This window comes from Cervus elaphus, chromosome 15 (assembly GCF_910594005.1).
Source record: "Cervus elaphus chromosome 15, mCerEla1.1, whole genome shotgun sequence".
Classification (NCBI taxonomy): domain Eukaryota; kingdom Metazoa; phylum Chordata; class Mammalia; order Artiodactyla; family Cervidae; genus Cervus; species Cervus elaphus.
This window is the reverse complement of record NC_057829.1, coordinates 9984636-10272993: the sequence shown is the minus strand read 5'-3', so window position 1 is coordinate 10272993 and position 288358 is coordinate 9984636. Positions and strand designations below refer to the sequence as shown.

The 288358-nt window shown below is 43.6% G+C and overlaps 6 protein-coding genes and 1 non-coding gene across 19 annotated transcripts; 4 read left to right on the top strand and 3 right to left on the bottom strand.

Annotated features, from left to right (window-relative positions):
* Positions 1-51900: 51900 nt before the first annotated feature.
* TRIM67 (tripartite motif containing 67) lies at positions 51901-106949 on the top strand. 2 transcript variants are annotated; one of them, XM_043926825.1, is made up of 10 exons: positions 51901-53920; positions 86298-86393; positions 87917-88039; positions 88945-89055; positions 90514-90667; positions 93112-93257; positions 101227-101365; positions 102726-103029; positions 104882-105044; positions 106628-106949. In XM_043926825.1, exons 1-10 carry the CDS (start codon positions 52880-52882, stop codon positions 106691-106693), a joined length of 2343 nt encoding a protein of 780 aa, XP_043782760.1. In that variant the 5' UTR covers positions 51901-52879; the 3' UTR covers positions 106694-106949. The 2 variants fall into 2 exon arrangements, with proteins under 2 accessions (XP_043782760.1, XP_043782758.1); XM_043926823.1 differs by having other exon boundaries at positions 90514-90673.
* An 8039-nt stretch (positions 106950-114988) lies between these two features.
* On the bottom strand, positions 114989-146157 carry C15H1orf131 (chromosome 15 C1orf131 homolog). Its single transcript, XM_043925643.1, has 7 exons — positions 145936-146157; positions 141057-141394; positions 128705-128770; positions 117931-118026; positions 117715-117801; positions 117079-117131; positions 114989-115868 (listed from the first exon to the last, which is right to left on the bottom strand). The coding sequence occupies exons 1-7, from the start codon at positions 146021-146023 to the stop codon at positions 115730-115732; spliced, it is 867 nt and encodes a 288-aa protein (XP_043781578.1). The 5' UTR covers positions 146024-146157; the 3' UTR covers positions 114989-115729.
* Positions 146158-146233: 76 nt separating this feature from the next.
* GNPAT (glyceronephosphate O-acyltransferase) lies at positions 146234-180758 on the top strand. Of its 2 annotated transcripts, XM_043925640.1 has the most exons (16): positions 146234-146372; positions 153982-154164; positions 161406-161582; positions 163514-163643; positions 167491-167618; positions 167931-168006; positions 168271-168422; positions 168541-168671; positions 170103-170326; positions 173269-173511; positions 175191-175270; positions 176111-176251; positions 176519-176618; positions 176924-177017; positions 177630-177691; positions 180463-180758. In XM_043925640.1, the coding sequence occupies exons 1-16, from the start codon at positions 146295-146297 to the stop codon at positions 180504-180506; spliced, it is 2043 nt and encodes a 680-aa protein (XP_043781575.1). In that variant the 5' UTR covers positions 146234-146294; the 3' UTR covers positions 180507-180758. The 2 variants fall into 2 exon arrangements, with proteins under 2 accessions (XP_043781575.1, XP_043781576.1); XM_043925641.1 differs by lacking the exons at positions 176924-177017; positions 177630-177691; positions 180463-180758 and adding an exon at positions 176783-176844.
* Positions 180759-196707: 15949 nt separating this feature from the next.
* EXOC8 (exocyst complex component 8) lies at positions 196708-201339 on the bottom strand. The gene has a single exon (XM_043926469.1). It carries the CDS (start codon positions 201187-201189, stop codon positions 199012-199014), a length of 2178 nt encoding a protein of 725 aa, XP_043782404.1. The 5' UTR covers positions 201190-201339; the 3' UTR covers positions 196708-199011.
* Positions 201340-201403: 64 nt separating this feature from the next.
* Positions 201404-250763, top strand: SPRTN (SprT-like N-terminal domain). 11 transcript variants are annotated; one of them, XR_006345447.1, is made up of 7 exons: positions 201546-202023; positions 203251-203350; positions 207513-207641; positions 210318-210585; positions 243265-244122; positions 244639-244796; positions 247323-248314. XR_006345447.1 is itself a non-coding variant. In XM_043926473.1 (5 exons), exons 2-5 carry the CDS (start codon positions 203288-203290, stop codon positions 212485-212487), a joined length of 1206 nt encoding a protein of 401 aa, XP_043782408.1. In that variant the 5' UTR covers positions 201404-201539; positions 203251-203287; the 3' UTR covers positions 212488-214064. The 11 variants fall into 11 exon arrangements, 6 of the variants coding, with proteins under 6 accessions (XP_043782408.1, XP_043782411.1, XP_043782410.1 ...); XR_006345445.1 differs by lacking the exon at positions 247323-248314 and having other exon boundaries at positions 243265-243846; positions 243995-244122; positions 244639-245404; XR_006345448.1 differs by lacking the exons at positions 243265-244122; positions 247323-248314 and adding an exon at positions 249957-250763.
* On the bottom strand, positions 222791-283083 carry EGLN1 (egl-9 family hypoxia inducible factor 1). Its single transcript, XM_043926477.1, has 5 exons — positions 281795-283083; positions 234310-234429; positions 228992-229128; positions 226324-226391; positions 222791-225304 (listed from the first exon to the last, which is right to left on the bottom strand). Exons 1-5 carry the CDS (start codon positions 282695-282697, stop codon positions 225240-225242), a joined length of 1293 nt encoding a protein of 430 aa, XP_043782412.1. The 5' UTR covers positions 282698-283083; the 3' UTR covers positions 222791-225239.
* TRNAC-GCA lies at positions 248863-248934 on the top strand. The gene has a single exon. It is a non-coding gene; the product is annotated as a tRNA-Cys (tRNA).
* Positions 283084-288358: the final 5275 nt, after the last annotated feature.

Here is a 288358-nt window from a genome sequence, read left to right as displayed (position 1 = left end):
TTATGCAAAATGCTGGGCTGGATGAAACACAAGCTGGAATCAAGATTGCCAGAAGAAATAACGATCTCAGAACGCAGATGATACCACTTTCATGGAGGAAAGTGAAGAGGAACTAAAGAGCCTCTTGATGAAGGTGAAAGAGGAGAATGAAAAAGCTGGCTTAAAACAACATTAAAAAAACTAAGGTCATGGCGTCTGGTCCTATCACTTCATGGCAAATAAATAGGGGAAATGTGGAAACCATGTCAGGCTTCATTTTCTTGGGCTCCAAAATCACTGCGGACAATAACTGCAGCCATGAAATTAAAAGATGCTTGCTCTTTGGAAGAATAGCTATGACAAACCTAGATAGCATATTCAAAAAGCAGAGACATCACTTTGCCCACAAAGGTCCATATATTCAAAGCTATGGTTTTTCCAGTTGTCATGTATGGATGTGAAAGCTGGACCATAAAGAAGGTTGACCACCAAAGAACTGATGCTTTCCAACTGTAGTGCTAGAGAACACTCTTGAGAGTCCCTTGGACAGCAAAGAGATCAAACCAGTCCATCCTAAAGGAAACCAACTCTGAATATTCATTGGAAGGACTGGTGCTGAAGTGAAGCTCCAATACTTTGGCCACCTGATGCGAAGAGCTGACTCACTAGAGAAGACCTTGATGTTGGGAAAGACTGAGGGCAGGAGGAGAAGGGGACGACAGAGGATGAGATGGTTGGATGGCATCACTGACTCAATGGACATGAGTTTGAGCAAAATCAGGGAGAGAGTGAAGGATAAGGAAGCCTGGAGTGCTGCAGTTCATAGGGTTGCAAAGAGTCGGACATGACTCAGCGACTGAAAAACAACATACTGTTATATGTTCAGCATAAGGATAACCACTAGAGAAACACATACACACACAAAAAAGCAAAATGATACATCTTAATAAGCCAATGGGAAAATTAAAATTTGGACCAAGAAATATCTGATTTAAAAAAGAAGGCACAAAAGGAAGAACTAGAAAAAAGATCAGATAAGACAAATAGAAAACAAAAAGCAAAGTGGCAAATCAAATCCAACTTTATCAAGCATCATGCTAAATATAAATGGACTAAGCATATTAATCAAAAGGTAGAACTAGTGTGTTAAAAAATTAAAAACAACAAAAACCAAGAGTCAACTGTAATGCTACGTATGTCACACTTAAAATTCGGAGACACAAATAGAGTAAAGTTAAAATAATGGGAAAAGATATCTCATGAGAGTTCTAATCAAAAGAAAATTGGAGTGGCCATATTAATATCAGACAAGAATGATTTCAAGATCAAGAGTATCATTAACAAAGAAAGACATTTCTATCTGCATATAGAGATTATGTAAGTTAGACCATTTCTTAGCAGAGAGTCAAAAGAACCGTGTAAAATTGACATATCAAATAACAAAAGTGAGAATTCCCTGGCAGTCCAGTGGTTAGGACTGGGTGCTTTCACTGCTGAGGTCCCAGGTTCAATTCCTGGTTGAGGAACTAAGATCCCAGAAACTGGGTGGCATGACCAAAAACAAATGAAAGATAACAGAAGTATAAATAAATGTAAAAAAAGTAAAACACATTAAAATGTGATAAAAATGATTGGCTGATAGAGAAGAAGAAGAACAAGTGGGACATATAGAATATGCTTGCTTTACTCACAGGTATGAGTTAGAATATATTGTCTTAGGACCTAGAGGGCTAAATATATTCTATAAAGTTATAAAGAAACTCACCAGGATAAACATTTTACATTTCCAAATTATCAGATAAAACTCCTACCTACAATAAGCAAAGACAAATCATGTAGTAGAAGATATTTTAAAGGCAATGAAGACAGAAAACCCGGGATTAATAGAGATGTCAAGGTTAGGCCAACCACAACTGTAACATCAATCAATGTAAGGGATGAAACTCACCTATTAAAGTGGACAGTAATGCTGTATCACAAGGCAAAACATAACATTTTCTTTATCAAAAGATAAACCCAGAACAAAGTACTCAGAATTTATTTTAAAATGATTTTCAAAATCAGACATAGATAAAAGAATATCAGGCCAATCAAAAGAAAGAACTCATAACCTCAAATATCACAAAAGATTGAAATTAGGGCAAAAAAAAAAAAAAAGAAAGGAGAAAATAAAGACCTATTATTAATGATAGATGATGCAATCTACAGTGAAAATGTAATAATTTAAAATATCTATATAGCAAATAATTTTGTCAATATTCATAAAGGAAGAACTATAGGAACTACAAAGAGAAATAGAAACGCATTAAAAGTTGGAAAACTTAACTTTTCTCTTTTAGATTCTAACAGATCAAATGGATTAAAAATAAGTGAAGATATGGACTTCCCTGGTGGTCTAGTGATTAAGAATCCGCCTGCCAATGCAGGAGACACAAGTTCGATCCCTGGTCTGGGAAGATTCCACGTGGTAATTAAACCTGTTAACCACAACTACTGACGCTGGTGTGCACCTCGGGCTGGTGCCCTGCAGCAAGAGAAGCCGCCACATGAGCAGCCTGTGCGCTGCAACCAGAGTAGTCCCCACTCACTGCAACCAGAGAAAGCCTGCAAGCAGCAACCAAGACCCACTACAGTCAGAATAAACAAATTAACAAATACATATTTTTAAAAAGTGAAGATATACAAGTCTACCTGAGAAGAGACATTCGTCTTATTTTTCAAATGACCATGGAGCATTCACACAAACTAACTATATGTTAAACCACAAGGGAAATCTCAATAAATACTAAAATATATAAGTGATAAAATCTCTAATCATAACACAAAATAAAGTATATGACAAAAGTAAACAAAGCAAGCAAAATACTCTTCCACTTAGAAATTCTAAAACTATGTTTCAGATAAGTCTTAGGGCAAAGAGGAAATTAGAGCTGAAACTAAATAAAACAATGAGTGTGAAAACATCACATTTTAGGACCAAAATTCATAGCCTAAAATATGTAAAAACTAATTAATAAACTTTCTGCCTCAGTAAGTTAGATAAAGAACAATAAAATAAAGCAAAAGGAAGAAAGATAATGTAGAAATTAAAACAGAAAAGGGAAAACAATACATAAATAATAGTTTCTTTTTAAAAATCAACAAAATAGAGAAATAGCTAAACTAATTGTGAAAAGAAGAGAAAGTACACATCTAAAATAAGAAATGAAAGAGGAGAAATAGTCACAGTTACAGAGGAAACTAGAAGAATAATAAAAAATTACTTTTCTAAATTATGTGCAAATAAATCTGAATTCCTAGATAAAGCGGACTGTTCTCCAAGAAGATAAAATTGATGTTAGGAGAGAAAATAAATATAAGCAGATCAATCATCACAGAAGGAATAGAAATTTGTCCAAGAGCTTCTTGCTAACTATCATCTCTCTCCACTGCTAAAAAATAAAATTCGAGTGAATAAATTTTAAAGATCTTATTGACTTTATTCAATAATTTGTGAATTGGACAACATTCAACCAAGCAGATAGAAAGAAGCTCCAAGCAGATAGAAAGAAGCTCCAAGCTCCTGTACGAAGACTATAGGCAGAAGGGAGCAGGAACAAGGAAATTATTCTAGGCAATAAATGAGATTGGTTATTTCAAGATTGCTTTCTGTTAGGGGAGGGCAGGGGTCTATTGGACAGATGACCTCCTAGTACTGGTCAGGTGATTTCTGAGTAGTTTAAGATTCCATTTCTGGAAAAAAAGTTGTAACTAGGTCTTGGTTTGGTGGCATGGGGCTTGGCATAAGTAACCCCATTCTGGGCCTGTTGTTTTGTTTCTAATACTCATAACCTTCAAAGAACCAGGCTCAAAGATTTTACAGGCAATTCTACCAAACCTCTAAGGAGCAGATGACTCCAATACAATTTCTAATGTCTTAGTGCATAGACAAGAAGAAAATCTTAAATTCTTTGTGTAAAGCTAGCAAACTCAAGCCTGACAACTATAGCACAAAACCAAAACTACAGACTAAATTTACTTATAAACACTGATACAAAAATCATAAATAAAATATTAGAAACAGAACTCTGCAAATGTTGAAAGAGTAATCTTTTAACCAACTGGAATTTATTTGGAGAATGCAAGGATAGTTCAGTAAAGATATTCAATATTAAAGCAATACCCCCAAAAGAAAAGTAATATGATTGTGATTCATCCATTTATAAACCTCCATTCTTAATAAAGATTTTGAATAGATAAAAAATTACAGATTAACTTTTTACCATGATTTTAAAAAAGTATCTGTCTCACCCAAATTATCATAAAGTTTATGGAGGAAAAAACCTAAAAATGTTCTATTAAAGTCAGGAGCAAGTCAGAAAGTTCCATCATGTTTTCTGCTATTTAACAATATTTAGAGATATGAGCTGAGGCCAACATATTAGCAGAAGAAATGAGGAAAGAGGAAAGAGAAAGTAAAATTACTTGCAAGAGGTATTTTATACCTGCTGCTGCTGCTGCTAAGTCGCTTCAGTCGTGTCCAACTCTGTGCAACCCCACAGACGGCAGCCCACCAGGCTCCCCCGTCTCTGGGATTCTCCAGGCAAGAACACTGGAGTGGGTTGCCATTTCCTTCTCCATTTTATACCTAGGAAACCTCAAAGAATAATCTAAAAACTAGATCAGTCACAGAAATCAGTAAGGTAGATAGAAAAATCATAAAAATAAAGTAACAGTCTTCAAAGGTACAAATAATATCCAGTTAGAAGATATAATGAGAGAAAAGATCTCGATTACAATAACAAAAAAGATGAATTAAATAAGCCAAATACAAAATGTACAAGAACTACAGAAAACTTGAAAATATTATTGAGATCCCTCCAAAGAAGACTTAGACATATGGCAAAGTATATTATGTCCCTGAGGAGGAAGTTAACCTCCTAAAGATTCCAATTGTTGTTCAGTCGCTCAGTCCTGCCCAACTCTGCGACCTCATGAAGTATAGCACATCAGGCTTCCCTGTCCCTCACTGTCTCCCAGAGCTTGCTCAAACTCATGTCCATTGAGTCGATGATGCCATCCAACCATCTCATCCTCTGTCACCTCCTTCTACTCCTGCCTTCAATCTTTCCCAGCATCACAGTCTTTTCCAATGAGTCAGTTCTTCACATCAGGTGGCCAAAGTATTGGAGCTTCAGCTTCAGCATCAGTCCTTCCAATGAATAGTCAAGACGGATTTCCTTTAGAATTGACTTGTCTGATCTCCTTGCTGTCCAAGGGATTCTCAAGAGTCTTATCCAGCACCACAGTTGGAAAGCATCAATTCTTTGGTGCTCAACCTTCTTTCTGGTCCAACTCCCACACCTGTACAAAAAAAACATAACTTTGACTATTCAGACCTTTGTGGGCAAAGTGATGTCTCTGCTTTTTAATGTGCTGTCTAGGTTATAATAGCTTTTCTTCCAAGGAGCAAGCATCTTTTAATCTCATGGCTGCAGTCACTGTCCACAGTGATTTTGGAGCCCAAGAAGAAACAAATTACCTCTAAGTTAATTTACATATTTACTGTGATCCCAGTAAAAATGCCAATATGATTTTTTTTTAAACTAGATAAACTGATTCTAATCACACAGAAAAACAAAGTTATTGAAAACCAGGGAAAGTCTATAAAAAGAAAAGTGAAATTGGGGAAACTTGTCTCACAGATATCAAACATATTTAGAAGCTCTGTATTTAGAACTGTGCAGTATTGGAGTGAGAATCAATCCACTTTAGTGTCCCCTTGAACACACTTCTTCTTCATCCTTCTCCCTTTTAGTAAAGCACCTCTATTTACTCTGTTGCTCATTTCAGAAGCCTAAAGATTTTCTTTGACATGTTCAGCGATACGTGAGCCATGAACTTCCAAATGTTCAAGTCGGTTTAAGAAAAGGCAGAGGAATGAGAGATCAAATTGCCAACATCCGCTGGATCATTGAAAAACAAGAGAGTTTCAGAAAAACATCTACTTCTGCTTTATTGACTATGCCAAAGCCTTTGACTATGTGGATCACAACAAACTGTGGAAAATTTTGAAAGAGAAGGGAATACCAGACCACCTGATATGCCTCTTGAGAAACCTGTATGCAGGTCAGGAAGCAACAGTTAGAACTGGACATGGAACAACAGACTGGTTCCAAATAGGAAAAGGAGTACGTCAAGGCTGTATATTGTCACCCTGCTTGTTTAACTTATATGCAGAGTACATCAGGAGAAACACTGGGCTGGAGGAAGCACAAGCTGGAATCAAGATTGCCGGGAGAAATATCAATAACCTCAGATATGCAGATGACACCACCCTTATGGCAGAAAGTGAAGAAGAACTAGAGTCTCTTGATGAAAGTGAAAGAGGAGAGTGACAAAGTTGGCTTAAAACTCAACGTTCAGAAAACTAAAATCATGACATCTGGTCCTATCACTTCGTGGTAAATAGATGGGGAAACAGTGAGAGACTTTCTTTTTCTCGGCTCCAAAATCACTGCAGATGGTGATTGCAGCCATGAAATTTAAAGACACTTACTCCTTGGAAGGAAAGTTATGACCAACCTAGATAGCATATAGAAAGCAGAGACATTACTTTGCCAACAAAGGTCCATCTAGTCAAGGCTATGGTTTTTCCAGTGTATGGATGTGAGAGTTGGACTATAAAGAGGGCTGAGCACCGAAGAATTGATGCTTTTGAACTGTGGTGTTGGAGAAGACTCTTGAGAGTCCCTTGGACTGCAAGGAGATCCAACCAGTCCGTCCTAAGGGAGATCAGTCCTGGGTGTTCATTGGAAGGACTGATGTTGAAGCTGAAACTCCAATACTTTGTCCACCTGATGCAAAGAGCTGACTCATTTGAAGAGACCCTGATGCTGGGAAAGATTGAGGCAGGAGGAGAAGGGGGCGACAGAGGATGAGATGGTTGGATGGCATCACCAACTCAATGGACATGAGTTTGGGTAGGCTCCGGGAGTTGGTGATGGACAGGGAAGCCTGGTGTGCTGTAATTCATGGGGTCGCAAAGAGTTGGACATGACTGAGCGACTGAACTGAACTCTTTATCCCTCACCATACATTTCATTACTATGTACTGTGCCAATTTTCTACTTGCAAATTCTACCTCTAAAAGTTGCCCATATCTCCCCAAATCACCCCCAACTATTACAACATCCTCATTCACCTGGACCTTTGCAGAAGTCTCCCCTCTTCCACTCTCATCTACTTCCCAGCCATTCTTCATGAAGTCAGAGGTGTCTCTAAAGGATAGATCTGATCACACCGCTGTCCTGTTTCAAATACTTCAATTGCACTTAAGATAAAATTCAAAATAGCTGACAGCACTGTAAAGCCCATGTGCTAAGCCCTGTCTTCCTCCCCAGCCTCATCACTGGCCACATGCCTGCTTGCTGCCTGAGCTCCGAACACTATCTCATTTAGCTCCCTTAACTTGTCAAGCCCTTTCACCACCTCCAGCCAAGTGATTCACTTTGCCTGAAGTGTTCTCCACAAGGCTAACCACTTAATCATCTTTCTTCTTTTTCAAAAAATAAACTTTTAATTTTGATTCACATGCAGTTGTAAGAAATAACACAGAGCGGGGTGAGAGGAAGGGGATATGTATATACTTATGGTTGATTCATATTGTTGTATGGCAGAAATGAACACAACATTGTAAAGCAATTATTCTCCAATTAAGAAAAAAGAAATAATACAGAGATACTCCTTTACCCTTCACCTAGTTTCCCCCATGATAACACCTTGCACAACATCACAACCAGCAAACTGATCCATACCCAATTCGTTAACACTGAGATCTCACCAGTTCACACGGACGCCTGTGTGTGTGTTTTGTTGTTGCTGTTTTAGTTGCTGAGTCGCGTTCAGCTCTTTGAAGTGTTCTTAGCGGTGAGCAGTTTTGCTGTCTAGGCACTCTGCCCTCTGCTCTGTCTCCAGTGAAAGTGGGAGGGGAGCTAGCATTTCAGAAAGACTATAATGTAGGGGCTGTCCTGACACAACAGAAAGGAAAGATGAGATAGCATTGGTTTTGCTCCACGGACTTGGGGAGAAGGAAGAGTGTGGAGCCCGCAGAAGTGTGTGGAGACATGTATGTCTCAGCTTCCTTTCCTGGGCAAAGTCCCAGAGTGGGGAAGTAGGCTTCAGCAGAAAGCAGAGGGGATGTGCCCAGGGTCCCATTTGGGACTCTGAGAGAAGAGGTCCTTGTTCGGCCTGGACAGCTGTGCCAGTTCATGCTCATCATGCTCGGTTACTTAGTCATGTAGGACTTTTTGTGATCCCGTGGACTGTAGCCCGACAGGCTCCTCTGTCCGTGGGGATTCTCCAGGCAAGAATACTGGAGTGGGTTGCCATGCCCTCCTCTAGGGGGTCTTCCCAACCCAGAGATGGAACCCATCCGGAGGCCTTGGGAGCACACAGATGGCAAGCTGCCACCCGTTAGGACAGTTTTATTAGCCTGTGCCATTCATGAACATTATTCACTCCAAGTGCAAAGCTTCCAATCCAAGTTATCTGTAAGCCTCTTGCCTCTATTCCCACAACTGTGCCATTATGTGATATATTATGCCCTTGAAGGAAGTTCTATTCATAACAGTGAGTCCTCTTTAAAAAAAAATTTGGCAGTAGGCATTTACCTCACAGGCTACTTCCCAAAGATAACTATTTCGGTCATTGTGCTTTGTCCAGGAGTGTGGTTGGGCTTTAACTAAATAATTAATCCATATTTTTAAAGGCACTCATATGCCAGGGACTGTGTCAACTCGTGATCCAAAAGAATAGCCCTGCACCTCCTATAGTTTTAGTCAAAGTTATTTTGGCTGCCAGTCATGGAAACTCACTCAAATTAGCTTAAATGAAAACAAGGGAATTGAGTGAAAAGATGCAAGAATATTCACGGAACCCAGCAAGATGCTGGGATTTACATAGGACTGGAACCAGCATTTGGAGAGCCAGAAAAAGTTCCTTTCTGTTTCTTTTTGGAAGTTTTAGCCCCTCATCTCTGCGTCTCTCTAAACATCTACCTGATTTTTCTCTCCAAAACTCTATTTCTTTCCTACTAGAAGAACAAGGTTCATTCAGTCCTTTCAATGTTCTCTCATTTCTGTTCTACCAACCACTAGGAATCCTTGTGATCCAATTGCTAATTCCAAGGAAAGAGAAGATGGGCTCTCCTCTGGCTGGGATTGGTGGGTGCCATTGGCCTTTAGGGAGAGGCTATCCCATCAGCTGAGGCTGGGTCAAGGAAACAGAACCTTCTCTGTATGCAGGGATGAAGGGTTGATTACAGGGACTTGGAGGATCACAGAGCCACTGGAGAGAATGGATGATGGCCAGTTAGATAAACAACTGCTATAATCTCATCCTGCACAAGCAAGCAGTGATTTTTAAGAACTCATCCCAAAACCACTGTGAATCTCATGAAATCTGGGCTCTGTTCCCCGCTTCACCTCTGTCTGCTGAAATCCCAGTTACTTTGACCACCAGGTCGAATGCCATCTTCTTTTAATTGGAACCTGCCTGCTCCCCCGCTGCCTTTGGAGTATCATATTATTCAGCACTCTCTGTCTTGAATGAGCTGTTCACCTGCATTTCCCCACACAGAGTCGACCACAGTGGTAGGTGGCACAGGAGCCACTGTCTCACCATCCTTGTATTCCCCACTGACTTAAGTAGGTTCTTGCATGGTAAGCATTTGTTGAATTTCAAAATGCCTGAAATCAACAACAGTAACAAGCAACCCAATTTAAAAATGGGCAAAGGACTTGAAAAGGCATTTCTCCAAAGAAGAAATACATGTGTTTCAGTAAACACATGAAAAGATGCTCAACATTGTTAGACATCAGGGAAACGCAAATCAAAACCACAAAGAAATATCATCTCACACCCTTTAGGATGGCTTTGATCAAAAAAAAAAAAAAAAAACCTGGAAAAAAGTAGTGTTGGAGATGATGTGGAGAAACTGGAACCCTTGTATGTTGGTAGGATGTATAGTATTGCAGTTTCTTTGGAAAACAGTATGAAGATTCTTCAAAATATTAAGCATAGAATTACCTTATGAGCTAGTAATTCCACTCCTAGCTATATACCTCAAAAAATTGTAAGCAAGAACTCAAACAGATATTTGTACACTTTTGTTCATGACAGCATTATTCACAATAGTCAAAAGGTAAGAACTACTCTCATGTCCATTGACAGGTGAATAGATAAACAAAATGTGGTGTTGATACATCCTTACAATGGAATATTGTTCAGCCATAAAATGGAAAGGAATTCTGACACATGCTACCCTGAGGACATTACACTATGTGATGTAAAGCCAGTCATAAAAAGACAAATATAAATACATGAAATACCTAGAGTAGTCATATGTATAGAGACAAAATGTAGAATGGTTGCTGCCAGAATTTGGGAGGTAGAGGGAATGGGGCGTTAGTATTTAATGGATACAGTTTCAGTTTGGGATGATGAGAATGTTCTGGGAATAGACAGTGGTGATGGTTTCAGAACAATATGGATGGATGTACTTAACGCCTCTAAATTATATACTTACAAGTGATTAAAATACAAGTGATTATATACTTAAAAGTGATTAAAATCTGACTCTGAATTCCAGGCTTTTTCTGCTGCTTCTCTCAACATCAATTAATTACCTTTTGGTAAGTGTAAAAAACATCCACAAGCTAGAGCCTCACACATGTCATTTGCCAGAAGGGTTCCTGTGAATCTACATGACCCCCCTGTTATCAGTGAGTGGCACACAGGGGCACATATTCCCCCCCCAGGGAGCTATTTTTTTTTTTTCAGATGTTCCTGGGGTTGCCAACTTTTATGGACTGAATGTTTGAGTCCCCCCAAAATTCATATGTTCATGCCCTAATGTGCAGTGTGGCTATATTTGGAGATGGGACCTCCTAATAAGAAATTAAGGTTAAATGAGGCCAAAAAGGTGGGGCCCTAGTCCAAAGGGATTAATGCCCTCATAAGAAGAACACCATTGTCTTGCTCCTTCACTTTCTCAGCACGTGCACAAAGAATAGGTCATATGAGCTCATGGTGAAATGGCAGCTGCCTCCAAACCAAGAGAAGAAGCCTCAAAATGAACCCATCTTGATCTTGGACTTCCTGGCTCTAGAACTGTGAGAAATAAATGTCTGTTGATGAAGCCCCTTGGTCTACAGTACTTTGTCATGGCAGCCTCATCTATTAATAAAAGCAATATGACCAAAAAGGACATTCCTTTGTCCAGTACTCCTGGAAAACACACCAAAGATAATCTCATGAGAAAAGATTTCTTTTGGCCTCTCTCTTGATGACCTCTACTCTTCTTGTAGGGAGATTACCTCTAGTGCTGGCCGAGACTTTGGGCTCAGGCATCGCAACACCAAAGCCCTCCTCCAGCAGAAGGACAAACATCTAGATCCCTGAACTTTGATCTAGGCAATTCTGCCTCTCCTAATTACCTCATTTCTGCCCCATCTGAAGATTTTTGGCCTGCCAGCACAAGCTTGGCTGAGAAGCACCAGGCTTGGCTGCTGCCAGCTTGGCTCTCATATCAATGGCAGCATCTCCAGTCCAGTAGGTGCCACTCAACACCCACGTGCTACGAGCAGAGTCTGGGCGGCCTCAGCTGTCATCTGCACGTCCTAGAGTTCCTCAACATTGAGTTCTCCCTTGAGACTCAGACGTGGGTGTTATTGTCTGGATCTTAAAGGAAAATCTTTCAGTCTTTCACTATTGAGTACGAAGTTAGCCATGGGCTTTTCACATATGACCATTATTATGTTGAAATAGTTTCCTTATATTCCTAGTTTGTTGAGAGTTTTGAACACAAAAGGGTATTGAATTTCATCAAGCACTTTTTCCTCATCCAGTGAAATGATCATGTGCTTTTCTCCCTTTCATTCTATTAATGTGGTATATTGATTGACTTTTGTATGTTCAACAGTTTCTGCATTCCAGGAAGAAATTCCATTTCATTTTAGGGTATAATCCTTTCAATGTGTTGTTGAACTCTGATTGCTAGTGTTGAAACTGCCCCAACTTTTACAGAGGAGGAAATTAAACTCTGAAGAGGTGAGACAATTTCTCCATAGCTACTCATTTAGTAGGTGTTTAGAGTTGGGGTTTAAACCTCAGCCTGTTTGATTCCAGAATCCATGACATATTCACTATGCCAGACTGCCTCTTCTTATTCCATAGCAAGGTCAAGAAGGGAAAATGTGGTCTACCTAACACGAGCTCTGTAACTTCACACACAAAAGAGATTTAGCCATTGCTAAACCTGTTTGTACATCTGTAATATGTGAATGATGATGTACACTTTCCAGACTTGTTTTCAATGCTTAGATGAAGATAACAGATGTAACACTCCCAGAACAGCCTGAGCTTTTTTATTAATGATAGCATGGATGGCCTTCTGCCCCCTAGTTTGGTCTCCTGTCTTAAACACAGCTTGCTCCCCAACCTTAAACAGAGGCTTCATCTGCAGCCTTTGGCCAAATTACTGATTTTGTTTCTTTGCTATAAATATTCTAGAAGCATTAAAACCATCAGTGAGTTGTCCTATGACTTTATGTTTCTGGCCACAAGGACTTTTCATTCCCCTTGTGACTCATCTGTTCCTTTGTGCAGCTTGCTTCTAAATACCTTGGGACATTGACATTTCAAATATCCTTGTCTTTTAGCTCTTCTTCAGTGGCCTCGACTCATGTCCTGAATTCTTTTTCTTCCTTTTCCTCTTTTTTTAGGAAGTGACCAGAGCATTGCTGGTGGAGATATCTAGCATTTTTTGGAGTGTTTTCTCCCATTTTTCATAATAGCTCCAGGCATGTCATTTTTGGAACCAGCATGCAGACAGAGTAACTAGGATTTGTAGTGGTGATGAAATTTTTCCACATGCCCTACAGGAAAAAGGAAGAAGATAGCAGGAAATCCACAAATTCTACTCTTGGTTTGGGCTACACATTCTTCCACTTAGCAGGAATTTTCCCCTTTCCTTGGAAATAAGGAGCATAAAGCATGAATCCTGAGAATGCCCTCACGGTGTGTCTTGGGGAGGGAGCTGTGTGCTGACCACAGGGAGCAAGTTATAACATTTTCTACAAGGGCTGCAGTCAGAACTGCTGTTAAACTGTGCTTTTTATGCAGTAACCTCATAGAAAACTGAACTCTGAGAGCTGAAGTTTACTTATGCTTTCCACCCCTGAAAGGCCCAAAGCCCTCACGAAAGCTATAAATACCAGAATCCCTTTATCTTTGAACTACAGCCAGTTCTAGGTCTTGCCTAAATAGCCCGAAGCTGGTACACACAGTGCATGTGTGTATGGTGAAAGAGGCCTTTATGAGTTTGCCTCTGCTGGAGGCTGAAGAGAAGGGTGAGTGGAATGTTCTGGAATGTCTGGCAAACAACAGAGGCAGATTTGGGGGTTAAGCTGCTTAGTAGGCCCCGGGGGGCTCAGTTCTAATCCCCGCCATGTGTGGGTCTGCTGGCTGCCTGGCTCACTCAACCTCCACACCGTCTCCACTCGGGAAGTGTGGTGTTGGGGAGGGGCCCGCTTTGTGGGTGTGGTGAGGGAGCTCTGTGCCCCCATGATGGCTGGGCATGCACAGCCCTGGTGCTTGCCGGGCACCCTCCCAAACCTGAGTAGGCTTCCCTTCTTCCTAGACCAGGCCCCAGCCTCCTGCTTGTGTTCAAGAATGTAGATGACATTCGGCTTGAGCAAGACTGCAGAGCCAGTACTTCTTCCCACTTACCCATCTGTCCTAATTCACTGCTCCTTCAATAGCAAATGCCACTTAGGACCTACTGTGAGCCAAACGCCATGCTAGACTCAGCAGAGAGAACAGTAAACAGGACTCTACCCTCCAGGCCAGACTTTCAGTCAGCAACAAACCACAGAAAAGTCAATAAATAGAAAGCAGATAACTGCGGATTGCGAAAAGCTCTTTAAATAAAAAGAAAAACAAACAACCCACCCATGCCACCAACCTCACACCCACAATGACACAGAAAATAAACAATAAAACAAAACCAAAAGGTTGGGGTCAGGGTCAGGGTTAGAGGTAAAGAATCTGCCTGCAATGCAGGAGACTCAATGCCTGGGTGGGTTAGATCCCCTGGAGAAGGGAATAGCAACAACTCCAGTATTCTTGCCTGGAGAATTTCATGGACAGAGGAGACTGGTGGGCGATAGTCCATGGGATTGTAAAGAGTCAAACACTATTGAGGGACTAACACTTTCACTTGCTTTTCAAAACAAACAAATAATACACACATACACACAAAACAAGATCAATAGTTTAAAAGAGGGCCTGGTCAGAGAAGGCTCTCCAGGAGCCAGGCGGGGGTAGGGAATTCCCAGAAGGGCCCCCTTCCGTGCTCGGCGGGAGGCAGGAAGGGCTTGCAGTGTCCTGGGAGCCCCAAGGTGGTCAGTGGGGCAGGAGCTGGTGAGCAAAGGGGAAAAGAACTGGAGATACGGAGTGAGTCAGCAGGGCTGTGTCCTCAGTGGGCTGTGGCCCTGATAGGAAGTTGAAATTTACCACAACAGCAGAGGAAGCAATAGCAGGATTTCAAGCAGTGAGAAAAGTGGCACAGTAGGTGAGTGTGTGTGCTTTAAATCACTGGAGCTACTGAATTGGATTGAGGAGCAAGAGTGCACTAAACATCAGCTAGGAAGGTGCTGGGATAGTCCAGGGGAAAGATGACGGTGGCCTCAGGTGGCGCTGTGGTAAAGAACCCGCCTGCCAATGAAGGAGACATAAGAGACGCTGGTCCGATCCCTGGGATGGAAAGATCCCCTGGAGGAGGGCATGGTAACCCACTCCAGTATTCTTGTCTGGAGAATCACATGAACAGGGGAGCCTGGCAGGCTACAGTCCATAGGGTTGCAAAGAGTCAGACACGATGGAAGCAACTCAACACACCCAGAGACTAGGGAAGCAAGGGTGGAACTGAGGGATAGAGGGCTGACTGTGGATCAATTTTATAAGTAGAACAAATAGGACTTGGTGGTGAATTGAGATGTGAGATAAAGGTGAGAATCCCAGGTGAATGCTGGGTTTTTTCTTAGGTGTGTGTGCATGCTAAGTCGCTTCTGGTCATGTAGGACTCTCTGCAACCTTGGACTATAGCCCACCAGGCTCCTCTGTCCATGGGATTCTCCAGGCAAGAATACTGGAGTGGGTTGCCATGACATCTTCCAGGGGATCTTCCTGACTCAGGGATCAAACCCGAATCTCTTATGTCTCCTGCATTGGCAGGCAGGTTCTTTATCACTAGTGCTACCTGCGAAGCCCTTTTTCTTAGGCAGCTGGGTCCACAAAGCTTTCTTCTGATGTGGAAAACCTTGGGGGGTAGGAATACATCTCAGCAAAGCAGAAACTGGAACAGGACAGCTTTGGGGAGGAAAGATAAAAGTCAGCAGTGTTTCTCTGGGCTGGGTGTCTCTACCCACTCCAACCCAAAGCTTCCCATTCTCCCAGGCACCTGCCTGAGGAGCTGCAGCCCAGGAAGACCTCTCCCCTCCCTCTTCACTGCCCAGTGGTGCTTCTCAGCATGCTCTCTCTCCAGGCTGAGGAGGGAACCTATTGGTAGCCAACCACATTAGTGTCACTTCACTTGCTTCCTGACCCTCAGCTGTTAGCACACAGATGAAACCATTCTGAGATCTGGCAGTGCAGGTTGGAGAAAGAGGGGAAGAAACCCGGGCCAGGGGAGCTGATCCTGTGGAGCAGAGGTTCAGAACTCCCAGGCCACAGGCTGGTACAGATATGGACTTTGGCTGCAATGCAGGAGATGAGCCGCAGGCAGTGAGCAAAGTTTCATCTGCCACTCCCTATCGCTCACGTTACTGCCTGAACCATCTCCTCGCCTCTGCCCTCCCCCACTCGGCGGAAAAATTGTCTTCCATGAAACTGATCCCTGGTGCCAAAAATTTGGGGGATTCCAAATTTGGGAGCCCCCTTCCACTCTATAGGGGGCTCCCCCAGTAGCTCAGCTGGTAAAGGATCCACCTGCAATGCTGGAGACCCCAGGTTGATTCCTGGGTTGGGAAGATCCCCTGGAGAAGGGATAGGCTACCCTTCCCACTCCAGTATTCTTGAGCTGCCCTGGGGGCTTAGTCGGTAAAGAATTTGCCCACAATATGGGAGACATGGGTTCAATCCCTGAGTTGGGAAGATCCACTGGAGAAGCACATGGAATCCACTTCAGTGTTCTTGCCTGGAGGATCCCACAGACAGTGGAGCCTGGCAGGCTTTAGTCCATGGGGTCACAAAGTGTCAGACAGGAATGAGCGACTAAGCACAGCACAGCCGCTCCGTAGGAAAGACCCCCAAATGTGCAGCCACCAGCAGAGTCCCATGAGCCCCAAGAGGTATGGAAGAGCCTAGTCTTAGACCCGAATGATATAAACCAGTGATGGGGTAAAGTCAAGGCGCAGCATCCTCTCGGATCTGACCAATGGTCTTATTGGAAGAACACTGGTGAGCTGTCCCTCAGCATCCTTTCAGATCTGACCAATGGTCTTATTGGAAGAACACTGGTGAGCTGTCCCTCAGCATCCTTTCAGATCTGACCAATGGTCTTATTGGAAGAACACTGGTGAGCAGTCACAAGGACAAGAGATGGGGTCCAACCCCCAAACGGAGAGGAAAGGAGGCAAGCAAGAGTTGGACAGGGAAGAAAGTCCCCACAAAGATTGAATCAACCCAACAGAGGACAGGTATGTGGTCTCTCCCATCTCCAAAATGTGCTACACCCCCAGGCCACAATATGCCAGGCCTCTCCATCAGGCAGAACCAAGCTGCTGTTCACAGCGTGCCCACCACTCGCCAGGTGTCGAGGTAGACTGCAGCTTGGCCCCCTGCTCATCATCCCGTGAGCCTCTTTCTGTATGTAGACGTGGACACAGCCTTAGAGCAGCAGTGGACTTTGCTGGGGCTCAAAGCTGGGAAGAGGTGGAATCAGGAAGAGACACGAGTCTCCCTTTAGAATCCTTAGCCGGTCCACCACAGCCCTTCACCTGGGTCGGCTTAGCTCAGGACTGGGCCAGACTCATCGTATATGCTGAGGCCATACTTTGGGGACTGTCCCTTAGGGACAGTGACCAGGCAGCAGCAATAGCAGGCAGCCGACTATTCAACCTGCACCCCAGGCGGCTCACAGAGCCTGTCCTGTCCCTTCCTCCGTGCTCTGCAATGGGGGAGCGCCAGTGACGTTTGGTCCCCCAACACCTCTGCTGTGCCAGTACTTCCGAGGGTTTGAAGGACTGATCCCCACCCCAGAACGCTCCCTTCATTCTGTTCTGCCTAGGTCCTCTGTGTCCCTTCTCACTTCTTTAGGAATCTCGTCTTCAACCCAGACTAGAGCTTCTCAAGCTGTTGCTTTTTTTAAAACCTGATAGCACATTTAAAAAATGGTGAAATTGGTATATCTAACAGGCAAACAAAACAGAAGGCTGTTCTGGCTTCCCCAGCCCCTGACATGTATAATCCATTCAAGACCCTCCACTGGGGGACCTCTCTTGTGGCCCAGTGGTTAAGAATTCACCTTCCAATGCAGAGGACAACAGTTCGACCCCTGACTGGGAAACTAAGATACCACATGCGCAGAGCAACTAAGCCTGCTCACCACAAAAAGAGAGCCTGTGCAGCCAAAATGAAAAAAAAAGAGAGAGAGAGACCCTCCACTGGGAAACCCTGACCCCCAAAACACCTAGATGGGAGCTGCTTATGGCTTTGCCTCTACCACACCTTCACCTGTCTTCCCTTCTTCTCAGCCTTACTGAGGACAGAATCCCAGAATGACCTGGCCTTCCATTCTGACATTTTCACTCTCACAGCTCTCTGATTGGAAATCATGTCCAATCTCACCCCGCCCCCCCACAAACCGCCGACACCCACCCACCCACACACACTATTCCCTTTGATTCAGAAGCCCTTTGTCGCTTTTTTTTTTTGAGATGATCATATGACATTTTAACTTTATTTTTTATACACTCTTAAGGTCTATACTCCATTTACTGTTATTACAAAGTATTAGCTATGTTCCTTCGGTTATATAGTATATCTTTGTAGCACCAACAGTTTGTATCTTTCAACTACCACACCCCTATGTTGGCCCTTCATAAAAGTAGTGATAACCACTAGTTTTTTCTCTTTATCTGTGATTCTGCTTCGTTTTTTGATATATTCTCCAGTTTGGTGTTGCTGTTGATTTGGATTTCACATATACCTGATATAATACAGTATTTATCTTTCTCAGTCTGACATTTCACTTAGTATAATGCCTTCCAAGTCTACCTATATTCCTGCAAATGGCAATATATTGTTCTTTTTTGGCTGAGCAGTGTACAACATCTTCCTTATCCATTCATCTGTTGATGGACAGTTAGTCCCCCATATCATGGCAGTTGTAAATAAGTTTACTGTGAACATTGGGGTGTGTGGATCTTTTCAAATTAGTGTTTTTGTTTTGTTTTCCAAATGTATACTGAGGAGTGGAATTTTTGTGTCATATAGTAGTTCTATTTTTACTTTTTGAGGAACTCCGTGCTGTTCTCACAATTTCACACATCACAAGTGTGAGTCAGTTGTACATATATGCGTATCTACTCTTTTTACATTTTCTCCATACAGGTGGTTATGGAGTATTGAGTAGAGTTCCCTGTGCTGCATAGTAGGTTCTTAGTAGTTATCTCTCCAAATTTATCTTTCCCCCCTTTTTCCATTGGTAAGTGTAAGTTTTTTTTTTTCCGCTTTATTTCTGTCTTGTAAGTAAGTTCATTTGTACCACTTTTTAAAAATTTCACATATAAACAATATTATATGATATTTATCTTTTTCTCTGTCTGACTCGCTTCACTCAGTATGACAATTCTTTCATTCTTTTTATGGCTGAGTAGTATTCCATTGTACATATTTACCACATCTTCATCCCTTCATACACTGATGGATAGCTAGGTTGCTTCCATGTCTTCGTGATTGTAAATAGCGCTGCGGTGAACATTGGGGTGCAAGTATCTTTGCAAATTATGGTTTTCCCTGGATATATGCCCAGAAGTGGGATTGCTGGATGATATAGTAGCTCTATTTGTAGTTTTTAAAGAACCTCCATGCTGTTCTTAATAGTAGTGTACCAATTTGCTTTCTTTTTAAAATCAATTTTGATCACTTATTTGATCAGTTCAGTTCAGTTCAGTCGCTCAGTCGTGTCCAACTCTTTGTGATCCTATGAATCACAGCACGCCAGGCCTCCCTGTCCAGCACAAACACCTGGAGTTTACTCAAACTCATGCCCATCGAGTCGGTGATGCCATCCAGCCTTCTCATCCTCTGTCGTCCCCTTCCCCTCCTGCCCCCAATCCCTCCCAGCATCAGGGTCTTTCCCAATGAGTCAACTCTTCACATGAGGTGGCCAAAGTATTGGAGTTTCAGCTTCAGCATCAGTCCTTCTGATGAACACCCAGGACTGATCTCCCCTAGGATGAGCTGGTTGGATCTCCTTGCTGTCCAAGGGACTCTCAAGAGTCTTCTCCAGCACCACAGTTCAAAAGCATCAATTCTTTGGTGCTCAGTTTTCTTCACAGTCCAACTCTCACATCCATACATGACCACTGGAAAAACCATTGCCTTGACCAGACAGACCTTTGTTGGCCAAGTAATGTCTCTGCTTTTTAATATGCTATCTAGGTTAGTCATAACTTTCCTTCCAAGGAGTAAGCATCTTTTAATTTCATGGCTGCAGTCACCATCTGCAGTGATTTTGGAGCCCGAAAAAAATAAATTATGACACTGTTTCCACTGTCTCCCCATCTACTTCCCATGAGGTGATGGGACCAGATGCCATGATCTTAGTTTTCTGAATGTTGAGCTTTAAGCCAACTTTTTCACTCTCCTCTTTCACTTTCATCAAGAGGCTCTTTAGTTCTTCTTCGCTTTCTGCCATAAGGGTGGTGTCATCTGCATATCTGAGGTGATTGATATTTCTCCCGGCAATCTTGATTCCAGCTTGTGCTTCCTCCAGCCCAGCGTTTCTCCTGATGTACTCTGCATATAAGTTAAACAAGCAGGGTGACAATATACAGCCTTGACGTACTCCTTTCCCTATTTGGAACCAGTCTGTTGTTCCATGTCCAGTTCTAACTGTTGCTTCCTGACCTGCATACAGGTTTCTCAAGAGGCATATCAGGTGGTCTGGTATTCCTATCTCTTTCAGAATTTTCCACTGTTTATTGTGATCCACACAGTTGAAGGCTTTGGCATAGTCAATAAAGCAGAAGTAGATGTTTTTCTGAAACTCTCTTGCTTTTTCGATGATCCAGTGGATATTGGCAATTTGATCTCTGGTTCCTCTGCCTTTTCTAAAACCAGCTTGAACATCTGGAAGTTCTCAGTTCATGTATTGCTGAAGCCTGGCTTGGAGAATTTTGGGCATTACTTTACTAGCATGTGAGATGAGTGCAATTGTGCGGTAGTTTGAGCATTCTTTGGGATTGCCTTTCTTAGGGATTGGAATGAAAATGGACCTTTTCCAGTCCTGTGGCCACTGCTGAGTTTTCCAAATTTGCTGGCATATTGAGAAAAGCACTTTCACAGCATCATCTTTCAGGATTTGAAATGGCTCAACTGGGATTCCATCACCTCCACTAGCTTTGTTCGTACTGATGTTTCCTAAGGCCCACTTGACTTCACATTCCAGGATGTCTGGCTCTAGGTGAGTGATCACACCATTTTGATTATCTGGGTCGTGAAGATCTTTTTTGTATAGTTCTTCTGTGTATTCTTGCCACCTCTTCTTAACATCTTCTGCTTCTGTTAGGTCCATACCATTTCTGTCTTTTATTGAGCCCATTTTTTGCATGAAATGTTCCCTTGGTATCTCTAATTTTCTTGAAGAGATCTCTAGTCTTTCCCATTCTGTTGTTTCCCTCTATTTCTTTGCATTGATCGCTGAGGAAGTCTTTCTTATTTCTCCTGGCTATTCTTTGGAACTCTGCATTCAAATGGAAATATCTTTCCTTTTCTCCTTTGCTTTTTGCTTCTCTTCTTTTCACAGCTATTTGTAAGGCCTCCTCAGACAACCTGGTATAAAAGTCAAATAACTTTTATTCTTGGAATTAAAGAAGTTAACTCTGATGTATTATACACCTATAGAATAGTTTGAAGCTATCATCTATTCTTTTAATAATTTATCTTACTAAAATTAATGTTCTTTTTTACAGAATTTTATTTACTAGTATATTTTTCACAGGTTTTGGAATCTAGCTTATTCTAGCCTAATACAATGATGGCAAAGTTTTCTAATTTTGTACTGTATGGAAGAGTTCATGTATCCTGATTTTAGTTGGTTTTTTTTTTTTTTTCCTTTAGATGTTTGGTAAACCTCAATTCCGTGGTATTTTTTTTCTTTTTATTTTTTTTTATTGAAGGGTACTTGCTTTACAGAATTTTGTTGTTTTCTATCAAACCTCAACATGAATCAGCCATAGGTATACATGTATCCCCTCCTTTTTGAGCCTCCCTCCCGTCTCCCTCCCCATCCCACCCCTCTAGGTTGATACAGCGCCCCTGCTTGAGTTTCCTGAGCCACACAGCAAATTCCCTTTGGCTGTCTATTTTACACATGGTGATGTAAGTTTCCATCTTACTCTTTCCATACATCTCACCCTCTCTTCGCCTCTCCCCATGTCCATAATTCTATTCTCTATGTCTGTTTCTCCATTGCTGCCCTGTAATGAAGTTCTTCAGTATTATTCTTCTAGATTCCATATATATGTGTAAGAATACAACATTCATCTTTTTCTTTCTGACTCACTTCATTCTGTATAGTAGGTTCCAGGTTCATCCACCTCATCAGAACTGACTCAAATGCATTCCTTTTTATGGCTGAGTAATATTCCATTGTGTGTATGTACCACACCTTCTTTATCCATTCATCTGTTGATGGACATCTAGGTTGCTTTCATGTTCCAGCTATTGTAAATAGTGCTGCAATGAGCGATGGGATACATGTGTCTTTTTAAATTTTGGTTTCCTCAGGGTATATCCCTAGGAGTGGGATCGCTGGGTCATATGGTGCTTTTATTCCTAGCTTTTTAAGGAATCTCCATACCATCTTCCATAATGGCTGTATCAATTTACATTCCCACCATCAGTGCAAGAGCATTCCCTTTTCTCCACACCCTCTCCAGCATTTATTGTGTGTAGACTTTTTGATGAGGGCCATTCTGACCAGTGTGAGATGATAGCTCATTGTAGTTTTGCTTTGGTTTTCTCTAATAATAAGCAATGTTGAGTATCTTTTCACATGTTTATTAGCCATCTGTATGTCTTCTTTGGAGAAATGTCTGTTTAGATCTTTTCTCCACTTTTTGATTGGGTTGTTTGTTTTTCTGGTATTGAGTTGTATTAGTTACTTGTATATTTTGGAAATTAATCCATTGTCAGTTGTTTCAGTTACTATTGTTTCCTTCCATTCTGAGGGTTGTCTTTTCACCTTGCTTATAGTTTCCTTTGCTGTGCAAAAGCTTTTAGGTTTAATTAGGTCCCACTTGTTTACTTTTGTTTTTATTTCCGTTACTCGAGGAGGTGGGTCATAGAGGATCTTGCTTTGATTTATGTCATGGAGTGTTCTGCCTATGTTTTCCTCTAAGAGTTTTATAGTTTCTGGTCTTACATGTAGGTCTTTAATCCATTTTGAGTTTATCTTTGTGTATGGCGTTAGGAAGTGTTCTAATTTCATTCTTTTACATGTACCAGTCCAGTTTTCCCAGGACCATTTATTGAAGAGGCTGTCTTTGCCCCATTGTATATTCTTGCCTCTTTTGTCAAAAATAAGGCACCCACAGGTGCATGGGTTTATTTCTGGGCTTTCTATCTTGTTCCATTGGTCTATAGTTCTGTTTTTGTGTCAGTCCCATACTGTCTTGATGACTGTAGCTTTGTAGTATAATCTGAAGTCAGAAAGGTTGGTTCCTCCAGCTCCATTCTTCTTTCTCAAGACTGCTTTGCTATTCAGAAGCCTTTTGTGTTTCATATGAATTGTGAAATTTTTTGTTCTAGTTCTGTGAAAAATGCCATTGTTAATTTGATAGGGATTGCATTGCATTGGTAGTATAGTCATTTTCACAATATTTATTCTTCCTACCCAGGAACATGGAATATCTCTCGTTTATGTTGCCTTTGATTTCTTTCATCAGTCTTACAATTTTCTGTGTATAGTTCTTTTGTCTCCTTAGGTCAGTTAACTCCTAGACATTTAATTCTTTTTGTTGTAATGGTGAATGGGATTGACTCCTTTATTTCTCTTTCTGATTTTTCATTGTTAGCATATACAAATGCAAGTGATTTCTGTGTATTGATTTTGTATCCTGAAACTTTGCTAAATTCACTGATTAGCGCTAGTAATTTTCTGATACCATCTTTAGGGTTTTCTATGTACAGTATCATGTCATCTGCAAACAGTGAGAGCTTGTTTTCTGATCTGGATTCCTTTTACTTCTTTTTCTTCTCTGATTGCTGTAGCTAGAATTTCCAGAACGATGTTGAATAATACTGGTGAAAGTGAACACTCTTGTCTTGCTCCTGATCTTAGGGGAAATGCGTTGTTTTTCAAAATTGAGAATAATATTTGCTGTAGGATTATCGTATATGGCCTTTACTATGTTGAGGTAGGTTCCTTCTATGCTCATTTTTGGAAGAGTTTTAATCATAAACGGGTGCTGAATGTTGTCAAAGGCTTTTTCTGCATCTATTGAGATGATCATATGGCTTTTATCTTTCAATTTGTTAATATGGTGTATCACAATGATTGATTCGTGTTTATTGACAAATACTTGCATCCCTGGAATAAACCCAATTTGATCATGGTGTATGAGATTTTTGATGTGTTGCTGAATTCTGTGTGCTAAAATTTTGTTGAGGATTTTTGCATCTACATTCATCAATGATATGGGCCTGTAGTTTTCTTTTTTTGTGTTGTCTTTATCTGGTTTTGGTATCAGGGTGATGGTGGCCTCAGAATGAATTTGGAAGTGTTCCTTCCTCTGCAATTTTTTGAAAGAGTTTTAGAAGGATAGGCATTAGCTCTTCTGTGTTTGATAGAATTCTCCTGTGACCTTCAGTTCCTGGTCTTTTGTTTTTTGGGAGACTTTTGATCACAGCTTCAATTTCAGCACTTGTAATTGGGTTGTTCATAATTTCTATTTCATCCTGGTTCAGTCTTGGAAGATTGAACTTTTCTAAGAATCTACCCATTTCTTCCAGGTTATCCATTTTATTGCCATATAGATGTTTATAATAGTCTCTTATAATCCTTTGTGTTTTGGCATTGTCCACTGTAAGCTCTCCTTTTTCATTTCTAATTTTGTTGATTTGATTTTTATCTCTCTCTCTCTCTTTTTTTTTTTTGGATGAGTCTTGCTAAAGGTTTGTCAGTTTTGTTTATCTTCTCAAAGAACCAGCTTTTAGTTTTACTAACCATTACTATTATTTCTTTCATTTCTTTTTCATTTATTTCTGCTCGGATTCTTAGGATTTCTACTAATTACAGGAAGTTTTTTCCTTCTTTTTCCAGTTGCTTTAGGTGTAAAGTTAGGTTGTCTATTCGATGTTTTCCTTGTTTTTTGAGGTAGAATTGTATTGCTATAAACTTCCCTCTTAGAACTACTTTTGACACATCCCATAGGTTTTAAGTTGTGTTTTGATTGTCATTTGTTTCTAGAAATTTTTTTATTTCCCTTTTGATTTCTTCAGTAACCTGTTAGTTATTTAGAAACATGTTGTTTAATCTCCATGTGTCTGTATTTCTCACAGTTTTTTTCTTGTAATTGATATCTAGTCTCATAGCGTTGTGGTCAGAGAAGATGCTTGATATGATTTCAATTTTCTTAAATTTACTGAGGCTTGATTTGTGACCCAAGATGTGGTCTGTCCTGAAGAATGTTCCAAGTGCACTTGAAAGGAAGGTGTATTCTTCTGCATTTGGATGGAATGTCCTGAAAATATCAGTGAGATCCATCTCATCTAATGTATCATTTAAGACTTGTGTTTCCTTATGAATTTTCTGTTTTGATGATCTGTCCACTGGTGTGAATGGGGTGTTAAAGTCTCCTACTATTATTGTGTTACTGTCAGTTTCTCCTTTTATGTCTGTTAGTGTTTCTCTTACATATTGATGTGCTCCTATGTGGGGTGCATAGATGTTTACAATTGTTTTGTCTTCTTCTTGGATTAATCCCTTGATCATTATGTAATGTCCTTCCTTATCTCTTGTAATCTTCTTTATTTTAACGTCTATTTTGTCTGATATGAGGATTGCTTCTCCAGCTTTCTTTTGCTTCCTGTTTGCATGGATTATAATTTTCCATCCTCTCACTTTCAGTCTATATGTGTCTTTAGGTCTGAAGTGGGTTTCTTGTAGACAGCATATGTATGGGTCTTGTTTTTGTATCCATTCAGCCAGGCTGTGTCTTTTGGTTGAAGCATTTAATCCATTTACATTTAAGGTAATTATTGATATATATGTTTCTATTGCCATTTTCTTAGTTGTTTCTGGTTGATTTTGTAGATCTTTTCTCTTCTCTTGTATTTCTTGACTATATAAGTCCCTTTAACATTTGTTGTAAAGCTGGTTTGGTGGTACTGAATTCTCTTAACTTTTGCTTTTCTGAAAAGCTTTTGATTTCTCCATCAATTTTGAATGAGATCCTGGCTGGGTATAGTAATCTTGGTTGTACATTTTTCCCTTCCAGTAGTTTAAATATATCCAGTCATACCCTTCTGACCTGCAGAACTTCTGCTGAAAGATGGGCTGTTAAGTGTATGGGTCTTCCCATACACTTGTTACTTGTTGCTTCTCCCTTGCTGCTTTTAATATTCTTTCTTTGTGTTTAGTCTTTGTTAGTTTGATTAGTATGTGTCTTGGCATATTTCTCCTTGGGTTTATCCTGTATGGCAGTCTTTGTGCCTCTTGGACTTGATTGACTATTTCCTTTTCCAAGTTGGGGGAATTTTCGACTATAGTCTCTTCAAAAATTTTCTCATACCATTTCTTTTTCTCCTCTTCTTCTGGGACCCCTATAATTCGAATGTTGGTGAATTTAATGTTGTCCCAGAGGTCTCTGGGAGTATCCTTAGTTCTTTTGATTCTTTTTACTTTATTCTGCTCTTCAGAAGTTATTTCCACTGTTTTATCTTCCAGCTCACTGATTCGTTCTGCTTCAGATATTCTGCTATTGATTCCTTCTAGAGTATTTTTAACTTCAGTAATTGTGTTGTTTGTCTCTGTATGTTTATTCTTTAATTCTTCTAGGTCTTTGTTAATTAATTCTTGCATTTTCTCCATTTTGTTTCCAAGGTTTTTTGATCATCTTTACTATCATTATTCTGAATTCTTTTTCAGGTAGTTTGCCTACTTCCTCTTCATTTATTTGGACTTCTGTGCTTCTAGTTTGTTCCTTTATTTGTGTAGTATTTCTCTGCCTTTTCATTATTTTTTTTTTTAACTTATTGTGTTTGAGGTCTCCTTTTCCCAGGCTTCAAGGTTGAATTCTTTCTTCCTTTTAGTTTCTGCCCGCCTAAGGTTGGTCCAGTGGTTTGTGTAAGCTTTGTATAGGGTGAGATTTGTGCTGAGTTTTTGTTTGTTTGTTTTTCCTCTGATGGGCAAGGCTGAGTGAGGTGGTAATCCTGTCTGCTGATGATTGGGTTTGTATTTTCAATTTGTTTGTTGTTTAGATGAGACATCCTGCACAGGGTGCTACTGGTGGTTGGGTGATACCGAGTCTTGTATTCAAGTTGTTTCCCTTGTGTAAGTTCTCACTATTTGATACTCCCTAGGGTTAGTCCTCGGGCAGTCTAGGGTTTTGGAGTCAGTGCTCCCACTCCAAAGGCTCAGGGCTTGATCTCTGGTCAGATATAAAGATTCCACAAGTGTCTTGTTATGGCATTAGTGAGATTAAAACAAATATCCAATAATGAGAAACCAAAGGTGAACCCCAGACAAATGGCAGTTACAAAATCAGGCAAATAATAATTAAAATAATGGAATATACACTTATACATATACACCCATGAGCAAAGTCAAAACAGTCCAACAAAAATAAAATACAGTAGATTGACCTGATGAACAAATGAAATCAAAATTTATATTTACCAGTTAAGAACAAAACTAACTAAAGCACAAACTGGAAAACAAAACTAAAACAAGGTGCCAAGTGGGGAATGAAGCAATGAAAACAAAACTAACAAATATGTTGAGAGGAAAGGAAAGAAAGAAAAGAAAGAATAGATATGCAGAATTAAATAGAGGTAGATGAAGAAGATTTATATACATTAAAGATTAACTGCAAGGGGGAAAGAACAGTAAGAAAGGCAAACAAAGGAATACATGTAGAAAAAATATAATAGGCCTAAAAATTAAAATTATAAAAATGAGAAAAAAGAAAAAAAAATGGAAAACTTCACAGAACTGCAAAAGCCCAACGTAGAGGCAGAGGTTTATAACAACAATAAAAAGTGTGACTGAGGGGGAAAAAAGCTGAAAAGCTTAATTAGATTTCATAATGCCATAAAATCGACAACTACATTGGAAGGGGAGGAGAAAAACAACCCAAGAGAATCTATAGAACAAGTAAAAACATAAGAATAATAAATGTTTCTCTTGAGTCACTGCTGTCAGAGTCCTTTCCCTCGCTGGGAGTCACAGTCCACCTCACCTCCCCGGGATGCCCTCCAGCACTGTACTGGTCTCTGGACCTGCTGTGGGGGCAGCTCAGATTCTAACCTGGTCCTGCTCCTGTGTGTTCTTGCCTCCAATGCCCACAGCTATCAGAGCTAGTGCGTTTTCTTTTGTGGGAGCTCTCAGTGGCCTTTTATATATTCCATAGACACAGAGTCTGCCTAGTTGATTGTGTGGATTTAATCGGCAGCTTGTACAGCTGCTGGGAAGGTTTTGGGTCTTCTTCCTTAGCCACACAGCCCCTGGGTTTCAACTGTGGTTTTATTTCCCCTCTGCATGTGGGTTGTCCCCTGGGGTTTGCTGGTGAGGCTGCCCTGGAGGGCTTGGGTTTGCCCCTGTGAGGGCCAGGTGTGGAGGTGGTGCAGCTGCTTGGGTCTCAGGGGTTCTGGCAGCACCAGGTACTCAGGGGGGTTGGCGGCTAGGGCAGCAGGAGATATAGTGCTCTAGAAGGGCATGGCAACCAGTGTTGGCCAATATGCTCCAGCATTCTTGCCTGGAGACCTCCCTCTCTGACAGAGAAGCCTGGCAGCCACAGTCTACAGGGTGGCAAAGAGTTGGACGCTACCGAAGCAACCCTGCATGTATAGACGTATGACTTTTTCTGCCTGTGGCAGCTCTGCCCCAGTGAGAGTTGAGCGTGAAGGTGACGCAGCTGCTTGGCTTGCGGGGACCCTGGTGGTTCCGAGTGTGCAGGGACACGGACTGCCCCCACCGCAGGAGTTATGGCCCTATCAGAGTCTTTTTTCAAGACTCTTGTAGCTGGCGATCAGACGGCTTCTTTGGCCAGTCTTTCTCCATAGCTCCACCCGTTCAGGCACTTAGAGGGCTCCCTTGCCTGGGGTCCTTCTCTGTAGTTCAGTGCCTCAGGCATTTGATAGGTCAGCCTCTCTATTATTCAGCTGCTGGTGCTGGCATGCGGAGAGAGAGAGGCTATGGTGGTGGCTCCACCCTCTATGCGTGACTCAGCAGTATCACTTTGCTTCCATGGCTGCCTGGTTTTCCTCCACCAGCATTTCCCACCACAGTCTCCTCCCTCACATCCCTCAATCCTGCTGTCTGCAGTCATCAGCAGCCCTCGCCCTGGGATTGCTCCACACTCCCTAAACTCCAGCTCCCAGCTGCTGCTCCTTTCAGGGGACCTGTCTCCCTGTCCGGGGTATGTATGGCTGCAGCAAGGACTGTCTGAGTCTCATTCCATTTAGGCTGCCACAGATCAGCTGTTTCACTCTCAGCCTTGAATGTTTCTCCTCTGACTGACAGTTGCCCCAAAGTGGGAATCGGACCCCTGCTTCAGTTCTGTCACTGGCTGAGGGCAGGTCCAGTCTTCCCAACACTCCTCTTTTTTCCCTTTGTTCCTTCATCCTACCGATTTTGCGTGGTTCTATATATTCTTTTCCGCTGCTCAGGTACTCCTGTCCGCTCTCAGCTGGTGTTCTGCATGCACTTCTGTATCTGAAGGTGTCTTCCTGATGTTTCTGTGGAGAGAGATGTACTCCACATCCACCTACTCCTCTGCCATCTTGTTCTCCCGATGCTTTGTTTATATAAAATGCCTAGCATCTGTCTGGCACATGGTAGGCCTTCAGGATATGATAGCTTAGGGCCCCTTTGTGCTATCCTAACATATGTGGCAGGAAAATAACTTTATCATGTGGCAGCAACATATACTATATTTTCTGGGACAGTCCCAAACTTAAATCATTTTATTATTTTCAAAAAGGTAACATTGAAAAGCTAAGAAGAGAAATTAACTGATTGGAAGCAAGGAAAATCAAATTAATGCAAAGCAAAGCCAAAAAAAAAAACCTCAACAATTGAAAATTGGTTTCCTGAAAAGACTAACAAAAAGACAAACTCTTGACTCAATGGACATGAATTTGAGCAAACTCCAGGAGATGGTGAAGGACAGAGGAGTCTAGCGTGCTATGGTCCACGGGGTTACAAAGAGTCGGACACGACTTAGTGACTGAAAAACAACAGATAAAAGAGAGTAGTCACCAAAATTTTGTCCTGAAAAATGTTACAGATTAATCTTTCTGTGCAGATTGCAGAGAGAACGTGAACACCATAAAGAACTGTCAAGGAACAGACCATTCCAACATATACAAAAAATTTACAGAAAACAGAAGGCAGAGTACTTTCAAGCTTATTCCAAAGGGACAGTAGAACCTTGAGTCCAAAACCCAAAAATGAGAACATGAGAAAGGAATTCACTCAAGAGCACTGACACAAAAAATCACAATCAAGGCTGTAACAACCTAACTCTAGCAGTGCATAAAAATGTTACTATATATGGCCAATTTGGGTTTATCCTGGAATTGCAAGGAGGCTTAATATTATAAATCTCTCTAAATACAGAGATCTCTCTATTTACCTTATGTATAGTAAATATATAAGGAAGTTAAGAGAGTAAATGCTAAGTTCTCATGACAAGAAGATAAATTTTCTCCTTTTTTCTTTCTTTTCTTTGTATTATATCTATATGAGAAGATAAATATTACCTGAACATATTGTTGTAATCATTTCATAATATATATAAGTTGTATTGTATGCCTTAAACTTATACAGTGATGTACGTCAATTATTTTTTAATAAAACTGGAAAAAAAGAGAAAAAAAAAAGGTAACATTGAATGCATAATTACACGAAATTTAATTTTTAAAGAAAAATTTATTTAGATATGATGGCAGGAAGAATTCAATGATGGTCCCCAGGAATTCCTTAACATAGGGATCTTAAAATAGGGACATTATCCAAGTGGACTTGCCCTTTGCACATAAGCCTTTTAAAGGGGAGAATTTTCTCTGGCTGGTGGCAGAAGAAGAACTCAGAGTTTTGGCATGCCCCTGCTGTCTTGAAGATGAAGAAGTTATGCTGCAAAGAGAACAGGTGACCTCTCAGACCCAAGAGATGACCCTCCTGACTACCAGCAAGGAAATAGGGACCTCATTCCTACAGCTTCAAGGAATTAGATTCTGTCAGTGCCAAGAATGAGCTTGGAAACAGATTTTTTTCCAGATCATCCAGAGAGGAACTCAGCTGACCGCCTCCCTGGCTTCAGCCTTGTGACTCCCCGAGCTGGGAAACCAGCCATAGCACACCCTAGTTCAACACACAGGACTGTTGAGTTCAGAGGGTGAGTTTCTGCTGATTGGTCAGCAACATAAAACTAACAGATATAACTTGCATAAATAAATTCATTTTTAAGTGGTCAGCTCAGTGAGTTTTGATCAATTTTAAGTCATCCAAATGCCATCATAATCAACATCATAGTCAACATATAGAACATTTCCATATAGAGCTTTCTGCAAAGCTCCCTCTGCATTCAATTCTCTTCCTCAGTCCCCAGTTCCTGAACTATGTGCTGTTTCTTTCTTTCTTTCTTTTTTTTTTTTTTGCCTTTTCTGGAATGTCATACACATGGAATGGTAAAGTAGATAGCTTTTATATTTATTTTACTTAATGCAATGCTGTGTTGTTGCATGTATTAAGTCATTCTTTTATTGCTGAGTAATACTCCATTGTATGTATGTATGTATCATAATTTATCTCTTTATCTGTTAATGTAGATTTGGATTGTTTTCATTTGTTGACCATTATAAATAAAGATTCTCTGAACATTTGCTTGAAATATGTCTCTGTGTAAACAATGTATTATTTATTTATTTGGCTGCTCTGGGTCTTCGATGCTATGCAAAGGTTTCTCTAGTTGTGGCAAGTAGGGGCTACGCTTGGTTGCAGAACATGAGCTTCTCACTGCTGTGGCTTCTCCTGTTGCAGAGCATGGGCTCTAGAGCTTGGACTCAGTAGCTGTGGCACAGGGGCTTAGCTGCTCTGCCGCATGTAGAATCTTCCTGGGCCAGGGATCAAACTTGTGTCCCCTGAATTGGCAGGCAGATTCTTATCTACTGTACCATCGGGGAAGTTCTAGACAATATATTTTTATTTCTCTTAATAAATATCTAAGAATGGACTGTGTGCTATATTTGTGTTTAACTTCTGGGAAACTGCAGAAATCTATTCCTGAGTGGCTGTTCCATTTCATTCTTATCAGAAACAGATGCGGGTTTCAGTTGTCTCACATCCTCATCAGTGTTTCATATTGTCAGACTTTTACATTTTAACCATTCGTGTGAGTATGCAGTAGTATCTCATGAAATTTTAATTTGTATTTTCCTAATGACCAATATGAAGCTTCTTTTTTATGTGCTTATTTGCCATCTGTGTATCTTCATTGGTAAAGGGTCTGTGCAAATCATTTGCCCATATTTTTTTGGGGGGGGGAGATGTTCTAGAGATCAATCGTCTATCAGCTATGCATTTTGCAAATATTTTCTTTCAGTCTGGGTGTGTCTTTTCATTTCCTTAACAGTGTCATTTGAAGGGCAGAAATTTTTAATTTCAGAGAAGCCCAATTTATCAACTTTTTGAATGGTTTGTTCTGTCATATCTAAAAAAAATTTTTGCCTAAATAAAGGTCACAAAGCTTTTCTTCTTATAGTTTTATCACAGTAGCTCTTATATGATCAATTTGAAATTAATGTATTATATATGATACAAGGTAATGGCTTGGTTTTTGCATATGAATACCCAATTGTTCCAGAACCACACTTAGCAAGAGTGTCCTTTCTCCATTGAATTGCTTTTGTAGCTTTGTTTAAAAAATCAACTGACCATGTATATGTAAATCTATTCTATTCTATTTGCCTACATAAATATTTTTAAGGCCATGCCTATTATCTTGGTTTCTATAGTACTATAGTCAGTCTTAAAATTATGTAGTTTGAGTCTTTCAACTGTTTTTGTTTTTCCCCTAAAATCCTTTTGGCTGTTCTAGATCCTTTGCATTTCTATGTAAACTTTAAAGTCAGGTTGTCAATTTCTATGACAAGCTGGAGTTTGAGTTTGCACTGAACCTATAGACTAATTTGGGAAGAAATGATGCCTTAACAATGCCCAGTATTCTTGCCTGGAGAATTCCAATGGCAGAAGAGCCAGGGGGCTACAGTCCATGGGGTCACAAAGAGTTGGACACAACTGAGCAACTAAGTATGCATGCACACCAATTGGTCATGAAGTACTGTCCTTTTTATATATTGAAAGATTCAAGTTAAACTTTTGCTAGAGGTTTTAGCTATTGTGTTTATAAGGGATATTGGCCTGCATATTTCTTTTCCTGTAAGATCCTTGCCTTGTTTTTGCATCAGGGTAATGCTGGTAATTCAAGTTAGAAAGTGTTGCCATCTCATATTTTCTGGAAAAGCTTATGTAAAATTGCTATTTTTAAAAGTCAGTATCCCTATTTGAACTCTTTCTATTGTGTTGGTTGTACCATGTTTGGTTGTACCATGTGGCTTGTGGGGTCTTAGTTCCCTGACCAGAAATTGAACTTGGGACATGATAATGAAAGTGCAGAGTCCTATTCACTGGATTACAAGGGAATTATACAAAATTGCTATTATTTTTTTTAATTTTTGGTAAAATTTCTTAAGGTTTTGGTAGAATTTACCAGTGAAGCCACAGGAGTTTGCAGTAGCCTTTGTGAGAAGGTTTTTAACTAAGAGTTCATTTTTTTTATTTTTTCAATTTTATTTAGGACTAATCAGCTTATCTGTTTCCTCTTGAGTAGCTTGACTCTTTTAAAGAATTTATCCATTTCACCTAAAGTTACAAAATTTATTGTCATAAAATTGCTCTTCTTTCTTTCTTTTTTTTTTTTTTAGTGACTAGGGCTCTATAATGATGTTCCCTCTTAATTCTTGATATTGGTGATTCATTTCTTCTCTTTTTTGCTGATTAGTCTTGCTAGGACTTTATTAACTTTATTGAGCTGTAAATAACCAACTTTTGGATTCATTAATTTCCTCTGTTATTTTTCTGTATTCTGTTTCACTGATTTCTGCTCTGGTCATCATTATTTCCTTTCTTATGCTACTTTGGTTATGTTTTGCTCTTTAATTTTTGTCAGAAGACATAGTTTTTATGATGAGAATATTTTTAAATTTATTAAAGGTTTTTTTAAATTTGTTTTTTATTTTCTGTAGCCCAGAGTATGGATTACTTTACTAAATGTTTTATGTGCAATTGAAAAAAACTGTGTATTCTGCTGTTGTCGGATGGAATGTTCTGTAAATGTCAATTAGATCAAGTTGGTTAATGGTATTGTTCATGTCTTATATAGTGGCTCTGATTTTTTTTTTTTTTTTTGTCTATTTGTCATTGGAGGGAAATGATGAAGTTTCCAACTATAATTAGACTTGACTATTTTCATTTCTTTCCATTTTTTTCTTTATAGATTTTGAAGCTGTTATTAATACACACAGCAAACACATTTAGGATTGCTGTTTTATTAAATTTACCTCTTTCTGGGACTTCCCTGGCAGTCCAGTGACTAAGACTCTGTGCTCTCAATACAGGGGGCAGGGGTTCAATCTTTGGGGAACTAAGATCCTACATGCAGCAAAGTGCTGCCCCCTCCAAAAATTTATCCCTTTATAATTATATAATAGTCTTCTTTATTTCTGCCAACATGTCTCATTTTTAATATACTTTGGATGTATAGTCCCTTTAGCTTTCTTTTATAAGTATTTAACACAGAATATCTTTTTACATAATTTTACATTTTTCACCTATTTGTGTCTTTACATTTAAAATAGATTTCTTGCTTTTTAAAATTCAATCTTTGCTTTTTAACTAAAGTGATTAGATCATTGACATTTAATGTAATTGTTAATATGATTGGGGTTAGATCTACCATCTTCCTATTTGTTTTCAATTTATCAAATCTGCTCTTTAATCCTTTTTTCTTTTATTGTCTTCTTTTGAATTGAGAATTTAAAAAATAATTCCATCCACCTCCACTAGTGACTTAGCTATTCCACTTTATTCTACTTTTAATGATTGCCCTAAGTGAAGTGAAGTGAAAGTCATTCAGTCATGTCCAACTCTTTGGGACCCCACGGATAGTCCATGGAATTCTCCAGGCCTGAATACTGGAGTGGGCAGCCCTTCCTTTCTCCAGGTGTTCTTCCTAACCCAGGGATTGAATCCAGATCTCCCGCATTGCAGGCAGATTCTTTACCAGCTGAGCCACAAGGGAAGCTCAAGAAAACTGGAGTGGGTAGCCTATCCCTTCTCCAGGGGATCTTCCCCACCCAGGAATCGAACCGGGGTCTCCTGCATTGCAGGAGGATTCTTTACCAACTGAGCTATCAAGTTACCACACTCTGTCCCATTCTCTCTCACGCACGCACACTCCTCCTGAAACTCTAAATACCTGTATGTTAGATCACTTGACTTTACCCCATAGTTCTTAGAGCCACATCACCTACTTCCAGACTCTTTGGCAAGCTCATTTACATGGAGTGAACACAGATGGAAGGATCAGCCCAGCCATGGTAACACCAGCATTTGATCATTTCGGGCAGGTCAGAAGCTCAGAGTAGATGTTTAGCCAGACTGCAAAGCTCGTATCCAAAGAATTCAAGTCTTGGGTCAAACTCTTAGGACAGAGTTGGAGACAGAAGAGGGTGAGCATTTAGGAAACTCGAAAAGAACTGGGTTTTCTATCCAATTTGACACGGTAAAGAATAAGAATACCTTGTGTTATAGCAGATGGTCACAGGCAGAGGTAACATTGAGATTGCCGGCACCCTGCAAGTTCTTAAAAGCTCTATGAAGAGGTGTGGAACCACCAATTTGAACTAAAATATCTAGATTTCAAGGGACAAGAATGTCCCAGATATCTGTTACACATTTTAATTTACCATCTCTTCTATATGGCCTATGTATTGCTGTGGCCATATTTTCATAGATGTATTTTGAAAATATGAATAATATCTTCATCAAGTGTGCTTGATAGACAGCGAGTATGCAAACATTTTCAAAGGAATGATGAAATCAGACAGTGTGGGTGAAATTTCAGTCCCACCACTCTGGAGCAGTTATTGATACTTAATGTCTTCCACTCTTTACATTTTCATCTAGAAATTGGTCATAATCCCACTTCACAGTGTTATTGTGATGGTTAAACTGGGGAATATAGGAATCGGGTATGAATCTCATGGGCTTCCTTCATAGCTTAGTTGGTAAATTATCTGCCTGCAATGCAGGAGACCCAGGTTCAATTCCTGGGTTGGGAAGACCCCCTGGAGAAGGAAATGACAACCCACTCCAGTATTCCTGCCTGGAGAATCCCATGGACGGAGGAGCCTGGTGGGCACAGTCCATGGGGTCACAAGAGTCAGACACGACTTAGCGACTAAACCACCGCAGCCATGAATCTCATGCCAAAAATTTAGGGGAACAAGAAATGTAATGTTTTATTGTCTCTCTGAGTGAATTCATTTTTATTTCAGCTACGATTCTTCCAATGATGGAAATTTGTTTTCTGTCTATTAGATGCTCTGGCAGTTATTTCTAGGCAAACACCCTTCCCCACCTCCTCTCACCCCTGGGCTGTGCTTGAGTTCTAGAGCACTTTCCATTGTGATAGCGTGTGTCTGCACAGGGGCATAAGCATCTAGTCTCACATAACTGTCATTCTCACACACATTGACATCTGTTGGGATGTCAAGCAGATTTCCAGCTTGGCTTCTGGTCATATGGTATTCTTGTAGATTCTGGCTACAAGGCGGCTTTAGCTTTGCCAGTGTTCCGGGGTGAACGTGAGCTGTAATAAGCTGTACAAAAAACATGTTAGGCTTCTGGAGCGTTTGCAGGGAGTACAGGGCCCGGCGGGGCTGCCTTAGCCTGTCTGTCTGGACACATTTCAGCCCCACTGCCTTTTCACCCACCAGCCCTCTGTGTGACGCTTGCAGCGTTCTGTCCACTCCCAGGAATCAGCGCACTGACTCTCTCCGCTCTCAGGCCCCCTGACCTGCACGAAGCATCTGTGATCCCTTATCCCTTCCCCCGTGGCCAGTATGAGAACTGGGACTGTGACATATTCCTGGTGACAAACCGGCACCTCAGCTCTCCTTCTAACACGTCCCTTCTTCTCTTAAGGGGTGCTTTTTTGGTTGGTTTTTATTTTTTCCTGACGCAGGAAAAACTGATTCTAACTGATCTTACAGTTTCTAAAACCATTATTTATTACATACAGTATGTGTCCCAAGTTATTTAGAACTCAGAATTATTTTTATATTCAATATCTGAAAATTTATATTCAATATCTGAAAATTAATTTTTTTCTCATAAAACATTGTATTTGCCCTGAGAATCACATGTTAAGAACTATCTCTCTTCTTATTCTCTGACCCTACTATGACAATCATTACCTTGCAGTGGGCACAGAGTTCCAGTAAGGGGATCTTGAGATATAGAGAAATGAGTGAATAAAAAATTGACTGTTTTGATTACTATGTTGAAATACTATCCAGTTACATATATCCAAAAGATGGGCAAGCATAAACGCTGGTTGTAATTTCTTTATTTAGCATTGTTTCACTAAAAGATTTTTTTAACATTCATTTTTATTTGCTGATTTGTTTGGCTATGCTGGGTCTTAGTTGTGACATGCAGGATTTTCAATATTTTAGTTGTGGCACATGAACTCTTAGTTGTGGCATAGGGGATCTAGTTCCTTTACCAGGGATCGAACCCAGGACCCCTGCATTGGGGTCTTAGCCATTGGACTCGGACTTGACTACCAGGGAAGTCCCTCACCAAAAGTTTCAAAATTAATGCTCAGCCCTTAACCTATGAATAATGTAAATACTTAAAATCTCCCCTTGTTTCTTTTGTACTATAAAACCATTGTTGTTTATTTTTAGCAAGTTTATTAGTTCTGCGTTTTCTTTGCTCTGACTGTGACATCTGCCTTCGACATTAAGCTCCTCAGGAGCACAGACTGTATTTTCCCAGGAACTACACTCATCTCCTGATAGATTAGATCTGACAGCTCTCCCATCTCCTCCTGTAGCTCCTGAAAGATATGCACTCACTTTTCTCACTATCCCCAAGTATAGCCCTATACCCTAGCCAAAATAGTCTACTTGTAGTTCATTTATTCACAAATATCTATTGGGTCTCAACCATATGACCTCATTGGAGGGCAGAAAAGTAGTAGTGTAATAATACGTCACGTTTGTTGAGCACTCCGTATTGCCCACTTTTCTTGATGCTTTGTATGTGTTATTTCACTAAGTTGTCCCAACTCTCTGTGGACTTCCCAGGTGGCTCAGTGGTAAAGAATCCTCCAACCAATGCAGGGGACAAAGGTTCGATCCCTAGGTAAGGAAGATCTCCTGGAGAAGGAAATGGCAGCCCACTCCAGTATTCTTGCCTGGGAAATCCCATGGACAGAGGAGACTGGTGGGCTACAGTCCATGGGGTCTCAAGAGTTGGACGTGACTTGGAAACTGAGCGTGCACACACACTGTTATTATCTCCATTTTACAGCTGACGAATATGAGTCTCTGAGAAGTTAGGCATCTTGCCAGAGTTCCCCTGGCTGGAGCCATGATTACAAGCCCATCCTGTTCAGCTCCAAAGCCCACACTCCTAACCTCCATACCACTCCAGACCCCAGAAGTTTAGTCAAATTTCTACCAAAATTCAAGGGATTCTTTCACAGAACTAAGTCAAACACAACTGATGTTACAAAGCTACTTAAGTGTCTAGTGACTTCCCTGACAAAAGTAATGCTTTTGGTGAGTGAATTGGACCATGATATTGTTTTAATTGGTCTTCAGCTCTCTCCACATAGAAGCTGCCCTGCCTGGGGGCTATAAGTTTCTTGTCCTTACTGGTGTGTCCTTGCAGCGGCATTGGGTAAATAAAGCTGTCAGAATTTGAAATCACTTCCGCACAACATTCCATAGCTTCTTCTGATCTTATTCCTACCAAGTAACCAACTTACTATTCCATATAGACACTGAACAGTTTACAAATCTTAGGGGTTTGTTCCCTGTCTTAATATGGGAGGCTACTGGATTTATAGTGACCACAAGTACATTCTAACACCCTATTGATTCCCTGTCTAAGAGAATATCAACTGGAGAGAATAACACTGTCATGGAGCCATGATTCTGACTGTGGTCAGGAAGAAGAAGTAGGGAGCTCCCCAGAGGGAAGGCAACACCCAGTACAATTGTGGTCAGATTGAGAGCAAAGATGGAGCCAAAGCTTAGCAGACTAGAAAGGTCAAGCCTTTGGAAGAAAATAGCATCCAGGGATGAAACGAGCAAAACCATGGACTTCGCCAGGTAAGAATACTGGAGTGGGCAGCTATTTCCTTGTCCAGGGGATCTTCCCGACCCAGGGATGGAACCCAGGTCTCCTGCATTGCTTCCTGCATGGGCTTCCCTTGTGACTCAGCTGGTAAAGAATCTGCCAGCAATGCGGGAGACCTGGGTTCCATCCCTGGGTTGGGAAGATCCCCTGGAGAAGGGAAAAGCTACCCATTGCCAGTATTCTGGCCTGGAGAATTCCATGGACTGTATAGTCCATGGGGTTGCAAAGGGTTGGATACGACTGAGTGGCTTTCATTTTCACTTCCACTCCTGCATTGCAGCAGATTGTTTACCATCTTAGCCACCAGGGAAGCCCAAATCAAAGAAGAGTCAAAGCCAGAATCCAGTAGAATGAGAGCAGAACAATTTCAACACCCAAAAAGAGGCGACTAAAATATCCAATGGAAAAAAATGAAGGACTTTCTTGGTGGTCCAGTGTTAAGACTCCACCTGCCAATGCAGGGGACCCAGGTTCAATCCCTAGTTCGGGAACTAAGATCCCACATGCCACAGGGCAACTGAGCCTTTGCCCCACAGTTACTGAAGCGCATGTGCGCGAGAGCTAGTGCCCTGCTGAGAGAGAAGCCAACACAATGTGAGGCCCATGCACTACAACTAGAGAATAGCCTCCGCATGCTGCAACTAGAGAAAGCCTGTGCTCAGCAGTTAAAACCCAGTGCAGCCAAAAATAAATGCAAATAAAATTTAAAAACTAAAATAATAATAATATATCAATAAAAATAAAGTATCCAAATAAACAACAATATTACCTCAGTCTTTTGAATAGGCACATGGGTCAGCCCAATTTTATCTTTCTGAACTCCTTTCTGAAAGGAAAATACAGTGTAATAATATCGTTAGATTAGAGGGATGTTTTATAGAACCCAAGGACGGGAATATAGCTGGGTCTCAGGAACATGCCAGCCTGTGGGACACTCAGAGGCACCCCCTCTCTTTGCTGTCTCTGTATTTCTGCTTTATTTTTCACTCTCTGTTTCTGGGCTTTTTCCAGGACAGCTCCTTAACTTGGGTGTTAGAGGCCCATCTAGACTCTTTCTCTGGATTTCAGTTTTAGGACAAAAAGATTCTGATCAGCCTAGTCTGGCCTGGCACCACCCTTGCCAAAGTTTGGGTCAGGTTGTAGTAGCATGGCTGGTGAGAACCTACCATGGGGGTTGGGGGCCCCTCCCTCAGTTTTACCATCTCTTAGGCCAGTCTGTGTTGCTGTAAGGATCAGATCAGAGAATACATATGAAAAGGTCCCGTGAAAATGAAAAGCACTACAGTTTTCATGGCTGAAATGTGTAACTGTAAGGAGCTATTTGAAGCTCAAATTGCTTTTGTGGCAAATTAGTTTCCACGCATTATAAAGATAACCTGGGTATATAGAGTCTTGTAAATTGGAGTTAATTTGCTTCATCTGAGGTTTTATTGTAAACACTTTGCTTGCAAAGGATGCCATGAGAGAGGGGAAGACTTTCCAAGAATGGGTCTTCTGATCTATAGAGAAGATGTTCAGGACTGGGGGGGCAGGGGGAGAGACAGTCAACATTTGGCATCCAAAAAGGTAACACAGGAAACTGTTAAGCACCAGCCAAGGATGTTTGAAGGGGAAAGTGGGTGGGTTTTAAGTTTCCTCTGTAGAGTCTATCTTCCGGAAAAGAAGCCAATTGTACACCCTGGAGAGGATGCTTTGTGTTGCTAGAGATAATTGCTCCTCATTAACTTCACCATAAAGAAGCTTTGGCGTGCAGGGCATAGAGGTGGATGTGACTGCTTTCTTCTCGTTAAATGCTAATTATTGTAGACCAGATGGTTCTTGAGCTGCAGATTTTTATTAAATTTCCTGATTTCTCTTACACTATCAAAAACAAACAAAAGGTAACTTAAAAGTTACCTTTTAAAGTAAAATATATGGTAAGTTTTCATTAAGGATATATTTCAGGGATTGTTATGCTTGAGATTATAGCATCTATTTTTATCTGATACAGTCTTAAATTCCATTCTACTTTATACTTAAAATTCAAAGGGCAAAGCACATTGACTGTTTTACCTGTAACTTTCTGTGTTACCCAGAGTAAATTATGTAACTGATTTGTGCTTTTTGAGGAGAAGTAATATCATCTGTCTTGTCTTGAGTGTTTCTGGGACTTTAAGCATAAAAGTCATGCTGGAGCATAAAGTAACTCACAGCAGAGTGTTTTTTCTCTGCCTTGAAGACAGTGCATCACGGAGTTTTAATTATTAATGTGCTGTTCAGATGTGTCCAAATGCTTCCCTTTTAAAACAAAAAGGGCCATGAAAAATGGAGTAACTGGGATGACACTAGAAATTAAATATAGGGCCACTTTTCTGAGACCAGTAAGTAGTTTAGTATTTTTTTTAAGAGGGATAATTATCTTTTTTAAATGTATTTCTTTATTTTTGGCTGAGCTGGGTCTTCATTGCTGTACTCAGACTTTTGGCAACCTGGGGCTACTCCCCAGTTGTGTTGAACCGGCTCTCACGGCTGTGGCCTCTCCTATTGCAGAGCACAGGTTCTCAGCGCCCAGGCTCCAGTCATGCCTCACTGGCTTAGTTACACCGAGGCATGTGCACTCTTTCCAGACCAGGAATCAAACCCAGTGTCCTCTGCATTGGCAGGCAGACTTTTACCCACTGGACCACCAGGGGTAAGTAGTTTAGAACAGAGAAGATGGTCGAGAAGGAAAGAACCAAGTAGGAATAATCAGGTTAAACACTAAGAAGATGAGTAAACAAAGAATTTCAAGAAAAGATGCACATGAACAGGAGAGTGTATGTGCACACACACCCAAAGGAAAAACTCAGTAACCTATTTGAACTTCAGAATTAAACAGAGAAAAGTTCCTTGTATATCTGTTGATATTTTCCACAGGAAAAAAAATTATTTCCACCTAAGTTTTTCAGGGAAGGTTAAGGGAATGGATACTCTCAAACTGACAGCCAGTCAGTTGGTCTACAAAAATGGGAAACTTAGTCAGAGCCAGAAAATAGCAGAGGAAACACACCTGGGAAACAATATAGACACAGACACCATTCTTGAGAAGCTTCTTGTCTCGAGGAGACAGATATATAAACAAAAACAACAGGCAATGATAGAGATACGAAGAATAAGACAGAATACTTCAGAAGCTCATTAGAGATACACCTAACCTGAAAGGGGCTTCCCTGGTGGCGCATATGGTAATGAATCTGCCTGTAATGTAGGAGACGGGGTTCGGTCCCTGGGTCTGGAAGATCCCCTGGAGAAGGGAATGGCCACGCACTCCAGTATTCTTGCCTGGAGAATCCCATGGACAGAGGAGCTTGGTGGGCTACAGTCCATGGGTCACAAAGAGTCGGACACAACTGAGCGACTAACACTGGACCCTGGAGGGTGGGGGAGCCTGGGAAGGCAGAGAGCTGCCTGTTTAATGGACCAAGTGAGAAAAGGGAGCATGGACGCCAGTATTCCCTGTTCCTCCCCGAGACTGTCCATCAGTAACTGTGACACAGTTGTGGCTTGTGACACAAGTCTTCGCTGGCAACTGTGGTTGAAAGGAAAATGCTTTGAACTTGAAGTCAGACGAGTTTTAGATCCACCATTAAAAGCCGTAAGACCTTGAGTGTCCTCATCTCAGTTTCCTTGTCTGCAAAATGGAAATAATAAAATATTTCCATGATTCTAAGTGACTGCAAGATGCACTATCAATTTAATAAGAAATTGTCAAGGTAAGCGTGGAGAGAGAAGTATGTGTCAATTGTAATATACTTATTGATTTCAGCAACATTAAAATATAAAACTATATTCATCATAAAATTAAGACAATGTGGTGATTTTCCATACTTGTTGTGAGGATTAAATGAGATTATATACAAGGATATAATTTCCAGACATCACTGGTAGTCCAGTGATGAAGAATCTGCATGCCAATGCAAAGAACACAGATCAGTCCCTGGTCTGGGAAGATTCCACGTACCGTAGGGCAACTAAACTTGTGCTCCACCTCTACTGAGGCTATTTTCTGGAGCCCACAAGCTGCAACAAGAGAAGCCACCACAATGAGAAGCCCGAGCACTACAACTAAAGAAAGCTCATGCAGAGCAACAAAGTCCAGTCCAGTTCTGTTGCTCAGTCATGTCCGACTCTTTGCAACCCAATGGACTGCAGCACGCCAGGCTTCCCTGTCCCTCACCAACTCCCGGAGCTTGATCAAACTCATGTCCATCAAGTCAGTGATACCATCCAATCATCTCCTCCTCTGTCGTCCCCTTCTCCTCCTGCCTTCAATCTTTCCCAGCATCAGGGTCTTTTCCAATGAGTCAACATCAGGTGGCCAAAGTATTATAGATTCAGCTTCAGCATCAGTCCTTCCAATGAATATTCAGGGCTGATTTCCTTTAGGATTGACTGGTTTGATCTCCTTACTGTCAAAGTGACCCTAAAGAGTCTTCTCCAACACCACAGTTCAAGAGCATCAATTCTTTGGCGCTCAGCCTTCTTTACGGTCCAACTCTCACATCCGTACATGACTAGAAAAACTATAACTTTGACTATACGGACCTTTTATGGGCAAAGTGATGTCTCTGCTTTTTGATATGTTATCTTGGTTTGTCATTGCTTTTCTTCCAAGCAGCAAGCTTATTTTAATTTCATGGCTGCAGTCACCATCCGCAGTGATTTTGGAGCCCAGAAAAATATAATCAGCCACTGTTTCCATTGTTTCCCCATCTATTTGCCATGAAGTGATGGGACTGGATGCCATGACCTTAATTTTTTGAATATTGAGATTTAAACCAGTTTTTCGACTCTCCTCTTTCACCTTCATCAAGAAGCTCTTCAGTTTTTCTTTACTTTCTGCCATAAGAGTGGTATCATCTGCATATCTGAGGTTATTGATATTTCTCCCAGCAATCTTGATTCCAGCTTGTGCTTCATCCAGCCCAGTGTTTCTCATGATGTACTCTGCACATAAGTTAAATAAGCAGGGTGACAATATACAGCCTTGATGTACTCCATTTCCTATTTGGAGCCAGTGTGTTGTTCCATGGCCAGTTCTAACTGTTGCTTCCTGACCTGCATACAGGTTTCTCAAGAAGCAGGTCAGGTGGTCTGGTATTCTCATCTCTTTCAGAATTTTCCACAGTATATTGTGATCACACAGTAGAAGGCTTTGGCATAGTCAATAAAGCAGAAATAGTTGTTTTTCTGGAACTCTCTTGCTTTGCAAAGATGGGCTTAATAAAGGACAGAAATGGTATGGACCTAACAGAAGCAGAAGATATGAAGAAGAGGTGGCAAGAATACACAGAAGAACTGGACAAAAAAGATCTTCACGACCCAGATAATCACGACGGTGTGATCACTCACCTAGAGCCAGACATCCTGGAATGTGAAGTCAAGTGGGCCTTAGGAAGCATCACTACGAACAAAACTAGTAGAGGTGATGGAATTCCAGTTGAGCTATTTCAAATCCTGAAAGATGATGCTGTGAAAGTGCTTTTCTCAACATGCCAGTGAATTTGGAAAACTCAGCAGTGGCCACAGGACTGGAAAAGGTCAATTTTCATTCCAATCTCAAAGAAAGGCAATGCCAAAGAATGCTCAAACTACCCCACAATTGCACTCATCTCACATGCTAGTAAAGTAGTGCTCAAAATTCTCTAAGCCAGGCTTCAGCAATACATGAACCATGAACTTCCAGATGTTCAAGCTGGTTTCAGAAAAGGCAGAGGAACCAGAGATCAAATTGCCAATATCTGCTGGATCATCAAAAAAGCAAGAGAGTTCCAGAAAAACATCTATTTCTGCTTTATTGACTATGCCAAAGGCATTGTGTGGATCACAGTAAACTGTGGAAAATTCTGAAAGAGATGGGAATACAAGACCACCTGACCTGCCTCTTGAGAAACCTGTATGCAGGTCAGGAAGCAACAGTTAGAACTGGACATGGAACAACAGACTGGTTCCAAATAGGAAAAGGAGTACGTCAAGGCTGTATATTGTCACCCTGCTTATTTAACTTACATGCAGAGTACATCATGAGAAACACTGGGCTGGAGGAAACACAAGCTGGAATCAAGATTGCTGGGAGAAATATCAATAACCTCAGATATGCAGATGACACCACCCTTATGGCAGAAAGTGAAGAGGAACTAAAAAGCCTCTTGATGAAAATGAAAGAGGAGAGTGAAAAAGTTGGCTTAAAACTCAACATTCAGAAAACTAATATCATGGCATCTGGTCCCATCACTTTATGGGAAATAGATGGAGAAACAGTGGAAACAGTGAGAGACTTTATTTTTCTGGGCTCCAAAATCACTGCAGATGTTGATTGCAACCATGAAATTAAAAGATGCTTACTCCTTGGAAGGAAAGCTATGACCAACCTAGATAGCATATTTAAAAGCAGAGACATTACTTTGTCAACAAAGGTCCGTCTAGTCAAGGCTGTGGTTTTTCCAGTGGTCATGTATGGATGTGAGAGTTGGACAGTGAAGAAAGCTGAGTGCAGAAGAACTGATGCTTTTGAACTGTGGTGCTGGAGAAGACTCTTGAGAGTCCCTTGGACAGCAAGGAGATCCAACGAGTCCATCCTAAAGGAGATCAGTCCTGGGTGTTCATTGGAGGGATTGATGCTGAAACTGAAACTCCAATACTTTGGCCACCTCATGTGAAGAGTTGACTCATTGGGAAAGACCCTGATGCTGGGAGGGATTAGGGGCAGGAGGAGAAGGGGACGACAGAGGATGAGATGGCTGGATGGCATCACCAGCTTGATGGACATGGATTTGGGTAGACTCCAGGAGTTGGTGATGGAGAGGGAGGCCTGGTGTGCTGTGATTCATGGGGTCGCAAAGAGTCAGACATGACTGAGCAACTGAACTGAACTGAACTCTGCATATATGTTGAATAAGCAGGGTGAGAATATACAGCCTTGACCTACTTCTTTCCCAATTTGAAACCAGTCTGTTGTTCCATGTCTGGTTCTAACTGTTGCTTCCTGACCTGCATACAGGTTTCACAGGAGGCAGGTCAGGTGGTCTGGTATTCCCACCTCTTGTAGAATTTTCCACAGTTTGCTGTGATCTACACAGTCAAAGGCTTTGGCCTAGTCAATGAAACAGAAGTAGAGGTTTTCTGGAACTCTCTTGCTTTTTCTATGATCCAGCAGATGTTAGCAATTTGATCTCTGGTTCCTCTGCCTTTTTCAAATCCAGCTTGGACATCTGAAAGTTCTCGTTTCACATACTGTTGAAGCCTAGGAGGATTTTTTAGCATTATCTTGCTAGCGTGTGAGATGAGTACAATTGTGCAGTAGTTTGAACATTCTTTGGCATTGCCCTTCTTTGGGACTGGAATGAAAACCGACCCTTTCCAGTCCTGTGGCCACTGCTGAACTGTCCAAATTTGCTGGCATATTGAGTGCAGCACTTTAACAACTTTATCTTTTAGTATTTGAAGTAGTTCAGCTAGAATTCCATCACCTCCTCTAGCTTTGTTTGCACTTATGTTTCCTAAGGCCAACTGTACTTCAAACTCCAGGACATCTGGCTTTAGGTGAGTGATCATACCGTTGTGGTTATCACAGTCATTAAGATCTTTTTTGTATAGTTCTTCTGTGTATTCTTGCCGCCTCTTCTTAATATCTTCTGCTTCTGTCCATATCATTTCTGTCTTTTATTGTGCCCATCTTTGCATGAAATGTTCCCTTGGTATCTCTAATTTTCTCGAAGAGATCTCTAATCTTTCCCATTCTATTGTTTTCCTCTATTTCTTTGCACTGTTCACTGAGGAAGGCTTTCTTATCTCCTTGCTATTCTTTGGAACTCTGCATTCAGTTGGGTATATCTCTCCTTTTATTCTTTGCCTCTCACTTCTCTTCTTTTCTCAGCTATTTGTAAGGCTTCCTCAGACAACCATTTTGCCTTTTTGCATTTCTTTTCTTGGTGATGGTTTTGATCACTGTCTCCTGTACAATATTTCAAACCTCCGTCCATAGTTCTTCAGGCACTCTGTCTATCAGATCTAATCCCTTGAATCTATTTGTCACTTCCACTGTATAATTGTATGGAGTTTGATTTAGGTACCTGAATGGCCTAGTGGTTTTCCCTACTTTCTTCAATTTAAGTCTGAATTTTGCAATATTCAAATGCTCAAATAATCAAATGTTCATGATCTGAGCCACAGTCAGCTCCAGGTCTTGTTTTTGCTGACTGTATAAAGCTTCTCCATCTTCTCCATTCATTATATCAAAGAATATAATCAATCTGATTTCAGTATTGACCATCTGGTGATGTTCATGTATAGAGTCATCTCTTGTGTTTATAGAAGCGGGTATTCACTATGACCAGTGTGTTCTCTTGGCAAAACTCTGTTAGACTTTGCCCTGCTTCATGTTGTACTCCAAGGTCAAATTTGCCTGTTACTCCAGGTATCTCTTCCTACTTTTGCATTCCAATCCCCTATGATGAGAAGGACATCTTTTTTTGATGTTAGTTCTACAAGATCTTATAGGTCTTCATAGGACCATTCAACTTCAGCATCTTCAGCAATAGTGGTTGGGTCATGTGTGTGTGTGTGTGTGTGTGTGTGTGTGCTAATTCGCTTCAGTCATATCCGACTCTTTGCGACCTCATGGATTATAACCTGCCAGGCTCCCCTGTCCATGGGATTCTCCAGGCAGGAATATTGGAGTGCCCTGCCCTCCTCCAGGGGATCTTTCTGACCCAGGGATCAAAGCCACGTCTCTTACGTCTTCTGCATTGGCAGGCAGGTTCTTTACCACTAGCACCACCTGGGAAGCCCAGTGGTTGGGACATAGACTTGGATTACTGTGATACTGAATGGTTTGCCTTGGAAGAAACCTGAGATCATTCTGTCATTTTTTAGATTGCACCCAAGTACAGCATTTCAGACCCTTTTGTTGACTGTGAGGGCTACTCCATTTCTTCTAAGGAATTTTTGCCCACAGTAGTAGATATAGTGGTCATCTGAATTAAATTTTCCCACTCCAGTCCATTTTAGTTCACTGATTCCTAAAATGTAGATGTTCACTCTTGACATCTCCTGCTTGACCACTTCCAATTCACCTTGATTCATGGATCTAACATTCCAGGTTCCTACGCAATATTGTTCTTTACAGCATTGGAGTTTACTTTGACCACCAGATGCATCCACAACTGAGGGTTATTTCTGCTTTGGCTCAGACTCTTCACTCCTTCTGGAGCTTTTTCTCTGCTCTTCTCCAGTAGCATATTGAGCACCTGCTGACCTGGGGAGTTTAACTTTCAGTGTCCTATCTTTTTGCCTTTTCATACTGTTCATGGGGTTCTCAAGGCAAGAATACTGAAGTGGTTTGCCATTCTCTTCTCCAGTGGACCACATTTTGTCAAAACTCTCCACCATGACCCGTCCATTGTCCCTACATGGCATGGCTCATAGTTTCATCCACTTAGGCAAAGCTGTGATCCACCCAGCACAGCCAAAAATAAATAAATAAACAAAAATTTTAAAATTTAATTATATAATTTCACATTGTACTGTTAACTAAATATGTACATCACCAAAAATTCATATACTGAAATCCTAACTATCATCATAATATATTTGGAAGAGGGGCCTTTTGGAGGCAATTAGGTCATGAGGGTAGCTCCCTTGTGAGTGGAATTAGTGCCTTTGTAAGAAGAGATATGAGAGCTTTCTCTGCTCTCCCCTTCTCCATGTAAGGATCCATAAAGAAGGCAGCTGTCTGGCATCGAGGGGGGGTATCTTCACCAGACATCAGATCTGCCAGTGCTTTGATCATTGACTTCTCAGCCTCTGGAACTGTGAGCAGTAAATTTAGTTGTTTAAACCACTCAGTCTATGACTTTTTTTATAGTAGACTTAACAGTCGAGGACACACTGTCAAGTGCTACAATGGAAATAATATTATTTTCCTCACCATCTAAATGAGGCCCAGATTTTGACTTGAAATGGATATGCCATTCAATCTTGGGATCAAATGTCTTCATGAGAGTAATTTTTATTAAGGAAGATATATCATTCTTTTTTTAAATTTTTATTTACTTATTTATTTATTGGGGCTTCCCAGGTGATGCTAGTCATAAAGAATCCATTTGCCAGTGCAGGAAACATAGGTTCAACCCCTGAGTCAGGAAGGTCTCTGGAGGAGGAAATGGCAACCCATTCCAGTATTCTTCCTGAAAGAAATCCTACAGGGTAGCAAAGAGCTGGACATGACTGAGCACCACTCACTTGATTATTTGGGCTACACTGAGTCTTCGGTGGTAAGCATGGGCATTCTCTAGTTGTGGTGAGTGGGAGCTACTCAGGCTTCTCACTGCGGTGGCTTTTCGTGTTGCAAAGCACAGGTTCTAGGAAAGGGGGCTTCAGTAGTTGCGCTTGCTGGCTCAGTAGGTGTGGCACATGTGCTTTGCTGCCCTGAGGCACGTGGGATCTTCCTGGACCAGGGACTGAGCCCATGGCCCCTGCATTGGCAGGCAGATTCTTAACCACTGAACCACCAGGTAAGCTCTATCATTCTTGTTGTTGTTGTTGTTTAGTGACTAAGTTGTGTCTGACTCTGGGATTCCAGTCTTAACAATTATCAATAATATACAGAGACTTTTAGAACCAATGAATTCTATCCTTAAATTTTACATAGAAAAAAACTGAGGATCAGAGAAGTGAGATTATTTTTCTGTATACGTATGGTACATGACTCGGGACAGAAAGAGGACTTTTATAGTGATGTTGACAAGTATTAGTGACTATGGTTATGTGCAGTAAGCTATTGGAACCATCATGTAACCCCAGCTCCTACATAGCAGCTGAAGGATGCCAATCCCCACAGTGAGCAATGCCTCAGCAACAGCTGTACAAGGTTAAGCTGATTTAGATCATGGGATTGAGGGAATGGAAGGGGGCAGGTGGGAAGGGGGCAGGTGGAGAATTCTGTGCTTCCTTCCCATGGAAAACAAAATCATGCTCAGTTTGAGTGACAGAGTTACTGGAATTTAGTCCTAATCGGGCATATTTCCATTCCCCTTCAAGAGCTCCCAGTGCTCAGCCTGCCCCCGCCCCCCCCCCCCCCCAAGCAGTTTGCCTTGGTCTGAAAATGACAAAGCAGAGCCTGTCTTTCAGACATACGCACTGGTTGGGGATGGAGGGGGGCGGTTGGCAGGCAGGCCTGTTCACAGTAGAACCATAAGAGATAATTATTTCCTTTGTAGTCACCAGGTTGCTGAGATGGGCTGGGGTGAGTGAGGATACTGCTAGCATCACAACAAATGCATCTTTGAATGATTCAATCACATAAGCTACCTACACCTAAACGCCCCACCCGAATCCCCCACCCCACCCCACAGCAGTAGTAACACTATAGCAACTTTCTTGAAGGCTTATCAAAGTATTGCAGGCAAGATGCTGCACATGGTGACTTTATTATAGAAGGGAGATTAAAACAGGGGGTCACCGTGCCCCATCTGGGGGTACTGACGCCTGGTTGAATCCTCCTAAGCTCCCTGCAGCTGAGAATTCCGCTCAGGCCTTTTAACTCTGTGTTGCCCTGTACGCTCCACGCTGCGGGCCTGCTCTTCAACTTTAAGATGAACTGGAAGCTGGCTGTTCAACAGTGGCCAAAGCTGAACTGAAGAGTCACGGGATTTTAGAGCAGGCAGTAAGATATGCAATCTGTATTTAGGACAACTTCGTTTAGTTCTCACACAGAAGTATGATTAACCATTCTCCTTGACAGATGCAGGCTCAGAGACTAGGAAAGCATAAGTAGACTGCTCAGGGTGGAAGCCACTGGTCAGGGAAGGAGCCGAGATTCTCACCTGGGATCCTGACTCGGAGAGTTCCGTCAGGAGAACGTCAGCACGCCTCTTCCGCGGGGGTCTACCTGCGCCGCCCCCAACCCCTTATCCCAGGCACCGGTCTCCCCAGGGTGGCGGCGTTCTCCCGCGGCCGCCCCGCCCCCGTGGGCGCGCTCCCCGCCCGGTGACTGGCAGACACCGAGGCTCCCCGCCCGGCGCTGCGGCGCCTCTCCTGCCTTTGTTTGGAGCGCGGGAGAACCCGAGAACAGGGGGAGGCGTGACTTCAATATTCTTGTCGTTTTTAAACAAGCGGTTTCCTAATTTGTGTCTGTTTCAGGCCAGCGTGAAGCGTCGGTAGGCAGAGCCGGCAGCGCCGCGAGCACTTGCTCCTGCCAGCCCCCAGTCCCCGCGTTCCCGGGCGGCCTCCCCACCCATCCTTCCCGGCGGCGGAGAGACAACAGCTACGCAGACGAGCAGCCTGGCCGCGGGTGGGAGGCTCTCCTCGCGGCTGGCTGGCACAATGTGGAGATTTTTTTCATTCATAAAACTAGCAGCTATGCTCGCTGCCTTCCCGCCTGCCCCTCGCCGCCCCCTCGGCGGCAGGGTAGGCCCGGGTGCGGGGAATGGGTTCCGAGGGCCAGCGAGCATAGGTGGCTCGTCTTCGCGTTTCGCCAGGAAGTCCCATTTCATAAATTTCGTGCGGGGTCCTCTCTCTATTAGACGATTAACGTCGATCGTGCAGAAGCCCTCTCGATTGAAGAGACAAGACGGCTTGTGATTCGATCCATAAATAAAACCTCACCCTTTGACTCCACGTTGTCCGACATCTTGCTGCTGCATTTTTCGGTCTATCAGATTTAGGAAGCGACTGTCCGCCGTGCTATCGCTGCATGTGTAAACAACTGGCTTTCTAGGACCCTGTTTTTACCCTTTTATGGTGGCGGGTGGGAGTAAGGGGGAATGGGCGGGGGAGATGATGGCAGGGACGGGACGGGACGGGTCGTCGTACTAATTCAAGATGCAATTTCCAGCCGAATAATAGATTGTTATTAACAATGATCCTCTCTGCGAACCCTTAAAATTGTCCCTTGCCTCCCCTAGCAGCAAGAGGCGAGTCCTCATTCGCCGAGCAGACTCCGCCTCCCTCCTCCTCCCCTCCTCCCCATCACTACTCTCGGCTCTGGAAATTACAACTCCTGGGCGCGCGGAGTCGGGAGGAGGCTGCGCGGGGAGGGAGAGGAGAGGGGATTCCCGAGCCAGCCGGGCGCTCGCCCTCCGCCCGCTGGTTGCAGCGTCGCGCGGCCAAGGTCAGAGGCGCCGCAGGAGCAGAGGCTGCGAACCGAAGCGGCGGGTCAATCCTGCCCTCGGGGAGAGAGAGCCCCAGGGCGCGCTCGGCCGGCGGCAGCAGCGGCCGGAGAGGGAGGTGAGAGAAGGTCTCCAGGCCCGCACGGCCGCCGGAGGTAGTCGCTGGCGCGGAGACCCGGCAGGTGGAGGCCGCTGGGACCAGAGAAGCTCGAGAGGCACCTTTGGTTCCCGGGCTCTGTCCGTCACCTCGTGGTGCTGAACCCAGCCCCAAGGCCAAGCTGCCTGCTCGCCCGCCTTCTCACAGATCTCCCGGACTAGGGGCGGGGCGAGGGCAAAGGGGGCCGCTGGAACCTGGAACCGAGGGGCTGAAACGGGAGAGCTAGCGATCCGCAACCCAGCAGCTGGTCCTGATGTGGAGAGGAGACGCCCGCTGCTGCCGGCGGCGGCGCTAGTGCTGACTCATCACCTAAAGCATCTCGCAGGCCACGGGCGAGGGCAGCCGAACGGCCCCGGACTCTGGCCGCAGGTTGAAGCCTCTGGTGCAGGAGCCTCGCGGGCAGGTGGTGAGAACCCTCTTTTACCTCTTCCCTCTCACCTAATCGTCTATGGGCGGTGGCCCCAGGACACAGAGAGGGGCGTGCCCACGGGTTGCAAAGTAGTCTTGCCCGTGTGATGCTCCCTCCTCCCATCTCATTGGTGCTAACCTCACTTATTCTCCTCTACCCTTCTCCGGAGCTTGGGCCATTCCACCTTTCACCCTGAGCAGTTCTCCGCCGGCGCAGCGATGGAGGAGGAGCTGAAGTGCCCAGTGTGCGGCTCCCTGTTTCGGGAGCCCATCATCTTGCCGTGTTCCCACAATGTCTGCCTGCCTTGTGCCCGTACCATCGCGGTGCAGACCCCGGACGGTGAGCAACACCTGCCCCCGCCGCTTCTGCACTCTCGGGGCTCGGCGCTGTCCGCAAGCTCCGCCGCCGCGCCCGCTCTAGACCAGGAGGCGGCTGCTGGCCCGGCGTGCAGCGGCGCGGGCGGAAGCGCAGCTGGCGGCCTGGGCGGCGGTGCGGGAGGCGGCAGCGACCACGCGGACAAGCTGAGCTTGTACAGTGAGACAGACAGCGGTTATGGCTCTTACACCCCGAGCCTCAAGTCCCCAAACGGGGTTCGCGTGCTGCCCATGGTGCCGGCGCCTCCCGGCTCCTCCGCCGCCGCTGCTCGGGGCGCCGCCTGCTCCTCGCTGTCCTCGTCCTCAAGCTCCATCACGTGTCCGCAGTGCCACCGCAGCGCCTCCCTGGACCACCGCGGCCTGCGCGGCTTCCAGCGCAACCGACTGCTGGAGGCTATCGTGCAGCGGTATCAGCAGGGCCGCGGGGCGGCGCCGGGGGCGTCCGCAGCGGCGGCGGTGGCCATCTGCCAGTTGTGCGACCGCACCCCGCCGGAGCCGGCCGCTACGCTCTGCGAGCAGTGTGACGTGCTCTACTGCGCTGCCTGCCAGCTCAAGTGCCATCCGTCCCGGGGACCCTTCGCTAAGCATCGCCTGGTGCAGCCGCCGCCGCCGCCCGCGCCCTCCGAGGTCGCCTCCGGGTCCCCGGGCGCTGTCCAGGGCGCCTCCAGCGGAAGTGGCGGCTGCAAGAGCCCTGGAGCCGCCGCAGCCGGAGCGGCGGGGGGCAGCACCGCCCGCAAGTACCCTACGTGCCCCGAACACGAGATGGAGAACTATAGCATGTACTGCTTAAGCTGCCGAACCCCGGTGTGCTATCTGTGCCTGGAAGAAGGCCGGCACAGCAAGCACGAGGTGAAGCCGCTGGGGGCCATGTGGAAACAGCACAAGGTGAGCGCCGCCGGGCGGGGCACGCGGACCTCGGGTGCAAAGAAAAGGGTGCCCCTTCCCGTTGGCTAAATGAACTCCAAGTACTCTGAGCTGGTGCTGGAAATGGAAAGGGAATGGAAAGATGACATACTAGGTCCCCTCCCCCTTGAGGCTGTTTTGAGTCTCCCCTAAAGTCATCCAGAATGCAGAAGCAGATCGCAGGACTCTTTCACTCCCAAAGTTGACTAATAAGTTACATTGATGACCCCTCTGGATTTATGGCACCTGGATTTATAGAGACACTTTCTCTTACTGGGACTCTGGGTGATGGAAGTGTGGCAGGGTTGCAGAGTAAGCTCTTAGGAAGACGGCGAGGCACACTCATCTTCAGGCTGCTTTAAGCCATCTTCCCAGGGACTTGCCTGGGGATGCCACCTCCCTAGTGGGAAGGAACAGCCTCTAACAGGCAACTCGCATACACTTGTGGCTGCCAATGTATCTTCATATCTGACACAGAAGGAGAAAAGCCTTCAAAATCAGGTGAGGCCCTTGATCAGATCCCAAGGCATGAGTAAGGTCAGTTTTCCTAACAAACATTCACCTTAATTTCCTAATCAAAGGCCAGGCTGAGCAACTGGACTCACTGCTAAGGTCAGTGATCCAGGTTCCTTGTTCAAAGATTTCAACTGCAAATTTGTATGTTTATCAGTCAACGTCCTCTTTCCAATAAACTCTTGCCCCGCAGAGAAGCAGGAGGACTCCAAAGAGCCCAACAGGAAGTATGTATTCTGATAGAGGAGGAAAAACACAGGGAAATAGGGCAACTTGCCGTGTTTCTCTCTTCATATCATCCACCTGGAAACAGACAAAAAGAGCCCGGGTGGGAGAGAAGAAGGGGCCAACCGTTTATACTATAGGTTTATTACATACAGTTGCTATACAATTTCTGCTACAGTCTGCCAGTTATTTCTGTAACTCAACATTTTCAAAGAGAAAAAATGAGGAACACTTCAGAAATCCACCTTGGAGAGAGAAATCTGCATTATAGGCCAGAAAAGAGAAATCTGGAGTCAAATCTCTAATTCTAGAGCAGTGATTCTCATTTGGGAACAATTTCACTCTCCTTCTAGGACATTGCTGATGTCTGGAGACAGTTTTGGTTGTCACACTTAGGAATTTGCTCCTGGCATCTGGGTTAGAGGCCAAGAAGCTGCTAAATAGCCTACAGTGCACAGACAACCTCCATCAAAACAATAACCCATAAAAATATCAATGCTGTCTGTGGACTTGAAAATATTCACAATCTAAAAGTTGAGAGTTATGTTTTATTCAGTGGAAATTTTTAGGACTTCATGTCCAGGAGGCAGCAGCTCAAGAAACCCTGAGAGAACTGCTCCAAGGAGGTGATGGGAGGAGCCAGGTTATAGAGAAATTTTGCAAACAAGTGCAAGTCTGGATATAAAAAGATTATCATTAATTAAAGAAAACCAGATAACCCAAGTTGAGGAATTTAGGGCTTTTCTATATATGGAAAGATGCAAGAGTCTGGGCTCACTGAAATCATTCCTTTGATATGCACCTAGCTATTGGGGGCCAATTTCCTGTGTTTTCTTCACATCTTTAGTTTCCTCAGGGCTCACCATAGGGAGTGGCTGCAGCGATGGCTACTAGATGGCTGGTATTCTTTCCTTCCTGAGTCCCCTCGGAGTTCACCAGCTCACCATCCATGGCGGCTGCAGTTGCTGGGGACTGTGACATCTTTGTGTGTTGAAATATTCTATTTCTCATGTCTCTGAGAGAAACCATGTTGTAAGTTACACAGACCTAGATCCAACTCTCAGGGTTCATAATTCACTTGCTATAAACATTTAGGCACAATTTTAAACCCACTGAATAATGTCTAACTCAGATAATTGTTGTTAGGTTAAGTATAATACTGTATGTTTACCCTCTAGCACAGTACCTAACTCACAGTAACCAGTTATTATTATTATTATTATGGGCTTTCCTGGTGGCTCGCATGGTAAGGAATCTGCTTGCAATGCAGGAGATCCAGGTTTGCTCCCTGGCTTGTGAAGATCCCCTGGAGAAGGGAATGGCTACCCACTCCAGTATTCTTGCCTGGAGAATTCCAAGGAGGAGTCTGGCAGGCTACAATCCATGGGGTCACAAAGAGTCAGACATGGCTGGCCAAATTATAGTCCTAATCCTTAAAAGCCCTAAGCTTGCAGAAAGCTACAGGGCAACAGCATAAAGCTCTTATTTTGACCACAGTGACTTGGTAATCTGGAGAAAACATGAACTGGTAGCATGTTGAGTCCTAAAATAGCTTTGAGCTAAGTGAGAATGTCCGCTCCAGTGAGTTGTTGTTCGTGTGACATTTTGTTGCATATCACTTCATGGTGATTGTAGCTGCCTTGCTTATTTTATCTTTCAAGTGAAGAGACATTGTTTTACAAATAAAGAAATCTTCTGCAAAGAGGTTGTAATCAATTATCAAGACAAGGTTCACATTCAGATTTACAAGCTGGTAAATTTTCACAGCTTAGATAGCTAGAACTAATTTCAGATGTTGCCACCCAAATTTTTGGCTTAGTGTAGAGTGGAAACCAAAATGAGTTGAGGTGAATCTGCAATCTTAAAAGATTAAGTCTCTTATCTGGAAAAGTGAGTTGGATAACAAGCAATGGTTTCAAGAACCAAGATCATGCAGGGAAAACACTGGTCATCTTGATTTGGTGTCAACAGCAGTTTTACAACATTCCTATCTGAAAAAAATATGAAAAGAATACATGATATTTGCTCACTAGAGTGGGACAGTTATCTGTGGAAAACACACCTATGCAGAATCTAAGTGTCTCAATTTAATATCACTTCTTCAGGGAGCTAAGACATACTCCTAGGTAAAGAAAGAATTCTATGAGATACTTTTGTGAAAACTTCTTTTCAAGATTGAGAAGAAGTCCTGCCATCCTCTTTCACCAGGTGCTGTTTTTCTATGGAATGGGAAATCATTACATGCTCCTTATCATCTCACTAGGGGTTGGAAATCTAAAGAAAAGATAACAGAGGGAGCCCTGGTGGAAAGTTTGATCTTGCTTTGTGAGCAGGCATCTAGACCACCATTTTGAGCTGTGAAGGTGGCTACTTTTGTTTGTTTGTTTTTAAGATTATTTTTATCATGTGGAGCATTTTTAAAGTCATTATTTGTTACAATATTGCTTCTGTTTTATGTTTTGGTTTTTTGGCCCTGAGGCACATAGGATCCCAGACCAGGGATCAAACCCCATGCTCTGGAAGGCAAAGTCTTAATCACTGGACTGCCAGGAAAGTCCCTAGAGGACTACTTTTGAAAGATACACTCAATTTCACACCCCCACCATGGCTGTTTGAGTTCTTTAGTAAAACTTATTAAAGTCTCTGGATTTTGTTGTCATCGTCGTCGCTGTCATAGTCTGAAAATCCCAGGAGCCATGACGATCTTGGTACACTACCAGAACTAGAATCAGGACAGAAATATTTCTCTAATATCCCTTTGAGAAGCCTTAATCAAAGCTTTAATTCCTCTCTAGTGCGACTGGAGCTTGCCATCTAATTAGTGATTCTTAGGCAAAGAGACATGTAAGTGACACTGAAATCTATTTTGAAACAAGGTCGATTATCACCTCTCAAAAACAGTGTAAACACTTCAGGTCTTGGTCAAACACATTTTTAAATGATTCTCCAGGAAGAGGCTTAATCATTTCAAAGAATCTGATGTGAAGAAGCAATACAGTGCAAAAGATAGGACAAAGAAGGGAGGCTTTCCATGATAGCTTCTGTCTTTTTGCTATTGGGTGGAATTCTAATTCTCCTGAAACTAGGAGAGGGTCACTGTGGGATGAGCCTCTTCCTAGTGTGACATGTCGCAGAATATCAGCGGCCACTGTTATTCCTGCTGAGTGAAGGACTCTGAATTAAAATGGGTACAAGTTGATTCTTGAACTGAGGTAGGGACTGCTGGATAAGCCCTTCTTCAGAAGTCCTTTGAGAACCATGGACAATAGAGGAGAATCAAAAAAATCTCATTGTACCCCAGGACTACTGTTCCCAAGGAGTCAACATTTCACAAGAGCAAAGGAGACAGTAAGGTCTGAAAATCACAGGAAAGACAGGACTTCAGGTTACTGCCATGTCCCAAGGATCTGCCAGGCTCCTCAGCAGCCTGGTCCTACCTTATTTTTACAGAAGAGATAAAGAATGGGATTTAAACTTTAAAGCCTCAGAGGAAAGACTTTCTCCATTAAAAGATAACACATAAATGACAAAAGCAGAACATGTAATCATAATTGTATATGATCATAAATATATTTATTAGAATATTTGTAGTACATTATAACACAGGGAACAAATGCTCTTTGTTAAGCATTAGAATTACAGGTGTAGAGATATAGAAATTAAATATCATCCCCAATTTCAATTTGCTGAGAAAAATAAATTCTAACATTTTGGAGTTTTTTTCTTCTAGAATTCTATTATATATTTATTTTATAATTGTCTTTTTTTTTCTTTAACAATACAATATGAATATCTTTCCTGTCAATTAATGTACATCATTTTGGATGGCTGCATGTTATTCCATTGTAAGGATGTATCCACACCCTTATGCTGGACTTTATCTACGTGTTTTCAGTCTGATAGGAACATTTTTCAAGTTAAATCTATGCCTATATCCTTAATAATCACCTTAAGTTAAATTTCTAAACATGGAGCTGCTATATCAAAGGAGATATGGCTTTCAGACATCTGATTAATGTTGCCAAATTGCTTTCCATAAAGTTCATACCTATCTTTTCTCCCAATAGCAAAATTATATTAAAAATTTTAAATTCATGTTGACAAGGACCATGGAGGAAAACAACTAGATGGATTGTCTTGTTTCTAGTAACCGTTGTTTGCTATTTTCATTACATTATTATTAGAACTATTTTTAAAGAGGATCACAGTATCTAGATTTTTATAACTACCTGTCTGCCCTCAAAAACTGGTTTAATATGCATAACTATTGCTTAAATATGTGCATGTGTGCTAAGTCACTTCAGTAGTGCCCAACTTTGTAACCCTATGGACCATAGCCCACCAGGCTCCTCTGTCCATGGGATTCTCCAGGCAAGAATACTGGAGTGGATTGCCACGTCCTTCTCCAAGGGATCTTCCCAACCCAGGGATCGAACCCGAGCCTCTTAGGTCTCCTGCATCAGCAGGCAGATTCTTTTCCAGTAGCACCACCTATCCCCTCTTGAATTAAGGCCCATGAAAAGATCAAGTCTTCAGGGCCCATCTAAGGCATTTTTGAGTGGGATTGAAAGGGGGGAAAAGAGATTTAGGTAAATAGAAGTGTTTGGCAAAAAATCTTCTGGGAGGTCTGAAGTTTCCAGCTTTCTGGCTAATTACTGCAAGCTGAGAGTTACTTAACAGAAATCTCTCAGGGCTGTCAGAGCATGTAGCATGGAAATATACACAATCTGAGTGGAAACGTGGATTGTTGGAAATGTTGAATCTTTCACCAACTCTGGAGCTCTGGGAAATGAATTGCATAGGCTGGCCTCTGTTCCACCAGTCCCAGACTGGCTAAGAACCAATGGCAAAACTGCTTAGACACCTGGGAACACGAGCTGACTCTGATAAGCAGAGGCTGCATCGTCTTCTGAAGCCACCCTCTGTGTTAACATCACCGCTGTCTTTAAAGCTACCAGCGCTGTACCTGCCTCATGCTTGGATTTAATTCCAGGCAGGTCAGTAATTCAGGATCAGCTGTTAGAAAGAACCCCTGTGTTACAAGCTTTGAAGTATCTTCTCTCCTCATCATTCCATACATCTGAAAAACAAAAAGTGTGTTTGAGAAAAAGCAAGAATCCATAAACTTGAATTGCTTTCTCTTCTCTTTGAAGACTATTTATGGAGGATAGGGGTTCAGGAGAATTGAGAAGGACCTTAGAGACTGTGAAAGGACAACCCCAGATTACTACAGAAGAATGTGTTTCCTAGTGTAGTACTTGTGGTCACTCCATGGCTAAGGTATTCTTTTTTCAGCCTGCAGTGGGATGTCCTGTATCTGGATCTATATTGGTGGAGACAAGAGCTTGCTTGTAGATGCCAGTGAGATAGATTGTTTTAGAAAGGAGAGATCTCCTAATCTCTGAGACGGATTAGAGGGGCTGACATGTTGGCATACCGCCTGTTTCTGTAAGTAAAGTTTTCCTAGGACACAGCCATCCTCATTTGCTTACATTCTGCCCATGGCTTCTTTGGGCTTTGGTTGCTTTTGGTAGAGTTAGGTAGTTGCAACCAGAGATCTATAGCCTGCAAAGCCAAAAATATTTACTGTCTGGCTCTTTATGGGGGGCGGGGGGAAGTGCCAACTTCTAGACTCAGACCTCATGACTCAAAGAGTGGTCTGCAGAGCAGCAGCGGCACTGGGAGCTTGCTGGAAATGTGGAATCTTGAGACCCGCCTCAGCCACTGACTCATGATTTGAATTCAGCAACATCCCTAGTTGATCCAGACAGATGTTAAAGTTTGAGAAGCCCTGATGGAAATACTTTGGGGGCTCAAGGGCGCTGGGCCCAACGCCCTTGTGCACATCATCTGAGAAGCAGTGCGAAGGGGACTCTAGGGGGGCTGAGAGGTCTGAACCAGTTTGAACCCTGGGAATCTTCAAACTCATCAGATTCTGGGTGCTAGGAGGGAGGCAGTGTGGTGCTCAAAAACCGCCTGAGCCAGAGGTAGGCAGGGAGCTCTGAGGGTGGCGGTGCTGTCTGAGCCCTCCTGAGCCAGAGCATAGGTGGCTCATGAGAAGGGAGCTTCAGACAGATGCTCTTCACTGCTTTCCCGGTCTGAACAGAAACACTGCTGTTTATGTATCTGGGTTTCCTTTGGGTTTGTGTCTCAGTCCTTCTATAAGGAAGCAAACAGGGTGCTTTATCCACTCTTCAGGCAGTTTTGAAGGGCCTGCCCAGAGATTGAGGGAGGTTGGAACTCTCAGAACCATGAAACCCAAAGGAGCAGGAGAAAATCCAGGCAGATATTGTGGGGCTGTCATGAATTCACTCCTCCCTGCTTAGAATTTCCATTTTCCAGGGAAGGCTGTTTCCTAGCAGAGATTGTAACTCCAGCCTCCTCCTTTGCAGATGAGGAACAGCGAGGTTGAGGGGATTGTCACAATTGCACAGCAATTTGTGAACTGATTCTGTAAAATGATGATCAAGTTTCCTCCTTTGTCCCTTTTGATTGACTACAAAAATGTAACAGAATACTTTGTGTATCTGAACAAAAACAGGTGGCCTATGGCATCCCCTAAAGAGTCATTAGGAATGGGAAAAAATAAAGGGTTGGCAGACACCCAATCTAGAAAGTGGAGCAGCGCGTGGGGCACAACCCCGCCCTCATTTGACTGCAATGGGTTACAGAAAAGGGAGATAAAAGGGTGAGAAGGAGACAGTGCATCTTCTTTAGAACAAATAGGATAAAAGAATTTGAGTGCTGGAGGAAACTTAAAAGATCAAATAGCTCTGTCTCTTCATTTTTCATGTGGCTACGGAAGGAAGAAGTGGTTTGCAGGAAAGAGAGAATAGGGAAGGATCCACAAGAGACAGGAACTGGTGAGGTGGGGGAGTCTAAATGACAGGTATAAGAGACTGGAATCTGGACCCCTCCAGCACTCATCCAGCAGGAGAATCTGGGCCTTGGTCACATGGCATCTGAAAAACATGTCCAGACGGTGCATCGTTTTAAAAAATAGGTCAAGGTTGTGTTAGGAAATTTAGGCAAATAATTTTACTTGTCCAGTCTCCAAATTCTTCCTTATAATTTGATATCTATATATTCTGGGTGATATCTATAAAACCAGAAAACCAATAAAATATGAATAATCAGAAATGACAGTCCTCTTTGAAGCAGAGAATTGTGGCTAACATCACTCCGTAAGTCACGTGTTATCAAATGTCTGGCTACCTCTCAGCCGAGCTGTGTACCCACATGACTAAAAGTCATCTCTAGCACTCACTGAGGATAACTTAAAAGTTGATGACGCCTCTTGACCTGTAATTCCTTCCTCTGAACCTAAGCCACTAATACGTATTTATTCTTCAAATTACCTAATTGCTTATTCAATCAACACTGAAATCTTCAATGCCAGCATCATGCCAGGGACCACTGTAAGCACCAAGGCCATGGAAGGGCATGTTTTTTCCTCCCAAGAGCAGAGATCTAGTCACAGGAGAGAGAAAATCAACATGTGCATAAACAAGTAAATACACTGGATAAATTTCTGATAACAATAAGTACTAAGATGGAAGTAAAAAATGTGATAAAAGGCAGTTAGGCAGACTTGTTCATGGGGAAAGTTGGAAAAAGCAAGATTTGAAGACTGGCTGAGAAGTAACCAGCCCAGCACAGTTCTGAAGACAGCTCACTTCACAGGGAAAGCAAGACCCAAGAACCTTTAGAGTACATGAAAAAGTGGATAAGTGGCAGGAGCAGATACAGACAGGATCCAGAGGGTGCGGGGAACATATGTGATTTCATGTTAAATGCAAAGGGAGATGATTGGGGGACTTTAAGCTGAGGAGTGATGTTTATTTTTTTAAAGATTTGTCTTACTGCAGTTGGAAAATGTGTGGTAGGGGGATAAGAGCAGAGGAAGGAAGACCACTTAGAGGCAATGGGAGTCACTTGGACCATAAATATGGACTTGAACTAGGAGGAAGGCAGCAGAAATGGGGAGAAGTTATTTTTGTTTGTTTGTACTTGGTCTTCATTGCCGCACATGGGCTGTCTCTAGTTGTGACGAGCGGGGGCTCCTCTCTAGTTGTGGCGTGCAGGCTTCTCATTGTGGCGGCTTCTCTTGTTGTGGAGCACAGGCTCCAGGAGCATGGCCTCTAGGAGCATGGGCTTCAGTAGTTGAGGTGCAGTGGGCTTAGCAGTTGTGGTGCATGGGCTTAGTTGCCCCACAGCATGTGGAATCTTCCCTGACTAGGGATCAAACCTATGTCCCCTGCATTGGCAGGTAGATTCTTAACCACTGGACCACCAGGAAAGTCCAGAAATGGAGAGAAGTTTATGCATTCACATGCTGCTTGGAAAAGACCCTGTTGCTGGGAAAGATTGAAGGCAGGAAGAGAAGGGGATGACCAGAGGATGAGATGGTTGGATGGCATCATTGACTCGATGGACATAAGTTTGAGCAAGCTCTGGGAGATGGTGAAGGACAGGAAAGCCGGGCGTGCTACAGTCTGTGGGTTGCAAAGAGTCGGACATATCTGAGTGACTGAACGGAATGCTGCTTAGTATTCTCTGAGCTTCTTTGATTCATGGTTTGATGTCTTTTACTATTTTTGGAAAATTCTCATCTATTCTCTTCAGATTATTCATTTGCTCTGCTCTCTGCCTCTCTCTCTTACTGCTGGTATTCCAATTACATGTATGTTACACTGTTTGATATTGTTCCACAGTTCTTGAATGCTCTGTTCTTTTCCCTTTAATCATTCTTTTTGTCTCTGTGTTACAGTTTCATTAGTTTCTATTGATCTCTCTTTAAGTTCGCTGATTCTTTCCTAGGCTGTGTCAAGTCAACAGATGAGTCCCTTTTCATCTTTCCTCCGCATCTTCTCAGTTGTCCGGCCTTTCCCCAGCTGTAGGAAGCCTTGAATGACCTGGACCCATGGCTGTCTCCTGCACCTTCTCCAGGAGGATTGGCGTTTTTCTTTTCCCTGTCTTCAGCCCCGTGGGGTCTGCACTTTGCTTGGGGAGGTAGGGGAAAGGGACAGGTTTTGCTGTTTGTCCCCAGTGGCTTAAGGTTTTTATTTGGAAGGAGACAAGGGTCCTGGTAGGGCTTTGTATTTTCCTGTGGTGACTGTCATGTCTCTCCTTCAAGCCAGCTCTGAACTACAGAAGTCTCCCTTTTAAAATCTAATAGATCCCTTAGATTATGCAAATAGTCAGATTTCACTTTTCTTTTTGGTTGCCAAAATGCTTAGAGCCAAATATTTGGTGTGTACACAATAGATACAATTTGGTGTGAAATTTATGTTATAAATTTTGAACCTCATTTCCAGCTCCATTTTATTCTGCATCCTTTGTTTTTCTTTAAGTAATAAGATCTTGAATTCTATAAACTCTTGAAAGCTGTCTTAAATCCCCTTTGAACTAAATAGATTAATAAATAATCAAGCAAGTGGCTTGCTTGAATAAAGCAAAAAAGAAAAGGAAACTTCAGAAAATATTGTTAAGAAAGTCCTCTACTTTTGAACAGTGCCCAGTCACTGTTACAAAAGCAAAATACTGTTTTAAAATGTTCAGAACAAGAAATAAGGACCCTCCCAGGCACTGGGATGCATGACTGCTCCTTTCTCCCTTTCAGTCCCTTACACTAAAGAAACTCCAGAATGACTATGCCTGGTCTTGACTGCAGGATCATTCGTCCTGTTTTACAACTTTCCTGTGAATATTACCACATATCTCAGCTTGTTTGGAGGGTGTGATTATCACCTCTCAAATTGGCTTCCTGTACAAGTATTTGCAGCTTATTCCTAATGAATATTTGTCTTCCACGTAGTTCAGCAGGGTTCCACTCCTGTAGCTTGTTTGGAGGGGCAGATGCTCAGAGGGGAGGTCAGGGCCCATTAAGGCCAGAAGACCTCACTGAGGGGCTGTCAGGAACATGAGAGATTTGAGATTTTAGCCTGTGTCCAAGCTCACACATGCATTTGCTACAGTTCATGGATGTGGACAGGAGGCGTGAAACTCCTGGGTGAGAACTGAAGACACTTTATTACTCACAGCAGTAGCAACACTTAGAGTATCAGCATGTTTGTGCCATTTCCGTGAGCCCAGTTCCCCCAAGGTGATGTGAAGATAGCCAGATGACGTCGGCACACACAGTAAATTGCCTTACAGAAGAGAAACATGAGCTTAGGGAAGCTGGATCTTTGGTAAAAGGCATTAGGCACAGGGCTCTTTACTCCAGAGGGAGACAGTAAGTCCAGTTTCCGAGGTCGTTGTCTATGCAAACATCCTTGGAAGGACCGCCCAGGACAAAGAGCGATCTGTGCCTCACTGACAATACTCGGAGAGACACAGGAGAGCAAAATTATCTTCCAACAGGAAGATTAAATCAAAATTCAGGTAGTTCCTCAAGTGATCTCTGCTTGCATGCATTGTGGGTAACTTCTCCAATCTCCTCCGGTTCTCAGAACTCCTTGTTTCACTCGGGGTGCACAGACTTCAGGGTTTTTCTGGGTGCTGTGATAGTGATGCTGGTAGTGAAGGTGGTGGCGATGGTGGTGGAATGTCTGTGGTGCGGTCATGAGTGTGAGTATAGTTAGGGTGACTTTCATTCCTGGGTGCATTTGTGTCTCCCCCAGCATGGGAGGACAAACACCATCTCACGGCTTCGTATTATGCAGCTGAAACACTCCATTGGATAGGCATTCCCTGGGCACCTACGTAACCCACAGGCTGCGCTGAGGGTTGTGGATACCCTTGAAACAGGCTACAGGGAGCTCACAGTCAACTGAAGGAGAGGATAATTTTACTCCCGTGTAATATTTGTACAACTGATATTAAAAAGTGGAAGAAGTGCCATATTTGTCATGTGAATAAACTGATGAGAGAAGAGGAGGGGAAAGGCAGTTAATTTTGCCTGGAGATTGGGAAGGGGAAGGGTAGCAAGTGGGAGATTGAGGAGAAAATGGTGTTTGAGCTACAGTCATGAATGATGAGTAGGAGTTTTTTCAGCAGGGAAAGAAAAAGTGAAAGTGTTAGTCACGTCCGATTCTTTGCATCCCCATGGACTGTAGACCTCCAGGCTCCTCAGTCCCTGAAATTCTCCAGGCAAGATTACTGGAGTGGGTCACCATGCCCTTCTCCAGGGGATCCTCCCTACCCAGGGATTGAAAGGAGAGACTTAAATATACAACATTGTGTGAGGTGTTAAGAAAGATATTGAAAGCCAAGTTCCTACTTTCAAATGCCAGGGATGAACATATATTCACACACGAGGGACACTGACAACTATGACACCACTTCTGATAAAAGTGACGGAACTTAAATTACCCACACAGCATCTGAGACTCAGAAAATGTTCTGGATCTCAAGACAGTGATGAGAGAATGATGGGATAAATGGATTCCAGAAGTGGCATTTAAGGGGATAGCTACTTTGGGAGCCTAAGAAAGATTAGCTCTTGGCTTCATTTAAATTTCAGTGAAGACTAGAGATAGCCTGGCTATAATTCTTCTGAAGGTTCTTGTAAATTTTCATTTTTTTCCCTGGGTTGTTGTATTTGTCCAGTTTGCTAGTAAAACTTGGCAGCAAAAACCTTTTGAGCATCTCAATTAGCTTTGCTGAGTTAAGAGGAGAGAGGGGGCAAAAAAAAAGGAAGTGAGGAAACTGAGAGAAAAGACTTGCAGGAGCAAGGCGGCAGTGAAAGGAACTTGGGAAAAGGTTGATAAGGGAGTCGATTTTGCACTGGTCATTAGTTTTAGTTTTTTAGACGGACAGAAGGGCCCGTCTCTCCACTTGCGCACAAGAAGTCAAGAACAGCGCCAGAACACAGATGTGTCATTGTGCTCAGTCACTGAGTCAGGCCAGGCTTTTTGCGACCCCGTGGACTGTGGCCCACCAGGCTCCTCTGCCCATGGGATTCTCCAGGCAAGAATACGAGAGCAGCTTTCCGTTTCCTACTACAGGGGGTCTTCCCAACCCAGGGATCAAACCCGAGTTTCTTGTGTCTCCTGCATTGGTAGACGGGTTCTTTACCACTAGTGCCACCTGGGAAGCCCAGAGTGCAGATAATTGGCACTAAACCCTAAGCGTACATGGGTGCAGAGCAGAGTCAGATCAACAGCAGATGTCAGGGTAGGCTGCACAGAGGGGATTGGAGCTGAGTTGGGTTTCAAAGTGTTGGGAGGATTTGGAGATGTGAAAGGAAGGAGGAATCCAAATGGAAAGGAGAGTGTTCTCTTTTTTTATATAATTTGACCATGGATAGTGAAAGTCTCTCAGTAATGTCCAACTCTTTGTGACCCTATGGACTGTAGCCTGCCAGGCTCCTTTGTCCATGGGATTCTTCAGGCAAAAATACTGGAGTGGGTTGCCATTCCCTGTTCCAGGGGATCTTCCCGACCCAGGGATCAAACCTGGGTCTCCTGCTTGTAGGCAGATTCTTTACTGTCTGAGCCTCCAGAGAAGCCTGACCATGAATAGAAAACTCTAAGATAAGTCCTTATCAGACATGATTGTCCCCAAGACCATTCTATTATGGTTGCCAGTGACTGGGGCTGGCCTGATCCCAATGAAGAGGTAGTTTGGGTTATAGGTGACTTAAAAAAAAAAAAAAATCACCTGGCTTTGCCCTGTAAATGGCCTTAGTACAAGGACAAAGTTAGAATTCTGGCCCAGGGGTTTGTGCACCCACCATCCTGTCCCAGGCTGGTATGCTACCACTGGAACATGATCTGAATTACTCTTCAGTCTCTGGCCCTTCTTCAGGCAAGCACAAGCTTGCTGTTCCCTGGTCTACTTGTCTACCATCTGGGTTTTCTCAGAGTCTCCAAGACGCTCATCCTCATGTGCTAAACAGCTTTAAATGTAAAATCCCACCTAACTGGACTTTTCTTATTTACACCTGTCAGTGCTATTTTGTGGGTGACAGAGACTTACCAGTTCTCTTTATTTAATCAACTTCATACATCACATACATGGGCTTCCCAGCTGGCTCAGTGGGTAAAGAATCCACCCACAATGCAGGAGACACAGAAGACGCGGGTTTGATTGCTGGGTCAGGAAGATCCCCTGGAGAAGGAAACGACAACACACTCCAGTATTCCAAGGACAGCAGAGCCTGGCAGGCTACAGTCCCTGGGGTCACAAAGAGTTGAAAACAGCTTAGCAACTCAGTTCACTTCAGTCACTCAGTCGTGTCCGACTCTTTGCGACCCCATGGACTGCAGCACACCAGGCCTCCCTGTCCATCACCAACTCCCAGAGCCTACTCAAACTCATGTCCATTGAGTTGGTGATGCCATCCAACCATCTCGTCCTCTGTCGTCCTCTTCTCCTTCCGCCTTCAATCTTTCCCAGCATCAGGGTCTTTTCAAATGAGTCAGTTCTTTGCATAAAGTGGCCAAAGTATTGGAGTTTCAGCTTCAGCATCAGTCCTTCCAATGAATAGTCAGAACTGATCTCCTTTAGGAAATTTCCTGGTTGGATCTTCTTGAAGTCCAAGGGACTCTCAAGAGTCTTCTCCAACACCACAGTTCAAAAGTATCAATTCTTTGGCACTCAGCTTTCTTTATAGTGCAACTCTCACATCCATACATGATTACTAGAAAAACCACAGCCTTGACTAGATGGACCTTTGTTGGCAAAGTAATGTCTCTGCTTTGAACAACAACAATATATCACACACATAAACAATGCCGTATTTGGGACATCTTGGCAGCAAGGGCTATGTCTTGCTCCTTTTGTACCCCCAGTACCCAGAAGGGAAGTTGGCACCCAGAAGGCCACAGAGACATCTATTTAATATGTGAATGGTGACTCAACACCAAAATGTGTTCTAATATCAACACAGTAAATGACTGTTTCTGTGGGGTCCCTTTTAGCTTCATGGTAACTCTTGAAACAGTGTGATTCATGCAGGAGGGGCAGTCCAGGCAACAGTGTGGAAATGAGGGCAGGAAGAATTATGCATTTTTCTTGGCTCCGATGGAGAGAGCCATTTGCATTCATTAGCATGGCACACCCTTCCCCCATTATATTTGCTAGTGGTTTTGGAAACAATCCATTGACCTCATGGGATGACAGAAGCTAGCTAGAAATGTGGATGAGACGTTTCCCAAATGTTAGCTCTTACATCTTGTCCAGAGAACAGATTGAGTCTGTTTACTAGACTGTCATTCCTGAACTCTTTAGTGCTCCAGAAGTAGCAGAAACAGAATAAATAAAGTTTGTTGTGTTTTTTTAAATATTTTTTCTTTTTAAAATTGTATTTATTTACTTATTTTTGGCTGCACTGGATCTTCACCGCTGCATGCGGGTTTTCTCTAGTTGCAGCGAGTGGGGACTGCTCTCTAGTTGCAGTACATGTGCTTCTCACTGAAGTGGCTTCTCTTGTGGAGCATGGGCTCTAGAGCATGAGGGCTTCAGCAGTTGCAGCTCACAGGCTCTAGAGCTCAGGCTTAGTATTTGTAGCCCACAGGCTTAGTTGCCCCAAAGCATATGGTTTCTTCCCAGACCAGGGATCGAAAACAAGTCCCCTGCATTGACAGGCAGATTCTTAACCTCTAGACCCCCAGGAAAGCCATGAAGTTTTGTTTTAGAGATAACTATCCTAAAACTCTACCACTTTCCAGGGAATGAGATCATGCATTTTAAGCAGTACACACCTCACAGTAAGTGCTAGGAAAAGAAGAGCCAATGCCACCATCATGATCATGATCATTGTGAGTGTCAAGGTCAAACACAGTGGGTAAGAGGGGACTGTTTCAGGGTCCAAGATCTTGCAGAGGTCTGAGAAGCAGCCATCACCCTAATGACACAGTTGTCCCCTTGGTGGGGCCTTTTCACCACACTACATGAGTGGGTGCTAGAGAGATGATCTATTCTAGTACTGCCTGAACCAACCTTCTGGTCCTCACTGACTGAGGGAAGGATATGGGTTGAAATCAAAAGCTCTGGGTTCAGTTTAGAGCTGTGTCTTGAGATAAGTTTCTTAAAGTCTCTCAGCTTCAGTTTTCACACTTGAAAGGTGTGAGGATGAAGTGAGATGAAGTAAAGGTACCCACGGTGACTTCGGGGCACTCAGTCCATTGTAGCCCCTGCTTCTTTCCCAAAGGTACAAGCAACTTGGCCATGTCCCGTCTTTAAAAAACTTAAAGCCCGTGTTATGGTCTAGAGAGAGAGTATGTGTAGTATGATTCCATTCAGTGATGATTTAGGCTTCCCTGGTGATTCCGATGGTAAAGAATCTACCTGCAATGCAGGAGACCCAAGTTTGATCCCTGGGTCAGGAAGATCCCCTGGAGAAGGGAATAGAAACCCACTCCAGTAGTCTTGCCTGGAGAATCCCATGGACAGAGGAGCCTGGTGGGCTACAGTCCACGAGGTTGCAAAGAGTCAGACACATCTGAGCAATTAACACTTTCACTTTCTTTTCTTTTTTTTTAACACTTTCACTTTCAATGAATATATATGTAAAAACATTTTTTAGATCTCCTGGAGGGGGAAATGGCAGCCCACTCCAGTATGCTTGCCTGGAGAATCCCACTGACGGAGGAGCCTGGCGGGCTACCAACAGTCCATGGGGTAGCAAAAGGTCAGACATGACTGGAGCTGCTTAGCATGCATGTTAGAATAGGGGGAAATATACTAGTTTGCTAGGGCTACCATAACCAATTATCACAAACTGTATGGCTTAATACAGCCAAAATTTCTTGTCTCACAGCTCAGAAGACTGGAAGTCAGAGATCAGAGTGTCACAGGACCAGGGTCCCTCTGAAGGCTCTGGGAAGGGTTGATCCAGGCCTCTCTCCTGACTTCAGGCAGCTCCTTGACTTGTGGCTGCGTAACTCCAATCTTCCTGCTGTGGGTCTGTGTCCAGATTCCCCATTTTCTTTTTTAATTAATTGATTAATTAATTTTGGACTGCACTGGGTCTTCATTGCTGTGCGTGGGCTTTCTCTAGTTGTGGGGGGTTGCTCTTTGTTGCAGTGCTCAAGCGTCTCACTGCAGTGCTTCTCTTATTGGGGAGCATGGGCTCTAGATTGAGGGATCAGTGGTTGTGGCACATGGGCTTAGAGGCCTGGAACATGTGAAATCTTCCCATACCAGGGACCGAACCTGTGTCCTCTGCATTGGCAGGCAGATTTTTAACCACTGGACCACCAGGGAAATCTTCCTTTTTCTAAAGACTTCAGCTCTATGGGATAAGGGGCCACGCTACCCCACTACAACCTCATCTTAACTGAGTACACCTGCAGTGACCCTCTGTATCATATTTGGTGGCACTGAGGATCAGGACAGTGAAAACCTGTTTTAAGTTACTAACCAGGCAGAGGGAGCCAGTTGTCTCCTCATGAAAAAAAAGTGGAAGTGTTAGTCACTAAGTCGTGTCCGACTCTTTGCAACCCCATGAACTATAGTGCACCAGGCTCCTCTGTCCATGGAATTCTCCAGGCAAGAATACTGGAGTGGGTTGTCATTTCCTCCTCCAGGGGATCTTCCTAACCCAGGGATCAAACCTTGCATTACAGGCAAATTCTTTACCATCTGAGCCACCAGGGAAGTTGTCTCCCCATACCCCATAAAAATATTTGGTCAGGCTGAATTTGAATTATTTTCTAGCAGAGACTAGGCACCTTAAGGCAAGTGGGAGTTCAGATCCTTGTGGTGGGTCAGGGGGAATGAAGGCTTTGAGGTGGGAGAGGGGCTGCGGGTGTTCGGAGGCAGTGAGGACCCTGTAGACTCTGGGCAGGAGCTGGGTGCAGGAGAGAAGGGCTTTCAAAGGGAGCCGCGTCATCCTTGCGGCTTTCCTCTGAGCCTTCGTGATGATCACCAAAATTGATTATATTGAAAATATTAGCCATCCAGGGTTATCATAAGCAATGGTATTGTTGCGTCAAGACACTGTTCTGAAGTTTAAATGTCCTGAGTCAGAGGACATCTAGGGAAAGAGCATGTGACTGTTTTCAGTTGTAAAATTGCTTAACTGCTCAGGGTAGAAATTTCAAATGAGACCTTAGTAACATGAATTTTTTAGTGAAAATAACCCTATTGTTTTTTCAATTACATAAGATGATACTCATTTTTAAATATTTAGGCAATACAGACAAGATGCAAAGAAAAATGTGAGAATTCATGTGTACTCCTAAAATTCTTACATGTGTGATACACTCACATATATATAATGACCTTAATAGTGACCACATAAGCCACATGCATAATTACATACATATGTATGCCACATATGTAAATTTTTAATAAATGAAATCTTCTTACATGTGCATTTGGTACAATGTTTTTCTTTCCACTAAACAATTTTTACAGTGATTGTTCTATGTCAATATAGAAACATGTTCCCCTTTTAATGGATGCTGAGTATTTGTGTATATTGATGAGGCATCATTGATTTAATCATTACGCCTGGATATTTAACATTGTGTATGAATTTTTACTATTTTGAAATTTTATTTATTTATCTTTTGCTGGGTCTGCATGGCTGTCTCACTACAGTGGCTTCTCTTGTTGTGGAGCTCAGGCTCTAGGGAGTGAGGGCTTCGGTAGTTGCAGCTCACAGGCTCTAGAGCTCAGCTCAGTAATTGTGGCACATGGGCTTAATTGCCCCAAAGCACATGGAATCTTCCTGGATCAGGGATTGAAACTGTGTCCCTTGTATTGGCAGGTGGGTTCTTAACTGCTGGACCACCAGGGAAGCCCTGAAAGTCTGTTGTAGAGACAACTATCCTAAAACTCTACGCTTGCCAGGGAATGAGATCATGCACTTGAACTTCAGTAGTTGCAGTGCGTGGGCTCAATAGTTGTGGCACAAGGGTTTAGTGGCCCTGAGGCAGGTGGGATCTTCCCAGACCAGGGGTGGAACCCACGCCCCTGTATAACCACTGAACAACCAGGGAAGCCCTGAGCTGAGTTTTGGATGATGAGGGTGGGCAAAACAAGAGGGAGACCACATCAGACAGTGTACAGGGATGCATGATGGAGCAAGACAGAGCAGCCTGGCAGGTGTGCTGAGGTCGTCTCCGTCTGGCTGCTGGCCTTGCCTGTTAACTCCAACATGAACTGACAAGCCTGTGTCCCTAGGGGGACATAGAATTTCCAATTAATCTGGGTCTGCTTTCTGCACACGTGAGCTCTTGAGGGTCGTTTGGCACTAAACGACCCTCTTACCAGAATAGGAAGTGACCGTGTGCCCAGGGGTACATGTAGTGATGTAGCGAGTCCCCATCAGGCCTGCCTCTTCTTATTTTTGACCTCACCAGCATTAAGGCCTAGCCAAGGAAGTTTGGTTGGTGGCTCTGACAAATCAGTGTTGGCAGCTTGAAGATACCTGTTGACACGTTGAACTGCTCCCCCTGAAAGCCTGGGGCAGGAGCTCATCGAGAACTACTAAGCTGTCAGCATTTGGGGGAGTTGGACTCTGAAGCTGAGCTGTGGTTGGGAAGGAGAAACAGTTCCCAACATGCCCATCTCCACAGGGACTGAACTTACCCAAGTATAGCATGAATCGCTGATTGCAGCAAAGCTATCCTTGTGTTTGTTTGACCTCCCAGCCAGTTAGACTGACTTCTTGTGAGCAAAGGAAAGCAACGATGGCTCAGTTGGACTGAAGAAGATTTATTGGAAAAATTACACTTTTTCCTGAGCACTCACAGAATCCAAGGGAGCTTTGAGAGCCAGATTCAAAGTCATGACAGGGGCTACCCACAGCACTGCATGTGCGGCTGCCTGTGCCCTCCACACTGGCAAGCAGCCGTTCACTTAAGCCCACAGCAGCATCACAAGCTTCCTACTGCCACTATCCCCCTCTATACGGTGGAGGAAAACAGGAGCAGGAAGAGATTAAACAGTTCACCCAAGCACTCAGAGGCTGTGAGTTGGAATCCATACCTGGCGTTTTGATTCCAAAGTCTTCCTCAAAACCTAAGACACGGGAGCTACAAGAATGGTCTACTTGGAGGAGTCTGCTCAGGGGACTTCTGCAAGTAGAACTGCGATTCTCAATCTTCTTAGCACCGGGGACTGGTTTTGAGGAAGACAGTTTTCCCATGAATCAGGGTCAGGAAGGATAGTTTCTGGATGATTCAAGCGCATTACATTTCTCATGCACTTCATTGTTGTTCAGCCTCTAAGTTGTGCCCAACTCCTTGTGGCCCTATGGACTGCAGCATGCCAGGCTTCTCTGTCCTTCACTGTCTCAGAGCTTGCACAAATTCATGGCCATTAAATTGGTGACGCTGTCTAGCCATCTCATCCTCTGCTGCCTCCTTCTCCTTTTGCCTTCCATGCTTTTCCAGCAACAGGATCTTTTCCAAGTAGTCAGCTCTTTGTAACAGGTGGCCAAAGTATTACAGCTGCAGCATCAGTCCCTCCAATGAATATTCAGGGTTGATTTCCTTTAGGATTAACTGGTTTGATTTCCTTGCTGTCTAAGGGACTCTCAAGAGTCTTCTCCAGTACCACAATTCAAAAGCTTCAATTCTTTGGTGCTCAGCCTTCTTTATGGTCTAACTCTCACATCAGTATGTTACTGGAAAAACCATACCTCTGACTATAGGGACCTTTGGTGGCAAAGTGGTGTCTATGCTTTCTAACATGCTGTCTAGGTTTGTCATAGCTTTTCTTCCAAGGAGCAAACATCTTTTAATTTTGTCGCTTCTGTCACCAGCTGCAGTGATTTTGGACCTCAAGAAAAGAAAATCTGTCACTGTTTCCACTTTTACCCCTTCTATTTACCATGACGTGATGGGACCAGATACCATGATTGTAGTGTTTTTAATCTTGAGTTTCAAACCAGCTTTTTCACTCTCCTCTCTCACTTTCATCAAGAGGCTCTTTAGTTCCTCTTCACTTTCTGCCATCAGGGTGGTATCATCTGCATATTTGAGGTTGTTAGTATTTCTCCTGGCAATTTTTTTTAAAAATTTATTTATTTATTTATATTTTCAGTGGGTTTTGTCATACATTGACATGAATCAGCAATAGATTTACACGTATTCCCCATCCCGATCCCCCCTCCCACCTCCCTCTCCACCCGATTCCTCTGGGTCTTCCCAGTGCACCAGGCCTGAGCACTTGTCTCATGCATCCCACCTGGGCTGGTGACCTGTTTCACCATAGATAATATACATGCTGTTCTTTCGCAACATCCCACCCTCACCTTCTCCCACAGAGTTCAAAAGTCTGTGCTGTACTTCTGTGTCTCTTTTTCTGTTTTGCATATAGGGTTATCGTTACCATCTTTCTAAATTCCATATATATGTGTTAGTATGCTGTAATGTTCTTTATCTTTCTGGCTTACTTCACTCTGTATAATGGGCTCCAGTTTCATCCATCTCATTAGAACTGGTTCAAATGAATTCTTTCTAACGGCTGAGTAATATTCCATGGTGTATATGTACCACAGCTTCCTTATCCATTCATCTGCTGATGGGCATCTAGGTTGCTTCCATGTCCTGGCAATTATAAACACTGCTGCGATGAACATTGGGGTGCATGTGTCTCTTTCAGATCTGGTTTCCTCAGTGTGTATGCCCAGAAGTGGGATTGCTGGATCATATGGCAGTTCTATTTCCAGTTTTTTAAGAAATCTCCACACTGTTTTCCATAGCGGCTGTACTAGTTTGCATTCCCACCAACAGTGTAAGAGGGTTCCCTTTTCTCCACACCCTCTCCAGCATTTATTGCTTGTAGACTTTTGGATAGCAGCCATCCTGACTGGCGTGTAATTCTCCTGGCAATCTTGATTCCAGCTTGTGATTCATCCAGCCCAGCATTTTGCATGATGTACTCTGCATATAAGTTAAATAAGCAGGGTGATAATATAGTCTTGATGTACTCCTTTCCCAATTTTGAACCAGTCAGTTGTCCATGTACAACTGTTATAATTGTTATATAAGTTATAATTGTTGCTTCTTGACCCTCATACAGGTTTCTCAGGAGGCAGGCCAGGTGGTCTGGTATTCTCATCTCCTTAGAAATTTTCTACAGTTTGTAGTGACCTACAGAGTCAAAGGCTTTCGTGTACCTAAAGAAGCAGAAATAGATGTTTTTCTGGAATTCCCTTGCTTTATCTATGATCCAACAAATGCTGGCAATTTGATCTCTGGTTCCTCTGCCTTTTCTAAAACCAGCTTGTACCTCTGGGAGTTCATAGTTCGCATACTGCTGAAGCCTAGCTTGAAGGATTTTGAGCATAACCTTGCTAGCTCAAGGTTAGCTTGATTGTTAGATGTTTATACAGTGGAGATAATGAATAGATTCAAGGGATTAGATCTGGTAGACAGAGTGCCTGAAGAACTATGCATGAAGGTTCACAGACTTGTGTAGGAGGCAGTGACCAAAACCATCCCCAAGAAAAAGAAATGCAAGAAGGCAAAGTGGTTGTCTGAGGAGGCTTTACAAATACCTGAAGAAAGAAGAGAAGTGAAAGACAAGGGATAAATGAAAAGATATACCCAACTGAATGCAGAGTTCCAGAGAATAGCAAGGAGAGATAAGAAAGCCTTCTTAAATGAACAATGCAAAAAAAAAAAAAAAAAGAACTGAAAAACAATATGAATGGGAAAGACTAGAGATATCTTCAAGAAAATTGGAGATATCAAGGGAACGTTTCATGGAAGGATGGGCACAATAAAGGATAGAAATGGTATGGATCTAAAAGAAGCAGAAGATATTAAGAAGAGGTGACAAGAATACACAGAAGAACTATACTATGCTTCACTTTTTACTCCAAGGCCAAATTTACCTATTGTTCCAGGTATTTCTTGACTTCTTACTTTTGTATCCCAATCCCCTAAGATGAAAGGATATCTTTTTGTGTGTGTTAGTTCTAGAGGGTCTTGTAGGTCTTCATAGAACCAGTTAACTTCAGCTTCTTTGGCATCAGTAGTTGGGGCATAGACTTGGATTACTGTGTAGTTGAATGGTTTGCCTTGGAAATGAACTGTGATCGTTCTGTCGTTTTTGAGATTGCACCTAAGTACTGCATTTCAGACTCTTTAGTTGACTATAAAGGCTACTCCATTTCTTCTATGGGATTCTTATCCACAGTAGTAGATAATATTCATCTGAATTAAATTTTCCCATTCCAGTCCATTTTACTTCACTGATTCATAAGATGTCGATGTTTACTCTTGCTGTCTCCTGTTTGACCACTTCCAATTTACCTTGATTCATGAACCTAACATTCCAGGTTCTATGCAATACTGTTCTTTACAGCGACAAACTTTCACCATCAGACACATCCACAACTGAGCATGGTTTCCTCTTTGGCTTTTCCACTTCAGTCTTTCTGGAGCTATTAGCAATAGCTCTCTGTTCTCCCCCAGTAGTATATTGGACACCTTCTGACTTGGCGAGGGGGCTCATCTTCTGGTGGCATATCTTTTTGCTTTTTCATACTATTCATGGGGTTCTCGAGGGAAGAATACTGAAGTGGGTTGCCATTTCCTCCTCCAGTGGACTATGTTTTGTCAGAACTCTTCACTATGACTTGTCCATCTGGGGGGCTGTTTACATGGCATGGCTCATAGCTTCACTGAATTACAGAAGCCCCTTTGCCACAACAAGGCTGTTATCCAGGCAGAGGCTTGTGCACTTTATTTCTATTATTATTACATCAGCTCCACCTCAGATCAGTCAGTTCAGTCCAGTCGCTCAGTTGTGTCCAACTCTTTGTGACCCCATGGACTGCAGCACACCAGGCTTCCCTGTCCATCACCACCTCCTGGAGCTTGCTCAAACTCATGTCCATTGAGTCAGTGATGCCACCTCAGATCATCAGGCATTAGATCCCAGAAGTTGGGGCCCCTGCTACAGAGCAAATGCCTGTATTTCTACATTTCTTGGTCCTTTTGCTCAATTTTGAACTCCAAGGAGCTGGCCCATTCCCAACTAGAACAGGGCATGTGCCTGCCCCTTGTCGGGTGATGGCAGTAGTACCAGGGTCATGATTCCAGTCCTACCATGTGGGACCTGGTAGGGAAAGAGGCAATTTCTCAAAGCAAATAAAAGTGCCATTAGGAAGGATAGCAGGTGGCCAACAGCAGGAAGCAGCGCTGCCTGCCACAGTCCCGTTATGCTCAGAACCACCGTCACTAGACTGCCAGCCCCTGAGCCCAGGGCTCCCCATGCAGGCTCTCTCTGAAATCCCAAGATAGCTCTTGGAGAGCGTATCATTACCCCCATTCCAACGTGAGGACCCAAAGGTTCACAAAGAAACCTGGTCACATAAAATGAGAGTTTGAGTTCAGACCCTGACTCCAAAGTCCAGTTCTGGGGTCCCTGGGTGGATACAGCAGGGCTTCCAGCTACATGGCTGGCAGATCCGGGAGCTTAGTCCACTCTCCAGCCTGGTTAGTGCGGGGCTGAGCTGTGAGCTGAGCTTCTGGGGAGCAGAGCCCCCCTCACTGCCTCTGGTCCACCAAGGCCTCAGTGGCTGGCTCGGGGTGGGGGTGGGGACAGTGTCAAACCAGCCACCGTGTAGTCGCGCTTCATCCTATCCTGACCGTCTCCCCCGTTGTCAGGATTCACATGTTCATAGTCTGAAACCTCTGTGAAGAAGGAGCCTTCCATTCCCGGGACCACCGGCATCCCACCCACCCATTATGGAGGGACTTAGGGAGGAAAGAAAGGAAAGTCTGAGAGTGAGGTGGGGAAGGGGTGGAACGAAAAGTCACAAAAAGAGGGCAGGGCTTGACTGCCAGTGCCCAGGGCCACAGGGGGCTTTGTGCCCCAGAAACAGCGGGTTCAGAGTGGCCACGGGGATGTTTTAATTAAGCCCAGTTGGAGAGGACTGAGACACAAGGAGTACCTGGGGGCAGCTTATCAGACAGAACCCGGGACAGAATTCACTCACTGACCCGTCTCTGTGCGGCACATTCTAGGTGCACGGCGCCGTGCTGCCCGCATGGAGGAACACAGGACAGCCTGCGGGGCAGCGGGAGCTGGGCCCGGGGATGCTGGGGGGCCGATGCATTTCCCAAGGGCTTCCCATCTCACAGAGAGGGAGACGCACCCCGGGAGGAGGTCCAAGGACACATTCTCTTTGGGGAGGGAAGCAAAAGATCTATAGGGGGCATTTAGGAGCCATGTCTGGATCCTTGGTGTCTACTTCCTGCGCTTCTACCAGGTAATCCTGATATCAGAGAACAAACACCTCGTTTAAAAGGCGGCAATTTAGGGGCTTCTCCAGAGACTGTGGCAAACATGAGAATTATCTCTGAGGCTGTGTGAACTAAAAGTATAAATAGGTCCTAGCAGGGTAATTTTGGTAATTCATGTCTTAGTCTGTTTGGGCTTCTATAACCATACCGGATAATCAAGGCAAACTGGAACTGGTCAAACAGGAGATGGCAAGAGTTAATGTCGACGTTTTAGGAATCAGCGAACTAAAATGGGCTGGAAGGGGTGAATTTAACTCAGATGACCGTTATACCTACTACTGTGGGCAGGAATCCCTTAGAAGAAATGGAGTAGCCATCACAGTCAACAAAAGAGTCTGAAATGCAGTACTTGGATGCAGTCTCAAAAACGACAGAATGGTCTCTGTTCATTTCCAGGGCAAACCATTCAATATCACGGTAATCCAAGCCTATGCCCCAACCAGTAATGCTGAAGAAGCTGAAGTTGAACGGTTCTATGAAGACGTACAAGACCTTCTAGAACTAACATCCAAAAAAGATGTCCTTTTCATTATAGGGGCCTGGAATGCAAAAGTAGAAAGTCAAGAAACACCTGTAGTAACAGGCAAATTTGGCCTTGGAGTACGAAATGAAGCAGGGCAAAGGCTAATAGAGTTTGGCCAAGAGAACACACTGGTCATAGCAAACACCCTCTTCCAACAACACAAGAGAAGACTCTACACATGGACATCACCAGATGGGCAATACTGAAATCAGACTGATTATATTCTTGGCAGCCAAAGATGCAGAAGCTCTATACAGTCAGCAAAAACAAGACTGGGAGCTGACTGTGGCTCAGATCATGAACTCCTTATTGCCAAATTCAGACTTAAATTGAAGAAAGTAGGGAAAACCACTAGACCATTCAGGTATGACCTAAATCAAATTCCTTACAATTATACAGTAGAAGTGACAAACAGATTTAAGGGACAAGATCTGATAGACAGAGTGCCTGAAGAACTATGGATGGAGGTTCATGACATTGTACAGGAGGCAGTGATCAAGACCATCCCCGAGAAAAAGAAATGGAAAAAAGCTAAATGGCTGTCTGAGGAGGCCTTACAAATAGCTGTGAAAAGAAGAGAAGCAAAAACAAAGGAGAAAAGGAAAGATATTCCCATTTGAATGCAGAGTTCCAAAGAAGAGCAAGGAGAGATAAGAAAGCCGTCCTCAGTGATCAATGCAAAGAAATAGAGGAAAACAACAGAATGGGAAAGACTAGAGATCTCTTTGGGAAAATTAGAGATACCAAGGGAACATTTCATTCAAAGATGGGCTCTATAAAGGACAGAAATGGTATGGACCTAACAGAAGCAGAAGATATTAAGAAGTGGCAAGAGTACACAGAAGAACTGTACAAAAAAGATCTTCACAACCCAGATAATCACAATGGTGTGATCACTCACCTAGAGCCAGACATCCTGGAATGTGAAGTCAAGTGGGCCTTAGGAAACATCAGTACGAACAAAGCTAGTGGAAGTGATGGAACTCCAGTTGAGCTATTTCAAATCCTGAAAGATGATGCTGTGAAAGTGCTACACTCAACATGCCAGTGAATATGGAAAACTCAGCAGTGGCCACAGGACTAGAAAAGGTGTTTTCATTCTGATCCCAAAGAAAGGCAATGCCAAAGAATGCTCAAACTACCACACAATTGCACTCATCTCACATGCTAGTACAGTAATGCTCAAAATTCTCCAAACCAGGCTTCAACAGTACGTGAACGGTGAACTTCCAGATGTTCAAGCTGGCTTTAGAAAAGGCAGAGGAACCAGACATCAAATTGCCAACATCCTCTGGATCATCAAAAAAGCAAGAGAGTTTCAGAAAAACATGTATTTCTGCTTTATTGACTACGCCAAAGCCTTTGACTGTGTGGATCACAATAAACTGTGGAAAATTCTGAAAGAGATGGAAATACCAGACCACCTGACCTGCCTCTTGAGAAACCTGTATGCAGGTCAGGAAGCAACAGTTAGAACTGGACATGGAACAACAGACTGGTTCCAAATAGGAAAAGGAGTACATCAAGGCTGTATATTGTCACCCTGCTTGTTTAACTTATATGCAGAGTACATCATAAGAAATGCTGGGCTGGATGAAACACAAGCTGGAATCAAGATTGCCAGGAGAAATATCAATAACCTCAGATACACAGATAACACCACACTTATGGCAGAAAGTGAGGAACTACAGAGTCTCTTGATGAAAGTGAAAGAGAAGAGTGAAAAACTTGGCTTAAAACTCAACATTCAGAAAACTAAGATCATGGCATCTGGTCCTATCACTTCGTGGCAAATAGATGGGGAAACAGTGGAAACCATGGCAGACTTCATTTTTTGAGGTCCAAAATCACTGCAGATGGTGACTGCAGCCATGAAATTAAAAGCAGCTTACTCCTTGGGAGGAAAGTTATGACCAACCTAAACAACATATTAAAAAGCAGAGACATTACTTTGCCACCAAAGGTCTGTCTCGTCAAGGCTGTGGTTTTTTCAGTAGTCATATGTGGATGTGAGAGTTGGACTATAAAGAAAGCTGAGTGCTGAAGAATTGATGCTTTTGAACTGTGGTGTTGGAGAAGACTCTTGAGAGTCCCTTGGATTGCAAGATTCAACCAGTCCATCCTAAAGGAAATCAGCCCTGAATATTCATTGGAAGGACTGATGTTGAAGCTGAAACTCCAATACTTTGGCCACCTGATGCAAAGAGCTGACTCATTTGAAAAGACCCTGATTCTGGAAAGATTGAAGGCAGGAGGAGAAGGGGACAACAGAAGATGAGATGGTTGGATGGCATCACCGACTCAATGGACATGAGCTTGAGTAAACTCCAGGAGTTGGTGGTGGACAGGGAGACCTGGCGTGCTGCAGTCCATGGGGTTGCAAAGAGTTGGACACAACTGAGCAACTGAACTGAACCATACCACAGGCTGGGTGGCTTAAACACCAGAGATTTATCTCTCACAGTTCTGAAGCCTAGACCTTGTTGTGTCTTTATATGGCCTTTCCTCAGTTCATGTGGGAGGAGAGAGTTAAGATCTTTTCTTTAAAGGACACTAATCGCCGGGCGCGGTGGCGTGCGCCTGTAATCCCAGCTACTCGGGAGGCTGAGGCTGGAGGATCGCTTGAGCTCAGGAGTTCTCGGCTGCAGTGCGCTATGCCGATCGGGTGTCCGCACTAAGTTCGGCATCAATATGGTGACCTCCCGGGAGCGGGGGACCACCAGGTTGCCTAAGGAGGGGTGAACTGGCCCAGGTTGGAAACGGAGCAGGTCAAAACTCCCGTGCTGATCAGTAGTGGGATCGCGCCTGTGAATAGCCACTGTACTCCAGCCTGGGCAACATAGCGAGACCCTGTCTCTTAAAAAAAAAAAAAAAAAAGGACACTAATCCCATCATAGGGGCTCCACCCTCAAAACCTAATCGCTTTCCAAAGTTCCCATCTCCTAATACCTCCATACCAGAGGTTAAGGCCTCAATATATGGATTTTGGGAAGACACAAACATTCAGTCCATAGCAACCCATATATGATAGAGCCAGATCAAACAATTTAGAGGACTTTGAGGGACTTGCTTGGTGGTCCAGCGGTTAAGAATCCATCTGCCAATGCAGGGGACGTGGGTTCGATCCCTGGTCCGGGAAAGTCCCACATGCTGTGGAACAACTAAACCCATGTGCCACAACTACTGAACCCACCGTGTTGCATCTACTGCAGCCTGAGCACCTAGAGCCTGTGCTCCACAACAAGAGAAGCCACTGCAGTGAGAAGCCTGCTCACCACAACAGAGAGTAGCCCCCACTCTCCACAACGAGAGGAAATCCTGTACAGCAATGCAGACCCAGCACAGCCAAAAATAGATAAATAAATAAATTCTTTTTAGTTTACAGGTTTCTTTTAAGAAAGTAATAGCATGAGTAATCTAAAAGGATAGTTATTGTTATTAATTAGGATGATTAAGTGTTTTAAACAGTGATATTATTAGTAAAGTTACCATGAGAACAATAGTTAAATTATTTTACAATTTACACTTTCAAAGGAATACAAACAGTTATTATTTTAAAAGAACTGATGTAAGTTTAACAAATTAGAAAAATTTGCACAAAAAATTAGACTGTTTAAATCAGTTCAGCACTTCTTACAACCCAGAAATCAAACTGAAAACATCCTGTTAGATAAGTATAATTGCATTATTATGTCCCAAACATTCACTAAAGAAGAACATTTAAAATGTCCCGTTTTGGTGTGATCAGGTTTAAAAAGTAGCAAAAGAGGATTTGGGGAAAGCTCGAGCTATATTTCTAAGTATAATAGTGCAAACTCATATGAGGAGAGGACCCGCTATAACAAAGAGATGAAGAATCTTTCTGAGACACACAGCTAACAAACGACAGAGCCAAGATTTGGCTATATGCCCCAGAGTCCTCTTGCTTAATGCATTGCGGTAGTCTGACTCTTTGTGACCCCATGGACTGTAGCCCACCAGGCTTTTCTGACCCTGGAATTCTCCAGGCAAGAATCCTGGAGTGGGTAGACGTTTCCTTCTCCAGGGGATCTTTCCAACCCAGGGATCAAACCTAGGTCTCCTGCATTGCAGGCAGATTCTTTACCATCTTAGCCACCAGGGAAACCAGCTTAATGCATTATGAGGCCCTATAACGCCATCTAGAAGGAGGAGAGGGGTGGAGGCAGAAAACTATCCCGTGTACCTAGAAGCTACTCCTTCAGGCTGCAGACAAAGACATGATGCTAGGCCAGGAAGCAGGTGGTTTGGCCCTGTTGGAAATACTGACATTTTTAAGCTGTCTGTCTAAACTCAGAGACTCTACAGAAAAGTAATTCTAACCTTTAAGAAATAGGAAGGCATAAAATACAATGTTTGATTCAAGTTAAAAGTCTATTCAGTCATTTTAAAATATTTATTATTTATCTTCTGTCTGGATATTTCCTTTCTTTCCAAGAGTATCGTATGGCCACAGAGACTGAACAACGCATTCTCATTTCACAGATGGCAGGCTTTTCCTCTGACCATGGCGTTCTCCAGGGTACTGGAGTAGATTGCCCTTCCGTTCTCCAGGGAATCTTCCCAGCTCAGGGATCAAATCTGGGTCTCCTGCATTGCAGAGAGATTCTTCACCATCTGAGCCAGGGAAGCCCTTCTCTAGGACCAGAAGAACACAGTTTTCCGTGTCCCCTGCTGGCCCCCTAGACAGTCCTTGTGGAAAAGAAGAAGAGCGTGTCTCAAAAAACTGCAGCCAAATACAATACGCTGTGAATCTGTAACACGTTGCCAATAAGTAATGTGTCCCTTGAGAAATGGTTTCCACCTTTGCCACCCAATCCCTGGCTCCTTTGCCAGTAGAACAACCAGGACCAGTTTCCACAGCGCTGTCACCTGGGCAAGGAGAGCTGACTTGTGGCCCCACTACATGGGAAGGAACTGAGGTCAAGAAAGGTGTTAATACAAGTGTGTGCTTGTTGGGTCAGGACATCCTTGGAGAGGGACCAGCTCTCACATGGGAGTCCGGGCTCTTCCTTCAGGCCTTTGCTGCACCCTGCTGGGTGGGGTCAGAGGCAAGTCTGATGAGCCTGAAGCAGTGTCAAGTGAGCTGTGAGTTCATTCCCCTTTCAGCTGGGTGTCTGCCTAAGGCCACCGGAACCTTTCAAAGATCACTTGTTCTGGGCTCCTTGCCAAGCTCCCGGATCTATTTGCCAAGTAGGAAGCAGGTCGAGAGCAGGGCTGGGCTGCGGGGAGACCAGAGCTGGTGGGGGCAGATCCATGCTGGCTCCAGTTTCCCGGGTGGGAGGAGGGGGACACTCACTAATGCGACTTCTTGTGGACAAGTGTGTTGCCTGTGGATCTACAGGGATCTGTCTTGGTTAGCATCTCCTTCTAGAGGAGCAATTGCTTTGCTTTCTATTCATCCAGTGAGCAGTTTTTGAGCCCCTATTTTGTGCCTGGCTAGAAAGACAAAGACAATGTCCCCACCATGAAGGAGTGCATAGGTTCCCAGGAATGGGCCTCTCCTTGAGGAGAAAAGGGGTGCAGCCTCCAAGGGCCCTCTTCTTGCAGTGAGTGGGGTAGGGAGGGAGGCACCCCTTTTCTGGACACAGATCATGAGTCTCAGTGACGCTCACCTCTCCAGCTCCTTCTGAGTGAAGTTATCAGAGACAGGCTGAGCTGCTAAGGATGAGTGCAAAGATCTGTGCTGCCCAGGACAGCAGCCACTGGCCACACATGGTGGCTGAAAACTTTAAGTAAAATTTCAAGGGCTCAGAGCAGATGCAGGACACTCTGCTATTCTTGTGATTTCTATTGGATAGTCTTCCTGCATAGATAATTGCACCAGAATTGCAATTCTGAGGAGAGACACACAGCAAACAAACCTGTATTGGGCAGTAATGAACATTATGAAGAAGAATAAAGCAGGGCAAGTGGAGAGGCCTCTCAGACAGGTCATATTTGAGCAGAGACCTAAAGACAGTGGAGAGTGGGTGTGACCCAGTTTTTCTGGCCCCATTTTTCTCTCTGCCCTCAGCTTTTTAATTTGAATTTGAATTTTTAATTCAAATTTTTAATTTGAAACATGAGAGTACCGTTAAAAATCAAGGGCATCAGGAGATTTCCCTGGCAGTCTAGTGGTTAAGACTCCACACTTCCACTGTAGGGGATATGGGTTCAATCCTTGCTTGGGGAACTAAGATCCCACAGGCTGCAGGGCATGATCAAAATATAGATAAATAAAATTTAAAAGCAAAGGGCATCAGTCTATTCAATAGTGAAGTTTTGAAGACAAATTCGATTGTGTGGGCATATGTTTCATTGAAAAGAAGACTGAGGCTAAAGGCTATAGATTTGACACCAGCCTGCAGCTCTGCCTTTGGGTCCCAGTAACTGAGCAGAGTAAGGAGTCTCAATTGCTAAGGAGGCCACCACCATCCCTTCTACATGATGACTGGGGACCCTCCATCCACACGGCTCAAGCTCATTTCCAGGTCTCTTTCCTACCCACCCCTCTTAGGTCAAAAGTCAACTGTGTACACATGAGGTGGGCAGAGTGTGGCCTGGCACCTGGGGTGCCCACACATTGGCATCTGAATGCCCTACTGATGGGGGTAGAGCTTCTGTGGGAAGAGTGGGGGCCAGACCCGGTCAAGTCTATACTTGCTTCTTGTCCTGGGTCCTGTCAGCCCCAATCAGTTAGCTGAATGCTGCTTACTTCTATCCAGCTTTGGGGTGCAGACAGACGAGTGCAGGTCAACCAACACTTTATTGCTAGAAAAACAAGCCCACGTTGCAGAGACCGGGCGTTGATAGGGATCCCTCCACAGAGGACAGCTCTTGGTTATACCCTGTTATAAACACAGCTTTCGGGGTAAAGGGCAGACTAAATGCCTTTAACACCTAATTTTCCTTTTCAACCTGTAATATCTTTTAGGCCCAGCTGTCTCAGGCCTTAAATGGAGTTTCCGATAAGGCAAAAGAAGCAAAGGAGTTTCTGGTTCAGCTGAAGAACATTCTGCAGCAGATCCAGGTGAGCCGGGACCCCACCTCTCCGCAGAAGGGATGTGAGACACGGCTGAGGAAAGGGAAGACCCCTGGCAGCCCTTCTCAGTGTTGAAGATGGGGAGGCCCAACTGCTCCCTGCACAGCCTCAGATGTCGCAGACACTACACACCCAATCCACCAGCACCCATGAGCCATCTGATAGGAAGGGGATCTTGCTTGAACTCAGAAAGAATCATAGAAAGAGAATCAGGCAGAAATAATGCATGGCCATACAGTGCTACCAGTGTCCGTAAACAGTGCTGACATACCAAACGCATCATAATATAAAAGCATCAGTTACTAAATAAATGTGTTTACTGAGCACCCATGCTGTGTCACGTACAAGCCCGACACAGATCAATAAGCTGCAGTCTGTGGCCCCGGGAGCTCTGTCTGTCAGGGAGAGAGTGTATAAATGCATGCAGGGAGGAACTTTCACACCGATCATGAACGTCCTGGTGTCTGGGTGGAAAAGGGGGGCTGAGGGCACTGAATTCTAAACCAGCCGATAGAAGCCATCTTTCCTAATAAAGTAAAGCACAGAATTTAGCCACCAGGCATTTCCTTCCCTGTTTCTGATGTTTCAGGACACCAGCTGTATCCATTTGGTAGGGTTGCTATAACAAAGCATCATAGACTGAGTGGCTTCAGCCCCAGTAACCTATTTCCTCACAGTTATGGAGGCTAGAAGTTCAAGATGGAGGTGTGGGCAGGGGTGGCTCCTCCTGAGGGCTCTCTCCTGGGCTGGCAGACAGCCACCGCCTCCCTGCGTCCTCAGGCGGCCCTCCCTCTGTGCCTGCCTGTGTCCTCACCTCCTCTTCTAAGGACATAGTCATGTTGGATCAGAGCCCAGCCTAAGGACCTCGTTTAAGTTACTTCTTTCAAGGCCGTTTCTCCAAACACAGTCTTGTTCTGAGGTCATGGGGGTTTGGACTTCCTCCTAGGAACTTGGGGCAGCGGTGGGAGAAAATACATTAGTCCATGACACGAGGTCTGAATCCAGGCTGCTCTGAGAGGTATTGAAGGATTCTTTTTCACAACTGAGAAAGACAGATCCTACAGCCAGACCACTGGGTTTTGTTTGTTTTACTGTTTCCCGATTATGAAAAGTAAAAATATGTTCTGGAAATTTTGAAAAGTAGAAAATAGCAGACAAAAGTAACAGAAGTTCACCAATATCTCACCCCTTTAAGTGGCCACCCCACTATTTTGACACGCTATTCCACTAGTTTACACACACACACACACACACAGTATGCAATTATGCTGCACACACTTGCTGCTTTTTCTCTTGTTAAGTCCCTTATGAGTGTTTCCCACGACACTGAAAACCCTCACAAACCCGCATGGCTCAGGTGACGTTGAATATTCGTTCCATCCTCTGATGTGCTGAGACTCACACGCACGGTCTCTGGTCTAGTAGCAGGACCCGCTTGCTGACGTGGCTGTGTCTCTAGCACTGGCCACGTCTCTGCGTGCCTGCTCCCTAAAGCCCTCTGCGTCCCACAGGAGAATGGCCTGGACTACGAGGCCTGCCTGGTGGCTCAGTGCGATGCGCTGGTCGATGCTCTGACCCGGCAGAAAGCCAAGCTGCTCACCAAGGTCACCAAAGAGAGGGAGCACAAGCTGAAGGTGGGTCCCCTCACAGCCTCCCTGCCCAGGGTGGGGGACCACGCGGTGTAGACACGGGGTCAGTGTTAGTTGAGGGTATGAATGAATGAACGAGTGAGGGGAGGAAGTGCTGAGCAGGTTCCCTGGGACCTACGTACCCTCGTGCCACTTGGCCTGCAGTAATTGCCATGCCTACTTTCCCTCCAAAGCGGGGACCAGACACCTGAATCCTGCTGCTTTCAGTCAGAAGTCCCCCCTCTCCCATCTGCTGGGCCCCTGCTTTCGGTGGAAGACACACACCCTGCTCTCATCTTGCAGAGCGGAGATGGCCTCGTTGGATGACGAGGGCTGTGCTCAGGGCCCCGGCTTGGCCCCTCCGTCAGGTTCTCTGGCATCTGGTGCTCGCGAGGTCAGCGCGGTGGCCAGTGACCACCGTGGAAAGGCAAGACTTCCCCTCATTCGGGACCAGGACCCCGGTCCAGGCAGCTGCCCCGTGAACACCCTGCCTTGACGAAAACTACTCACTTCATGGTCTAGCCTCAATCTATTTCATAGAAATTTCCCAACTGAACCAGAAATATTACTGAAGGGCAAGAAGGAACGTGTGTTGGGGATGGTCCATGGTTTACCCGCAAAGCAGTTGAGCCCCTCAGTGACCACCCAGCAAGCGAGAGTGGGGGGCGTGAACCGGTCACTTGGAAGAGTTTAGATTGTGTGCGTTCTCTGCTTTTTATCCAGAGTTCAGGAAGTTTGCTCTGCTGGGTGTGGCAGCCCTGCTTATGGGGGAGTGTGTCCAATTATGCCCCTGTAACGAGGGCACGTGGAGCTCAGGAACAGAGCAGCAGCAGGAGAGGGTACGAGGGAGTCGAGAACAGTGCTGCCTCCCACTGCGGCCGGGTGGTTACCAGGGGTCCTTCTCATGGCAGATGGTTTGGGACCAGATCAATCACTGCACGCTGAAGCTGCGCCAGTCCACGGGGCTGATGGAGTACTGCCTGGAGGTGATCAAGGAGAACGACCCCGCCGGGTTCCTGCAGGTGAGCGGGCTGGTCCTTCCTCCAACTCCATGGCCACGTCCCAAACTAGCCAAGGTTCTAGGAAAGTCCCTCCCCGTGGCTTGCAGTTGAGCAGACTCTCCTGTGCTCAGTGATTCCAGAATACCTGAAATCTCATCTTGGCTGTTCTCACAAGCTCTGACCTGGCTCTGGGTCATCATTAAATGAGGAGGTCAAACATCACAGTCCCTAGGCCCGCAATGCCATGCTCTCATGGCTCGACTTCCTGGAACACCAGTGCAACATTTTCCCCACAGATGAAAGAAAACAGTCTTTGCCAGTCAAGCTGGAAAGATTGCAATGGAAGAAATTGAGTTAGCAGAATCCACATGACCCCCAGTGGACAGAGTCCCGCAGGTCTGGACAGAATACCATAGCCCAGAAAGCCCAGGATGCCTTGCTGGGCAACCCCTAGTAGCCAGGCTAATCCAGGTCACGAGCAACTCTTGGAAATACTTCTGTGACTCAAACAAAAGCTCAGTCCTCTGTCTGTGGGGAAAATGATGAATCTCCTTGATTGGTCCCCGGGAAGGGTGCACAGGCATCATAGCTCTACAGGGACACGTGCAAATGTTCTGAATGAGCAAGACTTTCTCCAACAGAGAACAGTGCTGTGGGTTTGATACAGTGAAAGTTTGGAGCAGAAGCTGCAGAACAACATGGAAGAAAAACAGTGGGAGGGAGGGGGCGGCCCAGGACTGGGGCGAAGGAGATGCTTTTAAATGCTAGGACAAACCATTAGTGAGTTTCACTTTGCAAAGTGCCGGATCTAGCAAAAGTTGAATATGTAGAGTGTTTCTGTATATTTTCAAAGTATCATTTGCTTCCAAACGAACTTAGTTACTTAACAGAAAGAGACTCACAGACTTAGAAAGTGAACCAGTGGTTGCTGGGGGGAATGGATAGCTAGGGAATTTGGCAGGTTCATGGACACACTGCTATATACAAAATGGATAACCACCAAGGACCTACTGTCAAGCACAGGGAACGCTGCTCAGTATTACGTGGCAGCCTGGATGGGAGGGGGGGTTTGTGGGAGAATGGATACATGTGTATGTATGGCTGAGTCCCTTGGCTGTTCACTTGAAACTATCACAACATTGTTAATAGGCTATACCCCAATACAAAATAAGAAGTTCAAAAAAATAAATAAAAAGTATCATTTGCTTTACAAAAGTGTTTAGCCTAAAACAGCAAGTGCTTCTTTACAGGCAACATGACCGACCTGTGATGATTTAAACAATATAATGCATTTTTATTTACCCCCAAGTCATACCAGCATGGGTCCTGTCATCTCTGCCAGGGCTTGAGAGGGCATGCTTAACACAGCCAACCCAGCACCCTGAGCCCATGCAGATGAAGCCCCTACCCTTTCCTCACCACCTGCTGTGCTATTTTTCCTTTGCATGTGGAAACCCTAAACTCTGTGCTTCCTTTAAGATCTCGGACGCCCTGATCAAGCGTGTCCAGGTGTCTCAAGAGCAGTGGGTCAAAGGAGCCCTGGAGCCCAAAGTGTCCGCGGAGTTTGAGCTGACCTTGGACAGCGAGCCGCTGCTGCAGGCCATCCACCAGCTGGACTTCATTCAGATGAAATGTAGGGGTGAGCCGTGGTTGGCCCAGTTCAGTTGGTGCTTCTTCTGGAAGAGGCATCCACTCTGCAGGGCAGCTCATGCATCGGAAGACGTGTGACCCTGGTGGGACACAGATCGGGAGGGAGGGCCTTCTGCGGCACAGACCTGGGTTCAGGTCCCAGTTCAGTGCCCCCGAGCTGGGTGACCCCTCTGGGTAGCCCCCAGCGTGAGCCACAGTTTTCCCACGTGTGAAAGAGGATCGTCTATTCATTCAGAGACACCTATCGAGTGTTCGTCACCTGCCAGGCACCATCCTAGCTGTTCAGGACACAGCCGTGAACAAGTCCACAGACTCCCTCACAAGACTGAGCTGGCATTCTAGAGAAGGAGACAGGCAATGATACAACAGGGGGTGTGATATAACCTGATGGTGGCAGGTGTGACCAACAGGTGCTTTCTGAGAAGTGACAGCGTTTGTCGCTCAGTCATGTCTGACGCTTTGTGACCCCAGGGACTGTAGCCTGCCAGGCTCCTCTGTCCATGAAATTCTCCAGGCAAGAATACTGGAGTAGGTAACCACTCCCTTCTCCCAGGGGATCTTCCCAATCAGGGATCAAACCTGAGTCTCCTGCATTACAAGCTGATTCTTTACCATCTGAGCCACCAGGGAAGCCACTTTTTGAGAAGAAGGCATTAGTATGGGGGTTGTATTTTGAGGTGAGAAGGAAAGAGATGCAATATGAAGGAAGAAGGTTCCAGGAGCCAGAGGGCAGGTATAAGTTTGCTATGTTCCAAGAAGAGTGAGATCAGAGGTGACAGCAGAGTGGAAAAGGTGGTGGGTGGCAGAGGTGAGTTCAGAGAGCCAGGGGGACACAGGCTATGGGTTAAGAAAAGTTTGCATAACTTTCCCCAGGTTACAAAATTAGCATGTGAGGTCACCCTGCCTCTCCAGAGACGTTAAGGGTACATTCAGGGGAGGGAATAAAACTCTTTGGGGGTTTATTTTTTTAACCAATATATCAAAGAGCTGAGCACCACACCTTCAGAAGCTGTGAACTCAGGAAAATGCTCACTTACAAAGTATGTGGCCATTTTTAAACTGAAGATATCCAGTCTCTGTGCTCACTCCCACACTCAGTTTGCACCTGAGGTGAGGTTTAGAAATGCCATCTGCCCCAGGTATGAATGAGGTGTGATTCTGGGAGCAGAATAACCCTGGTCTGGAAAGTGGGGGTGCTGAAAGAGGCTGCTTGGAGCTGCTCCTGACAAGTTGGGGTGGTGGGATTCATAGAGGAAGTGGGAAAGAGAAAAGCAGTACCCAGGGGTGGGGAGAGGACTCCTCCACACTGATAACCCAGGGGCCTGGGGCCAGTCTGCATGGAGCAGCCCTGAGACCACATCCATAACAGTGCTCACACCCCACTGAACTGTCCACCAAAATGTGGAAGATGGTGCCCTAACATCTGGAGCCAAATGGAAATCTGTAGTTTTTACAAAAACTCATGTTGCAGTGTTCCGTTGGAAAAATGTCAGCATGGACTATGCATGCGTGCATGCTAAATTGCTTCACTTGTGTCCACCTCTTTGCAACCCTATGGACTGTAGCCCATCAGGCTCCTCTGTCCATGGGATTCTCCAGGCAAGAATACTGGAGTGGGTTGCCGTGTCCTCCTCCAGGGGAACTTCCCAATGCAGGGATCGAACCCAAGTCTCTTATGTCTCCTGCATTGGCAGGCAACTTCTTTATCACTAACGTCAGCTGGGAAGCCCCAGCATGGACTATATTTATTTCTAAGATCTCTCCAACCTGAACACAACTAGAGAATAAAAAGATACTCCCAAGCTCACCTTGATAGAACTGATGATTCACTTGACTTGAATCCCTAATTCCATGGGTAGACTGTCCCATACTCTAAGACTGCCTCACCTTCCGGGATCTAATTCCCTAGGCCTTTAAAACGCTCCCAGACAAAGGTTTCAATGCCTCTTTGCCTTTTGCCTGTCCCCCGCCCCCAACCACAACTTCATGGGCCCCAGGTGTGAGCTGCACATGACTCCACGCAGAGGGTCTGGAGAGGCCTTGCTGTGCTGGGAGGCACAGGGGGTCAGGCTCTGCTGCAAGTCCTGAGGAGCCGCTCCTGGGCCAGAGTCAAAACCAGTGACGCTCAGTGGGCCGGTGGGGAGCGGACACCTTGTCCTCAGGGCTCCAGACTCAGAGGGGCGGCGGCAACTGCCGTGTCTCTGCGTCTGTCCCGGCCTCAAATCCCAGGACCCCTCCCAGGCTAGGAGGCGCGCGGAGTGTGCATACAAGCGGCGGGGAGTGACGCGGCGGTGGCCTTTCCTCTGGGGTGGGGCGGGCCCGCAGCCGTCCCCGCGGTGGTGGCCTTTCCTCTGGGGTGGGGCGGGCCCGCAGCCGTCCCTGCGCCCTGCAGGGTCTGCGCACTGAAGCCCGCCCTTCCCCTCCCAGTGCCGCCCGTGCCCCTGTTGCAGCTGGAGAAGTGCTGCACCCGGAACAACAGCGTCACGCTGGCCTGGAGGACGCCGCCCTTCACCCACAGCCCCGTGGACGGCTACATCCTGGAGCTGGACGACGGCGACGGGGGGCAGTTCCGGGTGAGGCCTGCTGCCTGCTGCGGGGGGTGGGGGGCGAGGCTGGCACTGTCCCAGCCTCCGGATCAGTCCGCGCGGCGGCCCATAACTCTGATACCACTAACGGGGGCGTCAGCCCCAAGGACGCGGGACTCCGGGGCCTGGGCTCATGGGACACACGTGGGGTTCCTCTACCGAGAGCTGCGTCTGGGCAGGCAGAGAAAGTTCAGGATGGCTTTTCTGTGAAGACTGACGCAGGTCGGAGGCCAAGGTAGAGCTCAGAAAAGGTGTCCCCCACGCGGACCCGCTTCCCAGTTGAACCAGCCGTATCTAGTCAACACCATCCCACACATCCCCCCAAGCAGCCTCCTGCTCCCTCAGTGTTCCCACACAACGGCCCTGCCCGGTTGACTAGCTCATCTGGCAAGGTGATCTGCCTGGGAAGACACATGAGGAACGGTTGTAGGGTTTGGGTGATGATCTACGCTCCAGTCCCCAGTGATGGAATACATGGGGAGAGTAAAGACCCTTAGTGAGTCAGAAATGCATTTCCAATCTCACCCTGTGGTAGGAGCCGGACAGCACCCCACCCCAACCCAGACCCCAGCAGAGCTCTACCTTGAAACTCGCAGTGGAGTTCAGACTCCTGTCCGGCAATTTGGTTGACTCCAGGGAGCACAAACGCTGGCTCTTCTTAGAGCGCCACCTTTCTGTCCACGAGAGACTAAATAAAGACTCATTCTAACAAACCAGAGCCATCCCAACAGCTCTCATACTTCTCCTCCTGGAAGTCGTGCCCATTCAAGGAATCTGACCAGAGTCAGTATCCCTTTCGTTTCCCTCAAAGGGGGTTATACCTGTGTCTTTTCATTTTTTTTGTTTTATGAATGCCAGACTTGTAGTACTCCATGAGGAAACATTGAGTCCCTGGGAATATGGGCTCTTTGGGGAAGAGAGAGGCTGAGGTCACATTGGTCAGGAAGAGCAGGTCATACACTGGGTCCCGAACCCCAGCCATTCCGGTCATGCAAATAAGCGAGAAACTGACAGAGTTCCTTGACTAACCAGAAACCAGGAAGAGAGTTTATGCTTTTGAAATGCGATGGAAGAGGATGTTAAAAGAAGCAGCCAGTACTTCCCTGGTAGTCGGTGGTTAGGAATCTGCAGGGGACACGGGTGTGACCCCTGGTTGGGCAGCTAGATCCCACGTGCTGAGGAGCAGCTAAGCTGGCAAGCCACAACCGAGATCCCGTGTGCCACAACTGAGACCCAGTGAGACCAAATAAATAAGTAAATAAATATTTGCCCAAAAAAGAAGAAGCCACAGAGCCCAGTGGCTTCTCCCCTTTGAGACGTGACCACGAACAAGCTGGAGCCAAGGGCTCGAGTTTCTGAGGGACAGTGTGTTATGGTGGGAAAAGCGTGGACTTAATGCAGACAGACCTGGCTTTGAACGCTGGCTTCTAAATGGATTGACTGTGATCTTGGGCAAGTTTCCTGCCCTCCCTGAGTGTCCTTGTGAGTAAAACATAAAAAATAATAGCAATGTCCCAGGGTTGTGTAAGGATTAAGATGCCTTATACAATAATAGCTGGCACACAACTACTATTATCAGTAACTCGAAAAAACAAGTGAAGAGTAACACCCCCAAGTGAGCAAGCAGGAATAGCGTTTTATAACTGTGTTTGTTCATGGCTGCGCCGGGTCTTCCTTTCTGCACGGGCTTTCTCCAGCTGTGGTCCACCGGCTCTCGTTGCAGTGGCTGCTCTTGGTGCAGAGCACACGCTCGGGGCATGTGAGCTCGGTAGTTGCAATACAAGGGCTCTGGAGCTCAGCCTCAGTAACTGCGGCACACAGGTTTAGTTGTTCCACGACACGTGGGATCTTCCCAGACCAGTGATCGGACTCGTGTTTGCTACATTGTCAGGTGAATTCTTCATCACTGAGGCCAAGGGAAGCCCAGGAATGATGTTTTATGTGATGACAAAAGTGAGGTGTAAGGCTACGTATTTGGGAGCAGTTAATGGGACAAATTAAGTTTGAAGTAAATGTTCTAGAAAAGGACCTTCGGGGTCCTGTGCAGAAATGCCCCACCCTCTGGGAAACCAGGAGAAAAGCAGCTCCAGGAGGCCCAAGGAGTTGGAAGGTGCCAGCCTCAGCAGTGGAAGAGGCTGGAGGAGGTGGAGTGGCCCTCTCACTCCAGAAGTGGCCAAATCAACTTGAACCACCTGTGCTTGACCACGCCCTTCCTCCGTCTGCTTTTTCCCATCATGTGTGATGATGCTTCCTTTTCAAATACTGTTTATTTTGTCTACTTCGATGCTTAGCTCATGTTTTCTAACTTAAATTCCCATTGAAAACCGACGATCTCCTCTTGCTCCAAACCGTTTTGTGCACCCCCATCCTTGGGGTCCAGAGTACTACTATCCATGAGAACCACCCTCTGAGGAGGCAGGACGTTCTCAGGCAGCATTACAGCTACTGCACTCCGTACCTTCACAGCAGAGGGGCCCATCAGCCACCAGTAAGGGTTTGTGTTAAACTTGGACGTGATCTGAAACCCAGGCACCACTCATCCCAAATCTCCTTATTAATAGCACTCTCGGGTAATGGAAATAAAAGCAAAAATAAACAAATGGGACCTAATTAAACTTAAAAGCTTTTACACAACAAATGAAACTATAAGCAAGGTGAAAAGACAGCCTTCAGGATGGGAGAAAATAATAGCAAATGAAACAACTGACAAAGAATCTCAAAAATATACAAGCAGCTCATGCAGCTCAATACCAGAAAAATAAGCAACCCAGTCAAAAAATGGGCCAAAGAACTAAACAGACATTTCTCCAAAGAAGACATACAGATGGCTAACAAACACGTGAAAAGATGCTCAACATCACTCATGATCAGAGGAATGCAAATCAAAACCACAATGAGGTACCATCTCATGCCAGTCAGAATGGCTGCTATCAAAAAGTCTACAAACAATAAATGCTGGAGAGGGTGTGGAGGAAACAGAACCCTCTTACACTGTTGGTGGGAATGCAAACTAGTACAGCCACTATGGAGAACAGTGTGGAGATTCCTTACAAAACTGGAAATAGAACTGCCATATGACCCAGCAATCCCACTGCTGGGCATACACACAGAGGAAACCAGAATTGAAAGAGATACATGTATGCCAATGTTCATCACAGCACTGTTTATAATAGCCAGGACATGGAAGCAACCTGGATGTCCATCAGCAGACAACTGGATAAGAAAGCTGTGGTACATATACACAGTGGAGTATTACTCAGCCATTAAAAAGAATTCATTTGAGTCAGATATAATGAGGTGGATGAAACTGGAGCCTATTCTGTTCAGTTCAGCTGCTCAGTCGTGTCAAACTCTTTGTGACCCCATGGACTGCAGGATGGCAAGCTTCCCTGTCCATCACCAACTCCTGGAGTTTACTCAAACTCATGTCCATTGAGTCAGTGATGCCATCCAACCATCTCATCCTCTGTCGTCCCCTTCTTCTCCCACCTTCAAACTTTCCCAGCATCAGGGTCTTTTCAAATGCGTCAGCTCTTCCCATCAGGTGGCCAAAGTATTAGAGTTTCACCTTCAGCATCAGTCCCTCCAATGAACACCCAGGACTGATCTCCTTTAGGATGGACTGGTTGGATCTCCTTGCAGTTCAAGGGACTCTCAAGAGTCTTCTCCAACACCACAGTTCAAAAGCATCAATTCTTCGGTACTCAGCTTTCTTTATAGTCCAACTCTCACATCCATACATGACTACTGGAGAAACCATAGCCTTGACTAGTCAGACTTCTGTCGGCTAAGTAATGTCTTTGCTTTTTAACACGATGCCTAGGATGATCATAACTTTTCTTCCAAGGAGTAAGCATCTTTTAATTTCATGGCTGCAGTCACCATCTACATTGATTTTGGAGCCCAGAAAAATAAAGTTTGTTACTGTTTCCATTGTTTCCCCATCTATTTGCCATGAAGTGATGGGACCGGATGCCATGATCTTAGTTTTCTGAATGTTGAGTTGTTTTTTTTTTTTTTTTCCATTTATTTTTATTTGTTGGAGGCTAATTACTTTACAATACTGTAGTGGTTTTTGCCATACATTGACATGAATCAGCCATGGATTTACATGTGTTCCCCATCCCGATCCCCCCTCCTGCCTCCCTCTCCATCCCATTCCTCTGGGTCTTCCCAGTGCACCAGCCCTGAGCACCAGTCTCTTGCATCCCACCTGGGCTGGTGATCTGTTTCACCCTTGATAGTATACTTGTTTCAATGCTGTTCTCTCTGAACATCCCACCCTAGCCTTCTCCCACAGAGTCTAAAAGTCTGTTCTGTACATCTGTGTCTCTTTTTCTGTTTTGCATATAGGGTTATCGGTACCATCTTTTTAAATTCCATATATATGCGTTAGTATACTGTATTGGTCTTTATCTTTCTGGCTTACTTCACTCTGTATAATGGGCTCCAGTTTCGTCCATCTCATTAGAACTGATTCAAATGAATTCTTTTTAATGGCTGAGTAATATTCCATAGTGTATATGTACCACAGCTTCCTTATCCATTCGTCTGCTGATGGGCATCTAGGTTGCTTCCATGTCCTGGCTATTGTAAACAGGGCTGCGATGAACATTGGGGTGCACGTGTCTCTTTCAGATCTGGTTTCCTCAGTGTGTATGCCCAGGAGTGGGATTGCTTGGTCATATGGCAGTTCTATTTCCAGTTTTTTAAGGAATCTCCACACTGTTTTCCATAGTGGCTGTACTCGTTTGCATTCCCACCGACAGTGTAAGAGGGTTCCCTTTTCTCCACACCCTCTCCAGCATTTATTGCTTATAGACTTTTTGATAGCACCCATTCTGACTGGCATGTAATTGAATGTTGAGTTTTAAGCCAACTTTTTCACTCTCCTCTTTCACTTTCAAGAGGCTCTTTAGTTCTTCTTCACTTTCTGCCATAAGGGTGGTGTCATCTGCATAGGTTATTGATATTTCTCCCAGCAATCTTGCTTCCAGCTTATGCTTCATCCAGCCCAGCATTTCTCATGAAGTATTCTGTATATAAGCTAAATAAGCAGGGTGACAATATACAGCCTTGACATACCCTTTCCAAATTTGGAACCAGTCTGTTGTTCCATGTCCAGTTCTAACTGTTGCTTCTTGACCTGCATACACATTTCTCAAGAGGCAGATCAGGTGGTCTGGTATTCCCATCTCTTGATGAATTTTCCCATCACTTGTTGTGATCCACACAGTCAAAGGCTTTGGCATAGTCAATAAAGCAGATGTTTTTCCAGAACTCTCTTGCCTTTTAGATGATCCAGCTGCTGTTGGCAATTTGATCTCTGGTTCCTCTGCCTTTTCTAAATCCAGCTTGAACATCTGGAAGTTCACGGTTCATGTACTGTTGAAGCCTGGCTTGGAGAACTTTGAGTGTTACTCTGCTAGTGTGTGAAATGAGTGCAATTGTGCAGTAGTTTGAGCATTCTTTGGCATTGCCCTTCTTTGGGACAGGAATGAAAACTGACCTTTTCCAGTCCTGTGGCCACTGCTGAGTTTTCCAAATTTGCTGGCATAATGAGTGCAGCACTTTCACAGCATCATCTTTTAGGATTTGGAATAGCTCACCTGGAATTCCATCACCTTCACTAGCTTTGTTTGTAGTGATGCTTCCTAAAGCCCACTTGACTTCACATTCCAGGATGTCTGGTTCTAGGTGAATGATCACACCATCATGGTTATCTGGGTCATGAAGATCTTTTTTGTACAGTTCTTCTGTGTACTCTTGCCACCTCTCCTTAATATCTTCTGCTTCTGTTAGGTCCATACCATTTCTGTCCTTTATTGAGCCCATCTTTGCATGAAATGTTCCCTTGGTATCTCTAATTTTCTTGATGAGATCTCTAGTCTTTCCCATTCTATTGGTTTCCTCTATTTCTTTGTACTGATCATTGAGGAAGACTTTCTTATCTCTCCTTGTATTCAAATGGGAATATCGTTCCTTTTCTCCTTTGCCTTTCACTTGTCTTCTTTTCACAGCTATTTGTAAGGCCTCCTTGGACAACCATTTTGCCTTTTTACATTTCTTTTTCTTGGGAATGGTCTTGATCACTGCGTCCTATACAATGTCATGTACCTCCATCCACAGTTCTTCAGGCACTCTATCAGACCTAATCCCTTGAATCTATTTGTCACTTCTACTGTATAATTGTAAGGAATTTGATTTAGGTCATACCTGAATGGTCTAGTGGTTTTCCCTACTTTCTTCAATTTAAGTCTGAATTTGGCAATAAGGAGTTCATGATCTGAGCCAAAGTCAGCTCCCGGTCTTGTTTTTGCTGACTGTATAGAGCTTCTTCATCTTTGGCTGCAAAGAATATAATCAATCTGATTTCAGTATTGTCCATCTGGTGATGTCCATGTGTAGAGTCCTCTCTTGTATTGTTGGAAGAGGGTGTTTGCTATGACCAGTGTGTTCTCTTGGCCAAACTCTATTAGCCTTTGCCCTGCTTCATTTCGTACTCCAAGGCCAAATTTGCCTGTTACTCCAGGTATTTCTTGACTTCCTACTTTTGCATTCTAGTGCCCTATAATGAAAAGGACATCTCTTTTGGGTGTTAGTTCTAGAGTTCTTGTGGGTCTTCATAGAACCATTCAACTTCAGCTTCTTCAGCATTACTGGTTGGTGCTTATTATACAGTGTGAAATAAGTTAGAAAGAGAAATACCATACACCCTTATGGCAGAAAGTGAAAAAGAACTAAAGAGCCTCTTGATGAAAGTGAAAGAGGAGAGTGAAAAAGTTGGCTTAAAACTCAACATTCAGAAAACTAAGATCATGGCATCCGGTCCCATCACTTCATGGCAAATAGATGGGGAAACAATGGAAACAGTGACAAACTTTATTTTTGGGGGGCTCCGAAATCAATGTAGATGATGATTGCAGTCATGAAATTAAAAGATGCCCTCTCCTTGGAAGCAAAGTTGTGACCAACCTAGACAGCTCATTAAAAAGCAGAAGCATTACTTTGCCAACAAAGGTCTGTCTAATCAAGGCTATGGTTTTTCTAGTAGTCATGTGTGGATGTGAGAGTTGGACTATAAAGAAAGCTGAGCACTGAAGAATTGATGCTTTTGAACTGTGGTGTTGGAGAAGACTCTTGAGAGTCCCTTGGACTGCAAGGAGATCCAACCGGTCCATCCTAAAGGAAATCAGTCCTGAATATTCACTGGAAGGACCGATGCTAAAGGTGAAACTCCAATACTTTGGCCACCTGATGCGGAGAGCTGACTCATTGGAAAAGACCCTGATGCTGGGAAAGATTGAGGGCAGGAGAAGGGGATGACAGAGGATGAGATGACTGGATGGCATCACCGACTTAATGGACATGAGTTTGAGTAAACTCTGGAAGTTGGTGATGAACAGGGAGGCCTGGCGTACTGCAGTCCATGGGGTCTCAAAGAGTCGGACACAACTGAGCAACTGAACTGAACTGAGTGCAAAAATATAGAGTTTAGAAAGATGATAATGATGACCCTGTATGCCAGACAGCAAAAGAGACACAGATATAAAGAACAGACTTTTGCAATCTGTGGGAGAAGACAAGGTGGGGGGGATGATTTGAGAGAATAGCACTGAAGCATGTATATTTCCATATGTGAAATAGATGACCAGTCCAAGTTCGATGCATGAAATAGGGCACTCAAAGCTGGTACCCTGGGACAACCCAGAGGGACGGGATGGGGAGGGAGGTGGGAGGGGGGTTCAGGATGGGGGACACATGTACATCCATGGCTGATTCATGTCAGTGTGTGGCAAAAACCACCACAATAGTGTAAAGTAATTAGCCTCCAATTAAAATTAATTAATTTTAAAAATAGCACTCTTGGGATGATAGCACTTTCCATTCAACATGTGGCTAAGAGAAATTTTCCACATAACAGGGGCAGCTGATGAGCGGTCTGTGTCTCTTCCAGGAGGTGTATGTTGGCAAGGAGACCCTGTGCACCATCGATGGACTTCACTTCAACAGCACATACAATGCCAGGGTCAAGGCTTTCAACTCCTCCGGCGTCGGGCCCTACAGTAAGACTGTGGTCCTGCAGACGTCCGACGGTGAGCACTGGGATGTCTCAGGGGAAACAGATTCAGGCCCAGCCCACATATCAGATGGGCGGACAGATGGACAGGGAAAATCTGTGAGTTGCTGGTGAGGGAGGCATCAGGGCTAAAGGAAAGAGGCGGCAGCTGGGTGAGTCCATCTTGTCCAGCCCTGCCCCTGATCCACTCACCTTGCTCCCTGCCCGCTCGTCACAAAGGATGGAGACATTCCTTCACCCCACTTGCTGGACCTGGAAAGTGCCACTAGAGCCTGAGAGGCACAGGGAGACTACAGTCCCTGTGTAGTCTCACTTCCAAGGGGCCAAGAGTGGGTGGGATGTCCCAGAGAAGAGCAGGCAGGCGGCTGCCAGGAGGAACTTGCCCCTCGAGCACCCGGTACAAGAGCTGAGATCTGAGTGCTGCAGACCTCGCTGTGTCCTGTCAGGTTTCAGGCAATCAGAGCACATCCACACTCCACTGGATTTTGATCATGTGAATCCTAAGCGTCGAGGGGTGATGTAGGGTCTGGTCTGCTGCACCGAACATGCACCTGTCGAGCCTCAGGGGTCCCTGGAGGGTACCAGCCGTGTGTTACTGTCAACGTTTGTCCCAGGGCTTTCCTGATGGCTCAGCAGGTAAAGAATCCACCTGCAATGCAAGAGACACAAGAGATGCAGGTTCGATCCCTGGGTCAGGAAGACTGCCTGGAGGGAGGGCATGGCAATAGGCTCCAGTGTTCTTGCCTGGAGAGTCCCATGGACAGAGGAGCCTGGCGGGCTACAGTTCATAGGGTCACAAAGAGTTGGACATGACTGAGCGACTACCACTTTCACTTATCCCAGCCCATCCTCTGGCTGCCCTGAGGAGCACAGGACAGCCTGAACCGTCCCCCAGCGACGGGCAGACGGTGCTGTCTCCCAGGTGGGCTCCCCAGCTGTGTGCCCCTAGAAGCCCTCACCTGCCAGTGGGCTGTGGGTGGAGGCTGGAGCGCGGGGGCTTTGCTGACCGCACTTCACCTCTCTGCCTCTCGAGTCTCTCTCCATGATGCAGGGCTGGATGTCTATCCTCACTCCTAAGAGTGCCCAAAATGTGTGTGAGTGCTGTAGAAACCAAGATTGATTCCATGAGAGCATGTAGATGGGGCCTGGATGTCTGTACTTGGCCCAGCTGGGGTCATGGGATTGGGCACTTGGATGAACAGAGGAGAGAGCATGATGTGTGTGAGCATGTGTGCGTGAATTGAGCAGGGAAGAACACGCAACGCCCTGTGTCCACTTCCTGAGAGATGCCAGTGAGTCTGTCTCCAAGCCCAGGTCAGAGGCTGCCGGCAAGCTCACCCCAACCCTGCCCCTCTTGCCTGCCCCTTCCTTTCCAGTGGCCTGGTTCACGTTTGACCCCAACTCTGGGCACCGGGACATCATTTTGTCCAACGACAACCAGACAGCCACGTGCAGCAGCTATGACGACCGGGTGGTGCTGGGCACGGCGGCCTTCTCCAAGGGCGCGCACTACTGGGAGCTCCACGTGGATCGGTACGACAACCACCCGGACCCCGCCTTCGGGGTGGCCAGGGCCAGCGTGGCCAAGGACATGATGCTGGGCAAGGACGACAAGGCGTGGGCCATGTACGTGGACAACAACCGCAGCTGGTTCATGCACTGCAACTCTCACACCAACAGGTGCGCCCCGCTGCCGACGGGAGGCCTGGGGTCCGCGTCCTCCTGCTCTCCCCAAGCTCGTCAGACGCGGTGGGGGGCAGTGTTCTCAGCCACTTTGGTGTCCGGTTCCCAGGGAGACGTGACCGCTGGCCTGCCGCCCAGATGAGAGCATGTGACATAGTGTGGCGCTGGTGGGTGTGCAGGCCGCTCATCGAGCCCCGAGGCCAGGCTCACCAGCCCTGGGCTCCAGGTCTCCTCCAGGCTCGGCTCCACTTCCCTCCTCTCCTGTCAGCCCAGAGTCACCACGGAACCCCCCACACAACCGCAGGGCCTTGAAACAGGCAGGCAGGGGGTGCAGCACCCTTGGGGCACTCACTGCGCCGGCTCTGACCTGGGCAGCCCTGACCCGGGCAGCCCCAGCATGGCCTTGCCCTGAGGCTGGCCTGGGAGAGTGAGGTCACCCGGCCAGACTCGGGAAACTCGGAGCCTGGGGGAGACCTTGGCCCCAGTACTGGAGGGTTGTGGCCCTCCAAGCCACCTCCTCACTGTGGGGTCTTATTCCCGGTGTGCTGAGAGCTGTCACCCCTGCTGGGAGAGGCAAGAGGCCCCGAGGAACCAGCCTCCCTGGACTGCAGCGCTGGGCCGGGTCAACTCCAGGGGCTCTCAGAGCTCCAGACCCACCTCAGTGCTCCTGCAGGTGGCCCCAGGAGTCCTGGCCTGGGACAGGGACTTGCCGGAGGGTCCCCAGGGGCTGAAGGCAGATGGGACCCCTACCATCAGCCTTTTCAGCAGCTGTGACGCCCTCTCCACAGGCCTGGGGTGACAGCAGGCAGCTCCTCCCCGGGGGCTGGGCGGCCTGGCCCTGCACCTGCCCAGCCGTCTGCTCACAGGCCACCTGGGGACCGGGTCCAGGCCCCCAGCACCCTCAGGCCCTCAGGCCCTCAGGCCAAGCAGGAGCCTAGACACCCTGGGTGGAAGTGCCAACAGGGAGCATCTGTCAAGAGCCTACTTTGTTCCCGAGATCAGACAAGATCGGGTGCGTTCAGGGTGGTATGGCTGTAGACAAGCCTACTTTGTTCCATGGGAAGCAGCTGGCTTATGGGATTTCATTTGTGCCTCAGGAAAGTTCGATTGTTATCGCTGTTTAGCAAATTATGAGATCAGGGCTTAAGGTTAACGTCCAAGTCTTTGGGCTAATTGGACATGGCGTCAGGGTTTAGCTCAGGACCCAGGCTCCAGTTCCAGGGGAAGGGTGGAGAGGGGGCTGGGCTGGGCCAGGAGACCAGGGGAGGTGCTGGGTGGGCCTCCGTCCAGTGCCTCAGGCGGGTCCTTGCCGCCACCAGTTGCTCAGTGTCTGGGCAGCACCCCAGGCCCCAGCAGGTCCCAGTCCCACCAGCGTCGTCCCGCCCCGGGGCCTGCCCTGCCCTCTGACGACACCCGCCCAGCACTCCTCACTGCTTCCCATGCTCTCAGCCCACCATCAGCCGACCGGCTCATTCCCCATCAGGAGAGGACAAAAATGGTTTTCTGATCAGAGCAGAGCCGCCTGTATCAAGGTGGACCTCCACCTCAGCTAAGGGAGGGGAGAGTCTAACGGCCTCATCCCGCCCACCCCCGGGAAGCAGACAGGTGAGGGTGCTGCCCACCCAGAGACTCGCCCCACCCAGTGGATGCAAATCCAAACCACCATGAGATGCAGCCACAGCATTCACCATGAGGGTCCTGGTTTTGGTCCTTTGCTCTACGGCGGGTCCTGGGGGATGACAGGCTCCCTGCCCACTGCGGGCGGGCACTGTGTTTCCAGTCGAGGGGGTCCCCGGCAGCCTTCAGCTGACCCTCCTGTCCTCACGTCTACCCCGGCTTCTCTCCCCAGGACGGAAGGTGGTGTGTGCAAGGGGGCCACCGTGGGCGTGCTGCTGGACCTGAATAAGCACACTCTGACCTTCTTCATCAATGGACAGCAGCAGGGCCCCACGGCCTTCAGCCACGTGGACGGGGTCTTCATGCCAGCCCTCAGCCTCAACCGCAACGTTCAGGTACCGCGCACCCTCCGGGCCAGAGCCCCCTGCTGGCCCCCACCCCCGCTGCCTGTGGGCCTCCAAGGTGTGCTGGACAAAGAGGGCTCTAAAGAAGCCAATGGCATGCTGCCCGGCTAGGAGCTTACCTACCACCCACCTGGGCCTCGCCTGGAGACAGTCTCCTCCAGCGTGATGAATCCTTTCTCGGCCCCTTGAAAGCAGCAGAGGCTCTAAGGTGGCTGTTGGTGGACAAACACAGGGATGGAGGGGCAGCAAGGGTGCAGGAGAGGGGCAAGTCCTGGCTACACGCTCTGGGAAAGCTGCCGGACCGGAAAGCCGGTGCCTCCTGCCCTGCCGGGCCCTGGTGGCCAGGTGTGTGCTGGGCCTCACGTGGCTTTCCTCCAAGAGGAGGGCGAGCTGGGGAGAGACCACGCCTAAGGGTTTACCCCCATCCCATCCCTGCCCCTCTGGTTCCCTCAGAAAGCCAGCATCCTCCCAGGGCCGAGTCCAGTCCTGGGGCCACCTGGTCAGGAGCCCCACGAGGGTGTGAAGGACAGGCAGGAGCGTGGAGTGATGCGCGGGCGGTGTGCCAGCCTTTGTTTCCACACACGGCTCCTCCCCGGGAAGTATGGGGCTGGAGGCAAAGCTCTGCTTCGAGGTGTCCACCAACTCTGAGTATTATCCCTCAGTGACTGATCTGCGGGGTGGCGCAGTGGTAAAGAATCCACCTGCCAGTGTGGGAGATGTAGGTTCAATCCCTGGGTTGGGAAGATCCCCTGGAGAAGAGAGCAGCCCACTCCAGTATTCTTGCCTGGGGAATCCCCATGGTCAGAGGAGCCTGGCGGGCTACCCAGTCCCTGGCGTTGCAAAGAGTCAGACACGACAGAAGGAACTTAGCATCCACTCATGCACAAATCAATCAATGCATGTGTGTGCTCAGCCTCTGACCTGTGTCTGACTCCTTGAGACTCTATGGAATATAATCTGCCAGGCTCCTCTGTCCATGGGGAGTCTCCAGGCAAGGATAGTGGAGTGGCTTGCCATGCCCTTCTCCAGGGGATCTTCCCAACCCAGGGATCGAACCCACATCTCGTATGTCTCCTGCATTGGCAGATGGGTTCTTTACCACTAGTCCCACCTGGGAAGCTCTTGATTGATTTGTACCTCCGCTCATTTGCTAAAGAGCTCTGAGGCAGCCTGAAGTATGGGCTGTTCTTACGCAGGGTTAAGAAAACAAATGTAGGAAAGGAAAGAGGGCCATGGAAAGAAAGCAGAAACAAATATAAACCCTGAGCCCAAGTCCTCCTGCAGCAAAGAACCTCAGCCTTGCCGAGGCTCCTGGCGGCTGGGGCAGCATGGGAACCAGGCAGTACGTGGTTTTCACCGTGAGGAAAGAGGCAAAGACCAGCTCCTCGGAGCGAGCTCCTGGGCCTGATGGTAGTGATGCCGAGCATGATAAACAGCAGATTCCACAGCACAGAGAACCTGGGCTGCTGCCCTTGGTGATCCTGGAGCAGAGGCCATTGCACTGCTGCTGAGCTGTGGGCGTTGAGGGTTCACGGGGGCTTCTCTGCCCCCGATCACCACGTCTTCTTTTCCAGGTCACCCTGCACACGGGACTGGAAGTGCCAACGAACCTGGGGCGGCCAAAGCTGTCAGGCAACTAGCCTGCCAGGCCCTGCTCTGCGTGGCCGTCCCTCACTGCACTCACATAGCCCCCGAGGGAGCACAGCCACATCCCGGGTGCAACCCAGCAGCCGCTGAGCATCTTAGAGACCCGCTTTCCTTGAGGGACGGAGAATGTCTGAGGCCAGGCTCACTGAGGCCACAGAGGGTGGTGAACGTGGGTGCTTCCTGTCGTTCCAATGGGCATTACAGACACGAAGAAGGACGTTTGTCAAGACAGCGAGGAAGTATTCGGGGTTTCATTTGGTTTCCTGCCTTCTGTTTTCGATGCTTGTCTTTTGCAGGGGGCGGGGAGGGGGTCAAGGGGAGAGCAGACCCTGTGACGAGCATCCTGAGAGCAGGAGTCGGGGTCAAATCTTTGCTGGATGCACCGCTTCAGAGAACAAAGGGTGCTGGCTCCCATCTCTGCCAGGAAGTGTCATCCTTTAGGTTTTCAGTTCTGGCATATCTGGTGTCTGGCATATTACGCCACTTGCAGACGAAGCCAGGATGCACAGAGAGGGGCGTTAATTATTCATCTTGCTCTTTGCCGCTCCCATTGAACTGTTGAGAACTTTTTCAAACGTTTCCTTAGGTCCTTCATTAATCAGCCAGTCTCTCTTTCCCTCCTCACCCCCTCACACACGCGCGCACACACACACACACACCAGTCTGCTAAAATTCATTCGCTCAGTTCTTTTTTTTTTTTTTTTTTTTTCGCTTTTTTTTTTTTTTTTTCCGCTCAGTTCTTAAACACAAAATCCTGGAATCTGCATCACTGTGTGCTGAGTCTCCACCTGGTGATGGCTCTTTTCGGGAGCTGGCTCCTCCAGAAGTTAGCCGCAAACTCGAGTTACTCTTCTGAGCTGCGAGGCTCTCAGACTCATGAGACGGGAGGCCCTGGGGAAGCCTCTTATACCCAGTCCACCTTCCCTTTGAGACCATCCACGGCCACCATGAGAGCATCGTGAGAACAAGGAGTGGCCCGATGGCAGGGCGGGCAGGAATCTGCAGAAGGCAGGAAACAGTGGACATTACCGTGTTCCCGGCCTCCCCCCTTCCTCAGTGTGAGGGGTCCACGTGGCCGTGGTGGGGCTCCGGAGTGAGCCCGCCCCTCCCTGTTGGGAACCTAACCTTCTCCCTGGAGTCCGCCTCTCGAAAAGAGTCTGCTCCGGGGTCTGAGCCCAGCTGCACCCTTCTGCTCTCCTCGTCTCTTCTTCCTTGTTGCCTGGCACCTCCCTCTCCAACTGGTAGTAAGCCTTTCTCTCTCCTTTTTAAAAGAATATATTTTATCAAGCATTATTTTTGAGGTCGAGGAGTAACTTGTCTATTTGCTGGCTTGCATTTTTATAAAACTTAGCCCGTAAACCGGCACCGACTGTGTCTACTTGGCCCTACCTGCTCGTTTAGACACTGCACTTGCTTTCCGAGTCAGCCCGGCCAGCGCTGTGCAGATCCTACTAGCCTCTATTCAGCAGATCCGACAATCCTACCTCAAGCCCCTGCTCCCAGACGAAGACTGCCGACCCAACTGCGTCCACCAAGGTGGCCAGGGAGACTGGCTGCCCACGTCTGCAGGAGCCTCCTGGTGCTGTCTAAGCCTCTGCTGCCCAGGTCCTGGCAGCCATCCACTCAGTCAAGGTCCAGCCTCCTCCTTTTCATCCAGCAGGCGATGGACACAGCCCATCCTCATCCTCGCAGCTGCCCATTTCTTCCCCGCTCCCAGCATCCTTTCATCTCACTTTTGGGCCACGGCTCTGGGGGAACTCCCCGTGGAGGGTGGGGAAAGTTCTTGAAGCCTGGAGGCCCCAGAGGAACCCCTGCCTTCCCGGGGCAGGAAGCCGAGGCCGGCAGGTCCAGAGGCATCAGCATTGGGAATGTCTTTGGGGAAAGACAAGCCCAGTAAGCTGGGAGTGAGGTGTGGCGGGGAAGGTGGCGACAGGACGGCCCAGCGGAAGTGGCTCTTCTCAGTGGAGCCTGGGTGAGAGGCTGGGAGCTCCCACCATCGAAGCTGGGTGACCCTGCAACCCAGGCTCTGCGTCTTCAGGGAGGAGCTCCTTGGGATCAGCCTGCACTTGGCGGCACCCTTGGGAGAGCAGTGTCTGGGTCAGAGGGAGATGGGAAAGGGAGGAGGAAGGCCTCCTGAGGAAGAACATGACTTCCTTCCCAGCAGCAGCAGCAGCGGCCCCAAGGCCCTGTGAGTGCAGGCACAGGTGAGCATCTGCCTTCCGGCTCCTCCGGGGCCAGAAGCAAAGCAGCTGACACCGAGCACCACGCCAGGTGGTCCAACAGCCACTCTCCTGTCCTCGGCACAAAATAACTTCTAGGAACAAGAATGGACCACCGGGAGAAGGCAGGTCCACGTGCTTTTGAGGGACCAGCAGAATGAAGGAGGGACTCAACAACAACTCACGGTTCGTGTTACCCTCTCAAGAAGCCTGGGGTTCAGAGCTACTGCAGGGATTCTCATCTGCCATCGAATTCCTTGTTCCTTTACAATGTGGTGTCATCTCTGTACATAAGGTGGTATCAACATGATGCTTTGGTTGAAGGATAACTTGGTGTTTGTCTATTAAGCAGTTTCAGTGAGAAAGGAATTCAAACTAATTTAAGATGTCAAGTTCCATGTCATTGTAAATAATGCCCCAGCCACATAGTTCTGCAGTTTGTTCTTTGCTAGTGAGCAGGTTTGGTCAAAGTGTATGCCTTTCCTTTTAGAATTAATCTCTTTAAAAATTATCCAATAGCACCTCACTGCATAGCACCCAAGCTCCTAATTCAAAGCAAGGTAAGACGTCACACACAACCACTTTCCCGCCCTGTCCTATTTGGGAAAATAACAACCCCACCTGCCGCACAGAATAACCAACCTGAAACCTATCACACTGTACAGTCTAGGATGAGTCTTTAGCACTATATGTACTCTGTAGTTTCAACAGCGCCCTCAGGCGCCCCATGGCCCCCTGCCTCTCTGGGGCCCCTGCCCTCTGCTTACCAGAGCATTCTCAGGAAGGGACCAGGATGCAGGATCCGTGTGTACTTCTTCCAGGAATATTTGCATCCACGCCTTAGTTGAAAGGCTTGGTCCTCTGAGAAGGTGCATTTCAGAACAGGTGAGTAGGTTGCTTATAGATGAAGCTGCTGCCGGCTGTGAGGTATCGTATCCACATACAATCCCCAAAGCACTCAGCATGTCAACACTGAAAAACTATTGCAAGGCTGTGGGTGATGCCAGGAGTTCTCAGTCTCAGCACTGTTGACATTTGGCAGAGCAGGGGCCTGTCCCGTGCACCCAGGATGTTTAGAAGCATCCTTGGCCTCCCCTCAGTAGATGCCACTACTGCCCCAACCTAGTTGTGACACCTACAAGTGTCTGCAGGACTTCCCTGGTGGTCCAGTGGTTAAGAATTCACCTGCCAATGCAGGGGACGCGGGTTCAATCCCTGGTCTGGGAAGGTCCCACATGCCGCAGGGCAACTAAGCCCAAGACGCCTACACACCCTAGAACCCATGCTCTGCAACAAGAGAAGCCAGTGTAGTGAGAAGCCTGCGCACCACAAGCAGAGAGTAGCCCCCGCTCGCTGCAATTGGAGAAAGTTCGCACACAGCAGCAAAGACCCAGTGCAGCCAAAAATAAATAATAAAATATATTTTTAAAAAAGAACTAAAAAAGAAAATAAAAAAAGTTTTAAAAGGATCTACAGATGTTGCCAAGTATGCCCAGGGGACTCCCTGGCTGAGAACCACTGGCTTATGCTAGCAGCTGGTCATGGGTCGATACGCAGAGTGGTGTGTGGGGCGTCCACGCTGTGGTCCCCAGGAAGCCTGAACTGCAAACCTGTGGGCTTCATCCTAACACCCATGGCCAGGCCTTCCCAAGTCTGCAGTGTCCCACCAGAACGGACAGGGCAGGAAAACGGGGAAGCCTCTCACCGAAGCCAGCCCGTCAGGTCTCACTTTGTATTCCTGAAGGGTCTCCAAGCCACCACCGTTCCCAGAAAACAACACTCCTCACCACGTTCTTCCCTGCCCGCTTCTGACTAGAAGCTGCAGGAACGTCTTAGTAGGTGTGTGGCCTTCAACTGGTCAAAACGTCAAATCAGGCATCATCAGGAAGCTACTCAAGTCCTATGCAAATCCTGGAAACCACCGTGTTTCTTTCTCAAGCAAGCCAGGAGCTCCTGGCTATTCATTGGTCACATTCACTGATCCACGGCTTGAACTTTAAATGGACTATAAGACAGAGAAGAGTGGGTTTGGGGGGGAATGCCAGGCTCAGCCATCAGAAATGCCTCTTTCAACCCAGTACAGGTGGGGCCAAACCTCTTCAGTCTGTGCCTCAGCCTCCCCACCTGGAAGTGGGTGCGGTCACACTAACCTACCTCCTCTGGTGTGTTGTGATGATCGTAGAGTAAGGAACGCTTCTTAAAGAACAAAGTGGAGATGTGCATCTACTGAGTCCAAGCCAACGGTTCACACTTGGAGGACACGGCCTGTGTGGTGACTTTCCCAAGCCTCGTCTGACATGTCTTCCATCCAGGAGCACGTGTTGATTACACAGCTGCCTGGCCAGGAGTGCGTAAAGCCAGATTCACCTGAGCACAGAGAGCAACGGAACAACAGCTCCCGTTCTCAGAACGGCCTGCTTTGATGGCACTGTGTGGAGCACTGTACGCAGCCTAAGCATCTGCATGCAGACGCTGCCTTGACACATGGAAAGACAGTGACCGCCTCCCTGCCTTTGTGGTTATCTTAGCTCTCGTTTAAGGGGACCTTCAGCTGACGATGTTTCTCCTCTGTTTTCAAAGATCTCGGAAGAAGGAACGGCTTTGAAAACCAACATCTAAGCATAAGAAGGCATACAACCGAACTACAGTCTGGAAGGCAGGTTGGCCTAAAAGGTGGAGGGCCTGGTGTCCCCACGGGCTGGGACTCACCTGTACTACCTGTTATGGGGGTGGGGTTCATGGGTTTCTTGATGAATGACGTTGTCTTGAGTCAGAGTAGCTGGGAGCTGAGACTACAGGCAAGTCTCTGAGCCAGGAGGCATCGCTTTCTCTCAACGGAGCAGAGGGCTGCCTGGCCCAAGTGCTGGGAGACCCAGGGAGCTCCTGGGCGCCACTCCCCAGACTAGGACCTCAGAAAGCCTCCAAGGAGAATCCGAGATAGGCTTCGGGTCCGGAAAAGTGACAGCTGGCAGCTGTGGACACAGGAGCACAGTGGGTGTTTCCCGGGTGCGGCCGCAGCTGGGGAAGGGCCCTTCCAACTCCTCAGTGGTGACTGGACGTCCCAGGCCCCGGGGTTTTCTCGGCACCAAGAGGAAGTGCAGAGTGAGCAAAGCAGAAAACGTTAAATGCATGATGTAGAATTGCTGCTTTCGCACTCAACTGTTGTATTAAGCATGAGAGATGTGTGTTTAACGTTGGCAAAGGAAATTTCAAAGTAGCAAAAAGCTTCGTGTCCTTGTTTTAGCTGTCGATGACAGAAGCTCCACCTTCCTGTCTTTCTTTACCCTGCTTTCCCCCTCCCCCACTCCTCCCCCACTGTGCCCACTCTCTGTCAGGAGTTGCTGCCGTTGGGTGGCAGCTCTTGGTCCCGTTGGTGTTCACATTCCACTGGAAACCCGGAGGAGGAAAGTGGGGGGAAGGTATGCAACTTTTTTCTAATTTTTGTATTGGTATCCCAAGCGTTTGTATTTTTTGAATTGCAAACACTGTGCTTTCTGGTCTTTGGGGGTTGGTTGGACTTTGTGTATCGCCTTTTGGAAAACTTGAGTTTTACCACAACCTTAAGCAGATTTGAAATAAATTCTTTTGACACTGCCAACAGCTGAAAGACAAGGTCTGATCTGTGCTTACTGCTCAGCAGCCAGGTCTGCCTCTCTTCAAAGTGGCCTAAGTGCCAGCTGGATGGGGCAGAAGCTGCAGTGGGGTGGGGTGGGGTGGGGGCCAGGGGAGGCCCAAGGTCAATGTGCTTCCCTGGGTGTGCTCAGGAAATCATGAGGTGATTGATTACATGTGATGCGTGCTAAGTCGTTTCAGTCGGGTCCGACTCTTTGTGACTCCATGGACTCTAGCCTGCCAGGCTCCTCTGTCCATGGGATTCTCCAGGCAAGAATACTAGAGTGGGTTGCCATGCCCTCCTCCAGGGGATCTCCCTGACCCAGGGATCGAACTCACTTCTGTCTCCTGCGTTGGCAGGTGGGTTCTTTACCACTAGCACCATATGACTCTCAATTATAAGGTACTGTGTCAAACAGTTCATGAAACTCACTTTTGCAAGAAATTGGTAAGAGTTAACACATGGTTGGGATAAATTCATGAATGAAAAGTTGATCATGGGCTGCAAGTGGAAGCTAAGATTTGGGGAAAATGTCCTAATTGACCTGGGAGGATGCAGGAGACTGACCAGCCCCTTCACCCACAGACTGAGCCTGGTGTCTGACTGAAAACTCTCTTTTCTCAAATTGTGCTTCCCAATGCCACCACAGCCGGTGACCTGGTCTCAGCCTTCTGTCACCTGCCGGACCACCGAGTGGTTTAGCCAGGTTTTGGGGCCAGTTGCAGACTCTGAGAGCAGAGAGCAGGACGTCCCTTAGAGAGAACTCGTGGCATCAACACAAAGAGGAGGAAGCAGAATCTGGCCAAGGGAGACCCAGCAAAGGCCTCGGCCATTCAGCTCAGTCACCCAGAGTTGGGATGAAAGGCCTGGGCTCTAACACCCTCACGGCAGTCATCACTGCCTGGGACGTTAGAGGGGTGGGCATCCCTGAGAACAGCTAACTGCTGAAGCAGGTACCTCAGCGCTCTTGGCAGAGGGTCTGGAGGGACATGGCAGGGCCTACTAGTCCACGCCCTGTGCCACACACAGGTTTCCCTGAAGTTTAGGCAGAGGCTCCTCCAGAGTCACAGTGAGGGAAGCGGAGACGAGGCAGGCTGGCTGGTCCTGGAGCTGCACAGACTCTCAGCGTGCGCCTGGACTCTCATCCCTAGAGGGGCGGGGGCAGGGAAGACCTGGGCTTCGGGTTGCCAGGCCCTTCTCAGTCCTGGGTTCCCGCGCTTGTCTATTTACCACCAACACTGGGGCAGGGAGCACTGCAAACATCCGGGTGACCACCTGGGGGTAGACTCCTCTCTGGCCCCTGGGTGACTGCCGCCCTGTCTCCGCTTGCTGGTCAGGGTCAGCTACCTCTGCAAGCTGGTGCCCATAGTTGCCCAGGCAAGAGCCTTGGTTCAGTGGAACACAGCTGTGCTCTCTGCTTCCTTCTTTGTCCACAAGGCCAAGAGCTGTGGGGCTGGGAATCACGAGTTCCCTAAGCAGGTGCCTGGGATTAAGGGCAGGTGGTAGTGTTGAATGGCAGCAGGACCGATCTGCCCAGGCGTGCCCATGATCAGGGAGACGCCCAGTGAAGGGGGAAGGGCGCTGAGTATGGAAGACACAGCAGGCAAGCACTTACGCTCCCAAGCGTGGGCTCCTTCCCAGCAGCACTGTTCACCGTCACCTCTCTCTGCAGCCAGCCTTTGCTGGAGGAAGCCTCCCGAACAGGGAAATACGCAGCTTGGTCTCACGGGACCATCAGTCCTGAGCATGCAGGCTTGCTTGTCGCCCTGACCTGAGTATTTCCAGAGCACCCAGTGGTCACATGGCTCCTCTGTATTTACTCCGTAAATTAAAAGGTGAAACAAGAAACAAGGAAGGCAGTTTACACTAGGAGCTTGCATGCTTTTCCAGAATTGACTAGCCTGGGACTCTGGTCGAGAGTCGGGTCAAGTGCTCAGTTATCTGAGCCACAAAGGCTCAGGGGAGGTGGGGTGAGGTGGGACTGCTAGGTTTCCTGGCTCTCTGTCAATTAAGAAAATGAGTTAAACTGACCGGGTACCCACTCCAGTCGGTCATTTCCAGCTCCTCAGATTTTTCCTAGGGCTCTGTCATGTTTGGGATCTTCTACATCTTCTTAAAAAATACACTTAAAAACTGCCAAGGACTTCACTGGTGGTCTTAGTGGTTAGGAATCCACCTGCCAATGGTTCCATCCCGAATCTGGGAAGATCCCACATGCAGTAGAACACCTAAGCCTGCACTCCACAACTACTGAACCCATGCATCTAGAGCCCATGCTCTGCGCCAAGAAGCCACCGCAATTGAGAAACCCTTATACTGCAACTAGAGTAGCCCACAGGCAACAATGCAGGGACAGAAGACTCAGCTCAGCCAAAAATGAATGGACTAATTAAAATAAATCTGCCAAAATACTGACCCTAATGAATACTGCCTTTCAAAATAAACCAGAAAAAAAAAGTACTTCCAGTGTTTTAATTTAATAAAACATTTCCAATTTTGCTTCAGTTCAAAACATACTTTGAACAGTGTCAATGCCTTCCAAGTCAACGTATGACCCACTTAAGAGAGTCAGCCAGTGTTGAGAAGCACCCCTCTGTGTTCCCCAAACTTTATGTGTGGCTGCCCCAAGAGGTGACTTTGAAGGAGGTAACATTTGTTTAACTTATTGGTCGTGTTTTTTAATAGTCATGTTCATTTTTACCAAAAAATTGTATCTACACAGCTTCTTACAAAGTAGATTTTATACACCTTAGGTAGGCTGAAAATTTAAACTGCTTTTCCCACAAAACAACTGATAAATTATCACATTCTTAATTCTTTAATGATTAAACCTTTTTATAAAATTAAAAAGCAATTTTAAGCTAATTATTAGCATCTACAAATCTGTAAAATTATGAAATATCTACAAGCAAACACACAAGGCACCAGTGAAAGTGAAACCTGAGTGAACCTCACTGGAGAATATTAAACATTCTTCTCAATAATTTGACTTCAGATTCACATTGCAGTTGGCCCAATGTGGTTATCATTAAAAAACACATACTACAGCAGCTAGAAATTCATTATTTCAATTTTTTTTCCTTAAGATAAAAAACAGTCTATGAAATACAAAATAAATAAGAATAATCTGAAGTCTTGTAGGGGTCCAGTTTCAGTCCATTTGGCACTTTCCCATTTCTCTATTTTATAAAGTAACGTCATTTAGGCACTCTGGAAGAATTTATTTTCTTGATATCAACTTGGCTCAGAATCAATGTCCCATTTTTGAATTTTCCAACCTGTCCAATCCGTCCACTTGACAAAATACTTGGAGCAGACTTCTTCTTCTTTGATTTCCTACATTTAAAGTGAGAGAAAATTACTATAACGAAGCTTTAAACAAATGATCCCAGCACCGCAGGCCACCTGGGTCTGCTCCTGTGAACCCTCAGCTTTTCCCAGGCACGGCCCCCAGCCCAGAACTGCCTCCTGCCTCAGGGCCTTTGCACTGGTTTCTTCTACCCTGAATAATCTGCTACCAGGTCTTTCCAGATCTTCCTCTTTATTCAGTTCTCAAGATTGAGATGTGGCTTCCTTAGAACAGCACACCAGCCCGCCTTCAGCGACATTCTCTCATGGTGTGCTAAACTTCAACCTCCTCACGAAGCCTGCCAGCTGCCCTGGGGGCTCAGATGGTAAATCTGCTTGCAATGCGGGACACCTGGGTTCGATCCCTGGATTGGGAAGATCCCCTGGAAGAGGGCATGGCAACCCACTCCAGTATTTTTGCTTGGAGAATCCCATGGACAGAGGAGCCTGGTGGACTACAGTCCATGGGGTCTGCAAAGAATCGGACACAGCTGAGAGACTAACACTTCCACGAAGCCTGCCAGGACCTGACATGCCCTTACATATCTGTTTATAGGTTTTAATGTGCTTCCCGCCCTAAAATGTGTGCTCCTCCAGGGCACAGACCGTCAATGTGCTCACGGCTGTACCCCCAACATCTATGTGCCCAGCACACAGCAGGACCTCAACACACCACACAACCAGAAACAAATAAATGATCAGCTTTCAGCTGTAGACAAAAGTAGATTTTTAAACAGTAATTTGAGGAGAGAGAAAGAGGTACTTGAACGAAAGCTAAGAAATAAGCAGAATGGCAGAAAATCAAGGTCCCACTACTCAAAACCCCAGCGCTCTCCCTTGTGTGGCTGTGGACAGGCAGGCAACACAGACCCCGGCCGGTCATGCTGACCCAGCAGCACCTCTCTTAGAAGGGAACAGAGGTCTTGTTGGAAACTGCAGTCCCAGCTTTTCCATCAGTCACTGCACCTGTCTGGTGCTTGAAAATAGGTTCCTGATTCAACTCTGAGGGAGTCACCTCATCTTGGACGATTCACTAAGTCCTGTCTCCCCCCTCAAGGGCTTGCCTTAGGATAAAAGAGAGACAGTGCAGCACCACAGCAGGCTCGAAACACCACGTGCATTCAAGGTATCACCTTCAGAACTAACCAAAAGGTTTTACCCGAACCATTCCACCCCAGTGCCTAACAGTATCACTTACCTGTCTTCTTGCCCTTTCCTCTTCTTTTTCTTGAAAATATCTGTGTCCTTGGCCTGATTTCAGAATCAAAGAAAAAATACGTATCCATAATGGATAAAGGAGATTCAAAAAAAGGCAAGAGATTTGTCAACAAAAGCCACAGAGATACCATTTATTTTTAATATTTTTTCAAGTAGGCACATTAAACGTAACAGACTCAAAGTTTCATCCTAAAACTCTTTCAAGACTGTGAAAGGCCATTCAGAGAAAATGAACAGTAGAAAGGTCAAACCTTCCATTTTTAAGTGAAAGGGAGGGAACATAACATCCGCATACCCTTGTGGTTTGTCATAAGCCATGTGTTCTACACAATGCAAAACGCAAAAGAAACAACTTGATATAGTGAAAAGATCAAAGTAGCTCATAGTATCTGAATGGGAGTTTGCCATTTCAAAGCAACTCTTTCATGTAAATGAGTCAGATTACGTGGCTGGTATCACAAAATGCAGCTGACTCAAAGAAGTGGACAGAGTGGTTATTTAACTCTAGGCTCGTTGCTGCCTAGACTGCTTTCCAAGCAGAGGGGTCCAGCACTGCACTGCGGCAAACTGACACCATCTTTCCATTCTAGTTTAATAAAGAGGCTATGACACCTACCATTCTCTTTTCCTCTTCCTTTGCTGCCTTCTTTTCTTTGATGTGCTCCTGCAAAACCTTGTAATTCACATAACTATTTTTGGGAGGCTGAAAGGAGAAAGGACATGTCTCATTTTTTATCTTGCAAACACTTCCCAGCACCCCCCACCCTGCCTTGCTCAGGGGTTCCCCTCCTCCATAACCCGGCTGGAGTGGAAGGCAGAGGCAGCCCCTCACCCGAGCACCCAGCATAATGGCACGTTCCCGCTCCAAGACTCTCTCCTTCCCTTTTCCATAGCCTGTGATCCCAAACCGGTGCACTTCCAAGCGAGCCTGCAGATACAAAGCAGAGTCAGACCCGAGTGCCTTCCAGAGACTCCACAGAGGGAGCACAGCCCCAGGGGTACTGCCCGCCAGACACGATGCGCTGCACCCCCAACGCTACTATGTGTGACCCTCAGCGGCCGGCTACACCGCCGAAGAGTTCTGTCACAGTGGCAGGTCAGCGGCTTTGTGGAGCCTCTCACAAAGATTCGTGACTTCCCCACACCATTCTCCCACATTTAGTGCAGGCAGCTGAAGCTGAGATTTCCCTGCGCACACATCAGTGACAAAACCAGGATGACCCACAGAGCTCTATGGCACTTCAGATGTGCCCTAAACAAGCTGCTACCCGCAAAGGCAACAAAGCACTCCCCAGACACATCTACTCACACCAAGAAACACTTTATCACAGCAGCTTCAACACAGGTCCATTTCCTTTAAAAACATTGTTGGAACTTCCCTAATCCACTGGTTAAAGAATCTGCCTTGCAATGCAGGGGATATGGGTGGGATCCCTGGTCAGGGAACTAAAATCCCACAGGCCAAGGAGCTATGAGCCTGAGCATGCCATAGCCTGTGCATCACAACCATAGATCCCACATAACACAACTAAGACTCAGGGCAGCCAAAAAATAAATACATTAAAAAAATTTTTTAATACATTATATATAAAAAAAAATATTGTAAAAGAGAAAAAGTCACCAATACCCACCCTTGGCAGCTGAACTACTTCCTACCTTTTTTCTCACACATTTTTATTTATTTTTTTAATTTATTTTAATTGGAAGCTAATTAGTTTACAGTATTGTGGTGGTTTTTGCCAGACACTGACATGAATCAGCCATGGGAGTACATGTGTTCCCCATCCTGAACCCCACTCCCACCTCTCTCCCCATCCCATCCCTCAGGGTCATCCCAGTGCACCAGCCCCGAGCACCCTGTCTCATGCATCAGACCTGGACTGGTGATCTATTTTACGTATGATAATATACATGTTTCAGTGCTATTCTCTCCCACATCCCTTGCGTTCTCCCACAGAGTCCAAAAGTATGTTCTTTACATCTGTGTCTCTTTTGCTGTCTCGCATATAGGGTCATAGTTACCATCTTTCTAAATTCCATATATATGTGTTAGTATACTGTATTGGTGTTTTTCTTTCTGATTTACTTCACTCTGTATAATAGGCTCCAGTTTCAACCACCTCATTAGAACTGATTAAAATGCATTCTTTTTAATAACTGAGTAACATTCCCTTGTGTAAATGTACTATAACTTTCTTATCCATTCGTCTGCCAATGGACATCTAGGTTGCTTCCATGTCCTGGCTATTATAAACAGTGCTGCGATGAACACTGGGGTACATGTGTCTCCTTCAATTCTGGTTTCCTTGGTGTGTATGCCCAGCAGTGGGATTGCTGGGTCGTATGGCAGTTCTATTTCCAGGTTTTTAAGGAATCTCCACACTGTTCTCCATAGTGGCTGTACTAGTTTGCATTCCCACCAACAGTGTAAGAGGGTTCCCTTTTCTCCACACCCTCTCCAGCATTTATTGCTTGTAGACTTTTGGATAGCAGCCATTCTGACTGGCATGAGATGGTACCTCATTGTGGTTTTGATTTGCATTCCTCTGATCATGAGTGATGTTGAGCATCTTTTCACGTATTTGTTAGCCACCTGTAGGTCTTCTTTGGAGAAATGTCTGTTTAATTCTTTGGCCCATTTTTTGATTGGGTTGCTTATTTTTCTGGAATTGAGCTGCAGGAGTTGCTTGTATATTTTTGAGATTGTTTGCCAGTTGCTTCATTTGCTATTATTTTCTCCCATTCTGAAGGCTATCTTTTCACCTTGCTTATAGTTTCCTTTGTTGTGTAAAAGCTTTTAAGTTTAATTAGGTCCCATTTGTTTATTTTTGCTTTTATTTCCATTACTCTGGGAGGAGGGTCATAGAGGATCCTGCTATGATTTACATCAGAGTGTTTTGCCCATATTTTCCTCAAGGAGTTTTATAGTTTCTGGTCTTACCTTTAGATCTTTAATCCATTTTGAGTTTATTTTTGTGTATGGTGTTAGAAAGTGTTCTAGTTTCATTCCTTTACAAGTTGTTGACCAGTTTTCCCAGCACCACTTGTTAAATAGATTGTCTTTTGTCCATTGTATAGTCTTGCCTCCTTTGTCAAAGATAAAGTGTCCACAGGTGCCTGGATTTACCCCTGGGCTTTCTATTCTGTTCCATTGATCTATATTTCTGTGTTTATGCCAGTACCACACTGTCTTGATGACTGTAGCTTTATAGTATACCCTGAAGTCAGGAAGGTTGATTCCTCCAGTTTCATTCTTCTTTCTCAAGATTGCCTTGGCTATTTGAAGTTTTTTGTATTTCCATACAAATTGTGAAATTATTTCTTCTAGTTCTCTGAAAAATACCGTTGGTGGCTTGATAGGGATTGCACTGAACCTGTAGATTGCTTTGGGTAGTATACTCATTTTCACTATATGGATTCTTCCAATCCATGAACATGGTATATTTCTCCATCTATTTGTGTCCTCTTTGATTTCTTTCATCAGTGTTTTATAGTTTTCTATATATAGGTATTTTGTTTCTTTAGGTAGATTTATTCCTAAGTATGTTATTCTTTCCTTTGCAATGGTGAATGGAATTGTTTCCTTAATTTCTGTTTTCTCATTGTTAGTGTATAGGAATGAAAGGGATTTCTGTGTATTAATTTTATATCCTGCAACTTTACTATATTCATTGATTAGCTCTAGTAATTTTCTGGTGGAGTCTTTAGGGTTTTCTATGTAGAGGATGGAGGCTCATGACATTGTACAGGAGACAGGGATCAAGACCATCCCCATGGAAAAGAAATGCAAAAAGGCAAAATGGTTGTCTGAGGAGGCCTTACAAATAGCTGTGAAAAGAAGAGAAGTGAAAAGCAAAGGAGGAAAGGAAAGATATTCCCATTTGAATGCAGAGTTCCAAAGAATAGCTAGGAGAGATAAGAAAGCCTTCCTCAGTGATCAATGCAAAGAAACAGAGGAAAACAACAGAATGGGAAAGACTAGAGATCTCTTCAAGAAAATTAGAGATACCAAGGGAACACTTCATGCAAAAATGGGCTCAATAAAAGATAGAAATGGTATGGACCTAACAGAAGCAGAAGATATTAAGAAGAGGTGGCAAGAATACACAGAAGAACTGGACAAAAAAGATCTTCACGACCCAGATAATCACGATGGTGTGATCACTCACCTAGAGCCAGACATCCTGGACTGTGAAGTCAAGTGGGCCTTAGAAAGCATCACTACAAACAAAGTTAGTGAAGGTGATGGAATTCCAGTTGAGCTATTTCAAATCCTGAAAGATGATGCTGTGAAAGTGCTGCACTCAATATGCCAGTGAATTTGGAAAACTCAGCAGTGGCCACAGGACTGGAAAAGGTCAGTTTTCATTCCAATCCCTAAGAAAGGCAATGCCAAAGAATGCTCAAACTACTGCACAATTGCACTCATCTCACACGTTAGTAAAGTAATGCTCAAAATTCTCCAAGCCAGGCTTCAGCAATACGTGAACCGTGAACTTCCAGATGTTCAAGCTGTATTTAGAAAAGGCAGAGGAACCAGAGATCAAATTGCCAACATCCGCTGGATGATAGAAAAAGCAAGAGAGTTCCAGAAAAACATGTATTTCTGCTTTATTGACTACGCCAAAGCCTTTGACTGTGTGGATCACAATAAACTGTGGAAAATTCTGAAAGAGATGGGAATACAAGACCACCTGACCTGCCTCTTGAGAAACCTGTATGCAGGTCAGGAAGCAATAGTTAGAACTGGACATGGACAACAGACTGGTTCCCAATAGGAAAAGAAGTACGTCAAGGCTCTATACTGTCACCCTGCTTATTTATATGCAGAGTACATCATGAGAAATGCTGGGCTGGAAGAAGCACAAGCTATAATCAAGATTGCTGGGAGAAATATCAATCACCTCAGATATGCAGATGACACCACCCTTATGGCAGAAAGTGAAGAGGAACTAAAAAGCCTCTTGATGAAAGTGAAAGAGAAGAGTGAAAAAGTTGGCTTAAAGCTTAACATTCAGAAAACTAAGATCATGGCATCTGGTCCTATCTCTTCATGGGAAATAGATGGGGAGACAGTGGAAACAGTATCAGACTTTAATTTTTGGGGCTCCAAAATCACTGCAGATGGTGACTGCAGCCATGAAATTAAAAGACGCTTACTCCTTGGAAGGAAAGTTCTGACCAACCTAGACAGCATATTAAAAAGCAGAGACATTACTTTGCCAAGAAAGGTCCGTCTGGTCAAGGCTATCGTTTTTCCAGTGGTCATGTATGGATGTGAGAGTTGGACGGTGAAGAAAGCTTAGCGCCGAAAAATTGATGCTTTTGAACTGTGGTGTTGGAGAAGACTCTTGAGAGTCCCTTGGACTGCAAGGAGATCCAACCAGTCCATCCTAAAGGAGATCAGTCCCAGGTGTTCATCGGAAGGACTGATGCTGAAGCTGAAACTCCAGTACTTTGGCCACCTCATGCAAAGAGATGATTCATTGGAAAAGACCCTGATGCAGGGAGGGATTGGGGGCAGGAGGAGAAGGGGATGACAGAGGATGAGATGGTTGGATGGCATCACTGACTCTATGGACATGGGTTTGAGTAGACTCCAGGAGTTGGTGATGGACAGGGAGGCCTGGTGTGCTGCGATTCACAGGGTCGCAAAGAGTCAGACACGACTGAGCGACTGAACTGAACTGAACTGATGTAGAGGATGTCATCTGCAAATAGTGAGAGTTTTACTTCTTTTCCAATCTGGATTACCTCTATTTCTTTTTCTTCTCTGATTGCTGTGGTCAAAACTTCCAAAACTATGTTGAATAGCAGCCGTGAGTGGGCACCCTTGTCTTGTTCCTAACTTTAGGGGAAATGCTTTCAACTTTTCACCATTGAGGATAATGTTTTATGTGGGTTTATCACATATGGCTTTTATTATGTTGAGGTATGTTCCTTCTATGCCTGCTTTCTGGAGGGTTTTTTTTTTTTATCATAAATGGATGTTGAACTTTGTCAAAGGATTTCTCTGCATCTATTGAGATAATCATATGGTTTTTATCTTTCAATTTGTTAATTGATTTGCGAATACTGAAGAATCCTTGTACCCGTGGGATAAAGCCCACTTGGTCATGATGTATGATCTTTTTTAACATGTTGTTGGATTCTGTTTGCTAGAACTTTGTTAAGGATTTTCTCATCTATGTTCATCAATGATATTGGCCTGTAGTTTTCTTTTTTTGTGGCATCTTTGTCTGGTTTTGATATTAGGGTCATGGTGGCCTCATAGAATGAATTTGAAGTTTATCTTCCTCTGCAATTTTCTGGAAGAGTTTGAGTAGGTAGGTGTTAGCTCTTCTCTGAATTTTTGGTAGAATTCAGCTGTGAAGCCGTCTGGTCCTGGGCTTTTGTTTGCTGGAAGATTTCTGATTACGGTTTCGATTTCTGTGCTTGTGATGGGTCTGTTAAGATTTTCTATTTCTTCATGGTTTAGTTTTGCAAAGTTATACTTTTCCAAGAATTTGTCCATTTCTTCCAAGTTATCCATTTTATTTGCATATAGTTGCTGACAATAGTCTCTTACGATTCTTTGTATTTCTGTGTTGTCTGTTGTGACCTTTCCATTTTCATTTCTAATTTTGTTGATTTGATTCTTCTCCCTTTGTTTCTTGATGAGTCTGGCTACTGGTTTGTCAATTTTATTTATCTTCTCAAAGAACCAGCTTTTGGCTTTGTTGATTTTTGCTATGGTCTCTTTTGTTTCTTTTGCATTTATTTCTGTCCTAATTTTTAAGATTTCTTTCCTTCTACTAACCCTGGGGTTCTTCATTTCTTCCTTTTCAAGTTGCTTTGGGTGTAGAGTTAGGTTATTTATTTGACTTTTTTCTTGTTTCTTGAGGTAAGCCTGTAATGCTATGAACCTTCCCCTTAGCACTGCTTTTACAGTGTCCCACAGGTTTCGGGTTGTTGTGTTTTCATTTTCATTTGTTTCTATGCATATTTTGATTTCTTTTTTGATTTCTTCTGTGATTTGTTGGTTATTCAGAAGTGTGCTGTTTAGCCTCCATATTTTTATATTTTTAATTTTTTTCCTGTAGTTGACATCTACTCTTACTGCATTGTGGTCAGAAAAGATGACTGGAATGATTTCAATTTTCTTGAATTTATGAAGGCTAGATTTATGGCCCAGGATGTGATCTATTCTGGAGAAGGTTCCGTGTGCACTTGAGAAACAGGTGAAATTGACTGTTTTAGGGTGAAATGTCCTATAGATATCAATTAGGTCTAGCTGGTCCATTGTGTCATTTAAAGTTTGTGTTTCCTTGTTAATTTTCTGTTTAGTTGATCTGTCCATAGGTGTGAGTGGGGTATTAAAGTCTCCCACTATTATTGTGTTATTGTTAATTTCCCCTTTCATACTTGTTAGCATTTGCCTTACATATTGCAGTGCTCCTATGTTGGGTACACATATATTTATAAATGTTATATCTTCTTCTTGGATTGATCCTTTGATCATTATGTAGTGTCCTTCTTTGTCTCTTTTCACAGCCTTTATTTTAAAGTCTATTTTATCTCATATGAGTATTGCTACTCCTGCTTTCTTTTGGTCTCTATTTGCATGGACTATCTTTTTCCAGCCCTTCTTTTCCAGCCTGTATCTGTCCCTTGTTTTGAGGTGGGTCTCTTGTAGACAGCATATATAGGGGTCTTGCTTGTGTATCCGTTCAGCCAGTCTTTGTCTTTGGTTGGGGCATTCTTTAAGGTAATTATTGATAGGTATGGTCCCGTTGCCATTTACTTTGTTTTTTGGGGTTTGCATTCATATAACCTTTCTGTGTTTCCTGTTTAGAGACGATCCTTTAGCATTTGTTGAAGAGCTGGTTTGGTGGTGCTGAATTCTCTCAGCTTTTGCTTGTCTGTAAAGCTTTTGATTTCTCCTTCACATCTGAATGAGATCCTTGCTGGGTACAGTAATCTGGGCTGTAGGTTATTCTCTTTCATTATTTTAATTATGTTGTGCCATTCCCTTCTGGCCTGAAGAGTTTCTATTGAAAGATCAGCTGTTATCCTTGTGGGAATCCCCTTGTGTGTTATTTGTTGCTTTTCCCTTGCTGTTTTTAATATTTGCTCTTTGTGTTTGATCTTCGTTAATTTGATTAATACATGTCTTGGGGTGTTTCACCTTGGGTTTATCCTGTTTGGGACTCTCTGGGTTTCTTGGACTTGGGTGGCTATTTCATTCCCCGTTTTAGGGAAGTTTTCAACTATTATCTCCTCAAGTATTTTCTCACAGCATTTCTCTTTGTCTTCTTCTAGGACTCCTATGATTTGAAAGTTGGGGCATTCAACATTGTTTCAGACGTCTGAGATTGTCCTCCTTTCTTTTAATTCTTTTTTCTTTTTTCCTCTCTGCTTCATTTATTTCCACCATTCTATCTTCCACCTCACTTATCCTATCTTCTGCCTCAGTTATTCTACTGTTGGTTCCCTCCAGAGTGCTTTTGATTTCAGTTATTGCATTATTCATGACTGATTGACTTTTTTATTTCTTCTAGGTCCTTGTTAAACTTTTCTTGCATCTTCTCAATCCTTGTCTCCAGACTATTTATCTATAACACCATTTTGTTTTCAAGATTTTGGATCACTTTTACTACCATTATTCTGAATTCTTTTTCAGGTAGACTCCCTATCTCCTCCTCTTTTGTTTGGTTTGGTGGGCTTTTATCATGTTCCTTTACCTGTTGAATATTTCTCTGCCTTTTCATCTTGTTTAGGTTGCTGTGTTTGGGGTGGCCTTTCTGTATTCTGGCAGTTTGTGGTTCCTCTTTATTATGGAGGTTCCTCGCTATGGGTGGGGTTGGACAAGTGGCTTGTCAAGGTTTCCTGGTTAGGGAAGCTTGCGTCGGTGTTCTGGTGGGTGGAGCTGGATCTCTTCTCTCTGGAGTGCAATGAAGTGTCCAGTAGTGAGTTCTGAGATGTCTATGGGTTTGGTGTGACTTTTGGCCACCTGTATTTTTGTGCTCAGTGTTATGTACCTGCGTTGTTGGAGAATTAGCTTGGTAAGTCTTGCTCTGAAACTTGTTGGCTTTTGGGTGGAGCTTGGTTTTAGTGTAGGTATGGAGGCTTTTGGATGAGCTCTTGTCAATTAATGTTCCCTGGAGTCAGGAGTTTTCTGGTGCTCTCAAGTTTTGGATTTAGGCCTCCTGCCTCTGGCTTTCAGTCTTATTCTTACAGTAGCCTCAAGACGTCTTCATCCATATAGCACCGTATGATAAAACATCTAGGTTAATGGTGAAAAGATTCTCCATAGTGGAGGACACCCAGAGAGGTTACATGGAGTTACATGGAGAAGAGAAGAAGGAGGCAGGAGATAGAAGTGACCAGGAGAAGAGGGGGAGTCAAAAGGAGAGAGACCAAGCTAGCCTCTGATCAGTTCCCTAAGTGTTCTCCACAGCCTGGGACACCCAAAGAGATTCACAAGAGTTAAGTAGAGAAGCAAAGGGGGAGGGAGGAGATAGAGGTGACCTGGGGGAGAAAAAGGAGAGTCAAAAGGGGAGAGAGCACCCAAGCCAGTAATCACACTCCTAAGTAAAAATGGGTACTGAAGATTGGATTCTTAAAGGTACAGAATTGATAACAAATATGAAAAAGCAAAGGTTAAAAATCTACAGTAGAGGTTAGACTCTGAAAAATACAATATTAAAAAAAAATTTATCACAAGTTGTAAAAAAAGATATATAAAATTTGCTTTAAAAATAGGGTCTTTTTTTGGCAAGGTAATAGTAGGTTTTAAAAATGAAAATTAAAGGAGTAATAAAGAACTTAAAAGTTAAGAAAAATTAAAACGTGATAATAGAAAAATATACCTAGGAATTTCTCTGGAGCTGTTGAGGGCAGTGTGAGGTCAGTTCATTTTCAGATAGTTCCTTGATCCAGCTTATACTTCTCAAGATCTGTAGGCCCCTTCGTATGTAGTCGGTGCTAACTGCAGGGTTTTAATCTGTTGCCCCTGTCACTTCCAAGGCCCTTCTCTCTGTTTATTTTGGCTTCTTCTGTTTGCTGGCCTCTTCAGTGTCTAATTTCCGCCCTGACACAAGGGGGCGCTGGTGGTCACTTACTCAGGCTCGCTTGTTCAGTCCTGTGGGGAGGGAGGGGCGCTGCAGACAAACATCCCTGGCGTGTGGGGAGCGCTCGCAGTGTCTCAGCCACACTGGGTTTGCCCCGCTCACGGCGTGTGTGCTTTCCCTGTCTACACTGCTCAGGCTCCAGGTTGCTCTGCCGGGAACTGTCTGAGGCGGGCCCTGGGTTCCATGCACTTCCCAGGCCTAAGCCGCTCAGGTTCAGGTCCTCGGGTACTCCACGAGGCGCAGACTCAGTTGGGCCTGCGTTTTGTGCCCTTCCCAGGTCCGAGCAGCTCAGGCGACCAGGTGCTTTGTGAGTGCTCTCTCCCCAAGTGGGCAGTGCGTCTTATCGCCTCCCCATCCCAGCTGCTCGGGAGTGCCGTCTCAGGAGTGCCGTGTGTCTCCTCTGGGGAGCTGATCTCTGGCTGCGACCCTCCTGACGGATGTCAACCGTCCAGGAGCCCAGGAAGACTTGGTTAGCAACTGGGAGCCTGCTCACAGTTTGGTAGAGGATGCTGTCTCTGGGGCCGAGTTTGCCCCTCGCCTTCCGGCTCTGGCTGTCGCTGCCTGCCTGCCTGCCTCCCTGCCTCCGGCGGGGGATAGGTCCACAGCCTGCTAGCTCTCCTCTGGTATTGGCTCAGTCCGTTGTTTTGTGAGTGGGCCTGCAGTGCCTCAGGTTAGAGCTTTTCGCAGGGAAGTTCTCTCTCTCTCTCTTTCCTCTTTTTTTTTCCTCTCTGGCTAACCCACAGTTTGGGCTGCTGTCTCATGTTAGCTCCCTCAGATTGCCCTTGGGGCATTCAGGCCCAGCAATGCAGCCGGCGCCTCCCAGTTCAGCCCCTGCTTGCTGGTGGCGGACAGGAGGTCTGGGCTACTTCTCCGCTGGGAGTTGTGGTTAGGCACATAATCTGTTCGGGTTTTATTTATTTATTTTTCCTCCCGGTTATGTTGCCCTCTGAGATTCCAAAACTTCCTACAGACCTGCGGTGAGAGGGTTTACTGGTGTTTGGAAACTTCTCCTCTTTTACAACTGCCTCCCCAGAATGGGTCTCTGTCCCTAGCTATTTAGTCTCTCTTTTTATCTTTTATATGTTGTTCTACCTCCTTTTGAAGATTATGGGCTGCCTTTCTGGGTGCCTGGTGTCCTCCGCCAGCATTCAGAAATTGTTTTGTGATATTTGCTCAGCGTTCAAATGATCTTTCAATGAATTTGTGGGGAGAAAGTGGTCATCCCGTTCTATTCCTCCAACATCTTAGGACCACCCCCCCCGCCCCCATTTTTAAAAAACCAAGTTACAACCACAGAACACACACATCCCTGCTTTTCCTACCACTATATCGTGGACACTGTAATCATAAAATCAGCATGTTTTAAACATCTGCACAATATTCAACCAAGTAAATGCAGTGTGCCCTGCATCACCATTCCCTGACCATTGGACAACATAGAAACACAAGCATTTTTGGTATTAAAACCTGGAAAAATAATTTAAAAACACCTACCTTTTCTAAGTTAAATTCTTGTATATCCACATCTTTATCAAGATGGTTTTGGTCTTTAGTTTTGGTCTGAAAAGGAAAAAAAAATTATTAAGGTCATCTGTCCCTTATAGTATCCATCCACCAAGAGACGAGTCATGTTTTTAAAAGCTGTGAAACTGGCCCAGATAACAAACAATAACATATGCTTGTTGCACAAAAGCCTAATTAACAGCAAATAGAAGAAAAATGGAGGAAATAAATTTAAGGTTTCAAAGTTTAAGATAGGATTGATGAGAAACAAAGGAAAAAGAGGAGTAAGGGAGAGACCAACATCTGTATCTCATGCAGTGTCTGTGGGAAGCTCCGTATAGTGAGGGGTTTAGAAAAGGATAACTGCCGAGCAGGGATTTTAGAGGGTAAAAAGTCATATTTAAATAATTCTCAGGACTCAGAACTTGGCGCTTTCACTGCCGTGGCCGGGGGTTCAATCTCTGGTTGAGGAATTAAGATCCCACAAGCCATGAGGGAAAAGGAGGAAGAGGGGGATGGAGGCGAAGGAAAGGGAGAAAGGAAGGAAGGAAGGAAAAAAGGCATAAAGGAACAAGTTTCTTTAAGGAACATCAGAAATCTAGAAATGATGGAGATGGGGATTCATAATTCGCAGTAGAAAATAATGATACTGCAAATGCCATCAAGATATGTGAGTCTTTACATGAATATACCCCCTGGTTATGGTTACCAGTCCATGGAATTAACCAGAAGTTTGAGACTTTAAGGAAACTCTCTTGTCAATCTGGCCAAGAACAGCAGTCACTATTCAATCTCAGGCCATCCTAGCCAGGCGGCATCTCGAAAAGCAGTTCTGGGCTCTGGCTCCACAGGGCGGGGCCTGTGCAGGATGCAGCTGTCTTGCAGAGCAATGGACAGGGGACTGGCTTGTTAAAACCACTCTGCTGGTCACCTGCCTTAACGGAGTAGGCTCGCTTTATTCATTCTTCCCTTTTTCCTCTCTTTAACCGCATACCTTCCCAGTTTCTCGTAGCCCAGCTGTTCTACATGTACGTAGTATCACCTCCTGCCCTGTGAGAGGTGGCTAAGGCTGGCTGGGATCACCAGCCCCCAACTGGGCCTGCACAGGGCCCAAGGAAGGGCCTTTCGGGGTCAGGTGCAGAAAACTCAACCCTCAGATCAAGTTGAGCACCTCAATTTTGAACACACTGAAGCCTATAACCCAGACACACCTGCATAGAACAGTGATTACCTCACCTTTCCCCCTTCCTCTAAAAACCTCTCCCCACACCTAAGATCATTGTGCTTATCCCATGAAGACCCAACCCCCCTCACTTTTGAGAGGCAGACGGAGACTTGTGCTCTCATCTCCTGGCTTGGCTGCCTGGTGAATAAATTGTAGATCACAGGATCTCAGTGTCCGGCTTGCTGCACGTTGAGCAAGTGGACCTGGTTCGGTAACAGAATCCTTCTTCACGGTAAAAACAAACATCTGGGAAAAAATTCTTGGCTAATTATTTTATGATGCTGAGTCTCTTAGCATGACCCCACCACTGCCTTAACTTTCATTTCTATTTTTAGCTTTAAACCACTTCAGCACGTTAATCAGCAGTCTCCCCTGTTTTCTTTGCCCCATCCTCACTGTGGTAGGAGGCCCCACTGTCTGCAAGCCACACTCAATCCTCCTTCACCTCTAGGCTCACAGGAGAACTGGGCTTCGCTCCCTACCTGGAGTTAGGCATGCTGACTTGACTTGTTTTAGCCAAAGACATGTGAGCAGAAGGAAGCACATCCCTTCCACAGAGAACCTTTAAGAGCCTTTATTGACTTACCTTCTTCAGCAAATGCTAGAGCCCCTATCACCCTGGGTCCCTAGATTAGGATGGTGTGGACCACGGCATTCTGCCCTGACAAGCCCGATGAATACATGACGTGAGAACAAAATTAACTTCTGCCTTTAAACCACTGAGGTGTAGGGGCTACTTGTTACAGAACCACCGTCTCTCCTATGCTCACTGATAAAGCCTCACTGTCCCACACACAAGACAGAGAAACATTTGAAGATTCTGAGAACTTGTATGTGAGGTTATGAAGAAGACAGCAAGCTATAAAAAGGAGCTGGGACTTCCCTGGCAGTGCAGTTGTTAAGACTTTGCCTTTCAATGCAGGGGTTGCGAGTTTAATCCTTGGTCAGGGACCTAAGGAAACTAAGATCCCTTACCCTTGCCTCCAAAAACTCAGAACGTAAAACGGAAGCAACAAATTCAATAAAAACTTTAAAACTGGTCCATGTTAATAAAAAAAAAAAAGGAGGAGCAGCTCGGGAGGAATGCATGGGGCGAGGGGGAAGGCAGGCAGTTTACCAGCTCAGTGATCTTTCTGATGGGCTGACCAAAAGTATTTTCTCCTGCACTGGTGAGATTTTTATTCCATTAGTTACATTGTCCAATCTTTGTCCAATTAGAGAAGAGTTGGGTAAATAAACACTCTCTCTTTAATATGCCAGCAGTTCTGAGAATACTGAGAATTTTCTTCATGTCTTCTTGAGTGTAAATTATTATTTTGGGGGGAGGGGGCGTTCCCAAGATGATGGAAGAATAGGACAGGGAGACCACTTTCTCCCCCACAAATGCATCAAAAGATCATTTGAACTCTGAGCAACTTCCACAAAACAACTTCTGAATGCTGGCGGAGGACACCAGGCACCCAGAAAGGCAGTCCATTCTCTTTGAAAGGAGGTAGGACAAAATATAAATGAGAGACAAAAGAATTAGGGATGGAGACCTGTCCTGGGGAGGGATTTGTGAAGGAGGAGAAATTTCTAAACTGTAGGAAACCCTCTCGCAGGTGGGTCTGTGGGGAGTTTTGGAAACTCAGAGGGCAACATAACCAAGAGAAGAAAAAAGAAACCCACAGAATATGCGCCTAACCGCAACTGCCAGCTGAGAAGTAGCCCAAATGCTCACGTTGGCCACCAGCGAGCAGGGGCTGGACAGAGAGGTGCAGGCTGCATAATCGGTGCTTAGGGTAAAGACCGGGCCTGAATGCCCTGAGGACAATCTGAGGGAGCTAACGTGAGATAACTTTCCTGAGAAAGGCTCTGATGCACAGCCTGACCAGCTCACAGAGCAAAGGATTGAGCAAATACCAAAGGAGAGCTGGCCGGCTGCATACAGGCCCCTCCCCAGCCGCTGGAGGCAGAGAGGCAGGCGGGGGACAGCCAGAGCCGGAAGGCAAGGGGTTACTCCAATCTTATCCCCAGAGACCAGCGTCTTCCACCAAACTGTGAGCAGGCTCCCAGTTGCTAACCAAGTCTTCCTGGGCTCCTGGATGGTTGACATCTGCCAGGAGGGTTGCAGCCTGAGATCAGCTCCCCAGAGGAGACACACGGCACACCTGAGACGGTGCTCCCAACAGCGCACCCGGGAAACCAAGGGGCTGGGACCGGGAAGGTGAGTAAGACGCATGGCCCACCGGGGACAGTGCGCTCCCCACGCACCTGGTTGCCTGAGCTGCTCGGACCTGGGAAGGGAACAAAATGCAGCATCTACTTTGGACAGTGCCCCTGCAGAGCACCCTGGAGCCTGAGCAATATAGACCGGGAAACCACACACCCCGTGAGCAGGGGCAAGCCCAGGGTGGTCCATACACTGCGAGCACTCCCCACACATGCCAACGATATTTGTTTGCAGCGTCCCTCCCTCCCCACAACATAACTGAACACGTGAGCCTCAGTAAGTGACCATCTTTGCCCCCTTGTGTCAGGGCGGAAATTAGACACTGAAGAGACTTGCAGAAGAAGCCAAAATAAACAAAGAACAGGGAACCACTCTGGAAGTGACAGGTGCAACAGAAAAACCCTGTGGTTAACACTGACTAAGCATCGAGGGGGCCTATAGACCTTGAGTCTTCTCAAGGTGGAACAAGGAACCATCTGAAACTGAACTGACCCCACACTGCCCACAACAGCTCCAGAGAAATTCCTAGATATATTTTTATTATTATCACTTTTTAATTTTTTTAAGTTCTTTATTAGTCCTTTAATTTTCATTTTTATAACCTACTATTACCTTGCAAAAAAAGACCCTATTTTTAAAGCAAATTTCATATATATATATTTTTTACAATTTTTGTGATTCATTTTGTTTTTTATATTTAATATTGTATTTTTGAGAGTCTAACCTCTACTCTAGATTTTAAATCTTTGCTTTTTGGTATTTGTTACCAATTTTGTACCTTTAAGAATCTAATGTTCAATCTAATGTACTGAACATTTTCTCTTAGGGGTGTGATTACTGGCTTGATTGCTCTCTCCCCTTTTGACTTTCCCTTTTCTCCCCCAGGTCACCTCTATCTCCTCCCTCCCCCTTCCCTTCTCTACCTCACTCTGTGAATCTCTCAGGGTATTCTGGGCTGTGGAGAATGCTTAGGGAACTGATTACTGTCTAGACTGCTCTCTTCCCGTTTGATTCCCCCTCTTCTCCTCCTGGTCGCCTCTATCTCCCTCCTCCCTCTTCTCCATGTAACTCTGTGAACCCCTCTGGGTGTCCCTCACTGTGGAGAATTGTTTCACCACTAACCCAGATGTTTTGTCATCTGTGCTGTATGAATGGAGACGTCTTGAGGCTACTGTAAGAATAAGACTGAAAGTCAGAGGCAGGAGGCTTAACTCCAAAACTTGAGAGCACCAGAGAACTGCTGATTCCAGGGAACATTAATAGACCAGAGCTCACCCAAAAGCCTCCACACCCACATTGAAACCAAGCTCCACCCAAGACCCAACAAGTTCCAGAGTAAGACATACCATGCTAATTCTCCAGCAAAGCAGGAACAGAGTCCTGAGCATTAAAAGACTGGTCAACCACTTGCAAAAGAATGAAACTAGAACACTTTCTAACACCATACACAAAAATAAACTCAAAATGGATTAAAGATCTAAAGGTAAGACCTGAAACTATAAAACTCCTAGAGGAAAACACAGGCAAACACTCTCTGACATAAATCACAGCAAGATCCTCTATGACCCACCTCCCAGAGTAATGGAAACAAAAGCAAAAATAAACAAATGGGACCTAATTAAACCTAAAAACTTTGGCACAATGAAGGAAACTATAAGAAAGGTCAAAAGACAGCCTTCAGAATGGGAGAAAATCATTGCAAATGAAGCAACTGACAAAGAATTAATCTCAAAAATATACAAGCAGTTCAGGCAGCTCAATACCAGAAAAATAAACGACCCAATCAAAAAATGGGCCAAAGAATTAAACAGACATTTCTCCAAAGAAGACATACAGATGGCTAACAAACACGTGAAAAGATGCTCAACATCACTCATGATCAGAGAAATGCAAATCAAAACCACAATGAGGTACCATTTCACGCCAGTCAGAATGGCTGCTATCCTAAAGTCTACAAACAATAAATGCTGGAGAGGGTGTGGAGAAAAGGGAACCTTCTTACACTGTTGCTGGGAATGCAAACTAGTACAGCCACTATGGGGAATAGTGTGGAGATTCCTTACAAAACTGGAAATTGAACTGCCATACAACCCAGCAATCCCACTGCTGGGCATACACACCAAGGAAACCAGAACTGAAAGAGACACGTGTACCCCAATGTTCATCGCAGCACTGTTTACAATAGCCAGGACATGGAAGCAACCCAGATGCCTATCAGCAGACGAATGGATAAGAAAGCTGTGGTACATATACAGAAGGGAGTATTACTCAGCTATTAAAAAAAGAACGCATTTTAATCAGTTCTAATGAGGTGGATGAAACTGGAGCATATTATACAGTGACGTAAGTCAGAAAGAAAAACACCAATACTGTATATTAATGCAAATATATGGAATTTAGAAAGATAATAACAACGACCCTATATGCGAGACAGCAAAAGAGACACAGATATAAAAAAGACTTTTGGACTCTTGCGGAGAAGGTGAGGGTGGGATGATTTGAGAGAATAGCACTGAAACATGTATATTGGCATATGTGAAATCAATCACCAGTCCACGTTGGATGCATGAAACAGGGCACTCAAAGCCAGTGCACTGGGACAACCCTGAGGGGATGGGGTGGGGAGGGAGGTGGGAGGGGGGTTCAGGATGGGGGACACATGTACACCCACGGCTGATTCATGTCAATGTATGGCAAATACCACCACAATATTGTAAAGTAATTAGCCTCCAATTAAAATAAATACATTAATTCAAAAAATTATTATTTCAACTAGATTAGTTTCTTCCTAATAACTATCTGACTGGATCCACTAAAGAGCAGGGGACTTGGTACAGCTGAACGGTGATGCTCAAGGGTAGCCCTGGAATACTGCAGGCTTCCCAGGTGGCTCAGCAGAAAAAGAATCCTCCTGCAATGCAGGAGACAGAGGAGACTCGGGTTTGACCCCTGGGTCAGGAAAATCCCCTAGAGGAGGGCATGGCAACCCAATCCAGTATTCTTGCCTGGAGGATCCCATGAACAGAAGAGCTTGGCAGGCTACAGTCCACGAGGTTGCAAAGAGTCGGACACGACTGAAGCGACTGAGCGTGCACGCAGGCTGGGACACTACAGAGACTGTGAGGGCGGTGAGAAGCGGGGGCAGTGACCGGACAGAATGTCTTTAGGGCTAACGCCACTTCTGGCGCAGTGCACACGTGTTGCTCAAGGGACAAACAGCCTAACTAACCTGCGCTCCTCTCACTGGTATCGTAGTTAGGCAGACAGCTTTTAAGCCAGAAAGCCTGGGGTCAGAACTTCAGCACTTTTTCACATCCACAATCCTTCATCTAAGAAAATTCAGAAGGAAATACTGTGAATATACTGAATACTGTGTACATTTCTGTCCTTTATTTTGCCCATCTTTGCATGAAACGTTCCTTTTGTACCTCTTTCTTGAAGAGATCTCTATAATCTTTCCCATTCAATGGTACACAATGGAATATTGTGTACCATTTCCAGTGGGGTCTAAGACAGCAACTCATAATTAAGCACATTCATATTTCTGCAGCAACGCCTATAAATGCTTATGTCAAATGTAACCAACAAAAATAACTGTTAAGCCTCACGTCAGTTCACGTCAGGTTTTGCTGCCAAATAAATCTGTACCAAACTTACAAAAAAAAAAAAAACACCTAAATTTGTGCTTTCCAAAGCTCTGGGGTATTGGAGTTGCATATATGGGATGGTGGGGTGACTGTTTATATGCAAGCAAATCATTAAATCTCTCTAGGCATCAATCTCCTCTGCAAAATGAAGACAGGTCACATGAACTGTGAAGATTCAATGAAATATTCAACTGGTTAAGGAACATAAGTAATCACTTTTAGTACACATCAACCACTCAGGAAATGGGGCTTCCCTGGGGACTTAGATGGTAAAGATTCTCCTGCAGTGTGGGAGACCTGGGTTCAATCCCTGGGTCATGAAGATCCCCTGGAGAAGGGAATGGCTACCCATTCCAGTATTCTTGCCTGGAGAATCCCATGGACAGAGGAGCCTGGTGGGCTACAGCCATGGGACTGCAATGAGTTCGACATGTCTGAGCAACAAATATACACAGTAAGCTTTCAGGAAATACTGGCCAATCTTTACTTGGCAAAGCATCACATGCTCAGAAGCAGTGTACGTGCACCACAGCCCATGCCAAAGGATCCACGCGTCCCTTCCGATCGGGGCGCTGCTTTATTGTTTTTACTATGTCTTTCTTGTCTCTTTTCTACAGAGGCCACAGAGGCGGCTAAGGTTCACGAGATGGACCCATGTTAAGGGTGGAGAAATAGGCTTGTCAGACACAGCCCTGATGGCCGAATAACACTTGGATCATTTAAGCTACACCTGACCCTTTCCTCAGAGCATAGGAACTTTCTTCCTCACAGGCAGCCTTGCACTCATTAAAGAGTGGGCTCATCCACTCCACTCTCAAATCACAAGTCCAAGCCAACCCGTTTTGAACCTGGACTCTGCAGTAAACACCTCACCCTGTCCCCTCATGCCTCTGGCTACTGCTTTACCTATAATCCATTTACCATGCAGGGGACACAGCAATCTTTTCAAAATATAAATCAGATCACTTCATGCCCCTGCTTAAATTCTTCCATGTGGTTCTTTACGCACTTTAAATCCGAAGGCCCCAAGTCTCTGGGGCCTGGTGTGACTGGCCGCAGCCTGTGTCTCTAACAGCTCACACCTTCTCCCCCCTGTCCTCCTCCTGCTAGTCTCCCAGCTCCTAGAACCTTGCAGGCCTCTAGACAGCTCAGGACAGCAGCAGGGCCATCTTCTGCCTACATTGCTCTCCTCTCTCCCATCCCTGGCACCCTTCAACACAGTGCGAGCCTAGAGTCACCTCCTTGGACACTTCCAACCACTGGCTCCAATGGAGGTTCTGCCTGTTACTCTCAGGACCCTGCATCTTTCCTTCAGAGTGCTTATAACACTTTTAAAGTATATTATTAATTTATGCAGGGTTTGCCTGACTGTACTAATAAACAATATACTCCATGAAAGCAGAGGACTATTATCTTGTTTACTGTGGCATCTCCTAGGTCTGGCAAATAGTAGGTACCCAATTACTTACAGAATAAATGAATGAATGAATCAATGTAAAGGTGACCTCTGACCTACTATTTCTTGTCAAATTACTTCTGTAATCAGAGCTTTACAAACAGGACATGATCAGGAAGTTTATTTATGGGTCAGATTATCTGGAATGGGTTAAATATACAAGTGGTGGCCAAGTTCCCAAAAGAGTCCATTAAAAGGGGTTCTGATCACCAACTCCAATGTAGGGGAGAAGGTTGCCTCACACGTGGGAGCCAGTGTACAATAAAGCAGTGTACTGTAGATCAGAACACACACACAGAACACACAGCTGGGTGTTCACAGCTCGATGCAATTCTGACAGTATGTACTGGAGACAACACAGATTCCACAGGCAAAGGGCTCAGCCCGACAACACCATCCCCACTTCAGACCAGCAGCAAGCCCAGATTGTTACCTGTAGCACATCTGACCCACCACCTACAGACTGCAAGTTCTCCTGACCCCCTCCTTGTGTTCAACTAATTTGCTTGAGCAGCTCACAGAACTCAAGAAACCCGTTTACTTCCTAGATCACCAGTTTATTTTAAAAGGTCGTAACTCGGGGACAGGCAGATGGAGGAGATGCAGAAGGCAAGGCATGTGGGAAGCAGAGAGGACCCCGCATCCCCTCTCTGGGCCCCACTCTCGCAGCACCTCCACATGCTCACCAACCCAGAAGCTCTCCAAACCAAACCCCATCCCCTGTGGAGTTTCAGCGGTTTCCTCACACAGGCATAACTGAGTACACCTGCCCTCTCCAGAGCTCAGGGGGCAGGACTGAACGATCCAATCCTCTAATCACAAGGGTGGTTCTCCTGGCAACTAGTTCCCACTCAAGGATGCTTTCCAAGTCACTTCACTGACACAAAAGACACCTTTATTGCTCTCATCTTTGAAGAAATTCCAAGGGACTTAGGAGTTCTATGCCAGAAACAGAAGCAAATGTTTAATGTAGTATTTCTTATTATAAATCACCACATCACACCCAAGAATATTTGTTTCAATACACTGTGTAGTTGGATCATTTTTGATGGCACAACCTAAATTCTGGGAAAAGAAGGTCACTTACTTGCCAGTACCTCTTGTGTTCTCAAGAGTACTTCAGACAACAGAGGGCAACAGGAACTCACATGGAGAATCGGCTAGTGGGGGGAGCCACATAAATGGAGAAATAAAAGGAAAACAGGAATAAAAAACAGAATACTTCAAACATGACCAGCTGTTCCTGTGATTGGTCAGTGGAAGCCACCAGTATTTTATCATGTACTTTTGCTGATTCCATGTCTGTCTGACTGTCCGATGGTGACTTGTAAGTTTTCAGAGAGCAGGGGCCACAACATGTACATTTTTCCATGTTCTGCAAACTCTTAGCATAGCATTATGTGTTCTAATTACGCCAAAGAACTGGCCTTTGCCTGGCATGCCTTATACCCAGGATACGCCATAATGACTAGCACTATATTAATTTGCAGTTATTTATAAGTTGCAATATCAACATTCTAAAGTCTTTTTATAGACATATGTATTTTCATTGTGTTCATATACTGTCTCCTTAGCCAGACACATTTACATCTTCAGAAGATAAATTTTAGAAAGGAAAAAAGGGCAGAACACCAAGAAAAGCTAAAAAATTTCATTAAGGTGAGGAAGTCCAAAATGTAAAATGAGGACTTCCCTGGTAGTTCAGTGGTTAAGAATCCAATGCAGGGGACGCAGGTTCAGGCCCTGGTCCAGGAAGATTCCACAGGTCGCAGGGCAACTAAGCCAGCGCACCACAACTCCTGAAGCCCACGTGCTCGGCAACAGGAGAAGTCATGGCAATGAGAAGCCCACACACCGCAACTAGAGGGCAGCCGCACTCACCACTACCAGAGAAAAGCCCTCGCAGCAACGAAGGCGCAGCACAGCCCAGAGTGAACAAATAAACAGAAAGGTCCACATCAAAAGGTAAAACGAGCTGAGGCTCCTGAGAAAAGCCAACCAAGGTGGAAAGGGGATTCTCTAGAGCAGAAAGAAAAAGACTGCTATACTTGTTCTATTATTAAGAGACAGGGAGATACAGACTCATTCAATGACAACTTTTTTTGTCCTTTCTATTAGAAAAAACAAAACAAAACTCTCTTCCAGAAGGATGAACACAAGTGAATATAAGAGGAAACTAAAGACCAAGACATTTCAGGAAATAAGGGTATCTAGATGCTTAATGTCAGTTAAATTCCCCAAAGGCAGTACTGTATTTCACAGCACTGTTCTCCAACCTTCTTCATATCATGGCACACACAGAAAATACTAATATTTGTCTGGCTCACTTTAGTACCCTACACCAGTAAAGAAAACCAGTCTTTGGAAGCTCCCTGGCTGGCCAGCTTGGGAGCTCTGGCTGCAAGGGCCAAAAGAATCCATTTCTTGTCTGCCTGTAAGAATTCCCACTGCCCCAGTACTTGGATACTGTAAGAATTGGAAAGTTGACCTAGGATCAAAGGAGATATGGCTACATCCTAGCCTGTGTTCACACGTTCATCAGGCATATGCAAGCCTAGCTGTCTTTGCAGTGGGTTGAATCACGGTCTTCAAACAGATATGACCATGCACTAATGTCAGGAATCTGTGAATGTGACCTTCTCTGGAAAAGCATCTCTGTAGTGTTATGGAGTTAAGGATTTCATGATGAGATCCATCCCAGATTTAGGGTGGCCCTACATCCAATGACATATTAAAAAGAAGAGACATCACTTTGCCTAACAAAGATCTGTTTTGTCAAAGCTACGGTTTTTTCCAGTAGTCATGTATTGATGTGAGAGCTGGACCATAAAGAAAGCTGAGCACTGAAAAATTGATGCTTTCAAATTGCAGTGCTGGAGAAGACTCTGAAGAGTCCCTTGGGCAGCAAGGAGATCAAACCAGTCAATCCTAAAGGAAAGCAGCCCTGAATATTCACTGGAAGGACTGACGCTGAAGCTGAAGCTCAGTACTTGGACCACCTGATGCCAAGAGCTGATTTTTCTTGGAAAAGACTCAGATGCTGGAAAAGCTTGAAGGCAAAAGGAGAAGGGGACAGCAGAGGATGAGATGTTTAGATAGCATCACCAACCCAATGGACATGAGTCTGAGCCAACTCCAAGAGGTAATGGAGAACAGAGGAGCCTGGCGTGCTGCAGTCCACCAGGTCACAAAGAGTTGAACACAACTCAGCGACTCAACAACAACACATCCAATGATGGGTGTTGTTCTAAGAGAAAGGCAAGAGATTCGAGACTTGGGCACCAGGAAGAAGGCCATATATAGACGGAGGAAGAGTTCAGAGTTCTGTAACTGTCAGAAGATAGAAGAAGCAAGGAAGAACTCACCCTCTGAAGAAGGGAGCACGGCCCAGCCAACACCATAATTTGGACTTCGGGCCTCCAGAACTGTGAGAGAATTAATTTCTCTACAGCAGATCCAAGAAACTAAGACAATCCTCTTTTTCTTTTGCTGACAGACAAAAGTTTGGAGGACATGGGAAAAGCAATAGAAATGTAAACATCTGGATTTCTGCAATGAACCTGACAAAAACTTGTGAAAAAGTTTGGATAAGAAACCACGCCTCTCTCTCGTGGACTGAATCCTGGGCCAGAATTACAAATGCAGCCTGAGACTGCTGCTCAGCAGAATCCCTCTGCTTTTCATCAGCATGGAAGTTCCTTCAGAGCAGGCAGTTTTTGCCTGTTTTGTTCACTGTTACATCCCAGGGCCTAGAACTGTGGCAGGACATCATCAGGGTTTTCACACATGAGCCGATTCATTACCTTTGTGTTCTCGTCTTGATCTGGCTTCTGTTTCCCTTTTTTACTTCGGCTGTGAAACTGGACCACTTCTACTGGCTCCCTGTCATTCCTTGGGGGAGAGCAGGCTGCTGCAGCTCCAGCAGGTCCCGCAGGGGAACCACTGGGGGTCACAGCAGGAGCGCCCTGCAGCTCTTCCCGGAGCTCCTGAAAGAAGCTGGCAGCATTCTTCCTCTGGCCTCTGACAAGAGACTCAGGTTGGGGAGCTGGTTCTGTTGCCAAAGCTGCCAGGGGCCCCGTACCTCTCTTCTTCTCTCTCTTTTTTCTGACTCTTTTCTCTTCTGTTTCATCTTCTGTCTCTCCTGTTTGTTCGAACACAAAAAGGAAAAATAAATATTTTGTGCTTCAGCTGTCACCAATATCAAATGTAGGAATGCGCACGTCCATATGTCACAGTTTACAAACACCCAGAAATACACACAAAGAAGATATTTGTTTTTCTTCGGAGGGTCGTATTCAACATCCGCACAATTCAGAGACTCCAAAGCGCTTAGTCATCTTTCCCAAGGTAATTACATTCATGTCTCTGACTCTTAGCACAATTACCTAGTCCTTGCCGTGGTCCTGACTAAAATGCCATCGTGACAACATCCCAGGAACTGACAATCCTGGCTGGCTCACAGTCTGTACTAAAAATGTAAGCAGATCCACCACTGCTGCTTTTTAACACTCGCTAGGGTTACAGGTGGGTACCACACTCTTCCTATTTCCTTTCATGGTTATAAACGAAAATGAATCTAAGACAACTGGCTTAATTTGAAAGCCTTTGAAAGTGAAAAAGTAAAAGTCACTGAGTTGTGTCTGACTCTTTGTGACCCCATGGACTCCTCTGTCCATGGAATTCTCCAGGCAAGAACACTGGAGTGGGCAGCCATTCCCTTCTGCAGGGGATCTTCCTGACCCAGGGATCGAATCCACGTCTCTTGCACTGCAGGCAGATTCTTTACCATCTGAGCCACCAGGGAAGCCCAAGATGAACTTAAGACAACTGGCTAAATCTGAACGCCTTTATTTTCAACTAATATACCTCCCCTTTGTTTTAACCGTTTCAACTCTGACCAGTCACCTGAACGTTCTGACAAGAACTCTAGGCCTCACTACTGACTGACAGTATGAATATCACAGGGCTCTCTAAATATTAGCTGAGTATTTATGCTTGCTTCTATTTGCTCAGTTTCTTATTCAGTAAATGTGTATCAGACTTCTTTACCACAGTGGTCCAGTGGTAAAGAATCCGCCTTGCAATGTAGGGGACACAGACTTGATACCTGCTTCTGGAAGATTCCACATGCTGTGGGGCAACTAAGCCTGTGGGCCACAATCACTGAGTCCATGAACTGCGACCACTGAAGCCTGTGAGTCTACAGCCTGTGTTCCGCAACAAGAGAAGTCCCCACGAGGAGAAGCCAGCGCACCACTGCTAGAGAGGCGCCCTTGCTCACGCTCACCACAACTAGAGAAAAGCCCGCGGGCAGCAGTGAAGCCCAGTGCAGCCAAAAGTTAAATTCAAAACACAAACCTTTGGTAAGAAAATATATGTATTAAGAGTCGACTAGAAAACCTTAGTCAAGATGGTGGAGTAGAAGGATGTGTGCTCATCTCCTCCGGGAAGAGTACCAAAATTGCAACTAGCTGTTGAACAACCATCGACAGGAAGATGCTGGAACCCACCAAAAAAAATACACCCCACGTCCAAAGACAAAGAAGAAGCCACAGTGAGACAGTAGGAGGGGTGCAAACACAATAGAATCCAAACCCATTCCCTCCGGTGAGTGACCCACACACTGGAGAACAATAAAACCAAAGAAGTTCTCGCACTGTTGTGAAGGTTCTGAACTCCTTGTCAGGCTTCCCAGCCTGGGGATCTGACAGGGACTTGGAATCCCCAGGGAATCTGGCCTTGAGGGCCAGTGGGATTTGATTACAGGCCTTCCAGAGGACTAGGGGTAAACAGAGACTCCAGTCTTTGGAGGTCACAAACAAAATTTTGTACATACCAAGACCCAGGGGAGAGGAGCAATGACTCCACAGGAGACTGAACCTAAACTACTTGCTAGTGTGGGAGGGCCTCCTCTGGAGGCGTGGGTTGGCAGGAGCTCACCATAGGGACGGGGGCACTGGAAGGTCTCCCTTAGCAAGTAAACCCTCTAGGAGTTTGCCATTAACCCTACAGAAGAGCCCTCAGACCCCTGGGCTGGGATGCCTCAGGCCAAACTACCAGGGAGGGAGTGCAACCCCACCCATCAGCAGACATTTGGATTAAAGCTTTACTGAGCAAGGCCCTGCCCACAGAGCAAGACCCAGTCCCTCCTATCAAGAAGCTTGAGTAAGAGATGTTTGCTCAGTCATGTTCGACTCTTGGCAACCCCATTTTGTCGTAATAAAAATCACAAATAACATACAAGGGAACTCCCATCAGGCTATCAGCTGATTTCTCAACAGAAACTCTACAAGCCAGAAGGGAAGGGCATGACATTTAAAGTAATAAAAGAGAAGAACCTACAATCAAGAATACTCTACCCAGTAAAACTCTCCCTCAGATTTGATGAAGAAATCAAAAGCTTTCCAGATAAGCAAAAGTTAAGAGAATTCAGCACTACGGAACCAGTTTTACAACAAATGCTAAATGAACTTTAGGCAGGAAACACAAGAGAAGGGAAAGACCTATACAATTAAGACCAAACAATTAAGAAAACGGTAATAATATAGTAGGATATTATATTATATACAGTAATAATAGGATTATACATATAGATCCTTAAATGTAAATGGATTAAATGCACCAACCAAAACACACTGACTGGGTGGGTGAAAAATGTGCATGTATGCACTTCCACTTACCACATCACTCGACTTGATCCCCCCTAAATTCTATGTAATTACTTTATATCGTTAATCATGTTCCCATTATGGCTTGCAATTGTAATTATCTTTTGCTTTTTGTCTGGCTATTGACTGTGAGAACTGATAAACATCTTTTACTTTGTAATTATGTAACCACTACTCACTTAACACTATTGTATCATGATTGGTCAACAGAAAAATAATAGAACTCTATATCACCAAAACTAGGATCTAATAGAAAAACCTGTAATCACTTTTTAAAATCCAGATGCATATAAGAATTATCTCGAATTTTTTTTGAAAAATACCAATGCTCAGGTAGTTTTTTCCTTCAGAGCTCCAGATATGTTTCTAATGAGCACTCATGTTTAAAAACAATTAGACTATAGATGATCTTTTACTTTTTACCTAGTTTCACTTTTTCTACTTCATCTTCAGTGCTCCCATTTCATTTAGTTTATTATGTTCTCCAATTTCTCCATTTCTTTTTTCTTTCTAAAAAGCTTTTGCATACATATGTATAATATATATAAGAAAACTTGAATTTTTGCCTAACTAAAAAAATTACATTTTGACTCCACTTGTTTGACTTAGTATAAATAGAATGCCAGATTTCTAATTAAAAAATAGATATGCACAAGCAACAAAGGTTTACTGTATAGCACATCAAACTATAGTCAATATCTTGTAATAACCTATGATGGAAAATAACTCCAAAAAAATAATACATGTATTTGTATAAATGAATCACCGAAACATTTTAAGTCAACTATATTTCAATAAAATATACACATTAAAAAAAGCTTTGGCATTAGGGATATAAAAACAAGTAGATACAGCCCGTGTCTTCAGAGCTCCAAGTGTAAGTTCCGGCCTGTGTTAACACAAACTATATTTAGGATTTTGCAGAAAAGTCTTCTCCTCTAGGACTTCTCAAGGTCAGAGACTAAGTCTTCTCTGTCTTCCAACATTTCCAAAGGCCCAGAGATACTCTATCCACAGTACAAGTCAATACAAGTGCAGGAGTTGGAAATAGACAGTGTGGGGCTTAGAATCCAAACTCTTCAAGTCACTAGCTGGGTGAACTTCCAAGTTTTTTAACCTCTAGTGCTTATTTCTACAATAATGCTATTTGTCTTGTAATAATAGTATTAACGACAGTATCTATTTCATAGAATTGTTGTGATAATTAAATGAGTATATACATGTAAAGTATGGAGTGTATGGTAAAATCGCAATGCTTTTTTAGCTATTATTTTTTATTCTAAGCTATGTCATGAGCTTAGAATTTTGAGCAACTGGCTCCAAAATAAAACAGCAACATCACACTACAAATTTAAGAAATGTGTTTGACCTATAAGGCACTAATGCCTAATGATTTCCGGTGCATGAAGGAGTGTCATCTTCCCTGGGGTAAGTTCTTCAGAGTGTGTAGAACTGGATCCTTGCTTAAGTGCCAGGAGTTCCCAACCTTTAATGCTAAGTTTCCTTTCCCGCAATCAAGATGAAGTAAGGCGAGCATAAGTCAGCCAACTTAAGGCTGAGAGGTCGTGAAAAGCTTCATGTGAAACCATTCTCTGAAGTCACCAAAAGAAGAGGTCCCAACGCGACAAGCTGTCACCAATGCCCGAGGATCAGGCGGATCTGGGCGGTGCGTGGGGGAAAGGGGCTTCCCAGAGGTCGGGAATGAGAAAGGATGCCATTTCCAGAGCCTGAGGTCCTGTGCACATCTCCTCGTTAAGTCTGAAAGCGTTAATGCTTTCGACAAGCAAGCTGGTTGGCCCCCACACTCAGGAACGAGTTGGGACATCTGATTCATAGAAAGACTCACAGACCCCGGTAGTAGGCGAGGGGAGGGTGCAGGACCCATTATCTGAACCTGGTTGGAGGAGCCGAGGAGTGCTCGAGGAGCAAGAAACTTTAGCCTGAAAGCTGAGGCCAGCCAGGTCCGGGGTCCTTAAGTTGGCTCTCCACGTGGGCTCCGAGGCCCGGCACTCACCAAAGTCGTACAGGTTCTGGAGCAAAGTGTCCAGAAGGGCCTGAGAACCGGGAGGCGCGGAAGTCGCCAACCGGGTCTCCTGAGCCATCGTGAGGCCGGCGGGCCGCGGCGGGACAGCACAGATCTCGCGGGCCTCCCCGTCCGCTTCCGGTTTCTGACGGGTTGCGCGCGCCGTAAGTCCCCGCGCGGCTTCCGTCCTGGTTAAGATGGCGGCGCCCGGGGTCCTGTGGAGCGGCCGTAGAGGGTGCTGCCGCCCTAGGCGAGGTCGGGCCGCCCCGCGCGGAAGAACCGCCCACAGCAGCAGCACCACCACTGCTTAGCAAAGAATCCCAGGCCACACCCGGGACAGCAGCCTCAGCATGGATCCTTCCAGTTCATCCAAGTCTTGTTTCTCCGTCGGCTCCACCGGTCCCGGGGCTGTCGTGCTCCTCTACGCGGTATGCGCCCAGGGGAGCGAGGCCGGGGCGGGGCTGCGAGAGGACCCGCTTCTCTCGGTCCCGGGTTCCTCCGGGCTGCGACCCGAGGTGCAAAGGAGTGGGTCCGAGATCCCCAAAGGAGGGATGAGGTGATTGATTTGGTTTCCAGGGCGACGGTGTATCTCTGTGTGTGTGAGCGTCGGTATGCTTTTAGAAGTTTGTGTTGGTGATGGTTCCTCTGGTTCCTGCCCGCTCGTTCCTTCCCTTTCACTCCACCAGGCATGGGGCCTTCAGGAAGCCGCTGACACTGGAACGAGGGAGGAAAGTTGGGAATCTCCGTCTCTAGCGAGGGTGAATCGAACTACCTTTTGGTTGGTTTCTCGAACCGGGGAAACCTGCGGCTCTGACCCAGCCTGAGATAGCCTGTGGTTCCCCACCCCGCTCTTCCGCAGGTGTGATATTCCCGGGAGAAAAAGTGTTTGGCTTGTATGTGTGCATCGAGTTTCTAAGACTTTTAATCTAAGAAGATTAGGAGCTTCTGGAAATTTTTATTGTGTTTCTGTCTCTGTCCATTATTGTACTTTTGCCACAAGTCATTTTGAAAGACACCTAATGGCACCCGGCCTCCCTACAGTTGGCCTTTTCACCGCCTAAACCCCTTCTGATTTTAACTGGTCCTTTTTGACAACGGAATGTTAGTCACTCACAGATTCATGAAGATATTTTGAGGCAGAAATTTGTAGCTCCCAGTATTGCACAACCCTGGGGCAATTGACTTGTTAAAGCAAATTAATTTTTATTTACCATAGGAAGAAATAAAAGTGCATATTTTAAAGTCATGTTATCAATGTTCTGGCTTAAATCTAAGGTTAATTTATGTAGGAACGTGGTAACAGGGAAAGCATGAAAGAGCAAAGTAAACCAGAAACTCAGTTTCAGAAAAGAATGTACATATGATAAAGAATCCACCTACAATGCAGGCAACCCGGGTTGGATCCCTGGGTCTGGAAGATCCCCTGGGGACAGGAATGGCCACCTTCTGCAGTGTTCTTGCTTGGGAAATCGCATGGACAGAGGAGCCTGGCGGGCTAGTCTATGGGACTGCACAGAATTGGACATGACTTAGCGACTGAACAACCGCAACAACAAAACCCACGTCTACCTTCAAATTGGGAAATCAGTGGAGCATGGGAAAACCTCTGTCGCCTTGCTGTGAAGAGCTTGGGCTTATAATTGCTGCTAATTGTCCACTCTCCTAAGGTTTATCACTGTGCCTTTCTCTTCATTGACCTCACTTTGTAGTTCAGTGAAATATTTCAACCTTGGAATGTAGTGAAGAGGGTTACTGTCTAGCTCTGACTCCCCATAGGTAGCTTTTTCAGCCCTAAGCTGGTTCCTGAATTAACAGCAATTTTCCACATGTGTATTAAAGGAAATAATTGATTTTTATTTCCCCCACTTACCAAAGATAAGACTTTGGTCCACTTTTTCACATGAAAAACTAAAGCAACTACATGTACTCTGTTACTGCTTTTGAAGCTAGACAGCAACCCTCACTACTCTTATGACTACAGGCTTTAGTTTCTTGTTAACCTGAACTTTTTCTTACTAGTTCAGACTGCCCTTATATATTTCCTCGCCATGCTCTTAACTGTGCAACACTCTAATCTTAAGAGATGTTTTAGAAACCGCTGATTGCAGCAGATGTTGCAGCAGTAAGTGCCTACAGTGTCCTAGTCAGCGTTGTCAGTGTCCCAGGTATGGAAGTTAAAGATCCACCTCTTGCCTTTAAGGACTTCGCAGGAGATCATGAAAATAAACAAATAATCATAATGAAGTGAGATAAGGGCTTCCCAGGTGGCGTTAGTAGTAAAGAACATGCCTGCCAATGCAGGAAACATAAGAGATGTGAGTTGAATCCCTGGGTTGGAAACATCCCCTGGAGGAGGGCATGGCAACCCACTCCAGTATTCTTGCCTGCAGAATCCCATGGACTGGTGGGTTACGGTTCATCCATAGGGTCATGAAGAGTCAGGCACAACTGAAGCAACTTAGTACACACACAGGTGAGATAAGCGCAATGATTGAAGCATGCACAGTATGTTGTGGGAGGGATGAGAAGGAGTACCCAACCTGTTCGGGGACTTCGAGGAGGCTTCTAAGAGAATATGACACCTGAAATGAGATTTTGAGATACGAATGGTAGATGAGGAAGAGGAAGACTACCCTAGGCACCAACGTAAGAAGACCACACCCTAGCATGTTTGGGGGAACCAAGATAGGCTCGGGTAGAATAAAGGGAATATGAGAAGCACCGCTAAGCAAATAGGCAGAGGATATTTCCTAAAGGAGTTTTATATGTTTAAATGCCCTTAAGGATAAATCTTAACTTTATGAGGCAACCATTTATTTTTTTTTTTTTGGCTGCGGCATGTGGGATCTTAGTTTCCTTTCTGACCAGGGAAAGGAACCTGTTCTAACCTGTTCCCCCTGTGCAGTTTTAACCCCAGGATCACCAGGGAAGTCCCTACAGGGCATCATTTAAGGATGATCGGATTTGTATTTTTGAAAGCCCAAGAAGACTACTAGTTTTCTCAAATTGTGTGGATAATCTCTTTTACTAAAGCAGAGACTGTAGAAAGACTTAGGGAAGGAATCTGATCTGGAAGTGTGAGGATCAGTTAGAACTCTGTTGCCACAGTTCAGGAAAGTGATGAGTGGCAGTGAGTCTGTGGAGAAGGGAGATGGGTGAGTTAGTCTGGTGCTCTGGACAGTTACATGTGGTGGCCAAGAGGCGGCCTTCTGAAACTGACTCCTGATTTCTGTGATAGGGCACCTGGGGGGACGATGCCACCTTTCACTGGTAAGAAAGAGGAAGAGGAACAGGTTTAGTTGGGATTAAACAATAGTAATTTCAGTTTAAGATGTGGTGAGTTGGAGATGTAAGAGGCAACATTGTGATTTTTAACTTGTGAATTATGTTGTTATGGACCCAATACATCACAAAGATTTGGGGAAACATCCAAATACAGTTAGAAATATGATATTTCTAATGATATGACCTATAAGTATATTTCATATGATATTTAAATATGATACCAGAGTAAGAGAGGATGATCTGGCCTTCATACATGGATATGACGGTCATCAGCAAGTAGGTTGTATCTGAAGCCATAGGTCTGCTTGGAATCGTCCAGTGATACCACAGATGAAAAGTAGGCTGGGACTGGGTAATTGCTGGGGTAACGCAAATTACAACTTCCTATTAGAGTCTGACTGAAAAGTCTAGTCCTTTTACAGTGTCCTACAAGACTACACAGTCGGGCGACTGCTCTGTCTCTGAACTGACTCATCTCGCTCGCTGGTATTCAGCCACACTGGCCTTCTGTTTCTCAGAAGTAAGCATGCTCCCTCCTCAGAGTACTTAGAGTACGACATGCTGTGTTTTCCCAGAACTTTGCATTGCTGGCCTTTTATTATTATCACTATTATTATTATTGAGATCCCAGCTCAAGCATCATCTCAAAGAGGCCTTACCCACCCCCCGACAGTCAGTCTAAAGTAGCTCTCCAATCACTCTCCTTCATTAGTTACTGTTTTATTTTCTTTACATTCTCTCTTCAGTGTTGTGCTACAGCAGTTTATCCTGACTTTCAAAGCTCATTGTTTAACTTGTATGAAGTTTGCAACCCTATGGTTAAAACACTGCTGTTATTAAAAATAAAGGTTATTATATAAATGTCCATTAAATAAATTCTGTTAAAAATAGTTAATACAACTCAGCACTTCCTCATTAGTTTACTAAATTTCACTGTTATGCTCTTGAAGTTATTTATGTCACACTGTAAGGTGGAAATCCTAAAGTACAGTGGCTCCTTCCACCTCCTCCTAACTCTTGGGTTTAGTAAGGCTGTGTTGGTAGCTTGAGGCTTCCCAGGTGGCACTAGTGGTTAAGGACCCGCCTCTGCCAACACAGGAGATGTGAGAGACAGAGGTTCGATTCCTGGGTCGGGAAGACCCCCTGGAGGAGGGCATGGCAACCCACTCCAGTACTCTTGCCTGGAGAATCCCGTGGGCAGAGAATCCCGTGGCGCAAAGGTCCGTAGGGCTGCACAGAGTCAGATACGATGAAGCACCTTAGCACCCACACAGGCGTTGGTAGCCTGAAACTTGCCAGGTGGGAGGGTGTATACCACAGACAGCGGCACATGCTGTAAGTCAGGGCGCTCCCATAGAGGCACCTTTGCCAGCATGTTACGGTGGACCCCTGCGTGAGCCCATCTTGTTTCTTCGTTGTTTATCCCCTTAAGGGCACACTCAGCTCCCTCACACAGCCTGTCTGCCCTGCTCAGGCTGTATTCTTGACCTGTGGAGCAACGCCTGGTGTATTTGGGGCTCTCGGTCACTGTTGAGTGAATGGGCCCACCAGAGCAGTTGACAGGGGTACAGGTAGAGGCTTGCTGTACAGAGTAAGATAGGGAAGACAGTGGCGGAAAAACACTTCACCTCAGTCTTCTGACTTGGACTCCTCATTGTATTTTGCTCCTGTGAGTATTTATTTTAGGATGGTAAATACTTGTCCAGCAAGATGTGGGGAAGGCCAGTTAAGGAGCAGTAACACTCAACCCTGGCTGCATGTTGGAAGTACTTAAAGTACTTTCAAAAATACTTCCGATACGCAGGGAGAACTCACAGACCAAAATATTCAGGAATCTTTGGGAGGGCCTGGGCATCAGAATTTTTTTTTAAGTTCGCTGAGTTAATTTTAATATGCAGCCTGTGTTTAGAACCACTGTATTAGACATTGAGTTAGACCAGATTGGGAGAAGTTTGAGCTTTAGACTGAATATTGGAGAGCTGTCATCAACAGGGCTCAAGAAGTGGCTTCATTTAGTAATTTATGTTACCATTCTGCAAACGATGACTGGGTTCCTACTAGGGACTAGAAGTACAAAAAGGTATGACACGTGACAAAGAGCTTCCCTGCTGGCTCAGTGGTATAGAACCTGCCTGCCAGTGCAGGAGACACAGGTGCGATCCCTGATCTGGGAAGATCGCACATGCTGTGGAGCAACCAAGCCCATGCTCCACAACTACTGGGCCTGTGCTCCAGAGCCTGGAAGCCGCAACTGCCAAATCCTGTGCGCCCTGGAGCCCGTGCTCTGCAACAAGAGAAGCCACAACGAGAAGCCTGCGCGCTGCAACTAGAGAAGAGCCCTCGCAGCAGCGAAGACCCAACACATCCAAAAAGAAAGAACAAATTTTTTAAAAAGACACATGACAAGAAGTTCACAGTCTTGTAGGGGAAACACCAAATACAAGTTGATTGAAGTTTTCTAGATGAAAATGTAATGAGGATTCCCTGCAGACTCAAAGAAGAAGATGACCATTTCAGTCCTACGTTAAAGAGAATCTAGAAAAAGTACACAGAGGAGATGTACAGAAACTGTGGTTGAAGGCTGAGTACTGTCCAGGCGAACAGTGGGGGAGGGCCATCTGTAAGTGCCCTGTCTCAACAACTGGTCCCACCGTGCACCTGGTTACCAACAAAAGAAGCTGTGGCTCTCTGGGTCACCCAACTCATATCACCAACATATACCACAATGCCAAGAATATTAATTACAGGTGCCAAATGTTTGATAAGGAATGCTGCTCCTGGAGGTAACTTGAACAAAGCTGTAGGAGCCATGGGCTGTCATAGCTTGTTTAGATAACTAGGTCTTTGTGTAGCTGGGTCAAGTGTTAAGAGGTGTGAGTTTGATCCTGCAGTTAACAGAACCATGGAAGGACTGTAGGTGAACATATCTTGCAAGTTTGGAGAGTATGCATTCCTGCTGCTCTGCCTGGCGAGTTCTCGTTCTGAGGACTCCCTTTCTCCCCGCTCCCCCTTCCTCTCTCTCTCTGTCTGTCTCTGCACCCCCCAACCCTATACACACCTCCCCAACTGATTCTGGTCCTTTTCTCTTCCCACACCTAGGACCACTAAATGGGAAGTCTCTTAAGATCTTTCTGTCCCTAAAATTATATCATTTATAATGGCAATTTGTGGCATTCTACCCAGTCTGAGCCTATATAACTTATACTGTTACTTAGAGAAATGTGAGATTTAATGTGAGGTTCTTCAGCAGGAGTCTGTGATATGTTACAGTGACTGCAGTTTTATACCAGAATTCCAACAGTTACAATATTTTCCCCTCATATATTTTCTTTATATATGAACATAAAAATGTTCATGTTTGCATATTTCATACTACCCTTTCATACTTAAGCTCCCCATCAATGCTTTTTTGTTTCTGTTTATATTCATGTTGTTTAAAAATCTGGATTTTTTTTTTAAATTACCTTAACATTTAGTCATTCAGAATATATATATTCCAAGCAGAGCTAGATGTTGGAAATACACAGATGCAAAATACAAAGATGCCCTCAAGGTAATTGCATTTTAGTAGGCAGGCAGATGTGCAAATGATCATGTCATGGGATACATACCATAATAGTTATATGTAGAAAGAAGCCCTAATGAGGAAGGCAGAGTGATTCCATCAGGGGAATTCGAGGAGTTTTCACAGAAGAGTGATACCTGAGCAAGGATGATAGGAACAGAAGGGCACTCCAGGCCGATGGACATGTGCAGAGGCCCAGAGGCGTGTCAGCAATGGACTGTGTTGGGGAAATCAAATCACGCACTGTTAAGTGGACTGTGAGTGTGGTGAGAAGGAAAAGCCAGGTCTCAGAGGTTCTTGTATGACACCAGGAGTGGCTTAGGTCTTATTCTGAAGGAGCTGAGGGGGAAGTCATATGTTAAACCAGAATTTGGCCAGAATTGTGTTTTAAAAGGGCATGGAGTGGGGACTTCCCCATTGCTCCAGTGGCTGGGACTCAGTGTTCCCAATGCAGGCAGGCCTGAGTTCAATTCCTGGTCAGGAAACTGGATCCCACATGCCGCAACTAAGAGTTCACATGCTACAAGTAAAGCCTGGCACAGCTGAATAAATTTAAAACGAAAAAAATTTTAAAACAAGTAAAAGAGGCAGACACAACAAGTGTGATGGATGAAACCTGTGAAATTGATCAGATTTGCTCTAGAGCTTAGTGCCCACTTTTACTGTATTTGTTAACTTTCCCACAGGGACACTGGCTTTATAAAGAGAGCAATCAAAAATAAAATATTACAATTTAATATCAATTCATTGAGCCTAATGATAACTACATTTTTTTTTCTTACTATGTGAAAATCTAACATTGGAACACCCTGTTCTTTTTTTTTTTTTTTTTTTTGCTTTTCTGTTTTAGGCAAAAATTTATTTCGACCCACTCACTTCATATATGGAATTTTCTCAGATACATATGGTGGTGGTGGTGGTGGTGGTGGTGGTGGTGGTGGTTTAGTCACTAAATTGTGTCCGACTCTTTCGACCCCACGAACTGCAGCCAGGCTCCTCTGTCCATGGGATTTCCCAGGCAAGAATGCTGGAGGGGGTTACCGTTTCCTTCTCCAGGGCATTCTGTCCTTATTCTATGTCAGAATAAAAATTTTGACAGAGATGAAACCTTACCAATGTAGTTCCTAACCTGTCTTAATTTATTTTACAGCATGTTCATGACTTTCTTTCCTTTGTCTTGTCCACAGAAAGAGCTCAAAAAGTGGGATGAGTTTGAAGATATTTTAGAGGAGAGGAGGCATGTCAGTGACTTGAAGTTTGCAATGAAATGCTACACACCTCCTGTCTATAAGGGAATTACTCCTTGTAAGCCAAGTGATATTAAATGTAGTGTTCTCAATTCTGAAGAGATTCATTATGTCATTAAACAGGTAAGTGATTCCATCTTCAGCCATAGCCAGATTCATTCATTGTGTACAAGTTTCTTTTTCTTCTTGATTCTATGAATTTATTTTGCTATTTTTAATGTATCTTTTTAGATTTCACTGTATTTAGCACATTCATCCAACGTTTATTTTACCTATAATGCATGTTAGCCTCTTTGCTAGACATTGTGTCTAATAGTGAGCTAGTTGAGCAGAGTTCTTGACCTCTTGAGTGTTTAGTCTAATAGGAAATGATGACAGGTGTACAGTCAATTACAATGAAACATGTACACAAGACATGCTAGTGGGAGGCCAGTGTGCAAGGACATTAATTAATTATAAGGGTGATTAATTTTGTGCAGGGAGTAAGAGAAGTGATTTTTTAAATGGGGCTGGAAAGATGTGTAGGGACTTTCTATGTGCAATAGGTGAAGAAGAGTGTCCCTAGCAGAACAAGTAACTTTTCCTGTGGTTTTCAAACCTCGTGGCACATCAAAATTATTCAGAGAGCCTTGAAAAGGCCCTCTGCCTACATCTCACATTTGGGCTGATGGAGCCATTCACTGAGTTAGGGGCTCAGAAGAGGGATGAGAAGAGGGCTGCAGAGAGAAGCTGTGCTCTGTGCTGTGGACACGTCACTTGAGATGTCCAGGTCCAAGTCCTAGGGTGACATGATGGAGCGTCACGGTGGTGGCCCTTCATGTGGTAGTGTGCTTCTGCACCTTGATATTCATGGAGAGATCCTGCTTCTTTGACATTTAAGTGGAGGTGAGTCAGGTTTATGATCTTGCAACATTCTTAATTTTTTTTTTTTTGGCTGCACCACATGGCTTGCAAAATCTGACCAGGGGATTGAACCTGGGTCTATGGCGGTGAAACCACAGAGTCCTAACCACTGATCTCCCAGGAAAACTCTTTATTATCTTTATTATTTGCTGTCTGTTTTCCTCTGATTTAGACTTATGACCTATGCTGTTAATCATATTGTTTTCATCTAGCATGATCTGTCTTGGGGAAATTATTAATCTTCTCTCACTTCACGTAAGTGAAGTCAAGTTTCCTCATCTGTTAGAAGATAAAGACAGTTGTTCTCAATACTGACTCTTTGTTAGAATCACCTAGAGAACTTTGGCAGAAGGTAACCACAATTTTCCACAAGTATGTAAACTCTGTGAAAGCAAGAATTTTTTTGTCTCTCTCTCTCTTTTAAATTGCTATATTCCTGGTACCTAGCACATAGTGCATGTTCAATAAATACTTCTTGAATTAATGGATAAAGAAATACTTTGGTCCCATCCATAGGGATTCTGACTTAATTGACCTAGGTTAGGACCCAGGCATTCTTCTCTTCGTCTCCTTCCTTTCTCCTAAATGGCACTTTTTAATTGCCCCGTTCTTCTTGAACTTCCAAATCTACCTCCACGTCCTCTTGACAGATGACTTTTCTTCCTACTTCACAAAGAAAATTTAAGCCATTATATGGGAACTCTTTGAACTTGCTGTGATCAGGCTTCTAATTTACCTGCACCTAATATACATCATTTTCTTAAATGGAGCCCCTTCTGTTTGAGTTTAATCCCTACCCCACTCCTTTGCTCTGGATCCCTCCTCCCTTCTGCTCCTCATCCTCAGGGACTTGGCTCTCTTGCCTGTCCAGTCAGATGTCTCAGCTTCTTCCTCTTTATCAGCTCTTTACCATCAGCATTTAATATGCTCACTGCTCTTCCAGCTTAAATAGACCCCCTTTGACCAGGTTCCTTCTCTCCTTAGTACCCCTCCCTTCCTTTCCCACTTCTCTGCCCTTTGAAGAAGTTAGCTGGTTTCTAGGCCTCTTGCCCTACTTTCTCACCCTTCATATACTGGCTTCCAACCCCTTGTGGTAGTTCTTCCCAAGGCTGTGAATGACTTCCTTCCTTGTGACTAAAATCAACCTAGTTCAAATCCTGGCTAACTTTTGGTGCATGCTTTGTCCTTTCTTTCCATGACACCGTAGTCTTCCACTGAACCCACCACATCTGTGTTTTTATTCCTCAGTTATCTTTACGGGCTTCTTTTCTTTTGCCCGTCCGTTTAAATGCCGCTGTTCCTCAAGATTTTGTTCTCGCCCCTTCTTATTGTACTCACTCACTGGGCAGTTTCATTTGTTGCCAAAATTTTAAGTGCCTTTCTTATACTGTCTCCATATTATAATATTCAGTTCAGTTCAGTTTAGTTGCTCAGCCATGTCCGACTCTTTGCGACCCCATGGACTGCAGCATGCCAGGCCTCCCAGTCTATCACCAACTCCCGGACTTTACTCAAACTCAAGTCTGTCGCGTCAGTGATGCCATCCAACCATCTCATCCTCTGTTGTCCCCTTCTCCCACCTTCAATCTTTCCCAGCATCAGGGTCTTTTCCAATGAGTCTGTTCTTCGCGTCAGATGGCCAAAGTATTTGGAGTTTCAACTTCAGCATTAGTCCTTTCAATGAATATTCAGGACTGATCTCCTTTAGGATTGAATGATTGGAACTCCTTGCAGTCCAAGGGACTCTCAAGAGTCTTCTCCAACACCACAGTTCAAAAGCATCAATTCTTCGGCACTCAGCTTTCTGTATAGTCCAACTTTCATCCATACATGACGACTGGAAAAACCATAGCTTTGACTAGACAGACTTTTGTCAGTAAAGTAATGTCTGTGTTTTTTAATATGCTGTCTAAGTTGGTCATGGCTTTTCTTCCAAGGAGCAAGCATCTTTTAATTTCATGGCTACAGTCACCATCTGCACTGGTTTTGGAACCCCAAAAAATAAAGTCTGTCACTGTTTCCGTTGTTTCCCCATCTATTTGCCGTGACGTGATGGGACCAGATGCCATGATCTTAGTTTTCTGAATGTTGAGTTTTAAGCCGACTTTTTCACTCTCCTCTTTCACTTTCATCAAGAGGCTCTTTAGTTTTTCTTTGCTTTCTGCCATAAGGGTAGTGTCATCTGTGTATCTGAGGTTATTGATATTATAATCTTGATTATAAGATTACTATATAAAAATAGTATATTATAAATAATATAATTAGTATCTATTGTTTCAGCCCAGATCTTTTTGGAGTTTCATATGTATATTTTTGTAGTTTACTGGATATCCACTTGGAAGTTCCCAAAGCACCTCATATTCAAGATGTATAAATCAAAGTCTTTGATTCACCTTACCCTCGTGCCAGGGATATTCTCCCACCCCATCCCCCACCCCAGATTACCCTGTCTCCAAGAATTTTCCCCACCGTGTGTTAGTTGCTCAAACCAAAAATCTGGATGCCGTCTTCCACTTCTGACTTTGCTCTCATACACTGGCAGTCACTGAGAGCTGCTGATGTGCTCTCCTGAAAATAGCACTTGTCTATTTTCTTTCCATGTCTGCTGCCCCTTCTCCGCCTCGGGCTCCCTTTGTCTCACAGGGTGTGGTAGCAGGATGTGATCACGTCTGCATTAGGAGACCGCTCAGGTTTGTGCGATGGAGAATGAACTGAAGAGGGACAACACTGGGCACAAACAGTGGGAAGACTAGCGTCTTTAGGTTTCCAGGAAGAGGGCTCTATAGGGACGGCATGTCTGTTGGGCACATGAGAAGCCCAGCTGCACAGAATAAGAGACCAAGTCACCCTCTGCTTCTCTGGTTTCCTCCAGTGCCTCGAGGAAGTCATTCCTCCTGAACAAACAAGCCTGTTAACTTGTGTTCTTCATCTGTTCACATCCTTCCTGTCTCCAGGGGTCTTGTCTTTCTTACTCCCCAGCGTTCTTTGCTGGCTCAAACTGGCATGTACGTTACCTATCTGGAGGAAGGCCCCCTCCTGGCCATGTATTCTTTCTTTTAACTCTCCAGTTCTCCTTTCCTTCTTATCCTGACTCTTAGAAGTATAGGCTGCCCTCTTCAGTTCAGTTCAGTCACTCACTCATGTCCGACTCTTTGCAACCCCATGGACTGCAGCACGCCAGGCCTCCCTGTCCATCACCAATTCCCGGAGCTTACTCAAACTCATGTCCATTGAGTCGGTGATGCCATCCAACCATCTCATCCTCTGTCATCCCCTTCTCTTCCTGCCTTCAATTTTTCCCAGCATCAGGGTCTTTTCCAATGAGTCAGTTCTTTGCATCAGGTGGCCAAAGTATTGGAGTTTCAGCTTCAGCATCAGTCCTTCCAATGAATATTCAGGACTGATTTCCTTGAGGATGGACTGGTTGGATCTCCTTGCAGTCCAAGGGACCCTCAAGAGTCTCCTCCAGCACCACAGTTCAAAAGCATCAATTTTTCGGCTCTCCACTTTCTTTATAGTCCAGCTCTCACATCCATACATGACCACCGGAAAAACCATAGCTTTGACTAGATGGACCTTTGTTGGCAAAGTAACATCTCTGCTTTTTAATATGCTGCCTGGGTTGGTCATAACTTTCCTTCCAAGGAGCAAGCGTCTTTTAATTTCATGGCTGCAGTCACCATCTGCAGTGATTTCGGAGCCCCAAAAAATAAAGTCTGACACTGCTTCCACTGTTTCCCCATCTATTGCCCATGAAGTGATGGGAGCAGATGCCCTCCTCACACCCCAGTTTCAGAAGTTCACTTGCTAAAACCCATCCAGTGAACGTTACTATGGGTCTCCAAGTACCCCGATCCCGGGGGCCCGTTCAGTCTGCGCTCTGTCAGCTATTACTGTGTCAGTGTTGTGGGACACTCTTCTTCAGGCGCTCTTACCCTGACACCTGGGACATCACACAGATGGTCTCTTCTTACATCTTCCTTGTTAACCTCTTCTATATGTTTTTACATCTGCCAGTGTTTCTCAAGATTTAATCTCAGCAGCCTCTTTCTCTTCTTCTCTACAGTCTCCCTGATCGATTTTATCCATTCTTATCATTTCACTTTTCATCTATAGTCTGATGATATCCAAACGATATCTCTACCCTTGGCTAGATTATTGACATTCAGAATTTTATCTCCAACATCCCTGTTCCCCGCTGGATATATAATTTGTGTCTCAGAAGTACCTCAGAATCAGTATATCTGCCTTGTTAACCCCTGCACTGTCCCTACTACTCATTCTTTTGCCTAAAACTGAGCGTCACACTGCTGTTACCCTTGTCTTCAGCACCCATTATTGCCTTTATTTGGGGCTCTTTTGTCTCTGGCCTGAACTATCTTGATAGTTTTCCAAGTGTCCTCCTTTTCCTAGGCTCATTTCCTGAAATCCATTGCCACCAAATCCTTGAGTCCTCCTTTTTTCTCTTTTTCTCATTCTGCCTTTCTAATTCTTCCTAACTAGCCTTTGCTAGGATTACTGGCTGAACTATGTCACCAGTAACTGTAATTCTCACGTACCGCAGTCTGCCGTCCAGACAGCCCGGGATCTGTGTCAGTGTAGCGCTCTGTTCATGTCCCCAGGTCCCTGGCTGCTCCTGGGAGGATGGACAGAGTTGTGCACATCAGTTATCTCCAGACTTGAGATCCCCTCTACATCAGTCCCTTCCCGTCCCCTAAATGTGCCAAACCTTAAGCTCTTATTAGACTCTACCCTTCTTGCCATTAGCAAACAATCATATTTTTACTTTGGAATAATGACAAATACTAGAAATTATTTTCCTCAGATTCCTGTTCCTTATCTTCAGGTATGTCTGTATCTGCACCCGCTTCCTGTGTGCTTCAGTCTGGGCTCAGCGACAAGGGCTCTGTTCTCCAGGGCAAGGCGAGCACACGTTAATCTCTTCTGAGACTGCTAGCAGACATCCTCTCCCTGTCTCTGTCTTCAGCCTTTCTTTCTCTGTTGATTCTTCCCTTAATCTGACAACAGATACAAGGCCACCAAACTTTACACTTAAAAATAGTTAAAATGGTAAATTTCATGTTATTTTATTTTATCATAGTTTTTAAAATAGAATGATGATATAAAGACAAAAGAACAGATCTAAGGCTTTTCCAAGATTGGAAACATTTTTGCTGTAACTGTTGCCCTCCCTATTCTCCTCATTCAGACTTTTCAGTTATTCACTCTATGGCCACTGTCTTCCCTTTCCCACCACCTGTTCATTCCATCTTCGGTCTGTTTATATTCAGTGTAGGTTTTGTTCTGATCATATCACTAAACCTTTCTTGCTTCATCACTTTTCTGAGTAGAAGGATAAGCTCTGAGTAAAATAAGGGAGTACCAGGTAAGAGGAAGCAGTTTATCTTGGCCCCACAGTCTTGGGCCTGTTGAACTGGCTCCTCAAAAGCTCAGATACAGGGACTTCCTGCCGATCCAGTGCTTAAGACTTTGCCATCCAGTGCAGGGGCTACGATCCCTGGTCGAGGACTTAAGATCCCACATGCCTCACAGCCAAAAACCAGAACATAAAACAAAAGTAATATTGTAACAAATTGATGAAGACTTTAAAAATGGTCCCCATTTAAAAAAAAATCTTAAAATGTTAGAGAAAACCTGAGATATGAGCTAAGTAGAGGATAATTATACATTTGTGAAAGTACTAAATGCCACTGACTTATTTCCTTTGATATGGCAATTTGTGTGTTAAATTCACCTCAGTTTTTTCAAAAAGTGAAACTCCTTCACTGCATGTGACTGGGGAGATTGGGGCTCTAACATCCCATCCTCGTCTTTAAGAGCATTCTCCTTTAGTAGGAACAAATATTATTTATTACATAGATTTTACTCTTTTTCAAAGTGCTTGTTTAGGGGGAGGTTAAAGGAACAGATTAGGCTTCCTTGCGGACAGAAGCTGTGACTTGTTCGTCTCCAGGCACTTGGCAGTCCCAGCACACAGCCAACATTTTGTTCTCTGTACAGAAAGATGTGGCCTGCCATATGAATGAAGAGCATTCCATTGTGAGGTCATGAATTTCACTAATTATCCTTTGATAGTTCAGAGATTTTTGTACCAGTGTCCTGCATATCTGACACAGTGAGTGGTTATTTCAATAGAACCTTACATTTTCACCTTGTATGTTGTTGCCTTGTAATAGCACTAAGCAATTAGACGAAGAGGTACAATAATCTACTGAAAGTAACTACTTTCAAAGTATATGTTCTCAGACACTAGATTTTGAGCAGCAACTTAGAGAATTTGGATATAAGCTTAAATCATATCCATTTAAATTAAGAACAAAACATGCCATTTCTGAGTTATGTAACGTTAGTCCATTTGGAACTGGTCCTACTGATTTGAGCAAAAAGAATTTGGACTTTTTTTTTCCCCCCCAGAAATTTATCCCTGCTTTCCCTTTTAGCTTTCCAAGGAATCCCTTCAACCTGTCGAGGTCCTCCGAGAGGAAGCCTGTGAGATCCTGGATGAAATGAGCCACAAGCTGCGGCTAGGAGCCATTCGGTTTTTTGCCTTTGCCCTGAGTAAAATATTTAAACAGATTTTCTCAAAAGTGCGTGTAAATGAAGAAGGGATTCAGAAAGTGAGTATTGCTTGTTAAAAAACAATCTCTTCTTCAACCCCTCACAGTTTCTTCAACTCAAAGGCGTCTCACTTTGCATTGGATGAGCAGCTCCTGGTTATCAAGCAGTGTCCAGCCTGAGCATAAAACAGCTCTGCCTCTCTGATGGATATTTCTCCCTCTTCCCTTCAGACCTGCAGGCTTCAGACAAACCGACTTAGTCACTTATGTACGGACTTGACAGACTAAGCTAATGTCAGATGTTCACTGAGTAGCAAGAGAATTTCTGTGTATGTTTCACTGAGGTTCTACAACATTTCATTTTCTTGTTACTCACACACCTTTTTGGCGTGTTTTTCCTATAAACAGAGACATTCTCTTGTGGTGTAATTATCAAAAGAAGCAAATTAACATTGACACCGCGCTGGTAATACAGATCCTTTTCATATTTCACCAGCTGTCCCAGCTCTGGCACATACAGGCAAGGAAAGCCCTACGTCGTATGTCACAGTCAGCTTCCCTATCTCTTTGGAGTTTTTTATCTAGAACAATTCCGTAGTCTTTGTTTGTGTTTCATGGTACTGCTTTTGAAGGAAACGGACCAGGTGTTTTCTGCTGCCCCTTGATCCGGGTTGGCGCTCTTTTCTCAATCAGGCAAAGGCCGTGTCCTTCTCAGTGTCTCAGCCCGTGAGCGGGTGGCCTCTGTTTGCCTGTTCCTGGTACTGTTCACATTTGTCAGGTGCTCACCACTCTCTGCCACGTGTCTCCACTGTAGAGTTGCTCTCTATTCCCTTGTCATTAATACACGTCTTGGGGAGTGCTTCAGGTTCCTGTTTGTCATCATACTTTCCTCTGTTAGTTTTTATACCCATTGATGATTTTTGCTTGAATCCAGTTATTACTCTTACCATTGCCAAATGCTGATTTTTGTAATTCCATCACTCCTATCATTTAATACTTTATTTTTTTCTGAAAATAAGAGCTTTCTCTATGAAGATTATTTTATCCATTTATGTTTTTAATGCATTTTAAAAATTAACTTGGAAACTCTTAAATTTATTGGCCTTCCTGCTCATGTCTTTTAATGCTGTGTTTTTATTCAGTCATTTACTTTGCTTCCAAGTATTTCTTCTTTTTCCTCCTGTGACTAATTTCTAAATTGCTGACTTACTGTCTGGATCTCTGCAGGAGGGTGTTTGGTACAGTGCTGGGGGCAGGGAATGTTGCTGGCTAGGTCCTAACTGATTACAAACTACCTTACCTCAGTTGATTGTGTACTTAGATTTCAGAAAAAGAGACAGTATGTTGACACATTGGGTATTTTTGAGGTTGATAGCCTGAGAAATGTTTTGGGAACTTCAGTTGCATTTGTCCCTACTACCAGGCATCCACTCTCCCCTGAGTCTAGTGTATAAATAGAAAAGTACCATTCATTTTCTTGGTCCTAACAATGTATAATTTTTTTTTTTAAATCTCTGAGAGAGACTTACTCTCTCTTCCTACAAACCACCAGTCAGTCTAGTACAGCAGCTAATTGTTGACTTCTTAACTCAGACTGACTTCAGATTCATTCCCAGCTCCCAGTGAACATTAGTGGCATGACTATGTCACAACCAAGGAAGCTGAATAAGGCTTAGGCCTTATTTACAAATATGTGTGTGATATTAAACAATGCATGTAAAATGCTTAATTGCTGCTCAACTAATATGTGTTAGTGATCATCACCATTATTATTATTATTATGATCTGTAAATTTTACATTTTTAATATTCTTGCATTATGTGAGATTATTTAGCTAGAACTCAGAAATAAGTTTTGTGTATGTGGTCAGAGAGGCAGAAAAACATTGTTAGTGTTCCCTCTGTAGCACATTCTTCCCCTTTCTGAAATAAGATACAGTTTTAATAAGAATGAAAGCTAAAAGTGTTCCAAGTGTAATCTTTGTCTTAAAGCTACAGCGAGCCATCCAGGAGCATCCAGTTGTCCTGCTGCCGAGTCATCGGAGCTACATCGACTTTCTGATGTTGTCTTTCCTTTTGTACAACTATGACTTACCTGTGCCGGTCATAGCAGCAGGAATGGGTACGCTTCGGTCTTCTACTTTCCTTTTTTATTTTGGTTGTAAAAATTAAAATGTTCACTGGAATGATTTTAACGATTCCAAGGAAGTTGAAGAAAATGATGAAAATATAATAGCCTCTCCCTCCTTCCTTCCAGTTCCAGGTGTAATAGTTGGATTATGTCCTCTGTATTGTGCTCTACTGGCCTAAACAGACATAAGCAAGCGTATGTGCACATAGGGCTTTTGGTTTAGGTCGAAAAGGGAGATTATACTATCCTACTGTTGTTGTTTTTTATTTGATAGTGCATCAGTGGTTATCTCTATAGGTCAATAAATAGATCTAAACTCTTTTTTAAAAAAGTAAAAAAAAATTTTTTAATCTAAAGGGACTTCCATGGCGGTCTGTTGATTAAGACTTCACATTTCTAATGCAGGCAATGCGGGTTCAGTCGCTGGTCAGGGAACTAAGATCCCACATGCTGTGCAGTGCGGCCATAAAATAAAAAAATATTTTAAATCTTAAAAAAAAAGAGGTCTAAACTCTTTTTACTATTTTTCAATTGTGGTAAAATGCACAAAACATAAAATTTGCCATCTTCATCATTTTTCAGTGCACAGTTCAGTGACATAACGTTCACACTGTTGTACTACAACCCATCCACAGAAGTCTTTTCATCTTGCAAAAATGAATTTCTGTCTTCATTTAACACTTAATCTCTCATTCTATTCTCCCTGCAGCTCCTGGCAATCACTATTCTGTTAATGCTTTGTATCTCTACAAATCTGACTACTCCACTACCTTCTGTGAGTGGAATTACACAGAATTTGTCCTTCTGTTGCCAGCCTGTTTCACGCAGCGTAGTGTCCTCAAGGTTCATCCATATTGTAGTGTCTGTTAGAGTTTTCTTTTTTTTTTTAAGGCTAAATAATACTCCAGTGTCGTCTTTTTCAGTTGCCAAGTCGTGTCCGACTCTTTGCAACCCCGTGGACTACAGCACGCCAGGCTTGCTCATCCTTCACTACCTCCCACTGTTTTATATATACCATATTTTGTTTATTCACTCATCTGTCCCTGGACACTTGGGATGCTTCCACTTTGTGGCTGTTGTGAATAGTGCTGCAGTGAGTGTAGATGGATAAATACCTGTTTGAGTCTCTGCTTTCAGTTCTTCCAGGTATATAGCCAGAAGTAGAATTGCTGGGTTAGATGGTAATTTTATTTTTAATTGTTTGAGGAACTGCCGTTTTGTTTTCTGTAGTGGCTGCACCCCCACAGTGCACGCAGGTTCAATTTCTCCACATCCAACCAACACTTATTATTTTCTGGTTTTTTAAATTTTTTTGTTTTTGTTAATAATAGTCTTCCTGATGGGTTTGAAGTGATATCTCATCATGAGTTTGATTTGTATTTCCCTGGTAATTAGTTATGTTAAGCATATTTTCATGTGCTTGTTAACCAGTTCTATATCCTCTTCAGAGGAGTATTTACGTCCTTTGGATTGTTTATTTTCTTTGTTGATGAGTTGTAGGAGTTCTTTATATATTCTGGATATTAACCCCTTATCAGATATGTGATTGTAAATATTTCATCCCTTTTCACCCTGTTGATTGTGTCCTTTGATGAGCGGAAGTTTTTCTTTTTTTCTTTTTTTTTTTTAAATGTATTTATTTATTTATTTTTTCAGTGGGTTTTGTCATACATTGACACGAACCAGCAATAGATCTACACGTATTCCCCATCCCGATCCCCCCTCCCACCTCCCTCTCCACCCGATTCCTCTGGGTCTTCCCATTGCACCAGGCCCGAGCACCCGTCTCATGCATCCCACCTGGGCTGGTGACCTGTTTCACCAAGAGCGGAAGTTTTTCATTTTGATTTACGGTCAGCCATGTGTATTCACAAGTTCTGTATTCATGGATTTAACCAGCCATAGATCAGAAATATTTGGAATAAAAACTCCAGAAAGTTCCAAAAAGCAATAATTGAACTTGGCCATTCATTGGAAACTATTTGCATAGCATTTACAGTATAGTTATAACTATTTACAAGCAGCTGTATTAAGAATTATAAGTAATCTGGAGCTGATTTAAAGTGTACGAAGGTGTGCTAGGTTATATGCAAATACTCTGCCCTTTTATATAAGGGACTTGAACATCCAAGTGTTTGGTACCCACAGAGAGTCCCAGAACCAGTCCCCCACAGACTTCTGCCAACCCAAGGACAACTGTAGTCCAATTTGTCTGTTTCTTTTATTTTCTGTGCTTTTGGTCTCATATCCAAGAAATCATTGTCAAATCCAATGTTATAAAGCTTTCCCCCTATATTTTCTTCTAAAAGTTCTATAGACTTAGGTTTTATATTTAGGTCCTTGATGTGTTTTGGTTTAATCTTTGTATGTGGTATGACTTTTTCTGGTAAGATTGTAACTTCATGTCTAACATTTTATTGCTACATAAAATTTTATTGCTACATAAAAATTGGTACAGCAGTGTATATGTATCATAATGTAGTAGTTTTGCTGTAACAAACAACTTTTCAATATATCTTCATATTAGTGCTTTTATTTCTGTAGGATTGATTCCAAGAAGTAGGATTGCCAAGGCAAAGAAATTGTTTTTTATCTCCCTTATAGGTAGCCAAGAAAGCTGGGATTCAACCAGTATGTGTGTACTCAGTCATGTCTGACTCTTTGCGACCCCGTGGACTGTAGCCCACCAGGCTTCTCTGTCCCTAGGATTCTCCAGACAAAAATACCAGAGCAGTGGTTTCGTTTCCTTCTCCAGGGGATCTTCCTGACCCAGGGATCAAACCTGGGTCTCCTGCATTGCAGGCACATTCTTTACCACTGAGCCATCTGGATTCAATCATACACCTTTGTTAATAAACCCAGGTGGCACCGTGGTCAAGAATCTGCCTGCCAGAGCAGGAGACTAAAGAGATACGAGTTTGATCCCTGGGCCGGGATGATCCCCTGGAGGAGGAAATGGCAACCCACTCCAGTATTCTTGTCTGGAAAATTCTGTGGACGGAGGAGCCTGGTGAGCTACAGTCCATAGAGTCACAAAGAGTCAGACACGACTGAGCACTAACAGTAAAACAAAAACTGCCAGGAACCTAAGCACTTTAAAAGCATTTCCATCTATGTAGACGTGTGAAAAAGTTATTTGAAAATTAGGAAAAAATGAAAAGAACTTTTTAAAAACTGATGGTGAACTCTTTCTTTTCATTCTTGACTTTTCTTTTCTGATCTGTGCTTCTAAAGGAACATCAATATTTTTACCTGATGGGTAGAAAGGAAAGGAGAGCGTGAGCTAGTTCGGCCTACCTGTCCAGAGCATGAAGGATGTGTTGATCTGTCATCAAGGCCAGGCTCCCCAGGTGGCTCAGTGGGTAAAGAATCTGCCTGCCAATGCAGGAAACACAGGAGATGCCGGTTTGATCCCCTGGAGGAGGGCGTGGCATCCCACTCCAGTATTTCCTGGAGAATCCCATGGACAGAGGAGCCTGGCCAGCTACAGTCCATGGGGTCTTAAAGAGTTGGACACAAATAACTGAGTACTCACTCACGTCATTGAGGTCAGCAGCAGTACTGACTGAAAAGGTTGGCATGATGCCATAGTGACGGCTGCCGCCCCTGTCTCTAGCTGGTCTGGTTGTAGATGCAGAGGTGCATGGGAAGGAGGGTGCACAAGGTAACCCCCCTACCAGCACCTGCCCACCGAGGCCATTCTTTCCCATAATCCCATTAGATGTTTCTTAAGATGAGGAGTGTCTTACATACATGAAACCTATCTTAGAATTTGACTTGAGATATTTATAGGAAGTTGCACTCTGTGGATAAATACTAACCAGCCTTTCTCTGGTAGACTTCCTGGGAATGAAGATGATTGGCGAGCTGCTGCGGATGTCAGGGGCTTTCTTCATGCGGCGTACCTTTGGCGGCAATAAACTCTACTGGGCCGTGTTCTCCGAATATGTGAAAACCATGTTACGGGTAAATGCAGATAACTACCCAGTGCTTTCAAGCTGTGCTTTCTTTTCACTGACATTTGCTGTAAGGCCTTATTTAAATTCTTAACTTCTGAATGGACCACGTAGCTGTTTCTTTCCCCTCGAGGAATGTACATAACCTCAGCAATCTGTTTACTCTGTGTGGCTCCCTTGTTTAAGTTTCACTGTGAGCAGTGTTTGCTCAGAGGGCTGGGGAGGGAACTTGGGAAAAGGAATCAAAAGAAGCATTTATTACTTTGAGAGTAGGCAACGGGTTTTGTGTTTTGTTTTGTTTGTTTGTGTTTTCTCTTTAAAGAATGGTTATGCTCCTGTTGAATTTTTCCTCGAAGGGACAAGAAGCCGCTCTGCCAAGACATTGACTCCAAAATTTGGTAGGTTCCTTACAGACTGAAGGAAAAATACAAACCCAGAGGCTTCAGGTGTGGTGTCGTCATAGCTGCTTAATGAACATGACGCTTCCTTTTTTGTTTTGCAAGATATTCTTTACCTTATAAGTGCAACTGTTTCTTTAAGTTCAACTGTCTATATTATATTTATGGGCTTGGTATGTGATGTATATTCTTAGTATCTTCCCACGCCCTTGTTTGCTCTCCTTTTCAGTATGTATGAAAAGCTCTTTCTCCCTGTGTTTCTAGGTCTTCTGAATATTGTGATGGAACCATTTTTTAAAAGAGAAGTTTTTGATACCTACCTTGTTCCAATCAGCATCAGTTACGATAGGATATTGGAAGAAACTCTGTATGCATATGAGCTTCTAGGGGTTCCTAAGCCGAAAGAATCAACAACTGTACGTAAAGCTTGATAGCCAAGCTTGACTTTACTGGAATTTATAGAAAGTGCTAGTTTATACATCAACTAATTTCTGGATTTATTCCTATTTTTCCCCCCTGTTATGACACTCATAGGGATTGTTGAAAGCCAGGAGAATCCTCTCTGAGAAGTTTGGAAACATTCATGTGTACTTTGGAGACCCTGTGTCGCTTCGATCTCTGGCTGCTGGGAGGATGGGTCGGAGCCCGTATAACTTGGTTCCCAGGTGCAAGGCCTGTGTTTTCATAACTGACATAGAAACAAGGACAAAAATCTAAAAGTTGTAAATTGTAATTCTTGAGTTGACCACTTGCAGAACTGAAACTTGCTTTTCTGAGATGATTCCTAGAGAAGAGAAAGCTTCAATTAATCTGTTTTCCAGACAGTTTGCTGCAGTGTGTATATTAAGCATGCCAGGCCAGACAGTGCTAAAACAAACACAAGACCCCATTGCCTGCTCTCAAAGTGACAAATGTTTCTTCTGATTCCTTTTCCCCAGGCTCCCTCCCCAGTAACCTACAAACTTAAAAGCACAAAAAAGAAGAGTGTGTTAACAAGCACATATATGGGAATTGTTGAGCACTTTTGGTAGGCCAGCCAGAGTATGTACTGTTTTTTTTTTTATTCTGGAAAGGAGTGTTTAGTAATAGTGAATGGGAGTGAGTCCCTGTTCTCAAGAAGGTTATGGTGTTATGGGCGAGGAAACATGTGAGGCTCTCTCGGGATGCAGCTGCAGTCACGCATTCGGGGGTTTTCTTAGTGCAGAGAGGTTCACCTGCGGGAGGAAAGGAGACAGAGCCTGCCCAGCCAGGCCCACGTGCCTGCAGCGGCGTCATCGTTTCCATGCAGTGCCATGGGCCCACGGCAGCTCCAGCTTCATTAGCTCTCAGAAGCACATAGTTAGCTTTTTGTAGCCACAGGCTTTCACTCTTTCGGTCTCAAAGTGGCCAATTTTATCCATTACCAGGGAGTTCTCATTGGCTACAGCTTTCACATTATTTTGTGGGTTATTATGTGACTGCTGTCAGGTCATATGCATATCCTTGGTCCAGCCAGCTCTGAGTAGGTTCCTGATATCATCCAGTGCAGTGTTTAGTGATCCAGGCATGAGGAGTGTGGCAGGTGAGGACCCTGGCAACACCGGGCAGGTGCCCTGAAACTTCTCAGAAGGACGGTGTGGCAGTCAGGCCCACTGTACAGCCTAGCAATGCAGACATGAGCAGTTGACAACAGAACGTATATCCTATCATAACCTGATTGGTATGTTCTACAAGAGACACGTTCAAAAGACTATGGATTCGAACGAGGCATAATAGTTCAGTCCACTGGAGGAGGCATCAGTTTTCACAAAAGAAGTGATCTATCCCACTTACAAAGCAGCAGAAGTGTTGTTTGTTTGTTTGTTTTGGCCTGGAATCAGGGATAATAGAACCCTGTTAGCTTGAGTATTTTTAATCACCTGTCAGGAGCATACTCAAGGTGAACAGACAGATCACACTTTAGTAAAGTGCAGGTATGTTTTTTCAGTGTGGCCTTAGAGAATTCAGTTGGCATAAAGCATGAGAATCCTCTAAAGGGACTGTCTTCCATTCCCTTCTCCTCTCACATTGTCTAAGTAGCAGAACTGTGATTGCTTGTTCTGTATTCTTCCTTTTAGATACATTCCTCAGAAACAGTCAGAGGAGATGCACACCTTTGTCACTGAAGTTGCCTATAAAATGCAGCTTCTCCAAATTCAAAACCTGGTCCTAAACCCATGGCCGCTAATAGTCGCTGTCCTGCTTCAGAACCAGCCATCCATGGACTTTGATGCCCTGTTGGAAAAAACCTTATGGCTGAAAGGCTTAACTCAGGCCTTCGGGGGATTTCTTACTTGGCCTGGTATGTATGTGGGACATATGTGGTGAGAATGCTTGCTTTTTTTATTTATTAAATTTGGAAAACTTATAGCCTAAACATGAAAAAAACCCATATAGGACTTTGAGCAAAGCATTGCTCAGAGAAAGAAAGCTTAGTCTGTTTTTATACTATAGGACATTGAGCAGGACATTGACCATAGCTTGTTGATTACTTGAGAATAATTGACTATATGTCATGTCTCACTGTAGACATGTAGATAGAGGACTAGAACACCTTCCTTTGTATCTGGTAGAGTGGGGAATAAATAACGACTCTTTGCACTCCACGTATTCTTCCCGCTACGCCCACCTCTTTCTGCCACATTACATTTGCAACCCATTGCCTTACTGGACGGTAAGGATTAAAGGGCTAGTCTTGCAGAACTGTATACAATTCTCTGATAATCAACTTTGGAAAAACCTCATTGGAGTTGTGAATACTATGCTCAGAGTTTGGAATATATATGACAGTAGTTAGCTTAAGTTACTTTCAATCTCTTTGATTTAAAATTATAGAGACTGCAATTGAAAATGCAATCTTTTGTGGGGGGGCCACAACCCATAACATATGGGATATTAGTTCCCCAACCAAGGATCAAACCTGTGCCCCTACATTGGAAACGCAGAGTTTTAACCACTGGACCTCTAGGGAAGTCGCAATATGCAGTCTTTTTAAGACTATATAATTATATATAGTCAAATACTTATTGTTCACTCATTAAACCTGGGAAGTACCAGGGGTACAAAGATGAACAAGATGTAAACCCTGTTCTGGATAGAAGGCAGGATGGGTGGTGATGTGTAAACTAGTAGTTTGTTGAAATAAAGACAGAGAGCTATGGACAGACTGCTGAGGATTAGAGAATAGTGCGTGGGAAGGGGCCCACAGTCAGGAAGGTGTCCTAGAAGTGACTTGTGAAGCAACCTTGAAGGGCAGTAGGAGCCCTTCAGGAAGACAGCAGGGGAGGAGCATGGCTAATGCAGGGAGGGGAAGCATGCAGTGGGGGGGACAGCACTGGGCGTCTCTCGACTCGCTGGTGATGGGTGACGTTAGAACATGGGCTTTGGGGAAGGAGTGGTGGAGATGGGCATGTGGACAAAGGCTGGATCCCAGAGGCCTGCTGCCTTGGAGTCTGGACTAGACTTGGACGTCACAGAATGAAGTCGTGAATTTTAGGCAGGGAAGTATGATGGATTGGCCTTAGCAAGCAGCCGGATTTCAGTTTAAAGATGGACTGCCATGGGGAGGGACTGGAGCCAGGGAGACAAGCAGGAAGGCTGCCATTCAGAGATGGGAACTCAGGCAGCAGAGCCAGGCAGCCACAGAGGGCGGCATGGCTGAGAGGCCTGGAGGGATTACTCAGGAGTGCCAGTCAGTTGAGTGTTGATCACCAGTAGGGAAGTAAGGATGAATCAGACATCTCTTCCCAGTATTGTAATGGTCTGATAGGAGGCAAAGGACATGTTGATTGTAATACAAGGCGTAAAGTCGTGAAAGAGGAATACCCAGAAACGTATGAAAATGGAGGCATCTGTCTTTCTGAGGTGTTTTGCTTTTTCAAGAGGGGATAAATATGTGGCTAATTCATAGCTAAAAGTACCTGTGCAGCCCCCGTGACAGCTGTAGTTGTCATTAATACAAAGTGAGAGTCGATTGGTAAGTTCCAGAAGTCAGGTACCAGAAGTGAGCAAACACAGTTTCTAATTTACAACGTGGTGTGTATATTTGGTTCCTTTTTCACTTTTTTCCCAGATTATTTCATATTCTTAAGCATTCTCATGTCTAGGCTATGATATGCATATTATTATATTATATATTTAAAACAAATCATGTATTATATATATAGTGTCATGCACTGTATCATTACCATGAGCAACCTGAGACAAGGCAGATTAGTCCAGAGTGGATGTGATTGTGTCTGGAAGGAAAAACTTCACCTCCCACTTGTCCCTTCCATGAAGCATTAACAGAACCTGTTGTCCCGCTTGAATGGCGTGTCTCCTTTACACACCTGTCAGCCAGCTCTTTGTCTCAGGGTTACAATAAAATTAGTTCCCTTATGAAGAATATTGTTAGTATCTCCATCTCTTTTATCGTGCTTATAATTCTGACTCCTCAGCTGTCTGTTGGCCGGTGGCGTGTCAGGTGCTGACTCGCCAGACATTGTCATGAACCCACTTCTTCAGTTACCTCTGATACAGGAAAACCAGAAGTCTCCTTGGGGTCCCCCTGTACTCAGGGAGACGTGAAGCTTGGAGGGTGCCTGTGCGGCTTGCCCTTTGGTTTACCTCCAGAGTTGTAAAGTGGTATTCTTGCCATCCTGGAATTTAGGTGTGTAGCATATCTTCTTTTCTTAAAAAAAAAAAATTATTTATTTATTTTTGGCTGCACTGGGTCTTAGTTGAGACTGCAGGTTTAATTGAGCTGTGGCATATGGGATTTTAGTTCTCTGACCAGGGTTGAACCCACTTTAGAAGGGTAGAACCACCCATCAGAAGGCATGGTCTTAATACCTTGACCCCTCCCTCCCCAGGGAAGTCCCTAGCATGTCTTCTTGTCTTGGTATTCTTAGATTCACATATGTGATTTTCTTGTCATGTAACTTGCTATTACAAAAATGTGATTCCTGAGAAAGTGTTGGCTTTCAAAACGGGAGTTGATGTGCATTTCAGAATGGCTAACAGAGTTGGGGTAGATGAAAAAGTATGTTATATGTCCTTAAAAAGAGTTGATTTATGATATACTGCTTTTAAAATATCCTTCACATGTAGTATCATTGCCTCATTTGGTGGGGTCTAAAACCAGTACCTGCACTTCACAGTAAATGTGTCAGTTCACTAGCGTTAATTCATACTGGGGGTAAGACGCCCAACAGTGACCCAGCCCATTTCTTTGCCATTTACCTGAATGAATTGCCTGTGTAGATAACGAACCTGCCGAAGAAGTTATCCAGTCCAGCATTCTTCTGCATTCCAACATCGCCAGCCTTGTCAAAGATCGGGTGATTCTGAAAGTGGAGTGCAGAGACTCGGAACTGGTGGATGGACTCATGTTCCAGCATATCACCCTCCTCATGTGCTTGGCATACAGGAACCAGCTGCTCAACGTTTTTGTCCGTCCTTCCTTAGTCGCTGTGGCATTGCAGATGACACCTGGGTTCAGGAAAGGTAACTTTTGGTACTGTGGTCTTGAAATCTGGAAGAGACCTGGCCATTCAGTCCCACGGAGGGAGCAACGTTTGAAGCTTTAAATGCCATGCCATGCATGTGCAGCCCACACACCAGCAAGGGAAGGGCCTGTTCTCAGAATTAGTCAGGTGTTTCCTCCTAAATATGTGGCTAGCTGTCTAGAACTCGGGAATTGCAAAGGACCTAAAAAAACCATCGAATCTAAACAACTCCTTTTATAAATAAGGAATAGTAGGCCTAGAAATTTCTGATTACTTAAGAGTATGGGACGAGAGCACAGTTCTCCATTTCCTGGTCTGATGTGCTTTCTCTGATGTCACTTCCTTCAGCTGACAGAAGCAGATGGCCTGGGTGAACAGTCCCAGCGGTGCGTGAGTGCTCATAAGGAGTATAATAACAAGTGAAACCGTTTTTTTCACAGGAACCTGTAGTCAGGGCCAGGGGTTTTCTATACAAGGCTGCACTGTCGAATTTTTGGAGGCTGAGTTCCTTCCCCGAAGGCTTCTGATTCAGTTGGTTGTTTTTGTGTTTGTCATTCAAAGTTCTGTAGATCATTTTAAGGAAGAGCCAGAGTGGAGGTACACTGGGCTCAGCCGCAGACCTTTAGCCTTGGAAGGAAATGTCATTTTGTGAATGAGGAAACTGGGGCCCAGAGAGGTCAGACAGCTTAGCTCAGGACAAAGGAAACTCAAACCCTGATCCTAGTTCTCCCTGAAGCTTCTCATGTTGGGATTCATCCACAACTGAGGGGCACATACGTAGTCTTCCAGAGTATTTCAGTGTGAACACCCTGAAATTGGAGCCAACCGTTTGTGTCCGTATGGAGGTATATTTTTCTAATGAGAAAAGTCATGCCAGAAAGATGAAGGTCTGTAGCTGATGGGCCAGGAAGACCCACACATCTGAGGGGTAAGACAGTAGTTTCTGGTGCTGTGTGCCAGTGTGTTCTAGTGCCAAAGATAGGGTAGAGACATGAGCAGATGTTCATGTGGAAGGGAAGGGAGGAAGCCATTCCTCTCCTCCTCTGCTAGGAAACCACGCACAGGTGAAGTGAAGTGCCCTGGTGTCTAAGGCCACTTGCTCATTTCCACACTGACCGATTAGAAGCCTGATTATAATTCAGCTTCAACCATTGAAATCTTGCTAGACTGTAGTTTACTTGTGGGTAAAATTTAGATTGTTTATAGCTTCCTTCCCTGGGAGCTCTGCTGGTAAAGAATCCGCCTGCAATGCAGGAGACCTGGGTTCAATCCCTGGGTAGGAAGATCCCCTAGAGGGAGGGCATGGCAACCCTCTCCAGTATTGTTGCCTGGAGAATCCCCATGGACAGAGGAGCCCAGCAGGCTACAGTCCGTGGGGTCGCAAAGAGTTAGACACAACTGAGTGACTAAGCACACAGCATAGCTTCCTTGCCCCTGGTATATGAATAATATGCCTTTAAAATACTACATTTTGAGCTTCAAGAGGGACAGGACATGTGTATACCTATGGCTGCTTCTTGGCAGAAACCAAAGCTATTGTAAAGCAATTATTCTTCAATTAAAAATAATAAATTAAAAAAAATAAAATACTACATTTTGGAGTATCATGGACTTCTTGGTACTCCCTGAATGTTTAAAAAGCTGAGTTGTAATTTTATGTAATGAATTTATTTCCAGAGGATGTCTACAGTTGCTTTCGCTTCCTATGCAGTGTTTTTTCAGATGAGTTCATCTTTCTTCCAGGAAATGCACTAAAGGTAAATCCTTAACTGCAGAAAAGCTGTGTGTTTGTGGTGTGAGTTCTGAAAATATTAGGCTTGGATCACAGGTGTGTCTTCCCTTCCTTCAAGGCTACGTGCAGCAGAACAAAAGAGAAACATGGACACTCACAGTTCAACAAACTCTCTTTTAATTCTTCACATTTAATCAATAATTTTGGGATTATTTGGTGAAAGGAACCAAACCGTTGAACTGCTCGTGCAGCCACTGTGAAATAACTAATAACAAACTATTCTGTTAGAGAATTTACTAATCAGGACACGTTTTCCAGCACAGCTTACTTGAATGAGTAGGGTCTTTGGCTTAGAGATTGGAGAACAGTGGTCTTGCCCGGTGGTGTGGACAGCTGGTGAAGGATCGGGCCCCCAGAGCTGGACTGCTGGCTGGCTGGGGTGGGAGCAGCACTGAGGGTGGGTCTGAGGGACACAGGTTTCATTCAGTAGGAAATGAGGGCAGCCATTTTGAGCATAACATGATTCTCAATGTTTTTCGGACTTGCCGCATGCACTTTTGTTTAAATGTGAGGAGAGTATGGCTATGTACAAAGTGAAACTTCTTTCTGTCACCCAGGTAGTGACTCCTGAGGCTTATCAGGCTTTCAGTGTTTACTGCATTTGAGGATCAACATTCCGAGTGTCGAAACAGTGCTGCTCTGGCTCCTAACAACCACAGCCGTGGGTCTGGGAAGAGTTGCAGAATTAGCTAGTGTTTTTTTTTGTTTCGAGCGTGCGCGGCTGCATACACTGAGCCCAGCAGTGGATCATTGACCTAAATTATAAATTTGTGGATGAATTCTGTCTTTTCCTCTCCCCTTCCAGGACTTTGAAGAAGGCTGTTACTTGCTTTGTAAGAGTGAGGCCATACAAGTGATGACAAGGGACATCCTAGTTACAGAAAAAGGAAATACTGTGTTAGAGTTTTTAATAGGGCTCTTTAAACCTTTTGTGGAATCTTATCAGGTGTGTAAATCTTTTGCAAGTTCTCCTTCATCCTCCCATAACAAATATAACTGAGACTTTCCTATCCTGTACTTATTTCTGGTCTGAAGACCAAGTGTCTTCCCCAAGTGAATGGTAGAACTTTTTTTTGGAAGGGGAGGGGTCTTTATTCTGCTCTAGAGGAGCAGAATAAAATTAAGAGGGTCAGTGTAAAATTTTCATTGTTCTATTGTAGTTGGTGGCCCTTTTTCACTTTCTGTTCCTCTTATCCCCCCTCTTAAAAATCAGATAATTTGCAAATACCTCTTGAATGAAGAGGAAGACTACTTCACTGAGAAACAGTACTTCATAAGAGTTAGAAAATTCACAAGTCAGCTTCTTGATCAAGGTGAGTCACAAGCCTGTAGGCAGTGATTTCTGTCAGCTGAGAACAGACAGTAGGTCCCTTACCCCCCATGCCTCTGTTCCAAGTGCCTCACAGTGTTACAATGTGTTATCCGTCTAGGTGCCTCACAGTGTAACGATGTTTTATCCTCCATCCCTCTGTTCTAGGGGCCTCACAGTGTAACGATGTTTTATCCTCCATCCCTCTGTTCTAGGGGCCTCACAGTGTAACGATGTGTCATCCTCCATCCCTCTGTTCTGGGGGCCTCACAGTGTAATGATGTGTTATCCTCCATCCCTCTGTTCTAGGGGCTTCACAGTGTTATGATGTGTTATCCTCCGACGTACAGAAGAATGCCTTAGCAGCCTTTGTGAGGCTTGGTGTGTTGGAGAAGAAGAAGGTGTAAGTAATGGAGCACGATGCCCAGGGTGGGCTCAGGGTGCAGCGACCACTCAGAACAGTTGAGCACCAAGTCCATAGAGAGAACTGTGGAAACGCATGTGACCTAGGAAACATCACATCATGCTTCACTTTTGCATGTCCTGAGTAGGAAGTCACTCTGCATTACCATGCAGATTTTATGTGGCTATGAATAAAAATTATATTGAGGCAAAGGAAAAATTTGCTTTAGGCCAGCATTTTGGCTTTGACCTAATGATTGAAATTTATAGGTTAATTCTGGAGTAGAAAATGGCAACCCACTCCATTATTGCCTGAAATATTCCCTGGTCAGAGGAGCCTGGTGGGCGCAGTCCATGGGGTGCAAAGAATTGGACACAGCTGAGTGATTGAGTACATGTGCACACATATCGGTTAATTATAAGAAAATCCGGGTGTCAGGCATGTCGCGTGTGTGTGTGTATTCTTACCTATATATTAATGTACACACAACTTTCAACTATTTAAAACTAGCCTTGAGGACGACTATTTAAACATATTCTTACTATATAAAAAATGATGTTGTCTTTTCATCCTAATTTATGCAGTAAGAAAGCTTATCACTTTTTCTCCTAGAAATAATGATTATATATTTAGCGTGAATGAACCTGCCACAACAAAGTTAGAAGAAATGCTTGGTAAGTACCATTTAATAAAATGTGATGGGTTTTCATATTGCATTTAGCAACATATAGTAAAACAAGAAAGTACGGCACTAAATAATTTATCAAAATGAACAGCAGTCGAGCTTTAATACACACAGAGAACTATTTTTGTTTTGTTTTTGTTTTTTTGTATTCATAGATAAGCTTTATTCCAATGTCTACATAAAAATGAGTTGATGTTAATTAGGAAAAAGTTTTTCCAAAGGGGTTAAAATTTATCAACAACAGAATTTGGTCCTTCCCTTTAGGCAAAGAACTATTTCTATCATCTAGAGTTTTCTCAAGGAACTAAGGAGAAAACTAACAGAAAACACACCAGGCATAAAATAGGCAGTCTTATACAGCATAAAAATGATCAGCTTCTAACATAACTAATCAGGGTGCATGATCTAGTCCTGGTGACATCAAGAAAATTCCTCTCCTTCTAGTCCTTGGATTCATTAGCTCCCATTTCATTGCCATGGACCTTAGTTTCTTGAACAGGGCCTGAACCCAGGCCCTTAACAATGAAAGCAGAGAGTCCTAACCACTGGACTGCCTGGTTAGGACTATAAATAGCCTTCTGTTTATAGTATGTCTGAAATTTCAGAATACATAACCTTGAAACCTTGAAATTTTGTGGTGATGGTGTTCAGTTCCTAAGTCGTGTCTGACTCTGCAACCCATGGATGGCAGCACGCCAGGCGTCCCTGTCCTTCACCATCTCCCAGAGCTTGATCAAACTCATGTCCATTGAGTCAGTGATGCCTTCCAACCATCTCGTCCTCTGTTGCCCCCTTCTCCTCTTGCCCTCAATCTTTCCTAGTATCAGGGTCTTTTCCAATGAGTCGACTTTTCACATCAGGTGGCCTGAGTATCGGAGCTTTAGCGTCAGCATCAGTCCTTCCAATGAATATTCAGGGTAGATTTCCTTTAGGATTGACTGGTTTGACCCCCTTACTATCCAAGGGACTCTCAAGAGTCTTCTCCAACACCACAGTTCAAAAAGCATCAGTTCTGCAGCACTCGGCTTTCTTATGGTCCAACTCTCACATCCATGACTTCTGGAAAAACTGTAGCTTTTGACTATGCGGATCTTTGTTAGCAAAGTGACATCTCTGCTTTTTTAATATGCTGTCTAGGTTTTTCATAGGTTTTCTTCCAAGAAGCAAGTATCTTTTTAAAAATGTCATAGCTGCAGTCACCGTCCACAGAGGCCATTAAAATTAAGTCTGTCATTGTTTCCATTCTTTGCCTATCTATTTGCCATGAAATGATGGGACCAGACGCCATGATCTTAGCTTTCTGAATGTTGAGTTTTAAGCCAACTTTTTCACTCTCCTCTTTCATCTCCATCAAGAGGCTCTTTAGTTCCTCTTCGCTTTCTGCCATTAGGGTGGTATCGTCTGCATATCTGAGGTTGTTGATATTTCTCCCAGCAATCTTGATTCCAGTTGTGCTTCATCCAGCCCAGCATATCGCATGACCTACTCTGTATATAAGTTAAATAAACAGGGTGACAATATACAGCCTTGACGTCCTCCTTTCCCAGTTTTGAGCCTGTCTGTTTATTCCATATCTGGTTCTGTTTCTTCTTGACCTGCATACGGGTTTCTCAGGAGGCAGGTAAGTTGGTCCAGTATTCCCATCTCTTTAAGAATTTTCCACAGTTGGTTATGATCCACGCAGTCAAAGGCTTTAGCATAGTCAGTGAAGCAAAAGTAGATGGTTTTTGGAATTCTCTTGCTTTTTCTATGAGACAATGGGTGTTGGCAATTTGATCTCTGGCTCCTCTGCCTTTTCTAAATCCAGTTTGTACATCTGGAAGTTCTCAGTTCACGTACTGTTGAAGCCTAGTTTGAAGGATTTTGAGCATTACCTTGCGAAATGAACGCAATTGTGCGGTAGCTTGAACATTCTTTGGCATTGCCTTCCTTTGGGAATGGAATGAAAACTGACCTTTTCCAGTCCTGTGGCCACTGATGAGTTTTCCAAATTTGCTGGCATATTGAATGCAGCACTTTAATAGCATCATCTTTTAGATTTGAAATACCTCAGCTGAAATTCTGTCACCTCTACTAGCTTTGTTCATAGTAATGCTGCTTAAAGCCTACTTGACTTCACACTCTAGGATGTCTGACTCTAGGTGAGTGACCACACCATCATGGTTATCTGGGTGATTAAGACCTTTTTTGTACAGTTCTTTGGTGTGTTTTTGCCACCTCTTATTATCTTCTGCTTCTGTTAGGTCCATACCACTTCTGTCCTTTGTTGTGCCCATCTTTTGCATGATACATTCCCTTGGTGTCTCTAATTTTCTTGAAGAGATCTCTAGCCTTTCCCATTCCTTTGTTTTCTTCTATTTCTTTGCATTGTTCATTTAAGATGTTTTTCTTTATCTCCCTGCTATTCTTTGGAATTTGGTGAGAGAGGCATAAAACTAAAACAGACACCAAAACCCTCATTCTGAGGATGATGGAGTTGATTTCTTAATCTCAGAAGGCAACTGTGTGAGTGTGAACATACTAGAACATGCTGGCCTTGAAGTTCAGGAAACGTGGCTGGGGCACAGTGGCCATGCCCATCGCCTCTTTGAGACACTGCTGCTTCTCTTATTAAGGGTGCTGCTGTCTCCACTGATCCCTTTTCAGTCTGTAAAACTGCACAAGTGTCATGTGTTTTTCTTTTGCCAGTGTCCAAGCAGTTGTACGAGGAAGAGCAAACTCAGTGCCATTTCATGAGCCATCTCTCTGTTTTTACCTCAGGTTGTAAAACACCGGTAGGAAAACCAGCAACTGCGAAGCTTTAATGATTGCCAAATGGTTATGGAAAAATTGGTCGTGTTGTTTCTGTCATTTACGGACTCTTATTACAACAAAGAGAGAAGTAAAGGAAGAGACCCATCTTCTCATCCTTTATAAGGCTTCGAGAACAGTGGACTCAGTACAGAGGGAAAGCCATCAATTTAAGCAGTCAGTGAAATCTCCTCCACAATGGTTAAAAAGACATTTGTGTCCAGCCCTGTGTGTGTTTTAAAATAAAACAGGCTTTTGGAAACATGTTTGGAAATACAAAGCCTAGCTTCTATTTCACTAACACTTTCAGTTTATTACATGTATTTAACTGTTATGTTGACTTCTGAATTAAAAATGCAGCATCAACTCTATAAAGGCTCTGGCTATCAAAACTACTAGAAAGGGCATGTCTTACGCTTCTCATGACTTTAATTCAGGTTACCTCAAACAACTACACATTTGACAAAGATATATAATAAAGTAGCTAGCTTCTGTTAAACTTTGCCACCCAGGGGCCTTAATCAGTAAAACTGAATTAGAGAAAGTACATGTGACAAAGAGAAGTTATGAGATGTATCATAAATAGGCTTAACAATTCAAAGGAAGAAAAGTTTGAAATAAGATGGGCAAAAGCAAAAACCTTGACCGCTCGCCACTTCTGGAAGGGCATTTAAGCTGAGAACTTAGATGAGATCAGCCAGTCCTCAACATGTGGGGCTGAGGTGACAGAGGAGGGGGCAAGGGGTGAGCGTGCAGAGAGAACTGTGATCAGAATGTCCTGGGATTGGTTCTGAAGGACCTGGAAGACCAGTGTAACTGAAACAAGAGCCGTGGAAAATGAAATTAAAAAGAAAGGCAGGTATATTCATCTGCTTGGGCTGCCATAAGGAAATACCACAGAGTGGGCAGCTTAAACAGCAGAAATTTGGTTTTTTACAGTTCTGGAGGCTCAAAGTCCAAGACCAAGGTGCCAGCAAGGTAGGTTTCATTCTGAAGCCTCTTTCCTGGGCTTGTAGGCCACCATCTTGCAGTGTGCTCACCTTACCTCTCTGTGTGTCTGAAGACAGAACAGTCTCTCTGGTATCTCTTCTTAGAAGGGCGTTACCCCATCAGACTAGGGCCCCACCCCATTTGCCCAATCTAGCCCTAATTACTGCCAACGGCTCCAGATATGTCACATTGGGAATTAGGGCTTCAATATCTGAATTTCGAACTGTGGTGCTGGAGAAGACTGTTGAGAGTCCGTTGGACAGCAGGGAAATCAAACCAGTCGATCCTAAAGGAAATCAGTCCTGAACATTCATTGGAGGGACTGATGCTGAATCTCCAATATTTTGGCCACCTGATGTGAAGAACTGACTCATTGGAAAAGACCCTGATACGAGGAAAGATTGAGGGCAAGAGGAGAAGGGGGCAACAGAGGACGAGATGGTTGGAAGGCATCACCGACTCAGTGGACATGAGCTTAAGCAAGCTCTGGAGATGGAGAAGGGCAGAGAAGCCTGGCGTGCTGCAGTCCGTGGGGTCGCAAAGAGTCGGACACAGCTGAGCGACTGGACAACAATAACAATCTGAATTTGGGGACCACCATTCAGTCCATAGCAGCAAGCTTCAATTTCTGCAGTGCCTTAGAGAATTCTTGTAAAATGTTTGAATAGGACTATAAGTCCCATGGGAAATGCTGAAACGTGGTTTCAGCATTTGGTTGGAGGACTGTCTGTATCCAAATGGCTGGAATGTGCGTTTGTTCCCCAGAGGCCCAGCTGTTTGTGCTGCACATCCGGGTTGGAGAGTCCCTCGCCTAGTCCGTGCGTTGGGGGCAGAGGGGCCCTCTGTGTGGCTCTGCTTGTTGGGAAGCCAGAGAAGACTGCCTGAGAGTGGAGGAGTCAGCTGAACAGTGCTTGGCTTGTATGGATCGTACGGCTCGCCAGCTAAACAGCCCTGAGCTGCTGCCCTCCAGGCAGTCCAGAGCAGTGGGGAGGCCGGGCCCTGGCCACTCCTCGCTGAGTGGGTGTGCCTTAGAAAGACTCCCCATGCACCCAATCTGGTTACTTGTTTTATCGTGCTAGGTATGTGTTGAAGACTGAGTAAGACGACTTTTATTTACTTTTTGATGTGTTTGTAATGCATTTCCAGTTTGGGGACAAAGCTACTTGGGTGCAAATGGCTGTAGAGTTGTCTCCTGGCCAGTTCTGGCATCAGAGCCAGGCAAGGAAGCCCATAGTGGAGAGTCAGGAAAAGGCAGTACAACCCAGACAGTTGAGGTCTTGCCCTAGGGGCAGCTGTGGGAGGTGAGGGGGTGGGTGGGGCTTTTTCCCTCTCAGTCTCCTCCGACCCTCCCAAGTCACCCAAGTCAATCTAAAGTCTTAGTCAAAGAACAGCGTGCTTCCTGTTCTGATGGGGCTTCCTATGCTGATGGGGCTTCAAAGTGGGTACCTTGTACCCTGACCCACATGAGCTCCTGCACATACCTGCGGTTACAAGCCACACTGCTGTCCCTAAACTGCCCCTGCCCGCCATCCCATCTATAAATTGTGGACCTGCCCTTGCTTTGAAGTAAGTAAAAGAAAGACCCATAGCATCTGGTTTTCCAGGACAGTCTCCCATCCTAACACCACACAACGTAGCAGCCAAGAATGCAGAGTCTGAAGCCCAACTGGCTGTGAAGTCCAGCAACCATACATGAGCCCTGTGTGATTTGCTTAACATCTTAAAGCCTCAACTCCCTTATCCATAAAATGGGGATGATGAGAGTACCACTTGAGTTGTAAGAAATACTGTCAGCAAAATGTTCGATCCAATCTTTGGCAGTAAGTATAACCTGTTGTTACCGTGACTAATGACTGCAACACACCCTACTTGGCCTCCAGAGTAAATGCGATTGGACGCTTCCAGAGTGGTCAGTACGGCCGTAGGCACTTGCATCCCTGACTGACAACCTCAGAAGCCAACCTCAGTCCAGCTCTTTAACCCAAGAGCGTTACATGTGCCTCACTGGGCTGTCTCTCACAGACATCTGCTGTCCAAGGCCCGCTGGGCCACGGTGGAAATCATAGCTTTCCAGATATCCCTTCTTCCTCTCACCAATAGGATCGAATCCTTCAGTGTGGGCTAGAAAACAGATTTTGATGTGTTATTTGACTCTGTTCATATCTTTACTTTTTTGTTTTTCCAGATTAAAGTTATCAACTCTGACAGAAGTATGACTTCCCCTTCAGTAGGTTCAAACACATTTTTTTCTAGAGCCCACCCTGGGCTGGTTGCTTTCTAGGCCTGCATATTGCTGTCAACCAGGGGTTTCCCATCACTGGGAAACTGTTACCTTGACATTTCCCTTCACTTTTCTGCACTGGATTCCCCTCTCTCTTGGATCCCATGTCTTTCTTTTTTATCTTTTTATTAATTTTAGTGAAGCACATGTTCCAGGGGTATGAGGAATTAGTATTTTAGATTTCACCTGCTTAAAAGTATCTTTCCACAGTCACAGTTGTCTGATGGCTTAGCTGGGTATAGAGTTCTAGGGTAGAGATAATTTTCCTTCAGTATTTTGAAAAGCATTTCTCCTTTATCTTCTGTTTTCTAAAGTTGATTAGAACATTCTGATCCCTGAATGTAAAGTACTTGCTTTCTCAGAAAATCTTTAGGATCTCCCTTCTGAAATTTCAGGTGATGGGCTTTGTTCTCAGTGACTTTCTGTTTGTGGCTCAACCAAATTTATGATCTAACTGTTCAGGTCAGAAGTCTGAGAGGGAACCTCAGTGGGCTGCCTTCTGAGGCTGTCATGGGTGTACGTTTCCTCACTTTTTCCAGCTTCCAAAGACCACCATAGCTCCTGGCTCCCCTCAAAGCCACGGTGTCCAGCTGAGTCCTCACAGTGTCTCTTCCTGCTTCTCTCTTCTGTCTGTCTCTCTTCCACTTTTTAAAAACATGGTGGTATAATTGAATTAGCATTATATTGGTTTCAGGTGTAAATGTCATAATTCAGCATTTGTATACATTGCAAAATGATCCCCACAATAAGTCCAGTTATTACTCGTCACCAAATATAGTTACAGAATTCTTTTTTCCTGTCATGGGAACTTTTAAGACCTATTCTCAACAACTGTCAAGTATGCAATACAGTACTATTAATTAGAGTCACCATCCTGTACATCACATCCCCAGGACTTAACTCATTTTGTAACTGGAAGCTTGTTCCTTTTGACCCACCCCACCCCCGGATCCATTTCATCCACGTCCAAACCTGCTGCCTCAGGCAACCACCTATCTGTTCTCTATATCCATGAACTCAATTTTTTCTTTTTTTTCCCTTTAGATTCAACATGTAAGTGAGATTGTATGGTATTTATCTTTTCTTGTGTGACTTACTTCACTTAGCATAATGCCCTCGGGGTCCATCCAGACTGTCATAAATGGCAAGATTTCCTTCCTTTTTTATGACTGAGTAGTATTCTACTGTATATAAATACCACAACTTCTCTATCCATTCATTTATTGATGGACATTAAGGTTGCTTTTATGTCTCAGCTATTAAGACTAGGGCTCCCCAGGTGGCGCTAGTGGTAAAGAACTTGCTGCCAATGCAGGAGACATAAGAGACCCTGGTTTGATCCCTGGGTCAGGAAGATCCCCTGGAGAAGGGTATGATAACCCACTCCAGTATCCTTACCTGCAGGACCCCATGGACAGAGGAGCCTGGTGGGCTACAGTCCATGGGGTGGCAAAGAGTCAAACACAAGCTGAAGCAACTTAGCACACAACAGGCACAGTCCTAGCTGCTTCTGTGTAGACTCTTGAGGCTTGAAACCTTTGATTTCTTTGGAAACTGAGCCATTAAATACTGAGAACAAAAAGGAAACAATTCCACAAATAACTAATACATAAAAAATTAACTTTCCTTAGAAAGTGTGATTCTTCCCCAGCTGTGTTAAATGGAAATGAAAAAATAAGATTTTCCATCTGTGTCAGTTTGACAAAGTAGAAACAAAGCAACTCGTTCAGCTTTCTTTTCCATGGGAAACTCACAGGTAGAAAGATTTATCAGTTTCTCCAGGCAAGCCTGTAGGTTAAAGCAGAACACATCTGTATGACCACAACTAGCTGTATTTATGTTAGTGGCTGACAAGTGTTGTCTCAGAGTCACCCGGAGAGCTGGCTGAACATACAGGTTCCCGGGTAACCCCACTAGGGCGGGCCTGGAGTTCCGAGCACAGTGTCCAGGTCGGACGGCTCTAGGAAGGCATGATCTTGGGGCCACTGGGCAGAAGTCAGTCAAGGTCACCCAAGCGGCCCGTTCTCAGGCTGTGATGAGCTGCCCCATGGATGGAGGGGCAGAGCCAGGACTCAGCCAGAGCTGGGATGCAGCAGCTCTGGCAGCAGGTACTCAGGGACAGCAATGATGCGGGTTTCCTATTAATAAAAATGATACTCTGGAACAGGAGCACTACTGATTTACTTTCACTGGCCAAAGCAGTATGAACATCTACATCTTTCTTTTCTCCACTGCACTGGGTCTTTGCTGCACTGGGCTTTCTCTACTTGCATTGTGCGGGTTTCTCGTTGTAGTGGCTTCTCTTCTTGTGGAGCACGGGCTCTAGTGTATGAGCTTAGTTGCTCGTATGGAATCTTAGTTCCTGGACCAGGGATTGAACCCAAGTCCCCTGCATTCCAAATGGATTCTTAACCATTGGACCACCAGCCAAGTCCCTACATCTACATTTTCCCAATGGTTTTATTTTCCTTTCTTACCTGTTCATGATGTTTCTTTTGTAGGTTTGGACTAGACTTCTTCAGAAGTGCATTAAAGAGTGTGAAATTAGAAAAACCTAATCCCACTGCAGGTCAGGAGAGCTGGACCACATATGCTCTTCTGTAGGTTTCCAGCCACCTGGACCAGTGCTGACACGTGGGGACAGGACCAGGCCACAGCTTGCCTCCCGTAGGTGGGTCTTCTGGGCACGCATTCAGGCTGCTGCCACCTGCCCCTTAAAGATAAACAGTGATCACAACAGCTAACGTGCATTAAGCACTTGCTGTGTGCCGGGCACCATCTTAAATCCCTTACATGTGTTCACTCATTTACTCCTGCAGACAGCAGGCTGCATGTTACTCTACCTCCACCATATGGCTGCCCAGACAGACTGAGGTTAAATAACCCACCCAGATTCACACAGCAAGAAAGTTGGAACTAACTGTCAAGCAGTCATTTTACCGTGGAGCTGTCCCTGGGAGCCGGCTGTGCACAAAAGCAGAGATGACTGTACGGGATCACAGGAGAGGCTCCACTTCCAAGGAGAAAGTAGGGGAAAGAGCGCCTTCCCAGGGGAAGAAAGACCAGCTGTTCCTGCAAGTCCTGGTCCACACGAAGGGGGCAGCCAAGGAAGGCAGGCAGGCTGGAGCTGGGCTGAGGGCCCGCAGAGACTCTGGCCTTTCTGCCCCAGGACTGGGGAGAGGGCTGGGAAGGGCAGCTGGGACAGCAGTGCTAGTGGGGCCACATTTCCATCACTGGCCCCTGCTTCGTGGTGTCCAGAAAGCTGGAGGGATAGCACGCCCTCCTGTCCGCATAGGCATGGCCGTGCCCGGCCCTGGGGCCTGTTCCCAGCTGGCCAGGGCACCAACCCAGGCCCAAGCCTGCCGCTACCTTGTACCAGGCCCTGAAGCCTCAGTTTCTCGTCTCTTCCATGAGGGGGCACCTGTTCACTCCCGGCGCTCTAGCCCACAGGAAGCATCCAGTAAAGATCAGATCATTGTCGGCTCTTACTGTCCTCACACATGGACACTGCAGAGGCTGGGCCCTCTCGCCTCCAGCCGGTCCTGTGGGTAGTGGCCCTCGTGGCCAGCAGAGCGCTTCCCAGGGGTAGGTGTCAGTGACCCTGCTGGTGGGATGCTCATGGCATCTCCATTGGCTCAGGTTGTCCTTAGCTTGAGAGGAGGAAATTACGCTCTTTAAGTGTACAATTCATGAGTTGAAACTGAAGGTACTGCTCTGCTTGAAAGCCTGAAGCTTCCCATTGTGCAAGCTGTCAGGCATGGCAGCCTCTGAACTGAAGAGCTTAAGGTCAGGGATGCGGGCAAGGCCTCAGTGGGCCCCGGGGTGCACCCAAGGCCAGATGGGGCCACCTCTGTGCCACTCGACCTCAGCAGAGCCTTAATATTAGTCATTTGATCCTCAGGACAACTGTGAGGTTGTTACCCTTAGGTTAATCCTTTTATCCCCAGGAAACCTGAGCTACATGGACTTTCTGGGACATGATTATTTAAATTGTTTCCATTTACTGTTTCCATTTCATGAATGCTTTTGGTGAAACAACCACCCCAACAGGACTATAAAATGTTCAATCACAGGCCAGAGGCCAAAGGGATGGAGTTGCAGGAGCCCAGGCAATGGCCCAGAGCTGCTCAGGGCAGGACCTGGGGAAGCAAAAGTGCAGGTCAAAGGGGTGGGGGTGGGTCACTTAAGCTGCCCCGGGACTCAGCGGAGGACAGAATCTTCCTGGAGTGGAGACAGGCTCCCACAGTGAGGCCACTGTGGCTTCCTGCTGGCGTATCAGCTTTGCTGTCATCACTGAGTCCACGGCCTCCTTCCTCTCTCTCTGTCTCTAATTCTTTATTTAAAATCACCGTTCAAATATCCATATGTGGCTGAATATTTCTTGATGTTTCCACTTTTCTCCTTATGTTTTTTCTTTTCCTTTCTCACAGTTCAAACAATTAAGCTTCCTTTTCTTTGTCTTAGGGGAAATTATTAATAGCAGTGGGATGGAAGGCAGAAAGAATTGCCAGCAAAATGTCTCCCTCTTAGACTTTTAGACTTGTTTTCAAGAAACTAGGGATAAAACTACCATATGACTCAGCAATTCCACTACTGGGCATATATCCTGAGAAAATCATAATTCAAGATGACACATGTCCATTGGAGCATGATTTACAATAGCCAGGACGTGGAAGTAACTTAAATGTCCATTGACAGATGAATGGATAAAGATGTGGTACATATACACAATGGAACATTATTCAGCCATAAGAAGGAACAAAATTGTGCCATTTATTGTTGTTGATCACTTACCAAGTCGTGTCCAGCTGTTTGTGACCCCATGGACTGCAGCACATCAGGCTTCCCCATCCTTCGCTATCTCCAGGAGCTTGCTCAAACTCACATCCATCGAGTCAGTGATGCTGTCCAACCATCTCATCCTCTGTCGTCCCCTTCTCCTCCTGCCCTCAGTCTTTCCCAGCATCAGGTCATTTGTAGTGAGGTGGATAAACCTAGAGTCTGTTTCACACAGAGTGAAGTCAAGTCATAAAGAGAAAAACAAATATCGTATACTAACACATGTATAAGGAATCTAGAAAAATGGGACTGGTGAACCTATTTGTAGGGAAGGCATAGAAACCAGATGTAGAGAACGGACTGTGGACACAGCATGGAAGGAAAGATTGGGATGAATTCAGAGAGCAGCACCGACATATATAAACTGCCGTGCATAAAACAGATAGCTATCTGGAAGCTGTTGTATAACACAGGAAGTGAGGCTTGGTGCTCTGTGCCAAGCTAGGGGAGTGGGGTGGGGGTGGGGTGGGAGGGAGTTTCGGGGGGTGGATCTATACATAAGTATATTTATATATACTTAGAGCTGATTCACATTGTTGTACAGTGGAAACTAGCACAACACTGGAAAGCAATTATCCTCCAATTTAAAAACAAATCCTATGATAAACTCTAATGGAAAGGAATATTTTAAAAATATTTTTAAAAGAACATATGTATATACATACATGAAAAAAGACTTTGAGAGAAGGTTGCTGCTTGCCAAAAACAATTTATTACTGTAAGACATTTTCTGCCATGTGTATTTTTCCATTTTCCCTTCCACATTATCTGTGTAGCCTTGTAAACACATCGTAATCCAAAACAGCTGAGATTTGTAAATAAAACATAAATCAATGTTTAAAAAAAATAAACCTGAGGCAGAAGATAGGATTTGCGGAGAGGAGCAAGGCTCCAAGAAAGGAGTGAGAAAGAAAGACACCTCCCCCGACCACCACCTGGTCCTAAAGTTCTTCAGAAAGAAAGATGGCCTTGGGGCTGGGGGGGCAGGGAGGGGTTTGTCCTACAGGATTCAGTCTACTGTTGAATCCAGAAATCAACAGTGGGGTGCTGGGTTATGGGTAGGGCAGCAAGCAGGGCAGGGTGAGGAGTGTTGGCAAGGAGAACCCAGACCCCGGGGTTCATTGTAACAGTAAAACCTGATATCCTTAATGTCCTCTGTGAGGTAAAAGATGATCTTCCCAACCCAAGGATTGAACCCAGGCCTCCCACACTGCAAGCAGATTCTTTACCATCTGAGCCACCAGGGAAACCCATATAAAGGGACAGCCAGACAAAAAGCAAGCTCAGGAAAAATAAACATGAAAACAGATTGGAAATGAAAAACTCGGTAGAAGTTTGGAAGATGAAGGCATTTCTCACACATTAGGGCAAAAAGAAATATAAAGATGAAAACTGGAAAGTAATCTTTCCCTCTGAGGTTCTAATTATCTGCATTCTAAATGTGATGCCCCTGTAAAAGTTTCTTTGTGCTCTTGTCTGAATACCTTCTTCTAACCTATCTTCCAGTTCAATAATGCTGCATCTGATTTTCTCTTTAACTCAATCTATTGGTTCTCAATTTCAGGTTTTGAGTTTTACAGCTCTAGGCTCTCCATTTCACTATTTTGTGTGTTGGCTTTTTCATTTCTGGTTCTGAGAAACTCTGAATTTTGTCATTTATTCCTGAGAACATATTAAAATTGTACCTGATAACTCTTTTATCTGGGTCCTCTGTTAAGTCTGTTTCTATTGTCTATTGTTTCTCTTTCATTTGAATCAAATGGTCTCTTTCTCTCAAAGATCTCACTGTTTTTATTTGAGGACTAAACACCGTATATAAAAAAGTTACAGACTACTTGAGAATTTTATATCCTCAGTGAAAGATTTGGCATTTGCTTCTGGCTGTTCACTGGAGGAACTAGCAACCACAAATCCCCTTCATCTATGGTTTATGATGAGTCCACCCTCAGCTTCTGTCCTTTGACAGCCTCTCTATTTCTGGTTTGTCTTTGACTTTCAGAGTTCCAGTCCTAAAAGCCTACCTGTGACTGGTTCATGTTCCTGTATGGCAGAAACCAACACTACAGTTTAAGGCAATTATCCTCTAATTAAACATTTTAAAAATAAAAGTTCATAAATCACATACATTTGTTTAATGGGTAAATCTGCTTTAGGAAGTAGGCAAAGAAGTATATTATTGCTAGGTTAAAGGGCTTGTGCATGCGTGCTCAGCCGCTTCAGTCACGTCTGACTCTGTGACCCTAGGACTGTAGCCCGCCAGGCCTCTCTGTCCATGTTATTCTCCAGACAAGAGGACTGGAGTGGGTTTGCCCTCCACTGGGGGATCTTCCCAATTCAGGGATTCAACCCGCATCTCCTGTGTCTCTTGTATTGCAGGCAAATTCTTCACCCACTGAGCCACCTGGGAAGCCCTGGAGTAATTCTGTAATTTCAAGTTATCCAGGGAATCAGTTTATGGTAATTGTTAATTCTGGCTTGGCTTATGTAACCTTGCTTAATGTGTTTAACTGGTATAGTAGTCTGAAATTGGCAAATCAGGCAAAACTAATGAAGTGTGACATGAGAAACACAGCTCTTTTCCTGCAACTTTCCTTCTTGGTGGTTTAGTCCTGAAGTCGTGTCTGGATCTTTGTGACCCCATGGACTGTAATCTGCCAGGCTCCTCTGTCCATGAGATTCTCCAGGCAAGAACACTAGAGTGGGTTGCCATTTCCTTCTCCAGGGGATCTTCCTGCCCAGGAATTGAACCCAGGTCTCCTGTATTGCAGGCAGATTCTTTACCAACTGAGCTACAAGGGAAGCTCTTTCCTACTTAAATGACACCTACCCAGTGGCTTAGGAGCTTCCCTCGCCTCTGCATGGCGCCATCACAAGCGTTTTAACCCCCAAGGCAGTTACTGTGTGTTTGAGACTGTTTAATATCAGTCTTACTCAGAACTTGAGAGCTTGTTTGGAGGTTCTAGCAGGGGAGTGCAGCTACTCATGTGCCCTTGACTGAAGACCAGTCCTCCTCTAGGGACGACTGCCCTACAACATTTTTGGACTTCCCTTGTGGCTCAGATGGTAAAGTGTCTGCTTATAATGCGGGACACCAGGGTTCGACCCCTGGGTCGGGAAGATCCCCTGGAGAAGGGAATGGCAACCCACTCCAGTACTCTTGCTTGGAAAATCCCAAGGACGGAGGAGCCTTGTAGGCTACAGTCCATGGGGTCCCAAAGAGTTGGACAGGGCTGAACGACTTCACTTTTCTTTCACTCAGAACTTAACAATGTACATCTTGTGATTAGTGGAAATAGTCTTATTGTAACTATCTCATTAACTCAAACCTGCAACTTCATTCTTTTAAGGAAGTTAAAAAAACACCCTCTGACTTAAAGGAGTACATATAATTTTAACAGAGTACCCAAAATGTGTACAGATAAGCCTTTGGAAAAAGAGCAACCTATCCTGGTGAGATGTCAACATCAGACAGAATCCAATCACACAGCTCAGTGACTTAGAGCAGGGGCCCCCAACCCCGGGGCCACAGAGCAGTACTGGTCCGGCCTCTGAGGACCTGGGCTGCATAGTAGGAGATGAGGGGCAGGCGAGCAACTGAAGCTTCTTCATCTGTCACTGCCGCTCCCCAGCACTCGCGTTACTGCCTGAGTGCTGCCTCCTGTCAGATTCGTGGTGGCATTAGATTCTAATAGGAGCTCGAATCCTATGTGAACTGCACACGAGAGGGATCTAGGTTGCATGCTCCTTACGAGAATCTAATGTCTGACGATCTGAGGTAGAGCTGAGGCAGTGATGTGCCCACTGATTCTGATTGATAGTGAGTTGTGTAATTATTTCGTTATATATCACAATGTAACAAATAATAGAAATAAACTGCTTAATAAATGTAATGAGCTTGAATCATTCCCAAACCATCTCTTCTACCCCACCCCCCTACTCTAGTCCATGGAATAATCTTCCATGAAACCAGTCCCTGGTGCCAAAGAGGTCAGGGACCTCTGACTTAGAGCTTAGAGGAATGTCCTCTGAGTTCAAGTTCCACTTAGTTAGGGACCCCTTTGTAGACTGGATTACTTGCAAATTATTTAACTTCAAAAAATTGAAATTCCTTCATAGACTGGTGTGAAGAATAAATCATCTGTTAAGGGGGCTTACCACACAGCCTGGAACATAGTAATTGTTGATCAATGGTCCTCCAAAGGAAGGTTCACACATTGCTTGTCATACTTAAATTTTTTTCACACAAATATTCTGATTCCTATTGATTCAGACACAAAAATAATCTTGTCTTCAGAAAATTTACTTAGAAATACCAATTTGAAATGATTCTGTATGTAAGTAATGGTCCGGTTAATGACAGAATGAAAAAACTGGGCCTGGGACCTGGTCTTGAACACAGCCTGCCACTCAGTGAGGAAACACCTCGGCCAGGTGTCTGGCTATCCCTGAGTCATCGGAACAAGGAGTATAATGATACCTATTTTCCAGGTTATTGTAAGGATCAAATGAGATCAAGCATGTAACAAAAGGTGGTGCAAACTAGAAAGCTCATAAGCTATAACCGTCAATAGTTTTAAAGAAATGTACTCAATAGCATTTATTTAATAAGCTTTTATCATTAATGTTATGCCCAACACTGCTCTAGGTAAGTTGATGGCAAAAAAATGAAATGCAAATATTCTCTGTGCTAATGAAACATACCTGTTCCTCACTATATACAGAACGTATTTAACATGCATATATTTACATATCCTGTACTTCGCTGACACCGTTGGAAATGGGGATGAGATTCAATGGGATCCTTTACTCCTTTTAAGAGCTCTGACCGTCCCAGCAGCTTAGGGAGGCTCATTATACTTGAAGTGACACAAGTCACATGTGTCACACTGTATGATTTTTCATTCTCATTGTTCAGCAATCAAAAGGAAAGGGGATGTGTCTCATTACTTCACCATCGTTATTATCATGCTGTGCTCACCTCATGAATGACATGAGCATTGGATATCAATGCAAAAATGCTAATGAAATATTCATTAGAATCAGGCAGTATATTAAAAGAATTACGTGTTACAACAAGATAGAATTAATTCATAGAGTGAAGTATGATTCAGTGTTAGGAAATCTTTCTTAAAAACTTACCAAATTAATATGAAAAAGGAGAAAAAATACTCTAAATAGATGCTGAAATTCATTTGATAATTCAACATGCATTCTTGAGCTTAAAAAATTAAAACCACAAGTCTTAGTTAACTGAAATACATGATCACTTCTTTAACATAATGACCAAAAGCCAACATCATGCTTTGAGGACAAACAACAAGAAAAAAAAAACTTCTAGTAGATATGTATCTACTATAATTCCTAATTCCTTTATATTAACATCAAGCAAAAACTATGATTTAATATAGGTTTAGGTGTTCAATTTAATACAGGATATTAAGAGAACTACATAAGATGTATAAAAATTTAAGAGGCAAAATTATCTTCAGAATCACATCTTGGGTGATGTAATTACACACTGGAAAACTCTAAAAGAGAAACCCCAGAAAACTAAAATCAGTACATTCCTTACATACAATCAGAAAATATAATGGATTTCATTCACAAAAGCATTAACAGATGAAGTACCAAGGAATAAATTCACCAAGAAATGTACAAGATCTACCTGAAGAAAATTTGAAAATGCTACCGAAATATGAAAGTACCCTTGCATAAATAAAATAGGAATAAAATAAATAAATAAATAAAATAGGAAGATTCAAAATTATAAAGATGTCAGACTTCCCTAAATTAATCTACATTTGAGATTATTTCAATGAAAATGACAACTCTTTGGCAGGATGGTAAGGAATGTTATTAAATTACTTAAAATTGGATAATAAATATGTGAGAATACTTAGGAAAAAACTGAAACAGCAGAAGAATGAGGCCAGTTGTACCAGCTGTCAAATTAAAAATCTACAATTAAGATTGTTAATGGCACAGAAATCACCGATTCAGTAAAACAGAATACAGAGCCTAAAAGTGTACTCAGATCCACATCTAATAAATGTAATATATTATTATAATAGCATTTCAGGTAACTGGGGGGAAAAGAAAGATGATTCAAAAATACTGCAACAATTTGCTAATTATTTGTGAGGAAATGGGATTCTTACATCATTCTTCACTCTAAAACAAATGATAGATGGAGCAAACTATCAAGTATTAAAATATAATAAATTACTAAAAGAAAAGCATGAATGTTTTTGGAATCTGAAAGTGGGTAAGGCCTTTCAAAACCTAATAGAAACCATACAAATCACACAGAAGAAAACTCAGATAAATGTGGCTTCGTAAGAGATTAACAGTTACTATACTATGAAAATAAATACATGAACGAATAAATAGATGAATAAATGACAAACTAGGGAAAAATCTGTAACACAGTATACATGAAAGTTAATTTCTTCACTATACTATAAACTACAAAATCATAATACAAAGATCATCAAAGAAAAGAATGGCAAAAGACATTTACAGAGCTTAAAAAAGAAAGATATGCAAGGTTGCTGAAACTCACTCATAAAAATTACAAACAAAACACGGTAACATTTTTCACAGATGAGTAAAGAATAAATGTTATTACTAATCAGAATAATCTTATTAAAAAGTGAATGACAAAAAGTAGTGAATGAATAAACAGTGACATTTGGGGAAGCAGGTGTTCTCCGACACTGCTGAGAAGGTAAAATGGTGCAAGCTGCCTGACCAGCAATTTGACAATGTTTTACCTAAATTTAAAATGCATGGTTTGACTGAGCAATTTCGATCAATCTGTCCTACAACATAATCACACAAGTAAGCAAAGATACATGCACAGGGAGCTTTTTTCAGGATTTCTGGTAATCCTGAAAAACCCTGAAGACAGCAAAGTAATTAGAAAATGCACAACCCTGACAGATCCATTCATTGTGACAGAGTGCCGTTCAGTCATAGAAAAACCCAAGCTGGCGAGGAGCACTGGGATCTGAGAAGTACTGAACCGGTAACACTCAAGTGAGAGCAAGACACTCAACAGCAGGTGCCGTGTGGTCCAATTTCTGGGGAAAACATTATGAGAAACTCTTACCAGTGGTACCTCTGCTGAGGAGGGTCACCAGGGGCCCGGGTGTGATGATGTGGACTTCTTGCTCCATACCCTCTGCAGGTATGTTAGTAGGGATGAATTACAGACACAGCTTTCCTTGCCTTGAATCTAGCACATCTGCAATGGTGGCGGCACGTTACTTCACAAGCCTGCCCACTGCGTGTCTCTGTTCAAGCTCTCGTGCCCGTCTTCCGTGCACACCGAAACCTTGTCCCTTCCAGGACCGACTTTAAAGCCAACAATTCCACGAGGCCTTTCCAAACTCCTCAGAATAACACTGCACTCTTCCTTCTTAGCACTCCCATGGCACTTACACTACAACACACACGTTTTTCAGTCTTTTTTTTTTTTAACACGGTTTGCAATTATTCAGATTAATTTTGCTTAATTTAGTTTGCAACAGTTTTGCCTTTAATTTGCTAATTTATTTTTTCCATGTTTTTATTCTCCATTTTCTCCGGTTTTTAAGCACATTAAGAGGAAACACACTTAACTTTATCCTGTCCTCCCCACCCCATGTTTTAGTCAATGTGAGGCACAGTACTTGATAAATACTGTTAAGTTACTTGATAAATACTGTTAAGTCAATTATATATGATAGTTCCCGCAGTATCCACATATTATTTTTTTTAAAAAGGAGATTTTTGTCATTTGTGACCCAAGTTCTTAGGTCATATAGCCCACATTATATTTTCTTCATTTAAAGATGTGCAGAAGCTACAAAACCCAGTAAATTCATATTTGGTATATCTGACTCCCATTCAGGGAAATCCTAAAAATCTGCGATTTGACAATTCACAGTTCTGATAGTAGCAGAACACTTACTTAAATTAGTAATGGTTTTGTACCTATGATCCCCACATAGAAAAACAAAACATAAAAACCTAGGCATTTAAAACATTTCAGTAACATGAACATAAGAATATTAAATCATTAAAGAGAAGAAATGAATATATAATAATGTAACATCAATCAATTTTATCCAGTGTAAGAAAAAAATGTAAGCTTTATTTTGGTAAGACATTTCAGATTCCCTCAGATCACAGCATACCAATAAGCAAAACGTACACATACTGATCTTATACTACACGTCAAGTCCTGAATTCCCAATCCCAGGAAAGCAAGCTGCAGAATACTAGTGCTGATAACAACTACAGGTAGTATTTGAAACAAAAATAAATGAGTTTTCAGCACTTAAGTGAAATGAGGCTTTAATCAAAAAGAGACTTAATTCCACAGGGCGTCTTTTTTCAACAGTAATTAATTCATTCAAGTCTGATTTCAAGCTCAAGTGACAGTGTTATGTTTGAAGCAATTGAGAAAAGGCAATCAACACGTAAGTGGTATAATACAGTATGTACTAGATTTAGGGGCAATCTCTAACTGCATTCAATTTTTAGACCTTGTTTTGGAGTCTAATTAAACAAGAACTAGAGCTCTGACCCCACTTGGAGGAATGCAGTGAAATTGCTCTGCCTTGGCACAAAGGCACGTTGCAACATCGATGCTCTTTAATCAACTTGTCCCACACTAACCCATTCTTCAACAGCATACTTCCTCCAGCTACACCTTAGAGGAACACACAACTTTTACCAGAAGAAAATTCTGTACTTCCAGTTTTAAAAAGCAGACAATGCTATGGAGGCAACCATTTGAATATCTGAGTATACACACTGAGGTTTCTGCAACTTCATGGCATAAGAGAAGTTTTGATTTCAGAAGTATCATTTCATGAACCCAGCATCAAATATTTACACAATACATGTTTCATACAATATAACTTTAGAAACTTCAAGCGGCATAAAATTTTTATCAAATTCAAGTTTCCAGTGATCTTAAAAAAAAAAAAGGCAGGTTACAACTGTTTTTTGTTCAACTGAAATATCCAGTCATGGTTATTATCTAGAAAATGCTAAAGTTATGTGAAAAAATTTAGTCAAAGAAATTATTTTTAACCTTTTAAATATGCACAGCTAAACAGAAAATAAGAGGTTTGTCTGGCATATGAGTAATTAATGTCAAGGAGCTTTACAACTCTCAGCTGCTATTAAAAACTATTTCAGGTTTTACATAATTTCCACAGTCTTAATACCACTATTTTCATTCAGATAAAAGAAATGACCTTTCGAAGTCACTGACATCAGAAATGACACTTATGGACAAGAATGATAACTAGAAGCTGGGGAAAAACGGGTCTTAGCAGTTTCTTTCCAGGTATGAGGAAGGCCATATAATCAATATACAATAGATACAATAGTTTAATGGGCACTTTTCTGTTTTCCTCTTAGCCAGAAAAAACAAATCTCTGCTCAAAGCAGTCACACTTGAGAATGCTATGGGGTCTGCATATGATTTTCCCTAATTTCCTAACCACCCAGACCCTGAAATCCAAATAAGTATTTCAATGAAAACTTTGCTCTCATTTGCATGAAGTCTGATTCACTTTATGTAACCCACACTAAAAGTGGGTTATCTTTATTATTAACAATGTGTCTTGTTATCTTTATTATTCTTAACATGACAAGGAAAAGCTCCAGCTGGAACTTTAGACAACTCAGAGATATGTACAAAAAAAAATGTTATCACAGTTCTTCAGATTTTCAAGTAAATGCACCCAAATCAAGTGTTATCAAGCTGCTAATTAGCAGCTACAACTAATGAACCATTTAAATCAGGTTGTAAATGCTTGCTAAACTGTGTTTACAAAAGCTTCCTTTTGTGAACTATAAGGACTGGAGTATTAGACTCCACACACTAGCTACTTTCATGAAGGAATTCTGTTGACCAAAGTTTCCCTAAAGCCAATTTTCTCAACTCCTTCCCTTTCCCCTAAACTGTTCACACACATTTTACAGTCCACAAGAATATGAAGCAGGGTGTTTTATTGGCACTGTATCCTTTCAGAAACCTAACATTTCAGTGAACTGGGAGACTTTCACTACACACTCTGTGTATTTACAAACACTGTTCTATCTGCACCACATAATCTATACTGTGAGAAAGTTTGTTGAGTCAAAGGATAAGCTGAAACGCTATACTGTGACAATATATTCACTAGAGAGTTCGCATACCTTAAAAGGAAGGCATATTAGTTATTTTAATAATTCCAATGTTTTTGTTATATGGGCTTAACATTTTTTTCCTTTGATTTTGCATTTCTATCTGAGAGAGCATCTTTTAAGATGTGTTTGAGAGTATAAAGAATATGCTAATACAACTTAATATAAATATAAATAATATAGAAGCAATCTATAGGGCTACACATAAACAGGTCCAGGTGTCAGACCACTGACGTTGTACTTTCGGGATTCACGCGAATCAGTCTGGAGGCATTTCTCAGGTCCTGGAGTTGCTTGGCAGGTTTCCCCACACCCTCCTCAAACCTTTTTTCCACCACAGGGAGGACTGTTTCATACAGGAAGGACGCGTTCTGTTTGATAAAAGCTTTCTTCTCTGGATCTTGCTCACACCGAAGGCTGTAATCCACATGCTGGACAGCAACCAGAATGATCTCCACCAGGCTCTCCAAAAGCACCATGTGCAGCTCTGGGAAATACAGCTTCAGTGCCTCTTCTAAGAAGCCCATGGTCTGCTTGGTGAACGCGACCACCGTGTAACTCAGGTTCACCCAGCAGTCATCCCCCGTGTATTGTTCAAAGTTACTCACCCCACAGCTCTTCATTTCCTCTTTGAGTTTCCCCAGGGCCTCTGGAGTCATCAAGTTCATCCTCCTCCACATCTCCTCGGAGTTGCGATGCTTAGTGGCTTCGATGATGATTTCTTTATAACTATGCAAGGCTCCTTGGATGTCTTTCACCAGAAGGGCATGGATGATGAAGGTGAGGTCGAGTCCGATGTCACCCAGTTGCTGACAGTGCTCCTTCGCCACTTTGACACACTCAGCCGCTGTGGAGAGGCTCTCCTTACTATCGAACACCTGCTTGCTGAAAGCATCCACGAACATGCCCATGGCTGACCTCGCCCAGACCACAAAGGCAGAGTAGCAGCCACTGTCGGTGCCTGCAAAGTCGGTCTCAAATTCCCTGGCGGTCTCCAGAAGGCTGGTAAAGAAAACGTGGCACAACTTATGAATGTAGAGTAAGGTGGCCCCTTCAATGCGGAGCTGGCGTATTGCGGTGTGCACAGCTGCCGCCCTGTTTCTCAGAAACAGCTCACAAGCCTTCGTGCACTGGCCAAGTCGGATTAGTTGAGAAACTGCCCTGCGGGTCGCCTTGGGACCACCTCTCAGGGACCGATCCGGGGAGAGTTCAAAAACTAGCACCTCGGTGAGCTGGCGGACACGCTCATCCACTCTCGCCCTCAGTTCTTTGACAGGAGGTGGGCTGGGCTTGTCTTCTAGATAATGGTTCAATTTATCCAGCAGGTCAACGGCACCTTCAAAATCCCTCTGGGCAATACAGACATCCAGGTCTTCAGGCAATTCTTGGATCCATTCCATTGAGAGGTCCACCTTCTCTTCTTCTATCTCGGGAACAGTTGGTTCGTCGTCGTCTTCGTCCTCAAACGGGTTACTGGCCTTGGGGGTCACTTGGGGTGGCCCTCGAGGGGCCGCTGCCTCCTCCTGTTCCCTGCGTCTTTTTTCATTGAGGGCCCTCTTGGTTTCCTCCAGCACTTCCAGCCACTCCCGTTTGATTTTTGCATTTTCTGCCTGAAAAATACGGCTCTCAGGAAACATTAACAGCTTGAACATGTCCTTCATGGGTGGGTTGTCCTTGACATTGACCACAGCCAAACCATCCAGGGGATAGAGGGCGTTGTAGCGATACATCCCCCGCCGCTGTGGCAGCCAGGTGGCCACCAGCAAACAGTCGTTCATGAGAAAGCCGTGCACCCGCTGCAGCTGGGCCATGTGGTCCGCCTCGTATTCCACCAGGTCACCATTGTACACTAGGTACTGTCCCGGCGTCTCCAGCAGGTGCCTGCAGCCTTCCACCTTCTCAAGCAGGGTGGTGAGGGTTCGCTGCTTTCCTTCCTCGCCTGGCCCAGAACCGTCCCGGGAGGCGCCCCCGGGGCTGGGGAAAAAGCCGGTCTGGCCCCGGAGGTGGTCGCGGCCCCCCGCTCCACCTCCTCCCTCCTCCCCTCCAGAGGCGGCGGCGGCGCCCGCGGCAGCGGCAGCCGGCAGCAGGGTAAGCGGGATGCTCTCCAGGCTGCTCTTTTGCTCCGTCAGCAGGTGGCTGAGCTGATACATCTCGCTCTCCAGGTAGGAGATCTCACGGGCCGTCTCTATGAACTGCCGGTAGTTCTGGTAGACGTTGCGCTTCAGGTTCTGCGCCGTCTCCTCCGCCAGCGCCTGGATGCGCTGTCGGTGCTCCTGCAAGTCCCGGTCCCCGTCCGACTGCTGCGAGAGCTGCTTCACGTACAGCCGCGCCTCGAAGCCGCCCGACTCCAGCTGCCGCCGCAGCCGGCTTGCCCCACTGTCTGACATCGCCATCGCCATTTCCGTCCGGACTCACGCAGTCCCTGTCACTACCGCCGTGGCCGGTGCGCCGCTGTGGAGGCCCACCCAAGCCGGGACAAACTCCAGGGCTAAGGAAGCAGGATGGAAGAGAGACGAATACGCCTGCGCCCGGGTTTGAACTTCAGTCACTGCGCCTGCGCAAGGTGCCGCGTGCCGACGGCGCGCCTGCGCAGTAGCTTCAGGGGCCTAGGGCTCCTACGCTGGAGAAGCTATTGCGGAAGTGAGTGGAGGGCGGGGCAGAGAGATGTAGGTACTACGATGTGCTACGCGTGGGCGGAGTGTGTCGTTGGTGTTTGACGTGACTCGCGAACCGTGAAGACTGTAACCAGGTATCTGAAACCTTCAACCCTAGTTTTGAGCCCATAGGTGGTGTCACGCTGAGTTCTTTTTTTTAAGACCCAGAATCTTGACTTCGGCGTTTGGGACAAGCTAAGTTCCCGTTGTCGAGCCCGTTTCCCCTGAGTCTCGCGAGATCGGCGAACTGGCCAGAAAGCCGGTATCTCCTAGGCGTGTGACCGGGCCCTCAGACCCGCCCCCCCCCCCGCCCCCCCCGCCCCGGACGTGGAGTCACCCCCTCTGGACCTCGGCAGCCATGGATGAGGACCTGGTTTTGGCACTACAGCTTCAGGAGGAGTGGAACCTGCAGGTCTCGGAGCGCGAACCGGCCCAGGAGCCCCTGTCGCTGGTCGACGCGTCCTGGGAGTTGGTGGACCCCACCCCTGACTTACAGGCCCTGTTTGTTCTGTTCAACGACCGTTTCTTCTGGGGCCAACTGGAGGCGGTCGAGGTGAAGTGGAGCGTGAGGATGACGCTGTGAGTCCCGGGCCCCGCTGTGGACGGGGCCGCCGGCGGCCCTTCTGTCGCCCCTCCCGGTCCCGGCGGCGTTAGCCCGGGCTCTGGATTTGGGGCAGGCGGCCCCACAGGGATTATCTTCCTTCCAGCCCGTTCCCTTCTCACCTTAAACGACTTCAAGAAAGCCCCGTGGCTCATCCCGCGATGGCTTGACTTGTAAGGGGCGCACTGAGAGAAAAATTGTGTTTCTTTGAATCTCACTTCACTAGAAAGGGCTTCCCTGGTGGCTCAAACGTTAAAGAATCCGCCTGAGACCTGGGAGACCTGTGTTTGATCCCTGGGTCGGGAAGATCCCCTGGAGGAGGGCATGGCAACCCATTCCAGTATTCTTGCCTGGAGAATCCCATGGACAGAGGAGCCTGGCGGGCTTCATACAGTACGTGGGGTCTCAGAGTCGGACACAACTGAGCGACTAAGTACACAGCACAGTCCAGAGGCCCTTAACGGTTACTAAAAAGCAGGTTAACGCATTTCTAATTTGTCTTAGGGGTGTGCTTTAGGATCCAGGTGGGAGAAACAGCCAGAATCTGCCCCAAGAGAGAGTGCCAGGGACACACTGTGTGGTGTACTTAGCAGTGAGCCCCGGAGCCCCAGAGTGGGGAAGGTGCTCATGTTCCCATATTTCTGGATCCAGGGGATCTAAAGGGATGCCTCTAAAAGGATCCCTTCCTGACACTCCAGGTTTGAGAAATTCTGATTTGAGATAATGTACCCCGGTATATGAACGGAGTTAACAAGTAAGTCTAAGAAGTCGTTGTATACCACTGTACTTGTTTTTGAATTGATATCAAAGCATCTAAAATAAGAGAGAAGATATGACACTTCGTGTGTTTAACGTATCTCTTTCATATAGGATTCCATTATAATTTTGGACATAGGCTAATGGAGATCTGGCCGTTACGACTACAACTGATTGAGCATAGCTGGTAGGGAGGAGACAGGGAGCAGCAAAATAATATTATCTTTTTCAAGCTGTTACAGCCTGGTAACAGGCTAGGGAAGCCACTACTCCGATGAAATACAAGTATCTCCCAACAAAGTGGGTATACTCTCAAGAAAGCCATCCTTCATAGAGTTCTCTCAGTCTGAACTGTCCAAGAACAATAAATAGGGATTTTGCTCTTTCATTTCTATTTCCATTTTGTGTATATTTGGTGACTAACAATTTTTGTGGTGGTTGTTTTCCAGGTGTGCTGGGATATGCAGCTATGAAGGGAGGGGTGGAATGTGTTCCATCCGTCTCAGTGAACCCCTTTTAAAGCTGAGACCAAGAAAAGATCTTGTGGAGGTATTCTTTGCATAAACCTGATTCTTAGCTCAGTAATTTAGAAACAGTTATTATTAGACTGCTGTAAATTAACCTGTACACGGGGGAAAAAAATCAGTTTTCCCTTACTGCAAACTTTTATTGTGGGGCAAATAATGATTATGTTATATTCTTACAGTGTTTCAAAGTTGGAGGCTTTCAGGTATGTTAGCTACTTTGATTTTTACAACAGTCCTATTTATGTTCACTATGTGTTATCCTTATTTTTATAAATAAGATAAGGTTTAGATAGACAAAGTAGTTGGTTTAGAAGCAGCAAGAAAGTTAAGATCCAAACCTTTTTATTGACACACACGAATTTTGATTCTCTTCTGTTCAGCCACCATGGTGTCCTCCCATGACATACAGCTGGGCTGGCAGAAAAAACCAATGTGAGGGCACACTTCATATCTATAGATGGTGATCACTCCTAATAGCTGAATGAAGCAGTAGGAGCCCTAAACTGTGTTTAGTTGAGTCCAGTAGTTGCCTGAAAATCCTCAAGATATACCTGGTGTGAGTTGTCTTGCCTCAGTTGTATCATTTGAAATGTATGCACCAGAGAGCATAGGTGATAGAGGTTGGATGGGAAGTAAGTTAAAACATGCCTGGAAATATGTTTTTTAAGGATAGCAAAAAGTGGTGGGTTTCACAACAATGTGAGTGTACTTAGCACTACTGAACTGTATACTTAAAATAGTTAAGATGGTAAATGTTTTGTTACATTTTTTTTAATCACAATTAAGAAAAAAAAAGCTACTAAATGTTAAAGTAGTACAACAGAAATACTCAATAAAAAAGAAACTAATAAAGGGACAAAGCCCAGATGAAATAGAGAGAAAAGTGGACATAAAAACAATATCAGTTATTATATTAAATGTAAATGGACTAAACATTCCAGTTAAAGACATGCAGTGGCATATGACATTAACTGAGATGTGATTAAAACAGACACACATATGTTAAATATAAAAGGATGAGAAGGAGAAGGAAATGGCAACCCACTCCAGTATTCTTGCCTGGAAAAGTCCATGGACAGAGGAGCCTGGCGGGCTGAAGTCCATGGGGTTACATGACTGAGCATGTGTGCACGAGGGTGGAGGGAAATGGGTTGGTAGCAATAAAGTGGTAGAACTAAAAGAAAAATAAAATAAAAGGATGAGAAAAAGCGTATCTTCCAAATATTAGGCAACAGAAAACTGTTATGGCTATCTAGTATTAGTATAAAGATTTTAAGGGAAGAAGTTTTACTAGAAAAAAGGGAGACATTTTAAAATGATAAAATAACCTATTAAATACAGACACATAATGACTCTAAAAGTAATAGCATAGCTTTAAACGTGAAGCATCAATCAGCAGAAATGAATAAGAGAAATAAGCAATCTACAGTCATAGTGGTAGATAAAAACACAATTCTGTTGGTAATTCAGTGAAGAAGCAGGAAAAAAACAGTAAAGCATTAAAAAAAATTAAACTATGATTAACCAGATCAACCTTATAAGGAGCGCCAATTGAACAGCCCTAATTGAAAACTGAGTTCATTGCATGAACAATGTTGGTTTAAATAACACATGAACGATTTTTTTCTTAAGGTAATAGGCAAGAAGAAAATGGGAACTATGTGGTAATGCTTCAGGTGAGCATTTGCTGTTGGCAGAAAGTTATTATGTGAAATCAGGAGTAAGATGGATGGAGGAAGAATAGAGGGACTGGCCTGTATTTGAAGTAGCTGCCTAAATTATAATGAATAAGATTCAGAAAAGGAAAAAACTTAAACTGGTTGAGGAGGTCAAGAAAAGTTTCACAGATGTGGATTTCATTACTACTAACATCAGCATGCCTACCACTCACTGTATTGAGTACCTACTGTGTACCAGACTAATCTAGTTATTCTAGTATTTGCTTTTGATGTTTGTTGTTGTTGTTCAGTTGCTAAGTCATGTCCAACTCTTTGTGACTGCAGCCCTCCAGGCTCCTCTGTCCATGGGATTTCCCAGGCAAGAACACGAGTAGGTTGCCATTTCCTTCTCCAGGAGGCGAGCCTAACAAGACAGAATTGAATTCTGACATGTAGAAATGGTAGAGGAGACTATTTTTGGCAGAAGGAATGGGTATGCTATGGACACAAGTGAGGCCACTAAGCTTATGGCATATTTAGGTCTAGAAGTAGTTGTTTTTGGCCAGATCTAGAACAGTGGTGGGAAATTGAGGTGTTTGGGGACAAATGATATGTAGATAGAGCCTAAATGTGGAAAATGGTAGATAAATAAAAATGGAAATGTTCAGTATAATGCCATGTACCATTTTCAAGACGTGTTTGAATTGAACCAAAAATCAGGAACCTAAGTTGTTTCTCTTTAGTGAGAGTAGTTATCATTATTTTAGAATGTTGAAAAACATCTGAAATATAGAATGACCTTTGAATTTGAGTCTCGATAGAGTGGCATTTTCTTGAAAAGATAAGAGTTGGTAAATGTTTGATTCTTGCATTTCTCTATTCGTATAATTCTATACAACTAAAATTCATTAATGCCAATCTAGTTCTGATGAAAACTTTTTTTAAAAAAAACTATGGAGGGTTATGAAAAAAGCTATGCTTTTGAGGACCTTTATGATTTTCACTTTTGTATTCATATTTTTTTGAATAGATTATGACATATCAGCCATAAATGCTTTTGTAAACTTTATACCTAAACTATTCCATCCTTGGTATGGAATGAGCAGTAAGTTTTATTGTTTGTTTTAATATTTTACATGATTTAAAATCCTCAAACTACAGAAGACTATACACAGAGAAATCTTGGTCTCCCCCTTGCCTCTATTCTGACCTTTTCACCATAAAGGATACTGTTGTTACTAGTTTTTTTTCTATCATTCTCTTTTGCCAGTATTTATATCCACTCTTTATCTACTCCCCACCACATAGCATACTTCTTATACAAAATGCTGAGTACACTCTTTTGTACCTTGCCTTTTTCATTAAAACAATACATTCTATAGTGCCCTCCACATCATTTCATAGAGGTACTTTTCATTCTTTTTTATGGCTACATAGAATTCTATTATGTGGCTGTACCATAGTTCTTTCAGTGAAGCCCCTATTGCTAAACATTGTTTTCACTCTTTCACTTTGTAAGCAGTGCCACAATGAAATACCTTATACACATGGCCTTTCATTTTAGTCTAGGTGTTGCTGAGTCCAACAATAAATGTGTTTGTAAATATGTTAGATGTTAACCAAATTTTCCACAAGGGTTGTACCATTTTGTATTCCTACCAGTGATCCCTGGTGGCTCAGTGGTAAAGAATCTGCTTGTCAGTGCAAAAGACTGGGGTTCAGTCCCTGGGTTGGGAAGACCCCCTGAAGGAGGAAATGGCAACCCACTCTAGTATTCTTGCCTGGGAAATCCCATAGACAGTGGAGCCTGGTGGGCTGCCATCCGTGGGGTTGCAAAGAGTCAGACATGACTTACAACAGACATGTCATGTCAGACATGACTAAACAACAACAACCAGTGATATATGGGAATGCTTATTTTCCCTTAGCTTTACTAATAGTGTCAAACTTTAGTTTTACCAGTCTCAATAAGCAAGAAGTTGTATACTTATGTATTAACTTGCATTTCTATTTTTACAAATGAAATTGAGCATTTTTTCATGTTTATGGATAATTTATATTTCATTTTCTGTGACCTGTCCATGAAGTTTGCCTATTTTAAAATCAGATTGTTGATCATTTCCCCGTTGATTTTTAGGAGTGCTTTATAATTTAGGAGTTAATAGCCTGTGAGATAGTTGCACATATATTTTCCTGAGTTTTTTCATTTTACTGATAACATTTTTTTCCCCATACAGAATTTTAAAATTTTCATGTAGCTGAATTTATCAGTCTTTTCTACTGGATTTTGGTTAATAATTTAAAAGGCTTTCTTGGAATAGGGAATTAACCTGGGATCTACAGGACTTTGGATATTATATGCAAAGTTGTGTGAATGTGTGCTTATATAAGATAGTTCATGACTTCTTCAGTATCTGAAAGGAGTCTGTGATCCAAAGAAGGTTAAGACTCCCAGATAGAGTCAGAAAATGCATTTTTATTTTCAGAAGCACCATAACAAATTAATGTGATTGTTTTTTGTTTCAGACCCTCTTGCATGAAATGATACATGCCTACTTATTTGTCACTAATAATGATAAAGATCGGGAAGGGCATGGTCCAGAGTTTTGTAAGCATATGCATCGCATCAATCGCCTGACAGGAGCCAATATAACGGTATATAAAGCCACACACATTTATGATATTTAGTAGTTATTTATTCAGTATTTCCTGGGATTTAATTAAAAATAGAGAACTGGGTAGAAATAAATACTGTGTTTGAGGATTTCCCAGGGCAAGTGAGGGGCCCAGAGAAGCAGACCAGCTTATCTGGGACCCATAGTAGAAGACAGCAGTTCTAGTGACATCCCTGAGACCTCTGACCTCTGGGGGCAGCTTGTTGTGCAGAGTTATTGCAGGCCTGAGTACCTCTCTTCTGGACTATTACTGTCATCTCCTAATTACTTTTCCTCATTGTCTCTTCCTTCAGTCTGTCCTATATTCTGCTGCTATTGTATGTTACTCCCTTCATCTGAAGTGTTTAACTTGGATTTCTGCATAATGTGGGAGGTGGCAGAGCCTGGGGTCAGAAAAGCAGGAAGAGTCAGGTTGCCCACATCCTGATGCTGGTGCCACTGATTGTGGGACCTACTTAAACTCTTTCATACTTTGGTTTACTCACATGTAAGAGGAGGATGATAACAATACTTAGGCTATTGGATCCTTGTGAGGGTTAGAGAAAATGCAAGCAAAAACATTTTAGCACAGTTTGGGTACTAATTAAATGTTGTCTTTGTTATTATACATTCATTTTATCCAGTAACCTTACTGTTCCTTTTTTCTTACTTTCCACAACTCCCTTGCTTATGTTTCTAACGGAACTGTTCATTTCTGTGCCTTTCCTCATATATTCTTTCCCTAAAATGTGCCTCTTCTATTTTCTGTCAAAATGATCTTCATCTTTACAGTGGGATATAACTTCTCCCTCCTTTTAACCTCCTCAGCAGATATTTAACCTTTTACAATGTTATATTTTACTTTCATACCCCAGTAGGGTGGTCTTACCTATCTTTATATACACCTGTGTATCTTTGTATACACCTGCACAAGATGTATAACATAGTGCCTCTACAAGCACTTAGCAAGTACTGAATTTAATTGAACCAAAACAAATATTAATTCCTACAGAGATTAAATGCCTTTGTGTGTTTAGAAATTTCCTTATTTTAAAAAGCAATAAAAGCCAGTGTGATGGAAAGGGAAAGTACTCATCCTCCATGTATTATTTTCTAGCTGTCAGTTTAATTTTCTAGAGAACTCATTTCATTACTGGACTGAGTTCCTTTAATATCAAATAAGTGGCTTGCATTAACACAGTCACATAAAATCCAGATTAGCAAAGGAATTACGGAGTTGCTAGTATAAAAGACTTTTACACTTTAAGCAAAATTCTAGTGTATTTCCTGTTGTTCAGTTGGAAGAGAATTTAGGAGGTTTTATCAAGTAGACAGCCCTTGCTTTGCCAGGTTACATTCTGATAATGGCAGACTCCATGGGGCATCCACATTGAGGACAGTTTTTAGTTAACTACATTGTTAAAAAGTTACAGCCCCAGGCTATAGGAATTACAGAAGTTGGAATCAAAAGAGATCCAATTCCCTGTCTTTTTTACCACTGAATTACTAAGCGAGGTGTTCTCAACATAAGAGAGAAGGCAGGGTCTTACAAGCCTTCTTGCTCCCAAACCTGTCCTCCAGTCTCTTCTGCACTTACCATAATTTGCATTGTTTGTATGCTTGCCAAACAATAGAATTTGTTTGCTTATAGTGGAGAAATAGTGAATATAAAACTATCCGGAGAGTTACTGAAATTAAGAGTTAAAAAAAAACAAGACTCATATGCTGTTGTTGCTCCTTATCTTATATAACTAATAACATTCCACTGAGAGGACAGGAGGAAAAGTTGCTCAGTCATTTGGAAGTATCATTTGTAAAATGGGGCCCTACCAGCCTCAGAGCCACCATGTGGGAGGGCTCACCTTCCTTTCAGCCTGAACTCTTCTCTGTCTGTCTGCTGCTTAGGTTCTAAGTAAGATTTCATCTAGAGGGTGAAACAGAGGGATCCTGTTCAAGGACTGAAAAGCACCTTTAAAGAGAATTTGTCTCAATGAAGTTTCTCATTCACTCAGTCAGCAAACACTTACTGAGCACCTTCCCTATGCCAAGCTGGTAATAACCACTAGGGATACAAGGATGAGAACATTCAAACCCTGGAGAGCTTTTCACCTGTAAACAGATTAAGTGGTACCCCAGAAAGCTGTTTGTGAGGAAATGAGCAGAGTTGGGTGAATGTGGAGAACGGATTTTGCAGAGGCAGCCTGAGACCAGGTGCTTGTGTTTGGGTCCAGTGTTTATAGGAAAGAGTCCTTCAGAATCCTTTGGTATGGTTACCTATAGGGGAAAATTTCAACTTAAGCAGTGGGAACAATTCTTACTGATTATGACATTATATAAAATCTTTATCCTAATTTTTCATCATTTAGAAAGTGAGTTTCTAAAACTCACATATAGAAGCTTTTTGGTTTTTTTAAAGTTGTCTTCTAGTCTCACATTTCTCTATCTTTACATAGTTTATGTAGCACTAAATTAACTACTGCTGATTCCCATTAAAATGAACTTTTGAAGAGAAGCTAAATATAGTTAGTATCTTTCCCAGAATATAACTTCAGAAAACCCTTGAGAAGTTGGAAAGTTTAAAAAAAAGGAAGTTGTGGGAGGCTGCTTATTTATTACATATATTTTCGTAAAATTGTTAACTTGCCTGCTTAACGCTGAGAACTTTGTTCCGGCCCAGGTGTACCACACTTTCCATGACGAGGTGGACGAGTACCGTCGGCACTGGTGGCGCTGCAACGGGCCATGCCAGAACAGTAAGCCGTATTTCGGCTATGTGAAGCGCGCCACCAACAGGGCACCCTCCGCCCATGACTACTGGTGGGCTGAACACCAGAGAACCTGTGGAGGCACTTTCATCAAAATCAAGGAGCCAGAGAACTACTCAAAAAAGGGCAAAGGGAAGACAAAACTGGGAAAGCAGCCAGTATCAGAAGCAGAGCATAAAGGTAAGTCTGCTTGTAGTCTTCCTACTTTTCCACTACTGTGGCTAGTTCTCTGAAGGACACTTCAGAGACTGGCATAAAGATAAAGCTTTAATTAATTTGTTCAACAGAAAAAAAGGCAAAACAAGAAATTTGGTTTCAACCGAAGCCCATTTAAAATTTTTTTTATTTTTTTATTTTTCTCTTGTTAGAGATAAAACCCTTAGCAATATTTTTTGAAGAAAAAGATAAAGCTTAAAGAGTGTTTCTTGTGTAGATATTTTCAAGTATGGACTTAAAGCAGAAAAAAATCCCATTGTCCATAAAACGGTGGTAGAAAAATGTATTTTGCTCTATATACATGTGAGAAAAAGTGGGAATAGCTTCCACTGCTAAAATTTAAGGGTAAAGTCCCTTTCCCTATCCTGACTCACTGGGTCATTAGGAAACAGAAGGCAAAAAAAAGATTGTCAAGGTAAAAACAGTAATTCAAATAACAATGCCCGGAATGTAAGTCCTAGCTACACCCCTTCCTATCAGTTGGAGTCTATCCAAGCAACTTCTGTTGATGTATGTATTTTCATTAGAAGAATGGGAAAAGGATACGGCAGGTATATGCTAACACTTCAAGATTTACCCCTTTCCTCTGCAGTTCAGAGTTACTGCCCTTTGAAGGGGTAGCCAGGTTAATGTTTCTTCCCTTGGGAAGTTGTTGATTGGATGTGATAAGGATTCATGGACATAAGCTTTCTCAAATCTGAAACATTTACTAAGTTGAGAAGCTATAGAAGAATTTATGTGGAAAGATTATATCCTGTTTTGTGAGCTGGGAAGATAATGCAGTAGCAGATTTTTCCCATCTGGGACGTGGCTTAAGAGTACTAAAGGAGCTTTCTTGATAAAAGTTATTTTGCTATTGATATTTGCATGATAGAACTCCTTATCTAAGTATGATGGTATTTTGTGTTTTGTTTTGAAAGGAGGGTGTTTTTGTCCTTTATGTGTTCTCAGTATCAGAGCTTTCTGACTGCTGAAGGTTGCCCTCCTGTTAATAGAGAATTACAGTATAGTTCTAAGTCAGAACAAAATAGTATTTCTTCATTTGGAAAAACTATCCATTAGCTTAATACTTGTTATGGTATAAATTTTGAATCAAGGAAAAATCTTACTTCTTTTGCAGACAAACTGAACAGAGGGGAGAAACAGCTGTTAATCCCCTTTAGCGGGAAAGGTTATGTCCTAGGGGAAACCAGCAATTGTTCATCTGGGAAATGTATCACTTCACATGCTATTAATGAAACCCAAGAGCCTTTAAGTCAAGACCATTCAGCAAATGCCCTGAGACCTCATTCTAAAACTGAGGTGAAATTTGAACAGAATGGTCCAAGTAAAAAGACTTCCGTAGCATCCCCTATTCTCAGTACCAGTCATCAAAATGTCTTAAGCAACTACTTCCCTAAAGTGTCCATTGCCAACAACAAGGCTTTCAGAAGTGTGAATGGGTCTCCAAAGAAAAGTCTCACTGTGGGCGACAGCACTAAAAAGTCAGTCTTTTCCAGTTCTCAAAGGAGGGTTACATCTTCTAGGATATCTCTAAGGAACTCCTTAAAAGCCATGGAATCGACATCTGTCACTGTGCCCCAGGATGCAGGTGGGCCTGAAGGTAAACTCCCAAGTAAACGACCCAGGCTAGAAGACAAGACTTTTTTTGACAACTTTTTTATCAAGAAAGAGCAAACCCAGAGTGGTGGTAATGATCTGCAGAGTAGTTTACATCCTCCAGCTGCAGCTCAGAATCCCAGCAGTTCATCAAATCAGAGCAGAGTGGTACACTGTCCTGTGTGTCAGGATGAAGTTTCAGAGGCTCAGATTAACGAGCACTTGGACTGGTGCCTTGAACGTGATAGCACCCAAGTCAAAAGCTGAAAAAAATCTCTGAAAAATGAATGGGTCTCCAACGTCCACCTTAATTGCCTCACTACTACACTCAGGAATTTCTGGTTAATAAGATCTGCAGGTTATAATCTAGTTCATCAATAGTAAATGTTCTACTTTATATAAATATATATGAGATTGTAATTAAAAAATATTTTGCCTAGAGGTGCTATACTCTTGTCTTATGTACACTGGAGCCCAGAATTTCTTCTGGATGCATTCATGTATATTTTTTAGATACTTCTTTCTGGGTTTTAAAAGTATTTAAATCTGTTAATCTTTTTATTTTCCTTAAAACATGCAGTGAGGAATTCTGTCAGGTATTTGGTTAAATTGAATATTTCATTATTAATATTAAAACTCATTCCCAGAACTGGTAATATCCATAGTGTCAGACATATTGACCAAAATTACAAACTAGTTGTTTTAGGCTACTCAAGGTCTTTGGGTTTTTTTCTTCCAAATTTTAACATTTCCTATATTATAAAGATTTTATTTTTCTGTTTCACTAAAAGGTGGCAGATTTTATAGTAAATAGATATTTATAGTAAATATTATATAGATATTATATGTATTCTATAAATATGTTGATATTATAGTATCTACTTATAGATAAGTATAGTAAAATTTCTTTTGGAATATTGCTAGTAACAAATAGCTACTGTAATTTTGTAGGTCAGAGCTTAGCTGTTTTCTCAAAATTTTAGATGCTAAGTAACATAACAGTTGCCTGGTTTATGTACAAGTGAAACATCATCTGGAAACAGTATTATGAATCTTAAGCCAAAGTTGAAACCATTTAGGAATACCTTTTTGCTGATGCAAAGTATTTCTTTTAAAAAAATTCTTTTTTATGTTACAACAAAGGGACAAAGATAGTTTGATGAAATTTACTTTGTTGTCTCATGGCTGTAACAACCAGCTGTTGGCATATTTTCAAGGCTTTAGTTCATAAGTTTTTTCTTTTTCTTAACTTTGTTGCAGCATGACTTTTACATACATAGGTGCAGCTGGGTTCCCCTCTGTGTGATCACTGGAAGTTAGAGAACATTTCAGTTACCCTGGAAGGTGTCCTCATGGGCATCTCTTCTAGTCAACACCCACAGCCCCCAAGTAACCACTGTTTTCATCTGTCACCTCAAGTTAGTTTACTTGTTTTTGAACTTCATGAAGTAGTATCTTTGTTGCTATGGGTAGCAGAAGTTCATTCTTTTCATTGCTCCGTAGTACTTGTAAATATGCCAGTTTATCATTCTAATATTAATGAACATTGGCATCATCTCCTGTTTGGGGCTGGCCGTTGTGAACAGTGCTGCTAAGAACATTCTTATTTATTTCTGTTGAGCATATCCCCAGACTGGAAATGCAGGGTCACCAGGTACCTTGTTTAGCTTCAGTAAATCCTGCCAGCTTACATGCTTACAGCAATGTATGAGACCTTATTGTTCAGCAGTCTTAACGCTATGATCGTCCTTTTCGTTTTAGCCTATCTCAGTGAGTGTTTATGAGTTTTGATTCTTTTGAAACATTAAGTTAAACCATAGTATTTAATAAATATTTATAAATGACTTAAAATGTGTATTATGTTGAATATATACATTTATACTCTCATACAAGATCATTTAACAAATTATGTTCAGGAAATATTTTTTGTGTGCCAAAACCATACAAAGCTCTGGTGCTATGAAGCATATGATAGCCCACCCATGGCCTCAAGGAGTAGTACAACCAATCGGGGAGTGAAACAAAAGCAGATTAATTTCAAAATAGTTAAGTGCTGTGGGAACTGGAAAGGATAATCAGCCCAGCCCAGGGCTTCAGGAGATGGAGGAGACAAATTGTACACCCAAGTTGAGTGTTCTAGGGCAAGTCAAGTTAGTCCAGCAGGGGTGGAGAGAAAGGGCCTTGCAGAAAGAAGGAACACTAAGGTCTGGCAGCAGTCCAGCACATTCTACTGGGAGAACCTGAGCTGTTCTAAATGAACAGAGGAAAATGTGAAGGGTGAAATGGTAGGAGAAAGACTGCAGACAGGACAAATTCAAGTAAAACTTTGAGGCTGAAAAACCCATCTATGGCATTCTCCACTTACGTCGTTTGTATAGTCCCTGTTAATACACATCTGTTGATTCACGTTGGGGTGGTGCTGTGGGGATTGGGAAGGCTTATACACCAGCCAAGAACATCTGAGAAGTGTTCTGAGGGGTTCACGGTCGGGGGGTTGGCAAGAGGGGGAAGGGCAATGGCTGGGATGGAGAGAAGATGGCTTCCAGAAATACTTAAGTTGTAAAATCAAGAATTGGTCAGTTTTAAGTGATGATGGGACTATGTTAACTGGCAAGAAAGTTGAAGTTAATTTAAAATTTGGAATTAAATAAGACTTCATGTCAGTATCTAAGGATTCTGATACTCCCAAATCTGTTGTTTTCTATTAGGAAAAACAGTCAGTTTTACGTTCTGCTGGTTTTTCACTTTCAAAAATCATTAGGGATCAACTTTTAAATGTTATTGCCCTTCATTTTGAAGAGATGAGGAAGGAGAAAAGGGAAGCAGACTTTATCCCATGGTCCAAAAGCTCTGAGATTTTCTTTCCGAAGCTTATGGGAGTTTTAAGTAAGAATGTCACAGTGAAACAGGCAGGCGCTCTAACTTTCCTCAGACTTAGTACCCAGCTGGGATCTCCTCACTGGGCTGCCTTGAAAACAAGCTGAGCTCTTTTTGCAGTTAATCCTTATTGAGGGGCAGTGGGTTCCTGTTGTTGTTTGTTTGATTTTTTATCCTTGAGGTTATTGTTGCCTTTTTGGAAATTTGTTGTATTTGTTGTTGACTAGTAGCATATCCACCAGATGAAGTAAAACTCTACTAGACAATTATTACAGATTAAATTCTCTGAAAGTGAAGTCACTCAGTCGTGTCCAGGCTCTTTGCGACTCCATGGACTAAAACCTACCAGGCTCCTCTGTCCATGGGATTTTCCAGCCAAGGGTACTGGAGTGGGTTGCCATTTCCTTCTCCAGGGGATCTTCCCGACCCAGGGGTCGAACCCAGGTCTCCCGCATTGCAGGCAGACGCTTTACCATTGGAGACACCAGGGAGATTAAATTCTCTAGGGAACTGAAATGGCATAGGATGCCATGTGGTGATTAGCTCTGGCTTTTTCTCTGACTTTTTATTTCTAACATTCCACTGTTAGAAAGTTATATAATTACATATACATCATCTCATATCTTTTGATATGAAAGTGAAAGACTTGATCTTTAGTGATTCAGGAATCATCTCATTATCAAAGTTTACAATGCTGTAGACTAATACAGAAACAAGCTGCAGTTTGCCGCCTTTGGTTCTGGTGCTAAACCTACGAAGATTTACCCTCTTGCTTACTGAACACCAGATGGCGCTCTTGTGCCTAGCTGTTCAGTGGTGTCTGACTGATCCCATGGCGGTAGCTTGCCAGGCTTCTCTGCCCATGGGGGTTCTCTAGGCAAGAATACTAGAGTGGGTTGCCGTGCCCTCCTCCAGCGGATCTTCCCGACACAGGGATTGAACCCAGGTCTCTCGCATTGCAGGCAGATTCTTTACCATCTGAACCACCTTAGTAAATTAAATTTCTCTGAAAAACTGAAGGCATAGCAAAGCCAGAGAGAGAAAGAGAAACTTCAACAATGGGAATAATAATGACTGGTTCTGACACATAAAGGGAAAAGACAGGTTATGATCTCAAGTCCTGGGAGAGGGGACACAGCATGGTGAAGAGTCTGTGCTTGTTCAAACAAACAAGGACTGATCTACAGGTCTACCTAAGGTAGATCTACTGATCTACCTTAATCTTCCTAAACTTGTTTATATTTCACCTTTTACTCTGAACACTAATGTACAGTCTTCTGCAAGAAACCAGTACCCAGACATGGCAAAACACGGTACCGCCAACAGGAAGTCTTCCAGACAAGGTGGGACCTATATTTTCTACTGTTTTCAAAATCATAGTACTCTTCCTTTGAATGTCTAGTACTTATTATTCTGCTCTCTTATCATCTTGATTAGTCTAATGTAACGTCCTTTGCCCCTGTATCAGAGGTCTAGTGGAACAAAGAGGAGCCTGTTAAATTTTTGGTGTTAAGTGCATGAAATGGCTAGGCACTTCTCAACATCTGTTACCTGCTTTTACAAAAACATCTTAATGTAACACTGATTCTCCATACTTCTCCAAAGAATCAAAATGTGTGTATTTTCAAGACATATTCTAGAGACCCAAATCATTCCAGGTTATAAGCATTTCTTGGAAACTAAACATGAAAATCTGCACCAACATGAAAGAAAATTGGATTTCCTTTTTAACAAGATTCCTCACATGTATTTGTATACATTCAAAATAATTCAGTAAGATACACCCAGACACTTGTTCAGTTGCATTCTTAATATCAAGATATTCAAATACTTCCTTTGCGGCTCATCTGATAAAGAATCCGCCTACAATGCAGAAGACCTGGGTTCTATCCTTGGGTTGGGAAGATCCCCTGGAGAATGGAAAGGCTACCCACTACAGTATTCTGGCCTGGAGAATTCCATGGACTGTATAGTCAATGGGGGTCACAAAGAGTCGGACAGGACTGAGTGACTTTCACTTTCACAGGATCCCTGATGGTAGGATGGAGTCTAGCTTCTTATCATGTCTGTGAGTCTCCCAAGTTGTTATTTGTAAACTGTTCATTCTAGTTGCTATTTCATGTAAGCATACTGCAACACAGGGGCTTCCCAGGTGGCTCAGTGGTCAAAAATCAGCCTGCCAAGCAGGAGATAGCGGTCTGATCACTGGGATGGGAAGATCCCCTGGAGAAGGAAATGGCAACCTACTCCAGTATTCTGGCTTGAAGAATCCCATGGACGGGGGGAATGGTGGGTTACAGTCCATGGGGTCACAAAACAGTTGGACATGACTTAGTGACTAAACAACACATCTGCTCATCGTCTGTCCCCTTCTGCTTTCTAACCCTTTGTGACCATTTTATATGGCACTGTGGTCTGCTTTCCTACTCTTTTTTTCTAATGATCGTCATTATATATTCAGTTGGATTTATTTTTCCTGGGGTATCTTACAATTTAATCTTAATTTCAGATAATTTTGTCATCTTTAGTTTCTTTGCTGGAGTTACATCAATTCTTGTTTCACAGCTTCCTGAGGGATTTTTTCTTTTGGTCCATTTTTGTTCTGAGATTTTGAATTTCGAATTTCAGGTTTTAATTTTTATTCCTACAGAGTCCTGTTTTTAAAGATATTTCATTCACACTGAACATTCTGCAGTTGCCTTATGGTTGAGGAAAGAATTTTCATCAGCTATAATTCTCATTTTTTTTCCTTCTAGATAGTACTGTTTATAGCTATTTTTCTTCCCTATTCTGCTCATTTTGAAAGGTATTCTTTTCCTTGACTTGCAAAAACAGTTAGTTTGATATAGGCAAAGATGAGAGGCTTTTGAATCAAGAGTGTTTTCTTCTGTTGGAACAGTGAAAAACAGTATTTCACAGAGAGGACATATTTGTGAGATGGGAGTGATTTGCAATCTCATTTGATTCCATAATTTTATTTTTCTAAGATCCTTGCTTCCCTCCTCCTTCCATTTTACCATCAAGCCTCCAGGAGACATCTCCCCTTCTCTGACACGGTGCCTTCCTCAAGCAGCCTCCTTCCATCTCATGAACTTTGAAGCCTCCCTGTGACGCCCCAGTGGGCAGCACCGGAGATGCACTGGTGTGATGTATCAGTATTCCCACCACTTGGGGGGGGAGGGTCCATTTTTCCCCGGACACCGCTACCTCTAGGCCCCCACTGCCCTGGCTCTCTAACATAGTTTCCACCTGACTCAGCCTTCACAGGGATGCTGGTGCTGGCTCTAGTTTCAGATGCTTACTTCTCTGTTTGCACATAAACTGAACTTTTTTCTGTGTCTCACAGTTATGCTATAGCTACAGGTTACAGGTGACTTTGTTGGGAAGATAATGAAAGAGATTCAGATTTGGGCAGCAACTAAGATTCCTTGGAAAGCCAGAAGCTCAAGTACTTCCCCTTAAATATGAACACACAAGCAAGAATGGTCAGACCTGGGAGGAAAACGTCTAATGATAAAAAATTAAAAAAAAAAAAAGATAAATACTGTATCTACTAAATGGAACAGGTTTTCATATATTTTAAAAATTTAGAGAACAAAAAAGAGAGTTCTTAAAAATTAAAAATGTGACAACACATGTGAAACCCTTGGAGAACTGGAAATGAGATGTCTTCAAAGCAAAGGACAAAGGCACGCAGTAGTAGCCAACAGTGACAGGCTCACACCTGAGGTGGACTCTTTGGACGACAGTTCAGCTCAGTCGCTCAGTCATGTCTGATTCTTCACGACCCTATGAACTGCAGCACACCAGGCTTCCCTGTCCCTGTCTGGACAATAGTTCAGAAAGAGCAGAGAAGATGGAGGGGAGAAAATGTCCCCAAATGTAGGGCATGAGTTTACAGTTTGCATGCCTCTCACAGTGGCTGAGAATAGGCACGCTGTCACAGCCCTGGCGACAGGAAATTATTCTGTGAGTGTCCACATAATGAAAAGCAGAGTACGTGTAAAGAGTCAGAAATAGGAATGGCTTCAGATTTCTCAGCATCCACACTGCAACTTAGAACCGAGAGAATGCCTTCAAAATTCTGACGGATAATTATTTCCGAGCTAGGTTTCTAAACTCAGGCAAATTACCAATTAAATGTGAGAGTTAAAGAAAATTTACCTCCCAGGTACTCTTTCACAGAAAGTACTGAAGGACATGCTACACCAGCTTGAGGAAGTGAGCCAAGAGAGGAGAAGACACAGGCCCCAGGAAGCGAAGACCCCACAGAAAGGAGCGCTAGGACCTCCAAACAACGTGGGAGGGGGTCAGTGGAGACAGCTGTGCTCCAGACAGACAGTACGACCACACTAGGTTCCTGCAGGTTGGAGGCCTTGGGGGTTTGAGACAGAAGACCAAGCAAGACATTAAGAAAAAAGTAAACTATAAAAGTTATCATGATTTATTCTACACCTCATCTTTGAATAGCACAAATAGTCTTTTTTCCTTTTGCTTTGGCTGTGTCACATAGCATGTGGGATCTAGTTCCTAGACCAGGAATGGAACTCTTACCCCCTGCAGTGGAAGCACAGAGTCTTAATCATTGGACCACCAGGGAAGGCTCACCAGGGATGTCCCAAACAGTCTCTAACTCTTCCTGTGATCTAAAGTCACGAGACAGTATGTAAGGGCTCAGGGAGGCATGGTAGAGGCAGAAGAGGAGGGGTGGAGAAACACCTGTATGCTTACCTCCCACGCAGGGACATTCAGACATAATGAAGAATCTAGAGCGTGGCAATGGACCTGCATCATTTAGAACTAACTGGGTGCAACTGGAGGAGGAAATGACAACCCACTCCAGTGTTCTCGCCTGAAAAATCCCACGGACAGAGGAGCCTGGCGGGCTGCAGTCCAAGTGGTCACCAGAGTCAGACACCACTGAGTGACTCAGCACAGCAATTGAGCACATACCCAAAAAATCACGTAAGAGTAAAAACCTTTTCTCAGGGGAAGAACACAAGCGGCTATTTTTCTTACCAAGCCTCACATGAAACAAGCTGACTTACCTACAAGTGCATCTGTAACTTTGACTTAAAAAAACTGAAACGCTATTTTATAGAAGACCATAGAAATAAAACAATTTTGGCAGAAAAAGACCTCATCTCAGTAAATATAGACTTCATCCAGTTAACTCCTTATCTAATAACCTCTATAGCACCTATTCAGAGCTAAGAAATGATCCATTTGATCAGAAGCTGCCTGCAGCTGTTCAGGCCCTCCCTGTCTTATGACCTGGTTTATATTTAAGTGTTTTCTACTTGTAAAACTCTTCCCAGCTCATGAGGCCAGGCCCCTTATACGTATCATTGGTCCAATGGTGTGTCCTTGAGCACTGCCATGTTCCAGGTGAAATTTACTTTCTGGTGATCATGAAAAAGCAAGAGAGTTCCAGAGAAACATCTATTTCTGCTTTATTGACTATGCCAAAGCCTTTGACTGTGTGGATCACAATAAACTGTGGAAAATTCTTCAAGAGATGGGAATACCAGACCACCTGACTTGCCTCTTGAGAAACCTGTATGCAGGTCAGGAAGCACAGTTTTAACTGGACATGGAACAACAGACTGGTTCCAAATAGGAAAAGGAGTACGTCAAGGCTGTATATTGTCACCCTGCTTATTTAACTTATATGCAGAGTACATCATGAAAAATGCTGGGCTGGAGGAAGCACAAGCTGGAATCAAGATTGCCGGGAGAAATATCAATAACCTCAGATATGCAGATAACACCACACTTATGGCAGAAAGTGAAGAACTACAGAGCCTCTTGATGAAAGTGAAAGAGGAGAGTAAAAAGTTGGCTTAAAACTCAACATTCAGAAAACTAAGATCATCGCATCTGGTCCCATCACTTCATGGCAAATAGATGGGGAAACAGTGACAGACTTTATTTTTTGGGGCTCCAAAATCACTGCAGATGGTGACTGCAGCCATGAAATTAAAACACGCTTACTCCTTGGAAGGAAAGTTATGACCAACCTAGATAGCATATTAAAAAGCAGAGATATTACTTTGTCAACAAAGATCCATCTAGTCAAGGCTATGGTTTTTCCAGTGGTCATGTATGGATGTGAGATTTGGACTATAAAGAAAGCTGAGTGCAGAAGAATTGATGCTTTTGAACTGTGGTGTTGGAGAAGACTCTTGAGAGTCCCTTAGACTGCAAGGAGATCCAACCAGTCCATCCTAAAGGAGATCAGTCCTGGGTGTTCATTGGAAGGACTGATGCTGAAGCTGAAACTCCAATACTTTGGCCACCTGATGTGAAGAGTTGACTCATTGGAAAAGACCCTGATGCTGGGAAAGATTGAGGGCAGGAGGAGAAGGGGACGACAGAGGATGAGATGGTTGGATGGCATCACCGACTCAATGAACATGGGTTTGGATGGACTCCGGGAGTTGGTGATGGACAGGGAGGCCTGGCATGCTGCGGTTCATGGGGTCGCAAAGAGGTCAGACACAACTGAGCGACTGAACTGAACTGAACTGATCATGAAAAGACTCTGCCTTAAAATCAACAGCAGAATCTGGGGACTGCATTCTTGACATTAAGATGCCTAAGAGCCTATTCCTGAAGCAGTGGAGACTGGGTACTTCTAAAAACCCAGGTACAATTATTAAATATATGGCATAAATACATATAATTGCCATCCAAAACCAAGATAGAGCTCACGTTCTCAGACCCTCTGCATCTTGGGAATACTCTGTTTCACTTGGGTCACGCAAAACTCTTTCTGTAAGACTGGAGCCACTGTGCTTATTTTCAGATGAAAAAGGCTCCGAAGGTCACACAAATTCAGTGGTTGCGTCAGAACTAAACAAATCTGTCAATTTTGTCTGTGCTCTTTTCGCCACAATACCAAAAATAATCAGTTTCCATCCCTAACTCACACTGGCCCTCCCCTTTAATCCATTCAGCTATATTTCAGTAGAATTTTACAAGTGCCCTAACTGAGTGAAAGTCGCTCAGTTGTGTCTGACTCTGTGTGACCCCATGGACTTCTTCAGGCCAGAATACTGGAGTGGGTAGCCCTTCCCTTCTCCAGCAGATCTTCCTGATCCAGGAATTGAACCGGGGTCTCCTGCATTGCAGGCGGATTCTTTACCAACTAAGCTATGAGGGAAGATAGGTTGAAATATAACAAAAACACCACACCAAAGAATATTTTAAATAAGAGGTAAATGAATATGTATATTGACCTCATGTTGTAAAGAGCTCTTTAGTTCATGACCACACCGATTATACTTTTCTGCATATATACACACAGGATACCTGTGACGGTTAGAGATACACCTCATGGCCCTTCGTTTCTGCAGCAGAGGGGCCACACAGACAGGCTCGACAGTGTGAGTATTAGAGTCATTAAAAAAAATCGTATTAAAAGGGCAAGAATCTAAATGTTGAGAATACAAATGGATCCCATGGACAGTCCAGCTACTCCCAGGATTGCTAAAATTATTGCTAAGATTGTCACACTCCATGTTTGCTGTTCTCTTTCCCTTGTTATCATTTATAAAAAGCAGTACCACATGCTCTGGACTAAGCCAGAGATGAGTGAGAGAAAAGCACATTATCTGATGGAGGAGCCCATTAAGAAAGTCAGTGTATGATAAAGGATCAAAAAACAACAAGAGACAGGTGGAAATAAGCATAATTTTTTCAAGAACATTTATACATCTGTTTAATTAGATTAGCTTTACAAGCATTTTGAGAGCTTTTTCATAATGAAACACTGCTTTTCAAATTACATGATTTTATAGTCTATCTGTATGTAAATCCTGAAATTCTTTGCCTGCTGTTGATAAAGGTCTGTGTTTTACAGCTGGTTAATATGTTGAATAAAAACAGCATTAGAAGCTTTATCTTTTACCAGGATTAAACACATATAGGCCACAAATAGTTTTAAATTTTGTTTTATATAGAGTCCTGCTTGGTGACAAGTTAACAGTCCCACTAACATGAAAAGAACAGATTTTAAATGGATATTGAAGAAATGGCTATCCTGATTTCTCCATCCTTTCACAACAATCTCCAAGAAATTATAAACTTTTCCAAAAACAAACAAAAAAAAACCCCACAACAAAATTTAAAACCTGTCAGGCAAGCACAACCCACAGACAGTAGAATCTGACACTTTGCACAACTGCAGAGATACATATCTGAATGACACAGGGGCTCCCAGATTAAAAGGCTGTTATTGTACACCTTGACAAAACAAACCTCCCACCAACATCATACAATTTCTACTCAACCTAAAAATAATAGCGCTTTTGAGTTGTGGCCTCAGGCAGTGCAGTGCACTGCAGACCAGGCTGGGGCGCGAGGGGAGAGCAGGGGCAGAGGCACTTACTGTTGAGATGTTGCATTGTACTAACATTATCTGGGACTAGGAAAGGAAGTGGAACAAAACTGCAGTGGGTGAGGAAAACCAACAATCAACTACAATTGTCTCCTGCAAGTTCTCCGAAGTGAGATCACAATACTGAATATTTAATCCCACCCTAAATCCATGCTGCCAGTTCACTAAACAACTTTTTTTCATGTTTTACATGAACAGTAGCAATCTTTTAATAAAAATTACTGAGCTTTCCATAGAAAAGGTCTCTAATTGAATACAAACTATACAGATGCTAAAACTGTCATAGGTTGAAATATACAGAAACATTTCTGTACACTCACATTATTTTGGCAAAGAAGATCAAGGACAGAGATAGAAAACTGAAGTGGGCAAGGCCTTACACCCATAATTCATGCAAAATACAGATACCACCTTTTGGGCTTTGCTAAACAGCCTAGGAAACTGAAGTCTAAGATATCCATCCTAATTCAGGTGTTAAATAACTCAAGTCTGGGAGGACTTACGTGATTTTGTAGGATTCCCTCTTTTTTCTGAAAAGTAAAAAAGAAGACTCAGAAGTATCTGGTTTTTTTGCTTCGTGCTTTGATTTTTAAGCTGAACGTCCATCTTTCAGTCCTGACGGACAGCACCGCCTCTTGGGAGGCATCAGCAGTGGCCTGAGGAGTCACTGATGTCAAGTCTGTAATAACACCGTTCGGTCTGGAGGCACAGTCTCCCCCTGACGCTACCTAACAGGAATGAGGTTCTGATCTGCTGGCCAGATGGGCAGAGAAGGAGGAAGAAAAGAGCAAAACTCAAAGTACAATCAACCTGACGGGAAGCAAAAGGAAAAGTCTAGGAAAGGGGACAGGATGTTCCACATCTACAGGATGTACCTGAAAGCAGAAGAAAGCCCTTTATCTGGGGAACTTGATGCTGAGGAGGATAACCTCAAGTTCATTTAGTGCCAGTCACTGTAGTTTTTTTTTTTCTTTTTTAATGTAACTTAAAAGATAAAACCTTTTTACTGTGTATTTTTCCTATAAAACATGAACTAAAAGTTACTGGTAGTAAATGGTAAAGTAAACAGTGACAGTTTTCACTATTAACAATGTCAAAAAAACAGCAGCAGCAGTCTTTTAAGAGTTCAAATTAGTGTAAGGACTACAAAACAATCTGATTTTTCAGTTGGTGATTAAAGTGCTCCTTTTCTTATTTTAAGTAAAAACAAAATTAATCATTAGTCACTGGCAACAATCATTTTAAGAGGCTTTTCAGGGCAAAATTTAATAGTACGAAGAGGTTTACAAAAATAGATTGATGCTATTTTGGGAAATAATACTGTAATTTTTTCTCAATTCAGTTTTGATAAATTGTACCTGATTATACAAAAATTATTTCAAATTCAAACTTGACTATATAAAAAAGGGAGAGATGAAATGAATTCAGCTAGATGACAGATCTGGCAAAATATAAGAATGAAAACAATTCTACCTAGGGCACTTATTTCATGTCCAGATGTAAATACCACTTTCAGTTGATAACTTATATTCCTCCCATCACAGGTTTGGAGTCAGTCATGCAGTACAAAGCCACACAATCAAAATCTTTGTTTTGATGCAACACAAAAAAGTTGTTTCTGTTTCCTTAAACTGCCAACTGGTTGTCTATTTTTCTTTATCCCATTTATTTGTATTCACAAGTTAACAAATAGCGTCAATAATTATTGTAGGTGAAGTGGGGTATTGCTGGATGAAAGGCTCTATAAGACGTCTTTACTGATCGAATCAGAAGGTTTATTGAGTTCAACCCTCACACCTTTTTCACCTGCAAGGTAAAAAAAAAAAAATTCATGCATTAAGTACCAGAGAGCTTCTGTTCCTACATCCCATTGTGCGCAGCGTTTCAACTTGCAAACACACATCATCTGAGAGTGGTCACACTCAGACTCCCAGAAGTCACCCCCAGGGTTGATTATGGTAAGTGCAGGGACTCTGAACTAGTAAACCTTCAAAGGGGAAAACCACTCTCTACAGAGGGATAATGACTTTTGTCTCCTTTTTTCTTTTTGAAAAACAAACTGAATTGCTATAAAATATTAATAGCAGTATGTTCAGCCTCACTGAAAGCACACTACTAGGCTTCTGTCACAAACAGTGACTGAAAATAAACAGAAACTTGTGAATATTCAATTTTTATAGTTTTATAGAAGGCTGATGTGGGATTATCCATGGCTGGTGACAGGACAGGTAGTCAAATCAGTAATGTGAACTGGAGCAGATTTGTGAGGTACAAAGTGGGGTTAAAGAAAAGACAGGTCAGCAGTCCATCTGCTGAAAACCTCAAGCCCAACTTTTTCAGGAGAGTGTCGACAAGTGGGGGTGACTGGACACCACTTGCAGATATGGACTCTGCATGCCTGTCAGATTTACTGATTTCAGCATCTCAATTCATCTCGTTGTGTTAATTTTGTTCATATCCACATTTAAATTCATTTAAATTCATATCCACATTTAACATGGGAGACCTGGATTATTCTCCAGGGCATGTACATCTAAAGAGGAAAGGATGTTACCTTTCTTCCATGGGGAGAATGAGAAGAAGACAGCCTATGACTGAGAAGGATAATCACGGAAAACTCAGCTTGCTCGAACCATTTCCCCAGATTGCTTTGTCTCAAACTTGCCTCACCTTTGGGCAATTTTGATGGTTAAAGGTAACAATGAAGGTGACTTAACAGCAGTCCTCTTCTAAATAGGAGGATTAAGAATCTGACAAAAACAATGGAGAGCACCGCCTGGCTTGGGGTCTCTTCCTTCTAGTGTACCCAGGCCCCAAATGTTTACCTGTTAGATATTTTACTTTAGCTCGCGCTCTCTCATCTGCATCAAAATACCAAACAGTTATTGCGTACCTAAAAGAAAATTTAGAATAGGGTAAGAATGATCACACTGAGAGAAAAAAAGGGAATGCTGTTGCAAAGGTCTAGTAAAACTCATCATGGCAAAACAACACCTAACTTGGAATGACATCAGGTGATACGTGGGCACAGTAACAACCCACTTATCCAAGAACCCCAATGGTCAACAGCATAACACAGAGCCAGGAGTAGCTCAAATTAACGCTGCAGAGTTTGTGACTTTTTACGATTTTCTTAATACCTACATAACCTATTTGATTATCTGTTTTGCAAGCCTATAGTAGATCAGAAACTGACACCAAGAAGGAAAGAGTGGCTGTCACAGAAAAAGTATGTTATCACTAGCGTTCCAAAAGAAAAGAAGAGCAACAGGAGGATGCCAGACCAGGGGTCTGTAGCGCATGGGAGGGTGGGCAGTCTCAGCCACATCTGAGGATGCCACTACACTCAGAACAACAAAGAATCATGACTGGCGTTTATCATTTTACAACCTGGAGTCAAGAAAGTTCAATCATGCGAAGAATTTTTTAGGATTTTAATCAAAACAATTATACTATGTCTTGTTTCATTTTTCTGAAAATTTCAATAATTTGGAACACCTCATTTCACAAATGAATGAAGACTGTCTCATTTATTAAAGACCACAAAGCACTTAGTTACACCTTTTGGTACTAAAAATGCAGAAAATCTGCAAACACCACAGGGAGTGAAAGCATGTTAGAAAGGATCAGTTTCTTAGAAGAATGCAGCAGTCAGTAAAGTGTCCTGCAGATTCTGGCCGGTGTTCACTGGGGAAAAGCAACACTGATCAAATGATGAACCAGCAAACTGTCTGCAGTCAAGAGTCAAAGGCAGAGCAGAGGCAGAGCCTGGGAGTCTGGACAGTCAGGGAGGTTGGAAAGGGACAGAGCTGAGGTCAATGTGTGGCCTCCCAGGGCCTCCGGACCTCCCCGGCTCCAGAGCTCCAGCCCCTATCCTATCACACAGGTGGCCTGGCAATGGGGAAGGTGCACAAATATTCTCTATCTTTTGCACCCACCCCAAACTCTTAGTTCCTTAGTAACCAGAGTTCAGCTATCTGGATCAGGTCCCTGCACTGTCCAAGGCCTTCCCAGAAGACAGCTGTAAACCACCACACATCACTCTGTTTCTCCTGCCTCATCCCCTATCTGTTTAGATTCCTCCTCCATGTATCTGTCTCTGCTCTGACTCCACAGCCTTGCCCTTTCCTCCCAGCATTGCCAACACTGTCTACTCCTTGTTTCTCCTCACTCCAGGCCCAGCGGCTACAGTTGGACCAACTGATTCCAATGTAAGACCACTTTCTCCCTCCTCCAAACTCCTGGAGCAACTCACAATTGCATGGCATCTGTTCATTACCGAAAATGTTCATTCTATCTCCACTGAGAAAGGACACGACCACATCACATTCAAGACTCAATACAAAGGAAGATCAATGAAGTAGTTTCGAGTTCAGAAACGATTTTTAAGCAGCAGTCAGGCCTGAGATGGGCACTGGGGTGATGGGAGGAGAGACAGGATTTAGGACAGAGTCTGTGACGTGATGGGATCCCCAGGTTCCACCCAGGAGTTCTTACAGCCTCAAGTCACACCGCTCGGCCTGCTACTCACTAAGATGCATAAGGGCTGAGGCAGCACGGCTCAGAAAGAAGGAAGGAGGGACAGGTGACCAAAGCTACACAGTCTGAACCTCATGAAATGATACAACATCACTGTCAAGAGCCAGCTCTTCTCCTTGTGTTTCTAAGGGATCTCACCAGATCTAAGCCACTGTGTAACAGCAATTCACTATCATAATGTCCCAAATCCCTTCTGTAATGAAAAACAGGTATATAAAAAGTACAGCTTTTTTTTTTTGAAACAAATATTAATTTTGCTAACAATGTCTGTAACATCTTTCATTTTAATAGCCTACACATTTTAATTAGGTCATGGTAAATGGTAAAAAAAACTTTTAAGAGTACAGTAAAAAATAGGTTTAGAAAATGAAACCTTGTAGAAAATGAGTATAAAGCAGAAAATGTAAACAACAGTATAAGCCTAACAGACACTGTCTATTAAAGCAGAAGGGTAGTTTTTTAACACCTTTTCTCTACTTCTCTTTGCTCTATTCTTTTTTCTCTACACGTCCACTCTCTGGTTATGTATTTTTCTACCCTGTATCCTTTTTCCATACCATCCCTCTGCCCCCCACTTCTGCTGGACCCCCTTTAACAAAGCTGCCCTTTCCCTTGTCTAGCTAGTCCTTATTCCCCACGTGAACACTCTCACGAGGTCCGAGAATGGATACTAGTGAGGAGATGCATAGACCAAGCAGACAGGCCTGGGAAGATAAGAACCCTGAGCCTCCCTGCCTCCCCTAGACAAGGAGGGGCTGCACAGAGACTTGCAGACATTTGGGACTGTGAACACCCTTATAAAATCATTCAGATTAAACGTCATGACTAAAGCCTTATGATAAAGGTAACTGAAGGACAGCAAGATACTCATTAGAAAATTCATGTTTATGCTATCAAGCCCCTCCTATCTTACTATGCTGTTTACCATTTTTTTTTTCTTAAAAGGAATACTACCTTGTAGCATATGCTGGTTGTACTTCATGAGGGTTGCGACGGTCAGACCAGAAAAACAGCAGTCTATCAAATTTGGGTTCAATGTCAGCAAACTGGGCTTTGCCTTCTGGAAAAATTCGAAGTATACCTCCACTTACCTAGGAAAGGAGCCAAATATGTAAATATGAGCAACCAAGAATGTGAAAAAATTAAATTTAGGGGGAAAAGACCACTTCAATAAATCAAGTCTTAACTGAATCGTTCACATAATATCTCGATTAACAATGTCTGGAATTGAGATTTCACGTATATGCAGAGAAGGAAAAATTCATCCCTTGTTTTAGGGAATTTTGTAAATATTTGATGAAACAGATGAATAGTCTCTAAACTCAAAAGTCTTAAAAAAAAAAAAGTCTTAAAATGACACCTAAAAGTCTGAACAACTAGTAAGCATTCCTTATTTATGTATGGTGATGACTTGCTTCACCTACTCTTAAAAATGTATCCATTTCAAATCATTCTGATGAAAATTACTACAAATGATTAACTGTGTCAAAGAAACAGTTCATCATATTTTAAAAGTTCAAAAGATAATAGAGCAGTCTTATTTAAGGAATCCAATACAGCAGGGAAAAGTGTCACTTATGGTCAGCACTAGAAACTAGCTTCCCAGCCTGGGCCTACATAACTGAACTCGTCCACAGAGGGCCATTACCATTTACCCCAGTGGGTGTCTGTCTCTATCGGAGACCAGAGGGACTCCCCATGCATTCTGATACTGATTGTTCTGGGACCTGCTGTTGGCCCTGGGTGCAAAGTAGGGAACAATTCAGACAGATGTCCTTGTGGTGATTATAATCTGGGTGGGAGTAAAGCAAGGTAACCCCCACCCAACTGAGGAACTCTTTACCCTTGAAAAACTAAACTCCTAACAGACAGACTCCTGAATTGAAAGGAATGTTGATACTTGATCAAGACACCATGGAGGCTGAGCCTGTTCCTCAGTTCCACGACAGTCAGAGAAGCTGTCCACCAGGCTCATAGTCAAGTGAGTTAGATTCAAGCTACTTGGTGCCCTTGCCTGCCGTCCTCAGGTTCGAGCGTTGCCCCAGGAGGTTCCCAGGGCACTCGTGGACATCTAAAGGGGGTCTAGACTGTGACAGAGAGCGTACCTTCTTTTCTCCTCCCGCTTCTCTCTGCCCTTCCCCTGGAGTCAATGGGAACAGAGGTAGATTTCAAAGCTTCCTATCTTCCTCTGGGAAGCCTTCCCTGACCCCTGTGTTAGGCAGCCTTCCTGTGTGTTCCCACAGCAGTCTGCCCTGCACTTGGTATAACCAGCGGTAACCGTCGATCTGCTTGGTCTGCACCCTCCCCTGGAGCCACGCTCTGGGAGGGAGAGCTCCATTTCTGCTCAGTTTCCAGCACCCAGAACACCCTCTGGTACAGTGTACTTATTGAGAGCAAAATCTTGCAAGGGAAGTTTTCAGTTTTACATATAAAAGCAATGAAGACTTTTTTCTGCTTATGTACTAATTTAAAAACTATATATTGATGACCTTAGGTCATATAAAAATTAAAGGATCAGCCTAGAAAGAACCTAGACTCTAACAAAATGTGGAAGAGTTGATCAAACATATTTCTAATTTTCTAGATATTCACAAAATGTGAAAAAAAAAAAGTTGAGTTTTAACTAAATTTACACCAGTTGTTTTGTGTGTTGAGTTCAAGGTGAATTAACAATTTCTCGATTTCAAACTTTGAAAGTTTTAACAAAAAACCATGTTTGTTGGCATACTGCCCCAAAATATACTAGCAATAAAACTTACCTCCATTTTGAACTTGCAGTAGGACAGAGGAAATTCTTTCTTTTCAAAAAAACCTTTTTTAACTGCTTGTCACACTTCTATAACAATATTCTTGCATTTGCTACTTGCTCTTTTTAAAAAAAAAATGTATTCATGTTGGCTGTGCTGGGTCTTGGCTTTCTCCAGCTGTGGAGAGGGGGCTACTCTCTAGTTTGGAGCATGGGCTCCTCATGACGGCGGCTCCTCTTGCAGAGTACAGGCTCTAGGGCACATGAGCTCAGTAGTTGTGGCTCCCCAGCTCCAGGGCTCAGTGGTTGTGACACATGGGCTTAGTTGCTCCACAGCACATGAGATCTTCCTAGACCAGGGACTGAACCTGTGTCTCCTGCATTGGCAGGCAGATTCGTTACCACTGAGCCACCAGGAAAGCCCTGTTGCTGCTGCTGCTGCTGCTAAGTCACTTCAGTCGTGTCCGACTCTGTGCGACCCCATAGACGGGAGCGTACCAGGCTCATCCGTCCATCGGATTTTCCAGGCAAGAGTACTGGAGTGGGGTGCCACTGCCTTCTCCGAAAGCCCTGTTACTTGTTCTTTATTCATTTTATTGAGGCATAGTTGACTGACAATATTGTGATAGTTTCAGAGGTACAGCAAAGTGATTTGGTTATACATATATATGTATTTTCCTATATTCTTTTTTGAAAATTATCTTCTACTATAGTTTATTATAAGATATTGGATACAGTTTCCTCTACTAACAGTAAATCCTTTTTTATCTTATATATGGTAGTGTATACCTCTTAATCTCATCCTCCCAATTTATCCCTCCCCACCTTCCCCTTTGTTAACCACAAGTTTGTTTTCTATGTCTGAATCTATTTCTAAATATTTTGTAAATAAGTTCACTTGTAGTATTTTTAGATTGTACACATAAGTCATACATAATAGTACTTGTCATTCTCTTCTGACTTATTCTGTTTAGCATGATAATCTCTAGGACCATCCATGTTGCTGCAGATAGCATTTTCATTTTTTATGGCTGAATAATATTCCCTCATAAGAAATTCTTTATCCATTCATCTGTTGATAGATGCTTAGCTTGCTTCCATGTCTTGGCTACTGCAAACAGTGTTGCTATGAACAATGGGGGTGCATGTTATCTTTTTGAATTAGAGCTTTCATCTTTTTTGGACATATGCCCAGGAGTGGGATTGCTGGGTCATATGGTGGTTTTATTCCTAGTTTTTTAAGGAGTCTCCATACCGTCTTCCATAGTGGCTATATCAATTTACATTCCCACCAACAGTGTAGGAGTGTTCCCTTTTCTCCATACCCTCTCCAGCATTTATTATTTGTAGACTTTTTGATGATGGCCATTCTGACCATTTTGTGAGGTTACCTCATTGTACTTTTGATTTGCATTTCTCTAATAACTAGTTAATGTTGAGCATTTTTTCACTCATCTATTGGCCATCTGAATGTCTTCTTTGGAGAAATGCCTATTTAGGTTTTCTGCCATTTTCTGACTGGGTTTTTGTTGTTGTTATTGAATTACATGAACTGTTTGTGTATCTGGAAATTAAGCCTTTGTCAGTCACAGTGTTTGCAAATATTTTCTCCCAGTCCATAGGTTGTATTTTTGTTTTTGTTTAAGTTTGATTAGGTCGTATTTATCTTTGCTTCTGTTTCTATTGCCTTGGGAGACTGACCTAAGAAAACACTGGTACAATTTATGTCAGAGAATGTACTGCCTGTGTTCTCTTCTAAAAGTTTCATGGTGTCATGCTTTATATTTAAGTCTTTAAGCCATTTTGAGCTTATTTTTGTGTATGGTGTGAAGGAGTGTTCTATTATATGTGTGTGTGTGTGTAAATATATAAAAAATATAACAACTTCAATGATTTACATATATCTGTCCAGCTTCTTAACACCATCTGCTGAAGAGACTGTTTTTTCTCCATTGCAAATTCTTGCCTCCTTTGTCAAAGATTAATTGACTGTAGATGTGTGGATTTATTTCTGAGCTCTCTATTCTATTCCATGGATCCACATGTCTGTGTCTACACTAATACCATGCTGCTTTGACTACTATAGATTTATAGTACTGTCTGAAGTCTGGAAGGGCTATGCCTCCAACTTTGTTCTTTTTCCTTAAGATTGCTTTGGCAATTCTATATAAATTTTAGGATTACACGTTCTAGTTCTGTGAAAAATATCATGGGTAATTTGATAGGGATTGCATTAAATCTGTAGATTGCTTTAGGTAGTATGGCCATTTTAACTATATTAATTCTTCCAATCCAAGAGCATGGGATATCTTCCCTTTTCTTTGCATTATCACTGATTTCCTTTATCAGAGTTTTATAAACCTCAGCATATAGGTTAGGTATATTTCTAGATACATATATTTTGATGTCATCTTAAACAGGATTTTTTCTAGCTTCTCTTTTCAATATTTAATTGTTGGTGTAAAGAAATGCAATAGACTTCTGTATATCAATCTTGTACCCTGCTACCTTGCTGAATTCATTTATCAGTTCTAATAGTTTTTGTGTGGAGTCTTTAAGGTTTTCTGTAAGAGTATCAAGCACAGAGGATATTCTTTAAATCAGTATGGTACAGAAAGATTACTGGATCACTAAGTTTTAGGATATGCTTATAGAACAGGACTAAGTTTCTGCACATTTAAGACCTGGTGATTTTCATTTGTGTGTATGTGTGTGTGGTGAAGGAAGGTGTTTTAAAGGTTATTTGATTTTTAAAAATTACCATGACTACACAAGTGTGTTCACTCTGTGAAAATCCACTGGGCTATATATTATGTTCACTTTTCTATTTTCCTTCAATATATGTAAATAAAAAAGATTTTAAAGAAATCAACCAAAATTAGTTTATACAATCTCCAATGCAATCATACATGACACACTTCTAAATCTTTTAAATCTTTAAACTTTAAATCTTTTAAACTTAAGTGAAACTAAGACTGATATTCAAGGAATATATTTTTGAAACAATGGAGATTAGCTGTATTGTACATTCTGACTGTACCATACAATCTGTCAGTATTGATAAACTTCATAATCAGAGAAAGAAGTCCTGCCTCCAACAGTCCAACAACTCAATGCCAAATAACATCTCTGCAACAATGCAAAAAATAAAATGTAGGAGTTAAATAGCAAATAATTCTTAATAATCATTTATATATAATCTCCCTCAAAAGTTGTGATAGAGCAAAAAAATCTCATAAGTGTTTTGGGTATTATTTTAATAAAAGATACTTTTGTAAAAGTTATATTTTGGATGAATGCTTCAATATCCAAAATAAGGGAATCTACTTTTTGAGCTATATTAGTATCTGCTTCATTTTAATAAAGATCCACCCCTAATACCTTAGAGTAAAGCATATCTAAGGAGAAATGTTTAACTGTTCTACATTTTAAGTCAGTCTCACCTATGAGGAGTATGAATCTTAATACTACTTATGAGAAAAAACACCTGTAAGATAAAAAATAAATGCTCAATTAGGTGGCATACCTTGGCATCCCAGTCTTTATTAAGATAATATATACATGTCACACATCTTCCATCTCCATTTGGATTATCGACATGACGTACGTAACCTGTTCCATTGCCAGGATAGCAAGCAACCATAGCCTGTAACAACAACAATAATAATAAATTTAAAAGTCTAACTACGAGTAAAAAGGGAAAACAGCTTATAACATAGATCTCTGATTTTTGGCTATTCTGACTTAAATTCTTTCTCTAGTGAAAAATCATGTTTGTAGATAAGAAGTAAAGACCTTCTACATTGATGTGTATAAAAAACACAGGGTAGGCTGGTGAACAATGCAAGGTGTGGAGAACTCTGTGTCACAGTGATGGGAAGAGCTGACATGGAAGGATCCGAGAGACCGCAGAAAGGCCTCTCTTTTGTGATCTTGATTCATGCTGATAATCAAAATCAAGTGGGCTTTGTCCTGCTCCATGGAAGATGGCCATTCTCCCTGAGCTCACCACAGAACACTTATGCTACCATCCAATAGTCACAAACCGCCTCCAACACTGTCTCTGAGTGGAACCAATTTGGAAAGGCACAATTTAGATCAACGCTGAACATTAACTCATTTAATATCAAGATTAAATGACAAATTAGCATGTAACAAGCCCCTCTGTTAAGGAAACTGAGGCCCAGGAAGGTTAATGTTCTTAATGACACATGACAGGAGACCAAGTATGAATGTGGGCAATCTGGCTTCAGAACCCAAGTCACTGACACTATACTATGTTATCCATATAACATGACACTAGTATGTTATCCATATAACACACTCCTATACTCGTGTGTGTGTTGGGGGGCAGGGGGTGGACAGTGAAAAAAGACTGCTAGTTGGCTATTGCAGTTTGTTTCCAGGAGAAAAATGAAAATCGGGTTGACTAAGGTGGTAAGGTAGGAGGTATTCTGAAGGTAGAAAACACCAGAGTTTGCTCACGGACTGAAGTGGAGAAAAAGGAGAGTGAAGGATGATTCTGCTGTTTTCAGCCTATGTAACTGAATGAATGAGTATTTACTAAAAAAGAAAAAAAAAAAAAAGACAAAAACAGAAATACTAGGTGAAAGAGTCAACACTATGCACAGGGCACACAAAGGAGCTTCCCAGCAGTGGTCCCAATAAGCCAGGTGTTCCAAGTAGAACAAAACTGAGACTCTATGACTGTGCTTCAGAATGAGAAGTCTGTGTCAGTCACTTCTACACCGTTTCCCTTTGGGGTTCCATGGCAGTACCTAGGGATGGCTGATGGGGAGTCCAGGGAAATGCTGTTGTTCAATCGCTAAGTCATGTCCAACTCTTTGCAACCCCACAGGCCCATGAAATTACAAGAGGCCACACAAACAGGTCTTGCCCCAACCTTCAACTGGGGTAGCATTTATCTGTTTCCATTGAATTCCAAGTGAGACTTTTGGAAAAAATAAAAGATGCAATAAAAGTTTTAAACAACTGTATTAATTAAATTTTATAATCCCTGAAGTAGCTCAGTTACCTCCACCTAAATGTGTTATCTGAGGGGCCATTATCATTGGAGCCTTGTCTGGTGTTCCCTAGAGCCCTTTAGCTCTGCTCTGGTGGCAGGGACACCACGGAGTGAAGAGAAAGGAAGGAAGGAGAAGGGAGTCAGTGCTACACAGGGCCTGCCTGTTGTCTGCTGACTCAAAATGTCTATAGCAGCCATAGCAAAGGCAGCAGGACACTATTACAACTGTATAAAGGATAAGATGAGAAACCCCACCATAACCAGCAAATAGAAGGCCTATTGATAATTAGAGCTAAATGCAGGTGGCTATAAAATGAGTAATGCATAAAAGAGAAAGCAGCAAGAGAATCCTACCCCAGAAGACAGACAAGCCCTTCTGTGCCTACAACTAGAGACTGTTAAGAGAAGGGAAAACCAAGCACAGCCAGAAAGAGCGGATCATCTTGCAAAACCTGAGACCTGAAGGAGTCAAACTTCTAGAGGTTCCAGGGAAAGATAAATATTGCAGGAAACATGCAAAGATTTGGGACAGTCATGAATTCAATAAGTATCTGCATGGCCTAAACACGACAGTGAAACTGTGCTGAGCAATTCATGCATGTCCTGAAACTCCTCCCCACTTGGATTCTAGAAAACATAAAAAGACATTTCTATAAAATCTCATGAAATCTAGAAGCCGTTATGTTTAAAATAAGTGTTCACATTTAAACAAAGTTATCCTTAGCTACAGTTTGGACTATCAAAATTTAAAGTTCCTTAAATGTTACACAGTGCTTACAGGTTTTAAATAACCTTTATGCTTTAAGTGTTAATTGGTAATTTTGTTTTCTAGGTATATTTTATATATATATATATATATTTGTGTAAAAAAGACTATTGCTATTATTTTTTTTAATATACAGGTTCTTGTTCACAATACTTTTAATAAATTCAATTTATTTTCTCTTAATCTCTTGGTAAAACAACTCATTCCACACCTGATTTTACCTGCTTGAGACCATTATTAGTCTAGGAGTCATTAGCAGTATTAAAAAGTATTATGAAATACCTACCATGTCATACTACAAGAAGGGTCAGTATGGTATGTCTGAAAGGGCTTAGCTGTAGAGAAAGAAAACACCACACACTTGCAAATCAACTGATAAACTGAGTCGTGCAGGTAACAAACAGAAAAGGAATTCAGAAGAAAGGAATTATTCACGTGGGATGAAGTAAAAGGACAAGGCTCTGAACTACACACCACCTTGGCTCCGCTACCAAGGACAAGTGTGATCTGGAAAGGTAAAGTGATGAGAGAACAAACAGTATGGGCGTGGCAAACACAGGCGGCAACTCAGTCACAGTGGGGCGCTTCTACAGTGGTCTGCTTTGTCACTTAATAACCGACTAGGTAGGCAAAGTTAATTTGGCAGAAATAAGATGAAATCTTGAAAATTCAGCAGAGGAAGGACATGAAAGGTAAGTAACAGGGAACCACTGGGGTCCTTGTGTAGGGCGGGCTACAATGAAAGCTTTGAAGAAGGCAGTTTCCCTATTCTAGGATTTATATGAAAGATTATGTAAGATAAAGGACATTGCTATGATCTGACTGTTTGCATCCCTGCATAGATTCACATGCTGAAACTCTTAAGCCCCAAAGATTTAGGAGGTGGAACCCTTGCGAGCCGCTGAGGTCATAAGCGGGGAGCCCTCATGAATGGATAAGTGCTCTTAAAAAGGGGCTCTGAGGGTAACCCTGACCCTTCCTCCCTGCAAGGACACAGCCAGAAGCAGCTACGAACCAGGAAAGGGGCTTCGCCAGACCGTGGCGAGCATGGTCACTCGATCTTGAGCCGGCCAGCCTCTAGAACTGTAAGCAATACATTTCTGTGTTTATAAGCTACTCAGTCTGTGGTATTTTGCTATAGTAGCCCAGATGGATTAAGACATACCTATAAAGGATAAAATTGTTTCAAGAGGTTTACACTGTATGTAGTGGTCCTAAGGATAAGGAAAGTCACTGAAGTCTACCAAGTAAAACTGAACTATCTCTGGAGATCTGATGAGGACTGGAGTGATACTCCCTGGGTATTCTTCTATCCTTTCTGAGGAGTAGCAGACATGACCTCACACTCCCATGAGGGCTGGGTTGGAAGACAGTGGAAAAGGCTCGACATTTGCCTGAAAAAGAAACAATGCAATTGCCTACTCTACCATTCTGAGGTACCTTCCTAATTTGACATGTCTCTGAGACACCAATTTTAAACATTTCAGTTTTTCATTGGGAAAAGCCTATTTAAACATAAGCAAAACAATTAAATGCTATTTTTTCCCTTTTTGACATGAAAATATACATGATTGAAGATGTTCTCAGGATAAGAAAAACCATAAACTTGTTTTCTACTCTAAGAATAAAAGGAAGGAAGAGGTTTGTGGTACCTCTCTGGAATCTGAAGACATTTATTTCTGGCATTGGAAGGCTTGTATTCAATATGAAGTTGAACAAGGAAACTTACTTTTTTCCTTCTTGAACTGAATTATTTTAAAATACTGATTCAAAGCTAAGAAAAGTAAAATTTTATGGCTAACAAAGTACTAATTTTTTACCCTGAATGTGGGGAAAAGCTATACTATTTGAAAATTTATTCTATTAAAATATATTGACCCAGGTCTACAGCCCTCTGCCTTTGCAGATACTGACAGTTAACGTTTAGTAAGCACTCACCATAAGCCAGGCAAGGATCATCTCATTCACACCTCACAACAAATTTGTGAGGCAGGTCCAATTAATCTTTTCATTTTGGAGATTAGAAAACCGAGCTACAATGAGAATGAAAAACTTGCCACACGTCACAGAGATGCTGAGGAGTCTGGAGGGGAAAACCACCTCCTTTACGTCCTCCTCCTCCTGTTTCCAGTAAGGCTGTGTTCAGTCTGACTGCAGAGTTCAGGTGAACCAGTAGCTGGCTCCTGAGGGACTCGCCACCTGCCATGACGACAGACAGACAGACACACCTGCGCGCGTCCAAGGTTCAGTTCTCCCATGTTCTGCAGAAGATCTCCTCCAACTCTGCATTACCGCTCTGAAGTCTCTTCCTCCTCCATTCCCACAGCACAGGGACCCACCACGATCACCATCATTCAGGTTTACATAACTCTAGCTCAAATATGGGAGGACACATAACATCAAAAGAACTAGACTAAAAACAAGTTGGTATCTACTATAATCATCTTTCTTAAACTGCAGATTTCAATTATACTTGTTTAGGTAATCTCATTTCCTAAAAGATGTAACTAAAAACTTTATAAAATTATGAATTTTGTTCACTGTATTAATTAGCCTGTTAAACAGGGGTGATGAGGAAGGACAATCCATAGGTATTTAAAAATTTAAATCTCTTGACTCATTTGCTAAACTTTAATGTTATAAATAAAATGCAGTGTTAGTCACTCAGTTGTGTCCAACTCTTTGCAACTCCATGGACTGTAGCTGGCCAGGCTCCTCTATCCATGGAATTTTCCAGGCAAGAATACTGTAGTGGGTTGTCATTTCCTTCTCCAGGGGATCTTCCCCACCCAGGGATTGAACCTAGGTCTCCCTCATTGCACGCAGATTCTCAAATTCTTTACCATCTGAGCCACCAGGGAAATCCCAATTTATGAGATTTTTTGTATTTTTACTTGCTGTTTAATTCTTTTGTCAACTGCTTACTCACATCCTTTATTCACTTTCCTAATGGGTTATTTGAGCTTCCCTTATAGCTCAATTGGTAAAGAATCTCCCTGCAGTGCAGGAGACCCGGGTTCGATCCCTGGGTTGGGAAGATCCCCTGGAGAAGGAAATGGCAACCCACTCCAGTATCCTTGCCTGGAAAATCTCATGGACAGAGGAGCCTCGTGGGCTGCAGTCCATGGGGTTGCAAAGAGTCGGGCATGACTAAGCGACTAACTAACGGGTTATTCATCACTTCTCTCTTGATTTTTGAGAGCTCTTTAACTATAAATCTTCTATCATATGATAAAACAACAATTTCAACATTTTTATTACATTCCTATAGAATATTTTAATACAAGCTAGTTATAATTTGTATACAAAAGCAGAGTATAATCATATTAATTATAAAGTTTTAAAAAGTCCAACAGACTCCTCTGACCATACTCATAGGAGTGAAAAATTCAGGGAAAAAAAGGAAAGATAATATAATAGTATTGCTACAAATTACTCCTTAAATGGCCCAAAAATGATGGGCTGTTTAATTCAACACCAGACACCTATTGTCCTTCTTGGGCCCTAATTCTAGCCTGAGAGAAAACAACTCCAGTATACATTTAAAAATCAACTTGCTTATGAGCAGTTTAAACAGGCAGTGTAATCATCTTTAATGATGCCTTACTGCACTCTTTCCCCTTTTAGCAAGGAATTGATAAAATTCTACTTCACACGTCAGGAACCAGTCTGTGGAGCAGCTTCTATTTGGGTTCTGCTATCAGAGGAGACCTGTGATTTGCTAGCCTCGGCTGCAAGCTCACCAATTCCGCACAGCTGTTCCTCAGGTTCCCAGGCCAGGCTTTGCGTTTATGCCACTCGCCCACAGCACCTGAGGAAAAGGACAGAGCAACCTCTCCCCACAAGGAGGCAGGGGTCCAGGCAGGCCTCAGCTTGATCTCCGGGAGACACTATTGCATTCCAGCCCCTGCAGGAAGGTGCACTGCTAAGACACGGTCTCTGACAGCTATGGCAAACTTGTTTTATTAATAAAATAATTCTCTGGCAGAGCTTGCAATTTAGCATTCAAACAAAGAAAACAAACGAAACCCCCAACTGCTGAACATTACCAACAATAATTTCAGCACCTCTCAAGGCCCACAGGGCAGGCAGTGCACTAAGCCTGGCGATACAGAGGTGAAAAGTTCAACACCTGCTTCCTGAAATTCCAGTGTCTGGAAAAGAGGTGTGATTTAAACTATGTAAGTTATTTCAGCATAGAGAGTGCTGATTTGCTTTAATGGACTGGAGGACTTGAATTAGAGGGTCCTATTATTCATCCTGGATCATTAGTGAACATTTGCAAAACCACTCCAGGACAGAGTCACTGGTTAATGACGGAAGCTTCTAATCAAAAACCTCAGGTAAGCCCTCTATCCTTATCTCTTTTCAAATCCAGAGAGGTTGGTAATTAGCATAACAGGTATTAGAAATGACGCCAGTATAGAAAAGCGGTGAATAAGCTATGTGGTTTGGTTAGATATCAAACAGGGACCACTGCTCTTACACGAGCACATGCACAGGAGTCTAATGAACCCAGGAGCCTATACTCTTTGGGATGGTTCCCGAGGGCTTAAGATTCCTACAGGTTCTGTGATAAATCCACTACAAGGGAATTCTGTTGTCTGATCCTACCTATGTTAAAAGGAATACTAAAACCAGATTAGCACTTCTGCCTGGAATAAACCTTTCATAAAAGAGTTTCTAAAATGGAGAGTAGAGATTTCATCCAGTTTAGAAAGGAGTCTCTAAGACTACTTTTGTGGGTGTGGCGAGCTCTGTCTGAGTTTTGGTTTCACAGTAACATGCGATCTAAAAGTTCAGTTTTGGGGGACTAGGTCAACAGCGCTCATCAATCTGAAGCTGCAAACTTGAGCAGTATCTCTCAAAGAGAACCTAATACCTAAACAACTGAACTGGCTCAGGTAGGTCATAACAGGGAGACAGTCACGCAAAGGCATCCAGGACAGTGTAATAAACAAAACAGGGTCTTACACAAGGTACCCAGACAGCAAGGATGATTAATGCTCTAATGGGAATGGGGCATCAGAAAACATTTTATAGGGAAAGTGACAAATGAGCAGAATTTTGAAGGATAATAATAGAACTTTTCCAGAGTAGAGGGAGTTTCCAAGTAAAGGAAACAATGTTTTCAAAAACCATTAACAAATATGGCACCCTGAGAGGACCAAAACCAGGTAAGCACCAGTGGAAGATGAAGTCCCCATCAGGGCTGTGGGAGATGGGGAAGGACAGATGGGCAGGGGCTGGCAGAAAAGCTCTCGCCAGACGCTCAGGAGGTTTTTTTTTTTTTTACAAGTCAGTGAAGCCAATTGTGTTCAGTAAGAATCACCTGGTCTTCTTAAACTATGATTCCAAACCCCATACTTGAAATCCTGATTTAGTAAGTATGTGATGAGGCCTGTGATCTCAGAATTTTAAACAAGCACTCCATAGGATTTTGATTAACAAAGGCCCAAATTTCTACTCAATCCTAAAGGAAATCAACCCTGCATATTCATTGGAAGGACTGGTGCTGAAGCTGAAGCTCCAATCCTCTGGATACCTGATGCAAAGAAATGACTCACTGGAAAAGATCCTGATGCTGGGAAGGATGGAGGGCAAAGAGGAGAGGGGGGCGAGAGAGAACAAGATGGTTGGATGGCATCACCAACTCAATGGACATGAGTTTGAGCAAACTCAGGGAGATAGTGAAGAACAGGGAAGCCTGGGGTGCTGCAGTCCATGGGGTCGCCTAGAGTTGGACATGACTGAGCGACTGAACAACTGTAACAAATTTCAAATAACAGTAGCGAAATAACATTTCACCTCTCCAACATGACTCAGGCTACTCACAGGGGATGGAGTGGGTGACCTGGAATTAGAGGCTACCAACACACAGACAAGAGACGCTAGCCTGGACGAGGGGTGCAGGACTGAAGGACAGGGCAATTAAGGCAAAATGAAGAATGTGAAACAGCCAGGATTTGGTAGCAGTGACAGAGAAGGAAGAGTGCATTAAAAAACAACCACCTCAAAAATACCCACTATTTGTTCATTCATTCAACAAATCTTTTCTAAACATTTACTGTATGTCAGATACTGTTCTAGATCTTGGGGGTACAATAATGAAGAGAGAAAAAAGTGCTTTCACGGAACATATTCTGGTAGGAGGAGAAAGGACAAACAAAATAATTAAGTCAACACAGAGCATAATAAGTAGTATGTGAGAAGATAAGTATTTTGAAAACACAAGGCAGGAATGGGGAATACAATGCTAGGGTGTTAATGGGGTAGGTCAAGCAGACCTGACATCTGAGCAGATCTGAAGAAGAGGAGTGAGTGTTCTGGGCAGTGGGCCTGGCCTGTGTGAGGAAAAGGAGGGTGTGTGTGCCTGGAGATGCGAGAGCAAAGCAGTGGACAGTCAGATGAGATCAGAGAGGGGAAGAGCTCTGGGGCTCTAGACACCACTGAAAGGACTAAGTAAGACAGAGGTCGTTGGAGGGCTCTGAGCGGTCTGGCTGCCACGTGGAGAGTGGCTGGAAAACTACTGCCCACTGCCCGGTTCTGTAAGTCAAGTTTTCTTGGAATACTCATTTGTTTACGTATTATTATCTATGGCTGTTTTCAGGCCATAAAAGAACCAAGTAGCTGTAATACAGGGTTTGGTCCACAAAGCCTAAAATTTTTTACCACCTGGCCTTTCGCAGAAAGTCTGCAACCCCTGATGTGGAAAACAGACCAAGGCTGGCACAAGTGGAAGGCAGAAGATGAGTGAGAAAGCTTTCCCTGCAATAAATCAGATGAAGTATGCTGACTGCTTGGATCACAGTCTTAAGAAGTGAGGGGACCCTCAATCTGCTCTGAAGGAAGCATAAGCAGGATTTCCAGAAGGACTCATACAGAGTAAGAGAGAGAGTATGACTCTAAGGTTTTTGGCTTGAGAAGCTGGAAAACTGCAATTACCCTAAATGGACAAAGATACAGGTGGCACAGCCTCAGTGCAGGGGCCTTGTGAGGAGTCCAGTTTTGAACATGTTGAGACTTAAAGAGTTCACTTGCTCGGAGGCAGGAAGAGAGTCTCTGAAGAACTTATAGTCCAGTGGAACAGAAAGGAAAACTAATCATTTCAATCAACCAACCATTAGGGGAAGCTGGGATCAGGGAAAGCTTCTTGATAAATGGGTCTTGAAAGAAGAATACGAATTGACCAGGCAGAGAGGAGTGAGAATATTCCAGGAAAAGAAAAAGTCACAAACGAAGATAAGGAAGAGCACGGTGAATGTGCTCAGGTGTGTGCTTTGTAAACTGCAATCGGGGGGAGGGGGGCCCAAAGTGTGAGCAAGGGGTGTGACAGGCAAGGCCGGACACATCCAAAGCTGCTTCCTGGAAGGCCCGCATTCCTTGATCATTAACTCGGTTTTATCTCACGGGTAACAGGGAGCCACTGGGGAGTTCTGAGTGAGGAAGCGACACAGTCAGCTCAGCGGGTTCTCATTCCTTGAGCAGGTGACAGAGCAGCAAAGTGCAACCGCGACACAGTGAGTCTGCTGCTCTCACCAGCGCCGGTAAACAGCTAGCCGTTTCCTCCATCGTTATTCGATAAAGGAAAAAACAGTTTCTTTTTGGTTTTTTGTAATTACAAACCCTATCGTTTTAAGTACAGTTAATTACCATGTTGCACCAATCTCTGCTGTATAGCAAAGTGACTCAGTTACATACATACATACATTCTTTTTTCATATTCTTTTCCATTATGGTTTATCAAAATGTTTGTTTTTATATTTAATTTTCTTGATGTAGAATCAATGCAACAGTAACAACAAACATCTGATTTTTCAAAGAAAATTCCCAAAATGAATGAGCTCAAATGCTGTACTTAAATGTTTAAACTTAGCCTGAGCCTTAATGCTTAAAGAGATATTTAGTAGTCACTAAATACTTTATTCATTTTAAAACTTAATAGAGTCAGCATTCTGTTCATAAGAACATATAACTCATGGTTATAGAAATATATGACTCAAGAGATCAACAACTCCAATAACGAGCTGAATTTTTCAATAACAGCACAACTCTCTTTGTAGGCCGACAACCAGGCACTTCTGAAAAGCTTCTGTGGTGTGACTGACAGAGACTCAGGCCGCAGCCTTTGTGAGAGGACAAGTGTTCCTGGGAGAGAAGACCGGTCCACGGGGCCTGCACACAGGCATCTCATGTCAGTCCCGCCACAGCTCTGCGAGTCGTGAGTGACTATCTACATTTTACAAGTAAATCCATCTGGGCCTTGTTTTAAGTTCTGCCTCTCCAAACTGCTGCATAGGAGTGTAACCAATTTAAGAGCCAGATCTGGTTTTAGAAAATAATCATGGCCCAATTCAAACAATGTTAAAACTCTATTCTACTTTCATCACCTTGACTGAGCTATGTTCTTTACTGTTCTTCGCTTTTCACATCATTCTAAAGATAGCTGCTTAACTGTTTATGAACTACCATATCTATACACCATTATAATACTTGTTTCCTGGATTTTCCCAATCAGATTCTGGATTCCTGTAGGGTATGAATCAGGCTTTATTAATCTGTGCCAAACACAAGTGCTCAACCATCTGTTGAATAAATTAGTTAATGACTAAGGGGGAGGTGGGATTAATGTAAGTAACTTAAATATATTTAAAGTAGAAGTTGAGTTTTACCATCTATGCTAAAGGTTGACAGAAATATTGTTAGGTTGTAAGAAATAAATTTGAAGTTCAACAGCTTTCCACTTGCAAGGGATGACAAAAATTACACACACACACTTCTGTATTTGATATGATGTCAAGGTGCGAGCTATACAAACCTAAGAGACTGCTTCTCCCACATCTCTAGATGTGGGATAAAATCCCGCATCTAGGTCTCCATCTGCCTGGAAGGAGATTCTGTTATGTCTTAGCCTCTAGCTAATTGGTTTTTATCAATGATTTTTTTTGGGGGGGAGGGTGTAGACATCACCTTATTTTTTGGCCGCACCACATGGCAAGCAGGATCTTAGTTCCCTGATCAAGGATCGAACTTGTACCCCCTGAAGTGGAAGTGCAGCTTCTTAACCAACGGGACCAATGACGGAAGTCCTAGACATTGTATATTTTAAAAGGCTTTGCAGAGGATAGTACTGCAATAATACAAACTTTCCTTCTCCCACACATGTAACATGTAAAACCAAACCACAGTGACTAAAATTACCTAACAGAATTTAAAACAAACAGCAGAAGCATGAGAATATATGATTCTCAAATGTTACTTCCCATCTCTCTACAATCCTTCCTTAAACTTAACTTCACTTACATTTATTTCTGCTCAAATATAGCTGCTCAGCAACTTGATCACAAATTTTTATCATTACCAATGATCTTGAATCACAAAAACAGAAGAATCTATCCATATAACTTCTGAATAGGAAAAATTTAGATAAATATATATAACAGGAAAACCACCATCATTTTCTAAGATATCACCACCTGTTGGTAACTGTGCCAAGAACTTTATACTCATTCTTTCATTTAATTTCATTTAATTCTCACAACTCCTGGAAGGCAGAGTAAACTATAAAATGGGGATAAGACAATTTCCAGAAGATAGCATAAAAAAAAAAAAAACCTCCCCAAATCCAGGAGTTTAGGTTGACCATAACCTTAAACAAGTTACTGTGTTACTAAAAAGCCACTGCAACATTAAGCAACGTTAAACAGTTCCTAGATTCTGCACTACTCAGGCCATATCTGAGTAGTATAATGGGTCTACTGTATCCATTTCTGGGGATACATTAGAGGAAGACTACTGACAAGTTGCAGTATTATCAAGGGGAAAAAAAAGGCCAAAATACTAAGGGCAACATGTAGCAGATGGGAGAAGTGAGCAGGGTTAGCGTGGAGAAGACACATCACCAGTGGACTGTGGAGACTCCTCTCCACATCAGATAAGACAGCACCCCATCTTACACACAGCTTTCCAGTTTGCAACATGGCTCTTTACCGTCCCAAAGGCCACACAAAATAAAGGAAGGGCGCAGAGACTGCCTGCACTCAAAGCCCAACTCTGCAGGCTGGGCCACTGCGGAGTTACCAAACCTCTGTGTGCCTGATTTCTCTTGTCTGCAAAGTAAAAATAACAACGGTGCACCTGACTTACATGGCAAATCAGCTAGGACACAAAATTACTTAGACACTGCCCGGGAAACAGAGCGTCAACAGTGCTGGCTAAGACCAACACCTTCAGAGCTGCTGCCTCACTGGAGAACTCAGAATTCTCCCTCTCACAGGACGTGAGCCAAGCAAGACAACAGAGGAAAGAGTTCTCTAAGTCTTAATCCCTTTCTACCTCCATCATAATCTCTACAAGGGACTCCTATATACCAGGCACCATGCAAAACATAATCTTTAGTAGCTCATTTAATCCTTACAACTACTTACCTGAGGACGTAGAGCTAAGCGGCCAGCTAGACTGTGGACCCAGGTTTGTTGGGCTCCACAGCCCCATTTTAAGGCTCCACATCACCTCATTTATGCATCCTGGCAGCTAGCAACATATGAGGCCTAATAAAAATGCCTCATATGTATAAAATAATCCAGGCAAGAATACTGCAGTGGGTTGCCATTTCCTTCTCCAGGAGATCTTCCCGACCCAGGGAATGAACCCAGGTCTCCCGCATTGCAGGCAGACGCTTTACCGTTTGAGCCACCAGGGAAGTTGTATAAGATAATCAGTGTTTCTTTAATCAAATAAACACCAGGTACAACTGTTCTGCGGAAAATGTCGAGCAGCAGAGACGGGAAAGCGCCATCCCTGCCACACCTTCCACTTGGCTGTGGAGCTCACGGGCCACGTTGGCATGCCAGTCTTCTCCGTCGCCGGAACCAGGAATCTGGACTGCGTAACCTTCCAATCTAGTTTGAAGACTGTATGTTCCATCTGGCAGTACTTCTGATACAGCAAAGACTTAAAATAAATAAACTCCAGAATTTAAAAATGAAAGAGACCATAAAGATCTGGCCCAAACTCTTCAGTTAGACTCATCTAACTAGACAGCCAAAGGATAAAAATCTGGGTCTCCCAATTTCCAATCCTACACTGCTTCTTTTATAAAGACATAAAGCAGACATTTTAAATAGGTGGGATTAAAAGAAATATAACTGGCATAACAAACTGGCATAACGTAACAATGGATGCCAAAATTAAACAGTACCTGGTAACTTTTATTACTCTAAAAATGCAAACTTTGTTAGTACAGAACACTCATCGTTTAAAATAAACAGCTCACATGAGGACACCCTAGGATACTGTCTCAGTTTTGTGAATACCCAATTGTAATAAAAAACAGGGTGACCTCAAATAAATTACTTTGATAACAAAAGCCCTGCAGAAGCACTATTAGTTTTATTTTGCTTTGGTTTTTTGAAAAGTATTTACAGAAATATTTGATAAGATGCTGAAACTACTGTTAGAAAGGTTCATCCAAGATTAACAGAAAAAATTTCACTATCTCTAGAGATACACTAAATGCAACAATTTAACTAGAATTTTACATAGTCAAGAATGGTATAAAAAGTCTTAAAAAAAATGTGTTCTGGGGCTAAATATAAAAAGCCACCTGTGAGATTAAAATATAAAGCACAGAGAATCCCCTGGCAGTCCAGTGGTTAGGACTCCGTTCTTTCACTGCCAAGCAGCGTGGTTCAGTCCCTGGTTGGGGAACTAAGATTCCACAAGCCATGCAGCACAGCCAAAATAAACACACACACACACACACACACACACACACACACACACACATCACAAAAACATTCTTAAAAATAAGAATTTAATTTTTTAAAAAACAAGCAATCCCCACTATAACATTTAAGGTAAATGTTAAGTCACATTAACAAATGTTTATTAAGCATATTATTAATATATAGAATGGGGTAACCTAGGTCTGATTCACTATACTCTAAACTGCTGTAATTCCCCAACTATAATGGACAAAATGTAAAAAATACAATGAAAAATAAAACACAAATAAAATATTACGGTAGTATAGAGGAGATAAGAAACTTATAATGACTAAGTGTATTAAGATTTACAGCTGGCCAACCTGTATTCAAGTTTGAGCTCCACTACTTAGGAGCTACATGTGGAGGCACCAACAGTATAACTGTCCCTCAATATCAATGGTGATTTGTTTCTTGGATACAAAAATCATGGATGCTCAAGCCCATTATATAAAATGGCATAGTATCTACAAATATCTACACATCCTCCACATATTTAATATCATCTCTAGATTACTTGCTTCCCTGGTGGCTCAGATGGTAAAGCGTCTGCCTGCAATGCAGGAGACCTGGGTTCGATCCCTGGGCTGGGAAGATCCCCTGGAGAAGGAAATGGCAACCCACTCCAGAACTGTTGCCTGGAAAATCCCATGGACAGAGGAGCCTGGTAGGCTACAGTCCATGGGCTCGCAAAGAGTTGGACATGACTGAGCAACTTCACTCACTCACTAGATTACTTATAATATCTAATACAATGTAAATGCTATGTAAACATGGCTTACTCTTGAACAGAGATTAGGGGCACCAACCCTTAACATACCCAAACACCAAGTATAACTTACAGTCGGCACTCCATATCCGAGGTTCCACATCCACAGATTCAACCAACTACTGACAATATGGTGGTGGTGGTGGCAGCTTAGTCTTTCAGTCGTGTCTAACTCTTTGCGACTCCATAGACTGTAGCCCGCCAGCTCCTCTGCCCATGGGATCTTCCAGGCAAGAATACTGGAGTGGGTTGTCATTTCCTTCCCCAGGGGATCTTCCCAACCCAGGGACTGAGAACTCACCTCTTCTGCCTGGCAGATGGATTCTTTACCACTAAGCCACTTGGGAAGCCAGCCAATGGTACACTACTGCAATACTAACTAATGAAAAAAAATGTGCATTTAAGTGGACCTGTGTTGTTCAAACCTGTGTTGTTTGATGGTGAACTGTAAGTTACCAGCATTGCAGCAAATTCAGGTTTTGCTTTTGGAACTTTCTGGATTTTTCTCCCAATATTTCTGATCCACAGTTGGTTGAATCCATGTATGGGGAACTTGCAGATAAGGAGGGATGACTGTATATAATCTCAAAAGTCTACTGTGTGGATTAAAAAGAGAATGCATATACAGACAAGCCTAAGGCAGAAGGGGAGACAGGTGTAGAGAACAAAGAATGAACACCAAGGGGGGAAAGGGAAGGAGAGATACACTGAGAGAATGGGACTGAGACATATACACTGCTGGACATAAAACAGATGGCTAATGAGCGCCTACTGTACGCCCAGAGTGAAAAAAAAGGACAGTCTGTTTGTAGGACGTATACTAAGTCAACCTTAAAATGCATTCCAGAGAGAACACGATGGCGGAGGACGAGGTGGATGTGCAGCACATCTCTCACGGATACATGAGGAAGACACCTTCAGACACAGAAGTGCATGCAGAACACCAGCTGAGAGCGGACAGGAGTACCTGAGCAGTGGAAAGAATATATAGAACCACGCAAAACTCGGTAGGACGAAGGAACTAGGGGGAAAACAGGAGTGTTAGTAGGGCTGGACCTGCCCTCGGCGGGTGGCGGCACTGAAGCAGAGGTCTGATAACCACATCGGGGCAATTGTCGGAGTCAGAGGAGAAACATTCAAGGCTGAGAGTGAAACAGCTGATCTGTGGCAGCCTAAATGGAATGAGAATCAGACAGTCCTTGCTGCAGCCATGCATACCCTGGACAGGGACGCAGGTCCTCTATAAGGAGCAGCGGCTGGGAGCTGGAGTTTAGGGAGTGTGGAGCAATCCCAGGGCGAGGGCTGCTGTTGACTGCAGACAGCAGGATTGAGGGATATGAGGGAGAAGACTGTGGTGGGAAATGCCTGTGGAGAAAAGCCAGGCAGCCATGGAAGCAAGGTGATACTGTTGAGTCACGCATAGAGGGTGAAGCCATCACCATAGCCTCTCTCCACATGCCAGCATCCGAAGCTGAACAACAGAGAGGCTGACCGCATCAAATGCCTGAGGCACTGAACTACAGAGTAGAACCCCATCCAGGGTGCCCCTTTCAGTGACTGATGTGCCGAACAGCAGAGAAGGACCCCAAGCAAGGGAGCCCTCTAAGTGCCTGAACGGGTGGAGCTACGGAGAAAGACTGGCCAAAGAGGCGTCTGATCACCAGCTACAAGAGGCTTGAAAAAAGACTGATAGGGCCATAACTCCTGCAGTGGGGGCAGTCTGTGTCCCTGCACACTCGGAACCACCAGGGTCCCCGCAAGCCAAGCAGCTGCGCCACCTTCACGCTCAACTCTCACTGGGGCAGAGCTGCCACAGGCAGAAAATGTCTTGTGTCTATGCGCGTATGGTTGCTTTGGTCGTGTCCAACTCTTTGCGACCCTGTAGACTGTGGCTGCCAGGCTTCTCTGTCAGGGAGGGGGGTTCTCCAGGCAAGAATACTGGAGTGTATCAGCCAACACTGGCTGCCATACCTTCTAGAGCACTGTATTTCCTGCTGCCCTAGCCTCAAACTCCCCTGAATATCTGCTGGTGCCAGAACCCCTGCGACCCAAGCAGCTGCACCACCTCCACCCCTGGCCCGCACAGGGGCAAACCCAAGCCCTGCAGGGCAGCCTCAGGAGCAAACCCCAGGGGACAACCCACATGCAGAGGCGGAAATAAAACTATTATTGAAACCCAGGGGCAGTGTGGCTAAGGAAGAAGACCCAAAACCTTCCTACCATCTGTACATGCTGCAGATTAAATCCACACAATCAATCAGGCAGACTCTGTGTCTATGGAATATATAAAAGGCCACTGAGAGCTCCCACAAAAGAAAACACACTAGCTCTGATGACTGTGGACATTGGAGGCAAGAACACACAGGAGCAGGACCAGGTGAGAATCTGAGCTGCCCCCACAGCAGGTCCAGAGACCAGCAGTGCTGGAGGGCATCCTACGGAGGTGAGGTGGACTGTGACTCCCAGCGAGGGAAAGGACTCTGACAGCAGTGACTTGGGAAAAATATTTATTATTCCTATGTTTTGACTTGTTCTGTAGATTCTTTTGGATTTTTTTTCCTTTTTTTCCCACTTCTGTTGTAGTTGTCAATTTTATTGGCACTATGAAATCTAATTAAGCTTTTGAGCTTTTTTTTTCCCTCAGCCACATTTTTTATTGTTGTTATAAACCTCTGCCTCTATGTTTGGCTTTTGCAGTTCTATGGAGTTTTCCCTTTTCTTTTTTCCTCTTTTTTAATTTTAATTTTTTAAACCTATTATTTTTTCTATATCTATTCCTTTGTTTGCTTTTCCTACTGTTCTTTTCCCCTTGCAGTTAATCTTTAGTGTATATAAATCTTCTTTATCTACCCCTATTTAACTCTGCATATCTATTCTTTCATTCTTTCCTTTCCTTTCAACATATTTGTTAGTTTAATTTTCATTGCTTTATTCCCCACTTGGCACCTTGCTTTAGATTTGTTTTCCAGTTTGTGCTTTAGTTAGTTTAGTTCGTAACTGGTATATATAATTTTTTATTTCTTTTGTTCACTGGGTCAACATACTGTACTTTATTTTTGATGGACAGTTTTGACTTTGATCAAAACAGTATATATATAAAAGGGTATATATGTATATGTGTATATTTCATTGTTTTAATTATCATTTGCCTGATTTTGTAAGTGCCTTTTCTTGTTTTTGGATATTTGTTTTAATCTCACTAAATGCCATAACAAACCACTTGTGGAATCTTCGTTCCTGACCAGAGATCAAGCCCTGAGTCTTTGCAGTGCGAATACTGACTCCAGACCCTAGACTACTAGAGAACTAACCCTAGGGAGTATCAAATAGTGAGAACTTACACAAAGGAAACCACCTGAATACAAGACTTGGCATCACCCAACCACCAAATGTGCTGGACGCCTCATCTAAACAACAAACAAAACAAAAATACAAACCCAATCATCAGCAGACAGGATTACTACCTCACTCAGCCTTGCCCATCACAGGAAAAACAAACAAACAAAAACTCAGCACAAACCTCACCCCACACAAAGCTCACACAAACCACTGGACCAACCTTAGCAGGGCAGAAACCAAAGGAAGAAGGAATTCAGCCTGGAAGCCTGGGAAAAGGAGACCTCAAACACAGTAAGTTAAAAAAAAAAAAAAATGAAAAGTCAGAGAAATACTACACAAATGAAAGAACAAACTAGAAACACAGAAGTCCAAATAAATGAAGAGCAAATAGACAAACTACCTGAAAAAGAATTCAGAAGTGATAGTGAAGATGATCAAAAACCTTGAAAACAAAAATGGAGAAAATGCAAGAATCAATTAACAAAGACCTAGAAGAATTAAAGAATAAACATAGAGACAAATAACACAATTACTGAAATTAAAAGTACTAAAGAATAAACATAGAGACAAATAACACAATTACTGAAATTAAAAATACTCTAGAAGGAATCAATAGCAGAATATCTGAAGCAGAAGAACTAATCAGTGAGCTGGAAGATAAAATGGTGGAAATAACTTCTGAAGAGCAGAATGAAGTAAAAAGAATGAAAAGAACTAAGGACAGTCTCAGAGACCTCTGGGACAATATCAAATGCACCAACATTCAAATTATAGGGCCCCCAGAAGAAGAAGAGAAAAAGAAAGGGTATGAGAAAAATTTTGAAAAGATTATAGTTGAAAATTTCCCCAAAAAGGAAAAGGAAATAGTTGATCAAGTCCAAGAGACACAGTGTCTCGTACAGGATAAACTCAAAGAGAAACACGCCAAGACACAAACTAATCAAACTAACAAAGACTAAACACGAAGAAGGAATATTAAAAGCAGCAAGGGAGAAGCAACAAGTAACATACAAGGGAAACCCCATACGCTCAACAGCTGCTCTTTCAGAAGAAGCTCTGCAGGTCAGAAGGGTATGGCTGGATATATTTCAAGTACTGAAAGGGATAAATCTACAACCAAGATTACTGTACCCGGCAAGGATCTCATTCAAAATTAATGGAGAAATAAAAAGCTTTTCAGACAAGCAAAAGTTAAGAGAATTTAGTACCGCCAAACCAGCTTTACAATAAACGTTAAAGGGACTTACATAGTCAGGAAATACAAGAGAAGAAAAAAGATATACAAAATCAACCCCAAACAATTAAGAAAATGGCAATAGGAACATATATATCAATAATTACCTTTAATGTAAATAGATTAAATGCTCCAACCAAAAGACACAGACTGGCTGAATGGATAAAAAAACAAGACCCATAGATAGATATGCTGTCTACAAGAAACCTACTTCAGACCTAAAGACACATATAGACTGAAAGTGAGAGGATGGAAAAATATATTCCATGCAAATGGGAAGCAAAAGAAAGCTGGAGTAGCAATCCTCATATCAGATAAAACAGACCTTAAAATAAAGAAGATTACAAGAGATAAGGAAGGACACTACATAATGATCAATGGATCAATCCGAGAGGAAGACATAACAATTGTAATTATCTATGCACCCAACATAGGAGCGCCTCAATACATAAGACAAACACAAACAGATATAAAAGGAGAAAACAGTAACACAATAATAGTAGGAGACTTCAATACCCCACTCACACCAAAGGACAGATCATCAAAACAGAAAATAAATAAGGAAACACAAGTCTTAAATGATACATTAGATGAGATGGATCTCATTGGTATCTTCAGGACATTGCATCCAAATGCAGAAGAATACACCTCCTTCTCAAGTACACATGGAACATCCTCCATGATAGACCACACCTTGGGTCACAAACCAACCTCAGTAAAATTTAAGAAAACTGAAACTGTATCAAGTATCTTCTCTGACCACTCTATGAGACTAGATATCAATTACAAGAAAAAACTGTAAGAAACACAAACACATTGAGATTAAACAAGATGTTTCTAAATAACCAACAGGTTACTGGAGAAATCAAAAGGGAAATAAAAAAATTTCTAGAAACCAATGACAATGAAAGCACAACTCAAAACCTATGGGATGCAGCAAAAGCAGTTCTAGGAGGGAAGTTTATAGCCATACAATCCTACCTCAAGAAACAAGACAAACATCAAATAGACAACCTAACTTTACACCTGAAACAACTGGAAAAAGAACAAAAAAAAACCCAAAATTAGTAGAAGGAAAGAAATCATAAAGATCCGAGCAGAAATAAATGAAAATGAAATGAAAGAAACAACAGTAAAGATTAATAAAACTAAAAGCTGGTTCTTTGAAAAGAAAAACAAAATTGACAAACCTTTATCCAGACTCATCAAGAAAAAAAGACAGAAGAATCAAATCAACAAAATCAGAAATGAAAAAGGAGAGGTTACAAAGGACAATATAGAAATACAAAATATTGTAAGAGACTATTATGAACAACTAACTATATGGCAATAAAATGGATAACCTGGAAGAAATGAACCGATTCTTAGAAAAATTCAATCTTCCAAGACTGAACCAGGAGGAAACAGAAATTATGAACAGCCCAATTACAAACACTGAAATTGAAGCTGTTATCAAAAGTCTCCCAAAAAACAAAAGCCCAGGGCCAGATGGCTTCACAGGAGAATTCTATCAAACACAGAAGAGCTAATGCCTATCCTTCTAAAACTCTTTCAAAAAATTGCAGAGGAAGGAACACTTCCAAACTCATTCTACGAGGCCACCATCACCCTGACAGCAAAACCAGACAAAGACAACATAAAAAAAGAAAACTACAGGCCAACATCACAGATGAACATAGATGCAAAAATCCTCAACAAAATTTTAGCAAACAGAATTCAGCAACACATCAAAAAGCTTATACACCATGATCAAGTTGGGTTTATTCCAGGGATGCAAGGATTCTTCAATATATGCAAATTAATCAATGTGATACACCGTATTAACAAACTGAAAGATAAAAGCCATATTGTCATCTCAATAGATGCAGAAAAAGCCTTTGTCAAAATTCAGCACCCATTTATGATTAAAGCTCTTCAAAAAATGGGCATAGAAGGAACCTACCTCAACATAGTAAAGGCCATACATGACAAGCTTGCAGCAAACATTATTCTCAGTGGTGAAAAACAATGCATTCCTGCCAAGATCAGGAACAAGACAAGGGTGTTCACTTTCACCACTATTATTCAACATCGTTCTAGAAATCCTAGCTACAGCAATCAGAGAAGAAAAAGAAATAAAAGGAATCCAGATCAGAAAAGAAGCTCTCACTCTTTGCAGATGACATGATTCTGTACATAGAAAACCCTAAAGATAGTGTCAGAAATTACTAGAGCAAATTAGTGAATTTAGCAAAGTTTCAGGATACAAAATCAATACACAGAAACCACTTGCATTTGTATATGCTAACAATGAAAAATCACAAAGAGAAATTAAGGAAATCAATCCCATTCACCATTGCAGAAATAAATAAACTGACCTAAGGAGACAAAAGAACTGTACACAGAAAGTTGTAAGACACTAATGAAAGAAATCAAAGGCAACATTAACGGATGGAGAGATATTCCATGTTCCTGGGTAGGAAGAATGAATATTGTGAAAATGACTATACTACCAAATGCAATCTACAGGTTCTATGCAATCCCTATCATATTACCAATGGCATTTTTTACAGAACTAGAACAAAAAATTTCACAATTCATATGGAAACACCAAAGACCCCGAATAGCCAAAGCAGTCTTGAGAAAGAAGAATGGAGCTGGAGGAATCAACCTTCCTGACTTCAGGTTATACTACAAAGCTACAGGCATCAAGACAGTATGGTCCTGGCACAAAAACAGAAATATAGGCCAATGGAACAAGACAGAAAGCCCAGAAATAAACCCATGCACCTATGGGTATTTTTGAGAAAGGAGGCAAGATTATACAATGAGGTAAAGACAGCCTCTTCAATAAATGGTGCTGGGAAAACTGACAGCTACATGTAAAAAAATGAAACTAGAACACTTCCTAACACCATACACAAAGATAAACTCAAAATGGATTAAAGACAAGACCAGAAACTATAAAACTGTTAGAGAAAAACACATAGAACACTCGATAACATAAAGCAAGATCCTCTATGACCCACCTCCTAGAGTAATGGAGATAAAAACCAAGTAAACAAGTGGGACCTGATTAAACTTAAAAGCTTTTGCACAGCAAAGGAAACTATAAGCAAGGTGAAAAAAGAACCCTCGGAATGGAAGAATATAATAGCAAATGAAACAACTGACAAAGGATTAATTTCCAAAATATACAAGTAGCTCATACAACTCAATACCAGAAAAACAAACAACCCAATCCAAAAGTGGGAAAAAGACCTCAACAGACATTTCTCCAAAGACATACAGGCGGCTAACAAACACGTGAAAAGATGCTCAACATTGTTCATTATTAGAGAAATGCAAATCAAAAGCACAAGGAGATATCACCTCACACCAGTCAGAACGGCCATCAGCAAAAAGTCTACAAACAATAAATTCTGGAGAGGGTGTGGAGAAAAGGGAACACTCTTGCACTGTTGGTGGGAATGTAAATTGATACAGCCACTATGGAAGACAATATGGAGATTCCTTAAAAAACTAGGAATAAAACCACCCTATGACCCAGCAATCCCACTCCTAGGCATATACCCTGAGGAAACCAAAACTGAAAAAGACACATGTATCTCATTGTTCATCACAGCACTATTATAGGTAGAACATGGAAGCAACCTAGATGTCCATCGACAGATGAATGGATAAAGAAGTTGTGGTACATATACACAATGGAAAATTACTCAGCCATAACAGGAATGCATTTGAGTCAGTTCTGATGACGTGGATAAACCTAGAATCTATTATACAGAGTGAAGGGAGTCAGAAAGAGAAATATTCTATTCTATCATATTCTAACATATATATATGGAATCTAGAAATGGTACTGAAGAGTTTATTTACAGGGTAGCAGTGGAGAAACAGACATAAAGAACAGACTTATGGACATGGGGAGAGGGGAGGAGAGGGTGAGATGTATTGAAAGAGTAACATAGAAACTTACCCTACCATATGTAAAATAGATAGCCAACAGGAATTTGCTGTATGGCCCAAGAAACTCAAACAAGGGCTCTGTATCAACCTAGAGGGGTGGGATGAGGCAGGAGATGGGAGGGAGGGGATATATATATATATATATATATACACACACACACACACACACACACATATATATACCTATGGCTGATTCACGTTGAGGTTTGACAGAAAACAACAAAATTCTGTAAAGCAATTATCCTTCAATAAAAAATAAGTTAATTAAAAAGAAAAAAATGCATTCCCATCTACACAAAGTGCAAATACTGTATGATGATTCCACTTACACAAGATACCTAGAAGAGTCAAATTCATAGAGAGTCAGAAAGTACACTGGTAGACTCCACACTTGCCCATCCAAAAAAAAAAAAAACCTGCTTCACTGGAAAGCAGTTCCTCATTAATAAAAGTGTACTGTAAAGCAGTCTCTAAAACCAGAACTCTGGGAGTCATTCTAGTCATTCTTCCCTGTTAGCCAATCAATCACCAAGTCCTGATAAATCTCTACAGCCTGACAAAAAGAATTTACCTCTCCCTGGTAGATAGGAATAGGGCAAAACTCCTCCAAGCCCAGGATGTGTGACCTTTCCATTAGCTTTCAAGACCTCCAATCCTTCTACCCCCCTTCTCGTATTTCTCCTTGTGATTTCTTTCTTTTTTATCCAGGATACAGTTTTGTTTAGCCCTTTTATTTTTCCCTTAACCTCACCCCGCAAACTAACAAATTTATACCCAAAGCTACTCAGCACCACTGGAAAAGGTTATAACCACGCAGACTAACACCTGAAAAACTAAAAGTAGTCTCAGCCAGACCTTCAGAATTGCTTGCCAATTTCTATATTCCTAGTCCATTTGTTTGCATTCCTCAAAATGCTTCTTCTATAACTCACCTCTTCCAGCTATTACTTCAGCTCCAACTTTTCAATTCAATAGATGCAGAGATGTTTCCTACTTACCTGAGGTAATTAAGGCAATCAGGTAGAAACTTCAGCTTCTTACTCTCAGACTTCTTAGAATGTATCTAAATCTACAGGCCTCATTAACTCACTTTCCTCAGTCAGAATGGCTGGTGTGTACAAGACACACATATGGTGATGGAGTTTTAAAAAGGGTCATTCTTTCTCCTATGGAGGGATAATCCTGCCTATATAGGGCTTCTGAAATTTTAACATGCATTTAATCACCTAGGAATCTTACTGAAAATCCACATTCTGATTTAGGAGGTCTGGAGTGGGATGTGAGATTCTGCACTGCTTCCAGCAAACCAATGCTGCACGTCTGGAGCAAGGTTTGGGAAAGTGGAAGTGAAGTCACTCAGTTGTGTCTGACTCTGCGACCCCATGGACTTAATAAGCCTGACACACTCCTCTGTCCATGGGACTTCCCAGGCAAGAATACTGGAGTGGGTTGCCATTTCCTTCTCCAAGGTTTGGGAAAGCAGGGTCCAGATTCCATCCCGTCTCATCGCCTCAGAGACCTTTCACTCCAAGTTAACACCTTTATCTGCCATAGCTTCAGATCTGTTTCTCTCTCAGCTGCTCCCTCCCCCAGCAGGTAACATACCTGTCTTTTCTATCAATACTTTAAAATAAGCCCTTTCTCAGCTACCATCCAATCTTCTCAGTTGCTTTGCTCCACTGTAAGTTTCTATGAAGAACAGTTACACCAACGGTTCCCAAACTTTTTTGGTTCAAGAGTAATTAGTGTCGCAGTAATTTTTTCATGGCACTCGTAAGCCAAAAGAAATATCTGAGGGTTCACTTTATTAAGGAATACAGGCCAAACTACTTAGCAAGTACTTAAATCCTAATAATTTAGCATCTGTCCGGCACTGCATAATTTTTCAAACTGTGGAATCAGCCTCATTTCCTGTTTCACACTGGTTTTTAGGCAGTACTTAACTTTTTTTTTTAAAATCAGAGTAAACACTGAAAACCCAGCTTCACAAAGGTATGACAGCACCAAAAGGAATACAGTGTGGTGTCTAAGAGATACTACTGTACTTTCCTTGAAATTTAAAAATAGTCATGGCACCCCTGTGAGCTAGCTACAGTGCCCTGGGATGCCTTCAATGTACAACCTGTTAACTGTAGGTCTATGTAGTTCTCAGAATGGCAGCATTTCCACTGCTTGGGAAGTTGTTGGAAATGCAGAATCTTGGGATTCACCCCAGACTCACTGATTTCAGAATTTCTACTTTAACAAGATACTCAAATGACTCACTGATTCCATCCAAGTTCAAGAAGACTGGTCTTTGCCTACATCTTCTCACTTACCATTCAACTCACTGAAATCACCACAAGCAAAGTCCCAAACGATGCCCCCCAACCTTTTTAATAAAAGCATTGCATGCTTCCAGTTCTAATCCTAATTAACCCTCTTTGCAGTACTTGATACTATCTATAACTTTCTATTCTTCCTTGGTTTTTAAAACACCACTGTCTTTTGGTTTCCTTCCTTTTCTTTCAATACACTTTCCTAACATGCCCTTTCTCCCCCAAAGAAGAGTACTGTTTCCCACAAAGCTTCTGTAATTAGCACTACCATTGCTGTGAAAGCTGCTTTCTCCAGGGGATTGCATTCAATCAATCCTGTGGCTTCGGCTAAGATCTATATGCTAACCACCCTAGTCTAGATGGCTCTCTGCAGCCTTAGATCTATAAAACAATCTCCACTTGTATCTACACAGGCTTATTAAACTCAACAATTCCAAAACAACTTACCTGCCTATCTTCCCTGGCCGTCAAGTTGCTGTTCTTCATATACCCTTCCTTCACCAAGTGGCATCCTCGGTCAACCAATTTCCCTAGAGAAGCTCAGAAATCATCTTTGACTTCTCCTCCACTGCCCTTGCTTATATCATCAATCAGATCAAACATCTCTTGCTACGTAAGTATGGATATCTCCATCTCTATTACTTCTATTTTGAAAGAGGTCCTTAATCTTTTCCTTGGATTCCTATTCACAGCCTCTGGACTCCTCTCCTTGCCTCCAGGACTGCCATGACCTGCTCTGTATCATTCTCCATGTTCCATCCAAGTTAACTTTCTAAAATCAAAATCTAATGTCACTGCCTGCCTCTAATCCTTCCATGGCTCCAAATGCCTAGCAGTGCTTGTCAAAGCTTTCCAGCAAATAGCATAAGGGTTTGCTGATACAGATCTAAGAAGCTCACTATAAACAAGACATTTCTTTCAAGGCTCCGTTTTAATCTTAGTCATTTCCATTTTGCAACCTATTCCATGGTTAGCCACTTGTGTTACGACAGATTTGAGTAGTTGCAACAGAGACCATGAGCCCACAAAGCCTAAGTAATTACTGTCTGGCCCTTGGGGAAAACCTGCTGACTCCTGCATCACACCATAAGTACAGTTAAGATTAGGACTGTGTTTTACTTATCTTTATGCCCCCAGCACATGTCTAGAGAAAGTACTAAAAAATATTAACTGAAGGAATTAGAATGTTGCTAGGAAGAGCTCCAAGGGCTCATAAGGGATGTGTTCACCAAGTTGATATGGAATGCCCTCAAGCCCTAAGGAAGACACACAAGATCAAACAGAGATGTTCTTCAGTAAAGGGACAAATCAGTATCACTTGCCTCCTGGTAAGAGGCACTGAGAAGAACACGGCAACACCTGAGTAATATTCCTGACAAAGACAAATAACCCTGATCTAATGGCTAGACAATGTCAGACAAACCCAAACTCAAGGACATTCTACAAAGGAACAGGCCTGCAGGCTTCAAAAACGTCAGTCATAAAACAGCAGATCTGAGGAACTAGTTCAGATCGACGGAGACTTAAAAGACATGATACCTGAATACAATGCATGATCTAGGATTTTCATTTGTTACAACAGACATTACTGGAATAAGCTACCATCTCAGAATAAGATCTGTATATTAAATAATAGAATTGTATCAGTGTTAATTTCCCAATTTTGATTATAGTTGTGTGCTCATATAAAAGAATATACTAAGGTAACAGGTATCACGCCTGCAACTTAATTCCAAATATTTCAGAATATACTGATATATTTAGAGAGAGAAAAATGAAGATCTCAAACGCCGAGGTAGGCAAAATAGAATACTATTATACAGAGGTCAAAATAGGTTCTGAAGAAACTGCCACTAAGTTCATCACTGTGTGTGAAAGTCATTCAGTCAGGTTCGACTCTTTGCAACCCCATGGACCATATACAGCCCATGGAATTCTCCAGGCCAGAATACTGGAGTGGGCAGCTGTTCCGGTCTCCAGGGGATCTTCCCAACCAGGGATTGAACCCAGGTCTCCCACATTGCAGGTCGATTCTTTATCAGCTGAGCCACCAAGGAAGCCCAAGAATACTGGAGTGGGTAGCTTATCCCTTCTCCAGTGGATCTTCCCGACCCAGGAATCGAACCAGGGTCTCCTGCATTGCAGGCGGATTCTTTACCAGCTGAGCTACCAGGGGAGCGACAAGCCCATCAGATCTAAAGCTATTTTCCTAAAGAACTTCCAAGTACCAGTGTATCCCTTACACACACATTAGAATGACTAAGAAAGTGTTAGAAACTACCATTCAGAGCAATTGGTATAAGAATGAATATTTCTGGAACCTTGCATCATATTTTTCTTCTCCAAACAATGAGAAGTAAAACACTTAAAACCAAAATACTTTAGATAAGACTAGGAAAGCAAGTCACTAGGAAGACTGTTCCACCTGGCAGTATTCTTAAAAGGAAATTATTTCAAGAAAGAAAGGTAGGGAAGGAGAAAAATTAAAAAGAATACACAGGGTGCTTACTCTAAGACCTTAACCAACAAAAGAACCATGAGATGAACTAATAAAGCATGGCATGTCCAAAGAACAGATCGTTCCATTTGCTAAAATAAACAATGTATGATGAGGAGTAAAGGGAAATAAAGCTAACTTGAGGCAGATCTCAAGCACTAAGCTAAGGAATTCAGATTTATTTTTCAAGCTACAGAATGCCTGAAGTCATATAAGCAAGCACTGACAATAATCTGAGTTGTCATTTAGGACAGCAGTCAGCAAACTCTGACCTATGGGCCAAAGCTAGCTCACCTCCTATTTTTGTAAATAAAGTTTTACTGGAACACAGCCATGCTCATTCATTTACACATTGACTACGGCTGCTTTCCTGTTAAACAGCAGAGTTCAGTAGCTGCAACAAAGAATGTTTGACCCACAAAACCTAAAACATGTAACCCTTTTGGAAAAACTCGCTGACTCCCACTTTAGGAAGATGAATGTGAAGATAAAAGTAAAGGATAGATTAGGGAGAACAGGGAATCCTGGAAACAGGGAGATGACATTCATGGCTATTAGGAAAAAGCACACATCAAAAGACAGTGCGAACTGAAAGCCAAAGATAGGTGTTTGAGCTCAGTGTTGGTGAGAAGGGAACCCAAACTGGAAGGAGAAGCAGAGACAGTCTGAAACAAAGTATGAATGAATCCAGTTCTAAGGTACCACGACTGGGAGGACGACGGAAAAACGGAACACACGATAGAGAGCAAGTTTCCGAGGGGAGATGACAGAGGAGTAATCTGATATCAGACAGGAAAACTCTAAAACGCCAGTAAGACATACAGAAAGTACACAGTGGGGGAAGAAAATCCAACTTGGGGAACAGAATTAAGAATCAAAAGTTCAGTGATGGTATCTGAAGATACAGAACTGGATGAGATCAAGTGGATGAGACAAGCTAGAAATGACGGCAGGAGGAGCAGACCCATCAGCTCAGCCCTATACTGAATATTTTGTTACCTTTAACCCTCCCAATAATCCTGAAAAAAGGAACTGCCCTTAATTTACAGAACAAAAACCTGCGCTGAGAAAGGATTCAGGTTAAAATTGGAGGCCATACAGCTAATATGCAGCAGAAGTAGAACTGAAACCCAGGTCTACCTGATCTCAAAGCCAGTGCCCAATCTCATACTACATGTAAAGAGGAGAATGCTGATGCCAGAGAGGGAAATACCTGCACTCAGAAGGAAGCCAGCAGAGAAGGGATAGTTTGAGAATTACAGAAAGCCAGGGCAGTGCAGTATCAGGTAGCCAAGGAAGGAGAAAGAAAAAGGGACGGGTGGATAACCACAGGTGAGAATTCTGACAGCTTACCACATGCCAGCTACAATGCTTTTCATACATTAGCTCATTTAGTCCTCGCCCAGTCACGCCATGAGTGCTACTGCTATCCCATGAGACAAATGTGAAAACAAGGCAGGTAACTTGGTAGCGTCCACAACTAGCCAATGGCAGAGGAGGGCTGAGGATCCAGGCATCCTGACTCTGAACCCTACGTTCTTCTCCAGTTATATCACACTCCCTCCAGTCAAGTGCTGCAGAGTAACAGAGGGGAAAAAAGGCAGGAGAGAGCAAAGGACAGGTCCTCATGTAATAGGGGAGTAATAACTTAAAAATATTCCTTCCTTTCAGAACATCACTTGATAGCACACGTCATGTTACAAGTAGGTTAAGGAATAAATAAGGGATAACCAAGTGAAAGCGGATGTATCACCTACTTGTAAAAGCCCTGGGAGAAAAAAGATGAGAGAACATTAACTTGTGGGATTAATATAATCAAAAAAATGTAAACCAGCTGCTTTCATTAACAAAAGATTTCTTTTCTTTGCCAACTTATTGGTTGTTAAGAGGTATTTAGAATAGTTAATAAATGTCCTTTGGTTTTCTGAAATATGAGATGTCACATTTTTTTTAATCTCTCCTACCGGTTAAGAATATACCTTATATACGTTTTCTCAGACACAAAAATGAACTAGAAACTCTATTCAGTTTTAAGAAGTTGTCTGGCCTTCACATAGGATTCAAAATGTCTGATTCAGAAGATTTATAGTGGGTTGCTGACATTAACGGAGAAGGCAATGGCAACCCACTCCAGTGCTCTTGCCTGGAAAATCCTATGGATGGAGGAGCCTGGTGGGCTGCAGTCCATGGGGTCGCTAGGAGTCGGATACGACTGAACGACTTCACTTTCACTTTTCACTTTCATGCATTGGAAAAGGAAATGGCAACCCATTCCAGTGTTCTTGCCTGGAGAATCCCAGTGACGGCGGAGCCTGGTGGGCTGCTGTCTATGGGGTCACACAGAGTCGGACACGACTGAAGTGACTTTGCAGCAGCAGCTGACATTAACATGATTCCAATGCAAAGTTTACACACTTAAAGGAACTACATCTTCTGCATATATGGCCTATTTGAAAATGAAGCACACCAGGCCTCCCCATGGTGAGATACAGGAAGGCCTGGCGTGCTCCAGTCCAGAGGGTCACAAAGAGTTGGACACGACTATACAACTGAACAACAATCTATGTAAAGGTTAATTTTACTACTTGACGAATATCTTTTGTGATCTACATGAAAAAACTAACCTGCCCAAAGAATTGTATGCTGTGTTTGTATACTATCAAAACAGTGTTCCTTGAAGTGAACAATTGGTATTTTTTGTGAATATGACTTTGTCTATGTTAAACAACATTCCAATAGTGCATTTCTGAAATTATTCCGTTAAGGAAAAAGAAAGGCTTGCCTTATCCCCAGTGTTTTAAAATTAAGAAATTTCTGTAATGCATAGTGGAAGTTCAAGTAGGAAACCTAAAAAGTAAATACAATTCTCCTAAAACATGCATAAAATAGAAAACTACTTCACATGTCTTATGTAGGAGGTCAGGTTCTGGAGTCAGACCATCCCACTTTGTGCCCTGGCTCTGTAAATCTCTAGCTGTGTGACTTGGCACTTTTTTTTTCTTAATCTGTGCCTCAGTTTCCTCAACTGCAAAATAAGGAAAATAATAGTACCTATACTTCATACAGTTATTGTAAAAATTAACAAGAAAATTTGGGTAGAAGGAGTATTTATAATAGTGTGTGGTACAAAATAAGCATTAAGTAAATGTTGGCAATGTAAGTAAATAAAAATCTTCAACTCAGAAATTCTATTACTACTTCTAGAAATTTTTCTTATAAAAACATTACTACAATGCACAAGGTTCCCCTTTAAGAATATCTGATGCAGAATTATTTGTCATAGCAAAAAATTAGAAATAACCCAAACTTTGATCACAAGGAGCTAAATAATTTATGGTACAATCTTTCACTGAGCACAACGCTTCTGAGATTCATCCATGTTGTTGCATAAAAGAGTAGTTCATTTTATGCCTGAAGAGTATCCCACTGTATGATGTACATTTTATTTATCTAGTCACCAGACAATGAACATTTTGGGTTGTTTCCTATTTTTAATGATAATGAATACTACTCATGTCTTTGGATATGTTTTTATTTCTCTTAGGAGATACTTAGAAGTGAAATCCTTAGATACTTAGTTAGGGTCATATGATGAGTCTGTATGTATTAACTTTTGGGGCAGTGGCTGACCTGTTGCCCAAAGTGGCCATACCACTCTGCATCCCTACAAGTGATGAATGAATGATCAGTGTATAAGCATTCCAGCTGGTTCATACCCTTGCCAAAAGGTGGTATTGTCAGTATTCTAAATTTTAGCCATTTTATAGTGTATGTATGATGCTTTTTCACTGGGCTTTAATTTTCATTTCCCTAATAACCAATGATGTTGAGAATCTTTTCACGTACTAGGTCATTCACATATTTTCTTTTGTGGATTATCGCTTCAAATCTTTGGCCTATTTTTCTGTTGGGCTGTTTCCCTCCTTGTTATTGAGTTTAATGAAAGCTTCCAATATTACAGATAAAAGTTTTTGTCAAATATGTTTTATAAATATAAAACACATTATTGTTTTATGTCAGATATGTTTTATATATATAAAACATATTATATAAAACCCTTTTCTTCTAAAAGGGCTTGTCTTTTTTTTTAATGGTGTTTTTCAATAAGCAAACTGCTTTAATGTTTTAAGTTCAATTTGTCAGTTTTTTTCTTTTATGGTTCATCTTTTTTTTTGCCTTAAGAAATTTGCCTATCTCAAGGTCATAAAGATTTTCTCTTATTTTCTTTTAAAAATGTCTTACATTAAGGTCAATGATCCACTCTGACTTAATTCTTTGTGTACGAACTGAGGTAAAGGTCATGTTTACTCTTTCCATATAGATATCCACCTATTCCAAAACCATTTATTAAAAAAAAAATACTACCTGTTTAGTGTTTTTGTGAACAACAAAAAAAATCAACTGATGTTTTCAATGTGAGTCTACTTCTAGATTCTTATTCCTGCCCATTGACCTCCATAGCTATTACTTCTTTGACTTATACATTTTTTAGGAATATGTTTTTCAATTTCCACATATATGAGATTTGCAATATTTCTTCCTATTCACTTCTAACTTAATTCGTCTTCTCTTCTAACTTAACTCTAAATGATTTCAGTCCTTTCAGGTCCACTGAGACCTATTTAATGGCTCATTACAGGGTCTATTCCCCATGTGTGCTTACAAAGCAAGTATTTTATTCTGTAATTTTGAGGAGTGTTCAACAGATGTCAATTAGGTCAAGCTGGCTGACAGTGTTCAAATCTTTTATACATGCTTGCTGACAATCTATTTGCTTGGTTCTAACAATTACTAGAACAAAGTATTGAAATCTCCACCTATAATTTTTATCTATTGTCCCTTTCTATTCTATTAGTTTTGCCTTCATATATTTTGAAGCACTGCATTATTTTTATCATCAGACAACATATAAAGTCACAAATAAAGCAGCAATCTTTCTTTCACATGTAAGATCTTTACAGTTAAGATATATAGCAATTTCCAAACTGAAAAGATAGCAAGCACAAAATTACCAAGTATTTAATCTAAATATATTAAAGTATAAAAAGTACTATAAAATTCAAAGAAATTACTCTTCTATATCTAGATAGCATATATTTCTTTAAAAAAAAAAAGTACAGCTATGGACATACGCAATTTAACTTCACTCTCCTCTCAATTCTTTATTTCAAATAAGCTTTATTTTATTTGTAAACAATTTTGTCTAGTGTCAATACAAAAAAGTTATTTCCTACGATATGTAAGTAAGTTCATATCTTACTGGCTTCATGTTTCAACTGTTAAAAATGATCAATTTTAGGAAAAAATGTGAAAAATATACACAATTTCTTAAATCAAGGATAACACGAGCTTCTTAAAATGCATTTTTCACTAGAAGCACAATTATTATGAGTCAAGTTCAACAGCGCAGACACCAAAGTAATTCTACAAAATGATAATAGCCAAAAAATAATATTCCTAAGGGTAAAGAAGACATAAAGCATGACTGAAAAATAGCTCACTCCAATAACCCCCTCATTATTTTAGGGAAGGAAGAATTACTTTCTCAGATTGTTTTAAAAGCCCCATAGCCTATATGGCAAATAAGATAAACACTATCAACAAATTACAAAATCATCTAACCTATGTTTATATCAATAATAACTATAAAATAAGTATAAATTTCTTTGTGTGAGATATGATCCAATCACTTTATAGGTACTAGCTCATTTGTATGCATGACTATCTCTAAAACTAACATCTAAAGGTTTCAATTTTTTATATGCACCTTAAATGATTCAGTTATAAATAAAATATCTATTGCTATTTGACTTCATTCTGCTAAAGGGGAGAACATGGGGAGAAAGATGGACGCCTTTGATCCAGGTGTCCCTCAGACTGAGTTATTTCATTACCCATGATGTAACACAACTTTTGAAATTCAGTTCAAGGTGCCCTTATCAACTGACCAGTCTGTTTTCACAATGCCAAGGCTATGAGCCAACTGCCTAAGCAACAACAGATTCCTTTTAACTAAAAATATGGTTCTGGTATCCCATTAAAAGGGCGTCCCAGGTGACGCTAATGGTAAAGAACCCTTCTGCCAATGCAGGAGACGTAAGAGTTTGATCCCTGGGGAGGGAAGATCCCCTGGAGGAGGGCAAGGCAACCCACTCCAGTGCTCTTGCCTGAAGAATCCCAGGGACAGAGAGGCTTGGCAGGCTAGAGACCATAGGGTCACACAGAGTCGGACACGACTGAAGTGACTTAGCAGGCACGCATGAATCCCATTAAAAGCAAGTTAAGAATTCTTAATCTAAAACTGAATTTGAATGTGTGATGTTAAGATGATGCTAAGTCCCTTGGACAGCAAAGAAATCAAACCAGTCAATCCTAGAGGAAATCAACCCTGAACATTCACTGGAAGGACTGATGCTGAAACTGAAGCCCCAATACTTTGGCCACCTGATTTGAAGAGCCGACCCATTAGAAAAGACCCTGATGCTGGGAAAGATTGAAGGCAGGAGAAGGGGACAACACAGGACGAGATGGTTGGATGGCATCACCGACTCAATGGAAATGAGCCTGAGCAAGCTTGGGGAGATGGTGAAGGACAGGGAAGCCTGGTGTGCTACAGTCCATGGTCGCAAAGAATCAGACACGACTGAGCAAATGAACAAGAAAGGTGTACGAACACAATGAATGGGATCAAAGGTGTAGAGCTGAGGATAGCCAAGACCAAGGCTCAGTGATCGAAAATGCACTGCGGAGAGTGGAAAAGTCAGTCACCTTTTAAAAAGCTTCTTACAATCCCCAATGATCCAACATTTCTCCTGTTAATCAGGTCAGCATTATTCCCATTTCAGAGACAAAGAGGCTGGGAAGGGTGCTGAGTGACTTCTTCAGGGCTCAGAGCCCAATGACAAGCACTGCCTTGCGAGCAGGTCTGAGTCCCATTCCTGGCTTCTATCAGCAATCACCCCTGCCCCTAGACACCTGCAAGAATCTTTACATCGGAGACCAACCTCACAGTTATTATGCAACACCAAAGCACAGTTTCTGAAAACAAGATGGACAAATTATTCTCACACATTTTTAAAATATTTTCTACCAAAACTATCAAGAGATCCTTCAAATCTAACAGTTACAGGAACTATTTTTAATAAAAACAAAACCAACCAATATGAGTGCTAGTTTCATTTTTGTTATAAGGGTACTGCTCCCCACTCCCAGCCCTGGTGCTCTATTACTACCACGGTTTCCTTTTTTTTTTTTTTTAGTTTCTATTTTTTAAAAAATTCAGATTTAATCTTACTGACATGTCAGTTACAAGTAAAAAAAAGTGAAATATACATAAACATATTCAGTGGGAGTAGGAAACAAGACAGTGTAAAGTGTAAAGGGAAAGAAGAAGAGAAAGAATCATAATCCAGTGTTATTTCTTGGTAATAGCCTCAGTCTTTGATGCCAAAACTGCACATCCAGAATTCTAAAGCAAGGATAACCTAGCAGACATGCTTGTGGAGCTATGTCCTCTGGGAAGGCATTCTCGCTGAGGTCATGGTTTCCATCCTGGTACACACCAGTTAACTCTGTTCTGTTTTACAGCCAGACAGTACAAGGTAAATATCTTTCAGAAGTCTGTACATATACACCACTAGATTTAAGTTATAATATATATCCTTTATCTAAGTCTCCATAACTTAAATTGCCTATTATCATGGAGTGGGGGGGAGGATTCAAAGCACAGTTCTGTGGACATGGAGCAACAAGAGCAACTGAATCAACCATAACCAGACATGAAATGCTTAAAAATGGTTTGTTCTTTAGAACTCGTCTTAAAACAGAGATTCTCACTGTAGGATCTATGGATTTGCTCTGTGTAAGCAAAACAGGCATGTATGTTTATTTTTAGAGTAGGCAGGTGCATGGCTACCACTAGATTTCTAAAGGGGTCCAGATACAAAACAAAGCCATGAACAAATGTATGTAATTATCTTGGCGGAAAAAAAAACAAACCTGTAAACTACTGGAGAGGGTGCTATTTTATTACCGTACATGATTTTTAGCCAAAGTTTTCTTTTAGAGGTTTGATTCCAAATACTCTGATCTAAAACTATGCCCATTCTTTGCACATGTATTATCTTTGGTAAATATTACATCTTCAGGCTACTTTCTTCCACCCAAAAAATTGTTCTCAGAGAATGAAAATACATTTTAAGTACCAAAGTTAAGAACAACTGGAAAGTGAAATTCTTTTTAAGCATAATAAGAATGCATGTATGAATGCACACAGGCATGTATGAATGCACACACGCATGTATGAATGCACGCACGCATGTATGAGTGCATGTATGAATGCACACAAGCATTTATGAGTGCACGTATGAATGCACAAGGCATGTATGAATGCACACACACATGTATGAGTGCATGTATGAATGCACACACACATGTATGAGTGCATGCATGAACGCACCTCAGGACCAAACTCAAATGACCTTTGTACTGCAGTTTCTACCATGTGCACTACCTCCTTTAACACAAGCAAATCAACTTTCTCCCCGAAGCTGACTAAATACGTGCATGTGGTTAAAGCCAAAGATTTTCTCATCATAAAGAAATATTTCTCATCTTGTTTAACTCATGCCTTCTCTTGTTAAATATAACTTTTAAACCTCCTTTACTGTGATCTGAAATTCTGAATAAATTACCAAATACTAAAACCAAATCAAAACTATGATAATTTTTCTCTTCAAAAACTTATTTTACACATCAATCCCATGGTATACATATGATGATGAGCTTTGTGTCAGCTTGCTAGGCACAAGCTTCAAGAGGAGTGTGTGAGAGGTCACTTTCAGCGTCGTGTCTGCTATGTAGCTTGTTCTAAAGTGACACATGTTCCCTGGGGATTCTCACTGCGGGTTGAAGGAGGAAAGATGTACATGCCTTTCCCCATGAGATTCATGGATGTGTAGGGTTCTACCACAGTGGCTAAAACTTCATTTCACTTTCAGAACTTTCTCCCAGTACTTGCAGTTAAAAATAGTACAGGTCACGTTGGCCAGGATATTTTTATCTGGAAAATACGGACTAGAAATAGCATAGTAAGCATAGAAAGGAGAGTTGACCACAATAGGATGAAAATGCTCATAGACTTCCAAAAAGTCTTACTGTAGTTAGATGACATGGAAAGAGGGGCAGTGGAGGAGAAAGGTACTGGTTGAGGGCAATTTACTGAGTGTTAACATATGAATAATAAATAACAAGAACAATGAAAGGTTTTCCGTCTCGTGTAAGACAGAAGAGTATAAAACAGTTCCTTGTCCTTAGAACTTTCTGGAGAAGATACTTCAGGAATACAAGATATATAAAGTTTTTGAGAAAAGCGAATCACTGGAGGTTCAGAATTGAGGGAGATATGGGGATGGGGAATGGGACTTAAGCTAGATGTAAAAGGATGTAGAATTGTGGGAGCATAAACCAGTCAAAGAACTCACAGATGTAATGAGGAGTGAGAAGGAAAGCAAAAAGGCAGAAAATAGTTGTTTGCACCAATATATCAGGAATTATTTTTGATATTTTATGGTCATTCTTCCTCAATTTTCTACAGTGGCTTTACTTCCAACAGCAGGTTTAAATGAAGATGTTCTGTTCCTAATTTTATTCTGAAGTTTAATTTAAACTTATCCTTGTCTGTCACGTTGAACCATCCAATTTTCTCCAATGTTTCCCTAAATTTCAGAATCCGTGTAATTCTTTTCACGTGGATTTGTATCTACAAGCCATCTTGAGTGAGCACAGCCCTACTCGTAGACAGCACCAGAAGTGCCTCAAGATGTCCTGCAGGGATCCCACAGCAGCCCCAGGGCGGGCGCGTGGAGCGCGCGGTGCGAAGACGCCAGAAAGCCTCTGTAAAGGGAAGGATGGCACTGGGAGGTCAGCAGCAGGAGCAGTGAGCACGGCCAGCTCGAAGGAATGTGGAAAAGTAGAGCATGGAACTTTTTTCTTCTGGCTTTGGCTGCGAAATAAGTGTCAACAATTTCTGCTATAAATGGAAGCTTAAAAAGTGGGGCAGGAGGAGAAACGCAGGAGAGTCAGAGCAAGATAAAACAGCAATTATTTCCTTCCAATTGCTCAAGGCAAAACCTGGAAGCGTTCTCAACTCCTTCCTTTCTCTCATTCCTCTATCTAATCCATCAACAAATCTCACTGACTCTACTTTCAAAATAAACCCAGAATTCAACGAATTCTCTGCAGCTCTGCAGCTACTACCTTAAGGTAAGCCACCGCCTATAAAGCCAAGGCTGTTCCAAGAGCTTCCTTCCCGGTTCCCCTGCTTCCACCCTTGCCGCCTCCCGTGCACTCTCACACAGCAGCCCCCAAGACCTTCCAGAACACACTCTCCAGGGGCCTCCCACAGCACCCAGGACAGAACCCAGGGCTCTCGCCAGGGCTTACGGTCGAAATACCCCATGAGATGACCCTGTTTCCCGGCCCCTGTTCGCTGACCACGTCTGTCATGCTCTCAGTCTCTCCCTCCGCTGCGACCGCAGTGACCTTCTCCTCACTGTTTTCTCAACACACCGAGCACGTTCCACGTCAGGGGCACTGTTCTGGCTATTTAATGCCTTTACTTGGAATGTTCTTCTCCCATGTTTCCCTAGAACCCAGCCCTTCACCTCATTCGAATCTTTTGTAAATACATTATTTAACCAATCCTATGTAAAAGAATACCCTCCTTGACCATCACTCTGTCAATTTTTTGTCTTAATATTTACCATCTAACATATCATGTACTTACTTATACATCTCTTTATTAACTCACTCTCCCCACCCCACACCTCAAGTGGAATTTACGCTCCATGAGATTAGGGGCATTTTTGTTCCCGTTGTTCAGGTACTCCTAGCCCTGAGGATAGCTCCTGTACATAGAAAGTACTCACTTCATATTATTTGGTGAATCAACAAGCAAATAAAAGATTATAAAAACAGGACTCAGAGAATATGAGAAGAAGGAGCCAAGAGTACATGTATTTTGCTTTGGAAAAGAAACTAGATTTGGGACACCAACTAAAGAAAACGGAAAATCCAAACCTAAGAAAATTTTATAGTGATTTCTATGAGCAAACAGACAGAGGGTACGGATACAATCCAAGCTCTTCAGAAATACAACTGTGGGGCTTCCCTAGGAGTCTAGTGGTTAAGAATCGACCTGCCAATGCAGGGGACACAGGTTCAATTCCTGATCTGGGAAGATCCCACATGCTGCGGAGCAATGAAGCCTTTGCACCACTACTGAGCACACTCTCCAGAGCCGTGTGTGCTCACTGCCCCGTGCGCGCTCGCACTGCCCCATGTGCGCTCACTGCCCCGTGTGCTCACTGCCCCGTGTGCGCTCACTGCCCCGTGTGCTCACTGCCCCGTGTGCGCTCACTGCCCCGTCCGTGCGCTCACTGCCCCGTGCGCGCTCGCACTGCCCCGTGTGCGCTCACTGCCCCGTGTGCTCACTGCCCCGTGTGCGCTCACTGCCCCGTGTGTGCGCTCACTGCCCCGTGTGCGCTCACTGCCCCGTGCGCGCGCTCACTGCCCCGTGTGTGCTCACTGCCCCGTGTGTGCTCACTGCCCCGTGTGCGCTCACTGCCCCGTCCGTGCGCTCACTGCCCCGTGCGCGCGCTCACTGCCCCGTGTGTGCTCACTGCCCCGTGTGTGCGCACTGCCCCGTGCGCGCGCTCACTGCCCCGTGCGCGCGCTCACTGCCCCGTGTGTGCTCACTGCCCCGTGCGCGCGCTCACTGCCCCGTCCGTGCGCTCACTGCCCCGTGCGCGCTCGCACTGCCCCGTGTGCGCTCACTGCCCCGTGTGCTCACTGCCCCGTGTGCGCTCACTGCCCCGTGTGTGCGCTCACTGCCCCGTGTGCGCTCACTGCCCCGTGCGCGCGCTCACTGCCCCGTGTGTGCTCACTGCCCCGTGTGTGCTCACTGCCCCGTGTGCGCTCACTGCCCCGTCCGTGCGCTCACTGCCCCGTGCGCGCGCTCACTGCCCCGTGTGTGCTCACTGCCCCGTGTGTGCGCACTGCCCCGTGCGCGCGCTCACTGCCCCGTGCGCGCGCTCACTGCCCCGTCCGTGCGCTCACTGCCCCGTGCGCGCGCTCACTGCCCCGTGTGCGCTCACTGCCCCGTGTGCGCTCACTGCCCCGTGTGCGCTCACTGCCCCGTGCGCGCGCTCACTGCCCCGTGCGCGCGCTCACTGCCCCGTGTGTGCGCACTGCCCCGTGCGCGCGCTCACTGCCCCGTGCGCGCGCTCACTGCCCCGTGCGCGCGCTCACTGCCCCGTGCGCGCGCTCACTGCCCCGTGTGTGCTCACTGCCCCGTGCGCGCGCTCACTGCCCCGTCCGTGCGCTCACTGCCCCGTGCGCGCTCGCACTGCCCCGTGTGCGCTCACTGCCCCGTGTGCTCACTGCCCCGTGTGCGCTCACTGCCCCGTGTGTGCGCTCACTGCCCCGTGTGCGCTCACTGCCCCGTGCGCGCGCTCACTGCCCCGTGTGTGCTCACTGCCCCGTGTGTGCTCACTGCCCCGTGCGCGCGCTCACTGCCCCGTGCGCGCGCTCACTGCCCCGTGTGCGCTCACTGCCCCGTCCGTGCGCTCACTGCCCCGTGCGCGCTCACTGCCCCGTGTGCGCTCACTGCCCCGTGTGCGCTCACTGCCCCGTGCACGCGCTCACTACCCGTGTGCTCACTGCCCCGTGCGCGCTCACTGCCCCGTGCGCGCTCACTGCCCCGTGTGCGCTCACTGCCCCGTGCGCGCGCTCACTGCCCCGTGCGCGCGCTCACTGCCCCGTGCGCGCTCACTGCCCCGTGCGCGCTCACTGCCCCGTGCGCGCGCTCACTGCCCCGTCCGTGCGCTCACTGCCCCGTGCGCGCGCTCACTGCCCCGTGTGCGCTCACTGCCCCGTGCACGCGCTCACTACCCGTGTGCTCACTGCCCCGTGCGCGCGCTCACTGCCCCGTGTGTGCACTGCCCCGTGTCTGCTCACTGCCCCATGTGTGCACTCACTGCCCCGTGTGTGCACTGCCTCGTGTGCTCACTGCCCCGTGTCTGCTCACTGCTCCACAAGAGAAACCATCAGTGAGAAGCCCATGCACCACAACTAAGAAGAGCCCCTGCTCATCACAGCTAGAGAAAGCCGGGGGGCAAGAACAAAGGCCCAGCACAGCCAAAAAGAAATAAGGACATTTTTTTCTTTTTTTTATAAAGAAATAAAACTCTGACTTGGTTCTGAAAAAATGTGATAATTGAAATACAAAACATTCCAATAAAGAAGGCAGAACAATTCAGAGTTTGGATTAAGAAATATGGTATGAAACAAACCATTGTAAGAGAAGACTTCGGTTAATCATTTGTCAGTTGTTGTTTTTTTTTTTAATTGTTTCTTTGTTTTGTTTTTTAGACTGGAAAGTCTTTAGCTGGAACAGAAAGAGTCAAAGACAAGCTATAAATATGGTTCAATATGATCTGAGGGCCATCTTGTAGTCACAAACAGTGTTTTCAAGTGCAGAAACAAGGGCAAAGTGGAAAGGGAGGTAGAACACAAATATAGCATTAAAGTGCATCTATGAAACACTGTCCAGGAATGTGTGCAAATGAAAGGCAGACTGAAACAGTGGGTGTTGCTTTAAAAGCCTGAAGAGAAAAATTAAATAAAAACAACTAAGCTGATACCATCAATCCAAAGGCATACTGGGAAGGCTCAGGCTTCAGAAAACATGCTAGAAGATGAACAAAGACAGATTTCATGCCTGATAGGGGAAAAGGGGGAAAGGAAAGCAGAGAATGAACACATAAATCAGAAACAGAGCAGGAAGACAGTTCCAACTAAGGAAGTAAGAGACAGCAGGCCTGCTTCATGGAAAATGGCTTTAACAGCAGAGCAAAAACAAAAGGTGAATAAAGAACACCTAGGGTAGCCAGGGAGGAATTAGAGAGAGGAGGAAAATTTTAACTAGAATATCAGATAAGCCAAACAAACTGCAGAGTGATGGGAATAAAAGGGAGAAGGAAGTCATAAATGTTCAAGCATAGCCTCAAAAATGGCACACAACACGCCAAAATTAGTTAAGTGGGAAGAGTTAACTTCTATAGGAGACGCGGCATCAGGTTGCAGATATACGAATGAAGTAAGTCAAAAGTCAGTGTTGTCACTCACCAGCCCTCTGACCTTGAACAAGTCACTTAACCTCTCTGGGACTTATTTCTTCTCTTTAAAAAAAAAGTGTGTGTGTGTAGGGGGAAGTCAAAAATGGGTGATCATTCTTACTCTTTTTTTCCTCCAGCTTATTAAAGAGGGAAAGACAAAAAAAAGAAAAAAGAGGGAAAGACAAGAAAAGCACAGAACTCTTTTAAAGAAAGAAATCAGAAAATTTTAAATGAGAAAAGTTAACGACAGTTTTGCATAGTGCTTCACAATTTAAAAAGTGCTTTTACACGCATGATTATACACACTCCTCACAGGAAGCCTGAGAGACAGAAAAGGCAGGCATCACTTAACACCACTTTCCAAATGGAGTAACTGAGGCTCAGAAAGATTAAGCCACTGTCTCAAGGACACAGAAACACTGGGAGATCCAGGATCCACCCCAGGTCTCATCACAGCACCAGGTCCACCATCCTTCTGAGTTCAGACAGCCTCCTCCTGTGTGCCTAAGGTGTTTCAGGACACTTCTGACGCTTGTTAGATAGGAAATAAAGGAAGAGTTATACACATTTAAATAACAATCTGTCAATTTAAAATAAAACTCCTTTAGAATTAAAGAAACTACCCCATATATGAACTAATTCACCATACAAAATGTATTTTCTACAAAGTTGAACTTGTCTGTCACAATCTACAAAGACTATTCTTTCAGGGTCTTCCCTGGTGGCTCAGTGGTAAAGAATCTGCCTGCTGATGCAGGAGACCTTGATCCCTGACCCAGGAGGACGTCACATGCCTCGGAGCAACTGAGCCCATGTGCCACAGCTACTAGATCTATGCTCTAGAGCCAGGAGTCCAACTACTGAGCCTGAAGCCAGTGCACCCAGAGCATGTGCTCTGCAACAAGAGAAGCCCCCGCAATGAGAAGCTGGGGTATCACAACTAGAGAGTAGCCCCCGCTCGCCGCAGCGAGAAGAGACTGCACAGCAATGAAGATCTAGCACAGCCAGAAATAAATAACTAAAATTTCAAAAAAGACTACTCTTTCAGTCCACCTGCATCTCTTTTAAAACAACAAAATACTATGCAAAACTGTTATTACTTAAGTTGTAATGTTTTCAGCCTTTCTGAATACAGAATAATTGACTTTGAACTTGAACTATGATATAGCTATTAAAACATTAAACAAGCTGCTTCAACTTGTACATCCTGGGAGCCAAGAGTATAGAGAAAATGGCAGAAGTGAATTGAGAGACAGTTTTGTTTGGTTTTCTTTGTAGCATCTAAGAGGACTGACACCACATCTCTGTGGTAGTGATGATAAAGGATCAGGTCTTTCCTTATCCGGTTCTTTGCTCTAAAAGCCATAATCAGCTAGAGCTGCCCAATTAACTGTGGGACTGGTGAAAAATCTCAGGAATACAATCTGCTGCTTATTGGTCTTATTTTATTACTCCTTAGAGTAAGCTTTAGACAAAACTCGAAAACTACGTATATGATCCTAGCAGTTTTATTTTTAAGGCAAATGCTTTCCTTCAGAGTGGTTAAGAAGCTCCTACTGAACAGTCCCTTACTTCCCCAGGACCTGCGTTCCTCTGTATTCTTCCTCTACCCCTCTTCCGCTATTCTTACTCTAAGTTAAAGCACCTATGATTTTCCACACAACGTTACTCTTCACATCAGCAGGCCATGATTCCCTCCTCTTGGACACCACGGCAAGCCTTCTTGACGGAAGAAAGGGTGTGAAAAAGCATAAACGATTAAAGGGCAGTTTAAGAGCAGAAAGGAAGAAAATCCCAAAAAAGGACCAGACAAAGTGGAAACTGGAGCTCAGTGACCACAATCACGTTCCTGTTTTTCTTCTTCATGCTCCTCTATTTTTTTCATCCTTCCCTTACAGTTCCTCTTTTAAAGTAGCTGGACAAACAGTGGCCAGAGAAGCATACCGGAAGCAGAAACTTGGGAGAAGTTGAAAAAAATACCAAATGAGCCACAGCCAATTATAAATTATACATCATCTCATTAGCAGGTCCTGACATATACAAAGACCATACAGAACAGATACTGTAAATGAAGAACATCAAATCTTGGTCAGAAAACCTGAATTTAAGTCCTGGTATGCTGCAGGATTAGAAGGAAATGGCAACCCACTCCAGTATTCCTGCCTGAAGAATCCCGTGGACAGAGGAGCCTGGCCAGCTGCGGTCCACGGGGTCACAGAGTCAGACACGACTGAGAGTCTCACTCACACACACGTGCTGCAGGATTTCCAACAAGTGACCTAACTTTTCTGAGGCTCGCTTTTTTAATCTATAACTAGGTAGAACACACCAACAACCTAACTATTTTACAGAGTTGCTGTGAAAATCTGAGAAAAATACCACATGTTCAAGGCAAGTACCTTTCAGAGTCACCATAATGTTGTAAAGGATAATGAAATACTTAACTGAAGACCCTTTCTTGCAATCACGTTGTTGTTATTCAGTCTGAATATATAGCACCCATATCATGCCTCTCTTAAGAGTTATACTGAACAGACTTCCCTGGTGGTACAGTGGTTAAAAATCTGCCTGCCAATGCAGGGGATGCAGGTTCGATCCCTGGTCTGGAAAAATTCCACATGCCATGGGGCAACTAAGCCCGTGGGCCACAACTGCTGAAGCCCACGCACCCCAGAGGCTGTACTCTGCAACAAGAGAATTCATAGCAGTGAAAACTAGAGAGTAGCCCCAGCTCGGCACAACCAGAGAAAGCCCGCAGAGCAACGAAGACTCAGCACAGCCAAAAATGAATTTTTTTTAAAAAGAGAGATATACTGAAATAAGCATGATGAGGCAGATAAATTTAACTGGCTTTTTAGTCACTACCTGAAATAAACACTGTATAGTCACCTAATAAAACTGTTTATATAGTCCTAACATAACTACAATTATTCACATACACGGCTAATGCTCTCACAAAATATGTATATCAAATTTTAGTTCCAATAGTGTGCTAAGCAACCTATATCTTCTCATTTAATATCCTCCCCATATCCAGTATGGTAGAAAAAGCACCAGGCTTGAAGTCTGAATGACCTAAGTGTGAATCCCAGCTACGTTATCCTAAGTGGTAGGTCTTCTCCAACTAGGAGCTAAAACATCCTCAAACATAAAGGAAGAATAATACTACCTACTTCACAGGATTAAAATTACTGTGACCATGTCTGTATTGAGCCTAATCTGGTAACAGCACACTGAGTTTGTTCATTATATGGTGGCTGGTCATTTGACTGCCTTCCCATTCCTAAAAGCAAGCATCTTCAATTTCTTTTAGGAATGCTTAAAATCACACAAACAAGATTACCGAAATCTCTCTCATCCAAAAAGTACAATGAAAGGCAGTCCCTGAGACTATTCACAGATCCTGAAACTGTGTCCCTAAAATTAAGGTAAGCAAGCGTAAGATCAAATCTCAAGAGTTTAAAATCCATCCTTCCTTCACATGATCTGTGTAGTCAGGTGATTGAAAACCTCAATGGCCCTTCAGCCACAGGCACTCCTGAGGAAGGGGGTGGCTATTTTCTAACAGCCTCCCCATTAGGAGACACTTTTGTAAGAGCTGGGCTGACTGCTATCCCTTCCCTGAGAAGGACAGTTAAAAACAGGAAGATCGGAGAGAAGAGGATTTAGCTTAATTTGGAAAGCTAAATTAACTAAGGAAAGCAGATCAAGGAAGATTTAGGACACTATCTTTTTCATGACTTCACCTTAAGCTTGTGTCCCAACTACATACATACTTTGGTCAGTTTTGTACTGTTATATCAATATGCCTTCAAGCTTTTCCTGCTCTAGAGTTCATGACTATATTCAGATTTGGTTCATAATAAAGTTGAAACACATACATGCATATAAATGAAAATTTCATTAAAGACCAAAGGTGAGGTTTAATCAGGCCCCTTTTTCCTTCCAGCTTAAAGTTAAGTAAGCGTTCAACTTTTTTTTTGAGACTATATTAAGACATGTGCCTTCATCCAGTAAGGAAGCAGCAGTTCATAAATTCGACTTTACATTGTATTTTCTCACCAAATTCTCATGTTTAGAACTTTCCTTATTGCCTATGCTCAGCCTTGAGTCACACATAACGACTGTCAAAACAGACGATGTGACACACACAAAAGAACTACTGGGAAGAGTCAGTGTCTGTATAAACACCCACGTGTGATGACCTCTTTAAACAATCTGCTCAAACTCACAATATCAGACAGAGATGGATGGTGGAAGAAAGTGGAGTAGAGTGGCCGGGAGTGGAACTGGATACAAAGAAAAGACAGACTAAGATCTGGGGAGTCAAATGGAAACAGAGTACAAAGAAGGAAAGAGTTTATCATTTACTGCACTGAGGGGGTAAGAGGGATTAGACCAGGTAGGAATGAAAGAAACTGTTAGGGGAAAATCTACAACTGTAAAGAGAAAACAAAGAGATTTCATCAAATTGAGACGTTAGAGCCCTCCCTCCTGCTCCAATTCCGTATTTTTTTCCAGGAAGCTAAACAGTTCTTTTTCAAGAGAGGGATTATACTAACAAAAGCAAATAAAGGAAACCTATGCTAAAAATGTAACCTACCTACACAGAGAGGTCTGAAAACGGAAATACTTCTTCTCCTGTTTAGTAATGGGTTTCAAAACAGTAGGGACAGGGAGATGGATGCGAGCTCTAAGAGGAGGAGGGGAGAAGTAAAGCTCTTCCTGAATGCAAGGAGTCTTTGGCCTACATGCTTATTTTAGATGTACCTTTTCTTGGTCAGTTGGCAGATTCTTAACTAAACACACAACCCTGGACTGTGTAAGCCAGAGTCTGATGAGTGGTTCAAAGCGCATGGGGACTTTAAGAGCCGATGCAAACACCAGCCCGAGGTAGAACCCAGCACTTGCTCTGGGTTGCACCCCGATAATCCCCATCGCGCGGCTGCAACTCCAGCGACGTTTGAAGCGACTAAAACAGTGTACACAAAACAGCAGCGTTCAAGGGAAGCCTAAGTTTAGCCAGAAGACCATGCAATTAGACAAAGTGCGTGCACCGGGAGTAGGTGGATGATATCCGTTTTCTCCACGGGTTGATGCACAAGAAGGAAATCCCTTTCACACACAGCAACCGCGCTGCTCGCCCCGCGCCCACCCCTAGCACACACTTACTTTCGTCCGGCCATTGATTTTGTAGTTGCCCAGCTTCCCGTTACAGTGGCGGATCAGGTCGTCCATGTTGTTCATGAGCAGCCCGATGGTTTCGCAGCCGGGCTCCTTGCCCTCGATCCAGGTGATCTTATCGCCTCGGATGTCCTTGGACGAGTCGCTCTTCTGGCTGACCAGCTGCCCGTCCGTGAACTTGCCCGTGTCGTGCAGGGCGCGCACCTCGTCGCCGATCTGCTGGCCGGTCTCCTTGCCCAGGAAGTCGTCCACCACGCAGATGCCGTGCTTGTTCATGCAGGGCACGATGTACTCCAGCGCCAGCTTCAGTGCCGGCATCGGCTTCGTCTGCCCGTTGGGCCGCAGGCCGCCGTGGCTCAGCCCCTCGCCCGGCGCGTTACTCGGCGGGTACAGGTTCGCCTTCTCCTGGTACAGCGACGGGCGGGCCAGCAGCTCCTCCTTCGCGGACTCCGCCTCAGCGGCCGCCGCTATCCGACCCTGAACGCCGGGGGCCGCGCGGGGCGGGGACGCGGCCGCCGCGGGGTCGGCCGTGGGCTTGGCCTTCGCCTTCGCCTTGGCCGCGTCTCCGGAGGCCCGCGGGCCCGCGGCTTCGACGGCTCGGTCCCGGCGCGGCGCCGCCTTCCTGGCCTCCCTGACTCCGGCGGCCCTGGGCGGCGGCGCGCGGCCCGGCTGCTGCGCTTGGCCCGTGCCGGGGGCAGGAACGTTCTCGCCGACCTGGCACACGAGCTTGTGCTTCTTCCAGTCCTGCCGCTGGTGCTCCTTGCTGCAGTAGAAGGAGCTGCGGCAGCGGCTACAGCGCAGCAGGTTCTCCATCTTCCCGCACAGCTCGCAGTACTGCCGGTCTCGCTCGCTCGGGCTCGGCCCGCCGGGCCCGCCGCTGTCATTGGCCATGGCGGCGGCGGTGGAGGCGGCGGCCGAGCAGGAGGGGTGGCGGCCGGACGGCCTAGCCTGGGGCCGGGGAGCGGGCGGAGCGGCAGGGGCCGTCACTGCGCCATGCGCCCGCCGCCCCTCGCCTCAGGAGACCGGCGCCCCGCGCCCTCGGCCCGGCCGCGTCCTCGTCCTTCGGTCGCGCCGCGCAGCGCCGGCCGCCGCCTCAGCGCCTCATCACCGCCGCGGGCTGAGGGAGCGCGGCCTGCGCGGCGGACGGCGCCCTCCGCTCGGGCACGCGGGCCCGGCGCGCGAGACCCGCCGCCTTGGCCGCCGCCGCCTCAGCGTTCCGGGCGGCCGGGCCCGGCCCGCGGAGCAGCGCAGGGCGTGCGGGCGCCACTCGCTCTGCGCGCTCTGCACGTACACCACGGCCCCGCGGCGACCCGGGCGGGCGGCGCGCGAGGCGGGGGGCGGGGCAGGCCGAGGGGAGGGCCGAGGGGGCGGCCGCCGCGCGTTCGCGCCTGGGCCGGGGCGGCGCCGGGGCCGCCTCCGCGCTCCCGCACTCGGCCAGCCGCGCCTCCGAGCCGGCTCCGGCGCCCCCCGCCCCCGCCGACCCCGCCCCGAGCGGGCCGGGGACGCAGAGGGGCAGGCCCGCGAGCGGCGGAAGGGTGGGGGCCGCGCCGCCGCAGCGGGACCCGCGCCCCGCACGGTGCCTACACCTGCTGGGCAGAGCGCGGCCGCCGAGTCGCCGCGGAGCTGGGCGGCCTTAATATGGCTGCTGTTTGTGTGGGACCAACTGGGTGTGTTCCAGGCGCGCTCCAGACTAGGTTGCAAGGTGGCTGTTGCCATCGTCGCCTTGCGTCGGAGGAAACGGAAATTCAGAGAAGTAAAGAAACTTGCCCAAGGTCACGCAGAACTGGAACTGAATCCAGGAATCAGATTCTGCAAGATTCCAAGGCTCCTTTTTCCATTACACGAAAACAAGGTGTATTGTATTTCAAGAAGGCCTGAAATAGTTAAAAGCAAAAATAAGTATTGTGTGGTGTCAACCCAAGCCCCTGTGCCCATTTTGAGCCAACTTTAAACGTACTGAAGTGTGATTTTTAAAAAAAAAAAAAAAAAAAAAAAAAAAAACCATTTTTAAGCCCTGTGAAATCTTGCCGAGTTTAAAACCTCGTGAAAAAATGTTTGGCTACCTAGTTAATTAAGGTAATCAATGCTCACTTTTAGGACTTCCCTGGTGGCTCAGATGGTAAAGCGTCTGCCAACAATGTGGGACACCCGGGTTCAATCCCTGGGTCTGGAAGATCCTCTGGAGAAGGAAATGGCAACCCACTCCAGTACTTTTGCCTGGAAAATCCCGTGGACGGAGGAGCGTGGTGGACTACAGTTCATGGGGTCGCAAAGAGTCGGACATGACTGAGCGACTTCACTTCAATGCTCACTTCAGTGTCCACATTCAGGCACTTAAGCTCAAAACTGCTGCAACGACTCCTGAAAAGTGGATGGGGGCGGGGGCAGGAGGGGTGGCAAATAAGCGTTACTACATTTACGACTTCTTAAACAAAAATATCTGTTATTAAAATATGTGCTATGCTGATGAATACAATTCTTTCTTTTATAGAACATAAAAACCTTACCAGAAATAAGCCAAGGGTGTTTCTTTCTGCCTGTCATTTATTTTTAGAATAAAAAGGGCTGTGATTTAGATTTTTAGTGTTTTTTGAGCACATGCTAATGTGGGAAATGCTGTGTTAGACTTGTGTATCATTTGAATAGCCTGCTGGTAACTTCAGCAATCCTTGAAGTTAACAGCACAAGAGCTGAAATGTGTGAGGTTAAAAGCAGAAGACTATAAGGAATTATTCACTTTATAGAATATTTTTAGAAAAACTGGTCTGAATCCAAAAACTCTTGATAAACTACACAGAACTTAAAACTGTCATTAAATTCTGCCATATAAGTAAACAGTATATTGGGGATCCAATCTGGTGAAAGAGGACAGTAATTCCAATTAGCTTGACCTTTGTAATACTCAAGTAAGTATTTTGTCCACAGCTTCAATTTCCAAACCAAACTAAAAATCCAACTCTGTAAAAAAATCAAGACTTGGATCTATCTCAGATGTATATCCAACTTTTCCCAGAGCTTTATTAAATAAAGTGTCATTGTTTCATATATTACTAATTAGACTGTTTAACACTGTATTGAGCTTCCCTAGTGGCTCAGGTGGTAAAGAATCTGCATGTAATGCAGGAGACCCAGGTTCGATCCCTGGGTCAGGAAGGGCCCCTGGAGAAGGGAATGGCTACCCACTTCAGTGTTCTTGTCTGGAGACTTCCATGGACAGAGGAACCTGGCAGTGTACTAGGAGCATGCTGCCTACCAGCCTGTCAAGTGTCACACCAGTGAAATAGTCACTCTGTGTACACTCAGGAGGTATATGGTTCAATGCAGGGAGCAGAAATGTAAACAAATAATGACAACCTGGAGTTCAGAGTAAATGCCCTAAGACAGAGAACCGGGTAGGGTGGGATAGGAAGAAAGAAAAAGGAATTGCTCAGATGGTAAAGAATTTGCCTGCAATATGAGAAACCTGGGTTTGATCCCTAGGTGGGAAAGATCCCCTGAAGGAGGGCATGTCAACCCACTCCAGTATTCTTGCCTGGGGAATCCTATGGACAGAGGAGCCTGGTAGGCTACAGTCCATGGGGTCGCAAAGAGCCTGAGAGGACTGCGACTAAGCAGAGCCCTGCCCATTGCACTAATCAAGATTTCAAATAGATTACTTTAGGAAGTCTTAAAAATGGCTTTTAAAATTTAGCTTTTAAAACATTTTGATGTATGTGAATTATAAAAATAAAATGTAATTTCAATACAAGTGAAATCTAAAACTTCTTTGACTTACTTTTACATAGTAATGATAACTGATTCTTAACTATTCTCACATTTACTAAGATACAGTTATTCTACAAAGACTTTGATTCTTCTAAATTTAATTTTTTGTAGATATTAAAAGTAGTCCAGCTATATCTTTGAAACTTCCTATTTAGGTCTATGGCATTCAAAGAAGTGTATTTACATCTCTGTATGCTTTTTTTTTTTCCATATTTTTCACTGATATCTACTTAATAGCTGTCCATATCAAAACCTTTATTAGCTTTCATTTTGTTCCAATTAAGTATACAAAATCACAAACTAAGCATGTATATGCTGAAGATACTTAGTCAAATGTGACACTTTCAATGCTTCCATGAGTAGAACGAATATAAAATGTTTCAAATACTTAACGAAGATCACTGATTTCAGAGTTTTCACTTATTCAGGTTTAATAATCTGTAAACTTATTCCAAATTAGTGAAGTTTCACCAAACCATCTGCTGACCATGCAATAGCCAGTGAATGACCAGTTCACCAAGGAGATCCTAGAACTCCTAACAATGTAGCTGTTGTCATTTATTCAAATATTATAGAGAAGATCTACACTGCCATGCAGGAATTTATCTTATAAACCCTATAGAGGGTACTTTGTGCCAAAATCTCTGTTTTAAGCATTTTACAAATATTAACTCATTTAATCTTTATAATCACGAGGTGAGGACTATTCTTATGTCCATTTATAGAAAATGAAAGGAGTAAGACAAATGAGACGAGTAGCACTAGGAGTGTTACCTAATACTTCAGGGAGAACAAAAGCTTGTGTCTCCCCAAGCCAGGAATTAGTACAACTCATTCCCTTCCCCCAGATCTAATCAAAATCAACTGTTCTAAAAATCAAAGAAAGAATTAAAAAAGTAGAACTGCTGTCATCACCATATCAGACCAACTTGGACCAAAGCTCACTGTCCACCTCTTTGGTTTTCCTGTGTTCTTCTGGCAATGTTTACTGAAACTATACAGCAGTAACCTCTATGAACTGACAAGAGCCTTCCGAAAAAAAACTAAAAGGCAGAGCTGAGGTTAAATGCAAAGGACAGAGTTAAATGAGGAAATGAATTTAAAGTGACTGTTGACTCTTGAGGAAAACCCAGGGAACAGGCTTTATCTTGAAGGGACTAGTCCTATTTCTCCTTTAAAAATGTTTAAAATGCACAAGAGTGTCTTTTCTGCTCAAGAAATCAAACATCTGATTGTTAACTAATGACCTCTTGTTTTCCCAACTGTGACAATCTTGTTTTAATAGGTTACAGAGAGCAGAAAAATCACAAGTATAATATAGGCATCCCACCAAGATAAACAGGAAAGTGATGTTTGAGTTCTGGGAAAAGCAACTAAAAATTTGAGCCATTTTCTAACTATAGTATCGGGACACACACAAGGAGGTGTTGTTGGAAAACAGCACCTGCTCTTCCCTGTACTGGGGGTTCTGCCAGGGGCACACATGAGCCATGTGCTTTCCCACGTAGTTGAACCAGCTTTACTGTTCACTGAACTTGTTTCCTTATGAAAATAAAATATTTAGATAGCCTTTCTGTATGTGCAGGACAATTTATCTATCACCCACTTTATCAGCTAATGGTTTAAAACTTACCCACTAATCCAGTTAATAATCAACCATCTCAAGAAATATAATGTGAAACTTTACAACCATTGCTCATTATAATAATTTATAATTCGCCTGCAATGCAGGAGACCTGAGTTCAATCCCTGGGTTGGGGAGATCTCCCAGAGAAGGGAAGGACTACCAACTCCAGTATTCTGGCCTGGAGAATTCCAAAGGGAGTCACAAAGAGTTCGACACAACTGAGTGAATTTCACTTTCATTCACTTACTTATTTACACAATATGAGTAAATATAATGGGTTAATGTAGTTACACTGTGAGTTGTGTTTTTTGCTCTTAACAAACATTACCTTAATGTTTAACCAACTTTTAATGTAGTCCCAATCAGTAACTTACACCATCCCAGGTTAAAAACAGCTCCATTTTTTCTGTAACATTTTTTGTGGAAAAATGTAAACATACAACAAAACAGAGTTAATAGTATAATCAACCTCAGTCCTAATTAGGTCAATCATTATCAACTTCAACAATTACCAACATTTTTATACTCTTGTGGTCCCCCTATCTTGCCTTTTATTTTGGGGAAAGGGCTGCACCGTGTGGCTTGGGAGATCTTGTTTCCCTGACCAGGGGTTGAACTCAGGCCCATGGTGGTGAAAGTGTGGAGTCCTAACCACTGGACTGCCAGGGAATTCTCTCCATTTTACCTTCTTATTTAAATTTATTTTTTGAGTTATAATTGATATATAACAATTGTATTCATTTTAGGTGTACAATATAATGATTTAATATGTGTATATTTTGTGAAACAATTACCACAGTGAGTTTAGCTAACAGTCATCATCTCACACAACTACAATTTTTTTTTCTTGTGGTGAAAGCTTTTAAGATCTACTCTCTTACCAACTTTTAAACCTGCAATACAGTATTGTTAGCTATAGACACTATTCTGTACATTAGAGCTTCAAGACTTACTTATGTGTAACTGAAAATTTACAGCTTTGGGCCATTTCACCTACCCTCTACCCACTGCCTCTGGCAACCACTAATCTTTTCTTGGTATCTGAGTCAGATTTTTATTTTAGTTTTTTAGAAATCACATATAAGTGGAATCATACCGTATTTGTCCTTCTGTCTGACATTTCACTCAGGATAATGCCCTTGCGTCAGTGTTATTGCAAA

Coding starts and splice junctions, on each gene's coding strand:
- TRIM67 (XM_043926823.1), top strand. CDS start 52,880: ATGGAGGAGGAGCTGAAGTGCCCAGTGTGCGGCTCCCTGTTTCGGGAG. Junction 53,921..86,297: donor CCATGTGGAAACAGCACAAG/GTGAGCGCCGCC, acceptor AATATCTTTTAG/GCCCAGCTGTCTCAGGCCTT. Junction 105,045..106,627: donor GCCTCAACCGCAACGTTCAG/GTACCGCGCACC, acceptor CTTCTTTTCCAG/GTCACCCTGCACACGGGACT.
- C15H1orf131 (XM_043925643.1), bottom strand. CDS start 146,023: ATGGCTCAGGAGACCCGGTTGGCGACTTCCGCGCCTCCCGGTTCTCAG. Junction 118,027..128,704: donor AAGAATTTAACTTAGAAAAG/GTAGGTGTTTTT, acceptor TTGTATCTGCAG/GCTCGCTTGGAAGTGCACCG. Junction 117,132..117,714: donor AGGAAGAGGAAAAGAGAATG/GTAGGTGTCATA, acceptor TTCTGAAATCAG/GCCAAGGACACAGATATTTT.
- GNPAT (XM_043925640.1), top strand. CDS start 146,295: ATGGATCCTTCCAGTTCATCCAAGTCTTGTTTCTCCGTCGGCTCCACC. Junction 163,644..167,490: donor GGTCATAGCAGCAGGAATGG/GTACGCTTCGGT, acceptor TTTCTCTGGTAG/ACTTCCTGGGAATGAAGATG. Junction 168,423..168,540: donor AGCCGAAAGAATCAACAACT/GTACGTAAAGCT, acceptor TGACACTCATAG/GGATTGTTGAAAGCCAGGAG.
- EXOC8 (XM_043926469.1), bottom strand. CDS start 201,189: ATGGCGATGGCGATGTCAGACAGTGGGGCAAGCCGGCTGCGGCGGCAG.
- SPRTN (XM_043926471.1), top strand. CDS start 201,803: ATGGATGAGGACCTGGTTTTGGCACTACAGCTTCAGGAGGAGTGGAAC. Junction 207,642..210,317: donor TGACAGGAGCCAATATAACG/GTATATAAAGCC, acceptor GTTCCGGCCCAG/GTGTACCACACTTTCCATGA. Junction 210,586..211,741: donor ATCAGAAGCAGAGCATAAAG/GTAAGTCTGCTT, acceptor CTTCTTTTGCAG/ACAAACTGAACAGAGGGGAG.
- EGLN1 (XM_043926477.1), bottom strand. CDS start 282,697: ATGGCCAATGACAGCGGCGGGCCCGGCGGGCCGAGCCCGAGCGAGCGA. Junction 229,129..234,309: donor ATAAAGACTGGGATGCCAAG/GTATGCCACCTA, acceptor CTCCTTTCCTAG/GTAAGTGGAGGTATACTTCG. Junction 226,392..228,991: donor CAACCAGCATATGCTACAAG/GTAGTATTCCTT, acceptor ATTTTCTTTTAG/GTACGCAATAACTGTTTGGT.